The sequence below is a fragment of the Cynocephalus volans genome, chromosome 9, assembly GCF_027409185.1.
Source record: "Cynocephalus volans isolate mCynVol1 chromosome 9, mCynVol1.pri, whole genome shotgun sequence".
Lineage (NCBI taxonomy): Eukaryota > Metazoa > Chordata > Mammalia > Dermoptera > Cynocephalidae > Cynocephalus > Cynocephalus volans.
The window spans coordinates 46,552,538-46,840,895 of NC_084468.1; the positions used below are offsets into that span (position 1 = coordinate 46,552,538).

The 288,358-nt window shown below is 36.9% G+C and overlaps 4 protein-coding genes, 1 non-coding gene and 1 pseudogene across 15 annotated transcripts; 1 reads left to right on the forward strand and 5 right to left on the reverse strand.

The window, feature by feature from the left end:
* Positions 1 to 24,035: 24,035 nt before the first annotated feature.
* Positions 24,036 to 49,012, forward strand: TMEM165 (transmembrane protein 165). Its single transcript, XM_063107288.1, has 6 exons — positions 24,036 to 24,475; positions 36,238 to 36,463; positions 42,060 to 42,235; positions 42,843 to 43,022; positions 47,228 to 47,333; positions 48,230 to 49,012. Exons 1-6 carry the CDS (start codon positions 24,260 to 24,262, stop codon positions 48,304 to 48,306), a joined length of 981 nt encoding a protein of 326 aa, XP_062963358.1. The 5' UTR covers positions 24,036 to 24,259; the 3' UTR covers positions 48,307 to 49,012.
* On the reverse strand, positions 42,923 to 180,333 carry CLOCK (clock circadian regulator). 11 transcript variants are annotated; one of them, XR_010024413.1, is made up of 25 exons: positions 179,864 to 179,963; positions 178,890 to 178,969; positions 115,563 to 115,654; positions 114,129 to 114,204; positions 108,784 to 108,873; positions 106,422 to 106,481; positions 105,302 to 105,450; positions 102,375 to 102,466; positions 98,543 to 98,632; positions 92,226 to 92,346; positions 88,020 to 88,133; positions 87,764 to 87,882; positions 85,918 to 86,000; positions 85,610 to 85,716; positions 83,264 to 83,411; positions 82,391 to 82,466; positions 76,152 to 76,293; positions 75,455 to 75,555; positions 74,859 to 74,948; positions 71,243 to 71,395; positions 70,239 to 70,448; positions 69,295 to 69,497; positions 60,735 to 60,990; positions 52,100 to 57,904; positions 42,923 to 43,344 (listed from the first exon to the last, which is right to left on the reverse strand). XR_010024413.1 is itself a non-coding variant. In XM_063107287.1 (24 exons), the coding sequence occupies exons 5-24, from the start codon at positions 108,828 to 108,830 to the stop codon at positions 43,324 to 43,326; spliced, it is 2,382 nt and encodes a 793-aa protein (XP_062963357.1). In that variant the 5' UTR covers positions 108,831 to 108,873; positions 114,129 to 114,204; positions 115,563 to 115,654; positions 178,890 to 178,969; positions 179,864 to 179,963; the 3' UTR covers positions 42,923 to 43,323. The 11 variants fall into 11 exon arrangements, 10 of the variants coding, with proteins under 10 accessions (XP_062963357.1, XP_062963350.1, XP_062963348.1 ...); XM_063107287.1 differs by lacking the exon at positions 52,100 to 57,904; XM_063107280.1 differs by lacking the exons at positions 42,923 to 43,344; positions 179,864 to 179,963 and adding an exon at positions 180,169 to 180,333 and having other exon boundaries at positions 50,461 to 57,904.
* A 1,133-nt stretch (positions 180,334 to 181,466) lies between these two features.
* Positions 181,467 to 181,539, reverse strand: TRNAV-GAC (transfer RNA valine (anticodon GAC)). The gene has a single exon. It is a non-coding gene; the product is annotated as a tRNA-Val (tRNA).
* Positions 181,540 to 190,064: 8,525 nt separating this feature from the next.
* Positions 190,065 to 212,986, reverse strand: PDCL2 (phosducin like 2). The gene is made up of 5 exons (XM_063108799.1): positions 212,866 to 212,986; positions 212,387 to 212,477; positions 202,318 to 202,461; positions 195,155 to 195,363; positions 190,065 to 190,216 (listed from the first exon to the last, which is right to left on the reverse strand). Exons 1-5 carry the CDS (start codon positions 212,894 to 212,896, stop codon positions 190,065 to 190,067), a joined length of 627 nt encoding a protein of 208 aa, XP_062964869.1. The 5' UTR covers positions 212,897 to 212,986.
* A 7,252-nt stretch (positions 212,987 to 220,238) lies between these two features.
* Positions 220,239 to 247,207, reverse strand: NMU (neuromedin U). The gene is made up of 10 exons (XM_063108849.1): positions 247,102 to 247,207; positions 242,345 to 242,403; positions 236,083 to 236,130; positions 232,620 to 232,679; positions 231,204 to 231,233; positions 231,060 to 231,110; positions 229,425 to 229,499; positions 226,227 to 226,280; positions 223,724 to 223,762; positions 220,239 to 220,322 (listed from the first exon to the last, which is right to left on the reverse strand). Exons 1-10 carry the CDS (start codon positions 247,205 to 247,207, stop codon positions 220,311 to 220,313), a joined length of 534 nt encoding a protein of 177 aa, XP_062964919.1. The 3' UTR covers positions 220,239 to 220,310.
* Positions 247,208 to 254,354: 7,147 nt separating this feature from the next.
* LOC134385696 (protein Tob1-like) lies at positions 254,355 to 255,076 on the reverse strand (annotated as a pseudogene).
* Positions 255,077 to 288,358: the final 33,282 nt, after the last annotated feature.

The following is a 288,358-nucleotide window of genomic DNA, read 5'->3' on the forward strand; positions in this document are numbered from 1 at the left end:
CTAGGCAAAGGTAATAGAAAAAACTGTGGTTTAGAACAAATGTATCATGGCCTTTGGCGGAAGCTTGACCAATTGAAAATAAATGAGAATTGTGCTGTGCTTGTGTTATCAGAATCAGCACTATTTTTTTTTTGTTTGTGAAAATCTTTCATGTGCCTAAAGGGAAAGCACCACAGAGTTTGCAAATTCTTCCCAAGGATAATCTAGAAATAGCTTGGAGGTAGAGATTCTTGGTTTTCCTGATGGCATAATTCAATAGCCTTAATCTCTCATTCTCTGCTGACATTAGATGAGGGGAAACGATACTGAACTACCTCATTAACAGCATTCTCTGGATTAACTGTTGACTGTGAAAGTATACTGAAAATAGCCTTTGTTTTTGTTGAGTCTCCAAGTTGTAGCTCATCCTACTTACATTTGCTTACGGTGAGCGTGGATTATTTTGTCTCTACAAAGCTGTGTTCTTTATTATGTTTTTAATTCAATAAGTGGTTTTTGCTAAAATTCCTACCAAAAAAAAATGTCTTTGCAGATATTTCTGTGTGCAGTTTAATAGATACTCAGTTTAAGGACAAGGTAAACATTGCATAACTAAAGGTACCTGAAGACTCAAGAACCATTGATATGTAATTGGTAACAGAAAACATCTGCTCTGACCAAGTCATTTAAATTATAGTGCCTTGGGAGATCTGGAATAAGTCAGTAGTCACATCCCTCTGTCCTGGAAAACGTTATTATAAGACCATTTTTACTTAGAAGCAGAGCAGACATGATGGCACCAGAAAGCCAACAAAATAACCTAGACTGTTTCTTATAACTCTTACCCTAGATCCCTACGTGTAGGATGTAACCTAGTAACAATCCCAAATCTGTACATCGTGTACAACCAGTAGAAAACCTGATGAAGCAGGGCTGTCCCCCCTCTCTCCTTTGATCCTTCCCCCTTCTTGTGATCATAAAATGCTAAGCCTTGCTGGCCCTCTTCAGAGCACATTTCTCAGAGCGACCTGACCTATGTGTTTGTCCAGTTGCAGTCATCACATGGCTCAATAAATCCTTGTTATGTGTATTTGGCCTCAGTTTCTTTTTAGATCAACATACTATATCTTAAAATGAACGTATATATTAAGACCTTAAAACACTAAAGGGCAAGTAGAATTTTTTGATTCCTATGACCTATGTAAGGAATTTCTGCCCACTCTTTGCATTACTTATCAGAAAACATTGTTCAACTGGTTTTTATAAATATGTTAGTCTAACCTAAGATTTTTCTTAATAATGAACAAGAAACAATGGAGGTGGCAGTGATCATAAATAATGTATATGACACATGCTTCTCATTTTTCTCAAATAGCAATGATCTCCTAGAAAGCCATGTATTGGTTTTGGGTGAAGCAAAATTTAATTGTCCAAATGAAAACTTTATTATAAAGAGCTACTCTGTGCACATAATTGAGAAAATATAATATTGGGACTCTTCCTTTAAAAAGACTCTGAACACTTGAAGCACTTAGAGGACACAAGTCCACAAGGGATTTCTCAACAAAAGGACAGGGCTCCCTGGCTTACACAGCACCTTTCTGTGAATTAGAAAATGCATCCCTCTAGGAACATCCCTATGATAGCAGAGCACATGGCTTTGTGGGCACAAAAGGTAGCTGACAATGGGGCTGCAGCTCAATGAGCCAAGTTCTGGCTGGATCTCAGCCCAGCTTACCCCCTCAGCCTGGTGTCCTTTGTGCAGTACACAAACTGCACAACCTTCTACAGAGAAGCTGCTCACCGTGCTGCCTACCTGTCTGCAGATTCTGTTCACTCTTGGAAAAAAAACAACATATTGCTGGCCAGTTAGCTCACTTGGGGCATAGCCTTGTAACACCAAGGTCATGGGTTCAGGTCCCTGGACTCACCAGCTGCCAAAAAGAAAAAGAAAAAAAAAGGACTTGATTTCATGGGATCATTTCATTGAGAGAGACCATAAGAATAAACTAGAAGGGAGACATAAGTACTCCATGCAAAACACCTATCCTCCCACACACAAAAAGGGGAGTTTGGTGGTTAGCACAGAAGTGACCCTCAAACAAGAGAATGTTTGATGCTAAAATGCTGGCCCCAAATAGAATGTTTTGCTTCCTTTCTATCATCTCCTCTCTTTGCAGCTCATTGTTCTAGAACCAACTCCAACCATCTTTCAACCCTACTGGGACCTCCAATCTGTTGATCTCATCACATTTTCATTGTCCTTCACCTTTCTTAAGTCTTCTCTTAACCTCCTTACTCTGCTTAAATTCCAAGTAAATCATAATCATTCCATCGTATATATTCTCAACGTGCAGGCCTTATTTGCCTTTGCCTCCTCATTTAGCAAAGCAACAACCCTGGTTAAATTCAACTCTCCCTTCTTTGCATGTGCAGAGTTGAACTGTGCCTGGAGAAACTCAATCCATTAACAGCCCACTTTAAATTCATGACTACTAGCCTCGAGTGGCCTTTAATGCTGAAGTCACACTAAAATTCCCTAGTCCGTTCACTCTACCACTCTCCTGACTATTTTACATCTTCTCTGTCCTCAGGAAAGTGAAGCTATTGGAAAGAACTTCCACAGGTTACCATCACCTCCACCCACCTTAGCATCTGCGTCCATGTACCTTCCTTCATGTTACTATTATCGAAGGATACTTCTTTAAAAAGAATGTAAAGTCATGATTCTTGTATAAATATAAAATGAACATGTGTCGAAGATTTTATTTAACTCATTAAAAAAGGAACCAGTAAGATGTTGAACTGGTTTCAAAGAAGAATCTTAAAAACAGGTACATATGTAGGTAATCAGGCATGCCAAAATGAATTTGCTTAATGAATGCAAAACTGGCTTCTATAATGGGAGAGGAGGATCAACTGTACTTCCACTGGGCAAAATTCATTTGTGTGTCTATGAAAAAAATTATTTGCTTTCCTATCAGTTGTCTGCAAGTTAAAGAGTTATAAAATAGCTCAAAGACAATGAAAGATAAAGGTAACTCAAAGAGTATACTGGACAGGACACCAGTAATCTTTTTTGCTCATTTCAAAGTCATTTATGAGTTTTTCCTGAAACTGTATTTACACTTTGGTCTTCTACCCAAAGCTAGGCCCTCTCCTTGAGCACTAGATTTGATTCCTTTTCACCTACCTAAGGACATCGCTTGGCCATCCTTCCCCCTGCTATGTCATCAATTTTTTGCTCTCTTCTCAACATTCTCATTAAAAGACAAATGATCTTTTTAAAACCTTCTAACTCCATTTCCTTTAGCAGATAGCAGTTGATTTCTCTGGTTCTTTGGCAGCAAACCCCCTGGAAAGATTTATCTGTTCTTACTAGCTTCAGTTCTTTCCCTCCACCGACCTCACTCCCGTCACTTCTTTAGCTCTCATGACTCCACTGAAACTGCTCTTGGAAAGGTCACCAGTGACCATGCTGCTAAATCTGATGGGGTCACTTCTTGAATTCATAGCAACACCGCAGCAGCAGGTGGTCGGTCATGTCACCGTGATACAATGTCTTTCGTTGGTTCCAAGACACTACACTCTCTGGGTTTTCCTGCTACCTCCCTGGCTGTTCCTTCAAAGTTCCTCGGTTGACCCCCTTCTCCAACGTCTAAATGTTGAAGCTCCCCAACTCTCTGTTCTTGGTCCTTTTCACTATGTATATTTGGTGATCTCATCTAGTCTCATGACTTGAAATACTGTTTATATGCTGACAACCCCTAAATTTGTATATCCAGCCCAGACATCACTCCTGAACTCCAGATTCATATATCCAGTTGCCTACTTAAACTCTCTACTTGACGTGTAATAGATTTCTCAGGTTTGATAAGATTAAAGGTGGATTTCTGATTTTGCTCATCCCCCACATCTGGTCCACTTATAGTCTTCCCATTTTTTCATTTACTCAAACCAAAAACCATGGGTTTTCCTTAACTTCTCTTTTGCTCACACTCCACAAAACAATCAGTGCTTCTACCTTCAAAATAGGTCCAGAATCCATCCCTGTCCTCATCACTCTACTAACCACCATTCTCGTGTGAGCTACCATTATTTCTTGCCCAGATTACTGCAACAGACTCCTGATTGGTCTCCCTACTTTTTCCCTTATTCTCTACCATTGATTCTCAACACAAGCCAGGGTGATCTTTCAAAAACAAAGATCATGTCACTACTCTCTCCAAACCCCACATCAACTCCCAGTTTCTCTCAGATTAAGCTAAAGTTCTTATAATAACCCCATATAGACCCCATATGATCTGGCCCCCAGTCACTTGTCAAACTTCATCTCCTACTATTCTTACCCTCTGTATTAGTTCATTTCTGTTGCTTATAACAAAATTATCTGGAACTGGGTGATTTATAAAGACAATAAAATTTATTGCTTACAGTTTCTGAGGCTAGGAAGTCCAAAGTCTATCTGGTGGTGGTGACAGTGACCCAGGGGGTCTCACATTGGAAGGTGGTAAAAGCAGAGAGAGCAAGAAAGACAGACTCTCCTCTTTTCAAGCCCTTAGAACCACGCCTCTGACCACCATTTTTAACCCATTCACTACTGCACGGTCCTACAATCCAATCACCTCTTCAAGGCTCCACCTTTCAATTACCAAATAGGATTTCCCACTCTCTTAACAGTCACAGTGGGGGCCAAGTTTCTAATACATAAAACTTGGGGGACACAATTCAAGCTTCAGGGAGTTTTGTGGAGACATAGTTCAATCCTCTACACCCTCATTCACACTTCCTACACACTGCCCTCCATGATGTTTTTTATACATGTCAGTCATGCTCCCAGTTTATGGCCTTTGCAATGGCTCTTCCCTCTGCCTGGAATGCTCTTCCCCCAGATAGTCACATGGCCTTCTCTCTCACTTTCTCCACGTCTTTGTTTAAATGTCACTGTATTAGTTATCTATTGCTATGTAGCAAATACTCCAAACCATAGCAACTTAAAACAACAAACATCAATTATCTCATAGTTTCTGGGGTCAGAATTCCAGGTGCAACTTAGTTAGGTGCCTCTGCCTCAAGAATTCTCTACAGTCAAGGTATCACTAGGGCTGCAGTGTCATCTGTGAACTCCACTGAAGGAGGACCCACCTCCAAGCTCACTCCTATGGTTGTTAGCAAGATTCAGTTCCTCATGGGCTATTGATCTGAGGAGTGTTGTTAGCAGGATTCAGTTTGTCATCAGTTGGGGGCCTCCCTCAGTTCCTTGCTACATGAGCCTCTCCACAGGGCATCTCACAACATGGTACCAGCTTCCATCAGAGCAAGCAAGGGTGTCCAAGAAGGAAGACACAATCTCTTTGTAACCTAATCTTAGAAATAACATCCTGTCACTTTTGCCATATTCTGTTTGTTAGACAGGAGTTACTAGGCCCAACCCACACTCAAACGATGAGGATTACACAGGGAAGAGTAGGAGAGGTAGATTATTGGGGAAAAATAAAAGAGGGATATCAGTCACCTTCTCAATAAGATGACCTCATTATTTAAAATTGCAACCTAACTTCCTTGTCCCCCCAACACACTCTCTCTCTCTCTCTCTCTCTCTCACACACACACACACACACACACACACATTTCCATTTCCATTTGTTCTAGTGAGCAATAAAAATGCTTATTGTTTTGAGTCACCAAGTTTTAAGGTGTTTTTTTCTGTAACAATAGCAAACTGAGGCCCTATTTTCTAAAAAAAACTCTACAATGTACTTTTTCAATTATTTATTGTCTGTGTCCCCTCAGTGGAACATAAGCTGCATAAGGACAGGATTTTTGGGTTTTTGTTTGTTTGTTTGTTTACAGATGTATCCCCAGCACTAGAAGAGTGTCTGATATATAGTAGACAATCAATATTTATTAGACAAATGAGTCTATTGTCATTGTTATCTACATATATTACTAATCCCTTGCCTTACTTTACTCTATTGTAGAATTGCAATAATATCTTCCTTATAAAGATTAGAGCATGCCTGGGGTCCTAGGTCAGGAGCCGAGGGCAGCCCCCTCTGCCCAGAAGCAGGCAAGCAACAGAGCACACCTTGGGTCCTAGGAAGGAGCCAATGGCAACATCCCCCACTGGAAAGCAGACAAGGAGCATGCCAAAAATAACACTTTCATACAGGTGGCCCACCACAGCCACTGCCACAGCCACAGCTGCTGCAAAAGTGGCTTAATGCCACAGCAGTAGCCACAGCTACCATGCAGGCGGCACTCCAGACACTTGACTGCACTAACAGAGGAGAATCACCAGTGGAGACCGGAAAAAGAAGAAGACATCTCTCTCCTCAAAGCCCACTCCAGAGTAATAGAAGAAACAACTGTTCTACAAAATCATGAGATATCAACATAGAGATACTATAAATACAAAAATCTAGGAAAATATGACATCACCAAAAGAATACAGTAATTCTCAAATACCAGACCTTATAGAGCAGGAAACCCTTGAAATGACTGAAAAGGAATTCTGAGCAACAGTCTTAAGGAAACTCACTGAGAAACAAGAAGACTTAGTTAAACAATATAATGAAATGAGAAAAAAAAGTCCAGGATATAAAAGAGGAAATTTACAGAGAGATTAATGCCTTAAAAAAGAATATAGCAGAACTCATGGAACTGAAAGATTCACTTAACAAAATAAAAAACACAACCAACAGCTTAAGCAACAGGCTAAAACAAGCAGAAGGAAGAATTTCTGATCTTGAAGATAATTTTCTCAAAATAACCCAGGCACACAAAAAAAAAAATTTTTTTAAAATGAAGAAAATCTAAGAGCTGTCAGACAATGTTAAACACACAAACATCCCAATCATGAGTGTTCCAGAAGGGGAGGAGAAAGGAAAAGGCATGGAAAACTATTCAACAAAATAATAACATAAAATTCCCAGGTATAGGGACAGACATGGACATCCAGAACCAGAAGGCTCAAAGATCCCCAAACAGATTCAACCCGAAAGGATCCTCTCTGAGACATGTTATCATCAAAATGGCAAACTCAAAGACAAAGAGAGAATCTTTAAAAAAAAGCAAGAGGAAAGTGTCAAGTAACCTGTAAGGGAGCCCCTATCAGACTAACAGCAGACTTTTCAACAGAAATTCTACAGGCCAGAAGAAAATGGGATGATATATTCAAAATACTAAAAGATGAAAACTGCCAGCCAAGAATACTATACCCAGCAAGGCTGTCCTTCGGAAATCAGGGAGAAATAGTGTACTTTCCAGACAAACAAAAACTGCAGTTCACTACCACATGACCAGCCCTGCAAGAAATCCTCAAGGGAGTCCTGCATCAAAAAACTGAAAAATTATAATCACTCATCTTACTAGCTGTAGTTTTCAAGCTCTCTATTTTTTCATAATTCAGTCTTGGTAGATGGTGTGTTTCTAGGAATTTATTCATTTCATCTAGATGATCTAATTGGTTGACCAACAATTACTCAGATATTCTCATAACCCTTTTGATTTCTGTAAATTTGGTTGCAATGACCCCTCTTTCATTTCTGATTTTAGTTATTTAATTCTTTCTTTTTTCTTAGTCCATCTAGGAAAAGGTTTGTCAATTTTGTAGATCTCACCCAGGTACCAACTTTTGGCTTCATTGATTTTCTCTATTTTTTTCTATTTTCTGTTTCTTTTGTCTGTGCTCTAATTTTTATTTACTTCCTTTGCTAGGTCTGGGCTTAGTTTGCTCTTCATTTTCTAGTTTCTTAAGGTGCAAAGGTGATTGTTGATTTGAGATCTTCCTTCTTTATTAATGTTTGCATTTACATTAAATGAATTTCCCTTTTAGCATTAAAAAAGGGGTTAGCATTAAAAAGGGGGGAGAAATAAAACCAAAAAATGAAAAAAAAATTAAAATTAAAAAAGATTTTAAAAACACAAACATTAATTGCAGTTTATATTGATGTGTTGAAAGCAATCTTCCATTTGTGCATTTATAGTACCAAAAATTCAGTAACCATTCTGATAATGAGGAAATAAAATGAAATCAGTCAAAAGAAATTTTTAGGAATCCATAAATTGTTAGAATCCCACCCACATCTTTTTATCAGGTTTTCTAAGAGAAATGCAGCATTTGTGGGAAATTGGATTAAATGCATTTATTCCTCAAAATATTAAGGTTAAAACCTGTTTGGTGAAGAGGATAGTGATTAGTCTTTAACTTGGAGACTCTATCTTTAATATTTGCTTCTCTCATAAACTTAAAAAAAAAAAGTAATCAGCACTTTGAGATTTCTGACCTCTAATACCCTGTGATCTGCTATTAACTAACTCTGAATGTGACTTTTTGACATGTAGATTGTGTAAAATCTTTGAGGTTAAGGGGGAAAAAAAAACATGCTTGAGGAACCATGTAATCCAGTAAGTGGGAAAGAACTTAACTTGTACCTCTATAATTATTCCTTCTTTGGTTCTGTCCTTATGAAATGAAAGTAAATAATTTTTAGTGTAAAATGTGGCTCATAGTAATGGATGGAAAAGGATGGATTTTAGTTTATTGGGATTAATCAGTATCCCATCTCCTCCTCACCACCTCACCCAATTGTGTTGGCCAAGTTGTACTTCCAATTCATCTTTCTTCTTTTCCATCTGAAATTGTCTATAGGGTTTCCCTTCATGATTTTGCTTTAAAGACACTGGAAGCAAACTTTAGATTTCAGGGTAATCATACAACTAGGGATTATAAAGCAATTGAGGGGAAGGGGCAATGAGAGATGCATAGATTCTTCTCCCCCCTACTTCATAGTCTACAATTCTGAGAGGGATATCAGAGGACATTTTCTTTTAGGACGTAGATGCCTTTCGTGAAATCCAGAAAACTCCCAGGTGGAGGAAACATCAAAATCTCTAATTTTTCAAAATAATTTATTTATCTATTATAAGTTTACCTAAATCTGTTTGGAGTCTCTCATTTATAATTTCAGTTGGAAATATTCCTGTTGATGTTGTATCCTCTAAGTTTATTATACCACTTTGCTCTTTTATAAAACTCCCTCTTTCATTATTCAAGAGTTTTGTCTTTCTATTTTAGTATTCCAGAATGTGTTGAACAAGTCAGAGTTTTCTCTGTCCACAATTATCATTTAATTTGCTTTAAGATTTTTCCTTTCTCAGAACAACTTTCCCAACTGTCAAGTTGTTAAGTTTTGCTGTCGTTTTATTCAAGAGGGATATGGGTCGTAAGCCAGATTAATTTTATTTGCATTCCCTGGGTTGCACTCTCTGGAACTTCTTTATTGGATGTGGTAATTTAGAGGAAGAAGTGCCCGATATTATTATGGGGGTGTCAGAATGAATAAATAACATCTGGCTATGGCATTTTGGGCATGCATACTAAACAACTTTGCTTATTCACAGAGTATAGATTTATCATCAAGATCAAAAGGTATTTGGGGATATGGAGAGACCTTAAAACTGGTTGGCAGAGGTTCATGAAAGCCACAGCTACCCACAAATTGAGGACTCATTTCAACTTGCCTTGCAATACCCAGCCCTACCTTTTATTATCATGACTCAACAAGATGTATCTTCTCAACTATAAAATTCAAACTTTTATATGGGGAGTGAAACAAGAAAGACCCTAAGGCCATTATTTCTGCTACTTGGTGGAGCAAGAAGTAATGATTTGTCTACCTGAGGGACAGTATTTAATAAAAAGTTATAGGCAAAATTATAACCCTTGCTCCCTGCCTTTGGCATCTCTCACTTGCACACTGTACATTCCGACTAGATTTCCCTAGTCATCAGCCTTTCATAGTTTGGTCTAAGACAATAGTTAGAAAATTATCTCTGGAAACTCTTGGTAAAGATAATGCCATCTACATCTTGGATCTAGAAAGAACTAGGCCCTCTTAGGAAACCAAGGAGGAAAAATATGGAAATCCATCACAAGATTCTCTGTAAGTGCAGGCAAAGCCAGAAGGACTCTTCTTACCACATTGGTGGAATAGGTACAGGAAACAAAATGCTTACTAATGATATTCCTCCTCCTGGATCAGACAAGCAGATCAGATTCTTTTTGTACCAACTTTGATCAGTTCATTGCCTTACATAAAAAGAACATGTATCTATTTCCAACTCTTTACATGTTACCCCTCTAAAAACAGAAGAATAGCAATTTACCTATTCGACCAATTTTATTTAACATCTACTATATGCAAGGCACAGAGGAAGGCCCTGTGGCGAACACAGGGTTATATAAGACAAGACTCTCGCTCTCAAAAAGTATACATTTCAATATGAAGATGATGCAGATTTGTCAACAACCAATTGCTTTAAGTTAAGGTCATGGAGGAAATCTGTCAGTGTCCATCATTTCCCACCTCACACTCTCTTCTACACAAGCCCAGATCTTGATGCTTAATAGACTATAGGACCACATGCAGGGCCAGCTTCAAGGACCTGTGATCTGTGCAGTTGCACAGGACCCCACTCTCAGAAGGGGCCTGTGCTTGGTTTAATCTCTACTTTTGCTATCTTGAAATTCTGAATAATTTTATCTTTGAACATGTCTTTCATAAGTGAAGTCTGACAGGACAATGGAACATGCATGTGAGCAGTGGAAATGCACCATGCAGCAATGCATGTGTTTTGGGCAAGTACCTGGGCCCAGATTGCAGTGGTGATGGTGGCGGCAGCAGCAGAAGCAACATTCACAGAAGCAGTGGCCATGCCTCCAGAGGTAGGAAGGGGCTCTGCACAGGGACAATGCCAGGGTCTGCAGTGGGAGGCTAGCTCGCCCATCCCTCCCCAGAGCTAATCCCTGTATCATCTGAACAAATGTAAACTCTCCAGCCTAAGCACTGGGCCAGGACCTGCTAGAGCTCATGCAGTAAACTTTTTTTTTTTTTTTTTTAAGATGACCAGTAAAGGGATCTCAACCCTTGGCTTGGTGTTGTCAGCACCACGCTCAGCCAGTGAGCAAACCGGCCATCCCTATATGGGATCCAAACCCGTGGCCTTGGTGTTATCAGCACCGCACTCTCCCGAGTGAGCCACGAGCCGGCCCGTGTAAACTTTGTCAGTAAGTTAGTACAAAATAAAAGTATATACATGAGCATTGCCATAAAGCATACCAGGGAATTATTAGAATTCTTAAAGTGTTTAGAATCTCTACTTTTGAAAACCACTGCAACATTGCAAAGCAAATAACCCTAGGCTTGGAAATAGAAATTAAATTTAAAGATTGTTGCATTCTATGGAAAAGAATAATATTTTCATATGAAGAATAAACCAATTATTTACAAGCAAGACAAAACAAGTTTTTCCTTGTAATTGGAGATACAAAGACAGAATGCATAAACAGGCCTTTTGAATTATATACAAATCATGAAGCCACCTTCAGTTTATTTTATGACCACAAGTTTTCAGGAAACATTTTCTCATGTCTATAGAAACACTAAAATGCTGTTGGAAAGGGCTGGCTGGTTACTCAGTTGGTTAGAATGTGGTGTTGATAACACCAAGGTCCAGAGTTCAATCCGTATACCAGCCAGCTGCAAAAAAAAAACAAACAAAAAAATGCTGTCTTATATATTTATACTTAAAATTAAATTCAGACTTACATAAAACTAATTTGTGCCAAGAGTTAAATCTGTTTAGAAAAATTGTTCCACAATAATCAACTATAAAAGTACTAAAATTTATATTTTGAAATAATTTATCAAATATGTATCACAGTGTTGTCACCATCTATAAAATACTCTTAACAGCTGTGTCAGCAGAAAGGTCCTTTTCAAAATGAAAAATTGTCAGAATTTACTTGTGATCTTGCATTTGCCAAGAATGACTGGTGTTGATTTCAGTCATATCCACTGAAAATGAAAATGAAAAGTGTAATTTTGATGAATTTGCAGAAAAGTGAGCCAGAAAAATTTAATAATCAATCAGGATATCACATTAATAAACTATAATTATTTATTGTATTATATAAAATTATAACACGACTTACGCAATTTTTGAGTTCATGTAGCTACTCATGTATCATTACCCCTATTGCATTAGTATCTTTTACTGCACTTTTTTTCCTGCTTTTGAACAAGGGGCCCCACATTTTCATTTTGCACTGGGCTTGGAAAATTATGTAGCCAGCCCTGACCACAGATTTTTGTTATAAGCCATGATGGAAGACAATGTGTGTCTATGAATGCTTAAGGTGTAGAGAAAAGAGCAAGAAATGCAAGAAAACTCATGTTTTTGATGTGTTCCATACAAAATCTATCAGGTAGTAGACATTTAATCTATGTTTGTAAAACAATGTAATACTATGGGCTATAGTGCAGAATTTGACATAAGAAAAAATTTTTGCATTTGACCCAAGACTGATGTCACAAAAGAACGATTTAGGACAATGCCTTCAATGGGTGGCATCCTCATTAAAATTAAGCTTTTTGCTTTCCAGGGCATGAGTTTGACAGGGATTAACATCCCTGCAAATGAGGGTCAAATTCAGATACTTTATAAACAGCAAGCCTGTCAGATTGTCTCTCTACCAGCATTCTGATTTTCAGGTACAGAAAGCTATTTTTCCCAAAATCAGAGAAATGACCACAACGATAAGGGTACACCCATTTTTGTTTTTTTCAGGAATGATGACTCACAATGAACTTTGCAATAGAAACAAAGTCACAATAAAGATGACTTACTTTTGAAAATGAAATAGCAAGGAAAAGAACTTAAACCACACAAACCAAATTTGCTTCCTGGAAAACTGAAAAGATCCATTTAATTATAATTATTTTTATTTTTGTATGTTGGTTGTTTCATGAAACTAATTTACTGACAGAATTAGGAAACATAAAGAAGATACATTTTTACCCAAAACAATTTTAGTTCTATTTTCTTAACTTTTAATAAAATTATGGATTTCTAGGTGGTATAATTTGCATGCCATTGCTTTTAATGGGACTATTTTAGCCACATCTCTAGGACTTAAATTGTTCAAATAGACTTAGAGAAGCTGTAAGCACATATAGAATTACAGTGAAAGACATAAACAATGCTTTAAAAAAAGAAAAAACAATGACAGTACATATAAGAAATGAAAAATAAATATTCATAATACATAAAGACCTGTTACAAATCAGTGACAAAACGACTTTGCAGCATGCTTCCATTTTCTAGGCTGACTGTATCAAGGTCAACTTTGAAAGAGAAATACAAGTTAAAAAACTGTCTGAGGATCTTGTGGAAAAGAGCCCCATTACTCTGCTTGGGTGGTACTGGGTGAATGGAACGGCTGGTGATCTTAGGCTGACAAAGCGACAGGCTTCTTGTTAGTCCCAACTCTCTACCGTCCGCCCTTCCCCTTCCTCCTGTGACTCTCTACATAACCACCTAGCAACAGAAGTCTGGGTTTTACAGTGAAAAAAAGTTTAATGAGTTAGAAAGGAGACAGAAAAGTGTGTTTTTATCATAGTATCCATCAGCACAGTGGTTAAGAAAAACAACACAGGACTATCTATTTACGAATAGTCTCCCAGAAAGGGTGGGACTTTGGTACCTTCACTGCAGACCTCTTGTTATACTGTATGTGTGATTCCAATTGTATGGTGGGTATATGGTTAGGGTATTTTTACACTGCAGGTCTATAAAAGGCCACGTTCCTTGCTCCAACTTGTAGAGAAAGAATTGCAGACTGGCAGGCTGCAGGTCAGACTGGGCTCATAGACAGGTACTGTTTTACCTGTACGATTTTTTAAATTTTTGAATTACTGTAATGGTTCTTCTGTGTGTCAACTTGGCTAGGCTAAGGCACTCAATTGTTTATTCAGACACTAATCTAAATATTGCTGTGAAGATATCTGTAGATGTGATAAATATCTACAATCAGTTGGCTTTTAGTAAGGAAATTACCCTCAATACTGTGACCCTATCTCATCAGTTGGAAGAGTTGAGAGCAAAATCTGAGGTTTCCTGGAGAAGAAGTTTTGCCCCAGGACTGTTATGTAAAAATCTTGCCCGAGTTTCCAGCTTGCTGGCCTGCCCTAAGGATTTCAGACTTGCCTTGGGTCTCCTACTGGTTCTGGAGAAACCAGACTGATATTATGACATGAACTATTAATGCTGACCCTAATAGCCTTTCTCCCCATATTCCCTATAGTAAAAGACCTTGAAATAAAAACTACATTTCCCAACTTCCCATGCAGTTAGCTGGCCATGGTGCCAAGTTCTAGCTAATAATATGTATGCAGATGTGCTTTGTGGCAGTTCCCTTAAAACTCACCTGATGGGTACCGAGTCTCCTTGTTTTTCTGCTGCCTGAAACTTGGATGCTAGAGCTCTCAAAGCCAAACTGGGTCATTGATGGAGTTTGGATGTGTTGTCCCCTCCAAAACTCATGTGGAAATTTGATCTCCAATGTGGCAGTGTTGGAGACTGATTATGTCATGGGAGTGGATCCCTCATGAATGGATTAATGCTCTCCCTGGGGGAGCGGGGATTAATGAGTGAGTTCTCTTTCTATTAGTTCCCGCGAGAGCTCGTCGTTTAAAAGACCCTGGCACCTCCTCTCTCTCTCTTGCTTCCTCTCGCCATGTGATCTGTTTGTACCTGCTGGCTGCCTGCCACTTTCCACCATGAGTAGAAGCAGCCTGAGGACCATGCCAGATGCAGCTGTCCCAGAATCGTAAGCCAAACAAACCTCTGTTCTTTATAAATTACCCAGTCTCAGGTAGTTCTGTTATAGCAACACAAAGTGGACTAAAACAGTCATGAAGATAAAGATTTCACTGTAGGAGTCATAGAACAGAAAGCTGGAAGGAACCTGGACCCTTGATCTCTGTGGAGCTGCTGGATAATTTCTGAACAGCCTCTAACAAAGGAAAACATTTCTATCTAATTATGCTACATGGTATTTTTGATTTTCTGTTATATTTAGTGGAATGTAATCTTAATTTGATAGAATTGTCAACTTATAAAAATTAGGAAATTTCACATAAAAATTCATGTCCATGGCTTCTCCCTTGAAAATCTGGAATATCTGATAAACTTGGGTCATGCTCCCCATTGCAGCAAGTAACCAGGGCAAGATAATGGATGCTCGCTTCAGGCGGGGCTGGAGACCCCACCAGGTTCTTTTCTTCTTTAAGTTCCTAGAGGCATTTGAGCTTTCCAACCCTGATGTGAGTGTTGGGGTTTTACTTCTACAAACTGTGTGACAGGCCCTTACACAAACTAATTTTGCCCTTTTAAGCTGTTTCTCCAGCATCTTTTTTGGGGAGTGGGGTAAGATGGAAAAATTGTAAATGCCAACCTTATAACTTACAGTCTGTCTTCCTGCATCATTTTTAGCAAGATCATTCCCAAATCGGTGTAGTCCACAAAGGAAGGTAATCCTGCAGCCAGTGGAAGCAGGAGCTGTTCCTTTGCCTTTACAGACACCACCTTAGTCACAGTTCCGCAGACCTGTATGTGGGAGGAGGGGAGTGTAGGTCTCAGCATCCACAGACTTTTCGTGGTGGGTAAGGTCTACCCTCAGGGACTGGGAAGAGGAAAACAGGGTCTTCCATTCCATAGCTGCAACTTTTTCTTTCTAAAAACCTTCCAGTCCAGTGAATTTATATTTCTCTGGTCCACATAATTTTGATCCTATTTCTCATTAGTAGCCACACCCTAATTTGGCTAAAGAGCATCACCCCCGACCCAATTTCCAACCAGCTCTCTGCCCTCAGTAGCATCATCAGACTTCCTGCCTTGACAACAGAGAGCAGCCTGAGAGGATTTCCCCTAGCCTGGGAGGATGGAGGGGATGGAGTGTGGAGGCGCAGATGCTGTCAGGCCTAAATGGACCTGGCACGCATTGAGGAGGCGAGCGGTCCTGGGTTGAAAGATTCTTGATGAGTTGAAGACCCATTTTTGTCCTTGGCTGTAAATGAACTCAGGGTCACTAGGAAGTTAACAGAGAGTCAGATGAGCTTTGTCTCTCAGATTCAGGCCAAGGGCAAGGAAGGCATAGAAGACCCTTCAAAACTGCTCAAACCTTTTGGAAGGAAAGTGTAGGTGTGGCAGGTGGCTGAGCTTTCCAGATGGTGGTGAAGCTATGACAGATCAGAAATCTGTGTTTTGAGTCAGACTGTGTCCGTGTCTGGATTTGTCTTTGCCTTTTTGTTCTCAGAATTTCATCAATCTAATGATTTATTCATATCTGAGCATCTTCTATAGCCAGACACTATTTCAGACCTTGGGAATACAGAGGCGAAACAGACAAGATTCTTTCCCTGAAGGAGCTTACGTTTTATTTTTATTTTTTAACATTTATTTGAGCATATTTGTGAGTACACTGTGTTGTTTTAATACATGCACATACTGTACATTGATTCACTTAGGGTAGATAGCATAGCTTTGTACCCGTTAATCCACCACTTCCCCTCCCAGCCCCTGGCAACCATTATTCTATTTTCTACTTCTAAAAGAACCACTTTTTTTTTTTTTTTAAGATTCCACGTATGAGTGAGATCATGCAGTATTTGTCTTTCTGTGCCCTGCTTAGTTCACTTAACATGATGGTTTTCAGTTCTATCCATGATGCTACAAATGATAGGATTTCTTTTTTTAGTAGCTGAATAGTATTCCATTTTGTTTATATACCACATTTTTAAAATCCATTCATCCATTCATGGGCATTTAGGTTAATTCCATCTCTTGGCTATTGTGACTAGTGTGAGATTACCATGGGAATACCACGATAATAACTATTCTAACTGGAGTGAGATGATATCTCATTGTGGTGTTAATTTGTATTTCCATGATGATTAGTAATGTTAAGCATTTTTTCATGTGCCCATTGGCCATTTGTATGTCTTCTTTTGAGAAATGTCTGTTCATGTCCTTTGCCCATTTTTTAGTTGGGTTATTTGGTGTTTTGCTGTTGAGTTGTTTGAGTTCCTTATATATTCTGGATATCAGCTCCTTTTCTGATGTATAGTTTGTAAAGAATTTCTTCCATTTTGTAGGTTGTCTCTTCACTTTGTTAACTGTGTCCTCTGCAGTGCAGAAGCTTTTTAGTTTGACGTAGTTCCATTTGCCTATTTTTGCTTTAGTTGACTGTGTACTTTGCAGTCTTGTCCAAAACAGCACTGTCCATTCCCATTTTGAGTAGCATTTCCTCTATGTTTTCTTCTAGTACTTCCGTAGTTTCAGGACTTAAATTTAGGTCTTTAATACATTTTGAGTTGATTTTTGTGTATGGTGAGAGATAGGGGTCTAGTTTCAATCTTCTGCATGTGGATATCCAGCTTTCCCAGCACCATTTATTAGAGAGGCTGTCATTTTCCCAGTGTGTATTTCTGGCAACTCTGCCCAAAGAAAGTTGGCTGTATGTGCATGGGTTTCTTTCTGGGCTCTCTATTCTGTTCCATTGATCTATTTCTCTGTTTTTGTGCCAGTACCATGCTGTTTTGGTTACTATAGCTTTATAGTATATTTTGAAGTCAGGTAGCATGATGTCTCCCACTTTATTCCTTTGGTTCAAGATTGCTTTTATAATACAAGGTCTTTTTTTGTTCCATACAAATTTTAAGGTCTTTTTTTCCATCTCTGTGAAGAATTTCATTGGTATTTTGATAGGCATTGTGTTGCATTTGTAGATTGCTTTGGGACATTTGGATGATGTTAATTCTTCCAACCCATTAACATGGAATATCCTTTCCACCATTGTTTTATAGTTTTCTTCATAGAGGTCTTTCACCTCCTTGATTAAATTTACTCCTAGCTATTTCATTTTTTTTTCTTAGTAGCTATTGTGAATGGGATTACTTTCTTGATTTCCTTATTATTGTATAGAAAGGCTATCAATTTTTGTATGTTGATTTTATATCCTGCCACTATACTGAATTCATTTATTACTTCTAATAAATTTTTGATGGAGTCTTCAGGGTTTCCTATGTTTATGATCATGTCATCCACAAATAGGGGTAGTTTGACTTCCTCCTTTACGATTTGAATGCCCTTTATTGCTTTCTCTTGCTTTATTGCACCACTGGAACTTTCAGTTCTATGTTGAATAAGAGTGGGGAGAGTGGGCATCCTTGTCTTGTTCCAGATCTTAGAAGAAAAGCATTCAATTGTTGTACATTCAGTATATTAGCTGTGGGTTTGTCACATATGGCCTTTATTGTGTTGAGGTACATTCCTTCTATACCTAATTTGTTGCGTGTTTTTATTATGAAAGGATGTTGGGTTTTATCAAATGCTTTTTTGGGGATCTATTGAAATTGAATCAGAACCTCTGTACTTGCTGTTTTCTCTTCTTAGAACACTCTTTTTTAAGATCTTCTGGCCATTTAGGTAAATATCGCCTCCTCAAGAGAAGACTTCCCAGTCCATCCATCTAAAATAGACTCCTCCCCTCACCCTTGTCAGTGTCTCACTGTTGGTTTTTTTAAGTTTTGGGGGTTTATAATGTTTTTTTATAGTACTGTTTTAGTCTGTTTTGTGTTGCTATAACAGAATACCTGAGACTGGGTAATTTATAAAGAAGAGAGGTTTGTTTGGCTTACGATTCTGGGACAGCTGCATCTGGCATGGGCCTCAGGCTGCTTCTACTCATGGTGGAAAGTGGCAGGCAGCTGGCAGGTACAAGCAGATCACATGGCCAGAGGAAGCAAGAGAGAGAGAGGAGGTGCCAGGGTCTTTTAAACAACGAGCTCTCATGGGAACTAATAGAGTGAGAACTCATTCATTAATACCCTCTCCCCCACGGAGAGCATTAATCCATTCATGAGGGATCTGCCCCCATGACTCAATCGGTTTCCAACACTGCCACACTGGAGATCAAATTTCCACATGAGTTTTGGAGGGGACAACATATCCAAACTCCATCATTCCACCCCTGGCCCCCCAAAACTCAAGTCACTCTCACATACAAAATGCAATCATTCTATCCCAACAGTCCCAAAATTCTTAGCTTGCTCCAGCACCAACTTAAAAATCCAAAGTCTTATCTGAGACCAAAAGCAAAAGTCCTTCCAGCTGTGAGCCTGTAAAAGTCAAAACCAAATTTATCTACTGCCAAGATACAATGGTGTAACAGACATTGGGTATACATTCCCATTCCAAAAAGGAGGAATAGGCCAGAAGAAAGGAAAAACAGGCCCCAAACAAGTCCAAAACACAGCAGGGCAGACATTATGTCTTAAAGCTCCAAAATAATCTTCTTTGACTCCAAGTCCTGCATCCTGGGCATAATTGGGCATCTGGGCCCCCAAAGTTTCAGGCAGATTCACTTCCACAGCTCTGCCAGGCACAGCCCAGTGAGCTGTGCTGGTGCCTGCAGCTTTTCCAGGCCTGCGTTGCACATTGCCAGAGGCCCTGCAGTTTTGGGGTCCTGGCGGCAGTCCCGCTGCCTTGGCTCTACTAGACATTTCCCTTGTGGGGGCTCTCTGTAGGTGCTCTGACCCCACATTCCTGCTCAGCATTGCTCTAGTAGATGTCCTCTGCAGTGGCTCCACCCCTGCGGCAGGTCTGCCTGGGCCCTCAGGCTTTTCCATACATTCTCTGGAATCTGGGTGAAGGATGCCACGCCTTCACTGCTCTCAAGTCCTGCCGGCCTGCAGACTTAACACGACGTGGACACCACTGAGGTTTCAGGCCTCTCCTCTCCAGGGCTGCTGCACGATCCACACTTGGGGCCGCTCCAGCCGGAGCAGCTGTGATGCAGGGAGCAGGATCCCGAGGGCAGCTGTGCCCCAGGTCTGTCCTCCAGGATATCTCAGTCCTTCTAGGCCTCAGGGTCTGTGATGGGTGGGGTACCCTTCCAGACTTCTGAAATGCCTCCAGGGCTTTCCTCTCATTTTTTCTGCTATTAGCATCTGGCTCCCTCAAGGCCAAGATAATGTCTTTAGCAACCAGTCTATCTGCTTCACGCTTGCATTGTTCTCCCGCTCTCTGCTTCTTTACCGCATGGCCAGGCTGCAAATATTCCAAAATTTTACTCTCTGCATCCCTTTTAATTTCTGGCTTTACATCATGATTTTGCTGCCATAACTCAGAGTAGGCTCTTAAAAGCAACTATGCAGCTTCCTTAATGCTTTGCTGCTTAGACATTTTTTCTGCCAAATGCTCTGGTTCACAACTCTTAAGTTCCAACTTCCACAAAGTCCAAGGGCATGGACACAATGCAGCTAGGTTCCTTGCTATGGTGTGGCAAGGGTTATCTTTTGTCCATTTCCCAATAAGTTCCTCATTTCTACCTGAGACCTCATCATCCATTTGGCCTTTACTGCCCATATTTCTATCAGCATTCTGCTTGCCACCACTTAAGTCTCTAAGACATTCCAAACTTTCCCTCATCTTTTTCTCTTCTTCTAAGTCCTCCAAACTCCTCCAACCTTTGCACATTACCCAGTACCAAAGCTGCATCCACATTTTCAGGTATCTGTATAGCAACACCCCACTCCTTGGTACCAATTTTCTGTTTTAATCCGTTTTGTGTTGCTATAACAGAATACCTGAGACTGGGTAATTTATAAACAACAGAGGTTTATTTGGCTTACGATTCTGGGATGGTTGCATCTGGCATGGGCCTCAGGCTGCTTCTACTCATGGCGAAAAAGTGGCAGGCAGCCAGCGGGTACAAGCAGATCACATGGTGAGAGGAAGCAAGAGAGAGAGAGAGGAAGTGCTAGGGTCCTTTAAACAATCAGCTCTCCTGGGAACTAACAGAGCGAGAACTCACTCATTAAACCCCCCTCCCCCAGGGAGAGCATTAATCCATTTATGAGGGATCTGCCCCCATGACTCAATCAGTTTCCAACACTGCCATATTGGGGATCAAATTTCCACATGAGTTTTGGAGTGGACAACACATCCAAACTCCATCATCCACCCTTTGATAATTCTGGATGCTTGGGGGAGGCCTTTTTTTTTTTTTTTTTTTTTTTGGCAACTGGCCTGTACCAGGAACTAACCTTTGCCCTTGGTGTTACAAGGCTATGCTCTAACCAACTGAGCTAACCAGCCAGCTCCCATGGGGGAGGTCTCTAAGAGAGCTCAGGAAATAGCTTGCCTCTTCCCTACTTCTGAAAAGCTAAGGATGAAAAAAAGAGTGACACAGACAGCAGGCCAGGTTGGAAAGAGTGATTTTAGGTCTGGTAGCCAGGTGGACTGGGCTAATACTGAACTCTAGAATCAAGAGCTGTCCCTACTCAGTTGCAGGCAGCACTGGGCTTGGTGTAGGCCCAGGGAGAGCAGCAGATAACGTTTTTCCCTGTGGTGCATCTCTCAAGAGGAAGAAGGCAGTAGAGCTGAGTCCATTATGTCGAATCACCCTGCCCAAATTTACTCTATATCATCAGAGGTGGAATGGTTAAGGCACTAAAAGAGGCCAGAAAATAGTGCTTCTTATAGAAAACTAGAGCGAAGGAAGGATATTTTCTAATAGTTGATGGAAATGCTTACTATTAATTAATTGGCTGGTTTTATATGTTTGAATTTTTATAAATTGGATTTTCAGGGCACAGTTAAATGCAACCAACAAGTATCAAGCACAGTTCTGCCACTTACTAGCTATGTAATTTTGGGAAAGTTCCTTGACCTAAGTCTCAAATATCTCATTTGTAAAAATGAGGATAATAGTACCAACCTTGTGGGTTAATTCATGTAACACACTTAGTACCCTGCCTGGATCAGAATAAGCACTAAGGGTTTACTCAGTTAAGGTTTACTACTCCTACTACTACTACTACTACTACTACTACTACTGTAATGAAGACTATCACCATTACCCTCTTATATAATCTGCTAGGGGCTGGGCATCTAAACATAAAAGACATAATCTTATCATCGAGAAGCTCAAGGCCCATTAGGGAGGTAGGAATAAAAAATGTGTAGAAGGGTTTTTCCATAAGGGTGCCTTATTTAGTGAGAATATATCTATGAAGGCTAGGATCAAAAAAAAAAAAAAAAAAAATCTTGGAATTGGACTTGTTGAGTCTCCGACACCCTTATTGGGTAGGGGTCAAGTAAGGAGCTTCAATTGTTCTTTAAGAAAGGTATCAGGAAAGCTCCTATGTTTTTAGTCCTTTTTTTTTTTTTAAGGAGTTAGTCATCAGTGAGGAAATGAATGATAATGGCTCAAAATCCTCAAGGTGGTGAAAGCTGGAACCAGCCCTGATCTGGCACTCCTGAGCATGGACCCCAGGAGTTAGCTGGGTGTGAGAACAGAAATAGCTGATCACTTTGGAATCTGACACCTGGAGCCTAGCCTGGCCAGGGCCTGAGGGCCCTTGGATCAGGGTGACACTGGAGCAGACTGGAAAAGTCTCACTCTGGCCCAGACTCTGACACGGTGGTGACCCCACTGTGCCAGTTCCCCACTGGGGACAATGCTTCATCTCCACTCACTTCACATCTGCTAAGCAGCTATGCTGCCTTGCCCCTGGGCCACTGCACACTCAGCAGCCAGAGCCTGAACATCCTGAAGCTGTAACAGGGAAGTCCTTCCTGCCTTATAGACTCAGGTGACTGGAATTTGGCCAGGAGCACCTCATGTGAGAAAGTCCTGGAGTGTGGGCAGATCGCCCCAGAAAATAAGCCAAACACCTTCCAGGAATCAGGGACTCATGGCCAGTTTTGCCACATTCACCCTTCTGCTTCTGTCCTTAGACCAAGCCATTCCTTTAGGGTCACCCGCTCACCTCCCCACACCTTTGGCCCTAAGCCTCCCTATCAGGTCCCTCTTAAGCACAGCAAATCCTGTATGCATAAAGGGGAAGTAGTTGAAGGGGTCTGGGCTTCTGGGTTTTCTGGTATTACTGGCTTGTGAGGGCTCAAACTTTCACACTCCAGGGACGAACTGGAACACACAAGAGCTGCACCCAAAACTGTGTAGGAGGCATCCTGGGCACTTACACAATAACCGAATCAAGCACAAGCTACAGCACGAAGGAAGAAGTGATGAATTTTTTAAGGGTTGGTGTCTGCGGGAAACTTCTGAGAGGTGAGGCCTGAACACGTTTCGGAAGTATAAGCAGCAGTTTACAAGGTAAGAATGGAGGAAGGGAATTACAGACAGGAAGAACAGCATGGGTGAGGGCTTTATTAATCCATCATATAGCATGGGATCTTCAGTGAACTCAAAGAGGTTTACGCACTTTGCCACATATTGTTTTGATGGATCAATTTCTCGTTCCAGTCTTTTGTACTAATTAGCGCTATTTGTTCATTTTTCCTAGGGGCTGGGTCTCTGAGTCCAACTTCTGGTAACTAAGTAGCTCAACTCTCCTTTTTATAAGATGTGAAAATATTCTCTAGCCTAACCAACCATCTTTTCCTGTCCTCTAGCCTTGCCCACCCCCACCTCCATCTTGCAAAAGTCCTAAACAACAATTTCAAAAGCCAAACAGGTTAAGAGGCTAGTGTAAGGTACAGCACAAAACAAGGGCATCCAAAAGGAGAAGGCATTCCAGGACAAGGACAATGTTAGATTTTTTTTTTTGGTATGGGCGTAATTATAGGCAAACCATATCTTAAAACAAGGCTTGAAAATTTTCATCAGTTACAGAGCTTTAAAAACAGTAATAGCATTCTGACCCCGTAAGAACATTCTCTGCAGTGGGTCGCTGCATCGAGCGCAGCGCTGAGACTCGGTGAGAAAGTGCGCAACCCGGCTAGGTATGGCAGTTGCCGCAGGCAAGTGCCACGTACCCAGTGGCGCTCGAGCTAATTTGACATCTAAGAAAGGCTGAGTGGAGAAAGGCGGGTCTGGATATTGGTGCAGAAGGCTCGGAAGGAAGCAGAAGAACCATGCAGTCGTGGGACGGTGGGGCGGGGAGGAAGGAGGGGGGTCCCGGGTGGGGCGCGAGAAGGATGCGGGAAGGAAAAAGTCACGTGGGTCCAGGTACCTGCCGGGAGCGCCGGGTTCAATAGGAGAAGGGCTCGAAGCGCGCCTCAACCTGGCCTATGACGTCACGACGCCGAGGCGACGCCGGGCCAATGGGAGGCCGGCACGGGCAGGGGCGGGGCCTCCGGAGTCGGGGTTGGGCCGCACTGAGGCAGTTGGCTGAGTCCTGCGTGGTCGCCGCGCGAGAGGAGGGGCGCGGAGCCGGCGGCTGCGGACGCGAGCCTGTCCCTACGCTTCCGCGCGCCTCCCCCACCTTCCGCATGGTGCCGGCTGCTCGCTAAGCGGCGGCGGCGAGGCGTGAGGGACGTCCCGCGGAGACGGCTCGGGGTCCTGGCCTCCAGTCGCCGGCACTTCCTCCTGCGGCGCTCGTGCGCAGCCGGCTCGGCCGGCGGGATGGCGGCGGCGGCGGCGGCGGCCCGGAGGGGCGGCCGCGCATCTGCGCCCCGGCTGCTTCTGCTCCTGCTGCTTCCGCTGCTGTGGGCCCCAGCCGGGGTCCGGGCCGGCCCGGACGAAGACCTTAGTCAGCGGAACAAGGAACCGCCGGCGCCTGTCCAGCAACTGCAGCCGCAGCCCGCGGCCGTGCAGGGCCCCGAGCCGGCCCGGGTCGAGGTGAGCGGGCCGCGCGGGGTGGCTGGGGTGGGGCGGGCGAAGCTGCGGAGCCGGCTGCGCCGGGTACCAGCCTCCGGCCGCCGAGAGCTCCGCCCGCTCTCAGCTCGGGCGCCGGCTGGGGGAGGGGAGCCGGCCCCTGCGCCGTGGGTGGCGGGCGGTCGACTGAGCTCTTTTCCTGCTGAGGCCTGGCCTCGTCCTCCTTATGGGGGAGGGAGACGGTGAGCCCATCGAGGAGGGCCGAGATGTTGCTTCGGATCGGGCATCTTATCGATCAGATGTGTCATAGAGTACCTGGGAATAGTCATCCCAAGTGGAAAGTTTTTAACAGGACAGCTGGGAGGCTTTTTGTATTGCCTGAGGATAATCACATCGGCCATTTCATTGTTGAAACAGCTATCCAAAACTGCTTCCCCAAATTCAGCTTGGCGCGGCTTGTGGTTTTTGCCGAATATGTATGGATTGTGAACCGTGACTCTCACTTTTTGAAAACGTGCTTTGGCTTGCAGGAAAGCAGAGAAATAATCAATCAGTCTGTGACGGTGCAGAGTGCTGCAGCGGTGTGGGATGCCAGAACTAAATTTATAAGTAAACCAGAATCCTGTATTTCGTTTGGCCTTCACTAAATAGATGTAAATTAAGCTTTTTTTTTTCTTGGCGGCTTGCCGGTGCGGTAACTGCTTAATCTCCTTTTTTAGTCACGGCAACGTTTTAAAATTTCTTCCCCTTACCAGTCCTCGACCCTCGTCAGAGTCTCTACTAGTAGGGTCCCGTTTGGCGCTCAGCACCCCCACCTCCCACCCCAGGCTACATCCAGCACATCTCCACCTAACTAATCTTCCTAAACGTTGAATTCTATCATGTTACATCTCAGAAATCTTCAGTGAGTTGCCCTTGCGTGCTGATTTCAGTCCAGACTTTCTAGCAGGATGAATGTTCACGTTTCTTCATGATCTGCCTAACCAGCAGCTTTTTAGGCACCACTCCCTTGCTTATATGCTATACTCAAAAAAGAACGTGCTTCAAGAACTCTGGGACATGCCATGTGCTCTCTCGCCAGGCTTTCCGTAAGAAACGACTTCTCTAGAAAAAAAAGACCTAAGGCTTGAAGCCTACGGGCCAAAACTCTTTCCACCATCAAGATTTCCTGGTTAAAAGTGATTTCTCTCTCCTCTGTATAACGTGGCTTTTAATTTATTCATGTCATTGCAAGTTTCCTTGTTAGGCATTTTTCTGTGTAGGACCAGAAGATCGAAATTTCTGAGAGGCTGATTTTGGTTTCACTAAGCAAGAACTTGTAAGAATTGGAGCTGCCCCAGAAGTAGTGATCAATCTTGAGAAATAATGAAGTTCACCTTACTGGAAGTATTCGGGAAGAAGTTGAATATCTGGCTACCTATTAGGAAATTCCTGTGGGGGCAGGGAGCTGGGATTTAAAGGTATGGTGAAGTTAAAATTCTGTGAGCGATTTCATTCTCGCATCAGCCCGTTAAACAGGTAGAGCAGGAGCCATTTCCCATTTATAGCTGGGGAAATCTAGGTTTGGAAAGAGTGATATGATAGCTTAACTTAATTACAGAGCTAGAAGGTAGTTCTCAGCGGGGCTAGAATTAGAATCCGGATCTCTGTGTTTTACCAGGTGCTCTTAGCATTCATTGTATCATGTTGGTTCTCTTTTAACCTATTTTATTTAATTCACAAATAGATTTTAAATGGTTGTTTGGATAGTATGCTGATGTAGGTTTTTGATCCTGATGCCTGGCTTTCCCTTTCTCCTTTTTTGAGGGGCTTTAACGTTTTATTTCTGTCTTATACACACACATCCTGCTGCCTTGGGTTTTCTTAATTTGTGTACTTGCTTTATCTGCCCCACTGGCTTTTGAGTGTCCTGAGAGCATGGGTGTGTCTTATTCATCTTTGTCTCTTCCGTAAGTCTTTGCCTATTCTTGGTATTTAATTAAATAATTTTTGTTGAATGAATTTATAGTATAGTACTAGCATCTCAAGTTTATATCATCTAATAAATGCCGTTATAGAAAAACTGTTTGTAAAATTAACTAGGAAAAAAAACCTTTTTAACAGTACCTATCCAACCTTTTTTTTTTCTTATTGGTTGCTAAAGGATCTACTAGATGAAATTAAGAAAAACCAGGCTTTTATCATCTCCCTGAAATGTAATTATATCCATTAGTGGACTGACGTTGGTTTAGAAATCAACTGTTTAGAGTTGTTGACTCTGAGACTGTGGTAAAGTTTTAACAAATAAAGAGAAAGAAAGGCTCAAAAGCATTTGAGCTCATGAGTAATAAATGTCACATGATAGCAGAGAAATCTACATCTGTACAAGAAATGTGAATCATGTAACATGATAAGAAGCTGGGGTCTTTAGTCCACTGGTGAGGAGAAAGCAGTGAGTGGGCTTCCATGTCATCTCTGCCTACCATGCGTCCCCCAGCCATATGCTCAGGAGTGGGGCCCCCATTCACATTGCTCTGCCTGTCACTCCTGGGTCAGGCTTCTGAGATTGAACTGAAGTGCTGACTCATGAACTTTGTTCTTGGTGTTCACCATTTAATGCTCTGTCATTCTCTTATCAGAAGTTTATTTTAAAAACAATAACTATTTTGGGTTAAGTAACTGTATGTGAGAGTGGGAGAGATTATGAATGTATAACTTACCAGGCATTTAATAGAAGTTCTAGTCTTATCACTATTTTTAAGATAGTGGTAGGCATAGCTATTAATCCCCTTTTTAGGAAGCTAGGAAAAAATCTAGCCATGCAAAATAGAGGCCACAGTGGTAGAAAGTGTCCAGTGACCATATTTAAACAGTCTTAAGGATCTTTGTCTTTAAAACTAGGGGTGTGGAGGGAAAGGCAGGCACAATACTATTTTTTCCCTTTTAGGGTTTTCATATATTCTTGATGGTTCTTTTTAGAATTTTTTATAATTTATTCTATAATATAGCAGAATATAATCATCTTGTTTAATTATATTTTCACATAACTTTTTAACACGGCTCAAGTATTTTTTCCTCTATAGTACTACTGTATGTTGAAAGAGATTTTTCTTTCAGCTGTTTTCTAAACTATGTAATATAGGTGTCATTTGCTTGTTTTGGTCCACCTGGTGGAGGTAAGAAATGATCCAGGTACAGTTTAATAGTCATATAAGCAAGGGTTCGGCATTACTGAATATCTGAGTTTCATCTGATTAGCTTTGTAACTACATGCAAGAGATCTTTTGAAAGTGTAGGATATTTAAATTTAAACTTTTTATGTCACTTTGTGACAGTGGACTTCTAAAAATGGAGGGGGAATAAATCCCTCCTTCCTTGATAGGCATTCAAGTGAAAGATACATTATAAAAATGCAGTTTTATCTTACAGGGTGTTTTAAAGTGAGGTGACTGAATTTCTAACAGGGCTCTCTACTTTGAGTACTTTTTTCCCTCTATAATCAGGTTTAAAAAATGTTAGGGGAGTTCATTCTGAACTTATAGTCATTATTAAACCCAAATTTGCAAACCTATAAAAAGTAGTGTTGAGCATTTGGCTCCTTTCTTGTATGCAGTTTATGTTTCTAGTGACTTACTCAGTTTTTTTCTTATTCCTTCCCTGGGCAGAGTATGCAATATAAGAAGCGTAAGTCCCTTTAGTTGGGAGAGATCAGATAGAAATAATAAAGGTAATTTATAATTTACTGCATATTCCGTAAGTCCAAAGGAGAACTACTCTGGTTGCATAACACAAAATCCTATTACTTGGCTCAATACAAGTTCTCATATTTTTACTAAACTGTTTCTTGGCATTTCTTTGATTACCTTTTAATTGTGAAAAGACCTTCTATAGGATGTTTTGAACTTTTTTCCATTTTTGTTAAGTTGCATTCCTGCTTCATCTAGTCCTACTTCCTAATTCTAGCCTCTTTCCAGCTAAGATTGAGGCCATCAGGTATGAGGACACTTACTCATACTTGCTTTCTCGGAACAAAATGATCATTGTTACTGAATTTATTTAGGGGTATTCAATCATCAAAAGGATTCATTTTTTAAAATCGGTGAAACTAAATACATTTAATAAATCTCAAATGTCTAAATTTATAAATACATTACAAAACAATAGCATTCATAAAAATAAAGTTGTTAAAACATTTATTAAAAGTGTATTTTATAAAATGTAATTGTTAAGTATATATTCTAATATGAATTAACAAGTAACATTAATAAACATAAAGGATTATTTAAAAAACAACTAAACCATCCATAAATAAAAAGACATAATAGTGAAAATTTATAATAAAATATTATATCTTTAATTTTAACACAATCTTTTGAAACCAGGTTTATCCATGGTGTCATTGTTTAAGATGAATGTATATTTTTGTGCATATTTTTACAACTTCTGAAAAAGCCTTTTGTGACTTTTCCATTAAGTGGAAAAGGGTAACTTATATACACACTATAATTTCAGTTTTCTTCTAAAAAATTACTATATATGCACACGTACCACACATATACAAGCAGAGAAGAGAAACTGAAAGAAATTAGCATTTTAAAGGTGGTTATTTCTATTAGTAAGAATCTAGGTAAATATTTTTTCTTCTGTTCATTCTTATGTACTTTCCAAGTTTCTACAATGAACAAATGCCTTTTATAACAGAAAGTTACTTAAAAATTGCAATGCTATTGATTAAGAAGGTTAATAGTTTTACCACACTCCCACCACTCTAGGCATTATAATTTTTTTTTGCAATTTGATCTTATCTAAAAGGAGGAAGATGGCATTTGGTGTCTTAATAAAAAGTTATTTTATTTTTTTATTTTTTATTTTTATTTTTTGCCACAAAACAAGTGTTAATACATTTTAAAAGACTAAGATCATAGAAAATATGTTCTTTGACCACAGAGTAACAGAAGGAAATTGAGAAAATTCACAAATGTGTGGAAATTAAATAACTTTCCTAAATAAACAGTGTGTTAAAAGAAAAATCACAGGGAAATTAGAGAGCACTTTGAGATAAAAATCAAAGAACAATATACCAAAATTTATAGAATGCAGGGCTCATGTCGTGCTTAAAGGAAAATTTATACTTGTAAACAACTATATTAAAAATAGGAAAAATCTCAAGACAGTAATGTAAACTTCTGCCTTGGGAAAATAGAAAAAGAAGAGCAAACTAAACCAAAATCAAATATGTTAGGAAGTAACAAAGATCACAACAGATATATATGAAACAGGGAGTTTAAAAACAATAGAAAAAAAGAAGACTGAAATTACTAAAATCAGAAATAAAGCAGGGGCGTGGTAAAGCAGTTAATTCTTCTATTACTGTGGAGTGGGCTTTGAGGAGAGAGATGTCCTCTTCTTTTCCAGTCTCCATTGGTGACTCTCCTTGTGTTGCTGCAGTCTAGTCCACCTGCACGGTGGCTGTGGCCACTGCTGTGGCATCAAGCTGCTTTTGCGGCAGCTGTGGCTGTGGTGGTAGCTGTGGTGGACCACCTGTGTGGAAGTGGTGTTTTTGGCGTGCTCTTTGCATCCTTCCAGGCAGGGGATGCTGCCCTTGGCTCCTGCCTAGGACCCCAGACGTACTCTGTTTCTTGCCTCTGTAAACCAGACTTCTAATATGGGTATTAGCTGTTTTTTACTTTGCTTTAGTCTTTGATTACGTGGTTCAGTCTCTGCTTTTCTGTTGAAATTCCAATTTTCTTTTCTTTTTTTTTTCTTTCTTTTTCTTTTTTAAAGGATGACCAGTAAGGGGATCTTAACCCTTGACTCGGTGTTGTCAGCACCATACTCTCCCAAGTGAGCTAACCGGCTATCCCTATACAGGGATCCGAACCCATGGCTTAGTGTTATCAGCACCACACTCTCCCAAGTGAGCCACAGGCCGGCCCTTGAAATTCCATTTTTGAAGGTAACCTGTAACCTAGCAAATTTCTAAACCTCAGGAGTCTTTTTCAGTTCTCATTTGACATGGTTAACTCCACTTTTTAAGAGTCCTTCACCATCATGGCTATATGAATTTAGAAAGATTATTTAACCTATATGGCCTCAGTTTCTTCTCTTCTGTTAAATTGGGGAAACAGCTCTTAAATTTTTTGAGTATCGAATGAAATAAGGTATGTGAAAATACTTGGCATCTAGTCAGTAGCTAAGCGAATGATAGTTCCCCCTAAATTGACCATCTGTGATGCTCTACTTACTGCTTGGCTCTCTGAATATCTAAGACAATTTTTTTTTCCTTTGTGTTACCCCTCCACCCCTTCCCCTAAATAAAGACATTCTTTAGGTCCTAATTTTTGAACTTTATCTTCTTGCCTTCTCCTTTGGAAATCTCACCTACTTGCAAAGCTCTAGCTTTTAAATTTAGGCTGCTGGCAACCAGATACACACTTGATGCTGTCCTAGCCTCCTTTACCCATTTTTGATGACCTCTTGGAAACCTTCATTTGAAATGGCTTTTTATCACCTCAGATTGAACGTATCTGAAACCAAAACCTTTATTTTTATTACTCTTTCCCACATACCTTTTAGGAATAATAATGTGTCTCTGGTCAACTTGGCGAAAAACCTCACCATCCTTGATTCCCTCCTTTTTTAAAGGTCTGTTGATTTTTCCTTTCCATCCTATGCAGAATTTTTTCCTTCTCTAATTTGTCCTCCATATTGGTCTTGTACGGTTGACCTCCTAACTAATTGGTTCAACAGCTGGTGTTCTCTACTCTCTGCCCTGATTATTAGTCACAGTGCCTTAATTGTGTTTATGTCTCATACTCAAAAACTTCCCTCTTGCCTCTAAGTTAGTCCATAAACATAAGATTTTCAGTCTGGGCCCAATTTATCTTTCTCATCTTGTCCCAGTTGTTTCTCTGGTAGTTTACTCTCTCTTCTCAGAACATTTCCGAATTCTCTCCCATTTTCTGTCCAAGAAAAACAGTAAATGCATGCATTCTGTTGCATTTTCAAGTTAGCCACTCCATGAGTGACGAGTACTGAATCCACTGAAACTAAAAGCCTTATGAAATGAATCTTGGAACCACCTTCTGTTATTGGTCAAAGGTTGCCCCACAGATGTTAACTCCCCCATATTTCTAGGTAGGGAAAGAGTTAAGTGCAGAGCAGTTGAACATGGTTGAACCTGCCTGAAGCCAGTCAAGGCCTACAAGGAATTGGTCCCCTATAGCTGGAGTAAGAGGTCGGTTTAAGAGGTTTTTTGAGGTGATGCACAACAGAAAACGATATGGTCTATAATTGTGTGCATAGTAAAAAATCCAGATGTACAAGAGAATGTAGAGTGAGGAGTATGTCTCTCTCTTTAGAGTTCAGGGGTCAACAAACTGTAGTTTACCGCTGATGACTTGTTTTTTGTAAATAAAGTTTTATTGGAACAGTTTATTGGAATACTCATTCATTTAAGTATTTTCTATAGCTGCTCTCAAGGTACAGCAGCAGAGTTGGGTAATTATCACAGAAAGAGTATGGCCCACCAGGCTAAGTATTTGGCTTTTTAAGAAAAAGTTTGTCAACCCCTGTTCTAGGCATTCAGGTTCCTTCCCTGGAAACACCCATTGTTACTTGTTTTTTGAGATTTGGCATGCATTTACAATTATGTACATGCTGCATATACCTGCCCCCCCACCAACATGCACACAATGACTACACATATGATATATATGTATAGCTTACATTTATACATGTTTCTAATACAAAAAGATCAACTCCTTGAGTGTTCGTATCTTAAACTGTTTCTGTCATGTACCTGCCATGACTTACAGCCCATAGTATGCATTCAGTTTTATTTTAGGAGGGCAGAATCATTAAGGGCTGGAGTTACTGAGATAGGCCTTGCTCAGGAGGTTCTGCTTGAGGTGGATCTTGGGAACTTTGGATGAATAGGGGGATAATGAAAAGGAGGTAGGAAGGGAAGTAGGAGGACTGTGACTGAAGGATTGTGGTTAGCAAAAGCTTGGTGTGCTCTCAGCTGCACTGCCCAGTACTGTAGCCAGGAGCCACATACAGTTTGTGATATGATATGTGACTAATCCAAAGTGAGATGTGCAGAGAGTAAATACACCCTGGAGTTTGAAGACTGTGAAAAAAAGAATGTTTAAATATCTCATTAGTAATTTAAGAAATACTGCTTATCATTTAAATAGTAGTGTTTTGGATATATTGGGTTAAATATTAATTAAAAATAATTTTATCTCTTTTACTTTTTAAAATGTGGCTACCAGAAAATGAAAAATTACATTACATGGCGCTGCTCTGGCTCATCCTTCAGAATGGAGTATAAGGTTCATTTTGGGAACCTGTGTGTGATTAGATGGGAAGTATTGGATATCTGCCAGAATTTAATGTTTGGATTTTATGTTCTACGTATAAAAAGACCATTACACTTTCTTAAACAGTGAAGTAACATGATGAAATTAGTTTCATGAAAATGCACACATGTGTGGTGCTACAAAAACTAACTTTGAGTTCTTTCTGTGTACCTAGGCATCATCCTGAGGGCTTTATTCATTCATTTATATTTAATCCTCACAACTACCCTATGAGGCATAGGTATCCCTTACGAACTTTAGTCACAGGAAGGTGTACTTACTGGCCCAGAGTCATGAGGTAACTGGTAATGCCTTGAATATGAACTCAGGCAGTCTGATTCCAGAGCCTACACTTTTACCACAACACTATGTCACCGTGAGATGTATTAGATGAGGGAAGTGATCCTTGCACGTAGGGAGCCAAAAATGAATGGTAACATCATTTTCTGACCCTCTTAATATTTTAATTTTTAAAAATGTTCTGTCATCATGAAACCCTGATACTTGTAAGTTATTATCACCATGGGTGGTTAACAGTATGATTTCGGCCATCAAGGACTGGTTTGATGGCTACAGCTATTAATATGTATTTATATATTACATATTATAATTGTTGATTGTTAATTTATAATATTAATCATTGTATATCATTTGTTTTTATTAATATACTATAATATAATTATAATATTATAATAATATAATTGTAAGTAATAATATAAGTAAGTATAATAATATGGCTGTTTATTGCAAAAACTATAAGTTGATTTTTCTTGTGTTCCTGTATATAGGAAGGTTTTAAGAATATGTAATTTTTTTGTTGTGCTGTTAAGGCAAGTTTTATTTTTATCTTCTACATTTCACCGAGGAACAGAGAGTAATGTGGCTCAGGTTTTATGGGTTGGAATTATAAGAACATGAGAAATATGTAGTTTTGATCACTATTGTGTTTGATTTAAAAAGTAAACATTTTCTGTTTGAGCTCGGAGCTAATTAATCATAAATGGGGTATATTTATTTCTAAAATTTTTCTTGGATTTCAGATCCTAAAATTTTACAGTGAAGTTTTTTCGTATAAAAAGTATATCCAGGGCCGGCCTGTGGCTCACTTGGGAGAGTGTGGTGCTGATAACACCAAGGCCACAGGTTCTGATCCCATATAGGGATGGCCAGTTGCTCAGTGGGTGAGCATGGTGCTGACAACACCAAGTCGGGTTAAGATCCCCTTACCGGTCATCTTTTAAAAAAAAATTATGTCCAGGAAGAAAATCTTGTTAGGGAGAGCGGAATCAAATGTCTATTTTTTAGGATGCTTAATGCCCATAGGATATTGGAAGAGAACGGAAGCTCATTTTTAAAGGGACGTCAGCATAGATGCAACTAAGACGGTAACGGAGAGAAGGCTAGAAGCTCTTAACATGGCACTTGCTTAATCAAGAGCTGGCTGCCAAGGGTGCACATCGTCTCTTTTTTTTTTCTTCTTCTTGCGTGTACTTAAAATGAAAAAAAATAGTTTCTAAATTGTCTAATTTCCTCAGTTTTTAGCTCAGAGGTCCAGTCAGTAATGCTTAAATTTTTCTAAACTTTACTGTGGAATTTGGGAGTCATGTTTATGTCATGTGTTAAGGAATGACATGCACACTAAGAATTTAGGATTTTATTCTTATCTCTCACCTCTCTGACTAGGAATAAATGTAATAAATATATTTCTGTTTTTACCTTGTCCAAAACAACATATGTTCTTAGGTTTCTTTTTTTTTCTATTTTTTAGGTTTCTAGAGATTCATAAGCTTTAAGAATTATTTAAAGTTAAATATTAGGATTGGAAGAAACCTTTAGAAGTGATTTATCGAGTCCAGGGTTTCTCAGCCTGGGAATTATTGACATTTTGGATAATAATTCTTCGGGGCGGAGGGAAGGGGCTACTGTCCTGAGCATTGAGCATTATACGGTGTTCAGCAACATCTCTGGCCATTAGATGCCAGTACTTCCCCTTCAGTTAAAACAACCAGAAATGTCTCCAAACATTGCCTAATGTCCCCTGGGAGACAAAATCGCCCTGGTTAAGAACTGCTTGTCTAGCCCATTTCCTGTAAGTGGTGGTTCCCTTCTCTGGAACTCAGACGTTGAGAAGAGAATTAACCACTTTCTCTAGCAGTCCATTCCCGCTTCAGGTGGCTCTCTTGAGATGAAGTCTTTTCTCTGTATATTTTTAGTTATCATCGGTAACTTTTCAGTTCTCCCTTTTAGGACCATACAGAATGGATACTCACATAACAGCCTTTCCCAGTTAGTGGACTGCAGATACCTTGTTCTTCCTGGTTCCTTATGTGATTGTTTCAGAGCCCCAGTCTAAACTGAATTTGTAATGGGCCAGATAGGAAGGAAATTCTTTAGCTTTTTGCTGGCTACATAAGGCCTCTGTCGTATGATCTACTTCCTTTCCTTCTGTCCTTCCCTCCCTGCTTCTTCCCCCCTCCCCATTCCTCCCTCTTTCTCTCTTTCTCTTTATTTTTTTACAGCCTCTTAAAAATATAGAAAACATTCTTCACTCGTATGAGCTGGGTTTGGCCTCAGTGGTAGCTTGCCAATCCCTGATTTTAGAGTCTCTTTTCCATCTCAGCTCATCTTCAGAGGGCAATGCCTTCTTAAAGTGTGGTGCCTAGAACCATATACAGAATTTTGGGGAAGGGCTGAGCAGCACAAAATAATGTTGGGCTTGTCACCAACTCCTCAAAGTGAAGCGTATTGCCTTTTGGGGGGCTTTTGTCACACTTTCAACTTCATGCCAACCAAGACTCTGGTTTGTCTTTTTTTTATTAGGCCACTTTACCATCTAGGACTTTTGGGGGGGGGGGCAGCTGGCCAGTACAGGGATCTGACTCCTCAACCTTTAGTATTATCAGCACTGCGCTCTAACCGAGTGAGCTAACCAGCTAGCCCATAGGATATTTTTAGATTTCAATGTGGGACCATCCATATATCTAAATCTCATCTTAGCTAGAATCAACTCTGCTTCTAGCCTTTTCAGAGATTTCTAGAGCCTACATTGTGACTTTTAAAGTGTTGAGATTTCTGTCAACCTCACATCATTTGAATGTTTGATAAACATACCTGGGTCTTCCACCCAAGTTACTAATAAAAATTTGAGTGAGATATGGCTAAGAACTAAATGTCAAATAACAAATACTTAGAAAATAATTTTAATGTATGGATATAGCTGGTCTGTACTTTCTTTTTTAAATTGTTCTGGAGAATTGTACATATACCTGTATTATTGCAACCATCATCAGAGGTTACTGTCCTAATTATATTAATGGCTTTTACAGTGATTAGACAGTTATAAGTTTAAGGACCATGGCAGAAAATAAAACCTGAATCTTACATGAAAAATAAAAGAGTTTTAAAGAATTTTTCAAAAAGTAACATTTATTTTTTTAATTTCAGAAAGGATCTACACCAGCAGCCCCAGTTCATACCAATAAAGAAGATCCAGCCACCCAAACTAATTTGGGATTTATCCATGCATTTGTCGCTGCCATATCAGTCATCATTGTATCTGAACTGGGTGATAAGACTTTTTTTATAGCAGCCATCATGGCAATGCGCTATAACCGTCTGACTGTGCTGGCAGGTGCTATGCTTGCCTTGGGCCTAATGACATGCTTATCAGGTGAGTGTGCTTTTTCCCCCTAATGAGTTTTGTTGAATTAAGGGGAAAGCATGGTGTGTGGCACTGAGTCGTTGAATCATTCAACAAGTTATATTGGAATTTGGTTTATGTTCCAGAATTCAGTAAAAGGGTAAATAGTTTCAGTACATAAATTCCTAAAAACCAGATTGCACTTTTTAAGTGAAATTTTTTGCTATTTATAGCCAAGATACATACTCCTCATTTATTCACTGGTTTTTTTGTCCTTGCTTTTATTCTGTTTCAGCTTTTTTTCTTTTCAGTCCAGATAAGCTTATTTATATTTGATATTTTAGAAATAGGACCCAAGAAACTACAGAGAATTGCATATTTTCCTGTTGAAGGACGTTTGGTAGGTAATCAATAACTGAGAAGTAACTTTCAGTTTATTATTAAGCTATTTTTACCTATTATGGTAAGGAATGAAACTTTCTTAGACTCCTTGTTTGTGTTATTAGATTTACTACTTTATAGGCTTCGATTTTTCAGAGAATTAAACCCTAAAAAAGTAAACTTAACACTAAAATAACTGAACATAGTTTAGCCTCTCAAAAGCCACCCCAAGCCACATGGTTTGGTAGAAAATAGTGAGCTTTCCACTTAGAGTCAGACTTGGATTTGAGTCAGACTCTGCCATGTATTATCTTAATGATAAGTTACTTAACCTCATTGAGCTTCAGTTTCCCCCTGTGCAAAAGAGGTAATAATTTCTTCCTACCTCAAGGGTTGTGGTCTGTATTAATTAGATATTTTATTAAGAGTGCTCAGTCATTCACCTCTCTTCCCTCTGCATGCCTTAGATTTATCATATGAAACTTTTTTTTAAGAAAGTGAAATTTTATTGATATTTTTTACATTCTAGGATGATGATGTGAGCAGTTGAGAGGGAGGGGGAAAGGGGAAGGAAATGGGATGGAAAAAGGAAGGAGGCGGGATGGGCAGGACTGAGGCCTGTGGCACCTGCCTCATTCCCTTAGGGGAGACTGGGGAACTTCCAGCGGTGGCTTGGTCATTGCTGGGTTGGGTGCAGATGTCAGGGGGGTGTGGAAAAGCCCTTGCCTCCTACCATCCCAGCTCGGGAACCCAGGGCCTTTCTTGCTACAGCTTGGTGGTCGGCTTGGTGGTCGTTGCTGGGCTGGTGGCATGTGTCGGGGGCGTGGCTGAGGCCTGAGGCCCCCGACTGCCCCTTCATGGGAGAGACCAGGGCGCTTCTTGTGGCAGCTCAGTGGTCACAGCTGGGTGGGGGGTGGCCAAGGCCCTCTGAAACTCATTTCTTAAAAGTACAGAAAAAATTCTGTTTCTGGCTGCTTGGATGCTTGTTAAAGCTTGTCTTTTAAAACATATAAATGAGTATTTTAGTGATTAAAATAATTTGAATATTTCTCACATTTCAGAAATTAGTATGAGCGTTATTCATATTTCACAATGAAAACATGATTTTCTCTTCAGTTGGCTACAGAAAATAGGAAAACTTAGGAGAGTTGCAAATGGTGAAATCATTTATTTGGAATGAGTTTAAACAGTATTAGTGAATTTTATTGCTGAAACTTCCAGCCTCAAGGATGACTATAAGGCTCTCATCTCTATCTGTGCCCATTCCCTCCTCTGGAAATTGGCCCCATCAGTTCCTGCCACTTCTATGTAGTCAGTTCCTTTTCCTCATGTGTAGTGGAAAGTAAGCCTCTTCTGTCCTAACCCTCGCTGTGTCTCCCTCTAGCTGCTGGTACTATCTGACAGCTCTTCTCACCTATACTTCTTGAAATAGTCTGTATCAGTGGTCTTCAAACCTTTTCCTTGTGTATTCTCTAAAATAATTTTGAAAAATTATGTACTCCTTCTCACATTGAAGTTATCTGAAATTTTATCTTAAATTTAAGGAGTTTAAAAGATCTAATTTCTGGTATATTATGTAAAATAAAACTGTTAATGGTGTTTTAAAATATACCCAATGGAATCCAAATTCTGTTAGCAATTTGATACCTACCATTATGCTCATTCCTTTTAAAAAATGAATATACTCTTTTTTAACAATTGGAAACTTACATTTTTTTCTCCTGTAATTCTTATTTTCAATTTTCATTTTCTTTCCTTGAAGAATTTTACCCTAATGATTGTAAGTTTTTGCTTGGAAATCTTTTGTGGATCACCCCATTATATTTATCTGCAATAAAAATATGCACATAATGTAATTAAATTTTGAAAGATGTTGAAAATTTCCTTTGCTGTGTCTCTAATAAATGTTAACTTTATGGGTTGAATTATTATTTAGTACAATAGTTGATCAAAGCAAATATATCACAAATTTAAATAATTAAGCACTTTTTAAAAATTGGAAATGCATCTCTTACAAAGATGATAGGGCTATTCTTTTTAAATTATATGTCCGTGGATGAACATTACTTATTGCTAGAATAAAGTAAGGTTTAGCATCAACACTAATCTTTTTTTAAAAAAGCAGATGTAATGTCTGAGAAATTTTATTCACATAAATGAGTAGATGCGAAGGAATTTTGTTATAGCCTTGTCACTCAATTCAGAACTCATGAGTTATGTGCTAAAAATCACACACTGGTCTGTAATCAAAAATGATTTTTAATGATTTACCAGCTGACAACTCAATGAGGTCTTCTGTTGATTTAGCTGAAAGTAGAGAATTGGAAACCATCAAGTATACCAAAAAAGTTGATTTTTTAAAAAAATTTATCAAGTGACTATTCTTATACATGTCTTCTACATGTCTTTTACCTAGAATTAGAAGTACATTGCTTAATTGGTTATATTAAGAAATGGTTGAGAAAATGTTGTTAATTTCAGTGTACCTTTGCTAATAAATTGCTTGAGTGTCAGAGGAAAGGGTTCCAAAGAAAGAGGAAATAGAGGGACAGTAACTAGGGGGAAAAAAAAACACAGTTATGATGCCCAATAGTTTTTTGCTGTCTTATGGATATGTCAGGGCAGAAAAGGTGGGATTGTAAATGTCAGTAAATAACATATTTTTTTCAGATTATCTGGAGATGAAGGTAAAACTAAGTTTAGGAGATTTAAAAATGTTCACAATATTTTTTTTTTTAATTTTCAAAACTTGTTATAGATATAATTTTAAATTTACAAAGCTGCAAAAACACAATAGTACAAAAACATCTATATACCTTTTGCCCAAATTCACCTATTGTTGACATTTTATCCCATTTGTTTTAGCATTTATGCTCAATCTAAATTAAATTATATATGTATGTATACACATAACTTACATATCTATAGATGTTTACATATATGAAGGTTATTTACATAACATATCTATATGTTTTAGATATGTGTACATGTACAGATGTAATTTAATGTATTTTATATGTATTTTTATATAGATATATTGATACTATAATCTGTCCTCCATATTTTAATTTTGCTAGTTTACTTAATAATATCCTTTTATAGCCATACTTTTCCTCTCCAGTACAATATCCAGTCTAGGTCAGGTGTTGCATTTATTATCTTTTTAGTCTTTCAATCTGAAATATTTCCATAGCCTTTTCATATGTGTTTTATGACATCAACTTTTTTTTTATTGCAGCATAGTTGATTGTACATATCTGTGGAGTACAGAGTTGAATATCAGTACCTATGTGCAATATGGTATGACATCAACATTTTTTGAGTACAGTGTTGTCTCCTTCCCCTCTTAATGGAGTATTTCTCACTTTGTATCTGTCTGGTGTTTCCTCATGATTATAGATTGAGGTTATGCTTTCTTGACTAGAAAACTACTTAGGGGATTATTTTATCCCTCTAAGAGTATCCCATTTGGAAGCACATGATATCCTTATTGGTGATGTTAATTTTGACCACCCAGTGAAGATTTCTCTTGTATATTGTCTTTATCTTCCCTTGCAACTAATATGCAATCTGTAGGGACAAACTTGAAGACAATACAAGTACCCTATTCCTCATCAAAATTTCCCCATACATTTAGCACCAATTGATGATTCTTGCATGGTCTAAACCTTCCCTTGATGCTTGTAAAATGATGACTTTTTAATTCCATTACTTTCTCCATATTTAATTGTTTTGTTAGCATTGCAGATTTGGCTGGTGGGAGCCTCTCCAAGCTGCCTCCTGTGTCCTTGTGACATACTCCCATCATGTTTTTGCTCTTCCTTACTTTCTGGTATACAAAATATTGCAGGTTCATCATCTTGTACCTACATTACCCAGTCTTGGAATTCACCATTTTTTTTTCTTTTTTTTTTTTTTTTTTCTTTTTAAAAGATGACTGGTAAGGGGACTTGATTTGGTGTTGTCAGCACCACGCTCTCCCATGTGAGCTAACCGGCCATCCCTGTATAGGGATCCAAACCTGTGGCCTTGGTGTTATCAGCACCACACTCTCCCAAGTGAGCCATGGGCCAGCCCTGGAATTCACCGTTTTTCTGAGGAGCCTTTCAGTGAAGAATGGTATTAGAACTTAAGATCTGGGCACAAGGTGGCTCATTGTTACTGAGATGTCTTTGCTTTGTGGCCTTTTCAGTGGATGGAGCTGGAAAATACATGCCTGTGTCATGTGTGTCTGTGTGTATACACATATATACAAATATACATACAATACTTCAAATATAGATGTGCATATAACATAGGTTAGCTACATTTCTAAACATGATTTTTGATCTTTTCAATTTCGTAATGTAGTAAGGAATAGTTTATATATGTGGTTATACATTTGATGTTCAGGCAGATTTATAAGTATTACACCCATTTTGTAAAAAGAGCTGAAGTAGAGTAATTGCATTTATTATATGTATGGTCGTGTTCTCTGGCCCTTCCATCATTTTTAAATTTTAACTGCTGAACTGATACAACTGATACTACTGATGTCAGTGTGTTTCACAGTTAGGAATTTGGGTTCTTGATGTAGTTCCAAGTATCACTTTTTGTATAACTTACACAATTTTTTTTATCCATAGAAAAGAATGGTACTGAATAAGTTTGAGGCTGTTGTAAACATTATTTTAATATATGTATAAGGAATTTTTAGTTTTCTTTCGTAAGATATACTTATTTTAAATAGTTAAAAAGGAGCAGAGTGTGAATTATGCTATATGAGACTCATGTCATGATTCTTCACTGCAAAGTTTGTAATTTAAAGATTTGTGATGAAGAAATATCACCTACATATGAAAGTGTTATAGCTTCCAGGTTATAAAATCTCAGATCCTTAGAGAGCATCAAAGCTAACTTACTTCCACTTCCAGTTCTATGCCCTGCACAACATAAGTGTCAAGCCAGCCCCTGGCTGAACATGTCTTGAAGGGAGGTAAATATCTTATGAAAGGTTCCTGTGGAAGACATGCCATCTTCAACTGGACCATTGATTTCTCAGTAAGCCCTGTTAGGTCCTTGGCTAGAGTTCTATATTGGTGGAGGGAAAGAAGTGGAATTATTTAAGGTTATTACATATTAAGATGAGCTTCTAATGTGAACCACTTAAACAGTGCTGAGTTATGATTTCTGAAGTTAACTGTTCCTTTGGTTGGTTGTGATACACGCCAATACTAACCAGATATACTGTTGCATTTTCTTCTAGTTTTGTTTGGCTATGCCACCACAGTCATCCCCAGAGTGTATACATACTATGTTTCAACTGCATTATTTGCCATTTTTGGCATTAGAATGCTCCGGGAAGGCTTAAAGATGAGCCCAGATGAGGGTCAAGAGGAACTGGAAGAAGTTCAAGCAGAATTAAAGAAGAAAGATGAAGAAGTAAGTCGTAGCACTGTTAAATATCTGGACCAACAAGGCACTCAACTAGGAATAAACACTATCCAGAGGTTTTTTAGTGGCCACATTTGTGTATGATGTGTGATATGTGTATGATATTGTGTATGATGTGATGTACATATTTGTGTATGATATGTGTAGGCTACACAAAAATAGCTCATTTTACTTCATTTCCATTTGTATAGCTTGCTGTGATATGAGTCTGGGTTAGGGTGAATGTGGTAGAGAAAGGAAGCTGAAAGATGAATACTGAACGTGGACAGTCAGTTTTCTTAATTAGATGGATTATAAGCTCTTGAAAAGCAGGAACTGTATTTTATAATTCTACGTGTTTCTTCCATGGCATCTAGAAGAGTAAGTGATCAGTAAGTTATCATTTGATTTATTTTATCGGGGAGGAACATAAACTGAAACTATAGCATTTGTTGCTACGTGAGACCAGTCATTCAAAGGGGAGGCTTGGGGTCACGTAACATTCAGTTTCTTTGAAGCACATTCCATAGAATGTGCATACTTTTAAAAAGAAACATAAGTGATTTTGTGCTATTTTGAGTTGCTTCTTGGGATTAATGTCATTTTTTTGTTTTAGTTTCAGCGAACCAAACTCTTAAATGGACCAGATGTTGAAACGGGTACAAGCACAACAATACCTCAGAAAAAGTGGTTGCATTTTATTTCACCCATTTTTGTTCAAGCCCTTACATTAACATTCTTAGCAGAATGGGGTGATCGCTCTCAACTAACTACGATTGTTTTGGCAGCCAGAGAGGTGAGTGATATGTGATATGTGAGACTGCTTTTGTGTTTAAACTAAACATAGTTAATATTACTTTGCTCCAGAGAACACGGGACAGAATCAGGATGGGTGAAAGGATTATTTCATATGCTAGACTCTGTTTCACATCTAATCCTGCCACTCTGTACAATTGACCTCTCTGTTTCTACCACCAGTCAGATGAAATGCTTGTATCCAAACTTAATTGCTGTTTTTACTCATCTTGCTGACTTGTCACTCTTTCCTTGAGTTTTGCCAAAATGATGCTCTGGCATCTTGGCTTGGTTTTCTCTTCTCAGAATTTTCCTTTGTATACCTGTTGAAAATACAAATTGGTATAATATTACTGAAGGCCAATTTGTCAGTAAATATCTAAGGCCATAAAAGTGTATAACTTTTGGTTCTTCTGTTCCTTATACTAAAGAAATAATTGAATGTTGCACAAGTTACTTATAAAATATTTATTGCAACTTAGTAGAAATTTAGAAACAGCCTAACTGTCCAACAGAGGATAATTGGTTTAATTATTTACAAATTTCTGTGTAGCTCTTGGAATATTCACTCTTCAACATAATTTTAGTAACATGGAGAAATTTTAAAAAGGAGTTTTACTTTAAAAGTATTCAAAGAACAAAAAAGACAAAATCAGAATGTTTACAGTGCTTGATTTTGGTGTACTGCCATTATGGGTGACTTGTTTCTGTATAGAAATTTTTTGTTAAATCCTAGCCCTAAGAATACCAAGTCCTAGAATGGTTAAACTACACAAGACCTCAGATCATCTTATTGTAGCCTTTATGCATAAAGAACCTGAAGCAGAGAGAGACTGGGTGACTTGTCTGAGGACATGAATGGGTTGGTAGCAGGGGCAAAGGACTAGAGCTGAGGCTGTCTGCCTTGTAGCCTTTTCTACTCTATCTTGTCCATAGTTGTTAAACGCCACTTATTTAAAAGTACCTATTGTTTTTTATTTTTAATCTTCCTTTTGAGGGGAATTGTCAAGTTTTATATGAGGTATCTGTTATTCACACAGATTTATCAAGATTTACTGAGGAGATGGTTGTGGAATGTAATGCTACTGCTACTCTTTGAGCTCTTCTTGATCTTAACTAATATTTCTTATCTTTTTATATCAAATTATACTGTTTTTATCAGATTGAAATTGGTTCTAACTCCTTGAAAATGTCTGCCATAAAAGAACAAGTTCCTTGACATAGGCTGCAGTTTCAAATATAAAATAGTTGAGGGCCATGATTAAGATAGTTGAAAAAGGCTGTTTTGTCAGAAAAGTCACAAAAATGCTGTTTTGAAAAAAAATGGAACTTTTTATTTTTCATTTGATTCCCATAAAACAAACTTTCTTTTAAAATGTCACTTTAATGGCTGTGCCCTGTGTTCTTCTTGATTTCTAGCCTTTCATTGGCTTTCAGATTGTGAGAATTGGGGCTTGAAAGTGGCCATTTTGTGGTGGTGGGGCTGGTTCTGCCTGGGTGAGCCATCGCGATGGCAGAGTTATTGTGTGGCATAGAATGAGCTGTGAAAGGCTCCAGACTCCCTGTCTGTACGAGACACCTTGGTCTTCCACATTCTAGCAGCAGGGCCCATGCTGATTGGGTTTGAGTCTTTTGCTGTGTGACCACATCACTGCACCTCCTTCATTTCCTCATTTGAAGATGGGGATTACCTACTTTGTGGTTTTGTTCTGTGGATGAAATAAGACAATGTATGTAAGGTATCAAGCACAGTTCCCAACAGAGTGCACTCAGTGTTACTACACTTCCACACTACCAGCTCCGCAGGTATAGTTAAAAGGCAAACGTATTACGTCTGTTTTTTGTTCCCTTACTATTCCTGGGGGTTTTTTGTAGTATTTCTGTATGAACCATGCAGTAGTCTAGTTCAGTCCATTTTAGTCTGCAACTTTATCTCTGCTTCCAGCATGATTTAGTGTTCCCAAATTGGGTTTCCCAGAATCCTAGTGTCCTTTGAGATGTCAATGAAGGTGAGGAGAGGAAGTTTCAGAGTCAAATAAATTTGGCAAGTAATATATCCCTGGGGTTTTTTGATTACTTTTTTAAAGATTCAGTATACAAATCAACAGACTATGAAAAATCCTGTACTAAAGGAACTATTTAATTTTATATAATCAGCAACTTTTCAAGTTATCACTTTCAAATACAATGAAACCATCTTCTGAAGTAGCAGTTTTAGAAGTTACAATGATACACAAATAGAAATTGGGAAATGTGGTCCAGTCTTCCATTCTTCACAGTACATGCTTCAAACCATTTCCGCTTCCTCAGTCTCTGCACATACACTGCTCACTGCACACCAGCCAGCCTTACCTCCTCCTTCACAAAGAGGTCATCTCTTCATTCCCACCCATCACAGTGGCAGTCCCTTCCCTCCTCGTGTGTTCTGGTCCTCAGCCCTCATCCCCCACCCCTCTTATAGCTTTAATACTTTGCCTTTCTCTCAGCCTAATTTTGTGGGCATTTTTAGCATGTACAATTCTGTTTTCTTAAATCCCTTTCCTTAATTCTCCTTCTCTTCTAAATACCACTTTCTTCCTCCCCTTCCCCTAGTCTCAAAGGGCTTGGCTGTGATGGGAATAAGAGTTGGCTCTACTTGCCTGCTTACTAAGCCCACTGGACTCTAGTTTCTGAGCTTAATGCTAATGTTGATTTGATGCTTTGGTGCTTTTTTTGAGTTTACTGCAGCCATTGACAATACCTGCTGTGGTTCTCTTTGGAGGCTAATTGCCTGCCACCTTTTCATTCTCCTTTGGACTCTTCTTCTGTTGCCATGATTGTGTTGTCAACATCCTTCTCTTTCTGCATTCTCTCAGGGTTATGTCAAGCCCATAGCTTATTCACCATCGAATTCAACTGACTCTTGAACTTCACTTTTAACTCCCGTTGGCACCCATAAACCCTTCTCCAATGGTTCTCCTACCTTTTTATCACATTGGTGTTACCATAATTCATCCAGAGTTATGAAAGAGAAACGTCTTTCATAACATTTATCATTCATTCATCACTGAGGTCTATTAATTATGCCTCTGTAATTTTTCTAAATTCACCTGCTTTCCTCTGCCCATGTCTCCCATCCCGATCCTGGCCAACGTTGTTTTTGACCTGGGCTATCGCAGTAGCATTCCAGTTGATCACCCTGCCTAAGTCTTGGTCCCCTCCTGTTCATTCTCTCCATTAGACTTTTTAAAACAATCTTTTTTCAGTCACTCCCCAGCTAAAAACCAATTCATGTCTCGGGACAAAGTCTACACTCCAAGTTTTTTTTTGACCGGTAAGGGGATCGCAACCCTCTGCACAGTGCTGTCTGCACCATGCTCAGCCAGTGAGCGCACCAGCCATCCCTATCTAGGATCCGAACCCGCGGCCTCGGCGCTAACAGTGCTGCACTCTCCAGAGTGAGCCACAGGGCCGGCTCTACACTCCAATTTTACAAAGGCCTTCATGACCTGGCTCCCACCTACTTTGATGGACTCCCCTCTTGTGACTCATTGGTTCTCTCTAGAAGGAGACATACTCTATGGTTGGTTATGTCTTACTGCTGGCCTGTTGCTTTCTACTTGGCATGTTCCTTCCCCCACAAAACAAAATCAAATCCTCCTAGTTCTTCAGGGCTTCTTTTTTCCTGGAAAACCTCCACTGATCCCCCCAATCTGAGTGCCTCTAGTTTGCTCGAGTAGCACATGTAAATACTTTGTTCCTGGCACTGAGCTAAAAGTACTGATGACACAGTGGAGAATAAGGAGGCAGAGTTTCTGTGTTCAAGAAGCATAGTCATACTATACAGTAAAGGTTTAGTTTTTTTACAGTATCAAACCCTACCTGAGGGAACAGTGGTCTAGCTTAAATCTCCCTAGCATTTGTCACATAAGTGCTAAATATTGCCTGTGAATGAAATTTAATAACTGCTGAAAGGTTCAGTTAGCTTTATTTCATTACGATTATTTTGATTTTACAAATTGAGGTCTAGTCTTAGGTATAACGTACATATTCCTTTCAAGTAGCTGTTACAGCCTTTCATAAATTTATTATATACCTGAATTTTTAGAACTGTTTTATGCTTTTTTTATAGTTGACCTACATTTTCAGTACTGCTTGGTAGTTACCTTTCTCAAGTAGTAGTTTCAATCTAGGTTTTAAATTAATGCTAGTTATTTTTGCTTCCAGGATCCTTATGGTGTAGCAGTAGGTGGAACAGTGGGACACTGCTTGTGCACTGGATTGGCAGTAATTGGAGGAAGAATGATAGCACAAAAAATCTCTGTCAGAACTGGTAAGTTTTTTTTGTTTGTTTGTTTGTTTTAATTACAAAGCAAACTTTGTAGAATCACTGAGAGATTAGAAAAAGGGTGTTAGCTTTGATTAAGTGTGTACTTCTAAATTATACCTGGTCTTTGTAATTATCGTCTCTTAGAGGTCCTGAGTATTACACTTGGTACTGCAAACATAGACTGTTTTTCACATGCGTAGAAGTTAGTAAAATACAAATTCATCTAAGAGGATTATTTAATTCATGGTAGCTTTTTGCTAACATATTTTTTTAGCCAGTAAAACAATCATCGTGTGAAAGTATGAGAAGTTTTTGTCCTTAAAAATGTGCTTATAAGACAGAATCATACAGAGACCATATATACTGATTCTGCTGAAAATTTCCTGTGTAGCTATAAATAATTATTAGATGTAATAAAGACGGAATAATTTCAGTCTCTTTGCTAGTCAGAAGTTGCTGAACATTCTCTTTTGTAATTGGGTTTTAATTACTAGAGATGGGGGGGAGGAAGGGAGGGGGTTGGGGAAGTGATAGGTCCAGCAAAGGGCATAAAGAAATATCACAATTTGTAAAAATGAATATGCTAATAAAAATTTTTAAAACATAATTGGGTTTTAAGATGAGTTATAGTTCTACTGTTTCTTGTCAGCAGTGTCTTAATCTAAGATAATCCTGTCATTTCCCAAAATTGTGCTGGAGAAGAAACAGATTCTTACTGTTTAGAGTCAGGCATGTTTTGTTCTTTGCTGTGTAAATGGTTAAGTGGTTCTAATTTGTTTCCAAGATTAGTTTACTAGATTGGAAAAATAACAGGCAACCTCATCGACTCCCTCATAATTTTGTACGGTATCAAGATATAGGAATTTTGCCTTATTTAATTTTTTTCTCTTCTTTTCCAGTGACAATCATAGGAGGCATCGTTTTTTTGGCGTTTGCATTTTCTGCCCTATTTATAAGTCCTGATTCTGGTTTTTAACAAGTTATTTGTTCATTGGTATTTAGTTTAAGATAGATAACTCTTGTCTTTCTGTAAATAGTGTACATTATAACTAAAAGTCATAGAAAATACTGTATTTTCTAGCATTGATTTGTGAGTTTGACCCATTTAATGAAAGTGTTATGCCCCAAAGAGATAATCATTGATTCTATCTGTAACGTGGATTTTTAAAAGAAACTTGACTTCTAAGTGTGGATTTTTCTTCTCTCCAGCATAATTAATGTTAATATGGTCCCCATTTTCGTTTTGGTATATACAGAACCATTGTACATTGGGGTCTGCCACCTGATATTATTTTAGCACTGACCCCTTGACAGGAATATACATTTTCTCCTTGATCACTGAGATGTTTTAAGATATTTACCTTAAAAGTTTTCTTGGGAAAAGAATGACTTGATTTCTGTTTTTTAAAAACATAAACATTTCCCTGAGCCAGTAAGCAGTAGTTTAACCATCATGTCTTTTCTTAATTAGGTTCTATCAGTAACATGAAACAAGAATTGTTTGCCAGGTCCATTCTTCCTCTTTTTCTTTAATTGGGTTGGACACCCAATATAAAAACAGTCAATATTTGACAATGTGGAATTACCAAATTAAAAGAGAATACTATGAATGTATTCATATTTTTTCTATATTGAATAAACAATGTAACATAGATACAATGTAAATAAAAGTGGTATGACCAGTGCTTGTCTTTCCTTGTGTTATACAAGTTCATAACTTTCTAATTAATTTATTAAAGTAGTAGTAGTATTTAATAGGCCAGTTTCTAAAGTTGATGTAAAAACTGATGATACATTAAATATCTTTTAGATATGCTTAGAGTAGCTAAACAGAAGCCAGACATTGTTCTAAAGCACTGTCTTACTTAACCTTTGCAGTTCTATAAGGTAGTAGGTAGTAGGTAATATAAGGTTAAAAAAAAAAAAGTAACTCATCCAAGGTTACACGGTAGAGAAGAGAGTCGAACCAGGCAGTTTAAGTCTAGAGCCTTCAGTCATTTGCTAAGGCTACCTCATATTATCATGGCAACTTCAGTGATCATTGTCATTTAAGTATATTCTAACTTGACTATACTACTCCACCCAAGCAGTGTAACAGCTGTTTTCTCCCAGCCTGATATGTTCTAGTATCATATGAAGTATCATTACCATTGATAGCCTCTTTAAACTCAAAGGACAATCCTTATGCAGAAACATCTACATGTTCCCTGTGTGAAGTAAAATAGTATAATAGACCCAGAGCAGTTCAGGTTTACTGAGCTACTATAAAGGTCCACAATGTACAGTAATTTGTCATTGGAAGAGATTGTGAAATAATCTAGCTGATTAATCACCCAGCATCATCAGTGCAGCAACTATTTCCCATAGTAACTCCGGTCAGAAAGACAGACAGTTAACCACTTGTCAGGGGATCTAAAAGTGGTCCTCAGCTAAAAAGTAGCTTTAAAGTGTTGAGGTAGGCAGTAGCACATCAAAGTCATTTTTGAAAGCTTTTAAGGAGCTCTCTAACTACTATAAAAAGTATGTATCAAAGGGTAGAAAAATACAATGTCCATGAGTTAAGATAAAGAACATCAAAGAAATTTCAGGTTAGGTCCCCACACTACAGCTTCATTCTGTGGTTAGACACCCCTTTAGTTTGTTATAAACAAAGACAGTGAGGATTTATAACTAATACTTCTTTTCTAAGAACAGAGAGGACAATTCTTTATAGAAAGTAGCTGGTACCATCATAGCCTAAACTTGACAGTTCAGGTAATCTGGTCTCAGTACTAGCTTAATATGTAAATAACAGCATAGCTTTCTGAGGCACCATAATCTTGTAGCAGGACATAAATACTCTGAATTTGGTAATTCGTACTTAAGCTACAAGTTAAAAATTGCTAATGTAGTTACTGTTGAATAAAAGAAAGGAAAATGTCATTGATAGTGATTTTAAAATATTTAATAGTCTTTCTTTAAAATCCTCGATGTGATTCTTACAGGTTATGTGCCACATAAAGCTGGTGTCATTTTTTGAGAAATGCAGGTGATACTGAAAAATAGCACTGAGGTATTTTTTATTTTTAAAATTATAGAATGAAACAAAGTCTGGATCTAATTTTTACATTTACAAAAAAACAAACAATGCTACTGCTTGGCTCTTCTGCTATAATTTTAGGTTCTGAATACATTACAAGAGTCTGGGAAAAAGCATTGTAATAGTACATGTAGTTTTTAAAAGCTATGCACATCATAACCTGGAAAAATGATCATACAGCAAGCCTGAATGGAGGTAGGCTAATAACACATTTTGACTTTCTTCTCAAAGAAGAGCTTTGAAGAACAAGTGTAACCAATTATAACATCAAATTAAAATGACAATATTAAATTGGTAACAAAATGATCCACATTTTATACAATATTGTATTTCCAAACATGGTCATGGAAATCAGTGAACTTAATATAGCACCGTTGAACCATTCATTATCCCTCATGCTTCTATGCAATTTAGGATTTTGGCATAAGACAATACCTGGAAAAATGTGTCTCTTTTTTATAAATCAATTTTGATTTCAATTAAATGTTTGCTTAAGGAAAAAAAAAATTCTTAAGATCAGTTAGCCATGTATAGCTCCACCCTTTTGGAAGTAAGAAGGAAGGGCTACATCTACTTTTTGATTTAAAACCAAGAACCAAGCAGTAAGGATAGCAATGTCAATAGCACATTAAGAACCACACAGAACATTAGAAAGAATTTGGTTCGTGTTTTCACAACTACCAACTGATGTTTACAAAGAAAACTTTTTTTTGCACTAACTGGTTTCAATACAGCACTGAATTTAACTTTTCTTTGGGCTTCAATCTTTACATAGAGCGAATATGAAAGTGCCATACTGACTGAGGCCCTTCCCCAACTTATACCATGTAAAATAGATTGCAAAATAATTCCAGAATGGTCTAAATTACAGCTGTTCTGGCTGACACAGCTATTTAAAAAAAGGAAAAAAGGACATTTCCTGGCCAACTTTTTTGCTTGAAGATGATTGTCTAGTTATACATCAACCTGAAGATAACATAGCTTTTCCTACATTTTAACTTCTTAGTTAGTACTAGCACAACCATTGCCAGCAGTGTACTTGCACCAGTACAGGCCAACTCAAAAACATACATTATAAAACACCTGAATGTTGTTTTTTAAAGCGATGTCACAGTTTGTTTCTTCAGAAATTTCAAAGCATATATTTGAAAATATATCTTCAATTTAATCCTCAGAGTTAAGGAACATCTTTTACATCATTAAATCCAACTTCTGGTTGACATGCTTTAGTTACCATTCTCTAAGGATCCCTGTGTGTGCTGTACCTACCCTGTGGTAGGAGGATTATGCACGTGAGCAAGAAGGATCCTCAAATGTCTGGGCTTCAAATGTTCAAACACTGCATTACTGGGCAGTGCTGTATATGGAAGTTTTGTTTTATTAAAGGACAAAACACTATAGTATATAAAGAGCAAACTTTTTTTGTAGAAGTTTTCAGTGTATGTACATTGTTCCACCTATATTTAAGGACTTTACTATGGATATGATGATGACAGTCTTTAGAAGATGCTGTTTGTTTTACCAATATTTCTCAAAATGGGCAAAATAGAGGCAGCATGTGCCATTGGTTCTGCTGGCCTTTGGCTGTGTTGGGGAAGTAACCATACAAAAAGTGCCCATAAAATAGAAAAGGCAGCAAGTGAAACCTGAAAAGTTTGGAGCTATATGAAGCAGATTTGAAGGGAGTTACCTTTTTAAAATTTTTTCTTATATGAGTTGAGACCAGGAGGGAAGTGCAGGGGCATCTGGTTTGGGCCCTCCACTGCCGTCCTGAAGTAAAACAGATTCAATTGTCCATGAATAGTCATCATGAGGGCTAGCAATTGCACCCCAAACAAGAGCCAGTTCTCAAAGTAAAAGATTACGATGCAAAACAGAAAACAAACCACAAATAAAATACATGACACTGAAATCACTCTGATGAAAAAGAATGCAAAGATACTTATAAATAAATATATTTAGCCATTTTTATTCGAGAAACCCAGAGAACTGCTTTCAAAGCAATTGTTCCTTTCGACCACTTTCTAACTTTCATAAAAACTTACTGTTTTGATTGTCACTTAATGCAGCACCTCAGTGTTTGCTGGTGGTGGTGATGGAATTTCACTTAATAGTCTCTTCATAAACTATATCCTATTTCTCTAAAGAATGTTTCCCTGGGAAAACCCAGGGCAGCTTACAAAATATTGTTAAGTACTCAAAACAAAACTCGCAAAGTATTTATTTAAGAAAAACAAGGAATGTAGTGTTATGACATAGGGAAAAAAATATGCAAAACAATCACATGAAAAGAAAATACTTTAATTTTTAAAATCCAAGTTTGCTTAATTTCTTGTAAGCTGTTCAACACTTTTAAATATCCTGAATTAATAACTTATACCAACAAAATTTATCTCCAGTGTTTACACAGGAGACATTAAGACCAAATTATACTTTTTTTCCTCTCCTTTAACCAAAGTAGTCTTTTTCTCAGTCCTTCTTGTGCAAAAATATTACAAGAGCAATTCAAATGGAAACGCTGAAATGACATGCCAACATTTCAGGGCACATTTAAAACACTTAGAATAATTTTTGAAATTATTGTATTCTAAAATATTACTACCAATCACTTTTAGATTAGTTCTGTATATCTACACACACAGATGCAATTTTCCTAGACCTCTGAAAACAGGCTCATTGGTCTCTTTTGGTGTCCACACAATAGGCAAGATAGGTTTACAATAGTGTTTAAATGGAACTAGGCATCTACAATCTCTTGACTTCACCACATTCAAAATAAAAGTCAAAGTTCATTTGGCTACCTTGAAATCGCTCCCATAAACCTACTACGGTTCACTGGATCTACACATTTCTCAGAAATGTATCATTTTATAATTTCACCTAAGTGATGATTTTGGGATCCTTTAGAAATGGTTAATGCCTAAGACAATAAACTTTATCAAAAATGAATAATTAAATAAAGTGCTTCTTACATTTCAAAATGATGCTTTTAGACTGTGGTATGTTGTTTTAAAAGTGTGTGCTATTCCTCCCACAAAGGATCCCCAGGCATGAGAGTTGGTTCTTCTCACCTGTCTCAAAAAGCAGCAGCACTATCTTTTGGTAGGCTGACGATAGGCACATTACCCATGCGGATGAGGCTATACTAGAGCTATGGCAAAAGGGGGAAGTAAATTAGAAAAGTGGGAGGCGTGTGGAGGGTTCCTACTATACTCATAGTTATATACAAATATATTAAATATGGTATAAAAATAGTCGACTCTTTTCCTTTGCAATTACTTCACAAGCTCCTTTTAGAATACTCACCCAATCCAAACAAACTTAAAAGGTTCTCTTTCTCCATTCATTATTAAAATGGCAAGTGCCTTTGTGCTGTTTCTTCTCTACCATTTAAAAATTCCAATCAGCTTACTCCTGGCTAGACTCACTCAGCAATATTAATATCCAGTGTTTATACCTTCCAACAGGACTCCTGTGGGACTAAGAACAGGGCCACAGATAATTAATTGGAAAGGTTATAGACTTGAATGACTTGTACACAAATATTTATCAACAAACTGTCAATCACCAAAGAAATACAAAGAAAAAAGTAAAATGCTATTTGCATTCCACTTTTAAAAAATTTGCCTCAAAGTAGTGGTAACATTTTAAAACTCACTGAGTAATATCTAGCTTAAAAGAAATTTCACCTGCCTGTATTGTACTATTATAAAGAGCCCTTTCTAAGGCTTCTTGAACTAGGGTTCATCTCCCTTTAACTCAATGCCCTTTAAAGAACTGGACTGCTTCAGTGCTCCTAAATTCAAGCAGACTGTTTTAAGGCAATGACCAACAACTACAGCACTTATGAAGAATTCAAATAACATTTTCACCCTTCTGTACTAAGTATTCTATAACAAACTATTCAAAATCACTGGCATCCTTTTATCACTTGTATATTCCTAAGCCAGATTTTAAGTGACAAAACAGAGCATAGCACTTTTCAACTATTGACTCAATACAGGATGGAGTTTGGAGACTGAACTGTTGTATTTACTTATGTGCTACTCCTATCCCCACATTTACTTGTCCTCCAATATTTTCCACTCAAAAAATGGAGTACTTTTAAGTGTCTAGGCTCTGGTTTGACACCACTCTTGGCAGTAAATTTACTAATCCTTGCAGTCTCACTTGTATTTGTTAAGCAATACTGACTCACCCTATGCCCTAGCTGTCCAAAGCAAGATACCCAGCTGCAGAGTAGCTAGCATTTTCTTTAACTCCAACAGTTTCTTACCTAAATAAGCTCAACAGTTTCTTACCGAAAAAGTGCCACCAAGAATAAAATGTTTTTAAGAATAAAACTGAATACCTGTGAGAGTAAAAGCACAGGGAAGGTAAGATTTTTAAGAAGCCGAAAGGTGTTCCTATTTGGTATCTTAAGATTTAGATTTGGAAGTTTAATTAATAACTTTGGCTACAGAAATGAAGAATAGGCAATTGCTGAATCTTCATCTGAACGCTCAAGTCTTAGTGGAGGGGGCAGGGACAGCTTTGCAACCCAAATTCAAGAGTAGCAGAAGGAAAACAAAGGTAAAGGAGGAGCTAAGAGGCAGCTGGTGCTACTAGCTCTTCTAACACAATGCTTCGTAATGATAGCAAAGGAAAAGCAGCTTGCGGCTTTTTAAAATTTAGCCAAGTGTCAATTCCAAGCAGGAAAGAAATGAACTGTGAAGAACAACAGGAATTATAAAGGAAAAGTCAGTTTAATTTTCTTTCCCAAATACTTGTGAAGATGAAAAATACCTGAAGGGGCTGGAGTAGGAGAATGTGAGTAAGCATTTACAGATTTATCTGGTGGCTTGTTTTATGTGTTGCTTCTGTTAACCTAAGTACACAGTACTAACAGTTCACCATCTTTATTTAAGTATGGTACTTAGAGGATAAGCCTAAATATAACACATCTCCATATCTTTTGTTAGCTAAATCCATATCACTAGGTATTGCCAATAAATAAATGAGGCACAACTCAGGTATATATGGAATGGCATTTAGGTCAAGAAAGGCAATTTGAAAGGGGAGAAAAACAATGCTGTTGCCATAATCTACAGCAGCAATTTTTTCTACATATATGTATGATCAGGTACATACATATTCTGATAACTATTCTTGATATTCATGGGAATGTCAGAAATTTTTTCTGGAAGATCATTTAGCTAGAAGAAGAGCTTCTTGATATGTTAATTATTGACTCGTATCTCGTCATACTTCCTTTGTAGAAGGGTAGGTACTAATTTTCTTTGGTGGTTTTCTTTTTCAACATTAATTTTCTAATTTAACTGTGGTCAGATATAGTTTTCTACAGAAAGATAAAGTGTGTTCCTTCAGGATGATAGCAAAACTGAGGACAGAAATCTTTCTTAAGAACTGACTTAGCATTCCCCTGACCCCTTAATCTAGCAATCTGCATTAGGTCATTTTCACTGATCAAAATTTTTTCTGTTTAATAACCTCAACTCTTACACATTTTCTTTTAAGACCAATTTTGATTTATTATGCTTGTTGTTTTCTCCTTCCTCAGTAATAATTTTTTATATTCTAATAAGATATTTTCCATTAATCTTTTGTTCTATAGTTGTAAATTTCATTAGTACCATCAAATCTATAAAATGCTTTTTTAAACGTATGTAACTTGTATTTGTTAGAACTTATTAACTTTAGAATATGATACTGCCGAGTGAAATCATAGTTCATGTTTAGAAAGCATGTGAGTTATAGTATTCTAGTGTTGTAGTGAAGGCAAAGCCAATTCCTACCCCTTTTTTTCTTTGTAGGAATATAAAGATCATATTGAGAAAATATTTAGTGACAATTCTCAAATGACTATTTAGCTTTAAGGAAGGATGCTGATGTATGAAACAATTTGAGGATCACATTAATAACTGTGATAGTGTTAGTTTGTCACCTTTTATTTCTACATTATTTGTGCCTCCACTCCAAAAAACTCACAGCAGTCTTCATAGGAACTTAAGAGAATAATGACACTGACACCCACATGCTGTTAATTATGTACTAAGGTTTCAAAACTGCTACTGAAAGCAGACAATGAGTTCAAGATGGTGAGTTATCACCTGAATTTAAATCAAGGCACTATGGGTTTTTTTTCCCTCAAATAACCCTGAATCATCTCTGACTAAAAGAAGCATTGAAATTGTGAAGGATAATAAAAAGATTCCAACAAATCCTAAAAGTTAAAATTCCCACCATTGAGAATGTTAAAAAGTGCCTAAAATGTTTTGTGTGCAAATTTTACTTCTATAACTGAAACATTCTTGAAAGTACTTTCAGGCTTATTGAAAACCATTTATACAAATATTTCCAACTATGAACTATATCAAAATATGTGATCAGAACTCCCAACCATCTAATTTAAAGCAGTGCAAATACTATTTTCAAACATAACTGAAAACTAATGAAATGAGGGATATTTCTGAATAACTTGAAAATCCTGTTGTATCAATAATCTAACCTGAAAAAAAAAATCCATTCCCAGCAGCACATTATACCTCACCGAACAAACTGTGACATCACAGCCAAAGTATGAACAAAAGGACCTGTGCCCTGGAAAAGTGAACAGAACACTATCGTGTTGTAAACAAAAGGAAAAACAATGTATTAGTTTGCACATGATGTCAGAATCTAAAGAAATAGACTCATACCTATAAGGAAGAGATAATGCTTTCATGCAGCATACAAAATGTTTTGCTTTCTCTCCTTTTATCCATACATATACATATTTTTACAGCATCTGTACATAGAGAATTTGAACCCACACATTCTGAAAGTAATTACTGTTCCATCATTATCTGAAAGGATAATGGGCTGGGGGGGCTACCAAATCTACTGGACTGTCTTCATGGCATCATTGTAAGTAAACCCCTGACATGGCAGTGGTGTGTCCTCTATAATACTTGATAACAAGCACAGTACCACTAAAAGTTACTAACATTGTTAGTGCCTTTCTGATTCACTGGAGGTCGTTTCACAGCTGAGCTTCTTAACATTTGGCAAAATATACTCTTTCTGTCAAAAAATATCTGGGCAACTGAAACACTGTCAGAATTGGTTATGTCCCTATGATCATCTCCTGCCAGCTGGTATAATTATATCTGTAGCACTAGGCAGCATTTTTCCTGTAAACTAATCCAGGAACTAGAATACTCAATACTGCATCTCATGAAACTGCTGGAACTTTTCTTCCTATCCTCAGGTTATCTGAGCAACTCTTTATGGGCCATCCCCTTCTTCCCCTTACGTCAGAGAGGAAGCACGTATGCTACTGTGGTTGAACCTTGGAAGGATCGGTCAGACTGTCAGTCCTATGCCGACTAAGTTGCTGCTGTTGCTGAGACTGGTGTTGCTGGTGATGTGACTGAGGGAAAGTGCTCTGTTGTAACGGAAATGCAGCAGAGAGGATGAGCTGAGCTGAAGGATTCCCATGGAGCAACCTAGGAGTCTAAAAAACAAATGAATTATGCAACATTGCTTCACCCCCATTATACTGTCCACATAAGATTTACTCAAGCTGTCCACTGTCCATAGGGACAAAGACCCTTAAATTCTATATAACCCACATCGTTTTTGCTAATTTAAAAATCATATTTTGGAAAACGCTTATAAGGCTTTCCCTCTTTCAAAAGTATGACAGAATTTCATTTTTTAAGAGTCTGCGCTAGAGATTTTATGGTATAGAAAGCAATCTATATCTTCAGACAAGCCACACATATTCTTTTACTTCATGTCCTAAAGATCCAAATTTTAAACAATAAAACTTGAGCTTAGCTACTATGACTATGTAAAACACGAATAGACAATGCCTTTTACACACAGGTTCACTCAGCTGCTTACAACAGCAAAGTTAAGTGGCCAAGAGCATGACTGTGAGTTCAACTAAGTGTCCCATTTACCAGATGTGTGACTTGGTCAAGCTGTTGACTTCTCTGGGCTTCAGTTTATTCATTTACAAAATAGGAATAAGAGTGCCTTCTGCACTGGGTTTTTATAAATATTAAATACTAATATTATTATTTAAAAGCAACCTATAAATGAGGGCAAAGTTGGAGCCTTCAGGCCTGTATGTAGCAGTGTGGTGTAACAAAATAAAAAAGGCACAGGATCTGTAGTCAGAAGCCCAGCATTTAAGATTTGCTCTGCCTTTTATGATAATCTATGTGACCTTGGGCAAGTCTCAATTCTATAAGCCTCAGTTTCTTTCACCAACTTTTTACTTCTGGCATGCTGCTCATTAATCTACAACTCTAGGATACAAAGGAAACTAGCTGAAATAAAGTTAATTTTTTTAAGTGAAAGTCCTTCCCCACTGCTGACAATACAACTTGATGCAGGATTCCTAATTTTAAAATGGAGCTGTGGTGGGTGATTTTTGCAAATGTGTATGAAGGAAACATGCACACAAACAAAAGGACAGATCCTTAAACCTTAAAGACTATTAAGCTTTGCCAAGGACCTTGAGAGTTTTCTTTCTCTCTTTGTTATCAGGAAGTTTGTGTAGGACAAAGGATTCAGGATATTTATGAACCTTACAAGTTTACAACAGAGGTACATTTTGGAACTAGGTATTATGTAACTAGAAAAGCCAATTTATTTATTATCTACATACAAGTGTACTTATGAAGATGCCTATCATATTTCTTTATGGGTCCAATGTCTTTGAGATGCTTTTTTTCAGGAGAAGTAGGGGAGGAAAGAATATTCATTCTTCTAAGGGCTTTTGTTCCCTGATAGATATAGAAGATTGAGATCTTAAGACAAGCACTATCCTTTTTTAAGCTTTTGTTTAATTCTCATCTGGTCTATTTACCCCAAATAATAGTTTAGACTTGTTCCAAATTCTTGTTATTACTTTATTTATAATAATAGCTAACCTGGTTATTAATGGCTGTAGTACAGGCTTCAGGTCTAAGAGATTGTGAGTATGACTCTCAGAGATATTTGGGCAACTAACCTGTTCTAGTTTTCCACATCACTAAGATAAGGATTATAGTTGGACCAGGATACAAAGAATGATAAAATAAGACTGTATTAATGCCTGAATATACAGTACAATATTGAGTCCCCTATATAACTCTGAAATTGATTATATGTGCCTGGCCTAGATGAGGTGGTCTCCAGTACAAATCTAGGCTAGCCTACATTCAAAATTGCTCCAGCCAGGCCAGAAGGAAAGAAGTTAGATTTCCCAGTGAGGATACTGAGGTTCAGAAACTGGTTCTGTTAATTTCTTTGCTGAAGACGACCCTGACCTAGGTGACTTTCTTCTGTATCCTTCAGATAAGTAGATCCCATCTGATATAACCACATAACATCTATGTCTGTATTTTGGTTAATCCCAGCATCTATCACATTTGTTGATATAGTGGTCATACATGACAGCTAGCTATGTGCCTTGAACTACGTTCAGCCATTTACATGCATTTTCTTAATCCATGAAATGTGGACTATTATCTCCATTTTATAGGTGAAATTTAAGGGAGTTTAAGTAACCTGCCAAGGTCACACAATATGTGGTATAGCACTGACTCAATCTCAGGGCAGCCTCAGTTTAGCCCAAGTTCTTTTTTTTAAAAAAAAAGATGACTGGTAAGGGGATCTCAACCCTTGGCTTGGTGTTGTCAGCACCACGCTCAGCCAGTGAGCGAACCAGCCATCCCTATATAGGATCCGAACCCATGGCCTTGGTGTTATCAGCACTGCACTCTCCCAAGTGAGCCACAGGCCGGCCCTTAGCCCAAGTTCTTAACTACAATATACTACACCTCCATCGTACTTCTCCTCTGATGTTAATTTATAACTGAAAAATTATAATAAAACTTAATCCAACAAACAATTTAAGATAATGCTTAAACTAATGAAAAGAAATCCCTCTTGATACCCCTGCCCTGTACAGAGTAGAGTTTGTTGGGCAGCTAGAAAGGAAGAGGAGAAAGAAAGGTATCTTTCCTTAAATTCCCGAAATTCTAGCCATAGAGAGAAAAAATAGGTTCTATATAAAGTGCCTTGATGTGGGAAGGAAGTAGATCACTTACTCTACCCAACATTTCAGATAACTGGGTATGCCCATGGCTAGGCTAAAAGTCTTCCAAAGATTGAACAGGGAAGAAAAAAATAGCTAACCAAGGCAAGCTCTCTTTCTTTGTAGAGATTTAAAATGTACAATAAGCTTTTATGGATTTTTTCAGATCATTTACAAAATTGTTCATTTAATGCCTAATTTCAGTATATAAAAGTAAATGTGTTTGAGACAGCTTCCCCATGGGGAGAATTACCTGTAAAAATTGCTGTGGTGGTTGGGTCAGCTGAGCCTGAGAAGGTTGCTGAACTGAAGTAAGCTGCTGTTCCTGGGAACTCTGTTGCTGCTGCTGCTGTGTTACTGACAATGTCTGTGACTGTTGCTGTTGTGTGGCAAAAGTAGGATAGGCAGTCACCACCTGACCCATAAGCATAGTACTAGGTACCATGACGGCCCCACATGCAACAGGAGCAGTCACTAATTTGGTCACAAGTTGCTGACCTTGAGAAAATCTGTTAAAGAAAGAAAAGAAGCAGAGTCAAAAGTATAAGATGTACATCATAAAAGCCAGTAGACTGAATACAAATCTAAGATAATACTCAATGGTACTGCCAATTTAATTTTTAAAAAGCTGTATGTTCCTATTTTGTTTTATATTTTTAAAGATTCCCTTCGGGATATCAGTAAAACAAAAAATATATATGGCAAATCAACATGTGACAAAAATACAAAGTTTCTGGATATCCACATTTTTTCAAAAGAATAAAATTGGACCTTTACCTCACATCATATACAAAAACTAACTCAAAATGGATCAAAGATCTAAACATAAGAGCTAAAACTATAATACTCTTAGAAGAAAACATAAGGGAAAAGCTTCATGACAATGGAATTGGCAATGATTTCTCAGACCTGACAACAAAAGCACAGGTAACAAAAGAAAAAAAAAGATAAAATGGACATCAAATTAAAAATTTTATGCATCAAAGAACACTATTAACAGAGTGAAAAGGCAACCCACAGATAGGACAAAATGTCTGCAAATCATACATCTGATAAGGGGAATAATCAATATATAAAGAACTCCTACAAATCAACAACAATCAACCCATTTAAAAATGGGCAAAGGTCAAACTTCAATACACATTTCTCCAAAGAAGATATACAAATGGTCAATAAGCACATGAAAAAGTGCTCAACATCACTAATCATTAGGAAAATGCAAATCAAAACCACAATGAGAGATTAGCTATTCAGGATGGCTATTGTTAGAAAATAACCAGTGCTGGCAAGGATGTGGGGAAACCCTTGTGCACTGCTGGTGGTCATGTAAAATGGTGCAGCCACTGGTGTAGCCACTGCGAAAAACAGTATACAGTTCCTCAAAAAATTAAACATAGAATTACCATATGAAGCAATTCCACTCCTCAGGACATACCCAAAAGAAATGAAAGCAGGGACTCAAACATATTTGTACACCCATGTTCATAGCAGTATTAATCACAATAACCAAAAGGTGGAAGCAACCCAAGTATCCAATGATGAAGAGATGAGCAAAATGTGGTATATATACATACAATGGAATATTATTCAGCCTTAAAAGGGAAGGAAATTCTGACACATGCTACGGCATGGATGATGGAGCTTCAATTTGGGAAGATGAAAAAGTTCCGGTGGTGATAGTTGTACAAAAGTATGAATGTATTTACTGACGCAACTGTACCCTTAAAATCATTTAAATGGTAAATTTTATGTTATGTATATTTTATCACAATAAAAAATTTTAAACCTGTATAGATATATGTACTTTTTTCTTTTTATAACATTACTAGATACTTCAAAGCCACCAATAAGCAGCCGTCCACCACATTCATGTGCACTCACCCTGCACAATCCGCTGGACTCCTGAGCTCACAGGTGCCCATGCAGACCTGACAGAAAGACTGGTGGTAGCTCCACCTCCCCCCAGTTGCTCTCCAAAGAGCTGCTGGGCCCTGCTACACTAGTGTACACCAGCTCCCTGACTGACAGCAATCAGGCAGCAGCTTTGCCTCTCCATGGCAGGCTTCTATGCAGCTGCTTGGCCCTGTGGCACCCTGGCAGGCCTGATCTGGGCTCAACAGCTGATCCAGCAACCCTCCATAGAGCTGTCAGGGCCTGCTGCATCTATGCAAGCCTGCTCCCCATATCACAGCAGATTGGGCGGTGGTTTCACCTCCTCCAGCAGGCCTCCATACAGCCACCAGGCCCTACTGTGCCCAGGCATGCCAGCTACTGGCCAGACAGTGACATACATTTCTCTGAAAGACCTTCACAGAGTTGCTTGATCCCCTACCTTGCACCCAGGCACACCTGTTTCCAGCCCATAAGCTGGGCAAGGAAGCACACCACTCCCTAGGAGATATGATCTCAGATATGTGCCCACACCTGACCTAATAGCTGGCTCAGGCAATACCTCTCTGCCTCAGTGAGACTATAAAATGTCTGGTTGTTGGCCCTCTGCACCTGCACACACCTGGCCCAACAATCAGCCAGGAGTCTCCAATACAGCAAAACAGAGCCAGTATTGGTACAAATTACCACAATCCAGATCAATGAAGCATTTGCAGATATCACTGAAGAGGATTACAACTAAAGAAACGACACAGAGACTATGCTACTGAGTCTGGACAATACCAAAGCCAATGCAACATATTCAACAGACATTCCAGGACCCACATACAGGAAAAAGTCATTTCTATGTAACTGACTCCATAAAATTTGGAAAAGCAACTACTCCATTAGATGTGCAGGTATCAAGGTAGGGACTCAAGAAACATGAAAAAGCAAAGAAACACGACACCGCCTAAGGAACACAGTAAGTCTCAGGTAATGACAGCAAAGAAAAGGACAATTACAAACTACCTTTAAAGGAATTTCAAATAACAATCTTACGGAAACTCAATGAGATAAAGAGAACACAAGCAATTCAATGAGATCAGGAAAACAATTCATGATCAGAATAAGAAATTTAACAAAGAGATATATATCATAAAAAACAACCAAACAAATCTCGGAGGTGAAGAATTCAATAATGAAATAAAAAATACAATCGAGAGCTTCAACAACAGAATAGATCAAGCAGAAGAGAGAATTTCTGAACTTGGAAAACAGATCTTTTGAAACTGCCCAGTCAGAGGGGAAGAAAAAAAAAAAAAAAAAAAAGAAAGAAGAATGAAAAAGAATGAAGCAAGCCTATAAGACTTATGCAACACCATTAAGTGAACAACATTCGAATAATAGGTGTTCCTGAGGGAGAAGATATGGAGGAAGTCACAGTAATCCTATTTAATGAAATAATAGCTGAAAACTTTCCAAATACTGGGAAAAATATGGATATTCATATTCAGGACACTCAAAGGTCCCCAATTAGACTCAACCCAAAAAGATCCTCTCTGAGATATCTCATAATCAAACTGTCAAAAGTCAAGGTCAAAGAGAGAATTCTAAAAGCTTCAAGAAGAGCATCAAGTCACATATAAGAGAATCTCCATTAGACTACTCGCAGATTTCTCAACAGAAACCTTGCAGGCCAGGAAAGAATGAGATGACATATTCAAAGTGCTGAAAGAAAAAAACTGTCAGCCAAGAATACTTTATCCATCAAAGCCATCCTTCAAAAATTAGGGAGAAATAAAGACCTCCCCAGGCAAGCGAAAGCTGAGGGAATTCATCACTACCCAACCAGCCTTACAAGAAATGCTTAATGGAGTGCTACAAGTGGAAATGAAAAGGTGATAATTACTATCATGAAAAAGTTCAAAATTCACCTGTAGAGGCAAATATATAATTCAAACTCAGAACACCCTCATGAGGTAATGGTCCTATGTAAATTCTTCAGTCCTCTAGTAGGAAGATTAAAGTCAAAATGGTCAAAAACAGCAATAGCTACAATTAGTGGCTAAAGAACACACAATAAATACAGACATAAACTCAGGCAACAAAAATATAATTTGTGTGGAGGGGAAGTCTAAAGTATTTTCATGTGACCAAAGTTAAGTTGCTGTCCGCCTAAAATAGTATAAAACTACAAGATTCTTTATGTTAGCCCCAAGATAACCACAAAAAAAGAAATTATAGCAGATACACAAATGAAAAAGAGAAAGAAAACAAAGCTTAGCACCAGAGAAAACCACCAATCCACAGAGGTAAATAACAAGAGAAAAAGGCACTAAGGATCTACAAAATAACCAGAAAACAATTAACAAACTGGCAAGAATAAGTTCTCACATATTAGTAATAAACTTACGTAATGTAAATGATTTAAACTCTCCAATTAAAAGACACAGTCTGGCTGAATGGATAAGAAAACAGACCCAATGATATGCTGCCTACAACAGACTCACCTAACAATTAAAGATAAACAGACTGAAAATGAGGGCTGGAAAACAATGTCATGCAAATGGAAAGCAAAAGCAAGCAGGAGTAGCCATACTTATATCAGATATAATAGACTTTAAATAAAAAACTATAAAAAGAGAGAAAGAAGATCATTATATAATGATAAAGGTATTAATTCAATAAGTGGATATGACAATTGTTAACATATGCACCCAACACCAAGCACCCAGATACATAAAGCAAACATTATTAGACCTAAGGGAAAAAATAAACTGCCATTCAATAATAGTAGGGAACTTTAACACCCCTCTTTCAAAAAGGAACAGATTGTCTAGACAGAAAATAAACAAATAAACATCTGACTTAAACTGCACCATAGGTCAAATGGACCTTACAAACATTTACAGACCATTGCATCCAAGAGCTGAAAAATACATTCTTCTCAACTGCACATGAAACATTTTCCATGAGAGATCATATGTTAGGCCACCAAACAAGTGCACACATTTTAAAAGATATAGATCATATCAAGTATCTTTTCTGACCACAATGATATAAAACTAGAAATCAGCAAGAAAAATTCTGGAAACTTTACAAATACATGGAAATTAAATACATGCTCCTAAACCACCAATGGGTTAATGAAGAAGTTAAAAGGGAAATTTAAAAATTCCTTGAGAGAAACAAGAATGGAAACACATCATACCAAAACCTATGGGATATGGCAAAGCAATTCTAAGAGGAAAGTTTACAGCAATAAACGCCTATATGAAAAAAGAAGAAAGACTTCTAATGAACAACCTAACGATGTACCTAAAGGAACTAGAAAAACAATGCAAAACTTTTCAAAGGAAAGAAATAATAAAGCTCAGAGATTATGAAATATAAACTAAAAATACAATTGATGAGCTTGATGAAAGAGTTTTTTTTTTTTAAAAGACAAAACTGACAAACCTTTACCTAGACTAATGAAGAAAAAAAAAGACTCAAATAAATAAAATCAGAAATTAAAAAGGAGACATTACAACTGATTCCACAGAAATACAAAGGATCATAAGAGACTATTATGGACAAATATATGACAACAAATTTGATAACACAGAAGGAATGGATAAATTCCTGGGCGAACACAATTTACTAAGATTAAATTATGAAGAAGCAGAAAATATAAACAGACAAATAACAAGTGAGGAAATTGAATCAGTAATACAAGTCTTCCATTAAAGAAAATCCCAGGACCTGATGTCTTCACTGCTGAATTCTACTAAACATTTAAGGCAGAATTAATACAAATTATATTTAGATTCTTTCAAAACTGAGGCGGAGGAGGAGGAAATATTTCCCAACTCATTTTATGAGGCCAGCATTACTCTGATTCCAAAACTGAACAACACAACAAAAAAAAAGAAAATTACAGGATTATAAAAAATCCCTGATGAACATAGATGCAAAAATTCTCCACAAGATAAATAGCAAACAGAATCCAACAGCACATTAAAAAGATCATTCACCATGATCAAGTGGGATTTATCACAGGGATGTGAGGATGATTTAACATATGCAAATCAATAAATGTGATACACCACATTAACAGAAAGGACAAAAACTATATAATGATTTCAACTGATGCAGAAAAACATTTAACAAAATTCAACATACCTTCATGATAATAACTCTTAAACTTGGTACAGAAGGTTTGATATGATGAAGGCAATAAATGAGAAACCCACAGCTAACATCATACTGAATGGGGAAAAGCTGAGAGCTTTTCCTTTTAGATCAGGAACAAGACAAAGATGCCCACTGCTACTCAACATAGTACTGGAAGTCCTAGCCAAAGCAATTAGACAAGAGAAGGAAACAAAAAGTATCCATACTGGAAAGGAGTAAGTCAAAGTGTCCCTGTTTGCAGATAACATGATCTTATATGTAGAAAACCCTAAAGACGCCACCAAAAAATTGTTGAAACTAATAAGCAAACTCAGTAAAGGTGCAGGATGCAAAATCAACATATAAAAGTCAGTAGAATTTTTACATACTAATAACAAACTATTTGAAAAAGAATCAAGAAAACAATTCCTTTTACAGTAATTACAAAAAAAAAAAAAAAGATACCTAGGAATAAGGAGATAAAAGACCTCTACAATGAAAACTATAAAACTCTGAAGAAAGACACTGAAGAAGACAGAAATACATAGAAAGATATCCCAGTTCATGCATTGGAAGTATTAATATTGTTAAAATGGCTATTCTACCCAAAGTAATCAACACATTTAATGCAATTCCTATCAAAATACCAATGACATTCTTCACTGAAATAGAAAAAACAATCCTAGAATTCATATGGAACCAAAAAAAGATCCCAAATAGCCAAAGCAATCTAAGGAAAATGAACAAAGCTGGAGGCATCACACTACCTGACTTCAAATTATACTACAAAGCTGTAGTAGCCAAAACTGCATGGTACTGGCATAAAAACAGACACATAGACCAATGGAACAGAATAGAGAGCCCAGAAATAAATACATGCACCTAGAGCCAACTGAACTTTGACAAAAGTGGCAAGAATACATATTGGGGAAGACAGTCTCATCAGTAAATGGTGCTGGGAAAACTGTATATCCACATGCAGAAGAATAACACTAGACCTCTCCCTCTCACCATATACAAAGATCAACTTGAAATGGATTAATGATTTAAATGTAATACCCAAAACTATGAAACTACTAAAAGAAAGCATAGGGAAAACAATCCACAACATAGGTCTGGGCAAAGAGTTTCTGAATAAGACATCAAAAGCACAAGCAATAAAAACAAAAATAAACAAGTAGTATTACATCATATTAACATGCTTTTACACATCAACCTATAGAATGGTAGAAAATAACTGCAAACTATACATCTGACAAGGGATTAATATGAAAAAATATAAGGAACTTAACCAACTCAACAGCAAAAAATCAAAATAACCCAATTGAGAAACTGGCAAAGGAATCTTAATAGATATTTCTTGAAAGAAGACATACAAATGACTGAAAGGCATATGAAAAAATTCTCAACATCACTAATCATCAGGGAAATGCAAATCAAAACAATAATGAGATACTACATTACTCCAGTTATAATGGCTATCATCAAAAAGACAAAAGAAAACAAGTGTTGACGAAGATGTGGAGAAAAGGGAACACTTGCATGCTGTTGGTGGGAGTATAAACTGTACAGCCATTATGGAAAACACTATGGAGGATCCCCAAAAAATCAAAAATAGAACTACCATATGATCTAGCGATTGCTAGATTGCTACTAGGTATTGCTACTGGGTATATACCCAAAGAAAATGGAATCAGTATGCTGAAGAGACATCTGCACTCCCATGTTTACTACAGCACAATTTACAACAGCCAAGACACGGAATCAACCTAAATATCCAAGAATGGATGAATGGATTAAAAAAAAAATGAGGTGTATACACATATATTAGAACAGTGATTACCAGAGATTGGGGAGAGGATGGGTTAAGGGAACACAGGGACAAGTTGGCCAACAGGTACAAAATTCCTATCAGATAGGAGGAGTAAGTTCTGGTATTCTACTACACAGTAGGGTGACTATGGTTAACAGTTAAGTTTTGTATATCACATAACAGCTAGAAGAGAGGCTTTTTTTTTTAATGTTTTCGCCACAAAGAAATGATAAATGCATGAGGTGATGAATACATTAACTACTCTGACCCCATCAATGTACAACATATATATGTATCAAAACATTGGACTGTACCCTATAAGTATGTACAATTACAATGTGTCAATTAAAATAAATTAATAAAAAAAAGCCATAAATGGCTGTTTTCCTAGAATAATGAATAAAAGCTTTGTGTAGTATATGTTTCAGCACTTGAGATTTGAAATCAGACACCCAGGTTTTAGTTCAGAGCCCCCTCCTCACTTCCTTAACTAGCTATACACCCTTGACCAGATTACTAAAAACCCACTTTTTTATTATCTGAAAAATATAAGACCCTAATATACATTTTTTAAAGAATAAGAATTAAATGAGATAATATACTTTGAGCACTTGATAAACTTAAGAAAGGTAAGCCACCCTAACCTTGTTACTACATGAAAACTCTCTAGCATCTGTATTGAGAAGAGAGTTTCACAGTGGCACAAAGCCTATCACAAACCTTGTATAACAGTGTCCTGTAGAATCTGGATTCTATAATATTTAGTAGCACATTTTTGCAAAAGAAATAAGATTTGTTGTTACTCTTTTATTATAAAGTCTTTAAACAATGGATACATTCTATGTTTTTATTTCTAACTTAAGAACTGGCTGTAGTTAGCAACAAACTAAAACCATGTTTTTAAAAATCAAATTACTGTTTTTAATCAATCAATTTACAACTTTGAAAATGGCAAATGAAATACGACAACTACCTTATCTGTCGGTCCTGAGTGAATGTAGTGACTGCAGCACTCTGGGTACTGTTTTGTGGCATACTAGATGGAATCTGGACCATACTTCCGGCTGCAGACTGAGAAATCACCATGGTGTTATACAGTGGGGCTGTAAGAGTACTCTGTGTCTGACTGGGAAGAGATGTTTGCTGATTGTGCCCACTCAGTACATTTTGTTGACTCTGTTAGAAAAGAGAAGATTTTATAGATGGATTAACTGAAAAAAGTTATTTGGGAAGTATGCTTCTACTACTCATTGTTCTGACAATTGTTGACATACCAGAAAAAGAAGTGGAAGGATGTATTACTCTGGGAGAAATCTAACCTCAAAGGAATGACTTACAGCGATTCAGAATGAATTAGTCTTGACTACTTTGCTAGTAGGTAAGATATGACTTTAGGAAAAAAGTGCGATCTTAAAATATACACAAAGAACTTCTGTTAAATGCCCAAAGTGAGTGACTAATTATTAGACATTTTCATATTTTTCATTTAGAGCCTTGGGATTTATAGTCACAATTGTACAGTAATTATCAAAATTTTCTGGAATATTAATTAAGCCATCACTTTACTCCTAACAGTCTCTTCTATACATACGGTATCATCTTTCCTGGTCAGCCTCTTTTGCAAGTCAAATCTTTTTAACATACAGAAGTAGTCTATAAATGACAAGAACCTGGTATAACTGTTAGACTAGATCCTTAAACAGATGGTGAAATTTTTTAAAAGTCAAAATATTGAAAATATTTAACACCAACATAATTTTACACAAAACAATTTAATGATCCCTCTCAATAGTATACTTTCTAATTACTATTAATTTTAAAATATGGTATTTTATAAGACAGAGCTTTTTTTTTTCAGCAATAGCATACATTTTAGTCACTGTACACTCCACAGCCCACTGTACTCGACAACATTACCTGAGTTGATGCACTTTGTAAAGTCTGCTGTTGTATCATGTGCTGAGTTGTGCCAATATGTCCAGTATTCATTCCACTTTGAATCTGGTTAGCAGGAACAAGCTGGCCTTGCATATTTATAGACGTAAGTTGCTGGACGTTAGACGAATTTCCAGAAGAAAGTTGAACAGATCCAAAATTCAATCCAGGATTTGACTGCTGCAAAAACATCTTTAAAAATAAAGATTACATTAAAATGAGCTTTGTAGATAAAAAAAAAAAAAAAAAAAGAATGAGATCATTAAAAGAAAGCAAGCAAAATCAAGCTACAAATTAAGTTTAAAAAGCAAGAGTCAAGATGACTAAGTCATTCTGAATGAACAGTTAGCAATCAGTAATTACTGAATAAAACATGAAACTTCATATTCATTCTTCTAGTCATCCTAACGTTATCATGCTCCCAAGTGTCAGTAAAAGTGTAACTCAGTGCTACACAAAGGCTTGTGGATTGGCAGCTCTGTTATCATGTGTCATTTATAATTTATGATGTTAGATAGAAGTAATTTTCACTTAAAGTATCCTTCTACCAAAGTCCTTAGTCTCCTAGAGTGGTCCTGCCAATTGGTCAAATAAGACTAATCTGAATCATACCTAATGATATCTTATTAAAACGATTACTGATGATTCACTTATAAATTCTGTTCATAAATGTGCTTAAAAGTTTATGTAAAATATAGTTTTTATATTATGGATTAAACTTATAAAAGTTTGAACTGCTAAAAGATGGCTCCATTAATTTGGAGAAACAAGGATGTTGATGGAAATACCCTTAGGAAAGAACAATAAATTATCTTTAGAGACTTTAAGTATAATCATATTAAGTAGGTAACCAATGGGTATTTATTGAACTGAATTGATGAAATTTATCTCCTGAAACTCACCTTTAGTTAAGAAAAGTCACCTTACCTAGAAAAACAAAATGTGAATGGATGCTTTGTTTGTATTCAAATATAACAATAACTTACCTGCAGCCCTTGACCATGGACCATTTGAAGTTGTTCTTGAATTTTTCTTAGTTCTTCTTGTTGCCGATGAATATTTGCCTCTATCATCCTTGTCCGCTGCTCCAATTGGTCTTTCAGATGTTGCATAGCTCCTAATTGAGCTGAAAACTGAAACTGAAGTACCATGTATGGAAAAAGTACAACATATTTTAGAATTACTTACTCTTCAAAATTGTGCAATGTGAAAAGCAAGCAGTATATCATGAGTCAAGAATATTAGGCCAGTTATCAATGTGTTCCCTCTCAGCTCTGAATCTACCCATCTTTGCTCAGCTTTATGATTTTGGAGCTGGATGTTAAAAATATTTCTCCTTTGCCAGCGGGCACAGTTAGCCATACCAAGTAGATGGTGCTAGAGGAATACTACAAAGGAAGGTGCTTCTCTTCCTGGTTCTGGTGCTTTTTCTTTTCTTTTTTTTTTTTTTTTCTTCTTCGTGACCAGCACTCACTCAGCCAGTGAGTACACCGGCCAGTCCTATATAGGATCCGAACCCGCGGCCGCTGGGAGCGTCGCCGCGCTCCCAGCGCGGCACCCTCCCGAGTGCGCCACAGGCTCGGCCCCTGGTGCTTTTTCTTTTTGCTCCTATGCCAGGGGTGCAACTTTCTAGTGAGTCTCATCAGCTCCCCAACAGGCAGCTTTCCAGCAAGTCTCAATGACATCCTGAGGGGCAGATTCCCAGCAAATTTTATCAGTACCGCAGCAGGTGGCTTCCTGCTCTCCAGACTTAGTTTGTGGCACTTCAGTGAACTTCTCTGTCACCTAGTGGCTATTGCCACACCTGCCCCAATGAGATCTGAATCTCAGCCCGTTGGGGAAGAGGAGTTTAGGAGGCTGGGGACATCTTCCAAGTTTGTTCCTTCCTTGAGTACTCTCCCTTTGACTGACAATTAGTGGACGCTCTCAACATCTGCTATTCATATATTCTTTGGATTCTCTTTACTTCTTTTAGGAGTTACTCCCTATTATCAGTTAATAATTTTAAAAATTTTATCCCTGTTCAAATTTCTGCTATGCTTCTGACTGGATCTTGACTGATTACAAGTACACCCTAGAGTTAGAGCACCAAGTTCATTTTGTAGCTCAACCACTTACTAGAACAAGTTATTTAACTTCTTAGCTTCATTTATGGGTATAATCAGTAAAGCAAACATTATTTAGCAAATGAAAAAGTAGCATGCACCTGGAGTTAACTCATCAAATTCGGTCATCCCTAGAATGTCCCCATGTGTATATCAGTAGAATTATCCAAAGTTACAAACAACTAGCAGATAACCAACAATAATAGTTTCACTTATATTTTCAACTGATACTGTCCTCAGACAATTTTAAAGCATTGGCTTTCAAAGACTAAGCAATTATGAATGAATGAATGCATACATGAATAAAAACATAAGGTTTTTCTTCCAGGTTTTTCAATCTTACTTATTTTTCTATGTTTCACCTGAGTCATAAGCAGCTCCTATTTTCTACTCCTTGTAATTTAGCCACATTTGGTGATTCATCTTAAGTCCACACAGGCTTATTTAATTATTTCCATGAATATTCAGTACATGAGACAGTATAAGGGCAGAAAGAATTTCACTTTATTAGAAATCTGTCTTAAAATAGTCTCCTATAGTGAACTGCATCTAAAAGTGAGAAATGCCCCCCAAAAGCTTTTTTATTCTATCTTCAAAATTTTGTATTAAGATACTGAATATTACTTTCCAAAGCACACAACTTTGACTTCTGAAGTTGACACTAACCAGATCATATATTAAATTACACTAGATTTAAGAAAATACTACAAATTTAGTACCTCAACTCCCTCATGCCTTTTTAAAAAAATATTAGTTAAAATGTTATGTTTACATGATACAAATATATTTTATTATAACTAAAGTTATTTGTACCCTTGACTAAATATTACATTGTCACCATTTAAAGAATTTCTGTTAAGTACAAATAAAAAAATAAAAACAAATACAGAAGGCAGGGTAATAGGAACTAAAACCATAGAACTAAGAGGCAAAGTATTTGGATTTTTAGTTAACAAAATGTGAGATTTGAATGCTTACTAACATTTTTGATATAGAACATATTATTTATTTCCTGAAAATATCCCTATAAAATGCTAAGAAATGCTTAGTTTCCTGAGAGTAAAGAACTAATAATATTGAAAGAACAGTTGACCTTTGAACAACATGGGTTTGAAATGTGTGGGTCCACTTATATGCAGATTTTTTTCAGCCAACTGTGGACAGAAAATACATTATTCACAGGATGTGGAACCCATGTATACAAAGGACTGACTTTTTATATCTATGGGTTTCCACAAGACTTATTGCAGGACTTGAGAATCCGTGGATGTTGGTATATGCGGTAGGTCCTAGAACCAATCTCCTGCAGATACGGAAGGATGACTGTATATCTAAATATTCACATAAAAATTCTGTTAACACTTCAAAATAAATAGGATTTGAGGACTCAATGCTATTTAAAACTGCTGCAACTAAATATAATATTTAATAATACAGTGCTATTAAAAGACCTTACGTGATAGTATGTTGCTAGAAATCAAGATTATAAAGTTTAGGTAGTTTAGAGGATTGCCAATATATTTGTGCATTTATCATATAATAAGTTTTATATATATACTTATATATATAAAAAACTATATATAACTAGTCATATATATATAGTTATATATACATAATTTAAAAAATAACCATATAAGATAGAGTTTTTAAATATTGTTTTTATCTACTGCTATCATTACTTGAAATCAAGATATTGCTAAGTCAAAATGTATTTAATGCCAAACAAAATAGAAAATTTTATATTTATTACTACTCAGTAGTATTTTCAATGTATTTGAAACATTGAATGAGTGCAGACATAAATTACAAGTTGGGAAGTCATGATCAAGAGTAACATAGTGTCACTTTTGGAATTTACTCTCCTTTGTCTTGCTAATTTCTATATTTAGGCCTCCTTTCAGACTCAGGCCGGATAACAAATTTTCCTAGAAAGTTTTCCTTCATTTTCTCAGACTGCATTTAAGGTCATGCAGTAAGCTCATACATAAGCCTATATATTCTGAGCATAGACTATATAACATGGTTGTTGTTAATATAGGTTATATATTTGTATTGTTAGCACCTGCAATATCTGTTACATACAAGGAACTCAATAAATATGTCATATATGAACAAATGAATAAATATATGAATAAAGTTACTCCATTCTTCAAATATCCATAGGAAGAACAAAATAAACAGCTACATTTCATCTTTAACATCTTTATGTCTATACTATTTCTTAATGAGGGGAAGGGGAACATTACAGCATATTAAGCAGGACAATTCTTTGTCGTGCAAGACTGTCATGCATCCTAAAAGACATTTAGCATCCCTGGCCTCTGCCCACTAAGGGCCAATGGTATCCCACAATCATTATAACAATCAAAAATGTCCCCAGATATTCTAAATGGCCCCAGTTGAGATTCACTGCATCTATATTTTGAAAAACTTTATTAGCTTAAAAGCAATTTATCATTTTAAAATACTCAACTGAAACAAACAAACAAAAAAATACCTGGGACATGCCTTGTGGAATTGGTAAATTTGTAGTTTGAGACATCACTGGCTGTGTTAATGATGAACCAACAGACTGGGAATTTATGGACTAGAAGCAAAATAAAAAATAACACAGAAGTGACACTCAATCCCATATATAAGTACTTCCACCAGAAATATCAACATGATATGTTTAGCACTGAACTTACAATTTGCCTCAAACTCTTGTTAGTTGAGTACAGGTATGTCCCTCCCCTTCACTCTGGAAAGGTCTGTTCCCTATTTATCTTTTATCTTCCAAGGCCCTTGCTACATAGTACCTTGCACGAGCTTTCAATAAAAGTTGGCTGACTTAAATGAAGGCAATTGGCATTTGAACTTAGATATAGAATGACTCTCAATTATTAGCTTTTCACAACTGAAAAAAAATCTAATGTTTTACCTGAAATTGTTAAAAGGAATTATATATGTGACTTCACACAAATAAAGACCTTGACTGTCATATATCAACAATTATTTTGATCTTTATAGAAAGATAATAAATTTCTGAAGATTTAGATAATTTTCCCCTTTTAATAAAACTTTATTCAGAAGAATATTAACTAAAGAGATTACCTGACTACTAAATGATGACCTCCTTTGTGCCATCTTTTCATGAGCTGGTAAATGCTGTCTGGGAGGAGTGCTAGTATCCACTGGAATCTTTGTTGGTGTTGCTAAAGTTAGTCAACAAAAAGAGAAGAGCATTAGTACTTTATAAAAAACAATTTTCTAATATTAATCTCAAAATGCATTTCAGTAAATAAAAATGGTTTTTGAGCTATTTTTCTAAATCATTCAATAAAAATGAAGTACATGACAATAAGATGATTCACCATAATTCCTTCCATCTTTTTTTAAGGACCAAAAAAAACATTTGAAATAGAAAAACTTTAAATGTAAAAATAGTTACTAATTTAATGACAACTATGCAAGTCTTCCTAAAGACAAGACACTAAAAAAACTTTCAAAAAGCCAACCTAACACTTACTGGCTCGACAGTAAGAAAAGAATAAATGGTTCTGCTTTCTTTTTGAGGGATGCTTAAAAACAATACCAACATACCACCTTCATATTTTATAGGGCACTTGATGAACTTAATTCTTTGCTAAAGGTCAGCAATGTGCCTCTTATTTACTGGAAAGGCTTATATAGCTCAAAATGTAAAAACCTGTATTTTTGAAGAAGCATTTGAGGAAAAATGCTCATATCAATAACACAATTTAGAAGCACTATATTCAAAGGAAGTCTGCTTTCAAGCTAGGGTACTCACAGGAAGGATCTGAGACTGCTGTGTGAGATGATTTTCTTGAACTCCGGGACGAAGCAGAAGGAGTTGGGCTATGATCAAACCTTTCTAATGCTTCCTTGAGACTGACTGTGTTTATGCGATTATCAGACCCAGAATCTTGGCTCTAAGGAGACAGAGTAAAATAAATGTTTTCTTGTGATTCAGTTCAGAGAACTGAAATTAGCAATAATGCTTGCTAACCAAAAAAAAATTTGGTTTTTACCCATAACAAGGCAAAAGCACCTGTGAATATATTTTAGGTAAAAAAATGAAAATTAATTTTTTATAGCCAGAATGTTTTGGCATCATTCTCTGTTTAAAGAAACAGCAAAAGAATAAAGTTGAACTCTACCTTACACCATATACAAAGATTAACTCAAAATGAATCAAAGACGTAAATGTCAAGAATTAAAACTATAAAACTGTTAGAAGAAACCATAGGGGGAAAGTGTCATGACAGTGGATTGGCCAATAAACTGAACTTTTTCAAAATTAAAAATTATTGTGCATCAACAGAAGGAAAAGGAACCCACAGGACAAGAGGAAATATTTGCAAATCGTATACGTGATCAGTTAATATCCAGAATATATAAAGAACTTATACAACTCAACAAGAAAAAACAACCTAATTAAAAAATGGGCAAAGGACAAAATAAACATTTCTCCAAAAAAGACACACAAGTGGCTAATAAGCATATGAAAAGATGCTCAACATCATTAATCATTAGGGAAATGCAAATGAAAACCACAATGAGGTACCACATTACACCCACTAGCATGGATATTATTGAGAGAAAAAAAAAAAAAAAACAGAAAATAACCAGTGTTGGCAACAATGTAGAGAAACTGGAATCCTTGTGCACTGCTGGTGGGAATGTAAAAATGGTACAGCCACTATAGAAAACAATATAACAGTTACTCAAAAAACTAAACAGAAAATTTTTATATGATCCAGCAATTCCAATTCTGGGTGCAGGCATACCTTGAAGATACTACAGGTTCACTTCTAGACCATGGCAATAAAGCAAATATCCCAATAAAGCAAGTCACATGAATTTTTTGGTTTCCCAGTGCATATAAATGTTTATACTATACTGTAGTCTATTAAGCGTGTAATAGCATTATGTCTAAAAAAAACAATGTACATACCTTAATTAAAAATACCATATTGCTAAAAAATGCTAAAGATCATCTGAGCCTTTGGTGAGTCATAATTTTTTGCTACTAGAGGATGTTGCCTCAATGTTGATGGCTGCTGACGGATCAGGGAGGTGGTTGCTGAAGGTTGGTGTGGCTATGGCAATTTCTTAAAATAAGACAACAATGAAGTTTGCCATATTGATCAACTCTTCCTTTCATGAAAGATTTCTCTGTAGCTTGTGATGCTGACAGCATTTTACCCACATTAAAACTTCTTTGAAAATTGGAGTTGGTCCTCTCAAACCTTGCTGCTGCTTTATCAACTAAGTTAATACAATATTCTAAATCCTTTGTCACCTCATTAATTTCACAGCATCTTTACAAAGAGTAGATTCCATCTCGAGAAATCACTTTCTTTGCTCATTCATAAGAAGCAACTCCTCATCTGTTCGAGTTTTATCATGAGATCAAAGCAATTCAGTCACATCTTTAGGCTCCACTCCTAATTCTAGCTCTCTTGCTATTTCTACCACATCTGCGTTACTTCCTCCACTAAAGTCTTGAACCCTTCAAAGTCATCCATGAGGTTTGAAATCAACTGCTTCCAAATTCCTGTTACTTTTGGTATTTTGATCTCCCATGAATTACAAATGTTCTTAATGGCATCTAAAATGGTAAATGTTTTTCAGAAGGTTTTCAATTTACGTTCTTCAGTTCCATCAGAGGAATCATAGCTTATGACAGCTATAGCCTTATGAAATGTATTTCTTAAATAATAAGACTTGAAAGTCTTATTATGAGAAGACTCAATTAACATAATGAAATGAGAAAAAAATCCAGGATCTGAAGGAGGAAATTTACAAAGAGATTAACACCTTAAAAAAGAATGTAGCAGAACTCCTGGAACTGAAAGATTCACTCAACAAAATAAAAAACATAACTGAGAGTTTAAGCAGCAGGCTAGAACAAGCAGAAGAAAGAATTTTTGATCTTGAAGACAGTCTTTTTGAAATAACCCAGGCAGGGAAACAAAAAGGACAAAAGAATTTTTTAAAATCAAGAAAATCTAAGAGAGCTAGCAGATAACCTTAAGCACAGAAACATCCAAACCACAGGTGTTCCAGAAGAGGAGGAGAAAGGAAAAGGCATGGAAAACCTATTCAACGAAATGATAATGGAAAACTTTCCAGGTATAGGGAGAGACATGGACATTCAGATCCAGGAGGCTCAAAGATCCCCAAACTGATTCAACCCCAAAAGATCCTCTCCAAGACAAACTGGTGAAGCTCAAAGACAAAGAGAGAATCTTAAAAGAAGCAAGAGAAAAGCATTATGTCACCTATAAGGGAGCCCCTGTCAGACTAACAGTGGACTTCTCAACAGAAACTCTACAGGTCAGAGGAAAATGGGATGATATATTCAAAATACTAAGAGGAAAAAAAAAAATGCCAGCCAAGAATACTATACCCAGCAAGCCTAGCCTTCAGGAATGAGGGAAAACTAGTGTGTTTTCCAGACAAACAAAACTGCGAGAGTTCACCACCACATCACCAGCCCCTACAAGAAATCCTCAAGGAAGTTCTGCATCTGGAACCTGAAAAATGGTAATCACTACCATGAATACACAAGAAAGAACAAACCCACTGGTAGAACAAAAATGCAAATGAGAAAGAGAAAGAAACTAAATCTTACCACCACAACAAACCATAATGACAGTGTAATAATGTCCCTGGCTTTACTTCTGATTTTAGTAGCTTTGGTCTTCTCTCTTTTTTTCTTGGTCATTCTAGATAAAGACTTGCAAATTTTGTCGATCTTTTTAGAGAATCAACTTCCGGTTTTGTTGATTTACTCTATTGTTTTTTTTCCCCTATTTCATATGTTTCTGTTGTAATCTTTGTTCTTTCCTACTTATATATGCTTTTGGTTTAGTTTGCTCTTCTTTTTCTATTTTCCTAAGGTAGAAGTTTACATTACTGACTTGGGATTATTCTTATTTTTAATACAGGTGTTTACAAGTATAAATTTTCCTCTAAGCACGACATGAGCCCTACATCCTATAAATTTTGATATGTTGTACTTTGACTTTTATTTCAAAGCACTCTCTAATTTCCCCATGATTTTTCTTTTTACCCATTGTTTAGTTAGGAGAGTGTTGTTTAATTTCCACACGTTTGTGAATTTTCTAATTTTCCTTCTGTTATTGTGGTCAGAGAACATATTTTCCATGATCTTAGTGTTTTTAAATGTATTAAGACTCGTTTTGTGGCCAAACATAAAAATAAATAAGTAAACAAATAAAACCAACTCTTAACTAGGAAAAAAAAGAATCCACTTTATAGATTTACATTTTATTACATGATAGTCCTTTGATATCAATAAAAAATAAATAAAAATCAAAAAAATTAAAAAGGATAAATAAATAATAGAATAAAGATGACACTTTAGTTCATATAAAAGATAACGTAGCACCTTTGGAACTCAGCATTTGACTACTCAAAATCTTCTTCACTCCAATTCTGACCTCTCTCCACAATTTCAATATCCATATGGATGAATCATCCAGTCCTATCCTGGCCTCTCAGCTTTCTCATCACCAGTAATCTTTTTCCTAACCCTACCTCAGTCATTTAATCTCTGAACCTTACCATCATCAGACACTGTAGTACTTCTCAAAGTACAAATTAAAATGCCACTTTAAACAATCCTTTCCTATTCTTCTGGCTCACTTGCTCAAGGATCCCTTTGAAAACAGTTTTAGACAACCTAAAATGGTCATCAACCTCAAATAAACACTCAAAACTAGGCAGCACCATTGTTAAGTTTTTCTGGCACACTCACCTTCCTACTCTTCACAATCATTCCACACTTTTCCCACTGTTCTTAAACCTCTGTCTCCTGCTGAATCTGACAAAGCTGATCATTCTCTCCTCATTAACACACTTTCTTTCCTTGTCTTCCAGGACAACTTAGTTTAGTTTCCTCATTTTATTCCTACCTTACTAGCTATTCCTCCCTGGTCTCCTCTGTGGTTGGCTCTTCCTTGTTTCCCTCACATCTTAATATCAGAGCGCCCTAAGATTTAGTCCTAGTCATCATCTCTTCTCTATCTATACCATTCCCTTGGTGATCCCGTCAAGATTCATTACTTTGAAATCATCCATACATTAAAGTTTCTCAAAAATATCTCAGATGATCCTAAAGTGGATCATAGCAGTGACAGTAAAAATGGTGAGAAAACAGACATACTTGGAGTGTATTTTGGAAGTAGGGCTAACTGAACTTACTAAGATTGTATACTGGCATAAGGGGGAAAAAAAAGAAACAGGGATGAACAATCTCCATATTACTTCAGTTTTTATAATGGTCCCCCATCAAGAAACCCTAGACTTTAAGCATTTTTCTCAGGAAATAATTTCTTTTACTAAAATACACTGGGTCCTCTTCTTCTAAACATACAAAGCCCCTGACAGAGTTTGGATGTATTGTCCTCCCAGAACTCATATGGAAATTTGATCCCCAGTGTGGTGGTTTGAGTTATGGGGGCGGATCTCTCATGAATGGATTAATGCTCTCCCTGGCGGAGGGGAGACTGAGTGAGTTCTCACTCTATTAGTTTCTGCGAGAGCTGGTTGTTTAAAAGACTCTGCACCTCCCCTCTCTGTCTCTTGCTTCCTCTCGCCATGTGATCTGCTTGTACTGGCCAGCTGCCTGCCACTTTCCACCATGAGTAGAAACAGCCTGAGGCCCACACCAGATGCAACTGTCCCAGAATCGTAAGCCAAATAAACCTCTGTTCTTTATAAATTACCCAGTCTCAGGTATTCTGTTATAGCAACACAAACGGACTAATACAGCCCCTTTGGAAAAGTTCTTTTATGTGGGATCCATGAAAGCTGGGGACTTGTGTTATTCACTGCTGTTTTCTCAGCATCTAGAGCCATGCCCGGGACACAGAAGTTACTAACTAAGGTTTGTTGAATAACTGACTAAATGATGTTCCACATACTGACCCCTGGAATGCTGCCTATTTAACATTTTATATAGATTCTTGACTCTTTTCATTCCACTTATTTTCCGCAGGTTAAAAATACTTGTGGTAGGCAACCTCCAACATGACTCTCAACAATTCCCACTTCCTGGTATTCATGACCTTATATAATCCCATTGAGTGCAGGATGAACCTATCACATTCTCAAATGCACAGAATAGAGCAAAGTGATGGGATATCGCTTCTGTGATTAGGTTACAAAAGACTGTGACTTCCATCTTGCTGGAATATTCTCTCCCTAAATCTTCTTGCATGCTTGCTCTGATGGAGTCACCTGGAAGGAAAATGAGGGTGGCCTCTGGCCAGCAGCCAGCAAGGAACCAAGGCCCTCAGTTCAACTGCCCATGAGGAGCTGAATGGCGCCAACAACCACTGTGTGAGGCAGAAATAGATCCTGCCTCCCTTAAACCTTGAGCTGAATGACTGCATCCCCACTGACACCCTGACTACAGACTCAAGACAGATCCTGAAGCAGAGGGTCCTGCTAAACTACGCCTTGATTTTTGTCTCACATAAACTATGAGATAATAAATGTGTGTAGTTTTACATCACTAAGTTTTGGAGTAATTTGCTTTGCATCAATAGATAACTAATACACTACACTTCTACCTGATCTAACAAAAAAAGAAACCAAAATTCAAATTCTGACTTTGATTTTCTGGCCACATGACTTTAGGGGAAGTTTTTCCCCTCCTTGAAACCTCAGTCTCAGTATTTTCAAAGTGGGGATATTACCTACCAGATGAGGATGTCTAAGGAGTAAATAGCATCTCATAATTCATATAAAAAAATCACAGGCAATTGATAAATGGTAGTTTTAATTTCTCACCCAACTATTGCTAAATGGGAGGACCTTCAATTTCCTTTCAGAAGATGTTAAAATATTAAATTAAAAATAAAAGTAAATAGTAAAGTATAACCATATCCCTGTCACAAGTGAAGTAATAATATAATTTTTCTGGCAATTATTGAGTCTCATCTTTCATTGGGAAGAAATTAAATAATTTTTTAAAAACTATAAGAAACATACTTTGTCAGCAGCTGTCTCAGGAAGAGACTCTTCAATGCCAAGTTCTCGTCGCCTTTCAGCCCTAACTTCTGCATAACTACAAATGGAAAAAAATCAAATTTTAGTGTTTGGTTGTTTATTTAAAATACTGGAGAACTGTAACAATTCAGTGTTTATTATGTGTCTCAGTTGTTCATCACTAACTCTAGACTATTTTCTAAGTACTACACAAACCTAAAATATATCTATAGTGCACTGTCCTAATTCAATTTGCATTTTTCTAAGTATCTCAAAATTTTATATGCTACTATAAATGATCCATAACAACACAGTACTTAAATTAAGAGGAACTAAATAAAGCAAGAGTATGCTTTTCCACTCCAATCTTCCTTTTACATAACTGACTATGGTACATAGTGACAGTTACACTTACCTGCTATAAAACACAAAATTTATGTCAAGCATTATATACAGAGCATCTCTAATCTGAAAATCTGAAATCCACAATGCTCGAAAATCTGAAACTTTTTGAGCACTGACATGACACTCAAAGGAAATGCTCATTGGAGCATTTCAGATTTCACATTTTCAGATTAGGGATGCTCAATCAGTATGTATTCTGCAAATATTCCAAAATCCAAAAAAATCCCAAATCCAAAACACTTCTGGTCTCACGCATTTCAGATAAGGGATACACACTCTGTATCTACATAATACCTATATTATATTTCTATACAATGGTTGTATGTAAATTTAATAATACATTAAAAGGATGTACTAAAATTGGAAAAAGGTCACTTTGTAGTTCACTAACAAGTCATGAATAAAAATTACATTGCCAAAATCATTATAGAATGTTGTTATGATTCAGAAATTCTCTTTAAGAATCATTACCTTACTACAGTGTGAGTACAAACAATAAACTCTGGTCTTGAATTCCACTGATGATAAGTGATATAATAATGAGTTTGAAGCCAAATCCACTGCTGCCCTTTGGTCAGGAACCTATAATAACATGACTTGCCTTTCCCATACTGCATTACTAAAAAGAAAAGAGAAAATTATTTTTTCTTTGATCCATATTATTAGTTATGAAGAATCTGTTTTTTAACCAAAAGCTATCATTTACATTTAAATCTACATATACAAATCTTTTTCTGGCTTTTCAATATCACATATATCAATCATAAAAAAATGCTATTTTTTAGAGCTAGGTTAAGGTCCCAATCAATTATCAGATTTTACACCATGTCCAACTTATAGCCAGTTATTGCCCATCTTTTAGACTTTCCAGACACAATAAACTTCCAAATACTCAATAATTCACACTGTTCACTTTCTCCCACCTAGATACACCAAGAGTAAAAACGATAAGTAATCACACTTGAATTTTTTTCCCCACAGATACTCTGGCAGATACAGCATCTTTGAGGCATTTAATTTTAAACCTTAGCTAACCAAAATCAGAATAACTTCACTGTTTGAAGTAGCTGTTAAGAATAGTATTTCATAAAGTATGCTCTATAGATCTTAAGTTCTGAAGTCTTTTAACAAATGTTAAACAAAAAATGGGTTTGTGATTAAATCTGGGGAACTTTTTGTTAAATAGGTTTCTTTAGTCTTCTCAAAACCTTAAGTATGCTAATGCATGCAAAGATTCTCTGAGAGAGAGATATTATGAAGCGCTTCCCAGTCTTCCTTAACTATAAAGTTGTTTTCTTAATGGATTAGCATTAAGTGGAACAAACCTTAGGAAATGCTGGTCAGGCATCTCTCTCTCTTTTTCTCTCTCTCTCTCAAGAAGGAGCCAAGGTCTACAAACATTAAATCGCTTATCTGAAGTTACCCAGCTAGTTAACAGATGTGTCAAGTCTTCACTACATCATGGTGCTTAGTGCCTACGTCACTTAGTGAATGTTTTATTTTGTGCTGAAATAACTTTACTCTGAAAACTTTCCATATAGTTGATGCCATTATGTGAGGGTATTTCAAGAAATTCATGGAGAAACAGAATTAAAAGATAATACGAATCTTTCCATGAATTTTTTGAAGACCCCTCATATAACATGGTTTATTTTCATATAGAGAGGTTTATTAGAGCAGCATAAGATATCACGAAAAGTACTTTAAATACCTAATTAAGCTTTATAGAACACCAAGAGGGTAGGATTTGGGGGGAATATCAGAGAAGGAAATAAAACCTATCATTAAAACAAACTTCATAAACAAAGACTAGCTTTGGGATTGTGGGTGAGTTACTGAGCTTTACTGTGTCTCAATTTACTCACTGTAGTGGATTGAATTATGTCCCCCAAAACTCACTGAAGCTTGAATTGTGTCCCCCAAGTTTTATGTATTAGAAACTTAGCCCTCACTGTAACTGTGAAGAGGGTGGGAAATCCTATTACGGTAATTGAAAGGATTGTAAAACCGTGCAGTAGTGAATGGGTTAAAAATGGTGGTCAGGGGCATGGTTCTGAGGGCTTTAAAAGGAGAGAGAGGAGAGTCTGTCTTTCTTTCTCTGCTCTCTCTGCTTCCATCATTTTGCAATGTGAGACCACTGGGTCACTGTCATCACCACAAAATGGACACTAGACTTCCCAGTCTCAGAAACTGTAAGCAATAAATTTTGTTTTCTTTATAAATCACCCAGTTGCAAGTATTTTGTTATAAGCAACAAAATGGACTAATACATTCATGGTGGTAGTACTGGTATCTACCTTCCAGGGCTGTGGTAAAGAATAATGGGGATAATATACATTAAGTGTTTAAAACAGCTCCTGGCACAATGGGACAATAATGCTCTTGCTGCTAACAATAATGAATGCCAGGTAACACCCAGTACTTACTATGAGCTTTCTCAAACAGATTCTCCAAATGTGTACCTAGCTCCTGGAAAGATTTATACGCCTGGAAATCAAAATTTATAAAATAGTATTCTAACAGTTTGGCATAGTATTGCAATTTTCAAAGGAATCTACTTCTCTTACTCCAGATGTAGAGTTTATACACATCAGAACGTGTATTAGATGCCACATTATAAAACTGCACTTACTATTATAAATTGAAATATGTAAAACAAGTTTAATTTAAACTTGATCTATGATTCCTACTAGATTGGTTACATAGAGAGAGTAAAATCTTCCAGTACATTTCAAAAATACAAAAATAATTATAAATTCCATTAACAGAACAGAATTTCTGTTTATAAGATTTTAAAAGTTATTAAAATCTACTTACAGTGCTCATGACATTTTGCCAAATTTTCTAGGTCATCCACATGATAGTAATCATAGCCTGATGTTCCCAGAACTTCAAATGGCAAATATCCTATTATGGGTGGTGCCCTAAATTACATATAAAACAATCAATATAACTTTTCATAATAAGAAATACTTCAACTAGAAATCAATTTTGGGGGCTTTATTTTTTTGAAAAAAAAAAAACAGATTTGAAAGTCCTGATTAGAAAAAAAGTTTATCCCTGAAATCCATTAATTTCAAGAATTATGACTATTATCTTTTTATGGAATTTAAAAATGTAATTACCTGTGATCTAGAAATAGAAACTTCCATTCTAAACTATGTCTAGATGTAAATTCTTCATTGGGTTCTTCAACAGTACACATTTCCTACAAATAAATTAATAATTAAAATTTATAAATACTTTCCTATATCCTTAAAAGAATCTTAAATATTGCTAGACATGAAAGTCATTATTAGATAACTTTTCCCTAACCCAATTTTTAACATGTTTTAATTTTCTAGTACTAAAGAATGTGGCAATAAATAACTCTCAGATGCAGGCTTCTGGGTGAGTACTTCTCAATCTACATATTATCCATTCACTCACATGCCTATAAACCCTAATTCTGAATTCAGACTCTCTCCTGAATTAAAGCTTCATTTTTATAACTGTTTGGATGTCCTTACACATCTCAACCTCAGTATGTCCTAAAATGAACAAATTGCCTTACTTTTCAAACCCAGTTACACAATTTGCCATCTCATTCATGGACACATACCTGTTGTAATGGTACAGTCCAGAAATCTGATAGTCATAACACACTCTTGTTTTTACCTTTCATCATCTTCGTGGCCACTACTAAACCCTTCCAATTTCACCTTCTAAATATTTAAAAAACCTATCCCATTCCATCCATCTTCGGTGCCTTAGTTTAGACCCCTATCAACACTGATTCACATTATTGCTATGGCATCTCACCAGCTTCCCTGTCCTTCAATTCATCTTCTATTCTGGGACCACAAATACCTTCTAACACTCAAATATAATTATATACTTTCTCTGCTTAAAAACCTTCAATGGTTCATCATGCTAAAATCTCTTCAGCATGAAGAAATAAACAAAGAAAAAAACAAATTTGATTTCTGGCCTCTGCTTACTTTTCTGACCTTACCTCCCACTATCCCTACTCCCCTCACACAGTAACCCTAGACTCCGATCATTCTGAACAATGTATTACAGCCTGAGGCTATGTCCTTGAATGACCTTCCACAGCACAAATGTAATAGTTATGAGCTTGGGCTTTGAGAGAAAAAGAAGTTAGAATCAAGTCCCAGTTCTATCACTTAATAGCTGAGACTTTGGGCAAGTAACTTAATTTCCCTAAGCTTCAGTTTCTTTATACATAAAGTGGGACCATAACAGCATCTGTCTCATAGAGTCATAAGAATTAAATGTGACAATGCATGTAAGGTATATACATGTGGTAAGCACTCAAATGTTAGCCACTGCTATTATTTCCTAAGATCAAGAGCAAGACTGGTTTAAGATTTTCTAAGTGCTAATTCAGCACTCTTTCCTATACTATGGTGTCTCCTTAAATTTTAAATCTTAACCTGGCTTCTTCTTTTCAGCTACTTTCTAGTGGTTGAACTATTTATTTCACTTCTCCACTTCTTTACTAATCATTTGCTTGTTGGGCCCAGGAAATAAAAATAAATTATCTAATAAAATTTTAAAATTGAAAAGGCAAATTATATATAGTTAAAAGCCATTTGTACATTTCAAAAGAAAATTTCAAAAACAATCTTTTAAAAATTACTAATTTTTGGACTTTCCCTTTTAATGAAGGTAGTGAACTACATGCAAAAACATCATAAAATTCTGCATAAAAGTAAGGCAATGGTGATATATAACCACTAGCTAACTAAAAAGAATATATATTTTAAAAATTAGTAATATAATCTAATTGAGTGCCTTGATAACTATTTCAAAAATATTATGATCATGCATATTTAATGACTCACAGCCATTACTACTTCAATGTTGGCAGGAAGTTTCAGTCATTCTGGAGGCAACAAAAAATTATATAAAGACAATTCTCATAATATGAACTGAAATCCCCTTTGGAAAACAAAACTAGAAACATACCTTGATGAACTGAGGTGTAGCTAACCTGACAGTAGCTACAAAACAAACTCTATCTTCATAAGAAGGCCTATGTGTGCGTTGTATAGTTCCTTCAAAACCATTGTGTGCTGGAGTGGATACTAAAAGAATGAGGAAATATGTATCATTAGTTACTCCAGTAAAACCTAGATGTTACTGATATTCAAATAGCTATGTGTTTAAGAGCTTCGAAAAACACCAAGTTAAAATACGTTGCAAGGGAATCATTTTAACTCACCACTGTTTAAAGATTTAAAATTTCCTATAAATTTTACGTATTCATAGGTAGATGGCTCCTTTGGGTCTATTGTTCCTCGAAGCATATGACAACAGAATTCTAATTGATTTTTTGCTGAAACAAGAGATAAAAATCATGTATTTGTCATATATCACAATGAATGATGCATCACATGAAATATGATAAAAGATATGTTTTACAACCATTATTTTCTCCGAAAGAAGTCCTCAATGACATTTTAGTCTATAAAAATACTCTTTGGAGATGACCTCACCTTGTCCTTAACAGAGAAAACAAATCTTCTGATAAAAGCAACTTTATGTTTCCCCATTTTTATCTGCCCTTCCTTCTCATTCTTCACACTAATTTCAAAGAAAGATTTTTCTTCCCCTTCTAAAGCTAATGCTTCCATCTCTACCTTCAACAATCTCCTATGTTCTCTAGGACCAGGGTCACACTACTGTTATTCATTCCTTTCCTTCTTTAGCTAAGTCCTTACTTTCTACTTTTAAATTTGCTCAGGTCTTCTCATCTCAAACAAAGGGTTTTTCATGCTAATATTTTAGTATCACAGATCTCCTTCCTTTTTATTATGTGCTCCAGTTTCTATACATTAATTTCTCTTAACTTCATGCACTCACACCTCTACAGCAATTACTCTTTTAAAGATAACTAATATTTGTATGGTCGACTTCAATGGGTTTTCCTCATTGTTTCTACCTCTTCTGAAAACTCACTCTTCCATCACTCCCATAGCATGAACTTACCTTTCTACCTTATTGACTATTCCTGTCTCTGCTACTAATCCATTTTCAAACTAGGGGCTTCCACAAAGGTTAAAATGACTGAACTTTGTAAGCTTATTTACTACTAAATCTCTCTCCTCAACCGTAATATTTTAGGTAAAACAATGTCTCATATCACTATTTGCTTTCAGAACATTTCCACTCGATTGTCCCATCAGTAACTTAAACTCAAAATATTTGAAAGTAATTTATCCCTCTTTCTTCCTAAGTCAGCTCTCCCCTCACACCCCTGACTTTATCCTATGTATGATTATTTCTCAAGTTAGAAACCGTATCAATTTGGTCTCCCCTCTCGTCCCATCACAAGTCCCAAAACAAATCTGTTACCAGGACCTGCTATTTACTTCTCAAGAAAGCTCTCATAAGTCATTTTTTTTAACTGAGCACCCAGTATACCCAATTTAATGCAGCTGCAAATTACCGTGCATTCAGGTAACTGCAAAATTTATTCATTATGCCTCCACACTCTTGCCACTTGGATTCATCCTTGCCTACTACCCTTAGACTAATACTACTACTTTAATCATATTATTTCAGGACTAGTAACACTTTTTCTTCACTCACTACATCCAGCTCATACTCTTCTGTCATTATCATGACAGAGGGCTTTGTCAACTCAACAGGTTCAAAATCTAACTGTCTTCTTCCCAAAATTTTCCCCACTGAGATACTTAGCCACCTGGTCACCTGTGCTTAACATCAAGTTTTAACAAGTTTACCTACTTAACACTCATATACTCTCGTCTCAACCTTACTTCTAATGCTAAGATTATACACTTTTTCTTTCTGTCCCCAGTCTGGACCATTTTTTTCAGTCCCACCACCCCCTGGGTTGTATCTCCCAAATCAGATGATGAAAGAGACAGCAACTTTTATAAGCAATGAACTGTTAATCTCTCTAGGACAGAGACGCTTAGGTGAGAGATGCTTCCACTGCAATGAAGACCTGAACCTCCATGGAGGTGGGACATCTGTCACAGGAAAAGTGGGCATAGTTACTATACCAGGCAGCAGGGCCAGCTCGGTCACTGGAATGATCTAACCCATGAGATCTCTGGGTTGTACTTAACTGATCTTGGGGTTCCTAGGAACAAAACTAATGTGTAACTCCACTAAGTTATCACTTGATTTGTGTAGTAGGAAATCTCACCAGATGAGCAGAGCCTGACTTTAGCCACCATGACAGAGAAATCAAGCGACCTCACTCAACTCCCAGACAGAAGGCCTCTGTCTTTATGAAGCAGACGCTAGGTAACCTTGGGGTAGGTACCCTACTACTACAAGTTTTCTTTCTAGCCTTCCCCAAAGAGACTGTTATGGGGAAATCTCATATTTGAAATTTAATTCCCATTGTAACAATATTAAGAGGGTGGGAAATCCGACTATGGTATTTGAAAGGTGAGGCCTTTAAGTGGCAACTGAATCATGAGAACACAGCCTCATGCATGGATTAATCCATTAGTGGATTAATGGGTTCATGGATTAATGGGTTATTATGAGAGTAGACGGGTGGCTTTATAAGGAGAGAAAGCCAGCACATGAGCACACTCTTGCCCTTTCGACATGTGATGCCCTGAGCTGCCTCGGGACTCTGCAGGGTCCCCATCAGGAAGAAGGCGGTAGCCAGATGTGCCCCCTCAACCTTGGACTTCGAAGCCTCCAAAACTTTAAGAATTAAATTCTGTTTCTTTATAAATTATTCAATTTTAGGTATTCTGTTATAAGCAACAGAAAACTCAGTAAGACAGAGATCTTCTACCATTTACCTGAGTGATTTTTTTTTTCCCAAACTACAAAATCACTCAGATCTTCAGTGGCTCTCCACTGCGTAAAAAATAAAAATCAAACTCCTTAGGATGAAATATTAGGCCCTTTAGAATTCTGCCCCTATTTCCTTCTCTAGACACAAATCACACCATCTGTACCACCTCGCCTTCATTATAGCCAACATGACCTACTGAATTTTCTGAGCAATTTTCCTGCATCTTAACTCATGCTTATTCCTTTGGCATGAAACACTGTTTTTCTGGAGGGAGAACTTTTTTTATGTATCAGTTGTTTAGGGAATCAGCAAGGCATTTAAATTAAGACTTTCCTCTATCAAAAAGTATTGTTGCCATCCTCACCTCTGACATTAGAAGCAGAAGCCTAAATGCTGCCTTTCTGCCAGAGGCTTTTATTCAGTTCTGCCAATTCTGCCCTTATGAGGGTGTCTAAAGTGAACTTCTTCTCCTTTGACCTCCTGTTGCTATCTCCAAGGGTTCCACCTTTCTATTTCTTCTCTACTTGTTCTATATATTTACCTCAAGCAAAGCCATTTAATCCATGTCTTCAGATACCACTTAAAGGTATATAACTAGCTTTTACATCTATTATACCCAGCCCAAATCTTTCTCCTAAGTACCATATGAGAGTGGCCTATTGGTCAATGTCATACAAAGTTGATTTTAAGACAATTATAAATAAGCCTCGAATGAGTTCTCCCGGTCTCTAGTGTTTCACAACTCCCTCTGAAAGGTTATCTATTCTTATCGAAGATATACATATATACAAACTTGTGTGTATCTCAATTTTTAGATAGGTAATGTGCTATAGAATTTGAGGGTTCAAATACAAAGAACTTTTAAGATGATAATGTCAGTATTACCAGATAAGACAAAATAAAAAATCATGAAAAATTGGTTAAAGAAATTATCTAACAGTTAATGGCCAAATATAGTGCTGTAACAATTTTGGATTTTACACAGGGTAATAAAGAAAATGAGGTGGTCTGGTCAAGTTAATTAGCCCAACAAACCTAGTAAAAATGTCTAATTAGACCTTAACATTTTGGGTTTCTTGACAGCAGAAACTATTTTTCACTATTCTTGGCACTTTTATGATATAGCACAAGTGCCTGGCACATTTGATACAGCCAATAAATAACTGTTTAATTCTGCTTAATTAATAAAGTAGGCAATTTATTTTTACATTTAATAATTTAAAAAGAAATACAAAATTTTTTCCACAATTTTGGTGTCCAATTGGCTAACAATGGGGAAAATTAGAATGTTTCATTTTCTCCCATTGACTATAAGATGATGTTATTTAAAAATTAAGAATATATTGCCAGGTTCCATTTTTGTGTAAAATACAGTTTTATAGCAATAACTGTAGTCCCAATTTATTATAACAAACAGGATAGAATTTCAATATACTGGAATAAATTTCAGACTTCTAATACAGTCATAGTTACATTTTACATACTTTTTTAATATTTAAAAGGACTTAATAGGGTAAATAAAACAATGCTTTATGTTAATCTAGTTAAACATATCTGTGTTTTTCAAAAACTTGTAAAAGTAAAAGACAGTGCTACCAAATACAACTTTTGACTTTTTGCTTAACAGCTACTACTTACATTTTAAATATTCAGGGGTTAATGAATCACTTTCCAGTAGATGAGTAGAGAGTATTTTATAAACCTCTGAATGTTCCCCCTCTGGGATAAAATTAAATATACTTTGATCCACAAGATCAGACTGAAAAAGAAATTTTAAAAAGTAAAATAATTTTAATGATTTAAGAGACATTTATTACTAAAGTGTATAATCACTATTAAACAACAAAGGAGCATATGGTTAACTTTCAATTATCTGTGAAAACTAACAAATGCCAAGTTACAAACCACATCTCAAAATCCAAGATTGAAAAGTTGAAAGAAGGATATTACCCTCATGCCTCTAATACTAGTGTCATCAGTTCCATGATCAATATGACCCTGAAAGCTTGATAAATTACTTGTAAAGCTGAGTTTCACCAAATTTAAACATTTTAAAGTATAACAGGACTAAGAGAGTTAGTTAGAAAAATCTCTGGCTACTAGCATAGCCTTCTCATATATTCAAGCCTAATGTAAACGATGGTGGTATATACTACTACAAAGGACTAGTCATAGGCCAAACGAAGAGGAGATTTGACTTTGGTGTCATTTCAGTTGTCCAATGTGTCCTTTCTTTTCTATTTCATCTTTTCCAGGCATCTATCCTGTATCCCTTTGTGCCTTACTTTTAGCTTACCATTCGCCCCAAAAGGGTAACTAATATGTTAAGCATTTTATTCTTGCCAATATATGTCTTTAATTGATTCATTAATCAAGTAATTTGACAAACATCAGGTTGCCTACAATGTGCATAGCTGTGGAATCAAAGACAGTTCCTATCCTTAAGTACCACTGACAAAAAAAATTTAAGTGCTTTCCACTTTTCTACTGAATCCAGTCCACTCTACTTGGTTTCTCTACATTTTCAAACCGCTCTGTGGAATCCTAGGGATACTGATGTGGTATCTCAAGTATAGCATAGGGCAGAGGAAGTGAAAAGCGGCTATGAAGGCAGGGCTAAGGGTCTTTCCCCCTGCATTCAACCAAAGCAGGTTCACTTTTATTTTGTTTGTATTTTATATGTTTGTAAAGATTTTGTTTGAAGAGCTCCACTACTTAAAAACAACAACAAGACAAATAACAACAACAACAACAAAGAAAGCCTCTGGGGATGGTGGGAGATGAGAAAGGGGTGTTTTACTACTCTCCATACAAGCCATACATTCACATCCTTTCCTCTGTCTTTTCTCTATCTCTTCAAGTCCATCCTATGAAGTAGAAAGGCCTTCCCCCATCTCTCCACTTGTCTGTATCCTCCATCTTTCAAAGACTAGTTCAAATGATTTCCTTCAAACAAGCATTCCCTTAGCACAAAAATCCACAATAAAAATAATAAAATTACTTTAGTACTTATTCATATCATTCATTTTCCATTTACCATAACAAGTATCTGTTGGTTATATTTCAATGTCTATGTCCTGTTGCCCGGTGAGAGAATAAAAGGATCCTATCAACTGATACCTTTACCTTCCTCCTTTCAAATCAAGGCACATTAACACTGTGCCTTGCATTAACAGTTACTAGTATAGTAAATGATTTTGACTAAGGAGGTATTTGATAATGGCTTAAGGGGCAGCCATACCAGAAATACATATATATATTTTTTTGAGGTCTCATTATTTTATTGAACACATAATATCATTCATTTATTTAACACCTGGGCCAGGTGCTGAGTATTCAAAGGAGAATAAGATCTATTGCTGCTTGCCACCCACCTAGTCCACTGTCAATTTATTTATTTCTAAGTAATAGACTTTATAGCAGTTTTAGGTTTACAGAGAAACTAAGCAGAAATGTACAGCTAGTTCCCAAACTCCCCCCACTTGCAATATATGTATTTTAATACGGAATTCTTCTGGAATTCCGAAAAGACTCAAGAATTGAAGGAATAAACTGAAAATTCAGGCACAAATAACAGAAATGTCAGAAAATCGCTTTTATAAAATAAAATATCAAAATATAGGCATTGACATTAATGCAGAAAAGTCTTGATAAAAAATAAGACACCAATTTGAAATAAGAACTAAAATTTTCATTTTGAGAATGATTATAGTTTTCTACTATTATTTGTTCTTACTGACAATTTCTTCTACTATTATTTCAGTAAATTATGATTTGAACTATTTTACCTTTGCTTTTCCATCTGTAAATTCATAGGATGTTTCATATTCATAGAGAGAATACAAATTGTTAGTATAGAGAGTACTATGATCACAAGCACTGCTTCCCCACCACTCAGCTCCTCCTGCCACTTTGTGTCAAATTTCCATTACCACTACACTTAAATCTCTAAATGGGGCTGATCATACCTGATGTTGACACAACATCCACTCAGTTCTCAAACATAATTCAAAGGAAAGAAAAGAAAATGGTACTATCTGAATCCTTTTATCTCTCTCAATCATTTTCACAAAGAAGAAATGTAGGTCCTGCAGATTTAGTTCTATGACATACATAAATAGCCTTTCTGTCTTTTCTATATTAGGTCAATGATACCATTTAGTGAAAATTATTAACTACTACCAATGATCTTTTCTCTTACGTAAACAACTGACAATTAAACAAATGACTCCTACAGACAACAGTTGCTTAGAAAAGGACTGAAAGCTTCTTCGAAAAAATGTCAAACATATTTTGGATATACAGGTTGAGTATCCCTTATCTGAAATGCTTGGGGTCAGAGTGTTTTGAATTTTGGATTTTGGAATATTTGTATTATACTAACCAGTTCAGCCACCCTAATCCGAAAATCTGAAATCTGAAATGTTCCAATGAGCATTTCCTTTGAACTAAAAAAGTTTCAAAATTATCGAGTATTTCAGATTTGGGATTTTCAGATTAGGGATACTCAACCTATAATATATTTTTAAACAACTGTGCTCCTATCTATACGCATCAGGGACAAAAATTCTGGCTCTACCAAATAAGCCTTCACTATCATCATATAACTATTCAAAAAATTCTAAATCATATTTTTGCATACTGCACTTTATACCAAAGACTAAACTAACTTTCCTAAAACACACTTGGGTTTTGTTTCCAAATTACCAAGTTAAGGAGAGTAGAAAAGGAAAGGCTCAACCAGTATCTCAATAGTGGCACTTTTAGTCCCGTGCTCTGTTAGACTGTAGTGTGGTTAATCATCTTCCCTATTTACATGGTTACAAATTTAAAGTACTCTCTCTCAGAACACATATAAGCAAGTGTGAGGAAATCAACCTTTGGTAGTAAAATTTTACAAATTTTAAGTTTGCAGTAGAGTAAGAGACCTGACCTTGGCATTCTGGCACTTCTGCTAAATTGTTATACAATTAAGTCCAATTTCTCTGGGCTTTATGTTTTATGTTGATAATGTAAAGGGGCTGGGTTAATGATCTCTAAAATCTCTTTTGGCACTGAAGTGTATGATCCTATGATTTTGTCACAGAAAGCCAGAGCACAAGAAAAAAATTCCATAAATTTTGTTTCCAGTCTCAAAATGAGTAAAGCATTTATACCTGATTATTAGCCACAAATATGAGAGTACTTCAAAAAGTTCATGGAAAAATACAATTAAAAGACAATACAAATCTCTTCATGAACTCTGAAGTACCCCTTTAGGAACACTAGGTTAAAATGTACTTCAATTAATTTCATTATGAAATTACTAAACTTTCAAAGTGACAAAAATGAGGTGACAAAGTTAAGAAAATGGGGTTTGCAGGGAACTTACAGAATCAGTCTTATAATTTTATAGTTAGATTTAAAATTTAAATTCAAAATTTTAAGTCACACTGACCACTGATTAAATGACAACTTTTAATTATTCAACAGAACTGAATTATAAACACTGAAGCCTAATTCAGGGATTTGCTCTTTTTTCTAAGCAAATCTAAGCAAGAGCCAAAATTCTCTTTTAGACAAAATAGGTATGCATATTAAAACACCAAGAAAGGGATACAGTTGTTTTAAACCTTTTGTTTAGCACCTGTTATAGTTTAATTTTTAATGACAACTAAAACAGATAATCACATTTTTTTCTTATTGTGTTTGATCCTAAACAAGGATTATTTAATTTTCTCAAAGCAAGCTTTTTGTTTTATGTTTTCAAACCATCAAATAACATACAATTCAGCAATGTCAGTGATATGAAGGAAGAAAGCATCATAAGCAACTGGAGGGCAGCAAAAACTGTTTTTAATAAAGTATACTATTAATTCAGTATGGGATGAAATGGGTCTATTGGATCAGCAGCCATCTCCCTTGCCCCAAAAATTCACCTGCCAGTCTACATTTCTTGGATGACACAAACAAAAAAATCCAGAAGATGTTAATAACAGAGGAAACTGGGTACAGGACATATAGTAACTCTCTGTATATATTCTTGATTTTTCCATAAATCTAAAAATAGTTCTAAAATTTTTAAAGTTTCCAAAAAAATATCCAAGAGAGAATGGAAAGGTGAGGATAGTTTTTATTGAGGGGAGGAATGTTAATGATCAAACATTTGATTCCAATTAGATCTGTCATATGTAATCTATTTCAAAATGCAATTAAAAGTTCCCTCATTAAAGATTTACCACCAGTGTGCCATTAGGAAGGGATATTTTTAAAAAGCTACATCAAATAGCCTACTCATTCTCATACCTTCAATAAATAATCATGGAGTACCTCTCTGAGAAACTAGCTATCTCCTGTCGATATAAAGTCCCTGCCTTTAAGAAGCTTACAACTACCATAACTATACAAATAAACAGAAAATTACAAATCACTCTAAGTGTCATTATGGCAGTATGTGTAAGGTAACAGGAAAATAGAGAGCAAAGGTATTTCATTTTAAATGGATTTCTAGGAAAGCACCAAGAAGCAGGCTAAAGAAAAGAGTGAACACATTGTAAATGATGCTCCGATTATGATGAAAGATTACATAGTTTCTATAAATATACAACTGAAAGAAAAACCAATACAATAATATATGGTTTTAAAGTATTTATTGAGTATAGTTGCTTTCAATTACTTAACCATATCTTAATCCTTTATATAAAGGAATTCTTTCCCTGGGTTTTCTTGCTATGCAAATATATTTTAAAAAAGAGTTGCCCAGAAAATTCAGTTAATCAGTCTGTCCTTTTCTCTGCTCATGCTAGTTTACTTACATGTGGCTATAACTTTATGCTTGACTCAATTTTTTAGATGTTGGGCTTATCTCCTACTATTTGAGCTTACTGGAAAAGAAAGCTTCTCGAAAAACTAAGTAAAGTCAAGTCATTTTCTATGGGAATCAAAGAAATTAGCAAATTAATTACTGGCTAGCTTTCAGTAAGAAATTACCCTTTTATGCTAGCTGGTGAGCTCACTTAGGAGAGTGCAGTGCTGGTACCACCAAGGTCAAGGGTTCAGGTCCCTATACTGGCCAGCAGCCAAAAAAAAAAAAAATTACCCTTTTAGAGTCTGGCCTTTTAAGTGTAGAGTCCATTCTCTTTACAAAGTATGAAGTAGCTGAATAACCAGAGGGAAGGAAAAACCACTTTTCAATATCTCTTAAAAGAGACATTTAAAGAACAGTTTACTTTGCATTGTTATAAATTTTCAAGAGATGGGCATTTTAAGAGTAATTTATAAGTAACTTTAGAATATTTATATCACAAGCCCACCTTAGATAAGAACATTATATATTAAATAAAAACTGCAAATTCATTAAAAAAAAAAAACCATCAATTATAGCAGAGCACCTAGCACTGTATCTGGCACAGAGTAGTTGTTCAATATATATATGTTGAGTAAAAAAACAAACACACAATTCAGGTGTTGACCAGCCTAACCAGAATTATACAATATGCTTCTTTTCTAATTCTCTACCCTTTCAGTCATATTGATAAGAAATTGAATATAGCCATTATGACATTATCAGTTCAAGTCATATAACATGAAAGTTGTGTCTACTGCTTTTAATGTGTCATTTTAGTTAAATCATTCGAGAAAATAATTTACAAGTTCTTTCCTAGCTGCAACAAGTACCTCAATAAAAATTTAGTTCTTCTCAAGATATTCTCAGTGATAAAACATCTTCATCTTCTTTATGTTAGAATAAAGAAGACAGGAAGAATACAGTGGCAGTTGAATGAAGTTACTACAGATGAGAGGTTCATGACTGACCTGAGAAAACACAGCCATGCTAAAACAAAGACATATTTAGAACTCTCAGCCCCAACATTTAACTATTGTTCAACATTGCTCTCAAGGTCCACTTTCTAGTGCTTTAGAACATTTAAAATAGGCATTAAATAAGAAAGAAATTATAGAATTTTTATACTTACTGGTAAATGTTCAAGTAATGAAGTTATACTCTCAGACACATATATTATGCTTCCATCTGTCATGATTGCTAAAAAAAAACCATCAAGAGCCTGAAATTAAACATAATGGTCAGTTAAATATAAAGAAAAAAGTATTTCACAGGACAGAAATAAAAATCTAAGCTAAATGACAAAGGGCTTAAAGGAGAAATATCCAGAGCACTGTATCCCTTAGTATACTGTCCATTTTTAAATTCTTCCAGGGGAAAAAAAATCACTCTCTGGGGTTTCTAAAAGATAGAGACTCATGTTCTGCCTTTATCACTATGTATATTATATGATACAACCATACATATACTATGACTTACTTGAAGAGGCTAACATCTCCAAAGTACACACACCATCAATAATATGTTTTATGTACACAAAAGAAAACTTTATCATTGTTTTGGATAACAGAGAGGTATATGATTTAAGAGTAGGGAGATATATAAGGAATAAAGTGAAAGGGAGAGGTAGAAAATTAAACTGAAAAACTAGGCTAAGGTCAGATGATAAAAGATCTTGAATACCAGGTTAAGACATAAGGATTTGGGGGGTTGGGGAAGAAGACACAACAATCACAACAATTCCTTGAACTTGTTAAGATAAGTGAACAGATATGCTGTGGGGTGGGGGTGGGGGGGAAGAGTAACAGGTAAAGAGTCACGATAATCAACTACAATGTATATTGAGAAGTTAAAAGAAAAAAAAAGAAGAAGAAAAAAGACATATATTATTGTGTACACAATGGGAAGCCAACAGAAGATTTTAGGGCAGGGAGTTGTGTTTCAATGAGAGTATTCTGGAAGAAGTGTATAAAATAGATTTAGAAGAAAAAGAATTAAGTTAGGAAAAGCTCAGTGGTTTTTGGAATAATTAGGGAAGTTAATGAGAATCTGAATGAAATCAGTAGCAGTAGAAATAGGGAAGCAACAACTCAGGCAAGCATTAAGAAATGTTGTATAGAAGTGCTTGGTTTCAGTACTACCTGTGGTTTCAGGCATCCACCAGGGAGGGGTCTTGGAATGTATCCCCAAAGATAAAGAGGGACTACTGTATTAGGAGATGACTTCACATACAGATGACTTTGCAGACATCTGATGAGGCTAAATAACCCTGATTGCTTTGCCAATCTTCCAAGGGTAGCAAGAAATATTCCTCAGGCAACAGAGACAAGAGGGAAAGGAACAGTTGGCAATGGAGGACTGGAGACAGACAGTCAAGACATAAGTTATAAGTGAATTTTAAGATCTTAGTTTCAGTTCTTCCATTAATGGCCTTGGACAAGTTGCAACTTCTCCAGGCCTCACCCATAAAATGAAGAGCTTGACCTAAACGATATAATCTCTTCAAATAGCAGCTCTAACATTCCAATATATAGCCTACATATGAAATTCTGCTGAAAATGACATGTGGACTATTTATCTGTAATCTGATCAACATGACTAGCCAACAGTAACACAACTAGGCTATATTCTAGCTAAATAAATTTCACCCATACAAAACCTCTTCTATTTAAATTATGAATCAATTTTTTTTTCATATTCAATCAGCAATTTGGAAAGACTTTAATTAGGCAAGTAAAATCAAATTGGAGCAAACATCTGGACCCAGGTTGCAATATACACACATACATATACATATCCTTCATCTTGGTATATTAAAGTTAGAATGCACACTTATTTTCTTAGTAGTTGTAAACCCTAAAAATCAAAAATACTCTTGACATATTAAAAACAAATAATTATAACATTTTTCCGAAATGTAAACCTAAAAGCTGTGAGGATAATCAGAAGAGAATTAATTTTCAAATTTTTAGAACACTTTTCTCTGTCATATGTTATAAATAATGTTATAACCTCTAGAATCTTTGATTCACTTTTTTTCTTTGATACTTATTTATATATGTATTACATATACCTTGGTACTCAAAAAAAAAAAAAAAAAAAAACCTGTCCATTGTGAAGAAAAATGTGAAGATAATACTTGTCTGTTTAGTTTATTAGTGAACAGGTAATTTATCTATATTAAGGTTAATAACCTATATTAATGTTACAATCTAAAAGTTCTGTGCCATGGCTAGCTTTCACTGAAAAGGTAAGTTTGATGAGAGACAGTGTGCACAGTGGCTGAGGAATCAGACAGTGGCCAGTTGAGCCACTTACTAATTGTGTCACTCTGGGCAAGTTTTATAATCCCTTTGTTCCTCGATTTCCTCATCTGGAAACAAGAAAGAGACGCTAATGTCTACTTCATAACACTAGTTTTTATGACACTTAGATACTAGTGTCTACTTAATAAGATTGTTTTGAGGATTCAATGAGTTAGCATGCGAAAGTGCTCAGTTTTCAGATTTAAAGTATAGGATTAAATGTTTACAATAGGTTTCTACTCCAACAAATTTTCATATGGTAACATTTCTGCTGGATACATAAAGAATTAATCTAGCAACTAACTATCCCGTCTAAAGTATAAACAGAAAAAATTCAATAAATTGCAAAATACTCTATCTTGCTTCAGATTTAAGTAAATATACAAAGACATATGAGATACGGCCATTACATATACGTACATGATACAGATAAATGCTTAAGGTCTAAAAGTAATAAACTCAAACAAACAGGCTAAGTGGCTAGTAAATTATTTAACAACTTCTACATTGTCATCTCAATAGCTTTCGTACTCTTTCTGTGTCCACTTTCTTTTACGTATCTATTTTTCTTGTCCTTAATTGTTACTTCTAAAGTAAACCACCTGTTTCCTATTTATCATTAGTTTTCCAGGAAATTTGATACTGAACTTTGTGTGTGTTGTGTGCATAGCACCTATATTGTTCTACATAGAAAAGAACTAAAAAGTAGAAAAGTAAAATTGATAGTTATGAGTGACTCAGAACTTTTTTGGATTTTATAATTGGCTGTATGAAGTATTAAGTTCTGCAATTACAAGCAAAAATGCTCTAAATTGTTTTTAAAAATAATTTTGTCACATAAGAACATTTAGCTCATTTCCTTTTAAGTTTCTACAATTCTGCTTGAATTAAGAAGAGCTGCCATTTACCATATAATTCACTTTTTTATATTTTCAAAATAGTTCATTTACTATTATTTTAAGTTGTTTTCAGGTGAGTTTTAATTTATTGTAAAAATAGCCTACTGTCCAGTAGGATACTGCTACAGACAATGTGTGTGCCCCTCGAAATTCATACCTTGAAACCTAATTCACTATGTGATGGTATTTAAAGGTAGGGCCTCTGGGAGGTGATTAGGTCTTAAAGGTGGAGTCCTCATAAATGGGACAAGTGTCCTTATAAAAGAGGTGCCAGAGAGCTCTTTTGCCCCTTCTGCCATGTGAGAACACAGTAAGAGGATAGCCATCTGTGAACCAAGATGCAGGCCCTCACTAGACACCAAATCTGCTGGTACCTTAATCTTGGATTTTCCAGCCTCCACAATTGTGAGAAATAAATTTCTGCTGTTTACAAGCCACCCAGTTTATCGTATTTTGTTATAGCAGCATGAATGCTGAGTCTCAAGTTGAGAACTCAGTAGCCACAAGTTTCTAACTTTTATTAAGCCTCTCAAAAATTCAGATAATACTGAAAATATGAAAAGTTGGCAATTACTCTACCACACAGCATTATTTGCTTACAATAATCAATTTCAATTGAAGACACAGCTTATTAGATTTATACTGAATTAAGGCTTTTCAATGTTAAAATAATACTGCTAAAAACTATACTAAAATTAGTCACCCTTGTAATTTCTTTTTTGAGGAAAATAAAACTTTGAAAAATTAAATCTGGACATACCTCTAACATTAATTGGGTAAACTCTTCATTGCTAAGGAATGTAGGTTTCCAGTCCTGTCGAATTTCACTAGCATCTGACTGTGCAGTGATTTCTGTAAACAGATTGACACATTAGTGGCAGACTCTAACCACCAGCAGAATACAAAGTCCTAAGAGTTGCCTTCTCTCTTCCCACTCTAATTAATGAGAACATCTATTGGTCTAGATATCAGGATGTCAGGTTTTGGTATGAAAAAATATTTCAGTTAATGTGGCAAGTTATCTTCTTGGATTCGGTTTCTTGTCTTGAAGTTATCTTCTTGGATTTGGTTTTTGCCTGGGGAGCTTTGATAGCCTGTGCTGGTGATATGTCTGAAATTGCTTCCTGCTTAATGCAATGACCAAAAAAGAATCTAAACAAGCAGATTAGATCAAGTTCGTTCCAAGCATTTTGAAGAAATTCTTTTTTCCTTTTCCTTTCCTTGCCATTCAAATGTAATATCTAGAGCAGAAAGTGAAACTGGAAAAAAGGAGCCAAGGAGGTCAGTCATCTGCTTCTAACAAAGATTTTAGGACTGCATACTGCCAGGAAAAAAGATTACTTCTAATCCTGAGTGCTCTATCTTAATTCATCAAGGAGACTAAATAAAGATTTTAGACAAAAATTTTATAATAATATTCCCAGAGTGATGTTGTTTAATGTCCTCTTTGCACATGATTTTACTGGTAGTGTGTTGTTCAAAAATTTGGAGATCCCTGGCTTGGGACACATATTTTGTAACAAATTATTACTATTTTATTTTGCTACATACTTCCAATAGTTTCAGTTATGAGTAAGCTATTCATAAATGATAAAGTTTGAACTGTTTAGGTAATAAATATTTTTTCATTTTTAAATGCAGGCATATTAAAACAACCAGGCAGAAAAAAACTATGTCATAGATTATACTCTACAAAATATACTCTACTTTGTAATGAAAAGTATGGATTAAGTTGTTTTGTTTTTTTTATTATCAGATATCTAAATACAGAGCATTAAATTGTCACCTAAAATTTGGCATATTAGAAATTCCTGTACTGGTATATGAAGAGCAACTAAGAAGTACAGCTACTAATTCTGTGAAATATGGTCATGCTTTTCAAATTCACATCAATTATTACAATTAGGAAAAAAGATTTAAATCCACAAGCAAAACCAATCAAGTTTAGTTAAACATAGGTCTATTCTAGAGTGATAAGTATACAAGGATTCCTTTTAAATTTAACATAAATTTTATTTTTGTGAGAATTATATATCTAATTTTGAAAAAAAAAAAAAAACTGATCTACTTAATGCCCCAAATAATCCTTTATTGTCAGAGGGAAATACATGTATTTTCTTTCATTTCATTCAACAATCATTTATTGAACTCCTACAATGTCTAAGGGACTGGTTTCAATGAGTGTGCCATCTAACAAGGGGCATGAGGTTAGTGAGAATACTACTTGTAGAGGTAAAATGTGATGATAATGGTGGCAATAAAAATTAAGATAAGCAATTTTGACACATTTACAAAGAATCAACAGAATTTGGCAACTGTAATATGATACTAACGAAATGGGAAAAAAATGCAAAAGTCTTTCCAAGTATGAGTCCTACGTGACTAAAAGGATGGTGGTATAAAACGGAAAAAGGAAAGTTAAGAGAAAGAGGTGACTTGATAAAATGAAAACAAATTCAATTTTACATGCAATGAATTTGAAGACATGCAAAAAAAAATCTAGAAGTTATCTGGAGATACAAAGCTGAAAAGTCTGCATCTAAAAATATTTGGTAGTTTAACAGAGATGCAATCATGGAAGCTGTGGAGTGAGATAACCAAGAGTGTAGAGAAAGCAAGAGCACAAGGAAGGATAAGTCCTTGAGAAATGTAACATTTAGAGGGCAGAAAAAGAAAGAAGAAAGAAGTTAGTTTTAGTTAGAAAAGGGGAGGTGAAAGCAAAAAAAAAGAGTGCAGTATATGGAAGCCAAGGGAAAAGAAAGCCAATGGAGGATGGATTAAAATTTCCAGTGCTACAGCGAAGCAGAAGAGAATGAGGTATAACAAAGAGCCATTGCTTTGTTGGGGGGTAGGTCTCACGTTATTAGTGAAATAAACAAAAATAACTTCAAAGAGTGGTAGAGCAAAACCTGTCTGGTAATGCACTACCAAGTCAGCTAGGGAAAAGTAAATAGAGACACTAGTTATTAACCCTCCTTCTGAAAAGTTCTGCAGTTTCATCTGTTCTGAAAAAGGAAATGTCCTTTCACAGGTTTTTAAATGTATCATCTCTGTTACCAAAATACTTGATATTCTTTAAACTTTCTTTTCATTACTCATTTAGTCAAGGTGATTTTCTTCAATTAATAAATATACTTTGCTTTAAAACATAGTGTTTTTTTCCTTGACATTAAAACGATCTTTTAAAATGACACGTAAAGCCCTTATACTAGTGTAATCTAGCTCTTTCCTTTCTTTCAAATATACCCATAACTTTCCAAACAAAAATGCTCCCGTTACAATGAAGTCTCCTTGCTTCTGTGCTTTTTACACATGCTATTTCCTCTGTACAAAATGCTATTTTCCTTACTTATTCTAAAAGGAAGACTTGGTTGAAAAACAAACTACTTTTAAGCCTCCCCTGACATATTCTTTTCTCACTGCAAATTTACAGTTTATAAGCACTACTCACATTATAATTATTTGTACTGTAATTGTTTACATGTTTGTTGAAAGCCAGGAATGTTACCCTGCATCATCAGGATACAGTAGGCAGTAAAATATATGTTTGTTGAATGAAAAAACATACTAGGAAACTTTTTAAAAGGCAATTGATTTTTCTCTCAAAAAAGCTGAGTATAACTCATTATGCTTTCACACAGTCTATTAAAAAAAAGGACTACCCATTTTACAAAGTTAAAAATTTACCTTTATGTTTTCGTAAGAAATCAATACTCTTCTGCAGAACAGTAGATTTGTCCATCTTTCTAGCATTACCAGGAAGCATGGATCCCAGTTCTTTAATGAGAATATTAAATTGATCTCTTCGTTTCTTTTCAGATTTGTTTCTAGATACTCTGATGATATAAGAAATTAAATAAGCAGTTTTTAAACAATCCATTTAATTACACAAATAGTTTAATACAATGTTCAATTTGGACTCAATAACACAGTGTGCACTTCTGTCAATATAAATATTTCCTAGGTTAACAACAACACGCAGTTAATATGGGCAATAATTTTTCATCTCAATTTATCACTAGAGAAGCTTTTACATATCAAGCATTTGACATACATGTTTTTATGAAAATGCCAGTAAGACAAACTGTATTCAACTGTAATTTTTACCTAATCTACCAAGGATTAGAAACTTATAAGGTTTTTATAAATATTAATGATATACATTATATATAAAATATATAATGTGCAAATACAAATTATTAGAAATTATTACTTATAGACGTAAGTTTTAAATCATAAACAGAAATCTACAAATGAAACTCTCCCTACCCTCAGGCTTACTCACTAATTCTGCTTCTAAACTCCTACATCCCAACCTCCAATACAGAGCTGTAACCATTTGTTTGCATATCTATCTCTCTATTAGGATGTGGGCACCCTGATATTAAAGCCCGAATTTTTTCATCTAAGCTCGTAAGCATAACATCTAACAAACAGCAAGCACTCAAAATACGTGTGCTAAAGGAATAATTACTGCTATTCTATGTGAAGCAATAAGCAGTACAGTTCTTGAGACAAACCCAATTATTTATAAAGCAATTAATCATTTTATAATATCTCTAACTATCTGCTTTGTGAAGTCAAATTTTCTAAATCAGTTTATGTTTAAGCAAAGCATAATACTTCTCAAAAAAAGCCAGTGAATAATTTTATTTAATCTATAAACTGTATTCTAAGCTCTTCACCTTGCTAATATATCAAATTCTTTAAACAGATAGCTTTTGGGAATCATTAATTTACTATTTATTTACTATTATACTTATTTGTTATTCATTTATTTACTATTTTACATTTCAAGATGAACTACCTTTTTGCTTTGTCCTTGTCATCTTCTTCCACCAACCCATCAAAAATACTACTATCATCTCTAAAAGAAAAAAGAAAGCAGACAGAGAAAATTAAGAGAGCAGACTCACTAAGCAACAACAATACTAACATGACATGTGAATCAACTCAGTTATATTCCTAGGATTTTTGTAAAGTTAATGGATCACACAAATTCAAACTACTAGCCTGTTTTGTAATAATTATTACAAAACTTAACCATAATTATGTTTTAAAAGTTAATAACATATATGAATTTTAAAGTATTAAAACTTAGCTATACTACATATACAATAACATGCTAAACAAGAACTTAATTTAACCAGCTTAAGTATCTTGTTTCAAACTTTGTATAACCAGTGAAAACCTACAGAAAGTAATGCATTTGCCATTATGTAAAATTATCTACAAGATTACTGCCACTAACTATAGTAGCATAACTTAAAATTTTTTTGAGACATTCACTTTATAAAACCACAAGTTAAAACATTATTAGCACATTAACTTATATTAATACATGTTATATATATAACATGTATTACATGTTATATATATAACTTAAATTAATACATTTTCATTCATTTACTGATTCATTAGACAACTATTTGTTAGCACTCATGTGCCAGGCTCTGTTCTAGATGTGGTTACAGAGCAGTGAACAAGCCATATAGCTACTCTCCTACAGCTTATTTTCTAATAGAAAGAAACAAACTTGAAAATATGTGATAATAAGTTTTATTTTTTTAAAGGAGTCATGAAATTAAGAGCAGCGGTGGCTAACTCCTAAGGAGTTATAGTAAACTAAGAAGCAATATTAAACAGTTTTCAGTGACTTAAGAGCTTTTACATGAATTCACTATTCACTCCTTTAGCCACACCTTTCTGTGGCCTGTAGAGGCCTATAGGCTAGAAAGTGCCTGCTGGATTCACTATTGAAATAATCTGCAAATGGTGTATCATGGAGGTTTACAGAGACTTTTAGGACTCCATGTATGCCCTGAAATTTATGAAAAATTCTGTGTGCACATGCATTTTTTCTGAGGAGAGAATCCATAACTTTCATAATATTCAGAGTGATAAGAAACCCGTATTAATAACCAATGCTTTATGTCTGAACATAGAACTGTCATCCCTAGATGTCATACTGTCTAGAACGGGAATTGGCAATCATTCAGAACCATAATGTCAAAATCATATTTAATCCCTCAGGGACAGTTAAAAAATATCCTTTCTGGAAGACTATTTATAGATCCCATCTGCAACCATGGCATAGTCCAAAGCTATGTACATGGTGCAAGAAGGCTTCACTAAGGAAATTCCTTGCCCCTCAACTCTTATGTTCTGGTAGAGAATATATCTTCACTATTGAGTTCAGAGAAAGGTAAGGAGGGCTACCCCCAGATGGCAAGCGTCACTTGTATGTACTCTTAAAGAATTCCCTATGGACGAATCACACAATACAGTGTAATAAAAAGCACTGTAACTGTAGTGTCAGACAGACCAACACAAGTCAAAACTCCAGCTTGTCACTTATTAGCTATGCAACATTCAACAAGTTATTTAACCCCTCTGACCTACAGTTTCCTCATCTGTGAAACCTTACAAAATTATGATGACATTAAATGAAATAACATATAAAAAGTACTCTGTACATTAGCAGCTGTCAAAGAGCAGGTGCTTAAAAAATGTTACTATATACCATCAAATTTAAGACATCATTGACTATTAGACTCATCATTATTTTGTGTCCTCCTAAGAAAGAAAAAAAATACTACCAATTAAATTATGATAAGCCAATGGTAAGGCCCATCGAATGTCAGAGATGTAAAAAAAGTAAACAACAAAAAAAACTTTAAGAGTCTTAGAATTAAAAGAAATAAGGAGGTTTACTCTTTTCTCAAGAGTAAGATTTAAAGATTACAATTTAAACTAATGAAATCCTAATTATAGTTACTCCTTGTCAGTAACAGATGCTAATATGCTTGAAGGGATGAAGTTAGCACCGAGACAAGGAGAAAAAGGACTTACAAGGTGCCAAGGAAACATGTGCAATTGTTTCAATTTCTTTCAGAGCAGCTCTGACCAAATCACTCAGAATTATTGCTGAAGACCCATTTAAAACATAAGCCGTGTTATTGACTTGACTTCAGAAAACACTGACATACCTTACTTATACCATGTTTGTTCAGTATAGAAATTGTATAATTTTATATTAATATAATGTAATAGTAATTATGTTTAAGCATACAAGCTCCTTTTATCAATATGATATAGGCCATTATTCTAACAGTGAATTTTTAAATAGCTTCACATAATTCAAAATAAAAGAGTCTCTGAAAACATACCTGTCAACAATTGAGCTCATTTTACTACAGCTTACGGTAAACAACATAACATATTACGTTTTCGTCTTGTGGTAGACATTTGTACTTCTCCTTGGGTGAAAAGAAACATAAATGGTCATTAGTTTTCTAAAAAATTTCTACAAAGTTACCTTAAGGAATACTATATGTTATCAGAGATACTTCAAAATATTTTGTTTGTATCAAAGGCTGGAACATGATTTTCAAGCAAATACCTACTGCAGGGGCAGACTGGAGGCTTCCCCCCCCCCTTCTAAAAAAGGACTATAGGAAAAACATCATAAATCACTTTGTTTTTACGTTAAAATAATCAAAAAGGCCACTCAATATTCAGTATATATATTTGGCTATGTGGCTGCAATGACAGCATCTAATTGGCAATAAATATTTGTCAAAAGTCTATTTTCTGCTAAACAGTATGGCAGGCTTTGGGTATATAAGAATAAATGACATAGTCCCTGTAGGCAAAAATTTGCAATTCAGCAGGGAGACAGATATCCAAATAGTTATAATAAATTGGTATAATGAAGATATACACTATGTAATGACACGACTGGGAAAGAAACAATTAAATGTACCCATGAGAAATAGAGGTAGGAGACAGAGAAGATATCCTTAATGACAATAAGTGTGACAGGGAATCAAGATTCTTGTTACTAAAAATATGGTCCAGAAGCCAGCAGCATCAGTCTCCTCTGAGAGCTTGCTAAAAGGCAAAATTTTGGGTACCACCCCAGTCCTACTGAATCAGAATCTACATTTTCACAAATAAGGTCCCCATGTGATTTGTATGACCATTTAAGTTTGAGAAGCAACAGATTAGAGGACGGGAAGAGGTAACAGTTAAAAGGATTCTAAGCCACAGGAATAGCAATCTGCAAAGGCACAGGCCTATGTGAGATGGAAGAACATTATACTGAGAAACTTAATAGGTTTAGCATTTTCCTTACGGAAAAATCTAGGCGTGATACAATTTAGTTTCAATTACTGGAGGATAAAGTGAGAATAGGAGTAGTTGAAGGGAGAAGGCAAGTCAAGTAGAGAAGAGCCTTATTATAAAGAGTCTCATATCCACACTGAAGGAATTAAAACTTACTGCTTTAAAACTCAATCACAAGCCTAAAATATGGCTCTCTGTATTCAAGATAGTCTTTCTAAAAGTATAAGGCAGGTTTTATCTATGCAAGATTCTTATGTCCTATAATCATGAGTTAAATATTGAATAACCACCTTAATTCTAATAAACATCCTAAAAGTTTTGAGATATAAGAACTTCTACTTTAACTATTATCTCATTTAAAATTTAGAAAATAATGTAAATTAATGTGTAACTCTAAATAAACTAGAGAGGATTGAAGGTATTATAGGAACATGAGATTCTAAAAGATTCTGTCGTTGTTTTCAAATATACCTTCATGAGAGAAAAAGAGAATAACCCTTGATAAATGATGTTGCATTATGTATGTGGCTTTGGCTACAGAAGCGGGACTGTGAAGGGCTAAAAATTCTTAAAAGAAAGTGAGTGAGGGAGTCAGAGGTAAAAACGGAAAGGACTACCAGGATAAAATACTGTGATTTTAAGTGTCTGTGATAACATAAGCAGATGGAACGCAGAATTAGAGAATTTTAGGGTTAGAAGAGAATTCAAAGATCACCTAAATACATCCCTCTGGTCCAGACATACTTATCATCATGGTAATAGCAGGTTGATTCTATCACTAAAACAAACAAAAAACAGTGCAAAGGTAACAGCCGATTTGGGTAAATTCAAAAAGAACAGTTTCAGTTTAAAGGGTAAAAGGCAAGATCTAAGCCTTATATGGCATCCAGGCAAGCCATTCACTATGTTTAATTATTAAAAGGTAAAAATAGGACAAACACCCCCCACCCCAAGAAAAGAAGGACCTCAAGAATTAGGGCTATGGGAAGGGCCTTGCTGAATATAAGAAGAGTGAGTCCAAAATAATTTAGAAGATATGGACTGATGCTTTATTAGGCTGTTTTGCTATTGTTAACAATATTCTTTCAAAAATTATTTGTTGTCCAACTAACAGAACAACATAAGAATATATCCGTAACAGTCTAGCTCAAGATCTCTTCTCTACTTTTCTAGCCAATTAATACTTAAGGAAAAGGTAAAAGAGGAAGTGAAATAGGCCCCACTGAGTACCCTGGATCAATTGTTGGAAGGATATTCCCCTTAACTTCTTTAAATGGAGTCAAATTAACTTTAACAAAACCAAGCGGTAATGGGGAAATAGCCAAAACATTTTGTTTGAGGACTACCCTAGGACCCACACTTTCAATCCAAAAAGACTAGCTAGAGTCACACTTGCCCAAGCTATGAATTCTAAGAAGGATTCAGTTTCAGATGCCACACCATGTCCCCACACAAGCTGAGGAGGAATTTCAAATATATAATATACTAATATATAATAAGTTTTGCTATTAACAGTTACTTTTTTAAAGTTTGACATTAAAAGGCCAGAATGATTTGCAATATGTCTTCGAAAGGACAAGTTGCAGTTACTGGAATCCAAAGTTCACCAATTATAAAGGATTAAGTCACAGCTAGGAATCAAATGCTCCTTTACTTAAGCAACTTAAGCTCAAAGTCATTCAGTGACAGGACTTCCCAGCTGAGCATATTATGACATTATGACAGGGGACAATGATGACCTGAGTCTTTTATAAACACCATTTTAAAAACTAGCATAAAAAATATTCATCAAATGGGGAGATATTAGTACCTAAGAAACTTTAAGAACAATTCAAATTTTGCCAAATACAGAGCAGGTATGTTTTTAATTCAGAATGCAGTACTACACATAATTATAGAAAATCTCAGTGTCTGGCAGTCTATCTTCCAAACAGAACCCATACTCAAAATACAACACATCCTGCATTAATAATACTGTATTAATAATCCTGTACTGATAATAATAAACTGTGCAGTCTCTAATGACATACTACTTGTTTTCTGAGCCATCTGCTTTTAACTCTGAAGGGTTTCCATTCCTACACATCATTAACTTCTCCCTATATACCTGGATTATTCTGATAAACATAGTAACACATCTTAGTATCACTTTTCTTGAAAACAAACCAAACCCCAAAAAACTCTCCTGACCCAATAACCCCTTTAAACTACTGCCTTATTTTTCTGCTCCCTTTCCCAGAAAAACTGCTTGTCAGAGTTGTGTACAGTTGCTGTTTTAATGTCCTCACTTTCATTCTTCCTCTTATTTTACTAGTGTTTATTTTCACCGATGTATAAATGTACAAAGTTTAAACAGCACAGTTTCACGAGACTTACTTAAAAATCAGAAGTCCTCCGTCCTCTGACCCCCATTTTCTACTTTCAACCACTTTCCTCTATTCAACTGTTTTTTTTGGTATTTAATTCCCTGTCTTTAATATCTTTTATTTTGTGACTTTTTGATTCTTTCAGTTTAGGCAGGGTGCCAAGACAGTCCCAATTTATTTGCATTGACCCAATGTAATACGTGTCTCTTTTTGACCTCAAAAATGTCTTGTTTTTTAGACACCATCTATTGAATTCCCCTAAGAAAAGTAAGATTTTAGTTCTATTTGATTTCCCCATCCTTACCTAATATACATGCACACTTCCCCAATTTCCCAATATACAATTTTGGTTAGGTGGTTATAATTGAAGTTAAGATTATTACGACTCTGTAAACACAATTTACAGCTGAGTCATACAGCATACTACAATTACTTTCCCTTTCTAAGCAGTTTTCCCAGAGTTAATAATTGTTTTATTTTACTGTTTATCTGGTTTTGTGCATACTTATTACCAATTTAGCTCCAAACTCTTTCCTGCTTAAATCTGTATCTTCAAATACATTACACATTCTACCAATTTCACCTTCTAACAGCTATTTCTCTTGGAACCTTCTAACCTGCTCCCATAGGGACTGGACGATATCTACTACACCTGGTGACCAGTGGTCATCTTGTGATCGCTATTCACCATCATCCTTGTGATTCCCTGGATCTCTAATTAAGTTACATTCCCTATTACTTGTATCCTATGCCTTCACCTTTTTTAGTTTACTTTATTTTTGTTGAATATCTCCTCCAATAACTGCCTAAGAAAGGGGACGTGGCAGCTAAATTTTTTAAGACTTCACAAATCTGAAACTGTCATAATCTATACTTAATCAATAGTTTAGTTGAATACTGAACACTGGGTTGGAAATCATTTTTCCCTCAGAATTCTGAAGGCTCCACTGTCTTCTAGTGTCCCATGGAGTGTCAAGAAGTTCAAAGCCATTCTGATTACTGACCCTTTATATGTGAACTATTATTTCTTTTACTTCGGATGCTCCTCCTGTGTTCACAAATTTAATAGTCGTGGATTTACTCTAAAAGCTGTATTGGTCACTCAATAGGCTCCTTCTAACTGGAAACTTATGCCCTCTAATTCTTGAGAGTTTTCTTGAATCATTCACCATTCTTTGTCTCTCTCTTCTACCTCCTCTATTCTCTCTTTCTGGAATTCCATTATTTGAACATTGGAGATCCTGGACATTTCCTTTATTTTCTTATTTTTTCTCTCATTTTCCATCTCTTTGTCTCTCTGCTTTACTTTCAATACATCAGTTTTATTTTTTGACTCTTTCATTGGATTTCATTTCTAATTTCATTTCTTATTGTATCTCAACGTTTCAGATGTAGCATCTCCTTTTACCTTTCTGAAACTATTAAATGATAGTTTTGTGTTTGTTTTGATTTTTACCTGCTTATCTGGTCTCCATTTCCCCTTTTGATTTGGTCTTTGTCTCTCACATAAGAGGTTTTCCTCAGATGTCTAGTGATCTCTGGCCTAGTGATGTCAGGTTCATATGTAAGGGTGAGGCACTAAAAAGATCACTGAAAGCTCTGTGTGAAAGGGCTTGTTAAATGTAAACTTTACTGCAGGAGTATCAAGTTGGAATATTTCTCTGGAGAATTCTCAGTGTCAGTATCTTCAGATCTTTTCTCTTAGGCCAGTTATAATTCGCAGAAAAGAATTTCCTCAACGCTTTCTTGAGAGTATAAAAACTTAGTAGCTTGGATTCTTCATACCCTGTTTTCAATATGTTATCCCCAGTGTCAACTGTTTGTTGCTCTTTTATTTTATCCTTGTTAGAAAATAAATCTCCAGACTTCTGCTAAGATAGGGAAGGGGCAGCTGCCCCAGTTCCAAAGTTAGGAAAAGTACTGATGGAGTGTAATTACCTCTTAAATATATTTGCAATGAATCATCCTGTTTTATGCCCACCATCATTGCTATTTCCAGAAATAAAGAGTGCTTTTAATACCTGAAAATTTTAGACGTTCTATAATGCCATGAAGTTTGTTTCTCAGCTTTCCCACAGCTGGCTTAGGATTTAGGATCTGAAAAAAAAAAAAAATTACCACACTTCCTTTTGCTTTTCAGGTTCCAAAATTTTGTTGCTATTGCTTCCTCTTCCATTCTCCTTGTTCTTGTGAAGTTATGTCTTCTGTAAAAATTCTTTTACTTTAGCTTTAATGAATTTGCAAGAGGAAATGAATTTTAACTGTATTCTCTGCCATCTCTAACTGGAAGTCCCCTGTTCTCTCTCTCTATCACTGTTAATTAGGCTTTCACTACTCCACTGAGATTGCTTGCTCTTACTGGAATTACCAGAAACATTCATGTTGCCAAATCTAATAGCTGCTTCACTCTATTCCCTATTTGAACTCTTAGTGACATGTGATACAGATAACCACTTTGCATTTATTAAACACTTTCTTTTTGTGGTTTCTGTAACAGAACACTTTCCTACTTTTCCATTCATCTCACTGACTGCTTTCTCTCCCCTGATTAATACTGGCATGTGTCAGGGCTTAATCTTTCTCAATCTTTGTTTACTTCCTAGATAATTCCAACTAGACATATGACACTAAGTACCTCTATACGCCAATGACTCCCAAATCCACACCCTTAGACCAGATTATCAGTTACAGAGTCATAATAAACAACTGCCTTTTTGAAATTTCTACAGATTTTACAGGTGTCTGAAACAGCACCTAGCCAAAACAGAAAACTTGACTTTCTTCTGTAAATCTGCTTCTCTCCCAGTTTTCTTTTCTAACCCGATCTCTGTATACTCTCCCCATCGCTTACTATACTCCAGGTCATATTTACTCTGTCTGTTCCTCAAGCATTCCACAGTCATTTGTGTTCCCACTGCTTGTAAAGCTCTTCTCTCAGATCTTCACATGGCTGGCATCTTCTTGTCATTCAGATTGCAACTAAAATGCCCCTTTGTCAATGAAGCATTCTCTTACTACCTAATACGAACAGTCACCAGTCTGTATCACATTATCCATTTTAATTCTCTGCATAGTACTAACTACTAGCCACATATGTCTCATATGTTTATTATTTTTCTTCCTCTAGAATGCAATACTTATGAGAGCAGGGATGGCTTCTGTCATATTCATCACTGTAATCCCAGTCTCTAAAATAATATCTGGAGATAGCTGGTGCACAATAAATGTTTTGTGATAAATTAACACAAAAGGGAATTTTTTTTAAATAAAACTTTCCTCAAATTAGTACACCAAAATAGTTCATGGATTTATATATATATTTAGATATGTAAAATATATACAAATATAATAATATAATTATAAAATAATAAAATATATATGCATATATACATATATACATGTTTTTTAGGAAAAACATCATCCCATGGTACATTCTAAGGTACACCTTTCTTTACCTTTTGTACTTTTTGGATCTTTTGAACTGATTCTTCAGAACACTATAGGTTCAGGGTATTCTTCTATATAACCAATCATCGGTCTCAGAATTCTGTTTAAAAAAAAAAATGCTAGATTTATTCAACTTATGTAAAAATTTATCATAACAAATTTTTAAAAATAATTTTCAAATATAACAAAATTTAGAACTCTGTCAACAAAAATGTATATAAAACTTTAAATTTTACAAATTGTTTCTAAAAAATAAAACTTAAAAATCATAAATAAACTAAAACAATCACTTTTAATTCTGTACAGAAGTTAAAAGGCAAAAGTATAAAAAAACTATAACTGAAAATATGTTAATAAATACACTATATAAAAGGATATAATTTGTGAGATCAAAAACATAAAATGGAGAGGGGGAGTAAAAGAGTAGAGTTTTGGTATGCAATTGAAGCTGTTATCAACTTAAATTGATTATTATAACTATATTTTATTTAACCCCCATGATAACCATGAAGAAAATACTTATAGAGGATACGTGAATGAAAATAAGAAAGGAGTCAAAGCCTAACAACACAAAAAAATGAACAAAAGACAAAGAAAGAAAGCAAGAAAGGAAAAGAGGGACAAAAAACTGTAAGACAGAATACAAGCTCTTCCTTATCAGTAATTACTTTAAATGTAAATGGATTAAACTCCCCAAACAAAAGACATGGAGTGGCTGACCAGATAAAAAAACAAGATCCAACCATATGCTTTCTTAAAGACACTCACTTCAGATTTAAAGACACAAAAAAGCTGAAAGTGAAAGGACGTAAAAAAGTATTGCACAAAAATGGTAACCAAAAGCCAGCATAAGTGGCCATACTTCTATCAGTCAAAATATACTTTAAGTAAAACACTGTCTCAAGGGACAAGAACACTATATACAATAAAAGGGTTAAATCATTAGAAAAATATCGCTATTATAAATATATACACACCCAATATGACAGCATCCAAATACATGAAGCAAACATCAACAGAACTGAAAGGAGAAATAGAGAGCAACAACAATAGCAACGGGAGATTTCATTACCTCTGTCTCAAAAATGGACATATCATCCAACATAAAATCAGTAAAGAGCGAGCAGACTTGAACACCATATAGACCAAATATACCTAACAAACATATAGAACATTCCAGCCAACAAAAGAATAAACATTCTTCTTAAATGCACATAGAACTTTCCTTAGCTACTAGGTCACAAAGCAAGTTTTAACAAATTTAAGGAGACTGAAATCATACCGAGCATCTTTTCAGACCACAATAAAATGAACACAGAAATCAAAATCAGAAGTAAAACTGGAAAATTCACAAGTGTAAAGACTGAACACCACACTCTTGAAAAAACAAGGGGTCAAGGATGAAATCAAAAGGTAAATTAGAAAATATCTTGAGACAAATGAAAACACAACAAACCAAAACTTATGAGATGCAACACCAGCAGTATTAAGAGGGAAGTTCATACCAGAAAATGCCTACGTTAAAAATGAAGAACAGATCACCCAGACAGAAAAGTAACCAAGAAACATCAAGAGTTAATAATCCACTCCAGACTGATTAGACCTAACAAACATTTACAGAACATTTCATCCAACAGCAACAGAATACATGTCTTTTTGAGCAGCACATACAACATTCTCTAGAACAGACCATATGTTAGGTCACAACAAATTTAAAAAACTGAAATCATACCAACTATTTTGTCTGGCCTCAACAGAATAAAACACTGGAAGGGACATTAGAAGCTGCACAAAAATATGAAAATTAAACAACATGCTCCTAAATAATGAATGGGTCAAAGAAGAAATTAAAAAGAAAACTAAAAACCTCCTGGAGACAAACAAAAATAAAAATGAAACATACCAGAACCTAGGGGATACAGCAAAAGCAATTGTAAAAGGAAAGTTTAGAGCAACAAATGCCTACATCACAAAAGAAGGAAGACTTCAAATAAAAAACCTGACAATACACCTCAAGGAATTAGAGAAACAAGAATAAAACAAACCCAAAATTAGTAGAAGGAAAGAAATAAGAAAGATTCAGAGCAAAAATAAATGAATTAGAAACTAAAAAATCATATATTTGAGGAAACAAAGTGTTGGTTTTTAGAAAAGATAAAATTAATGAAAAAATTTAGCTAGACTAAGAAAGAAAAAAAGAGAGAAGACTCAAATAAATAAAATCAGAAAAAAGGAGACATTATAACTGATACCAGAGAAATACAAACGATCATAAGAGACTACTGCAAACAACTAGATGCTAATAAATAAACCAGAAAACCTAGAAGAAATGGAGAAATTCCTGGACACATACAACTTACCAAGGTTGAATTGTAAAGAATTAGAAAACCTAAACCGACCAATAACAAGTAATGAGAATGAAGTAGTAATAAAAAGAACTCCCAAAGAAAACCCTAATGCTAGACAGCTTCACTGCCGAATTCTGCCAAACATTTAAGGAAGAACCAATACCAATTTTTCTCAAACTCTTCTGAAAAATTATAGAGGAGGGAATACTTCCAAACTTATTCTGTGTGTCTAGCATTACACTCATACCAAAGCTGGAAAAAGACACAGCAAAAAAAGAAAACTACAGACCATTACCCCTAATGAACACAGATGTGAAATTTCTCAGCAAAACACTAGTGACCCAAATCCAACAGCACATTAAAAAGATCATTCACCATGATCAAGTAGGATTCATTCCAGGAATGCAAGGATGGTTCAACAAACACAAATCACTAAATGTGATAAATCACATAAACAGAATGAAGTGTGGGGGAGGGGACATAATCATTTCAAATGACACAGAAAAAGCATTCCATAAAATCCAATACTCCTTCATGATAAAAACACTCAACAAGTTAGGTATCGAAGGAACATACCTAACAAACCCGTAGCTAATATCATATTGAATGGCAAAAAACTGAAGGCTTTTCCTCCAAGATCTGGAACAAGACAAGGATGCCCACTTTCCCCACCCATAACAGCATAATACTGGAAATTTTAGCCTGTGCAGTAAGGCAAGAGAAAGAAATAATGGGGATCCAAATCGAAAGGAGAAAGTCAAACTATCCGTATTTGCAAATGACATGATCATATACATGGAAAACCCTAAAGACTCCACCAAAAAAATTACTAGAACTAATAAATGAATTCAGCAAAGTGGCAGGATACAAAATCAACAAACAAAAATCAATAGTATTCCTATAAATCAATAACAAAGTATCTAAAGAAGAAATCAAGAAAGTAGCCCCATTCACAATAGCTACCAAAAAAATGAAATACCTAGGAGAAATTTAACCAAGAAAGGGAAAGACATCTACAATGAAAAGTGTATAACATTGGTGAAAGAAATTCAAGAAGACACAAGTAAATGGCAAGACATCACCTATTCATGGGTTGGAAGAATTAATATAATCAAAATATCCATATTACCCAAAGCAATCTACAGATTCAATGCAATCTCTATCAAAATACCAATGACATTCTTCACAGAAATAGAAAAACATCTTAAAATTTGTATGGAACCTATATAGACAAAGCAATCTTAAAAAAAAAGAACAAAGTTAGAGGCATCACACTACCTGGTTTCAAAAATATACCATATAGCTATAGTAAACAAAACAGCATGGCACTGGCATAAAAACAGAAAAATTGACTAGTTGAACAGAATAGAGAGCCCAGAAATACACCCATGCACATACAGCCAACTGATTTTCAACCAAGGCACCAAAAATATTAGTTAGGCACAGAAAGAGAAATGCCACATGTTCTCACTTATTTGTGGGAGCTAAAAATAAATAAATAAAGGGCCGGCCCCATGGCTCACTCGGGAGAGTGCGGTGCTGGTAGCGCCAAGGCCACGTGTTCAGATCCTATATAGGGATGGCCAGTGCACTCATTGGCTGAGTGTGGTGCAGACAACACTATGCAGAGGGTTGCGATCCCCTTACTGGTCAATAAATAAATAAATATGCAAACAAGTGCGGGGGTGGCATGAAAGAAGACACAACAATCACAATTCCTTGACTTGTTAAGACAAGCAAACAGATATGATGTTGATGGGCAAGAAGGGGGACAGGAAGGGGGAGGAAGGATTCAGTAAAGGGACACAAAAATCAACTACATTGTATATTGATAAAATAAAATAAAATAATATATATATATATACACACTGGAAAAAGGACAGCCTCTTCGATAAATGTTGCTGGGAAAACTGGATATCCACATGCAGAAGATTAAAAGTAGACTCCTATCTCTCACCATATAGAAAAGTCAACTCAAAATGGATTACAGACCTAAATTTAAGACCCCAAACTATGAAACACTAGAATAATACACAGGAGAAATGCAACACAAAATGGGAGTGGGCAGCACTTTGGGAACAAGACTACAAAGGCACAAGCAACTAAAGCAAAAATAGACAAATGAAACTACATCAAACTAAAAAGCTTCTGCACAGCAAAGGACTCAATCAACAAAGTGAAGAGACCACCTACAGAATGGGAGAAAATGTTTACAAACTATACATCAGACAAGGAGCTAATACCCAAAACATATAAGGAACTCAAACAACTCAACAGCAAAAAAATAAATAACCCAATTAAAAAATGGGCAAAGGATCCGAACAGACATTTCTCAAAAAAAAAAAAAAGAAAGAAATATTAATGACCAACAGGAACATGAAAAAATTATCAACATTACTACTCATCAGGGAAGTCAACTACATTGTATATTAATAAAATAAAATAAAAATAAATAAAAAAATAAACAAATCCCCCCCCGCCAAATATATCAAATATAAACTCAAATATACAAAAGTATCAACTGTGGTTGCTCCTGAGTAATTAGTTTATGGATGGTACTTTTCCTTTAGCACTTTCTAAAATTTCTCCCATGAACATGCATTACTTTTATAATGAGAAAACTTAAGTGCTGCCTTTTTCTTTTTCTTTTAACTGTCTAATACTAGAGCCCTAGCTATAGATAAAGTCCAACATGTTATATATTGCACTATGATAAAGCACATGTTATCTAGTCCAGAAAACAAAAACATGAGTAACGAGACTGTTTTCCTATGCACTGTTCAAGTAATTTAAAGGAAAAAAAAAATCTTTTAAATTCATTTAATTAATAATAATTTTTAGAATTATTAATTAAAGATGGTTAACTCAGGAACTTGAGTTAAAAAATTGAAATTATAATAAAATTTTATCTAACCTAATAACCTATTGACCCGCTGACCTAGTTTGGAATTTAGGTTTGTTAAATCTGATGTAACAGATATTTCAGGGACTGATAGATCTACTAACATTAATTAAAAGTAGTGCTGAAATTTAATTGACTGGTATAATACAGAACCCAAACAACAATCCTTAACTACGTTCATCACCATTTATGAAAAATTCTAACTTGCCTCTGTAAAGTTTATATTATAATTGAAAGGATAATTATTTCTAAGAGAACAACAATTTTGACATGTAAAGACCCAAATATTTTTAAAACTAATGCATGAGGAAAAATGAAACTAAATAGTAGTTCTCAATTTATTCAATACTAAATGGGAACATTGGCCTACTTCTACAACTGATTTAAAATATTAGCAAGATGAAAAACATTTTTGATTGTACAGCAGTTTCTAAAACTAGCTTAAATTAAAAATTGACCTGTAAGAACAAGAATCATTTCCCATACCAAAGTTTTATGAACCAGACCTCTTAGAACCAGAGAGGATTCTGGCTCAAGATAAACATCAAATGGTACTACAACTCTAGCTTATCAAATGTCAAGACATCAGGTATTTCTCAAATCTCATTAAGTAAAAAAAAAACTAAAAAATTAATACAGCTCTCTTAATGAGACACAAGACTGTTCCAATGATTCAACTAATATATTTCTTCAAAGTACATCTGAGCTCCCTATTCATGTAATGAACTGATCCACAAAGTGTATGAGCACCTTTATCCCCTTTTCAGAGATGCTATTGAGGCCTGAGCCTGTCCTCAGCGTCAAATAAGCCCCACATAAAACCTGAAGGTGCAGAGAGAACTCAAGCCTCAGACTGAACTACACACCAAATCAGGTACCATAACCCTGAACCTATGTATAACACTCTACACCTGTCCTCTATTAACACCAATAGGAAGAAAGAGGGAACCCTGTGGTAGGCAGAATAATGGCCTCCCCAAAACAACCATGCCCTAATCCCTGGAACCTGTGAATATGTTACCTTATATGGCAAAAAGGAACTTTGCAGATGTGATTAAGGTTAAAGATCCTGAAATGGGGAGATTATCCTGTATTATCCAGGGGAGTCCAATGTAATCACATAAGGACCTTTCCTGGCTGTGGTCAGAGATATCAGACAGAAGAAGGGTCAAGAAGATGCAAAGTTTCTGGCTTTAAAGGCAGAGGAAGGTGACCACCAGCCAAGGAATGTCTGACACCTTGATTTTAGCCTAGTGAGACCTATGTTGGACTTCTGAGATGCAGAACTGCAAAACAATAATTGCGTATTTTTTTAAGCCATTAAACTTGTAGTAATTTGTATGTCAGCAAGAGAAAATTAATATAGGCCCCAAATCTTTGGCTGCTCTTCATAAATGTGAGTCTCACAAACTTCTCCCCCATAACATCTATAACAATCTGCCTAGGAGACTATCAAAACTAATTCCATTATGCCCTACATTCTTCTTATATAAATCAGCAAGATTCCCAGGTCATTCCCTACCACCTGGACTCTCGTCCCTATACACTCTGTATATTCCTATACTTACCCCCTTTTTCCCTTCCTTCTCCATTTTCTGAAATCCTTTCACTGTGTCCTCTGGAACTCCTGGTATACTGTTATCGAAATATCCTATTTTCTCAGTATTGTTGTTGCACACTCTCTTCACGTTTCTTGCACCAACTGAAGCTTCACTCTCTTTTAGGAGTTTCGCTTTAGCTCCAACCCTTTCAAATGATGGCTGTTTTCTCTTCCACTTCTCGGATGACCAAGGCCATGGAGGTGGGGTGGTTTTCCTTGCTCCTCGTTGTCATTTCTGAACTGTTATCCTTTCTCACCTCCCTAAAACCCCCAGCTTTGAATCTCATGCCACCAAACTACATCAGCTATTATCTCCTCTTTCTTGCAGCCATTCACAAACTCCCAGGACAAGCCCCCTCACTCACTGAGGAATGTTACCCTCTCCAATACCTTTTTGTCACAATTTTGGATTTCAATATGCACAAAATGATCCCCCCAACATCTTGGCCAGTCAGTTCTTGATCTCTTCTACAAAATTTTGTGCTCTACCCTATCTCCCACTGATTCCCCTGGTATTGCTCTAGAACTCACCATTACCAATAACCACAACCCCCTCCATATTCACAATTTCAAGCACCTTATTCCTCTTCTCCCTCACAAGCTAGGATAGCATGTGATCCACTGGGTGCAAAAAGACAAAAACATAATCACTTTTTTAAACTGACAATATAGCTTCAATTTACTAATGTTTGTCCTTTAAAAAGAAACAAAACAAAACAAAATTGTCCCAGTTTCCTAATCTTTGCTAGGCCCTCAGTTTCTCATCGCAGTAAAGGCAGAAAGGAACAAGGTAAGTTTACTTGAGATGGTCAGGAAAATCAAATACAGTGACAGTCTATGATTGGTCAAGTTGTTCACCATCTTCTATTAGAAATCCTTCATTCTTCTTCATGTTTGTCTAAACTCTAGCCTTCCTTTTTGCCATTTAGTTTTTGGTGAATTTATCACATAGATAAGCTGTTCCAAGAGTCATTTCATGGCAAAGTGCAACAGTTGCTTATGACCCCCAAAATTGCTCCAGTTGTGCTGACAATAAAAATGTCTTAAAATTTTAATTTATAATACTTACTAACACAGTCAAGCATAATGCAAATAACAAGGAACTTGCTGAGGAGAAACTAAGGCTTCTGAAGATTTTTTGTTACATTACAAGACACCAATTTTCCTTTCTAGCTTTAGTTTATTTCTCCAGCCTCATCTCCCATTCTACACTCACTATAACACATATTCTCTATTCTCCATCAAAACTAGTTACTATTCCTATGAAACAGAAAATGAAGACCCCTGGGTAAACAAAGGCCTGCCCATCAGTTGACATCATCCTGTCAACATAAATGTCTACTTAATATAATAAACGAGAATTGATCTTCACAGAAAATCACACTGTCATTCACATCAGGACTGAACTAATCACTATATAAACTCCATGGTGCTAGTAAAAAACTGAACAGAGGTACCGTATTTTAATTTTCTATGGCTGCTATAAAAAATTACCACAAACTTAAAGGATTAAAACAACATAAATTTATTATCTCACAGTTCTGTGGCTCAAAGTCCAACACGGGTCTCACTGGGCTAAAATCAAGGTGATGGCAGAGCTGCATTTCTTTCTGGAAGCTCGAACAGAGAACCTGTTTTCTTGGTTTTGCAAGCTTCTAGAAGCTACCCACATTCCTTACTTAGCTCATGACTCCTCTCTTCTCCTCTCTTCCATTTACTAAGCCAGCAGTAGGCCAAGTCCTTTTCAGGCTACCATCTCTTCTGCCTCTGTTTTCCCTTGTAAAGGCCCATATGATTACATGGAGCCCACCCAGATAATCCTGGACAATCTCTCAAGATTGGCTAATTAGCAGCCTTAATTCTTCCTTTCCATGTAAACTAACATAGTCATGGGTTCTGAAAATTAGGACATGGACATATTTGAAGGGTTATTCTTCTGCCTACCATACACCATGAACCAAGAAGTCTCTCTCTGGTAAAGACAAAATCAAATATTTGAGGAGGAAGATGAAACATCAAAGAATAATTTGATCTACTAATAAGTAAAAGACTACACTACCATGCCAGTAATTCCTTAACTTCTGAACTATTTTTTCCTTTCATGTTTCTTCAAGGGAATTGAAAAATAATGTGAATGACAATTCAGGCCACATGAGTTCAACTGCAACTAAAGCCTATCTTTATTGCTATATGGTAGCAAAAGGCTCTATGGATGTTCTTCTGAATGTCAAAATTTACATGAATATGACAGCGTGTTTTCTCTTCTAGAAAACTTTTAATTGATACACAATATACAAAAATGACTTAATTTATAAGTATAGATATCCAAACAAGATTAATTAAATCCCAGACTTTGTGGAATGTTCTATTATTTAAAAAAGACAAATATATGTAAATTTCTGAGATGGGTCTCCAGAAAAAGATAGAGAGAAAACTGTATCAACCTAAAAGAGGTATAGTTTTTCATTAGTGCTATAAATCCTCCAGGTACCTGTTAGAAATTTTAATTATTAAGTAGTATTATGAAAATACTAGGCTTAGAGCTAGCTCATGAGATATTTAATAACATGCAATTAACATATATATATATAAATATAACAATGTTTTGACATAGTATATATATATACTTCATCAATGAGGCCACCAGAGCTACTTTAAATACCACCAATAATGCATCCATTTTTCAGGCCACAAGTATTCTTCTAACTTTTTGCAGTATAATAACTTCATTAAAAAAACGGTTGTTTTGACCTATTAAAACTTGGGTAAACTGCCAGGCTGCTTTTGTGCAGCCAAGTAGGCCAAGTAAGTTCACAACCATCTAATGAGTTCAAGTAGAACCACAGATTATTCAGAAAACAATGACCATAAAGCATTTCTTCTTCACTAAAATAATTACACATCTAAGTTTGTATTTAAGAGAAAATCTACTCCCCTTAAACTGTAAGATTTTGCAATATATGATTTATACATATGCTATCCATTTCCACTTATCTCTCTGTCCCTATTTACTTTCAAAACTTTTAAATTAAAAGAAAAAAAATGGATATATTTAGTCCCTTAGCTAATTATTATTATTTCAACCCATTGACTGACTGATTCTTGCTCTCAAATGACAATGTCTGTGAAAATGGTGGACCAAGATCCTATCTGAATCTGTGGAGTGGCAAGGGAGATGTGGCTAAAATTGCACAGATATTTGCAGCATGTAAGTAGGAGTAATTAGAGTGTAAATGAGGATCGCTAGATGACACACACACTCATTCACCAGCCAGAAGGCCTATGACCAGGTTTCATGGAATACAGCATGGACTTAACAAGTATTACTGAAGAAAGACACTCTTGATACAGAAGACACAAGATTTGATGAGGTTTCTATCGATTTATCTTGACACTTTCTTCTGCTATTAAGCCCATGCAGTAAACCCGTATTTCATATACTGTATTTTTCAGTTCTGAAATTTCCATTTGATTCTTTTACAAAGTTTCTCTTTTTCAGAGGAAAACAATCTTTCCATTCACTTCAAGAGTGTTCATTTTTACCTCATGAGCATGAGTTGCTTTAAGGTCTTTTTCTGATAATTCCATCACCTGGATTGTCTCAGGGCTGGCATCTGTTTATTGTCTTTTCCCTTAAAAAATGATCAGATTTTCCTCTTTGCATGTCAAGTAATTCTGGATTATATCCTAGACATCCTCTGGAGAATTTGATTTTTTCTATTTAAGTTCAGATTGCAAGTTCTGTCTTGCCTTCCATGGGTGGTGGTTCCAATGTCAGTTCAGTTTTCAAAGCCTGTACTATGTTGTTTGGGTTTATCCTCTGCATGCATCACTCAGGGATAAGGCTAGGGTTCAAGCAGTGGTTTTCATTGTAGTTCAGCTCTCTAAGCCTTTGCTATGTTTTTTTAGGTCTGTTCTGTGCATGTGTAGCTCGTGGAGAAGGTGGGAGCTTTCTGGGCTCATACACACAATTAGGGAATCTCCTTCCCCAAAAGATCTCTTCTCTCTGGGGTTTCCAAAGCATGCTCCAGTTTCCAGGAGCCTCTTTCTCAATTCCTCTGGCCAGAGAGATGTTTTTCTCTTAGGGGTTTAAGTGCTTGTGCCACCATGACAATTTAACTTTATAAGTGGAAGCGGTCTCAGGGCAAAGCTGGGAGATAAAAAGAAAACAAAGCGGGGGGGAGGGGCAGTTCCTTGTCCTCTGGATAGAAATAAGGGATTTCTTTGGAAGTTTTGGTCAACTGCTGTATCCAATGTGTAGTTCTACAATCCATCTGCTTTGGGTTGAATGTCCCCCAAAACTTAATTCCCACTGTAACTGCTGAGGGTGGGTAACCAGAGTTGCAGGAGGTAACTGGCCCTTCTTTATCTCAGCCAACTGATGCTTTATCTCTAAACCTAAAATCTCACAGGAAATAATTTTTATTCCACTTTTCAGTCATTGCAAATGATTTTCTTTCATCTCAGAAAAGACAAAAAGTTATAATTCTTATTTTTGAGCAGTAACTTTAAGAAATTCCAGGAATTGCTAAAAAGAAAATACTTTACATCTGGATTTCAATTATTTTGCCAATGAATAACTTTTTTACTCCTCATAAAAGTGAAAATTCTAAAGATAAATGAAAGCAGAAGATCATGCGCCAAGAATTTTCATAATTCCTATCCTATGCTCCTAACAGGAGATTGCAAATCCCACCATATCATGATTTAGAAAAAAAAAAGAGAGAGAGAGAGAGAGATGGCATACCTCTGAGCTCAAAATGAAAACTGAAGGTATCTAGCGAAACTCACCAAGTTCCAAGTTCTCAAGATTCATCTAAGAGGACTGGAGAATTTTCCAAACGCATCTTACAATGTGACAGAACCAGCTTCTGCGTTTCAGCAGCTTTACAGGAAGAAATAAAATAAGAACTCTGTAAAACAACTCCAGTTGCTAAAATAATGCTAACCAAATTCTAAGTAACATTACTTCCACTATTTTTTTTTTCATCCATGTATTATAACTGCTACTGGGAACCTATGTGCCAAGAACTGGGAATGTGGCAATGAACACTACAGATCCCTTCAACCCTTCTGGGAACAGTCTATAAGGCAACTCCAAATGGGATGAAGTTTGAAGGATCATGATGGGATGAAGGGAAAGCACGAAGAGATACAAACCAGTCTGCTGGGAAATGGTTTTTAGAGTAAAGCAAATTAATAGCTGGACATCAGGGATAGAGTAGGTCATTATATCATGATAAAAGAGTCAATTTGCCAAAAAAGACATAGCAATCCTAAATGCATATGCACAAAATGACAAAGCTCTTCAAAACACATGAAGCAAAAACTAATAAAACTGAAAGGAGATATAGACAATTCCACAATGATAGGTGATGACTTCAACTCCCCTCTCTCAGTAATTGATGGAACTCGATAGAAAACTAGGAAGGATATAAAAGAACTCAACAATACCAGCAACCAATCAGTCTAAACAACATTTATAGAACTGTTCACTACAAAACAGCAGAATATAAATTCTTTTCAAGTTGTATGTTATATATTCAAGTACATTTTATGGAATATATGCTAAGACAGACCATATCCTTGGCAATAAGACAAACCTCAACAAATTTAAAAGAACTAAAATCATACAGAGTGTGTTCTCCAATGGAATTCCACACTGGTATTATAGCAGAAATCGATAATAGGAAAATCTCCAAACACCATAAGCTAAATAGCATACTTCTAAATAAATTATAGGTCAAAGAGGAAGTCTCAAGGAAAAATGAAAATATATTGAACTGAATAAAAATGAATATAATGAACTGAATAAAATTTGTGGGAGGCAGTTAAGGCAGTGCTGAGGGAAATTTATAGCACTAAATGCTTATATTACAAAAGATGAAAATTCTCAAATCAAAAACCTAAGCTTCCACTTCAGGAAACTAGAAAAACAAAAGTTAAGTTAAAGAAAAAGGGATAAAATAATAGAGATGAGAACAGGAGTTGGAGCAAGACGGCCAACTAGAATACTCTATTGCTCATCTCTCCTATAAAGACAGAAAGACACACTGATTTTGTAACGACACTTGGATGAAAATAACTAAAATAGAGCACTGGAATTCATAAAGGAGTAACCAAGATGCTAGTGAGCACAGAAACTCAGAATAGCACCATAGGGAGAGAGAGGAAATACTCAGCCTCCACCACCCCATCCTCCAGGCCCCCAGCCAGGAGCTGCAGGGAACCAGGAAGAACTTCTGCCTGCAGGGAAAAGGTAAGCAAGAGTTGCACCACAGACACCTGCAATCCAAGCTACAAGGGAGCTGCGCAGCCCCTACAGGCTGTGAGCCCAGTGTGGGGAGCTGCTGTGAGCCAACACCATTGCATTAATACAGGGAGGTAGTTCACGCTGAACCCGACTCCCCAGTGCCCAGACTACTGCAGCATATCAGCATTTTGGGATTGAAGTCAACACCTGAGGGCACTTTGCCCTAGGGCCCAATAGCCCCTTGCATCTCCACAGCCCTAAGGCACTCTCATCACACCAGAACTCTGGCACCCCAGCAAATGTGACGCCCTGCACCCTGGGAACAAGCAATCTGGAGCAGTGCAGAGGCCACCCCCAGAACAGAGGAAGCCAGTGTGTGTACTTAGAGCCAGAAAGCTGACCAAATGGAACCTTCTGCCACTGCTGGTAGCCCTGCTCTTTTCAGTGAAGCACAGAGTCCCACTGCAGCTCCAGTAAACCTGCCCAAGCCACACACTCCAGCTGTGAAACTGTGGAGCACCCACACACCTCTCTCAAGGGCACAAACCCTTGTTTGCAAAGCTGCAGAGCAACCCAGCATCTCTCTTGGGGGCACAGGGGCCTGCCCACAACACCAATGACCTTGTGTAGGATGGCTTACTCCAGCTAAGGAGCTTCAGAGTTGCCTAGCATCAGTCTTGGGGGCACAGGGTCCCACCCACAACCCCAGTGACCTTGCACAGGGCAGCCCTCTCCAGCTGAGGAGCTGCAGAACAACTCACGGTCTCTCTTGAGGGTGCAGGGGCCTGCCCATGGCCCTGGCAACTTTGCCCAGAGTGGCCCACTTCAGCTGAGGCACTGCAGAGTGACCTAACATTTCTCTTGAGGGCAGATCCATGACCACAGTAGCCTGGCTCAGAGTGGCCCACTTCACCTGAGCAGCGGCAAAGTGCCACAGCATCACTCTTGGTGCTGCAGGATCCCACACACAACCCCAACAACCTTATCCAGCTGAGCAGGTGCAGAGCACCCCAGCATTACTCTTGGGGGTGCAGGGACCCCCAACAACTCCAGCAACCTTATGCTGAGTGACACACTCCAGATGAGGAGCTGCAGCATGACCCATTCCTCTCGCAAATGCAGGACCCATCCATGACCCCAACGACCTCACCCAGATTGGCCAACTTCAAAGATGAAGCTGCAGAGCACCCCAGCATCTCTCTTAGCGGCACAAGGTCCTGCTCACAACCCTAGTGATCTCATCCAGAATGGCCCAGGCCAGCAGAGGAACTACAGAAAAACCCCAGCATCTCTCTGAGGGTGTGGGAGGCCACCCATGTCTGCAGCAGCCTTGCCCATAGTGGCACACTCCAGCTGAGCAGCTGCACAGAGTCCTAGCATCTCTCTTCAGGCCCACAGCCTTAGTAAATTCACATACTCTCTCTCACTTCAGCTGAGGATCTTCAGTATTCCCAAGCACCTCTTCTGGGGAAGCAGGCCCCAACCTGAAGCCCCAGTGACTCTACTCTGAGTTGCCCACTTCAGCCTAGGAGCTGCTGAGCACTCATTGTCTCCCTCAAATTCCAAGGTCCTGATCGAACCCCAGAAATCCTGCCCAGGGATACCCATATAAGCTGAGGAGCTGCAGAGCACCTCTTTGCCACTACTGGGGGCACAGGATCCTGGCTGGGGAACCAGCAAGCCTGCCAAGGGTCATACAATCCAGCTGCAGAGGACCCCAACACTTCTACCAAGAGCTCAAGACCTCATTCATGACCCCTGTGACCCAGCCCAGTGTCATCTACTCCAACAAGGAGCTGCTGAGCACCCCAGCACCCACGTCATGGAGGCATTCACAGACAATTCCAATGTTGAATACAGTTGAAGGAATCACATGTCAACAGTATTACTATACTCACCAAACCTAACCACTCCACCTGACTGACACTGTAGAACACCTATCCAGGAAAGAGTCTCACCCTTCAAAAGTAGCTCCAGAGTATTAGAAGAGGCGACCATTCCACCAAATATTCAGATATCAGTATAGGAATTTTAAAAAACCATGAAAAAACAAGGAAATGTGACACCTCCAAAGGAAAACAATAATTCTCCAGTACCAGACCCTAAAGAAAAGAAAATCTATGAAATGCCTGAATCTCAATGAGATGCAAGAAAATGCAGATAGACAACACAATAAAATAAGAAAAACAATTAAGGATCTGAAGGAGATATTCAACAAAGAGACAGATATCAAAAAAGAAACAAGCAGAAATCCTGGAACTGAAGAATTCATTAAATGAAAGAAAACATATAACCAAGAGCTTAAGCAACAGGCTGGATGAAGCAGAAGAAAGAATCTCTGAACTTGAAGGCACATTTTTTGAAACAACCCAGTTGGACAAAAAAAAAAAAAAAGAAAGAAAGAAAGAAAAGAAAATTTTAAAAAATGAAGAAAGCCTTTGAAATCTATGGGACAACTTTAAGCATAAAAATTACCTGTATTATGGGTGTTCTATAAGGGGAAGGGAATAAAAAAGACATAGAAAACCTATTTAATGAAATAACAGGTGAAAGTTCCCAAGTATTGGGAGGGATACTTAACAATGGACTTCCAGATCAAAGATCCCCAAAGAGATTTAATTCCAGAAAGGTCCTCTCTGAGACTCACTGTAATAAAATTGTCAAAAGTCAAAGACAAAGAGAGAATTCCGAAAACAGCAAGAGAAAAATGTCAAGTCACCTAAAAGGGACTCCCCATCAGACTAACGGCAGATTTCTCAGCAGAAACCTTGAAGTGGGATGAGATATTCAAAGAAAAATACTTCCAACCAAGAAAACTCTAACCCAGCAAAGCTATTCTTCAGCATGTTACTGGCATAAAAACAGACATACGAACCAATGGAAAAGAACAGAGAACCCAGAAATAAATCTATATATTTACAGCCAACTAATCTTTGACGAAGGCACATAGAACACACACTGGGGAAAGGACAGCCTCTTCGATAAACGGTGCTGGGAAAACTGAGTATCCATAAGCAAAAGAATGAAACTAGACCCTATATTTCACCATTTACCAAACTCAACTCAAAATAGGTTAGAGACTTACAAATAAGACCCAAAACTATAGAACTACTAGAAGAAAACATAGGAGAAACAAACACTCCCAAGACACTGGTCTGGGCAAAAATTTTATGAAGAAACTTCTAAAGCACAGGCAATGAAAGCAATAACAGACAAATGAGATTTCATCAAACTAAAAAGCTGTGGAGCAAAAGAAACAAGAGTGAAAAGGCAACCTGCACAATGGGAGAAAATATTTGCAACTATTCATCTGACAAGAGATTAATATCCAGAATATACAAGGAAGTTAAACAACTCAACAGCAAACAAAATAATCTGATTAAAAATGAACAAATGACCTGAACAGACATTGCTCATAAGAAGACATACTAACAGCCAATAAATAGGTACATATAAAAATGCTTAACATCAGGGAAATGCAAATCAAAACCTCAATGAGATATCTCACCCCAGTCAGAATGGCTATTATCAAAAAGATGAAAAATAACAAATGCTGTTGAGGATGGAGAGAAAACAAAATTCTTATACACTGTTAGAGGGAATGTAAATTAGTACAGTCATGTAGGAAAACTACATGGAGGTTCCTCAAAAAACTAAAAATAGAATTAACATATGATCCAGCAATCCCACTGCTGTGTATTTATCCAAAGTAAAGGAAAACAGCATACCAAACAGATATCTGCAATACCATGTTCATGAAACACTATTCACAATAGCCAAGATATAGAATCAACCTATGTGTCCAACAACAGATGAATGGAGAAAGAAAATGTGGTTTAATACATGACAGAATTCTACCAAGCCACAAAAAAGAATGAAATCCTGTCGTTTGCATCAACATGGATAAGCCTGGAACACATTATGTTAAGTGAAACAGTCAAAGATAAATAAATACTGCATGTTCTCACTCACATGGGTACTAAAATATAAATAAGTTGAACTTTTAGACATAGAGAGTAGAACTATGGTTACCAGAGGCTAGGAAAGCGGGGAAAGGAGGATAGTGAGAGGTTGGTTAATGGACACAAAATTACAGCTATAAGTTCTAGTGGTATAAAGCAGTGCTAGGCATTTATAATTAACAATAATTAATGTTCTCAAATGGCTAGAAGAGAGGAGCTTAAGTGTACTCATCACAAAGAAATGAGAAATTTTTGCAATGTAAATTTGCTAACTAATTTCATCTGATTTGTTCACTACACATTGTATACGTGTACTGAAGTGTAACTCTGTACCCCATTAATATGTACACTCAATGTGCTTCAATTAAAAAAAAAATTTAACAAAGATAAGAACAGAAATCAGTGAAATTTAAAACAGAAAACAACAGAGAAAAATAAATGAAAGAAAAACATGGTTCTTTGTGGGGAAAAAAAGTCAGTAAAACTGACAAATATCTACCAAAACTGACAAAGCAAAAAAGAGAAGAGACACAAATTACCAATATGAGGAATCAAACAGGGGATATCACTACAGACCCTGCAGATATCAAAAGAGTAAAAAGCCAATGTAAGGCTAAGAACAACTACATATACATAATTGGCAACTTAGATGAAATGGACCAGTACCTTGACAAGAACATTACAATTCACTCAATATAAAACAGATCTTTTGAATAGCCCCATTATGATTAAGGAAACTGATTTTGTAACTAAAAAAAAAAAAAAAAAAACCCAAAAAAGAAATTTTCAGGTGCAAATTGAAGAGTCTTATCAAACATTTAAAGAAATTACATGAGGAGTTTTCAAGATGGCGGCGGCTGCGGCGGCTGGCGCGGAGTAGCTGAGGTGGAAAAGGTGGCCACTGGGCCTCAGGCAGCCGAGAAACTTGTGGACCTTCCTCTGGCCATCTCTTAAGGGAGGACCGCTGCTGCTGGCCGGTCGTGGGGGCTCAACGCCACTTTGCCCCCGGCAGGAGAGGCTGCCTCATTTACCGGCAACAGCTTTGAAGTGTGGAGCAGGAAAAGAACTGATTCTTAGCTGCAAAAGCGAGTCTTGAAACAGGGAACACGGCGCCAGGGCTGCTGTGGATGCAGCCAGGATCCCGGAGGCTGGGGCCGCACTGAAGGCGGCCAGCTGCCCTATTCAGGATTCGAGGTTTCAGGCCGGCATTAAAGAAGATTCCTGGGAGCGCCCGAGCGGCGCCGCGACTGAACAGCCCGAGGCGGCAGCGCCGAGAACACGGAAGGCAACAAACCAGAGACAGAGCGAGCGCCCGACCTGGCACAGCACTGTGAGTGATCCCTGGCACAGCTCTGTGAGTGATCCCTGCCCACCCGGCTCCCGCCTGCACCACCAGGCCACTCACTGCCCCAGTGCTGCCTCCATTTTCCCAGGTGCGGGCAGCTCCGCCCTGATCGGCCATCACTGAGCCCATTTGCTTGGCCTGGCGCGGGGCTTTCCGGACCCTGCGGCCGGCCTCCTCTCCCACTCCCTCCGCGGTTCTCTGGCAGGGCTGGGGGTGTGGGGCGTCCCGACCAGTGTTGGGAGGGCTAGGAAATACGGGCGGGCCGACTGTCACTCCACCACACCCTGGACTCCGGCCCGGTAAACTTCCTGTTACTGGGAGGCAGATACCATCTCTGCGACCACCAGTTTGGAAAAAAGCCTAATGAATTTCTGGTTGGGAATAGTGTGGTAGGAGAGTTCCCAGGTCCGCTAGAACCTGCCGGAGAGCAGGCTGCAGGCGGGCACTAGACTCGGTTTATACTGGGGGGATACAAAGGTGAACAAGACCCGAGAAAGATCTACACAGTGCTACAAAGGCACCCAGAGAGACCGGTCGTCTGTGCCTAGCAGAAACCTGGTAGACTTCCTGGGCGAGGCGGTGCTGAGCAGGGTCTTGAAGGCCCAGCTGATAGACGAGGGGTGCAGAAGACACACCCCAGCCCAGCACAGTGTGCACAGAGGGGGGAGACGTGCGGCCAGGGAGGCGGAGACTCGACAGAAACCACACACCCGGTGGGGTCGCCACTGCATGATCTAACAGCCTGGGCCAGAGCACACGGAACGGGGAGAAGTCCTGTACAGAAAGTGAAAGCTCAACAGAGATCACACACCCTGTGGTGCGTGATCCACCAGCCCAGCAGAGTACAAGCTGACCAGAAAGGTGGATCCCCGGAGAAGCCCAAGACCCGAGGCAACCACACACACAAGACACTAGAGGCCAACTGAGCAGTCACGGCGGGAGCCATACCAAATTGGCAACCACAGCAACATCCTAGTTAGTCATTAGTCTCAAACCGGTGGACTGTGAAACCCCCTGCCACAATGAATAAACACCAAAAAAAAGACACCAGAAATACAAAAAATCAAGAAAGTACACCACCAAAAGTTAATAAATCTCATACTCTAGATCCTATAGAACAAGAAGCCCTTGAAATAACTGACAAGGAATTTCGAGTGATAATTCTAAGGAAACTGAATGAGATACAAGAAAACTCAGCTAGACATCATGATGAAATGAGGAAAAGTATACAGGATCTGAAAGAGGAAATATACAAGGAAATCAATGTCCTGAAAAAAAATGTAGCAGAACTTGCTGAACTGAAGAAGTTATTCAGCGAAATAAAAAACACAACGGAGAGTTTAACCAGCAGGCTTGTCGAAGTTGAAGAGAGAACCTCTGAACTTGAAGATGGGCTGTTTGAAATAACACAAGCAGACAAAAAGAAAGAAAAAAGAATCAAGGACATGGAAGAAAATCTGAGAGAGATATCAGACAACCTCAAGCGCTCAAATATCCGAGTCATGGGTATTCCAGAAGGGGAGGAAAATGGAGATTCCATTGAAAACATATTCAACAAAATAGTGGCAGAAAACTTCCCAGGTATAGGAAAAATCACAGATCTTCAGATCCAGGAAGCTCAACGATCTCCAAATGTATTCAACCCAAAAAGGCCTTCTCCAAGACATGTCATAGTCAAATTGGCAAAACTCAGAGACAAAGAGAGAATCTTAAAAGCTGCAAGAGAGAAGCGTCAAATCACCTATAAGGGAGCCCCAATCAGGTTAACATCAGACTTTTCATCACAAACCCTAAAAGCTAGAAAGGAATGGGATGATATTTTCAAAATACTAAAAGACAAAGATTGCCAGCCAAGAATACTCTACCCTGCAAGGCTATCCTTCCGAAATGAGGGGCAAATAGTATATTTCTCAGACAAACAAAAACTGCGGGAGTTCACTACCACAAGACCACCCTTACAAGAAATCCTCAAGGGAGTACTGGGTTTGGTTCCTGAAAAATAACTACCACTGCCATAAAAACCTAAGAAAAATCTAAACCCGCTAGTACAATAAAAATGGCATTCATGAAGAGAAAACAAGCTAACAAAAACACTATCTACAACCTAAGGAACCAACAAACAAAGAAACCAAACAGTAAATCAGAAAGCAAGGAACAAAAGACACCTAAGACAACCAAACAACCAATAAAATGCTAGGAATAAATCAACACCTTTCAATAACAACTCTTAATGTTAAAGGCTTAAATTCCCCAATTAAAAGACACAGACTGGCTGACTGGATCAAAAAGCAGGACCCAACTATATGCTGCCTACAAGAGACCCACCTCACCCATAAAGATTCACACAGACTAAGAGTGAAAGGATGGAAAAAGATTTACCATGCAAACAGAAAAGAAAAACGAGCTGGAGTGGCTATTCTTATATCTGACAAAATAGACTTTAAACTAAAAACCATAAAAAGAGACAATGAGGGACACTACTTAATGATAAAAGGACTGATCCATCAAGAAGACATAACAATCATAAATATGTACGCACCCAATGTTGGAGCAGCCAGATTTATAAAACAAACTCTATTAGACCTAAAGAAGGTAATAGACACTAATACCATAATAGCAGGGGACCTGAACACTCCACTGTCAATATTAGACAGATCATCTAGGCAAAGAATCAGTAGAGAAACACAAGATCTAAACAAGACTCTAGACCAATTGGAATTGGCAGATATCTACAGAACATTCCACCCAACAACCTCAGAATATTCATTCTTCTCATCAGCACATGGATCATTCTCCAGGATAGATCACATATTAGGTCACAAATCAAGTCTCAATAAATTCAAAAAAATTGGAATTATCCCATGTATCTTCTCAGACCACAATGGATTAAAACTAGAAATTAATAACAAACGAAACTCTGGAAATTATACAAACACATGGAAATTAAACAGCATTCTACTTAATGACATATGGGTCCAAGAAGAAATCAAGCAGGAAATCAAAAAGTTTATTGAAACTAATGAAAACAATGATACATCATACCAAAACCTGTGGGATACTGCAAAAGCAGTATTGAGGGGAAAATTTATTGCATTAAATGCTCACTTCAGAAGAATGGAAAGATGGCAAGTGAACAACCTAACACTTCACCTTAAAGAACTAGAAAAACAAGAACAATCCAATCCTAAAGTTAGCAGACGGAAAGAAATCATTAAGATCAGAGCAGAACTGAATGAAATTGAAAACCAAAAAACAATTCAAAAGATCAACGAATCAAAAAGTTGGTTTTTTGAAAAGATAAATAAAATTGACAAACCATTAGCATGGCTAACAAAAAAAAGAAGAGAGAAGACTCAAATAACAAAAATTAGAAATGAAAAAGGCGATATTACAACTGATTCATCTGAAATACAAGGAATCATTCGAGACTACTATAAACAACTATACGCCAACAAATTTGAAAATCTGGAGGAAATGGATAAATTTCTGGACACACACAAGCTCCCAAAACTGAACCGTGAAGACGTAGAAAATTTGAACAGACCAATAACAATAAAGGAGATTGAAGCTGTTATCAGAAGGCTCCCAACAAAGAAAAGCCCAGGACCAGATGGATTCACAGCAGAATTTTACCAAACATTCAAAGAGGAATTGACACCGATTCTTTACAAACTATTCCAAAAGATTGAAACGGACGCAAATCTCCCAAACTCATTCTATGAAGCAAACATCATCCTGATACCAAAACCAGGTAAAGATATAACCAAAAAAGAAAACTACAGGCCGATATCCTTGATGAATATAGATGCAAAAATCCTCACTAAAATACTAGCAAACAGAATACAGCAACACATACGAAAAATTATTCATCACGATCAAGTGGGATTCATCCCAGGGATGCAAGGTTGGTTCAACATACGCAAATCAATAAATGTGATACACCATATTAATAAACTCAAACACAAGGACCATATGATCATCTCTATAGATGCTGAAAAAGCATTTGATAAAGTTCAGCACTCATTCATGACAAAGACCCTCTATAAGTTAGGTATAGAGGGAAAGTATCTCAACATAATTAAAGCCATATATGCCAAACCCACTGCCAATATCATCCTGAATGGGGAAAAGCTGAAAGCTTTTCCTTTAAGAACAGGCACTAGACAAGGATGCCCACTCTCACCACTTCTATTCAACATAGTGTTGGAAGTACTAGCCAGAGCAATCAGAGAAGAGAAGGAAATAAAGGGCATCCAGATTGGAAAAGATGAAGTCAAACTGTCCCTGTTTGCAGATGACATGATCCTATATATCGGACAGCCTAAAACCTCTACAAAAAAACTGTTGGAATTGATAAATGATTTCAGCACAGTAGCAGGATACAAAATCAACACACAAAAATCAGTAGCATTTCTTTTCTCCAATAGTGAACATGCAGAAGGAGAAATCAAGAAAGCCTGCCCATTTACAATAGCCACCAAAAAAATAAAATACTTAGGAATTGAGTTAACCAAGGATGTGAAAAATCTCTATAATGAGAACTACAAACCACTGCTGAGAGAAATTAGAGAGGATACAAGAAGATGGAAAGATATTCCATGCTCTTGGATTGGAAGAATCAACATAGTGAAAATGTCCATACTACCCAAAGTGATATACAAATTCAATGCAATCCCCATCAAAATTCCAAAGACATTTTTCTCAGAAATGGAAAAAACTATTCAGACATTTATATGGAACAATAAAAGACCACGAATAGCCAAAGCAATGCTGAGCAAAAAAAATAAAGCTGGAGGCATAACACTACCTGACTTTAAGCTATACTACAAAGCTATAATAACCAAAACAGTATGGTACTGGCATAAAAACAGACACACTGACCAATGGAATAGAATAGAGAATCCAGAAATCAACCCACACACTTACTGCCATCTGATCTTTGACAAAGGCACCAAGCCTATTCAGTGGCGAAGGGACTGCCTCTTCAGCAAGTGGTGCTGGGATAACTGGATATCGATATGCAGGAGAATGAAACTAGATCCATACATCTCACCGTATACTAAAATCAACTCAAAATGGATTAAGGATTTAAATATACACCCTGAGACAATAAAACTTCTTAAAGAAAACATAGGAGAAACACTTCAGGAAATAGGACTGGGCACAGACTTCATGAATACGACCCCAAAAGCACGGGCAACCAAAGGAAAAATAAACAAATGGGATTATATCAAACTAAAAAGCTTCTGCACAGCAAAAGAAACAATTAAAAGAGTTAAAAGACAACCAACAGAGTGGGAGAAAATATTTGCAAAATATACATCTGACAAAGGATTAATATCCAGAATATATAAGGAACTCAAACAACTTTACAAGAAGAAAACAAGCAACCCAATTAAAAAATGGGCAAAAGAGCTAAGTAGGCATTTCTCTAAGGAAGATATCCAAATGGCCAACAGACATATGAAAAAATGCTCAACATCACTCAGCATCCGGGAAATGCAAATCAAAACCACATTGAGATACCATCTAACCCCAGTTAGGATGGCTAAAATCCAAAAGACTGTGAACGATAAATGCTGGCAAGGCTGCGGAGAAAAAGGATCTCTCATACATTGTTGGTGGGACTGCAAAATGGTGCAGCCTCTATGGAAAATGGTATGGAGGTTCCTTAAACAATTGCAAATAGATCTACCATACGACCCAGCCATCCCACTGTTGGGAATATACCCAGAGGAATGGAAATCATCAAGTCGAAGGTATACCTGTTCCCCAATGTTCATCGCAGCACTCTTTACAATAGCCAAGAGTTGGAACCAGCCCAAATGCCCATCATCAGATGAGTGGATACGGAAAATGTGGTACATCTACACAATGGAATACTACTCAGCTATAAAAACGAATGAAATACTGCCATTTGCAACAACATGGATGGACCTTGAGAGAATTATATTAAGTGAAACAAGTCAGGCACAGAAAGAGAAATACCACATGTTCTCACTTATTGGAGGGAGCTAAAAATTAATATATAAATTCACACACACACATACACACACACACACAAACCGGGGGGGGGAAGAAGATATAACAACCACAATTATTTGAGGTTGATACAACAAGCAAACAGAAAGGACATTGTCGGGGGGGAGGGGGGGAGGGAGAAGGGAGGGAGGTTTTGGTGATGGGAAGCAATAATCAGCTACAATGTATATCGACAAAATAAAATTTAAAAAAAAAATAAATAAAATAAAGAAATTACATGAATTCTACATGATATGGGTTGAATGCCTGTCCCCTCCAAAGCTCATGTGGAAGATTGATCCTTAATGTGGCAGTGTTGAAAGGTGGTGCCTTAAAGAGGTGCCTAGACCATGAGGACTATACTGTCATGAATGGATTAATCCATTCATGGAGTAACGGGTTCATGGTTTAATGAGTTGTCATGGGTATAGACTGGTAGTTTTATAAAGAGAACAAAGGAGCATGTTAAAAAACACTCTTGCCCAGCCCTAGTTATATGATACCTGTATTAGTCAGTTTCTGTTACTTATAACAAAATACCTGGAACTGGGTGATTTATAAAACTAAATTTATTACTTACAGTTTGGGAGGCTTGAAAGTCCAGAGTTCAAGGAAACACATCTGGTGGTGGCAACAGTGGCCCAGGGGTTTCACATGGCAGAGATGGCAAAGCAGAGAGAGAAAGAGAGGAAACTAACCTCCTCATTCACTCTTTTTAAAGCCCTGAGAACCATATCCCTGACCACCATTATTAATCCATTCACTATGGCATGGTCCTACAATCTAATCACCTCTTCAAGGCCCCACCTTTCAATTACCATAATAGGATTCCCCACCCTCAACAGTTATTGTGAGAATTAAGTTTCTAATATACAAACTTTGGGGACACAATTCAATCAAAGCACAGAAATACCCTGCATCACCACAGGAATCTGTAATGAATCCCCAGCAAGAAGAAGGCCCTCACCAGATGTGCTCCTTGGACCATGGACTTCCTAGCCTCCAAAACTTTAAAAAATAAATTTCGTTTCCTTATAAATTACCTAGTTTCAAGTATTCTGCTATGAGCAACAGAAAATGGACTAATACACTACATAATCTCTTCTAGAAAACAGAAGAAAAGGGAACATTTCAAGTATTACCCTAATACAATAATCAGATATAGGCAGAACAAAAAGATAAAACTAAAAATCAATATCCTTCATAAACAGACACAAAAATCCTTAACAAAATATTAGCAAACAGAATTCAGCAACATATAAAAAGAATTTTATACCATAAACAAGGAGAGATTCAATACTCAAAAATCAATCAATGTAATCTACCACATTAACAGGCTAAAGAAGAAAAATCATGATCATATCAACTGATCAAGAAAAAGCATTAACAAAACTCACCACCTATTTATTATAAAACTATCAGAAAACTAGGAATGAAGACAAATTTCCTCAACTAAACAAATAAAGAAGGCCAAAACAAAAAACAAACAAAAAGCCAAACCCTATAGTTAATATCACACAATGATGAAGGACTGAATGCTTACAAGGCAAAGATGTCTGTTCTCACTGCTACTATTCAACAAAGTACTGAAAGTTCTAGCCAGGACAATAAGACAAGTAAAAGAAATAAAAGGATAACAGATAGGAAATGAAGAAATAAAGCTGTCCCTATTTGCAGATGTAATGATAGTCTATACAAAGAATGACAAGGAATCTACAAAAAGCAAAACCAGAAAAAAAATCAATCTAACCCAAACTAAAACAATATTTTTTAGCTACAACTAATAAGTAGTGAGGTTCAGTAAGGCTGCAGTATAAAATATCAACATACAAAAATCAGTAGTGTTTTTGTATACTAGAAATGAACACATAGAAACCAAAATGAAAAATACGATATCATTTACAGTCACTCAAAACCCCCAATACTTAGGTATAAATCTAACACAACATGCAGAGGACCTGTATGTTGAAAGCTTTTCCAAAACACAGATGCAAGGGAAAAAAAGATCTAAATAGTATGTAGGCTTAACACAATTGTTATTAAAATCCCAACAAGACCTTTCTTTAGATAGGATTATTATAAAATTTCTATGGAAAGGCAAGGAAACTAGAATAAGCAAAACAATTTTGAAAAAGAAGAATCAAGTGACAGGAATCACTCTACCTGACTTTGAGCTTTATTATGTAACTACAGAAATCAAGACCATAGGACTGGCAGACAGACAGACATATATATAGATCAATCATAATAGAGAACCCAGAAATATACCCACATAAGTATGAACAACGGAGTTTTTATGAAGGTGCAAAAGCAATTCAATGGAGAAAGGACAGTCTTTTCAACAAATGGTGCTGGAGCAAATTTGATATCATACACCAAAGGTGGCTCTGTAGCGCAATGGATAGCGCATTGGACTTCTGATATCATACACCAAAAAAAAAAAAAAAAATTCCCCACACATTTAGTCACAGAAGTCTGTCTTCTGTTGATGACTGTTACTGAATAAGACCACAGAAAAAACACGTTAGTTTGTGTGCTTTTTCCTACTCAGACTTTAGGACCTAGAACTTGGTGAAGAGTTCCAGGACATGACTCTAAAAGCATGATCCACAGAAGAACAAAAATCAATAAATTGGACTTCATCAAAACTCAAAACTTTTGCTCTGTGAAAGATTCTGTTCAGAGGATGAAAAGACATAATGATACAGACTAGGAGAAAATATCTGCAAATCACGTATCTGACAAAGAACTCATATCTAGAATATACTAAGAACTTTCAAAGTCCAACAGTAACAAACTAATCAAATTAGAAAATGGGCAAAAGAAATAAACATTTTAGAGAAGAGGATATACAAATGGCATATAAGCAAATAAAAAGATATTCAATGTCAGCAACCATTAGGGAAGTGCAAATTGAGACTACATGGGCCATCACTATGCACATATCAGAATAGCGAAAATAAAAAATAGTGACAATACTAAATGCTGATGAGGATCTCTCATTCATTGCTGATAGGAATGTAAAATGGTTCAGCTACTCAGGAAATGAGCTTGACAGTTTCTTAAAAATCTAAATATACACTTACCAGACTACCCAATAATTACACTTCTGGCATTTATCCCACAGAAATGAAAACTTATGTCCAAACAAAAATCTATACATGATTTCCTATAGTAGCTTTAGTTCTAATAGTGAAAAACAGTAAACAAAAGTGTCCTAAGACAGATGAATGGTTAAACAAACTGTGATACATCAGTACCATGAAATACTATTCAGTGATAAAAAGGAAGAACTTGTATGGTTCTCAAGGACACTATGCTGAGCAAAAAAAAAAAAAAAACAATCTCAAAAGGTCATATACTGTATGATTCCATTACACATTGTATTAGTTTTTGTGCTGTTATAACAGAATGCTTGTGACTTGATAATTTATAAAGAAAAGAGGTTTATTTGGCTCACAATTTGGGGATAGCTGCATCAAGGCATGGACCTCAGGCTGCTTCTAGTCATGACAGAAAGTGGCAGCGCAACCAGTGTATCAAGGAGATCACTTGGCAAGAGAGGGAGAGGGGTAGGGGGGAGACACAGAGAGAGAGACACACACAGGAAGGTGCCAGGCTCCTTTTAACAAATAGCTCTCAGAACTAAGAGTGAGAACTCATTCCCCCACCCATACCCCTGCTCTGCCACCCCCCAGTCCAGGGAGGGTATTAACCTATTCATGAGGAATCCACTCCCGTGCCCTAAACACCTTCCACTAGGCTACATCTCCCAACACTGCCACATTAGGGACCAAATTTCAACATGAGTTTGGAGGGCCAATTACATCCAAACTATAGCATCTACCATTCTCAAAATGACAATAGGAGAACAGATAAAGTGATTGCCAGGGGCTAGGGATTTGGGGGGACAAGGGCATGACTGCAAAGACGTAGCATGAGCAAGATCTTTGCGGTAGTAGAATAGTTCTGCATCTTGACTGCAGTGATGGTTACACACGATAAAACAGCTATGAACACACATAATACCAGTGTCAATTTCCTGGTTTTGATACCATACCATAGCTATGCAAGATGTAACCAATGGGAAAATCAAGTAAGGGATCCACAGGATCTTTGCAACTTCTTGAAAAATATTTAATGTCTAAGGGAATACATAGATTTGTCAAAATTCTTTTATGTGACACTTTAAGAAAAAAAAAGGCAGTGATCTTAATGAAAAACAAACAATACAACCAGGATATATAAATCTTTAAGGAAAGCTGAAAACTTCTTTCTCCTTTTCCTACTACTACTGAAAAAGGAATTGAGTTAAAGCACAAGCCAGTCTCTCCCCAGGCAGGATGGGTGTTGGTCCAGTTTGAAAACAGTGATGTGTCTCATATTACAGGGGTAGAATTTTCAAAGCACTTATAATGTCAGCTTTGGAATTACTGTCTTACATTTTGCTAGTGGGGAGTATAACTTGGTACAAGCTTTATGGAGAATATATCAATATCCTAACAAAACTACAAATGTTTTTACCCTTTGGTTCAGCAATACAGTGGGTCATAACCAGCATTTTTAAAACGAAACTAGATGGGGGGGCAAGAGTAAGAGAGTTGAGTACAGGACATCTAGTAATGGTAAGAGTATTTCTTGAAACTGTTGTTTTATATATGTGTTTACGTGTTATGTGTGTGTGTGTGCTGGGTCACAACACAAAATATATTTCTTACTATGGGTTGTGGTCAAAAAGTTTTAAAGCTACTGTTTCAGTTTTAAAAAGGCAACCTGAGGCAAAGGTGAAAAGCTGACGCTTTGGGAAAGGAGTGTGTAATGCCCAGATATGAAGAGAAAGCAAGAGAAAATGAAAGGAGATAAGAAGACAAAGCAAACAAGAGGTAGTACATTGGTGCCCTAAATAAAAAAGGGCAAGGGAACTTGTTCTCTCCTTCTGCCATGTGAGGACACAGCTAGAAGGCACTATCTTTGAAGCAGAGAATAAGCCATCACATTCAATCTGCTGGCGCCTTTATGTTGGACTTCCCAATCTCTAGAACTGTGAACAATAAATTTCTGTTGCTTATAAAGTACTCAGACTAAGGTATTTTGTTATAGTAGCCAAATGGGTTGTCTTAACCAGCCAGCTATAAGAACCAGTTCCAATGTCCCTGAAGTACACTGAATCCTAGGTCATTAGTTAAATATTCTCATGTCAATGAATTTTCCTCTACCTAACCTTGTATTCTGCCCCCACCCTCTCTAATACATTTCAACAGATCCCCACTTCTCTTTGCCTGATTTCTCCTGGTACTTATTAGTCAAGTCCTGTAATTCTTTTTGCATTTAGGATAGTTCTTCCCAGAGCAGGGCTTGCAATTCTCTTCTTGGCTGTGCTAAGATCATGACCGTAGTTACTGGCCAGAAGGTAATGAGTAGAAGAAGGGTCGAATCTTGAGGATAAGCTTCACTAAACAAAGCTTCTTCTTTGGATGGGGTCATAGCACAGTCTGCAAGCAATAACGGGGGCTGCTTTCCTCTGCCAAAGGTAATGGGGATGCTTCTCCTGGCTAGGAAACTTCAGCAGGAAGTGTGGGGTTCAAAGTTCTTAGGTACAGGGTTCTACTCTTTCCCTATTAGGAGACCTGTCAAGGTTGCATATTGTCTCCTCTGCATTTCTGTCACCCTTATAATCAATTCAAGGCTAATTTTCTAGTGCAGTCTCCATGAGGCCAAAAGAATAAGAGTCTCCTATAAAACTGTCATAGAAGCTCTCTGGCTTCCAGAGTGTGCTTTGAGTTGACAATTAGCCATCCTAAATCTAACTTATTTTTTAAGGCCACTAAATCATCAAAAGCAATCACACCATGCCACAAACCTTAAAATGATCATTTCTTCCACATCGGCCAAATGAAACATCTTTTTTTCTCCCAACACCTTGCCTTCCATGAACCTCACCCCAATGAACCACAAATGAAAGCTTTATAATTATGATGCCAACTGCTTCAAAGGGTCATCACCCTCATTTACTACCAGAAATAGTTTATCTGCTGTACAGATTGAATTGATCAACAATTCAACTCCAAAAATACCATTATAAGGATCTGCTTCTTTGGTATAAACTGTCTCAGCCCAGGTCCCCTAGAAAACAAAACCTCAGGTAAAGCTTATGAGCTAATGCTTTTTGGGAGGAGGAGCTGGCAATTGCAGAACAGAGAGATTAAGGAAAGTAAAGCAGGGAAGGAGGTCAGGCAAATAAAAGGTGTTGCATTACTGTGATGCCTACAGTGTCACTAGAAATCACAGCTAATTTCTCAGTCACCAATAGGATATCTCCAGACAGGCCCTACGGAAACACTTTGCCTTGGAACAGTCCATAGGTGATGATGGAACAAGATAGAGAATTTATCTACTGGTTCCCTCTTGTCTTAGGTCACTCAATGGTTAAAGTTTAGCCACTGAGACTGTGGGCATAGGAATTTCACTGCTCTAAACATATATTTAACTTTACAATATACATTTAAAATAAGTAAGTGTATTAATAAGGGTTTTCTTTTCCCCTCCCAAGTCTTTTTAAACACTAGAACGGTCCTGTTCTAAACACAATGAGGTGAACTTAACATCACACAAGCTACAAATCTTAAAGGCATTTTAAATTATCTTTCTCCCCTACTCCTCACAAATTTCCCTGTACTGTGATTGGAATTCATCTTCAAAAATTCTTCTTTCCATCTTCTGCCTCCAGTCCCAGCTCTCTTGAATCTATCCTTTTCTTTATATCAGAAGGCTCTAACACTCACATTTGATCATATCACTAAATTCCTTGAGATATAAAAATTGCTCTTTTTCACTGAAAGAGTAACAACTTCTTCATGTGACTCCTGATTTGGTACCCAAGGTTCAGCCTTATCTCTTCCAAGTCTCTGATGCTCCAGCCATTCCCATTTACTTGCTATTACCTACATACATCAAATTTTATCACACCTCCAAGTCTATGCTCATAGTTTTTTCAGTCTACAATATTTTTACAGATGTTCTCCTAAAAAGCTGTAGTTTTAATTTTGGTAAAATAGTTCCTTTCTAAAATGTACTGGAAAATTAATTTAAATTTAAATGGAACTACAGTAAATTGTATTTATCTGTCAAACTCAAATTATTAAATTTTATAGAGCCCAATGTACAAGTTTTAGGTTTTTGTTGGTGCTCCTGAAATTCTGATTATTGCTACTGCTACACTGCTGTGATAATGATCCATGGATTATTGCCCCTCACAAGTGTGCAGAAAAAAAGCATGAGCCTTGGAGTCAGGTAAATTTGAGCAACTTATTCATCTAGTCTGAATTTCAGTTTCCTCATCTCTAATACTCTCTAAATAAATCGATGAATGTCACACAATTCTTATTAAAATCCTGAACTGATTTGTGTCTGTATGGTATATGCATGTAAGTGTGTATGTAACTAGACAAACTGATCTTAATATTTATATGGAAGAGCAAAATGCTAAGAATAGCTAAGATAATTTGATGGAGAGAGCAGTCTTACAGATAATTAAGCCTTATAATATAGGTCTTATAAAAGAGGGATATTAAAAGGACCAGATATAGAGCCATGCATATATTAAAAAGTAGCATTATAAATGAATAGGGAAGAAATGGACTATTGAGTTAATGGTGTAGAGACCACAGCTACCCACATTGGGGGAAAGAGTTAAATTGGACCTCTATTCTTACCACACATAAAAATAAATTCTAAGTGTATGAGAACCAAATGTAAAAGAAAAAGTTAGAAACTTTTAGAAGAAAACATTAGGAGAACAGCTTTATACTATAAGGTAGAAAATGATTTTTTAAAATAATCACAAACCTTATAGGAAAACAAGGCAAAATAAGCACAAACCTTAAAGAAAAAGATTAATATATCTGACTTCATTTAAATTCAAATTTGAAATCTAATTAAATTTTCATTTTTAATTTTTTCTAATTATTAAAATATACCTTAAACAAGTGAAAAGACAAACCACAGACTAGGAAAATATACCAGCAGAAGATTATTAACCAAAATTCATAACAATGTCCCAAAAAACAATAAGAAAAAAAAAAAAAAAGGATATAAACTGGTAATAAAATAAATTATGCTTATTTTTTTAAAAGAAACACAAAGGGCGAATAAATATAAGAAAATATCCTCAACCTCATTAGCAAAATAAGTAGTGGGAAAAAATATGTAACCCACAGTTTAAAGAACAATAAAATAAAAAGCTACCTAGATTCATCAATTGCTAATATTTTGCCTCATCTGCACGCTTTCACTCACATACAGTTGTGGGCTGCATAATGATGTTTTGGTCAACAATGGACCACATATATCATTGTGGCCCCATAAGATTACAATGAAGCTAGCTAAAAATTCCTATGGCTTAGTGACATCATAACTGCCGTAATGTCACAATGTAACGCATCACTCACATAGGAGCAATAGGCTAGATCATCTAGGTTTGTGTAGGTACACTCTATGATGTTTGCAGTAACCACAAAATTGCCTAACGATGCGTTTCTCAGAACGTATCACTGATATGAAGCGATGCGCAACCGTATATGTATGCATCTCCATACACAACATACACATATGTACATATGTGTATACACACACACACACACACACACACACACACGTTTCCTGAACCATATGAAACGACTAACTCCAGGCTTGAAAGCAAGGAAGCTATCAAAACTAATAAGGTCATTTCAAAAAAGATTCAGAAGCCAATGTGAAGGATCTCCGCTGGCCAAAGATGAGACAAATTGTACTAAACTAACAGTGAAATACAATAATACATAATTCGTAGTGTTTGTCATAAGACAAATGAAGAAACAAATATAAAACCCTCACTGGTGACCAAAGAGTAGCTAGAATATCAACTCAACCCTCAGATTACAGAACAGTCATTACTATTTACTTTCTGGGTCCAACAGACCCTTTTTCTATTTCTTTATATTTTTTAGTCACATTATGAATAATTTGTATGAGAATAAGAATAATAAAAAAACTTTATTAACTCTTTTAATAAGAATTAAACATATCAAAACCAAATTTTTATTCCTCTTTTTCCAGGCTTTGAAAGTATATGTACATGACATGGGTAATATCCTCTGAATGCAACTAACTGCTCACCCATGCAAGAATCTGGAGTATATTCATCTTATACTGATTCAAGATTTCAAATACATCTCTAACACATTTCTAGATACATTTTAAATATATCTTTACTATCTCTCTAGATTTCTCATATATATCTCTAATTTCATATCCACTTATCAGTACTTCTAGCTCTTCTTGCACTTTCATCATTAAAATGCAATAGCTACAAAAATTTTTGAAACCTTTGATGGCTGGTAATTTTGAAGAGAGGATACCATCTTCTTTGCTCCAAAATTGCAAAAGAGTTTTTGTTTTTATATTTAGAAGCATCAATTCGAATCCAACAACTTTTTTCATTTCTACATCATCTACTTGCTTCCAATCACTTTGTATACACATATCTTTAGCATCTGTCAACTTACAAACTTTATCAAGTAAATTTTAGCATGAAAACATCATAAAAGATGAAAGAATACTATCATACATTTTTTTAGCAAAATGAGAAGGTACAGGCTCATCAGAAAATACTCCTTCCTATTAAATGACTAATTAGAAAAGAATAACCATGTTTTATTTTTACACTTAGAAATATAAATTCTTCATGCATTGATTTCTGACTCTGAGAAAATGTACCTAGATATCATTATCTGAAGAATTACAGTCTGAGATTTTGTTTAATTAATTTCACCTGTTTTTACTTTTTATTGCACATTTTTATTTACAAAGGGTACTTCAAAAAGATCATGCATTCTCAATGGTAGCAATGTTACATCCAAGGAGGCAGAAACATTTGTATTATCTTCTATTTTCCCACCAACTTTTTGAAATATACTTGTATATGGGTTCTATTTGGTTTTTTGTTTTTTAATTTTTTTACTTTTTATTGAAACTTAGTTGGTTATACATGTTTGTGGGGTACAAAGTTGACTACAAATACTTGTGTACAATATGTGACGGTCAAATCAGGATAATTAGCTTATTCATCACTACAATACATAATCTTTCTTTGTGTCCATTAACCAATTTTTTGCCGACTCCCCCTCCCCGTCTTCCTTTCCCACTTTTAGTAACCCCACTTCTGTTCTCTTATGGCTTACATTTGTCGTTCATCACATTATGTTTCTGTTGGACAAAGCCTGGAGTGCTGCTATTTTTCTCTTTGCATTAATCTGCTGATTTGTCAAAGAACTATGAAACATCTTCCTGTCATTTTTCCTCTCTTTGTCTAACAGGCAGAAATGAAAATTTCTAAATTCTCAACTGTATTTAATGAAAGCTAAAAGCAGCCTACAAAGATGATATCTCCAGGTGTCTTTTATATCTTCATGAAAGCTGATACAATATTTTGGGTAATACAAAAAAAATTAAAATAAAAACTGAAATATGAGATAATAGTGACAATTTATTTCCATATTCCATCACTCTCCTAGGCAATCCCATCATTCTTCCATTTTCGTATTATCATTTTAGGAGGGATGGAAATAGTTGATGAGTAATGATGAAACAAATCTCAGAATGATGAAATCACAATATCTAAAGATAGAGGAATCTAACCAATGCAAGATAGGATGAATTCTATTCAATTTTTAAAAAGTAAATTTTGCCTTTGTTCTTTGGAAGACCTCTAAGAAAGAATGACAGTCATGAAACACTAGTCCTTACAAATAGTTAAAACTACTCACACACACAAAAAATCAAAAACTAAAATTAAATCCAATGGATACTGATGGTATGCCAAGGGTGAATCAAAAATTTGTAAAGTAATAGAGAACAAAGCATTTTTCTTGCCTGTCCTTTCAAACTATATATCAAGGTAGGCAAAGAGACCTAATTAGTGAGGGCTACTCCTTAAAAGAATTTCAGCTGATAAGAACAAAAGAAATGATGTAAATAGGCAAAAATCATTAATGTATGCTAAAACCATTAGGAGAAAAAATGAGGGTTAATTTCACAGTGGATCATATTGTCACCAACTGAATTCACTGATCAATCTTCGCATCCATAAAAGTGGGACAACCATCTATTATGTACTTCCTGATGTAATGGAAATATGTAGTACAGAGTACTACTTACAGAATATTCTTGTTAAAAAAAAAAGGTCAAAGTGGAATCTATGAAATCTTTACATCATGCATTCCCAATGGTAGCATGTCACACCCAAGGAGGCAAAAAAAATCTTAAATCGTAAGTTAAAATGGTTTCTCACTCTCCATAATCACACCACTACATCTGCCTCCAAGTCTGGGATGGCAGGCAATAAGAAAAAAAAAAATGTCTGAAAAGGCTCCTTAAGGGGGCAATAATGAAAAAAAAAAGTAGAGAAACTCTGCTTTAGATCAAACTTCCAGTTTACATTGACATAGGAGAGGTATTATTCAAAATGAAGCAATCAGACAAATCCAGAAAGTGAAACATTATACAGAATAACTGACCTAGTTCCTTCATCATGGAGGGTAAAAAAGGGAAGGGGCAGGGGGGATAAGCCAATTGTTCTAATTTTTAAAAAGTCTTGGGAGTCTTCATTTTAAAAAATATACTGAGAAATATTTACAGATAAATGATATATGTGGAATATGCCTTAAAATAATATTAGGAGAGGGTAACTGGGTTAGGGTATAGATAAAACAAGACAAGTCCTGCGTTAATAGTCATTGAGACTGGCTGATGGGTAGATGAGAATTCATTATACTATTCTATATACTGGTGTACATGTTTAAAACATTCCATAAAACAAAAGCATGTGTTATTTGGATCAGGTTTTGCTTTCTTAAAAAATTAGAGAGAATAGAGCTTGTCAAACATTTTCAATCAAAGGTTACCTACAAACTGATGTCATTCCTCTTCCAAATATATTATTACACGCTTTAAAAAAGACTCAAAAAACATAATCACCAACTGAGAGGTATTTACCTCATTTGAATCCTGATTCAAATGAAACAACAAAAAGGCATTTTTGAAACGAGTGAAAAAATTTGAATATGGACTATGCATTTTATGATATTAAGGAATTACTGGTAATTTTATAAGGTATGGTAATGACATTGAGATTATGTAAGAAAATATCCTTACTTTTAAAAGAAACATATGGAAGCATTTAGTAGTGAAATGACAATTTCTTTCATTCCTTTCATTTATTTTAAAGAAACCTGTAGAGTAAAAGAGAACATGATAAACACTCAAGTTTGCCTCCCATCCCTCCAGAAAGTCTCTCGATAAGAAAGCAAATAAATACAAAAAAGAATAAATCTCTATAACAATGAAAAGAATGGAGAAGAAACTTATGAATAGATAAAATGACAGAGATTTCTGGAGAACATAAAGCAGACTGAAGTGTGTTAACAGGTTAAACAGAACTCAGAAAAGCACAGCCCCAAATCCACACGTTAGTCTATCTTTCAGAGACTTTGAGCTCAGTGTTAGCAGGTAAAGAGGCTGAAAACAGGCAACATAGGAAAAAGCTTCTCCTGTCCTTTCTCTCTAGTCCCTCCAATGGCTAAGCAAGGACCCTAGATAGAGTGTTTTTTCCTATACATACACACCAATGATAAAGTTTAATCTATATATTAGGCATAGTAAGAGATTAACAATAACTTATAATAAAATAGAACAAGTATAACAATATGCCAGCATCACTAATATTGAGCTTCGGGGCCATTATTAAGTAAAATAAGGGTTACTTGAACACAAGCAGTGTGATAATGCTGCAGTCAATCTAATAACTCAAATGGCTACTAACTGACTAACAGGCAGGTAGTATCCACAGCATGGACACGCTGGACAAAGGGAAGAGTCATGGCCTAGGCAGGACAGCACGAGATTTTACCACTCAGAACAGCATACAATTTAAAACTCATAATTGTTCATTTCTGGAATTTCCCATTTAACATTTTTGAACCTTAGTTGACCTGAAATACTCTGAAGTTTCAAAAAACTGAAACTTTAGAAAGCAAAACTGTGGAAAAGGGGGGACTACTATACTCTTTTCTAAAGAGAGTTAACAAATTACACAGAAAAAAACTGGGTCTTCTGATGTAGATGTTAGTTCTGTATAACCCATCTCAATACAGCAACTGGAAAGTTCCTAAGCCTAACAACAGGTTCCCTGATCTTCTGCCCTAAACCTAAACTTGCCAGGAGACAAGGTGTTCCATCTATATTTACGAAGAGTCACCAAGCATCCTTCTCATTCCAAGATGGCAATTAGAAAACAAATTCACATACACAAGAAACCAATAGCAACTACCTAAAATAATCAAGAGAGTCCTTTATTAATAAATGTGAACCAAAAATAAGGACCCCCAGATATACAAGGAAAAACAACAGCTAGAAAAAGATAAAGATAAATAAGCAGATCAACTGACCCCAGAAGAATCACAGATTATTCAGGATACAGAAGAAATCCCATAAGCAAAACAAAATACCCTCAGAAGACTCCTGAAGATACCACATTCAAAAAAACAAAACCAGGATGCTATATATTAACAAACAAAAATACAGAGCTCAATGTGCCAAGAACTATTATAAATGCTTTATAAATATGAACTCTTTTACCCACAAAGTAGGTATTGTTATCCTCATTTTATAGATTAGAAATTGAACACAGAGAAGTTAAATAACTTTCCCAAGGTCACGGTTTTGACGTGGTGGAGCTGGGATCTAAGTCCACGCAGTCCAGAAATCAGGTTCCATTGCATATCTATTAACTATTATACTGTGTTGCCTCTTGAAACAATACCAGCAGAAAATAAGCAAAAGTTACTGGGTACTAAGAATGTGTTTACAGACATTCACAGACAGGCAGGAACACATAGTTGAAGAAATCTTCCAGAATACAGAATAAAAAAGCAATGATAGAAAACATAAGAAAATAAATAAAAGACATGAAGATCAATCCAGAGAGCTAACATTCTGCTAATGATCATTCCAAAATGGGTGAACACAGAAAAGCTGGGAAATATTACCAAAAAATAATATAAGAATCTTTCCCATACATGAATGGAGACAATTGCTTTTCAAATGAAAGGGTCTACCAAGTCCAGAGCAGAATGACAGAGATAACTCACATCTAGACATATTATTACATAATTTCAGAACTATAAAAGACAAAGGTAAGATATCAAAGTTTGGAAGGGGTTTCAAGATGGCGGTGGCTGCGGCGGTTGGCGCGGAATAGCTGAGGTGGAAAAGGCGGCCACTGGGCCTCAGGCAGCCGGGAAACTTGTGGACCTTCCTCTTGCCATCTCTTAAAGGCGGACCGCAGCTGCTGGCCGGTCGTGGGGCCTGGCCACCACTTTGGCCCCGGCAGGAAAGGCTGCCTCATTTACAGGCAACAGCTTTGAAGTGTGGAGCAGGAAAAGAACTGTTTCTTAGCTGCAAAAGTGAGTCTCGAAACAGGGAACACGGCGCCAGGGCTGCTGTGGATGCAGACAGGATCCCGGAGGCCGGGGCCGCGCTGAAGGCGGCCAGCTGCCCTATTCAGGATTTGAGGTTTCAGGCCGGCATAAAAGAAGATTCCTGAAAGCGCCGGAGCCACGCCGCAACTGAACAGCCCGAGGCGGCAGCGGCTGAGAACGGGGAAGGCAACAAACCAGAGGCAGAGAGTGAGCACACGACCTGGCACAGCACTGTGAGTGACCCCTGGCCCAGCTCTGTTCAGGGGGCTGACGCCCACCCGGCTCCCGCCTGCATCACCGGGCCACTCACCACCCCAGGGCTGCCTCCAATTTCCCAGGTGCTGGCAGCTCCGCCCGGCTCAGCCGTCACTGAGCCCTTCCACTTGCTTGGCCTGGCGCGGGGCTTTCCGGAGCCTGCGGACCGGCCTCCCCTCCCACTCCCTCCGTGGTTCTCTGGCGGGGCTGGTGGCATGGGGCGTCCCCAGCCAGTGTCGGGAGGGCAAGGAAGTACAGGCAGGCTGACTGTCACTCCACCACACCCTGGACTCTGGTCCCCAGTAAACTTCCTGTTACTGGGAGGCAGATACCATCTCTGCGGCCACCAGTTCGGAAAAAAGCCTAACGAATTTCTGGTTGGGAATAGTGTGGTAGGAGAGTTCCCAGGTCCGCTTGAACCTGCCAAAGAGCTGGCTGCAGGTGGGCGCTAGATTCGGTCTATGCCGGAGGAATACAAAGGTGAACAAGACCCGAGAAAGATCTACACAGTGCTACAAAGGCACCCAGAGCGACCGGTCATATCTGCCTACCAGAAACCTGGTAGACTTCCTGGGCGAGGCGGTGCCGAGCAGGGTCTTGAAGGCAGAGCTGATGGACGAGGGTTGCAGAAGACACACCCCAGCCCAGCACAGTGCGCACAGAGTGGGGAGACGGGCAGCCAGGGAGGCGGAGACTTGACAGAAACCACACATCTGGTGGGGTCGCCACTAAACGATCCAACAGCCTGGGCCAGAGCACACGGAACAGGGAGAAGTCCTGCACAGGAAGTGAAAGCTCAACAGAGATCACACGCCCTGTGGTACATGATCCACCAGCCCAGCAGAGTCCAAGCTGACCAGAAAGGTGGCTCCCCGGAGAAGCCCAAGACCCGAGACAACCACACACACAAGGCACTAGAGGCCAACTGAGTAGTCACGGAGGGAGCCATACAAAATTGGCAACCACAGCAACATCCTAGTTAGTCATTAGTCTCAAACAGGTGGACTGTGAAACCCCCTGCCACAATGAATAAACACCAAAAAAAAGATACCAGAAATATAAAAAATCAAGAAAGTACACCACCAAAAGTTAATAAATCTCAAACTCTAGATCCTATAGAACAAGAAGCCCTTGAAATAACTGACAAGGAATTCCGAACGATAATTCTAAGGAAACTGAATGAGATACAAGAAAACACAGCTAGACATCATGATGAAATGAGGAAAAGTATACAGGATCTGAAAGAGGAAATGTACAAGGAAATCAATGTCCTGAAAAAAAATGTAGCAGAACTTGCTGAACTGAAGAAGTTATTCAGCGAAATAAAAAACACAACGGAGAGTTTAACCAGCAGGCTTGTCGAAGTTGAAGAGAGAACCTCTGAACTTGAAGATGGGCTGTTTGAAATAACACAAGCAGACAAAAAGAAAGAAAAAAGAATCAAGGACATGGAAGAAAATCTGAGAGAGATATCAGACAACCTTAAGCGCTCAAATATCCGAGTTATGGGTATTCCAGAAGGGGAGGAAAATGGAGATTCCATTGAAAACATATTCAACAAAATAGTGGCAGAAAACGTCCCAGGTATAGGAAAAATCACAGATCTTCAGATCCAGGAAGCTCAACGATCTCCAAACGTATTCAACCCAAAAAGGCCTTCTCCAAGACATGTCATAGTCAAATTGGCAAAACTCAGAGACAAAGAGAGAATCTTAAAAGCTGCAAGAGAGAAGCGTCAAATCACCTACAAGGGAGCCCCAATCAGGCTAACATCAGACTTTTCATCACAAACCCTAAAGGCTAGAAAGGAATGGGATGATATTTTCAAAATACTAAAAGACAAAGATTGCCAGCCAAGAATACTCTACCCTGCAAGGCTATCCTTCTGAAATGAAGGGCAAATAGTATATTTCTCAGACAAACAAAAACTGCGGGAGTTCACTACCACACGACCACCCTTACAAGAAATCCTCAAAGGAGTACTGGGTTTGGTTCCTGAAAAATAACTACCACTGCCATAAAAACCCAAGAAAAACCAAAACCCACTAGTATAATAAAAATGGCATTCATGAAGAGAAAACAAGCAAACAAAAACGCTATCTACAACTTAAGGAACCAACAAACACAGAAACCAAACAGGAAATCAAAAAGCAAGGAACAAAAGACACCTAAGACAACCAAACAACCAATAAAATGCTAGGAATAAACCAACACCTTTCAATAACAACTCTTAATGTAAAAGGCTTAAATTCCCCTATCAAAAGACACAGACTGGCTGACTGCATCAAAAAGGAGGACCCAACTATATGCTGCCTACAAGAGACCCACCTCACCCATAAAGATTCAGACAGACTAAGAGTGAAAGGATGGAAAAAGATTTACCATGCAAACAGAAAAGAAAAACGAGCTGGAGTAGCTATTCTTATATCTGACAAAATAGACTTTAAACTAAAAACCATAAAAAGAGACAATGAGGGACACTACTTAATGATAAAAGGACTGATCCATCAAGAAGACATAACAATCATAAATATGTATGCACCCAATGTTGGAGCAGCCAGATTTATAAAACAAACTCTATTAGACCTAAAGAAGGAAATAGACACTAATACCATAATAGCAGGGGACCTGAACACCCCACTGTCAATATTAGACAGATCATCTAGGCAAAGAATCAGTAGAGAAACACAAGATCTAAACAAGACTCTAGACCAATTGGAATTGGCAGATATCTACAGAACATTCCACCCAACAACCTCAGAATATTCATTCTTCTCATCAGCACATGGATCATTCTCCAGGATAGATCACATATTAGGTCACAAATCAAGTCTCAATGAATTCAAAAAAATTGGAATTATCCCATGTATCTTCTCAGACCACAATGGATTAAAACTAGAAATTAATAACAAACGAAACTCTGGAAACTATACAAACACATGGAAATTAAACAGCATTCTACTTAATGACATATGGGTCCAAGAAGAAATCAAGCAGGAAATCAAAAAATTTCTTGAAACTAATGAAAACAATGATACATCATACCAAAACCTGTGGGATACTGCAAAAGCAGTATTGAGGGGGAAATTTATTGCATTAAACGCTCACTTCAGAAGAATGGAAAGATGGCAAGTGAACAACCTAACACGTCACCTTAAAGAACTAGAAAAACAAGAACAATCCAAACCTAAAGTTAGCAGACGGAAAGAAATCATTAAGATCAGAGCAGAACTGAATGAAATTGAAAACCAAAAAACAATTCAAAAGATCAACGAATCAAAAAGTTGGTTTTTTGAAAAGATAAATAAAATTGACAAATCATTAGCGTGGCTAACAAAAAAAAGAAGAGAGAAGACTCAAATAACAAAAATTAGAAATGAAAAAGGCGATATTACAACTGATTCATCTGAAATACAAGGAATCATTCGAGACTACTATAAACAACTATACGCCAACAAATTTGAAAATCTGGAGGAAATGGATAAATTTCTGGACACACACAAGCTCCCAAAACAGAACCGTGAAGACGGAGAAAATTTGAACAGACCAATAACAATAAAGGAGATTGAAGCTGTTATCAGAAGGCTCCCAACAAAGAAAAGCCCAGGACCAGATGGATTCACAGCAGAATTTTACCAAACATTCAAAGAGGAATTGACACCGATTCTTTACAAACTATTCCAAAAGATTGAAATGGACGCAAATCTCCCAAACTCATTCTATGAAGCAAACATCATCCTGATACCAAAACCAGGTAAAGATATAACCAAAAAAGAAAACTACAGGCCGATATCCTTGATGAATATAGATGCAAAAATCCTCACTAAAATACTAGCAAACAGAATACAGCAACACATACGTAAAAGTATTCATCACAATCAAGTGGGATTCATCCCAGGGATGCAAGGTTGGTTCAACATACGCAAATCAATAAATGTGATACACCATATTAATAAACTCAAACACAAGGACCATATGATCATCTCTATAGATGCTGAAAAAGCATTTGATAAAGTTCAGCACTCATTCATGACAAAGACCCTCTATAAGTTAGGTATAGAGGGAAAGTATCTCAACATAATTAAAGCCATATATGATAAACCCACTGCCAATATCATCGTGAATGGGCAAAAGCTGAAAGCTTTTCCTTTAAGAACAGGAACTAGACAAGGATGCCCACTCTCACCACTTCTATTCAACATAGTGTTGGAAGTACTAGCCAGAGCAATCAGAGAAGAGAAGGAAATAAAAGGGCATCCAGATTGGAAAAGATGAAGTCAAACTGTCCCTGTTTGCAGATGACATGATCCTATATATCGAACAGCCTAAAACCTCTACAAAAAAACTGCTGGAATTGATAAATGATTTCAGCACAGTAGCAGGATACAAAATCAACACACAAAAATCAGTAGCATTTCTTTTCTCCAATAGTGAACATGCAGAACAAGAAATCAAGAAAGCCTGCCCATTTACAATAGCCACGAAAAAAATAAAATACTTAGGAATTGAGTTAACCAAGGAGGTGAAAAATCTCTATAATGAGAACTACAAACCACTGCTGAGAGAAATTAGAGAGGATACAAGAAGATGGAAAGATATCCCATGCTCTTGGATTGGAAGAATCAACATAGTGAAAATGTCCATACTACCCAAAGTGATATACAAATTCAATGCAATCCCCATCAAAATTCCAAAGACATTTTTCTCAGAAATGGAAAAAACTATCCAGACATTTATATGGAACAATAAAAGACCACGCATAGCCAAAGCAATGCTGAGCAAAAAAAAATAAAGCTGGAGGCATAACACTACCTGACTTTAAGTTATACTACAAAGCTATAATAACCAAAACAGTATGGTACTGGCATAAAAACAGACACACTGACCAATGGAATAGAATACAGAATCCAGAAATCAACCCACACACTTACTGCCAGCTGATCTTTGACAAAGGCACCAAGCCTATTCACGGGGGAAGGGACTGCCTCTTCAGCAAATGGTGCTGGGATAACTGGATATCCATATGCAGGAGAATGAAACTAGATCCATACCTCTCACCGTATACTAAAATCAACTCAAAATGGATTAAGGATTTAAATATACACCCTGAAACAATAAAACTTCTTAAAGAAAACATAGGAGAAACACTTCAGGAAACAGGACTGGGCACAGACTTCATGAATACGACCCCAAAAGCACGGGCAACCAAAGGAAAAATAAACAAATGGGATTATATCAAACTAAAAAGCTTCGGCACAGCACAAGAAACAATTAAAAGACTTAAAAGACAACCAACAGAGTGGGAGAAAATATTTGCAAAATATACATCTGATAAAGGATTAATATCCAGAATATATAAGGAACTCAAACAACTTTACAAGAAGAAAACAAGCAACCCAATTTAAAAATGGGCAAAAGAGCTAACTAGGCATTTCTCTAAGGAAGATATACAAATGGCCAACAGACATATGAAAAAATGCTCAACATCACTCAGCATCCGGGAAATGCAAATCACAACCACATTGAGATACCATCTAACCCCAGTTAGGATGGCTAAAATCCAAAAGACTATGAACGATAAATGCTGGCGAGGTTGCGGAGAAAAAGAAACTCTCATACATTGTTGGTGGGACTGCAAAATGGTGCAGCCTCTATGGAAAATGGTATGGAGGTTCCTCAAACAATTGCAGATAGATCCACCATACCATCCAGCGGATTCCCACTGTTGGGAATATACCCAGGGGAATGGAAATCATCAAGTCGAAGGTATACCTGTTCCCCAATGTTCATCGCAGCACTCTTTACAATAGCCAAGAGTTGGAACCAGCCCAAATGTCCATCATCAGATGAGTGGATACGGAAAATGTGGTACTTCTACACAATGGAATACTACTCAGCTATAAAAACGAATGAAATACTGCCATTCGCAACAACATGGATGGACCTCGAGAGAATTATATTAAGTGAAACAAGTCAGGCACAGAAAGAGAAATACCACATGTTCTCACTTATTGGTGGGAGCTAAAAATTAATATATAAATTCACACACACACACACACACACACACACACACAGAAAAACGGGGGGGGGGAGAAGATATAACAACCACAATTACTTGAAGTTGATACGACAAGCAAACAGAAAGGACATTGTGGGGGGGGGAAGGGAGGGAGGTTTTGGTGATGGGGAGCAATAATCAGCCACAATGTATATCGACAAAATAAAATTTAAAAAAAAAAATTTACGTGGAAGGATGCTACCAATTACACACTTAAAGAAAAAAAAAAAAAGATATCAAAGTTTCCACAGAGTGAGGGAAAGGGTCATTTTATCAAGACTCAGAGTAGCATCAGACAACTCACCATCTTAATGCTTAACAGAATAGAGCAAAATCCTTAAATTCTAACGGAAAATTAATTTGAATCTATATTTCTAAAGCCAGACAAACTATCAAGCAAATATAAGCTGGGCAAGAGCTATTTTCAGACATGCAAGAATTCAGAACATTTACATCTTAAGTACCCTGTATAATGAGGTTAATTTAGAATATATTCCACCAAAAGAGGGAGAATGCCATGAAAGAGTAAGATGTGGTGTCTAACAGACAGTAAATCTAACCCAGAAATGCAGTCAAGGGATATCACAGAATGACACAGATACAATAGGCTTCCAACCCATCAACACTGAAGCAGAAAGTAGGAGGGCTCTAAGAGGGATGTCTCCAGGAAAAAGAGGTATTTCACTCAACAGATAATAGATATTATGGTCCAAGCAGGAAACATTTGAGGATATGATTAAGGTATATATTTCTCTATCAAGGAAAAAAAGGCAATTACAAACTAGAGGGGAGGAAGAGAGATGAACAAATAGAATATAAAGCAAACTAGTGGCATGATATTGAAGAAGTGATGAAGTGCAAGAAAAGACAAGCAGATATTTTATTTCTTCAGGATTTCAACTAACATTATGACTTTGGACCCACAGAAAGGAAAAAATAACTACAGCACAATGATTAAGTGAAGTTTACTGTGTTCAGCTTTTAGAGTTAACCCACGGGCGGAGCCTGAAAGTCTTAATTCTCATTACAGAACAGAATGTAAGTTTTATGTTATCAACTTAGTCAAACACAAAAGAAAAGGTAGAAAATGGAAATGGAGGATGTAGTGGATTGAATTATGTCCCCCCAAAACTCACTGAAGCTTGAATTGTGTCCCCCAAGTTTTATGTATTAGAAACAGCCCCCAATGTGACTATTAAGAGGGTGGGAAATCCTACTATGGTAATTGAAAGGTGGAGCCTTGAACAGATGACTGGATTGTAGGACCATGCAGTAGCGAATGGATTAATAATGGTGGTCAGGGTGTGGTTCTGAGGGCTTTACAAAGAGAGTGACTGAGATTACTCTCTTGCTCTCTCGGCTCCACCATTTTTGCAATGTGATACTCTATATCACTATAGACACCACGAAGACCCTCACCAGAAGTGTTCCCTGGACTGTGGACTTCCCAGCCTCAGAAACTGTAAGTAATAAATTTTGTTTTCCTTATAAATCACCCAGTTCCAGGTATTTTGTTATAAGCAACAGAAACGGATTAAAACAGAGGAGAAAAAGAGACAAGATGGAGAAATGGATAGAAGTCCTAATACCTAATATCTTCATCTTACATAGTAGGGGGTATCCTCATTTTACATACTTAAAATGTAATATCTAATAAGTTTAAATATTTTCTGACAGTTGCAAAGGTACCATTAAAAGAGCCAAATATAATAATATAACTCTAAACTTCGGAATAAAGAGTGAAGAGAGGAGAATAAGTACAGAGTAAGTGATCTAACTCATCTTTCTTAGCAGTGAGTTAATGGACATAATTTGAAGTTAATAAATCAAGAAATAAAAGCAGATCTCAAAAAAGAAAAACCCAGGACTAGATGGCTTTACTGGAGAATCCTACCAATCATTTAAAAGAATTAACACCAACCCTCTTCAAATTCTTCCAAAGAACTGAAGAGAGAATGCTTCCAAACTCATTCTATAAGGCCAGCATTACTTTGATACCAAACCAGACAAAGACACCACAAGAAAACTATAAACCAATATCCCTAATAAATATTGATGAAAAATTTTCAATGAAGTATTAGCAAACCAAATTTAATAGCACATTAAAAGGATTATACACTATGATCAAGCAGGATTTATACTTGGAATGAAGGATAGTTCAACATACAAAACTCAATCAATGTACATCACAGTAACAGAATAAAGGACAAAAACCACATGATGATCTCAAATGATGCAAAAAAAAAAGCAACTGCACCCTTTCATGATAAAAACACTCAACAAAAAAGGAATAGAAGGAAACTATCTCTACATATTAAAAGCCATATATGAAAAGCCCACAGCTAAAAGACTGAAAGCTTTTCCTCTAAGATTAGAAACAAGATAAGGATGCCCACTCTCACCACTTCTATTCAATATAGTACTGGAAGTCCTAGCTGGAGCAATTAAACAAGAAGAAATAAAAGGGACCTGAAATAAAATTACCTCTGTATGCGGACGATATGATCTTATCTGCAGAAAACCCTAAGATCACACACACACGCACACTCTCTCTCTCTTTCTCTCTCTCTCTCTATTAGAACTAATAAATAATTTCAGCAAAGTTTCAGGATACAAAACCAACATGTAAAAATCAGTTGTGTTTCTATACACTAACAATGACCAATCTGAAAAGGAAATTATGAAAACAATCCCATTTATGATAGCATCAAAAAATGATAAAATACTTAGGAATACACTTAACCAAGGAGGTCAAAGACTGATCTGCCGAAAACTACAATACACTGCTAAAAGAAATCAGAGTATACAAACAAATGTAAAGACATCCCATGCTTATGGATGGGAAGACTTAATATTGTTAAAGTGTCCATACTCCCCAAAGTGACCTACAGATTCAATGCAATCTCTATCAAATTCCCAATGACATTTTTTGCAGAAACAGAAACAAACAACCTGAAATTCATATGGAAACTCAAGGGATACCAAGTAGCCAAAACAATCTTGAAAAAGAACAACAAAGTCTGAGGCTTCACAATTCCTGATTTCAAAACATACTCCAGTGCAACAACAGTCAAGACAGTGTGGTACTAGGATAAAGACAGAGCTATAAACCAATGGAAGAGAATAGAGAGCCCAGAAATAAACCCGTGCATATATGGCCAAATGATTTTCAACAAGGAGAAAGAACAGTCTCCTCAAATGGTGCTGAGAAAATTGGATATTCACATTTAAAGGAATGAAGCCAAACCCTTACCTTACACCATATATAGAAATTAACTCAAAATGGATTAAAGACCTAAACATAAGACCAAAAATTAGAAAACTCCTAGAAGAAAACATAAGTGAAAATATTCAGAACACTGGATTTGGTAATGACATCTTGCCTATGACACCAAAAGCAAAAGCAATAAAAGCAAAAATAGACAAATGGGACTAAATCAAACTTAAAAACTTCTGAGCATCAAAGAAAACAATCAACAGAACAAAAAAGACAACCTACAGAGTGAGAGAAAATATTTGCAAATCATATATCTGATCAGATGTTAATATCTAAAATCTATGAGAAACTTTTAAACTCAACAACAAAAAAATAACCTGATTAAAAAATAGGAATGAAGATACACAAATGGCCAACAAGCACATGAAAAAATGCTCAACATCACTAATCATAAGAGAAATGCCAATCAAAACTACAAGATATCACCTCACACCCATAAAGATGGTCACTATCAAAAACAAAAAGTAATAACTGTTGGCAAGGATGTGGAGAAATTGGAACACCTGTGCAATGTATGGCTATTATGGACAACAGTATGGCTGTTCCTCAAAAATTTAAAAAGACAATTACCATATGATCCATCAATCCCACTTCCAGGTATTTATCCAAAAGAATTCGAAGGAGGATCTGAAAGAAATACGTGCACCCCCACATTCACTACTGCCTTATTCACAACAGCCAAGAGGTGAAAGCAACCCAAATGTCCATTCACAGATGAATGAAGAAAATGTGGTACACACATACAATGGAATATTGTGGAGCCTTTAAAAAGAAGGAAATCCTGCAACATGCCACAACATGGATGAGCCTTAAGGACATTATACTAAATGAAATAAGCTTAAGGACAGATACTGCATGATGCCGCTCATACAAAGTAACTGAAGTATGAAAATGATAGAAACAAAGCAGAAAGGTGGTTGTCAAGGGCTGGGGGGAAGGGGAGAGGGACAATTAGTGCTTAATTTAGAGCACAGAGTTTCATTTTTGCAAGATGAAAAACTTCTAGATATACATTACACAACAATGTGAATATACTTAACTGTATACTTAAAAAAGGCTTAAGATAGTAAATTTAATGTTATGCATTTTTTGCACGATAAAAAAGAAATAAAAGCAGATAGATACATGTTATTTATAATTATGGAGATAAATATCAGAACAACCGCAAATATATGGTTAAAAAATATTGCTTCCTGTGGCTAGTGGCTACTAATGCTCAGCACAGTTATGGAGCATTTCCATCATCACTGAAAGTTCTATTACACAATGTAGTAAAATAACACTGTAATTAGAAAATCAACAATAAAATCAGAAAACAAAAAGACTACCCGCCTTGTCAATTGTGGGGTGGGTGGGTGGGTGGGTGTGTGTGTGTGTGTGTATTTGGTTCTACTTCCTGCCATGATTTGAATGGGTTCCCCAAAACTCACGTTAGAAACTTAATCCCCAATGCAACAGTATTGGGAAGTGGAGCCTAATAAGAGATGACTGGATCATGAGAGTGGAGCCCTCATGAATGGATTAATGTAGTTTTCACAGGAGTGGGTCAATTATGACAAGCGTGGGTTGTTATAAAAGCCAAGCTCCACCCCTCATGTTCTTTCTCTTCCTCTGTCTGTTTCTCCCTCTCTCTCTCATAAGCTCTCTCATCCTTCTGCCATGGGATGACTCTCACCAGATACGAGCACCATGCTCTTAGACTTCCCAGGCCACAAAACCGTGAGCCAAATAAACTTCTGTTCTTTATAAAATACCCAGTCTGTAGTACTTTGCTATAGAAACAGAAAACAGACTAAGACATTCTCTATTTTTTTCAATTTCTTTGCTATGTTTTTGTTGCTATATTGTTTGTGTTTACTGAGTGCAAAGTAAATTTTGTCTAAAGTTGGCTTCCATTCCTAGAATAAGTCTTATTCTAAGTCATCTGTCTTATGCATGTTATATTTCTGTGCATTTTCTTTGGCAGGAGTTTTACTTAGGGCCTATGCCAATTTTTAAAAAATTATTTTAATTTCAAATCATTTTAATGGGAATTTTTAAATTTTAACTTATACATTGAAAGTGTACATACTTATGGGGTACAATCTGATATTTTGATATATACATTATATAATAATTGGGTCAGGGTAGTTCATGTATCAATCACCTCATGCATTTATCATTTCTTTGTGGCAAAACCATTCAAAAGCCTCTTCTCTAGCTATTATGTAATATACAAAACTTATCACTAACCATAGTCAACCTACTGTGCAATAGAAAATCAGAACTTATTCCTCCTGTCTATCTGTAATTTTGTACCCACCGGTCAGCCTCTCCTTGTTTCCCTCCACCCTCACAACCTTCCCTCCCCAGTGTCTGGTAACCACTGTTCTATTCTCTGCCTCCATAATATCTTTTTTTTTTTTTTTTTTAGATTCCACATATGAGTGAGGTCATGTGGTATTCGTCTTTCCGTTTCTGGCTTACTTAACATTATGACCTCCAAATCATCCAAGTTCTGTAAATGACAGGATTTCGTTCTTGTTTACGGCTGAATAATATTCTATTGAGTATACATGTTTTTTCATCCACTCATCAGTTATTGGACACTTAGGGTGATTCCATATTTTGGTTATTGCAAATTGTGCTGTAATAAACATGGGAGTGCAGGTATCTCTTCAACATACTGACTTCATTTGTCTGATATAAGTATGGCTCCCACTGCTCACTCTTGGTTTCCGTTTGCATGTATTATCTTCTTCCAGCCCTTTATTTTCACTCTATATTTATCTTTAATAGTTAGGTGAGTCTCTTGTAGGCAGCATAGCTCTGGGGCTTGTTTTTTAATCCATTCAGCTACTCCATGTCTCTTTTTTTTTTTTTTAAAAGATGACTGGTAAGGGGATCTTACCCCTTGACTTGGTGTTGTCAGCACCACGCTCACCCAGTGAGCTAACTGGCCATCCCAATATGGGATCTGAACCTGGGGCCTTGGTGTTATCAGCACCACACTCTCCTGAGTGAGGCACGGGCCAGCCCCACTCCATGTCTTTTAATTGGAGAGTTTAAGCCATTTACATTCAAGGTTACTACTGATAGGTGAGAATTTATTCCTGCCATTTTGTTTTCTGCTTGTTTTGTAGATCCTTAATGTTTTTCTTTTTCTCTTGTTATTTACCTCTGTGGATTGGTGGTTTTCTGTGGTACTAAGCTTTGTTTTCTTTCTCTATCTCATTTGTGCATCTGCTATAATTTTTTTGTGGTTATCGTGGGGCTAAGGTAGTGTCTTGTAGTTACACAAACTACCTTAAGCTGAAAGCAACTTAACATTGGTCATGTGAAATTAGTCAATTCCCCTCCCCACAATTTATATTTTTGTTGCTTTAATTTACATTTCTATCTATTGCATATTCCTTAGCCGTTAGTTGCAGCTGTTGTTTTTGACTTTTTTGACTTTAAACCTTTATACTAGAGGACTGGAGGATTTATATAAGTGTTACTTCATGGGAGTATTCTAAGTTTGAATTATGAATTACCTCTGAGTCTGAATTATGACTTTACCACCTGGTGAGTTTTGTACTTTTTAAAGTTTTCATGATACAGTTATCATCTTTCATTTCCAGTTGTAGCACTGTCTTAAGCATTTCTTGTTTCTTTTAAGGGTGGTCTAGTAGTGATGAATTCCCTCAGCTTCTGCTTATCTGGGAAGATCGTTATCTCTCCCTCCTTTTTGAAGGGTAATTTTGCTGAATAAAGTATTCTTGGCTGGCAGTTTTTTTCTTTCAGCACTTTGAATAGATCATTCCATTCTCTCCTGGCTCGAAAGGTTACTCTTGAGAAATCTACTGATAGCCTAATGAGGACTCATTTATATGTGACTTGAGGCTTTTCTCCTGCAGCTTTTAGAATTCTCTTTATCTTTGACTTTTGACAGTTTGATCATGATGCACTTTGGAGAGAATTTTGGGGGGGCTGAGTCTAATTAGGGACCTTTGAACTTCCTGAATCTGAAGGTCCGTATCTCTCCCAATATTCAGCTATTATTTCATTAAATAGGGTTACTATGCCTTTTTCCCATCTATTCTCCCTCAGAAGTGGTCTTCTGTGCTCTACAAGGATTTCATCCCTCCCCTGATGCACTGCAGTGTACTTCTTCAGTTGTTCTGGTCAAAATATAGTTGTCTGCTTGTTGTTTTGGTGTCTCTGGTGGGGGTGGGAAAGCGCCAGACAACTCTAGTTGGGCATCTTGCCCCACCCTCTTTATGGGAATTTATATTAGTTTCCTAGGTCTGTAGTAATAAAGCAGCAAAAACTGGTGGCTTAAAAGAACAGATATCTATTCTCTAATAATCAGAAGCTAGAAATCCGAAATCAAGGTGTCAGCAAAGCACCAGAAGCTGGTTTCTTCTGGAGGCTCTAAGGAAGAATCTGTTCCATGCTTCTCTCATAGTTTGCGATGGCTGCCAGCAATTCTTGGTATTCCTTGGCTTGCAGTTTCATCATTCCAATCTCTGCCTTCGTCAACACACAGCATTTTCCCTGTGTATTTCTGTATCCCTGCATCTTTACATGGCCTTCTTATAAGGAAGGTAGTTATTGGATTTACGTCCCACTCTAACTCAAAATGGCCTGAACTTGATTACATATGCAAAGATCCTATTTCCAAATATCATCACAATAATAGGAACTAAAGGGTTAGGATTTTAACATATTGGGGGGGGGCATAATTCAACTCACAACAGAATTGTTCTGTTTGGATCTGCTCTCCTTGTCCACATATAGAAAAGATGGATTCTTCTTGAAAAATCTCTCTGGCCATTGTTCTGAATCCACCTGTTACATCTGAGCTAGTTTTGGAGTGTGTCTTGAAGTCAGTAAACAAGTATTCAATCTCCTACACCATCAGCAAGCACTTTGTAAGTGATTTAAGAATGATTATAGAGATTTTTAATGAGTAAAATGATTTAAATTACTTTCCATGGCAGAAAAAGTATCCTAATACATTTCTAAATTATTTAATTAAAAAGTGTTAAAAAATATTTGGAGATCAACACTTTTAGGTCATTAAAAAAACAAATTAGTAACACCATATTCCCAGAATCTTCCACTTAATTGGGGATTTATTTTTGGTCTTTTTGACCATTTGCTGTGTAATGCTATTCCTATCAGCTAACTGTTTAGATTTAATCTGCACATGTTTAATTTTGTTATTCATGTATAAAGCTTACCTGAATCATCAGACTACAACATGTTGACAGTTTTAGAGTGTCAAGCTGTGAGAAATGACTTGACCAGTCTATGCAGGAAATTGGGAAAAACGTATTGTACCCATTCAACAAACGAGATTGCATACTAGTCAGCCCATATGCTTTCAATTAATATTCTCAGATTACAGGGCAAAATCTCTTTCTCTTTTGTCTTAACCCTTATCTGCACTTCTGCTCTCCTGTGCAAGTAAATGTAATAATATATTCTGACAAGAGATAAGTACAGCAGCAATTTGTGAACAAATATTGTAAAATAAAATGGAATCTTAAATAATCAGTACCTTCATTACATAAGTAGTAAAAACTTTGTATAGTTATTTGCAGATGTCATTGTTAAAGACGTCACTCTTTACTTATATTTAAAATATTCCCTAGAAATTCCAAAAGAGAAATTGCCTTGGAAATTTTGTAAGTCCTTAGAAACTGTAATTTTTATTTCCTGACCCATTTGAGTGCCATTTTATGTCTGAAAAATGTTTTTTTAGTTTAAAATCTTAAGGTGCTCCCAAATTTTATATGAATCTTTTATTTACTATTGAAATAAACTTAAATATTTTTGTCAAAAGATAAGCAGGATACGCCCAACATCACAGAGAATTGCTTGCTATCCTCACCTATAAGTAGAAGAGAAGATTTGGATACTGGTGCCTGAAAAAGACATTTTCAGTATAAATTGACTGTAATCCAATAAATCTAAAGAGATTGGAATGTGTATCACTTTATGAAAAAAAGCAATGAAACTACACTTAGCATTTATTGCATAAGAAATTATTACACAAAGATAATTTCTAGGATACTTTATTTTATTTCTATATCCTATGAGTTCTTAAAATTTATTTATGTTATTGATGTAATACATGCACACTGTTTAAAGAAAACAAATAATACAAAAAGGTTTATAATGGAACAGCCTGCCCAACTCTCCTTATCTGTAATAGCCCTGCTCCCTAGAAGCAAACACTTTCACCTATTTGTGTTTTTTTTTCTGGTATTTATCTCCATAATTACAGATATTATGCTTGTCTTTATTTCTTAATTCATTAATTTCAAATTATGTCTATTGACTCCTTCCTATGAAAGATAAGGATTTAGTTCTTATACTGTCTTCAATCTGTTTTCTTCCTTTCCCATTCCAAATTCAATAAGCACATGAAAAGATGATCAATATTATTAGTCATTAGGGAAATGCAAATTAAAACTACAATAAGATATTACACACACCCTAGAATGGCTGGCACTCAAAAACATTGACAATACCAAATCTGGCAAGAATGTGGAGCAAGTGAAACTTTCATACATTGCTTAAGGGAATGTAAAGTGGTATAGCCACTTTAGAAAACAATTTGTCAGTGTCTTATAAGGTTAAACATACAATTCTTATGCAACCCAGTAATTCCATTCCTATTGTGCTGACCAAGTGAAATGAAAATACATGTCTATAAATATTTAGCAGTTTTGTTCATACTAGCCAACAACTAGAAGCAATCCAAATGTCCATTAATTGATAGTTAGATAAACAAATTGTGCCATATCTCATACAATGGAACAGTACTCAGCAATAAAAAACAATAAACTACTGACATGAATATGACCAAATGAAAGCCAGACTCAGAAGACCACACACTGTATGATTCTGTTTATATTACATTGTAGAAAAGAAGAGAGGGGCAGAAGAAATACTTGAAGAGGTAATCACATAGAACTTTCCAAAAGTATAGGGCATCAAGCTACAGATTCAAAATGATCTATGAACATAACGCAACATGCTTACAAAGAAAACCACAGATGAATACATCATAGTCAAAGTGCCCTAAAACGAAGACAAAGATAAAGTCTTAAAAGTAGCCAAAGAAAAATAAAAGACACAAGTTATTCTCAGCAGGAAGATAGCTGGTACATTACCTTCAATAAGATTGGTAGCTGACTTGACAGAAACAAAGGAAGCCAGAAAGCAATGAAGCCTTTTTAAAAATATTGAACAACAGCAAAAAACTACCAACTTAGAACTTTATATTCAGTGAAAATATCTTTCACAAAAGGTGAAATTAACTATTTTTAGACAAACAAAAATGGAAATATTAACCATTAGTAGGTAGGACAGTATTAAAATACATATTAAAGAGAACTATTCAGACAGAAGAAAAATCCCAGACAGAAACACAAAAATGCAGGAATGAAGAGCCCTGGAAAAGTCAAATGTGAATAAAATTTGTCCAAAAACATACTAATAATGTCTTCAGGCGTTTAACACATGTATAAATAAAATGCAGAACAATGATAATGCAAAAAAGTAGGAACAGAAGTTAAAGTGTTGTGAGGAACTGGCATTATTGAGGAATGATAAAAGAATTTGTATTACACTACTTAGTCAAGGATTTCTGAATTAATCTCTGCAATAACCAGTAAAGATACAGTAAAAGAATATATGCCCAACAAGTTAACAGAGGGGAAAATGGAATAAAATAATTTGATTAACACAAAAGAAAGCAAAACAGGAGGGATAAAAAGAATGCAAAACAGATGACTCAAAGAGAAAAACTACTTCAGAAAATAGATACGATCTTAAAATTGATTAGCAAAACTGTAAACGTAAGACTAACCTAAATTAAAATAATGAAAATCTGTATTTATTCACAAGCAAAAACATTCAGAAAACATGATGAAAGGAAAAAGTATTTACAAATCTACATATTTTCCACTTGCTGTAAAATTGTAACATTTACTTACACATACACAGGCCTTAGAGAAAATGCTGAAAAAAATATTAACAAGGCTTATCCCTGAGATTTTAGGTGATTTTTTTAATCATAGACTTTATAGTTTTGGTACTTTAAATCTTTTCCAAAGAGCATGACTCACTTTTACAAAAACTACAAAACTATTTTCCAAAGAAAAAGACCAGTACTAAAATTTTAATGATCAACTCTAACAAAGTAATAAACTTAAAGAAAAAAAGAATGTAATCAAGTCTAAAAAAGAAGCTAACCAATGTAAACTTATTTTATACAATGAACTACTAGAGAAAATAAGACAGCTTTATAACTAGTATCATCATTTTTGATGGAGACAAAAATTTTCAGGGAAGAGTTAGAAAGAGCTTTTACACTGACTAATATTTCTTTCATTTCTCTTCTTGCTTCCAATAAAAATTTGTGAAATGTCTATTAAACTAGACAATCCACAACTGAAGATGATTCAACCTAACGATTTTTCAACTTTACAACGTTGCGAGAGCGATACACATTCAGTAAAAACTGTACTTCGAGTACCCAAACAGTCTGCTTTTCACTTTCAGTATTCAGTAAATTACATTAAATATTCAACATCTTATTATAAAATAGGCTTTTTGTTAGATAATTTTTCCCAAGTGTAGACTAATATGTGTTCTGAGCATGTATAAGGAAGACTAGGGCTAAGCTATGACATTCAGTAGGTTAGGTAAACACATTTCTGACTTACAATATTTTCAACTTATGATGGCTTTATTGGGATATAAACCCCATTGTAGGTAGAGGAGCATCTGTAGATTATAAGTTAAAGTTGTGAAAGAAAATTTAAGTCCTAGCATTTTTCTCATTTTAATTTGTGGAGTTTTTTTCCTAAATAACTTGTAATACTATTTCAACTAAAATTTAAGTTTTAAACATAGAAAAAACCAGTCATCAGTTTCATGAATCAAAACTTTACTTGGCAAAGGAATTTCAAAGAAATATACAACACCATGCATCTGGGAAACACTAATTTTTTTATTATTCTAAGTTAAATAAAAAGATGACGTTTTCCTAAAGCTCTCTATAAAGCTCTAAGCAACTTATTTAAATACATTTAAATTGTGAGCGAGCCACGTTTGGTTACACACTATGAAAGCAACAGAACAACAGGAATAATAATTGCCAGTATTTATTGAACTGAACACTTAACTATATGACAAATACTTCTTTTTCTAATTTGCATGTATTGTCTCATTTAATCTTCACATAATACTGTGAAGTAGTATTCTCTCTATTTTATAGGTAAGAAATTGAGGTATCAAGAGGTAACATAATTTGTCCAAGGTCATACAGCCATTTAGTGGTAGAGCCAAGATTTGAATGCCAAGCAGGCTAGCTATAAAGCTCTGCACTACACCATGTTATAAATATAAGTAAGCATAAGTCCCTGTGAAAGTTTGCTATTTTTGCTATTTTGTTTCAAGTAATAAACTCTATTCAGAATAAAACCAGATATTTTAACAATCTGGTCATGTCACTGAGAATAAATAGAGGAAATAGTAAACATCTAAAAACTTCCTAGTTTCCTGACAAAAGCTAAAAAAAAATAAAAAGTGATCACTATCAAAAATAATATTCAAAAAACATGAGACAATGTATGACTTCCAAGAATAGACAATACATTAAAACACACCCTAAAACTACTGCATTTAACTTTAAGATCATATCTATTTACTCCTGAAAATAGTGTAACGGTTTTTTTCCCCAATTCCAACTGCAGGATACAACATACATTAATATTATATGCCTAGCAGTTGAATGAAATGTCACAGAAATCCTACATAAAGCTAATGTCAATTCTTTGGGTGATAAAGGATTATTCAAAATTTCTATTTAAGGAAGTGTTTTTGTAGCAACTTTTAAAACTCTCCATCAAACTCAGATAACTAAAAAATATTACAGCCCAAATTTTAATTGTGTGTAACAGACTATTTCACAGATTCCTATGATTCTTAGAAGGCTTGTATAGGAGCATTGCTCTCCAAATGATTTATGCTCATGAAATGCAAAATTAGTTTAATACAATTCAAAGTAAAACATACTTTAGAAAGAAAATACATCATCACAAAATCTTGGATTCACTTCATTATTATGTATTATGGATCATTATTAGGTAATTTATTATACACTTATAGTATTTTTTAAACAAAAAGCACAATATTTCTGTTTAATCTTGTTATCAATACAAATTCAGTATCATTCTATGTGGATTCTAATTCTATGGAAGACTTGTCCTTTGAAATTTTTTCACATGTCCATTCCATTTGATTGCTAATGCTGTCACTTCCAAAAGTGAGAGCATTATTTATTTTAAAAATCAAAAACGACTTTAGTGCCCAACAGTGAAAGACTGATAATTATTACACAAATATAGATGAGAATAATACATAGCTATTAAATACAATCATGTAGTAGAAAAATACTGACATGAAAATATGTTGATGATTCACTGTTAAGTGAATAGAAAGTCTGCACTACAGTGGATGCATTACGAGCTAACATCATGTGTCTATAAGTGTACATATACTTAAATAATGGCTAAACAAAATGCAGGAAGAAGATATTCCAGAAGAGTAACAATGGCATCTCTTGGTGGCAGGATTTCCTATGATATTTTAAAAATTTAATCTGTGCTTTTTTTAGTGTTGCCCAAGTTTTCTACATTAGGAATGTGCTATTTTTATAACTGGGGGAAGACATTAAGAAAGAAATACAGGCAACTAAGTACATTAAACCATATTTTAACACAAATGATAAATTCTTAGCTAGGCATATGATTTTAACCTGCATTGGTATAATCCCCCATTACTTTTTTTTTTTTTTTAAATATAAAAACCTTTGAACATGAATCAATCTATATTTTCATTTTCCACTTTTTGGGGTGAAAATTAAAAATGTAATTACCTGATTAAATTGAATTATTTGAAAAAGATGTGAATTTTTGTCTTAAAATTTGACCTTACTGATATAGAAATGAAAATATTTCTGAAAAATAAAAATCCAAATGGATATGATGTAAATTATATTGAAAATAGTATACTAAAAAAGTCAAAAGCAATTCATAAAAATTCACTTTTTATAAGTGATTTCTTTTTTTAGACTTCTAATACTTAAAACAATAAGAATTACATCTTTGTGAAATACACAACTAAAGTAATAACTCAGATTTGAGACTAAATTTATAAGAATGAGTTTAGGTAATTTTACATTTGCATAATCAAAATCATGGAGAAAAACAGGAATCTCCTTGTCCACCTAATTAATAGAGGTTACAGCTAACAGGGCTATTAACAAATGGTTGTAAAGCAAGCTATAAATATAAATGCCATTATATAATTAGAGTCAATTAGTAAGAATTAAATTGCTCTAAGACACTTAAAAAGTGTTCTATAAATAATTCACACAACTCCATCCAGAATTTTAGACTCAGAAAAGGAGAAAATGCAACATCTGCCTACATGAAACTACACTTTAAAAAAAAATTTTACTTTATGTACCTGCAAAGAACTTCAAGGAAATAGACACAAACAATAAAAGGCAGTTTTGCTATTAGTATGAAACTTTGAATGATTCCCCCACACAATGCTGTTTTATTAAAATATTCACAGAAAATAAATATTTTATTTGACAAAGCACCAGAATTAAAAATGTAGAGGGGTGACATTAAATATGTGCTCTGAGGAAACAATGAGATAGGAAGAAACAACTTTCTTTTAATATTAGCACTGCCTGACATATTTGATGGTAGACAGTTAACTGATAAAATTAAATTTCCTAATTAAATAATTCTAACAATCTTGATAGCTAAGGATTGCAGAAGCTGTATTATTTATAATCATCAAATAAAACAGCAAATGGCTCTTTCCAATGGGAAAGCTTAAAAATAAAAAAATTGCTATCATTTTAATAGATGCCTTCTATAAAGATACCACTTAACTCCTTAAATTAAAAGCTAAGGTCTTGAGCTTTCTAAGTTTGTTTAACTAATTAAAAGGTTGAGGTACATATTCTTTTCCTCAAAACATCAGACCTGAAAAAAAAAAAAAAAGTGGAAATAGTTTCACCCTTACAAACCTTACAATTTTCTTCTTGAGTCTGTCATTTCCTACCTCGTGTTATAATTGTTATATACATGTCATTTTAACCATATTAGATTTCAAACCCACTGAAGGCAGGGTGCTTATGTACCTCACATAGTATAGTAGTCTTAAAACTCTGAACTTTCCGAAAACTATATCACCTAAAAAGAAGGATTCACAATTTTTTGTAGCTTGGTTTTAAAAAAAATTTATCTGTAAATATTAGAAACATAGTATTCTGGGAGAATGTGGGGGTCGGGGGGTTGGGAATGCATACTACTTGTCTGCTGTCAGTTAAGCACAAGCCAGACCAAATCTCCCCTTTCCCCTTCAAAGACTGGATTCCACCCCAGTCAATCAGTGTCCCTTAGTCAAGGACAGAGTCTGCTTAGGTTCACTTCAGAGGGTCTGGAGAAGCTGATACAATGTAGGGGGCTTTCCTAGTGCTCTGTAAGTACAGGATAATAAAATCAAAGTTTAACCCGTGAGCCAATGACCTGGTTTAAAAGCCAAAGAAAAACCTAAAACTTGGACTATAAATTAGAGTCCTATAAAAGTCATGAAATCCAAGCCAGGTCATCAGTGTGACCTCCTTGCAAACTCTGCAAATGCCTCTACTGGCCCCTCCTCTACTGGCCCCTCCTCACCAGTGAAAAGATGAGTATGTCCTAAGGCATATATCAGATGTTAAACTTTCTGACATACTCCAGGTCATTTCTTTATCCTGTGGGTAGAAACTGAGCCCATTGTAGAGGCAAACTAGCAGAGCAGATGATCATTCAAGACAAGTCAGTTTTCAATACTAAAAAAGACATATTTATAAATGCATAGAAAAAGATCTACAAGGTTATACACCCAAGTGTTAACACGGTTATCTCTGGGAAGGAATGTGAGATAGAAGTATGTAAAGGGAATTTGCAATTATATATACACTGCATTGTTTTAATTTTTCGTGAGCATCAATTTACTTCTGTGACTTTAAAATTTACTTTCTATGACTTTAAAACAAAATTTTAAATAAAAATTTGAAATGTGATTCCACTTTTTAAAAAGGTTAAATAGACCTATATGGAATGCAAATGAAAAATATGTGCCATATTGCAGAAGGCTGACTACTAGAAACCTACATAGCAAACAGAAATAATACAATTATCCTATCCTACAAAATAAAAAGGAACTTTGGTAATATTACTAAAAATGGCCAGAGCAACTGTCACCCATTATTCATTATTCACTACTATGTAATATTAGTCACCAGAGGGAGTTTGAATATCCCTCCTAAAATTATATCCACTCTAACCCCCTTTTCAATCTTTACCTCATAAAAAAAAGGTTAGGCTGGCAGAGCTAAAAAATCATTAATACGTTTACCACAATCCATAGTCATAAAAAATGCTAGGTTTCTGCACCAACAGAACACTGCCTCTCAGTTTTATTTCTTCATAAGAAATAACTATACATATATGACAGCACTTGAAAAAGTTCATAAAAAGATTTGTACTATCTTTTCAATTGTTCCATGAACTTTTTGATATACCCTCTCTCTCTCTCTCTCTCACACACACACACACACACACACACACACACACACACACACACACGCACACTTATATTCCACTGGTATTCATGTGTGATTTCCTTAAAAGAAAGAAGTTTCTTAACCTAAAAAGCAAACCAACTGGGACAGTTACGTTTATTATTTCAATGGAGTTCATATCCTCCGATTATTTGTCGTGAAAATTTGTGGTTAATAAAAATAAAAGCAAAATTTTATATTACTAAGACTCCTGAAAAAAGAGTAAGGAAAGAACACAAACTATACTCTGAAAGCAGTATAATCCAGCCATAAAGCCGAATGTGAACATCATATATTCTAGCAAGGCAAAGTATAACTAAACATCTTTAAAAGTTAAATTTGTCTACGACCTTAACATCTTAAAAATTAAAGTGTAAACAGACATCAAATTTATCCTAAACATTTTAAATTTTAGTTCACTTTACTAAAAAATATTAAGAGCAACCATATTGAAAATGACCAAAATCACCAGAAATTAGGCAAAAAAAGAACACAGAAATTGTCTCAAATTATTTTAGGGGTGAGGATAGTTTATGAATCCTAAATACAGTCACAAAAACTTAGCAATATAAAGACATACAGACACATGGTACATCTCATTTCCCACTTTCCCTCATCAGACTACATCTCTCTCTTCCCCATAGTTTTCCAGTATGATGCCAGAGCTTCTTCATATATACAAGAGCAAACACAAATTTATATTATTATCCTCCTGCTTAACACATAAAATAGCACACTGTCCTATACCTTGTTTTTTTCTCTTCATAACAGTTTTTGAGATCTTTCCATGTCCGTACACACAAAGCTTCCTCATTCTTTTTTCATAGCTGATCATGACTAGTTGTACCACATTTTCAGTCTACCTTCTTCGGACTAACATTTAATGACATTCTGTTCAGTCAACTACTTAACACTTGAATTAGTTTCCTTCCCCCCAAAAGATTTTAAAACAAACCAGATTTGAGGTGACCCAAGGGGCAAGTTTTAGAGATGGCAGCTCACTGTCTAAATTATACCCTTTTCAGAATGTTTATTTTCAAACAGGTAGAGAAAAAATATTCCACAATTTTCTCCTCTGATCACTTAAAATAACGCTGCAGATTAGAATGCAATCTTCAAGTGAAGTTACCTTTTGATTTCGGGGATCAGCGTAAGAGTCAAATCAACAATGACTGTAAAAGTTTCTTTACTTCTTATGTTTTTCTTTCACTGTTAAAATAAAAAAAATTCGTTTGTCTGTTTTTGGAAGGCTAGAAAGCCTTAAAGTCGTATAGCAACCACAATCTGCCAGGTCAGAGGCCAAGACTTATCTTTCAGGATTCTGCTCACTTTTATCAACAGGACTACTTTTAAACCAGCGAAAAACACTCTCAAGAATATAAACTCCGAGGCACTGCGGATGGAAAATTAAACACCCGGGGGGCCAGGACCATCTCCAGAGATCCCAGCTTTGCAGGCGCAAAGCGATCTAGAAACGCCAGCCGCGGCGCTGACAGGGCGCAGGAGGCGAGGGTGGAGGGAAGAAGGGAAACCCGGCGCAGTCGCTCGAGTCCGACCCTCGGAAACGCTCGTTCCCCAGGGACCGAGCTCCGGAACCACGACCACTAACGGAACCAGCCAACGGGCGGCGGCGGCGGCCTCTCGGACAGCGGGCCCGGCCGCGCGGGCAGGGCGCTGGGAGGGCGGGGGTTCCCCGGAGGAGGGGCCGCCCCGGCGCCCCATTGGGCGCCGTTCCAAACGTGCCCGAGTAGTGACAGGAATAAAGTGGGTCACAAGGCCTAGCGGGTCCCCGGCGAAAACCCTCTCGGCACCCGGTCCCCGCTTTGTCGGCCGCCCAGCCGCGAAAATCGGCCGCAGTCCCGGGTGCCCTCGGGCCACCGGGCCCCGCCGTGCACCCCAATCCCGCCCCTGCCCCGTAGGTAACCCCAGCTTCCCCGGAGGGCCCCTCAGCCAACGCGGGCCTCCGCCCCAGCTCCCGGGAAAAGACACACTACAGCAAGACGCACTACTTGGGCTTCAGCTCCCGCCTTCCCCTCCCTTGGCCGCCGCCCCCCGGCCTCACACACACCGCCCCCCGCTCCCTCCCCTTCCCCGCGCCCTCACCGTGCGGCTGGCGGCGGCTCCGGCTTCTTCCCTCCCCCACCCTGGACTCTGGCTGCGGTGACTCGGAACCAATAACCTGGCTGCGTCCAAGAGATACCGCAGTTCCCAGCGCCAGCAGCACCTGGGGCTGTGAGTGGCGCCCCCCACTCACCCCCCCCCCCAAAATTCACCGCTACTGCCTCCCGCTCCTCCTCCCCCTCCCTTCCCTTCCCCTCCTCCACCGGTACCGGGAGCACGCATGCGCCGCTGAGGCAAACCAACAGGAGGACGTCAGGCCCCGGGCCCACCGGTGGGGCGCCACTTACCGGGAGCGCGCACGCGGCGGCTGCCAGATTTCCTTCGCGCTCTCGCTCTTTGGGGTTTCCTTTTTTGAACTGGTAGCCGCAAGCCGACTCTGTGATTGCGCTCCTTCCCGGCGCATGCGTCTTCCGTAACCCCGCGGGCGCCGAAGGCCTGCAGAGGCTCCGCGTTCGCCCCTCCCCTCACTCTCCCTTTCCCCGGCGCGTCTCGGCGCGCATGCGACTTGCCCCGTTAGGCAGTACGGAGCCGCGCCAGGGGAGCCCAGGAGTCTGAGGAGACTCCCGCGCGCTGGAGTTGCGCGTCTGCGCGCTCCGCGGCTGCCGAACAAAGCCGGGATCTCCCGGCTCCTCTTCCCTCACCGGCCGAGAGGGCGCCGTGTCCTGGATAGCCGGGGAGGTGGGGCCGGTCCGGGGAGCGTTAGCGTTAGGTGCAGGCGGCTTTGGCTTTCGCCCTGGATGCCGGGAGCGAGGAGGAGGAAGAGCTTTCTGCTGGATGAGGATCCGGAGGCCAGAAAGGAGACCTTCTCTCCCTTGAAAAACAAAACACTTTGCCGACGCCAGGTTAGATTTTTCAGGTGTTCGCGGGAGACTTTTTCCCCCCGTGGCATCACTCGCGTTTCCTCTCCTGGGGCTGGGAGAGGGGGTTGAGAAGGTGCCTGGACTATCAGTGCATCCTTTTCCCATCTCCCGGAGGAGCGCGACTTGTATTGCTTCCGATTTGTGGGTGGGCCTGGGGAGACCAGATGTGCGCCCTCGGCTGGAGGAAAGAGGCGAAAGGAGGTCGGGATGTGATTGCTCAGTTGGAGTTTTCCCCCTGGCCTTTTATGAAAAGCCAAGTGACAGTCCGATGGAAGATAAGAGTTGAAGCAATGGGCATAAATTAGGACCCTAATTTTCACGGTTTCCCTCGTTAGACCAACGTGTGAATACTTCTGCTTAGCTTAGGGGGTTAAAATTACTTCCCTTAATGCGTAAGATACACGTGATTCAGGTGAGAAAGCACATTTCATTGCTTCTAAATTACTGGAAAACAGGTCTTTATAGTCCTAATTCCTAGTAATGTTTGTGTTTTAATGAATGTTCTTTGGATTTGAAATAGAAGCCATCTTCTTGTTTGAAAAAATACACTGCAGTTTTGGCTATAAAATTCTCCCTTCAAGGTAACATTTACCTCAGTAAACATTTCAAAGTCTTGCTGTATTCTCACAGAAAAGCAACATCAAAATTGAGAAACTTATTCAGTTCACTGATTCTTCACCTGAGGATTTTTCTTTCTTTCTTTCTTTCTTTTTTTTTTTTTAAGATGGCCGGTAAGGGGATCTTAACCCTTGCCTTGGTGTTGTCAGCACCACGCTCTCCCAAGTGAGCTAACCGGCCATCCCTATATAGGGATCCGAACCCTAGGTCTTGGTGTTATCAGCACCACACTCTCCCAAGAGAGCCACGGGCCGGCCCACCTGAAGATTTTTCTATCTGTAATTGAAAAGCATGATTTGTTAATCATATAACAGAAGAGATTTTAGTAGACATTTTTGCCTGTTCAACATTCGTTCCCTATTCTGATTATTTCTTTTGGAGAACTATCCTTTCTCCACTCTCGTTCCTTATGGTCTGGGCAGGACACCAGAAGGAAAGCATATTTGAGTTAATCTTCTGCCATAGGCTGCATTTACCAAGACAGATGTTACCTCTTTTCCAATGGATTTAAATCTGGAAGAATAGAGGCCTGGAGCCATCTTTCTACACGTAAATTCTGAGAAAGAAGGCAACATGAAAGAAGATTCAAAGATGGAGATTTGGCCTAGAGACATGTTTGATGCCCTGAAACCAATCTGGACTAGATTCCTCTGGAAATTTCAGTTAAACTAGTCAATAAATTCTTGTATGTGTTTATTGCTTAAACCAGTGAGAGGTTTTCTGTGACATGGAATCAAGAGTCCTGTTTACTGGTAGGTAGCAAGAGAGGAGGCAAGGTTAACAGTACTGATAAAGGTAGGTTGCAGACAGGCTTTGAATCCTTTTCCTAGGATGGATGTTTGGATTTTATTTTAGTGACAGATCCCTCCTCATATTCCACGTCATCTAGAACATATATCTTCAAAAACACCTTTGCCCTTTTCAATGGTTTCATTGTCCTCTTAGTCACCAGGATCAAACCATGTTCATCTTTGACTCCTCCCTCTCTCACTTTCTGTATTTAATTATTTACCAAGACCTGTTGATAATCCCCTGTTTTTCTGCTCAGTCCTCTGTCTCTGCTTGAGCATTTCTCACAGTTCAGATCACAACTTCTTTCTCCCCATAGTCTCCTAAGAAAAACAACAACCAGGGCCGGCCCGTGGCTCACTCGGTAGAGTGCGGTGCTGATAACACCAAGGCCCGGGGTTCGGATCCCATATACGGATGGCCGGTTCGCTCACTGGCTGAGTGTGGTGCTGACAACACCAAGTCAAGGGTTAAGATCCCCTTACCGGTCATCTTAAAAAAAAAAAAAAAAGAAAAAAGAAAAACAACAACCAGATATTTCTAATAGATTTTCCAACTTTCAGATTCCACATTTCCATGAAACAAAAATTCTGCCTCATTGTTTCATAGATCCTCAATTTATGCCCCTCTCCTTAAACATAATTTATGTAATTCAAATAATTCTGTTCATTCCTCACATGCTTTGTTATCATTTAAAGTATTTCCAACTCCCTTCTCAACTGATTTCCCCCAGTTGATATCTTGATAGAGACAATATAGCATAGAGGTTAAGAGCACAAAATTAGGAACTAAACTGCCTAGGTTTAAATTACAATTCTACCACTTAATAGCTGCATGACCTTGAGAAAGTTATTTCTCTGTTCTCTAATTTCCTCATCTGCAAAATGGGGATAATAATCCCATCTCATAGGGTAATTGAGAAGAGACTGTACTTGTGGGGGGGGGGGGCGGGTATGTGTGTGTGTGTAACAGTACCTGACACATAAGAAATCTCATATAAGTGTTGGCTATTTTTATCAGTGATGTCCATTTTTGTGTAATTCTCATGTCTCTTTTGACCACATTCTTCCCCTAGTTCCTCATGTCCCATCAGTCACAAAGTTGTATATGTACTTCCCTAATACCTCTCTCATCTATTCTTCCATTGACATTCCTAGTTTTACAAACACTATAGTTTAAGGTGAATTAGAAAATAGGAAGTTTAAGATATGTATACTAGGGAATATAAGGTAAGTATTTATTTATTTATTTATTTATTTATTTATTTATTTATGTCTTTTTTGTGACCGGTACTCAGCCAGTGAGTGCACCGGCCATTCCTATATAGGATCCGAACCCGCGGTGGGAGCGTCACTGCGCTCCCAGCGCCGCACTCTCCCGAGTGCGCCACGGGCTCGGCCCTTTTTTTAAAAAAATTAACCATGTTTGGTTTAGTTTATTATTCATATTCTTTCTAGTTCCTTTAAAATAGAGAGAAGTACAATAATATGAAGTGGTATTATGGACTTTGTAGTCAAAAGTCTAGGCTTAAATCCTGACTAATACTAAGCTGAAAGACATTGACCAAGTCGAGTAATTCCTCTGAGCTTCAGAGTACCTATGTATAAAGTTATAAGGACAAGCATTTGAGAGAACTGTGATGATCAAATGTAAATTAAACTGCTACATAAAGGTTGGGTGGTGAGGATGGTGGTTGTAGGTCTTTATAATCTGTTGTTGGAACCCTAGGAATGTTTGAAATTACTCACAGATTTTTAACTCCAGCCTACACCTCTCCCCTGGGCTCCATTACACATATGTCCGATTGCCTACCTGATGTTTTTTCTTGGATGTCTCACATGTCATGGATGTCCCCTTCAATTTGTTCTCCACAGAGCAACAAGAATACTCTTTTGAAAATATAAATGAAATCACTTTGTGTTCCTTCTGAAAACCATTTTACCATTTCCCATCACATCAAAATTTCTAATCATGGCCACAATACCCTCTTTGATCTGGCTTCTGCCTACCTCTCTAACCACATGTCCCACCATTTTCTCCTTTTCCCATGGCACTCCCACCCAGAAAGCTCCTTTCAGTTCCTTGCTTATCTCTCTGCTATCAGGCTTTGGCACACACCTTGCCCTTGCCTGAACCCCGCTCCTACCTCTTCTCATGGCTGGCTCTATTTCAACCTTTGTATCTCAAAGATCTAACTACCTTATTTAAGTAGGTCTCTCACCTTCCATCTGCCCACCCCACATAGTACCCATGGTTATACTCTTTCATTGTGCCCACTCCCCCATAATATTTATAAGGTTAAATTATGTATGTATTTGTTTGATATTTGTTTTCTTATTTATTATCTTCCCTACTACCACATGATAAACTCCAGGAGGGCAAGAACCATGTGTTTTGTACACCACTGTATATGCAGCATTCATTTCAATGCCTGAGGTCAATTAATGATTAAATGAATGAATGAGATGAAAGGTAAAACATGCTAGAAAGAAGATTTTTCATGATCATCTTTATATCCCAAATTATGATTGTAGGCAGATTATTGTCAGGAGGCAATGTGTTTGAAAATACAAAGGAGGGAGAAACAAATCAGTTAGTGAAATACAATTTGACTAATACTGTGCTAGTAATTGAGTATTTCAAGGACCCATAAGAATATATAAAACCGTAATAGATAGAACACCTGTACAAGCATATGCTGAGTGAAGTCCAAAACAGGACATACTCTGGTTTCTCTTCAGGTCGTATAAATCTTTCGCCTTTTACCAAAATAGGGAACAAAGGGCATGAAGTATCTCACCTTTTAAATAGCTGCCAATACTTGGGGCCAGATACCCACTCCTTCAGCCAGGGCTAAAAGTTGGACAACACTGGACCTACCACAGCCAAAACCTCCAACTCCTTACTCTCAGGCCATATAAGTAGAACACTTGAGAAGAAGAGGAACACTTGAGAGAATCTTTGAAGCCACTGTCTTATGAGGTTCCTGGAGAGTATTGTAGCTGTTCCTTTCCTTTTTATGCCCCACAGCACCCCAAGTTAAGTGAATCAATATCTTCAATAGAATCAGCTAGAGAAACTAGAGGTGACTGCAAGAAGCGAAGGCTGACATCTCATCCACTGACAGATTTATTGATACTGTCCTGCACCTACCTGAATAGGAGGATACAAGAGGTCTTCAAAAAGTACATGAAAAATGCATATTATGGAAAAACTCTGCATGGACAGCAAAAAATTTTTGCACCAAAATAAACTCATACTAACTTGTTATAACACGTCTGAAACAGGATCTAGTTTGAGGCACTAAGAATAGGACGGTTTGAAAAGAGCCTCCATCAGAGCAACATGAATTCTGCTAAAATTGAAGCAGGAACAAATGACAAACTTATGGTAAAGCTTGGGTGGAAGAATGGTGAACCATTTATGCTTTACAGAAGGTTTATAGGGACAATGCCCCAAAGAAATGAACAGTTTACAAACAGATAACTTGTTTTAAAAAGTGATGAGACGATGTTGAAGATGAAGCCCGCAGTGACAGACCATCTATATGGATTGGCAAGGAAAAAATTAGAGGACCAATGATTAACAGGAAAAGCGATAGCAAACATCATAGACAATTTGTTTAGCTTACACAGTTCTGTCTGAAAAATTATAGTTGAGCAAACTTTGTTCCAAAACTGTTGCACCCAGAACAGTTGCAGACAAAAGCAGAGCTTTCAATGGAAATTTTAAATAAGTGGGATCAAGACCCTGAAACATTTCTTCAAAGAATTGTTACAGGAGATGAAACATGGCTTTACCAGTACAATTCCAAGAAGCGGAAGTGGTTGAGTCAAGCAAAGCTGGCCAGTCAAGAACAATGGTCGTAGCAGCAGGTTTTGGGGATGCTCAGTTTGCTTATTGGCTTTCTGGATGGCCAAAGAACAGTAGTGTCTGCTTATTTTGAGAGTGTTTTGAGAAAGTTAGCCAAAGCTTTAGCAGAAAAATGCCCAGAAAATTTTCACCGGGGTCTTTCTCCACCATAACAATGCTCCTGCTCATTCCTCTCATCAAACAATGGCAATTTTGCAAGACTTTTGATGGTGAGTATTTAGGAATCCACCTTACAGTCCTGATTTGGCTCCTTCTAACTTCTTTTTGTTTCCTAATGTTAAAAAATCTTTAAAAGGCCCTCATTTTTCTTCATTTACTAATGTAAAAAAGACAGCATTGACATCAACAGCATTCCCAAGACCCTCAGTTTTTTAGGGATAGAATAAATGTCTGATGTCATCACTTACAAAAGTGTCTTGACGTTGATGGAGCTTATGTGGAGAAATAAACTTTACTTTTTAAAAATCTTTTAAAAAATTTTCCACAAATTTTTTGAGGTACCCTCATACTTGGAAACAGCTGGCCAGGGAGTGGGCTGAAGTAAAGTTATCTGCAATTCTACCATTTGGCATGGCAAGGATGTGTTGATTTCTCATGGGTCCATTGTTGCTGTGTAGAAAATTATGTCCAAGTTTGAACCATCTTAATGGTTCAAAAAGGGAGAGATATCCTAATAGTAAGAGCCTGGATATACTTCTGAGAGAGGGAGCTAAGAGAGATTCAAAAACATAGCTAAGACTGGTCCATTTCTAATGTCTGGTACAGGACTGTGCAATGGGGAGGCTGCCTCAACGTTTTTAGGAGAACTCAATGTGTCCCATTAAAGAGTGGACATTTGGATACAATATGGATTGTACAGTTAAGACAAACATCCGTTTCATCCCTATTCACCCTCCCAGTCTCCAACACCAGAGGGATGGGCCCTGAAAGGAGAGGGAAAGAACTATTAAGAACAAACCCACCTTCCATCTTCAGAGTTCCTTGTGTCACGAGTTCAGTCAGGGAATGTTTGGCTTCGAACTGAGATTGGGGTTTTAAACTGGACAAACTTAATAACCTAGAATGTGGGGGTATAGTTAAAGAATATGCTCAAGCCATCTTTAAGGAATTTGCTGCCTAGTGCTTCTCAAATTTTAATGTGCATGCCAATCACCTGGGGATCTCATTAAAATGAAAATTCCAATTCAGTTAGTCTGGGATGGGGCCAGAGATTCTGTATTTCTAACAAGTTCCCTGGGAATGCTGCTGATTCTAGGACCAGACTTTGGCAAGCAAGGCACTATAAAGTAGGGAAGGGAGTTTCAGTAGAGAACAGTTGGCAAGGAATAAGCAAATATATTAGGTTGCAAAATATGAAATAATCATTTTTGTTGGTAAAACATAGTTAAATATTGGCATTTAAAAAAAACTTTTGTCTGTACCCCATTAAACAAAGATGCATTCAGTAAAATGGAGAATATTACATATTAAATAACTTCGTCACATTTTGACAAATATTTATACCTATTTAAACAAGAATGTATAAATAAACTAGTGTATGAAAGTAGTGACCTGTGTTGGTAGGCATGAGTCCTTGCTGGAAGAACGTGTGTGTGTACTTCACAGAAGAGTGGGACTAGAATCAGAACCACCAAATTCTAGCATTCTATAATTTTATAATTTCTACAAATGTTTAAGTCTTCAGAACTGTGTTTGTAGATAAAAACTGCCACCTGGTGGATCTGAGTTTAGAGTTAAAGGGAAATATGTACTCTTCTTTCAGCGATCTTAAATGCTATTAGTACTTCCTCTATTAATTTTAACTTAAAAGATAAATAAATATGTTTTTACTTTTAAAAAAGGATTACATTTAGGGGGAAATTTTGCATTTAGTTTTAATTGGAGGGGAAATAATGTTCATATTTAGATGCATTAGATGGCATTAGAGTTACATTGTAACATTATGATAATATCGCTCCTCCTTTCGTTTCCACAAATGTTTTATCCTGAATGGGAATTTATCCATCCATTTATTATGGAGTTCAGGAGTTGGATCAGTATAACTAGGTAACTACTTCTCTGATATGTGTGCATAATGCTATAAAGACCACTGTACATGACCTCCCTTAACTTTCCTTCTCTTAAGTCCCAAGATTTATATTTTCACAAATTTTGTTACTATCTCAGAAGAAAGAAGCTTTCCTAATCCTTTCCAAAGTTAGATTACTTGATTTTACCTTATCTGTGTCTTAGTGCATTTTGTGCTGCTATAATAGAATACCACAGACTGGGGCCGACCCGTAGTGCACTGGGCAGAGTGCAGCGCTGGGAGCACAGCAGCGCACCCACCGCGGGTTTGGATCCTATATAGGGATGGCCTGTGCGCTCACTGGCTAGGCGCGGTGCAGCCGGTCACAAAAAAAGACAAAAAACAAACAAACAAACAAACAAAAAACCACAGACTGGGTAATTTATAAACAGTAGAAGTTTATTTGGCTCGTAGTTCTGGTAGCTTCAAAGTCCAAGGTCGAGGGACCCATATCTGGTGAGGGCCTTCCTTCTGCATCATCCCATGGCCAAAGGTGGAAGGACAAGAGAACACGCGTGCAGAAAAGAGAGGGGGCCGAATTTGCTTTTATAATAAACCCACTTTTTTTTTTTTTTCTGACCGGTAAGGGGATCGCAACCCACAGGCACAGCGTTACTTGCACCACGGCTCAGCCAATGAGCGCACAGGCCATCCCTATGTAGGATCCAAACCCGTGGCCTCGGCACTACCAGCGCCGCACTCTCCCGAGTGAGCCACGGGGCGGCCCTATAATAAACCCACTCTTGAACCCACTTTTATAACCCACTCCTGGCAATAATGACAATCTATGCATAAAGGCAGAGCCCTTATGACCTAATCACTTCCTCAAGTTCCCACTTCTCAATACTGTTGCACTGAGGATTAAGTTTCCAACACATGACGTTTGGGGGACACATTAACACCATGGCATCTGGTGAAAGAAATTATAATTACCTTACTCAAATGTGTATTTAACTTTCCTTCCACTTCATGGTTCTCTACAGAGTCGAAGATCCCTACCCTTCACCAACAGCAACAAAGAGCCTTTTCTTGGCTCCATGTTAAACTGCCTCAATTTCCACCAATTTTTTTTTCTTTTTGTAATCTAAGCATTTAAATTTAGTCTAGCTTCTCTCACAAACATCAGTGAACATCCCATAAACAGAATTATGGATCATCAATACAAAGTAGAAGAATAAAATATGTTACTGAATTATTATGTGCTGGATTTACCAACCTTTCTTCTACAAGTGATGTTTATTATTTCGCCAAGATAAAACATCCCGCAGGTATTTTGTAGTGTCCTAATATTGTATGTTTTCTCCTGATGAATTCTTTTATGATTACTATTAAAACATAGGTAAGTCCCACAATATATTTTTCTCATCTCTCTTCAGGATTTAGAAATGTACATGTCATACTGTTCTAATGATTCTATAGTTTAACTGTTAGAATACTTAGTAATATTCTAACTAAATAACAGAGCTATTCAGAACAATAATAGTGGAGATGTTTCTTATGTACTTTTCAGAATAAGTGTTTAATTTTTTAACAGTTAAGAGATTTCAAAGAAAAAGCATAAGGTCAAAATTGAACAATTTTCACTCAAGGCCCCTAAATAATAAACTTAAAGATGTGTTGATTTAAATTAAATAAAAATTTCATGGTTCTTTTTTATTATTTTCATTCATAGGTCTCTTTGGAAGTGAGTACGCAACACAGAGGACTTATAATATTTGTGTTTTTATCCAACATGGGCCGAGAAAAGGATAAGCCACAGAAAAATATTAAGGGTTTAATACAAATTCTGGTTTTGTTGGAAGCAGTGAATATTCTGAAATACCCGAAAATTTTTGAAACATATAAGCTATAATTCTAATATAAAAATGGAAATAAAATAAATCTATAAATTTTCTGATTTCTGATTATATAAAGGCAGTAGTAAATTAAACATTGACTATACATACACTTTGAAACTATTTATTAAATATTTCTATTAGGTATCATTATCACTGTTGGAACTATTACTGTCATCATGAATAGAAGTGTTTCTAATTGAAGATACCATCATATCTACAATGTCTTTTTTGGGGTTTTCTTCCAGATCAGTCTGTATTGCTCCAACTTCTGCTAGCTTCCATTCAAGTTCTGCAATAAATAAGCCATTATTAAGTCATATAAAGATCTTGGAAAAACAAAAGATTTTCTCATCTTTTTCATCTATATGAAACAGAAGTTGACTCTAAATTCATATGAAAATGATATATTTAGAACTGGATGACAATGAAAGTATTAGAATATCAAAATACATATTGGATACAGAAAAGTTTTAATTAAAGAGAGAAATTATGGTTAAACTGTTTATTTTCAAATGACTGAAAAAATAAATAATTTAAAACTTCAAATCAGGAAGCTTGGAAAATAGCAATAAAGTAAACCCAAGGAAAGCAGAAGGAGGGACATCATAAAGAAAATACTTTAGCAAAAACTGATAGACACATTCAGGCAAAAATAATAACAGGGAAAGGAAAGAAACCAAATAACACAATGGATTTACATGGGACATAACCAACAAATGACAAGATACCATTTCACATCCCTCAAGTTGACAGAAAGTCTAGAAATGCCACGATCTCATGAAGATGTGCATAAATGGGAACTCTCTTAAAGGTTAAAACTCTCAAGAAATTTTATTTATTTTTATTTCTTTCATCTTTCTCAAGAGATTTTAAAAGCCATGAAACTACCATGAAAATAAATATGCCAATCCATTTGAAAACCTTAATGGGAAAATTTCAAGAAATATATGGGTTACCAAAACATATCCAAGAAAGAAAGCCTAAATATACAAATAAAATAAATTGATAACCCAATATCCCCCATCTCTGTAAATTCATTCATCATTTTGTTGAATTTATTACTAAGTACTGTATAGATGAACAAAATATTTACAAGGAAAGTCATAATATATTTGAAAAATATAAAAGAAGACAAAATAAATGACAAAATATGGATGGCAACACTCACTGTTATTAGGATGTTACTTCTCCAACAATTAATCTAGGAATATGATTCTAATAAATATTCAACAGAATTTTTCACAGAACTTGACTAATTCCAACAGTTATGTGAAATTTTGAAAAAGACTTGCCTTTCTACAGATACTTAGATTATTATAAAGCTATAGTAATTAACAGTGCTGTACTGATCCAGGGATAGACAAAAAGAACAGTGGAACATAGTACAGACTTCAAAAACAAATCCAATCATTTTCAAACTGTTAAAAAAATGATACAGAAATCATTAAAAATAATGGAGAAAATATCTCACACCCATTAAGATGGCTATTGTGTTAAAAAAAAAATAATAACAAGTATTGCCAAGGATGTAAGGACGTAGAGAAATTGGAACCCTTGTATACTGTTGGTGGGAGTATAAAATGGGGCAGCCACTATGGAAAATACTATGGATATTCCTCAAAAAATTAAAATAGAATTACTGTATAATCCATATCTTCCACTTCTGGATATATTCCCAGAAGAACTAAAAACAGGGACTTTAACAGATACTTGTACACCATGTTCATAGCAGCGTTATTCATAATAGCCAAAAGATGGAAGCAACACAAGTGTCCACCTACAGACGAGTATATAAACAAAATGTGGTTTATTTAGCCTTAAAGAGGAAGGAAACTCTGATATGTGCTACAACATGAACAAATCTTGAGGACATTATACAAAGTGAAATGTCAGTCACAAAAAGACAAATATTGTTTGATTCCTCTTATATGAGGTAACTAAAGTAGTCAAATTCATAGAGATGGAAAGTAGAAGAATAGCTGCCGTGGGCTGGGGGAAGAGAGGAAAGGGGAGTTGTTTAATAGTTGCAGAGTTTCACATTTTGCGAGATGAAAAGAGTTGGAGACTGGTTATGCAACAACGTGAATGTACTTATCACTACTAAACTGTATACTTAAAAATGGTTAAGATGGTAAATTCTACGTTACGTGTAATTTAACTTAATTTAAAAATATTTTTTTAAAAATCAGTGGGAAATAAAGGTTTAATAAATGGGGTTGAAAATTGTATTTTATTACAGAAAAAAAATTAAATGCATTCCTTACATCACATTATACACAAAAGTAACCCCCATGTTCTTCAAGACCTAAGTTTAAAAATAAAAAACTTTAAAACTATCAGAAAAAACGTATACGGGAATATCTCTTCACCTTAAAAATAGAGAATGGTTTTTAAAAGAAAGCACAAAAAGTTCAAAAGAAAGAAAAAGATTAATAATTTTGACTATGTCAGTATTATAACTCTTGTCTGACAATCAAAATCAAATGATAAGCCCTAGCTGGTGAACATGTATTAGTAATACTACATAAGTAGTATCCAGAACTTTACACACACACATATACACTCATGCACACACACACACACACACACACACACACACACACACACACACACACACTCCTATAAATCAGTGAAACAACACAATTGAAAAATGGGCAAAGCATATAAGCCATTAGGAGAGGAAACCAGAATGACTGATACATACTAAAAAATACTTAACCCCACAAGTAATCAGGAAAATCCAGATTTAAACAGTGATGAAATATCACTTCATATCCATCAGATTGAAAAGAACTGGTGAAGATGTAGGTAAATGGGAACTCTCATACATGGCTAATGGAAGGATAAATTGATACTATCAATTTACAGGGCAATCTAGAAACTAGTGAAGTTGAAAATGTGTATACCCTATGATCCCACAATTTCCTATATATCCTTGAGAACTTTCACGAGTGGGCACAAAGATGGTCACAGCAGAATTGCTTATAATGGGAAAACTGGAAACAACTCACATTTCTATCAGTAGGTGAATGACAAATAAATTGAAGCATATCTGATGATAGGATGCTAGGTAGGATTTAAAATTATTGTGTTAGACATATATGAAACAACCAAGAGATTTTGAAAGTGACTGTTGTTTGTTTTTTAAAAAAAGCAAGTTGTAGGATATTACAGTGTAATGCTGTGTAATGAATAGTTTCAATTTTTACAATACAATCATCTCATATTTCCATGGATATACAGAAGTTTAAGTACAAAAACATGGACCAGATAATTCTTCAAAAAATTATAAATAGAATTATCATATGATCTAGCAATTCCACTGATGGATATTTCCCAGTAGAATTGAAAACAGGGACTTAAACAGATTATTTGTACACCCATGTTCATATCAGCATTATTAACAATAGTCAAAAGGTGGTAGCAACCCGAGTGTCTATTAACAGATGAATGGATACATGAATGTGATATGTAATGCAATGAGATATTATACAGACTTTAAAAGAAAGGAAATTCTGATACATGCTATTACATGGATGAACCTTGTGAAATAAGCCAGTCACAAAAACACAAATATTGTACGGTTCCACTTACGTGAGGTACCTAGAATTTTCAAATTCATAGTGACAGAAAGTAAAGAGTAGTTTCCAGGGGCCAAAGGGAGGGAAGAATGAGCAGTTATTATTTAATGAGTACAGAATTTCACTTTCTCAAGATGAAAAGAGTTCTGGAGATGGATGATGGTGATAGTAGCACAAGAATGTGAATGTCCTTAATGTCACTGAGCTGTATACTTAAAAATGGTTAAGATGGTTCTGTGGTTTGAATGTGTCCCTCAAAGTTCATGTTTTGGAAGCTTAATTCCCAATACAACAGTGTCGAGATGTGGGACCTTTAAGAGGTGATTGGGTCATGAGAGCTCTGCCCTAATAAATGGATTAACATCATTATTGTGGAAGTAAGTTTGTTATCACAAGAGCAGATTTGTTATGAAAGCAATTTTGATCCTCTCTTGCTCTATTTCACCCTCTCTCACCCTCTGACCTTCTGCCAGGGAATAACGCAGCAGGAAGGCCCTCACCAGATGCCAGCACCTTGATGCTGGACTTCCCAACCTCCAGAACTGTGAGATATAAATGTTTATATGCCACCTAATTTATGGTATTTTTTTACAATAGCCCAAACAAACTAAGACAATGATGATTTCACAAATTCTTACCATATTATTCTTTGTACGTTTATGTATTAATGTCTTAAAAATAAAAGCATGAGGTCCAAGCTAGAAAAACAAGATGGGGAACAAAGGAAGAATCTTAGAGACTAGGAGAAGGAAAAGGGGGAAATTATGAAACAATTAAAATATTGGTGGTCTCAGTAGGGCCAAAAAACAGTTTTTGGGGATTGACAGAGTGAAAGAATAACTTCTTGAAAACAGCCATTCATGATGACTTCAACACAATGGTGGAGAAAAAGATTTTTAGATTCATAACATTAGAGTTAAAGCAGTCCCAAGAAATGAATAGATCAAAGAGACAGCCTTAGGAAGTAAAAGTCATTAAAGAGGGTGCTGTGTGCTATGAAAAAGAAAATAATAGGAGACATGATCCCTGCATTTGTCAGGGAGGTGAGACTCAAAGGGAATTGATGAATCAACAAAATCAGATAGCATGTGGATAAGTGAAAAATAAGTTGAATAAAGAATATATGCTATAGAAATTTAGCAGAGAAGAGGAATACAGATTATGAATTGGTCCAGGATTACATAACAGAGTAAATGGAAATTGATGAGACACAGGAAGGAACAGAGTTTGGACAGGGAGAATAAAGAAGGGCAGGATGTTTTAGGTATAAGTAAAGACCATGTAATAAAGTGTGATGGCACAAATGAGTAAGGTATGTCTGGGGGTAGTGGTTGAAGACCAGCCTAGCTGGAGCAGAAACTAGAAATCACTAAGAAATATAGCTGGAGAGGCAGACTGAGATTCTAAAGCAGAAGAGTCTAAATGTTTTACTTAATGGAGACAGGAAATCATTAAGGATTTTACGCAAGAGGGTGTTATGATAAGAGTATTATTGTAGGAAAATTAATCTAGAGGCATACAAGAAGAGACTAGAAGCAAGGAAAAAAACTTACGTTTTAAGGAAATAAACTTTCATGATACTTGTTAATTTATAGAAGTTTTCACCTGTTATTTTTACAAAAAAAAAATTTAAATAACATTATTACCTTCTAGCTTGAGATTTATCCCTCCACATTCTATAATTCCAATGAATTTGCCTTCTATCTGGCCATTTTTATAAACAAAAATTGTTGGTAAACAATTGTCATGGTAGTGTTGAATACAGCTATTCACGATGGCTTTAACAAATTTAGTTTCTGGAAACTTTCTTGCTAGGAGACTGAGATGCTGGTTAACCAACAAACACATTGGGATGCTAAAAAGAGAAACAGTGCACACAATATCTTTTAAAAACAGACTACTCATCTCAGTCTAATAAAATAAGTGAAACATCTCCATGGCAAAAATACATATCATTATCATCCTCTATTGTTACCATTAGCAATGATGGACTGTATGTAGAGTCCTCTGATTTTTATTGCAAACACCACTATCACTTGAGAATTAAGCTAGCTACCATGAGAAGCTGATGCCTAACTCAGGCAAACAATATTCAATTTAGCATCAATTTAGTTCAAGCAAGTTTCAAGTTAGTAGGACACAAGGAAAAAGCTAAACAGGACACTTCTAGGGGATTCTTGACAGTTTTGAGTTGAAACAAAGGGATCCCAACTCTTGTCATACTCATGAGCTTATTTCCACATAATGAGATTACAACTTTTGAAGTTTCTTTGTCATAAACTTCCTTAACTTTCTTGACTCCAACAAACTTCACCCACAGTCTACTTTGGCATCCCACTCCATGCCACATCCTGGTCCCCATTATCCAGAACTATTCCTCATCTGAAATTTAAAATTGACTGGAGGTATTACCAAAACCTCCCATTCTTCCTGCTCTGTCACTAAAATTCCATTACACCCATTCTTTGATTAGTCCCTTTTCTTACAGTCTGTCACTCAGATTTATCAAACTGTTTCAAAGCTAATCCCTTAACCTCTACTTTATTCCATACTACTTACATTTCCTGTGGGCCCTTTCTCTGGTTATTCTGCATACCTCTTTTCCTATTTTCTCATCTTTCCATCTCCAAAGACTCTTTCTTCATTTTACATAAACATATTCAAGTCACTAAATCTTTTTTTAAAAATCTCTCTTAAACTCTGTGTCCCCTTCTAATAACTACTCTCTCCTTCTAGTCCTGTGACCAGATGAAAAAGAAAAAAGTCTGCTTTGTTCACTTCTTCTTGAAATGCTCTCTTCTTTTGGCCTCTGTGATATTTTCCATTAATTTCCTTTTTACCTGTCTGGCATCCTTCTTCTGTCTATGCCTCAAATGTAGATGTTCCTTATGATAATATCCTGGATCCTCTACTCATTCTAGATAAATTCACTGAGAAATCGTAACCACTTGATATCAATAACTGATGAACTTCATCTCCCTTCCTCCCCCACCAAAACAATATGATCTTTCGCTTGTATTTTCTCAAGCTGGCACTCAGGTCAAATATCTCTAATCAGTAATCAAGTCATATAGATTCTACCTCCTTACTTCATATTTACCATCCCCTCTCTCTGCCCATTATTGCCTTACTCCTCTCCTTCCTCAGCTGAGCTGCTTCAGATTGCCCTAAATGGTCTCTCTGTTTACAGCTCTGTTTCCCCATATTCATCCTTGACCCTGCTTACAAAGTGAGCTCTGCATGAAAATCTCATTATGTAACCCTGAGATTCTTCCCTTTTCCCAAGCTTAAAATCCTTCAATGAATTTTCACTGCCTTCAGGATAAAGTCTGGACTCCTCAGTGGGGCCTTAAAGGGTCTCCATGGTCAGACCCCTGCCTACCTTTCCAGCATTATTCTCTGCCTGCCCCCATTTTGCACCATATGCTTCAGCCACATCAAAGTACTTACAGCCCCCTCCCCTGAAAGCATCATGATGCCTCTTACTTCTGTACCTTTATTCAATCTGCATACTCCATCTAAAATACCCCATTCTTCCTCCATCCCTGTAAACCTGGGGAATTTTTCTTATTTTTTGAGATCTAGACCAAGAATTACCCTATACTACTTTCCATACTTCCCTCCTCTAAAGGTAGAACTTACTATTCCTGTCTTCAGTGCCTTTACTACTCTACTCTACGTAGACTTCAATCACAGCACCTAAAAGATTTTATTATATTTAATTGTCTCCCTCTACTATATTGAAATTTATATAATGGCAAAGACAAATGCCTTATTTGTCTTTGTATCCCCAGCATCTACAAAATTCTCAGAAATTCTCTTAATCCTAAGTGATGTTATATATCAATTTATGGAGGAAGAAGCTAAGAAAAACAAATTAAATGCATTACATGTTTAATTTACATTTCAGAATATATGTATATCATTTCTTTTGATAATTACAACCTGCTACAAATCTAGATATTGCTTTATTTTAGTGGGTGGCCTATGGAAAGTAATACTGGAGAAGCATATACTGCCCAACTTAATTATCAGTTTTCCACACAAAGCTGAGCCAGTGATATGACAGATATCATATCACACGTGGGGTGGGTCAGTGGTGTGAATGGCAGAAGGCAGGTGAGCACTCGTGGTGGTGGTGGTGGTGGTGGTAGTGAAAAGTATGAAATTAAGAGAGTCTGGGGCTAGCCAGTTAGCTCTGTTGTTTAGAGCGCAGCCTTCATTTGGGTGCAAAGTGGACCCAATTCTATAAATTTAATAGTAAAGAGCCATTTCAATTACAGAACTTAGGGGCCTAATTAAAAAATAAACTCTCACCTTCCTATAAAATTTATAAAACGTAGCTAGAAACACAAATTTGTTTAACAGTTATTCTTTACAGTATTAAAAAGTTATGAGTAAATCCACTGTTAAAAACTAGACTTTTCTAAAGAATATTTGTAACACAAATAATTATTTTGTTTTATAAACTTGGATTATGATAGATTAATTTCTTAAAATATATGTTTTATACCAACAAATGAATGTATTTTCTCAATGTCAAGAAAGCTAATATTTTATCTTAGTTTGGCCCCAGAAAAAACCTTCTGAGAAGGTCACAAATACTTAAAATATTATGAAACCACATCATTACTCTTTGAGTCTATCAAAACATAAGACAATCTGAAGCAGACTAAAACACATTAAAATTCTTTATGAATTTTTGAAAATTATTTGTCAAAACTAATTTATCTAGAAATTACCATTAAAATAAATTATTTTACTAGCATGGCAGAGGCATTCATTAGCAATATCTATTCTGCTAATGATAAAGGATCAGAAAAGGCATTCAGTGAACCACTTTAGTATATAATATTTACCACAAAAGATCCCACTCTTATAAATGTCAGTGTTACTCTTTTGTTTGTGAGAAATACTGCCAGCAGCATTAACAAATTGGTTTAACCAAATAAGTGGTATGGGTAAAATAGGAATGTGATTCTTTTTAAGACTTTAAAACTACTTAAAAACTAACCTACCAAGAGTTTTAGTTACAATAAAAGTAAGATTTTCTTTTACAGCACGTTTTCCTATTAAAATTTGACTAAGGAACTGGTAAACTGGTAAACAGCAAGGCTGTAATTTCCATAAATTGCTGTGTATGTAATTTCTCTAAGAACTTGAGAAATTTCTCTGAGAACTTCAGGAGAGAAGAAATTTATTATTCAGAAATTGAGATAAGGACAATGAGGGCTCCTGTCATGGCCTCTGTCCCTGGAATGGTTTGCAGCCTTGAGGCAGAGCTAGGACCTAAAGCTAGAGGGGCTATTTCAATGAGGAAGCAGATTTGAGAAAAAGTGTACCCTTCCTAATTATTAGTATACTGTATATTACTACAGGCTGATGAGACCTAGGGACATTTGGCTTATACTTAGTACAACCAGGCTCTTCAAAATTAACTGTCTTAGGGGAATAGGGAAGTGCAGGGGAATTATATGAAGAGACTTAAAAGATATGATATATCTAAATGCACTGCATGATCCTTGATTGGCTCCTTGTTCAAAAATATATGTATTTACAAGATATTGTGAAGTCAGTTGGGAAAATTTGAGTAAGGATTAGGTATTAATACATGGAAGCTAAGAAAGTTGACCACATAGAAGTACAGAATGGCAGTTACCAGAGGCTGAAAAGGGGAGCAAGGAGGAGGGATAGTGAGAGGTTGATTAAAGGATACAAAAGTACAGCTAGACAGGGGAATAATATCTAGTGTTCTGTAGCACTGTAAGGTGACTATAATTAACAATTTATTGTATGCTTCAATTAGCTAGAAGAGAGGATTTTGAATATTCCCAATGCAAAGAAATGATAAATGTTTGAAGTAATAGGAAAAAAAAAAATCAGTGGTTTCCAGAGCTTCAGGGGAGGAGAGAGGGAGGGAAGAAGGGAGGGAGGAAGGAAGGAGCACATAGAGCACACAGGATTTTTAGGACAGCGAAACTATTCTGTATGACACTGTAATAGTGATTACATGACACTATGCATTTGACTAAACCCACAGAACTGTACAACACAAAGAGGAAACCCTAATGTAAAACTGAGTTAATAATAATATATCAGTATTGGTTCATAATTGTAACAAATGTACCATACTAATCTGTTAATAATACGAGAAAAAAATAATAGGAGAAACTGTATATGTGGCAGGGGTTACAGGCATTATCTGTACTTTCTGCTCAATTTCTCTGTAAACCTAAAACTGCAGTAAAGTCTATTACTTAGGGAAAAATATTAGAATCTCAACATATATGTGAATAATAAAAATGACAGTAAATGGAAAAAACGTTTTTAAAGGATTGGGAATTATATGTTATTGGGAATTATATGTTATTAGGAATTATTGTTAATTTTGTTAAGGATTGAGAAAATGGTATTATGGTTATTTTTTAAATGTATTTATTTATTAATATTATTACTTTTTTACATTCTAAGATGTTGCAGAGCAGTTGGAGTGGAGGGAGAGAAGGGAAAGGAAAGTGAAACAGGGTGTGAGGAGGAAGGAGGGGGGCGTGGTCAAGACCTGTGGCACCCCCTTCATTTTGGTAGGGGAAACCAGGGGGCTTCCAGCAGCAGCTCAGCCATTGCTGTGCTGGATGCAGATGTCAGGGGGTTGTGGCTGCAGCCCTCAGCTCCCCACCACACAGCCGTGGGAGCCTAGGGTGTATCTGGTAGCAGCTTGGTGGTGGTTGCTGGTCTCATTACACATGTTGGGAGTGCGTGGCCAAGGCACTGGGTTGGGGGGGGCACCCACAACCCCGGCTCCAGAGCCTAGGGAGCTTCCTGTGGCAGCTCAGTGGTCCTCACTGTTGGTTGCTGATGTGGGGGGCATGACTGAGACCCATGGCCCTTCCCCCTCCCTGGCTTGAGAGTCCAGGGGGCTTCTGGTCCTTTTAGATTTTATAGGTGTTCTTTGATGGTGTGAGACCTTTACTAGTTAATATCAAACTTTGATCTGTGAGTATTTTGTTTGGATTATTTACTGTTTGCACCACTTAAACTCTGTACTGGAACTAATTGATTGTCCTTTCTTTACTTCTAAAATGGGGAGACTTCCTGTGGGACCAGCACTTGAGCCCTGTAGTTGAGCTGAATTGCTGCTTTGGTGCTCATTCCCTGGGGAAGGCTTTTTATGCAGCTCAGGTTTTAATTGTTGATGTAGTAAGCACTTCCGGTCTTGTGAGGACTGGTACACCAGGGTTGTGTGGAAACTCTGGTCTGGACCTGAGTCTTTTCAACAAACTGCACCCCCTACAGTTCCATATTCCTAACCAGTCTCCACTGAGGGGGCTTGTGCTGACTGGAGGACAGATCAGCTGTCCATGCTGTGCCTCAGTGTTCCCCCAGGGGCCTGTCTCCCCCGCCTTGCAATGGTAGTCCTTTGCAATGACTTGCCAGCCTCTGAGTGGCTTCTTTTTCCCGTTGTCTGTGGCTCCTTGCTCCTATGTAGGTCCACAGGAATCCTGTTAGTGGTCTTGCTGGCCTAGGGGCCACCAAGGCCCTCTTCTCCCCTGCTGCCTCCAAGCAACTTCCTAGGAAGGGCACAGCTGCAGCTTTTGCCAGTTCTTGCTCCATTTTCTCACCAGCTCCAGCCTGGAAGCGGCTGGGGCTCAATGGTGGGAGTGATCCTTTCTTTCTCTGTTCCTGGCTTCTCCTGCCTTCATGAACTCCGTAGGTCTCTCCTCCTCTTCCCCTGAGCTCTAGCAGCCCCAGCTTGGCTGTGGTTGCTTTTTAATAGTCATATTGATTTGTCAGAAGAATGCTCTTGAAAGAATTCAGAGTATACAACCCCAAAATATGCCACTCTCGCATAAGAAATATTTTAGTTGAAAGCAATTGAGAAGAACAGACACAAAGAAAACTCTCTGCCCTCCTCCTCTCTACCTGGAAGTGTAGGATGATTCTTAATCACTGGAGACAACTCTAGACTCTTTTCAGACAGAGAGGCATCAGTGGAATCTATATAACAAACCTTGCTAAAACAACCCTTATCTTCCATTACTTCCCCCATCTATTTACTTTCCCACAATCTGTCACCCCTAGAAGCCCAAAGTCCTGTTTCCTTTATCTTTTCACTTCTCTACAAATTTATTGTTCTTTTGTAAAGAGGCTCTCATAAGCCCAAGTTCTAACCACATATTCGTGTACTCATCACTGAGTGCTCCCATGTATATGCATGATGTACCAGTCAGTAGACTTCTGTTTGGTTTTCTCTTGTTAGTCTGTCTTCCATCAGTCTAATTTGCAGGACCATAATAAAGGAACTAAGATGGGTAGAGGAAAAACATCTTTTTTCTCTTCAAGACCCTTATGTTTTGAAGATGCATGCTGAAGTACTTAGGAATGAATCATCATGCCATGTGTAATTTACTTTGAAATGGTTCTGCAAATGCAAACACACACACAGAAACAATGATATGGTAAATGTTCATTGTTCAATCTATGTGGTAGGTATTTTCAGTGCTCATTTTATCATCTTTTCTTTCCACTTTTCTGCATTTAAAAAATGTTCCATAATAAAAAGTTTTTAACTATCAAAGAGTGCATACTTTCTGAGTATGACAAGTTCATTAAATTAGAAACAAAAATATTTTAACATCCTTAATTTAATCCTTGAAGTTAATGACTATCAAAAACTCTATAGATGTATGTTTAATATATACACATATTTCTTTTTCTTGAGTATTCTTTGCTATGTTTTATAGAACCTTGAAACCAGAAATGTCTTTTAAAACATTAGTGAATTAACATTTTGAAATACTATGTTAATTACCTTGATCTGTATAGATGAATTATAACCCATACATCTTTTTCTGCATTTGTGACTTCATTCACATACTGATTTCCAGAAATTTCTCTTAATTCCCCAAATTTTTGTTTTTTCTTAAGAGCTTTCCATTCCTGTAACCGCTTTTCTCTAATAAAAAAATTAAATTAAATTACATAAGAAAACTGTCATATTCTTAAGGTAATTCTCATATACAATAACAATTTAGGGCAATGAATATAATGCCCATAAATATCAAACACTTTAAATGACAGGATAACAATTGATGATCTTATAATGCTAATTTCTTTTTATATGGGAATCTGTGTTATCATGGGTATTGCAAAGTATAAGATGTTTGCTATTGACTTTTAAATGTATTCTTATTTAAGATTGGGGTTTAATCATACCTATAAAGAATTTATTTAGACATTGGGCCAACAAACTCTCATATACAGGTTAAATAAGGGAAAATATGCATCATAATTATTACTAACGTTTATTGAATGCTTACTGTGTTGCCAGGCACTATTTTAAATACATTACATTAACTAATTTAATCCTTACAAAAGCTTTATGAAGTCAGTACTATTATTATTCCCATTTATATGCTCATAACTGTCATGCTAAGCTGACCTTCAGTCCAAAGGCTTTGTGAAATCTATAATTACTTGTTATAAACATAAATTTATTACATGTAGAGAGTAGAGGAGAGTGATTACGAGCTTAAATTCTAAGGTCACACTAAACTGGGTTTAAATGCTGGTTCCAGTACTTATTAGCGGCACAAACTTGGGCAAGTGCCTTGGGTTCAATGTCCCCCAAAGCTTAATGTCCTCTACTGTGACTGTTAAGAGGGTGGGAAATTCTATCATGATAATTGCAAGGTGGGGCCTTGAAAAGGTGATTAGATTCTGAGGACAATGCTTAGTGAATGGATTAAAAATGGTGATTCTGAGGGCTTTAAAAGGAGAGTGCAGGAAGAGCTCTCTGCTCCCTCTGCTCCACCGTTTTCTGCAATGTGAGACCCCTGCATTGCTGTCACCACCACTAAGGTCTTCACCAAATGTGTTCCCTGGACTCTGGACTTCCCAGCCTCTGAAACTGTAAGCAATAAATTTAATTTTCTTATAAATTACCCAATTCCAGGTATTTTGTTATAAGCAACAGGATCAGACTAATACAGCAAATTATTTAATCTCTCTGCTGTGGTTTAAATGTCCCCCAAAGCTTATGTTGGAACTTAACTCCCAATACGGTGGTGGAAGTTGGGGCCTTTAAGAGGTGATTGGATCACGGTGATTGAACTGTGCCCTCGTGAGTGGACTGATCTATTCATGGAGTAATGGGCTGATGGTTTAATGGGTTGTCATGGGTGTAATTACGAGAGCTTTATAAGGAGAGTGAGAAGTTTAGCTCTTGCTCATTCTATTCTCACCATGTAATACCCCTGAATACCTGTAGAGAGTCACCACCAAGAACAGGGCCCTCACCAGAAGTGTTCTCTGGACCTTGGACTTCCCAACCTCCAAAACTGTAAGAAATAAATTTAATTTTCTTTATAAATTACCCAGTTTCAGATACTCTGTTATAAGCAACTGAAACAGACTAATACACTCTGTAAACTTCAGTTTTCCCAACTGTACACAGGAATAATACCTCCTTACACAGGATTGTTGGGATTAAATGACATAATACACATAATTTTCTTAGCATGGTGCCTGGCACACAGTGAGAATTCAATAAAGGTTACCTATTTATTCATCCATAGAGAACCTTAAAACTTTGTGTCTTAGTCCTTTTTATGCTGCTATAACAGAATATCACAGAGTGGGTAATTTATAATGAACAGAAATTATTTGGCTCACAGTTCTGGAGGCCAGGAAGTCCAAGATCAAGGGGCCTCATCTGTTGAGGGCCTTCTTGCTGTGTCATAACATTGCAGAAGGCATCACATGGTAAGAGAGCTCATGCTAGAGAGGTAAGGAGGCTGAACTCATCCTTTAAAAGGACTCCACTCCCACTATAACAGCATTAATCCATTCATGAGAGCTGAGCCCTCATGGCCTGATCACCTCTCAGTGTTGAGAGGTCCCACCTCTTAACACTGTTGCATTGGGGATTAAGTTTCAAACACATGAACTTTAGGGGACACACTTCAAACCATGGCACTTTGCTAAACACCTCTCAAAATGTACATACTTTGATGATTTAGCTGTTAAATGCTTGGATTCACAAAGCTAATACAAATAGTTTCTGACGTGTCTGCAAATTTCTTAACATTTAATGATTCTATAGGTCTAAGTCTGCTGGGGTTACTTACTCCCCTTCTTTCTCTGTGTATTAACTATATTTTATTATTTTCTATATTCTTGATGTTCTGGCATCTGGGGCCTTGCTGATCTTGTAGACTTCCCCTCCCAAGTCTAACTAATTCCAAGAAACAGCAATCACTCTCCATAGAGCACACTTTTCACACACAAACCATCAATCAACCACCTACTCTATCAGGCTGAGCCACTATTCTCTCACTATCCGCCTCATCTGAAGGCCAGGTACCAGATAAGTAGGGATAGCTCCTACAGCCCAGATCCCACCGTTATTTAAACTAGCCAATCCTAAGTCTGTTTACCGTACCTTGTCTTGCCTTTCCCACAGAAACCACAATAAAGGCAGGTGCCCGTGTTTAACTCTTGCTCCTTCTGATTCCTGACCAATTTGAGTGCTTCCCTGTGTGGTCCTGCATGGTGTAGCATGCCTCCCTCTTTTTGGAACTGTGAGTAATAAACTATCCTTTCAATGGCAATTGTGTCCAATCATACCTGATTAAAAACAAAATTCTGGGTACATTTAAAAATGTTCTGGCTTTATATCACACATTAGAAACATGTCAGGTGAAACCTCTCACTTTATGTAACTAATAATCATAGCAAAGTGAAGCCTAGAAAAGAATGCCAAGGATAGTAATGCAGGGCTAGGGCTCTCTTACAGTGTTCAAAATGCAGTCCTTCAATTTTCCCTCTACTGGCCCAGATATTCAGAACCTAAAGTTACTCTTAAGATCTTTTGGGAACCCTACTTTGTTTGCACTGAGTATTTAGTATCACTATAACTAACTTCCCTTAATTTGATCTCACTGGCTTAATATCTTTCAGAAATCTCAAAATGTTCTTGTTCTTTTTTTTTTTTTTTTTTTTTTTAAAGATGACCGGTAAGGGGATCTTAACCCTTGACTTGGTGTTGGCAGCACCGCGCTCAGCCAGTGAGCGAACCGGCCATCCGTATATGGGATCTGAACCCGGGGCCTTGGTGTTATCAGCACCACACTCTCCCGAGTGAGCCACGGGCCGGCCCAAAATGTTCTTGTTCTAATGATGGCACCATGCCCTACTTAATGGTGCAGCCATCAACTACTTCTCTTCCTCCTCCCCTTTTTTCCTCCTCAATTTTTTTACTGTTGCTGTTGTTGTTGTTGTTGATGTTTGTTATTCCAATGGCACTGGGCAGGGGAGAAAGGTAAACACATGGGCTAGTTTTGTCATCAGGAAGTCAATGTTCGATGGCCTACATTTTTCACCTAACAATTTTCACTTAACAATCGTATCAGTTGGGATTCAATTGCATGAACAGAAAGCCCTCTAGTTATTTTAAGCAGAAAGGAGCTTAACCTGGAGAACTAAGTACTTTACAAAACCAGTGAACAAACAAGAGTAGGCTCTAGGCTGCACTACCAGGAATGACTTCCAGAATAACACTGCAAAACTGATCGTGCCAAGGCTTTATCTGCTGCAATGCAAAAACTGGGGAATCTGGAACTACTGTTCCAGTTGTTGGCTCTAGTATCGAACTACTCTGAGACCAGAAAGCCACCATGACAACTGTTGTCTCTAGAAACCTATCTCTCTAGCAACATTCTAAGGATTAGAAACTGCTGCCAGAATAGTGGTTCCAAAACCATGATGCAAATTCTAGATTAATACCAGCTAAATGAATGCTTTGTGTGCTACCACTTCTTTCCCCCACTGAATTTAGTCTTGAATTCAAATCTGTGAATGTGTCCAACAGAAGAACCTAAATCACATTCATTCCGTTGCTGCAATAAAGTCTGAGAAATGTAGTTTTAGCTTTTTTCCTTCTGCAATACTGTAACATACACTAAGAGAAAGTGGAACATATATCAAGGGAGCAGATTTAGTATATCTGCCACAAAAGTATACTGCAGATATGTTTATGGCTATATATAGATTTTTCTTCATCGTTTTAGCTACAAGAGTGTCTGAGTTGAATCACTTGTTATTTTATAGCTAATCATCTACACAATTGCATCTTGTGTCTTCTTTTTTAAATATTACATTTTTCATTTCTTTATCTTGTCTTAAGGCACTGGCTAGAACCTGTTCAATAACAGAGATGGCAGTGAACAACTCATCTTTTTCTCACCATTAATAGTAACTGTTAATGTTTGTTAAAATATATAGCAAGTTAAAAAAATGTTCCTTTACCCTAGCTTGCTAATAGTTTTAAAAACAATTTCTTGCTGTTTGGTTTTTCCTTTCAATGAAAAATTTGCTTTAAATGAGCACTATCAAGATGGCTACAGAATTTCCTCCTCTTAAAAACAAGTAAAATTTTGAAAGCCTACAGGTTCAGGTAGAGAAATAAAAATAATGCCATAATTTGGTGGCAAGTAGATTTGTGATTGTGATGTGGAATATGCAAGTTCAGAAACTTCTATGTATGGTATCTCTCTTTAATCTCTGTGGCAGAGAATGGTTGGGTGATCATAATTACAGCTTCCTCTTTTGGAGCTTACAGGAAGACTATATTTGCCAGCTTCCCTTGCAGTTAGATTAGGGTCATGGACTAGATTATAACTAATGGAAAATGAGTGGAAGTGATATATCCATTTCTATTACTCATCCCTAAAATGTCCCCTGTGATCTTTCACAGTCCCTTTGATCCACATGGCTGGAGGTAAAGGATTCTGAAATGATGTAGCCCCTAATGAAAAGAGCACAGGTCCAGAGTCATTGCCTAGAAGGTGGCTACTCAGGAGAACTGTAGGACATGTACCAAAAAGTTGTGCAACCATCATAACTATCTAATTCAAAAGCATGTCATTACTCCAAAATAAACCTCATATTCATTTGCAGTCACTTCCTATTCCCCCATCTCAGGCCTTGGTAACTAATAATCTGCTATTTGTGTCTATGGCCTTTTGTGACTAGTTTCTTTCCCTTAACAAGTTTTCAAAGTTCCTCTGCATTGTAGAACATATTAGCACTTCATTTTGTTTTATGGCTGAATAATAATCCATTGCATAGATATACCACTTTTGGTTATCCATCAGTTGATGGACATTAGGTTGTTTCCACTTTTTGGCTACTATGAATAATGTTGCTATGCACATTCCTATACATGTTTTGTGTTTTCAATTCTCTTGGGTGTATATCTAAGAGAATTATTGCTGGATTATATAGTAACTCTATGTTTAACTTTTCAAGGATCCAACAGACTGCTTTTCAAAGTGTCTGCACCATTTTACATTCCCACCACCCATGCACAAGGGTTCCAATTCCTTCACATCCTTGCCAATACTTTTGTCATTATCCATCCTTTTTATTATAACTACCCTAGTGGGTGTGAAGTGGTCTCTCATTATGGAGTCTGTCCGAACTCTGGTAGATAATGTCAAAATTGAATTGTAGAATATTCAGTTGGTGTATGAAAAGTTGAAAAACTGGTTGATGTGGGAGAAGAAAACACATATTTCATGTTGAAAGTGGTATGAGTAAAAATACATCAGAGAAACTAAAAAGTACAATAACTGAAATGAAAAAATACTCGAGAGAGTTTCAAAAGCACTTTTGAGCAAGCAGAAGAAAGAAACAACAAACTGGAAGGTAGGACAATTGCAATCATCAAGTCTGAGAAACAGAAAAAAAAAAAAAAAGAATAAAGTGAGCAGAGCCTAAGGGGCCTGTGGAAACTATCCAGCAGACCAACAGATACACTGTGGGAATGCCAAAAGGAAAAGAGAAAAGGAAAGAGGAAGAAAGAATATTTGAAGAAATAATGGCTGAAAAGTTTTCAAATTTGATGAAAGATATGAATCTACAAATCCAAGATGTTCAAGAAACTCCAAGTATGATAAACTCAAGGACACCCACATGGCAACAAATCATAATCAGACTGTCAAATGGCAGAGGCAAATAAAATCTTAAAAGCAGCAAAAGAGAAAAGAGTCATCACATACAAGGGATCCTTAATAATTGTATCAGGCCATTAATCCTTAGAAACTTTAGGGGCCAAAAGGCAGTGGGTTAATGAAGTACTGAAAGAAAACTGTCAATCAAGATTTCTTTATCTGGCAAAACTGTGCTTCAAGAATAGAAAAGAAATTAAGACATTCTTAGATAAAAAGAAAAGCAAAGGCAGTTTGTTACTACCAGACCTGCCCTACACAATATGCAAAAGGAGTTCTTCAGGCAGAAATGAAAGGGCACTAGATAGTAACCCAAAGCCATAAAAAAATAAAGAATATTCATAAACTACATAGGGGAATATAAAAGCCAGTAATATTATACTTTTGGTTTTTAATCCCTCCATTTTTCCTGTGCAATATAAAAGGCAAACACATAAAGCAATAATTATAAATCTGTGTTAATGGACACACACTATATAACAATGTAGCCTGTGACAGTAACAATATAAAGGGAGAAGCAAGGTGTTTGCATGCTATTTAACATAAGTTGGTATTATTCGGACTAGATCATTTCAAGATGTTAATTTATATCCTTAAGGCAACCACGAAGAAAAAACTAAAAGATATACACAAAGGAGGAAATAAAGTGGTACACTATAAAAAAAACAGCTAAATGCAAAAAAAAAAAAAGCAGTAATGAAAGAAGTGAGTAATGAAAGACAGAGATTGGCAGAATGAATTTTAAAACATGTTACAGATCCCTTAGGCCTCTTTTATAAAAGTACTAATGACTAAAAGCTCTGCCATCATGACCTAATCACCTCCCAAAGGCTCCATCTCTAAATATTATCACCTTGGAGTTTAGATTTTAACATATAAATTTTGGGAGGACACAAATTCAGACTCCAGCACCAGCACTTAGAGGTTTTTATGGAGGTTTCATTACATAGGTATGTTTGGTTAAATCACTAGCTATTGGTGATTAAATCAATCTCCAGCCCTTCTTCCCTCCCCAGACAAAGGGGAATGGAACTGAAAGTTCCAATCCTCTAATCATGTGGTTGGTTCCTCTGGCAAACAGCACAAATTCTGGAGCTATCTAGAAGCTTCTCTACTAAGAGTCATCTCATTAGCAAACCAAAGGCACTCTTATCACGCAGGGAACTCTGATGGTTTCAGAAGGTCTGTGTCAGGAACAGGGACAAAGACCAAAGATATATTTCTTATTATCTCAGTTCCAGAATATCATTTTGGTACCTTTTGTAATTTTTATCTCTTTATTGCTGTTCTCTTTTTGATCATACATTATATTCCTGTCTTTGTCTACATCTTCCTTTAGCTCCTTGAGCATCTGTAAAATAGTTGTTTTAAAGTCTTCATCTAGTAAGTTTATCTGGTCTTCCTCAGGTATATTTTCTGTCAATTTATTTTGTTCCTTGAGTGGGCCATACTTTCCTGCTTCTTGTTGTGCCTTGTGATTTTTTTGATGTTGAAAACTAGACATTTGAATCTTATAATGTGGTAACTGGAAATCAGATTCTCCTCCTCCAGGGTTTGCTTTATTAATTGTTGTAGGGTATCTCTATGCTGAGAGTAAGCCTAAGATGTAAGCTTTCAGATATTCTCAGGTCCTCTCTGAGCCTGCATCTTTCCCAGAGCATGCACAGTAGCTTTCTATATTTTCCCATTTGCACAGTTGTTTTTGAATATCAAAAAAGAAAAAAAGGTGCAGCTCTTTTAATCCCTTGGAAGTTGCCTGAGCCAGTGGTGGCCAGCCTTTGTTCCTGTACCTCCATGTTCACAAGTGGCAATATGTAATGAGAACACAGAACCTTATTGTCCACCATGATTCCAGCAGGCAATAAGATCCTTACTGCCCACCATGGTTCCAGCAAGCTGTGTCAGAAACTCAGATTACCATCTACACAGCTTTCTGCCATAGTGCTGGGGGTGAGAGATGGGTAGCTGCTACTTAACTGAGGGATAAAATCAACTATTAGTGGCTATAATCCAGCCAAGCTTTCCCCCAGAAGCTGCAAGCATTCAATAAACTCCAGAGTTCTAAAACAGTCACTTCAGACAGTTTTGGCCAGAACAATTGTTGCCTAAGTGGAGAAATGGATTCCTGGAGCTTCCTTCTCTACTATCTTCCCTGATGTCACCTCATTAGTTATTTTGGGGGGCTTCTTTGATGATTTCTTATTATTAAAATTATGCATTATTGAGGATATCACATACAACACATGACATACTTGATGTCAACATGTATTACTGGTGGTGTTAACCTTGATCACTTGCCTAAGATGGTCTCTGCCAGAACTCTCCGCTGTAAATTTACTATTCCCCCCTTTATAATTACTAAGTATTTGGGGGAGGATTCTTTGAGATTATGCAAATATCTTGTATCTGTTTAAACTTTCAACCAATCATTTTAGCATCCACCAGTGGATCTTGCCCATGAGGGATTATCACTATGTTATTCTAATGGTGATTTTCTATTTTCCTCATTTCATCTAGTTGACCCTCGTCCATATCCATAGGTTCTGCATCCACAGATTCAACCAACTAGAGATCAAAAATATTTTAAAAATACAATAAAAATAACAATACAACAATAGAAATAATACAAATTAAAAAACAATACAGTATAACAACTATTTACATATTATTAGGTATTACAAGTAATCTAGAGATGATTTCAAGTATATGGGAGGATGTGTGTAGGTTAGATGCAAATACTACACCATTTTACATAAGGGACTTGAGCATCCATGAATTTATCCATGGAAGGGTCCTGGAACCAATCCCTCACAGGTATCAAAGAATGACTCTATTAAAATCTTCAGTAGCTAGAGCTGTTATCTCTTCCAAATTTGTTCATGTACACAGTTATTTGTATCACTATGGACTTGATATTTATTTTATTATTTGATTTATAATCCAGTATTATATGTATTTTGTTGTTCCAACTTGCCCATTGGGAGATCTTTCCATTTGACTCCTGGCCCCACCCCCGCTTTTTTAGTACTTCCTTACTTTCTGTTACAAGATGCTTCACATTCATATTGTACTTTCCCAACCCACACTGTGAAATCAAGCAGTTCTCCAAAGAGCACTGCTTCCTTTAATTGGAGAATGGTACCTATAAGGCAAAATCTGAGTGCTAGATGTGCTATTGCTACTGCAGTATTGCTGCTTCTAACCCCCATTCATTGATTTTTTTAATGTTAAAATAACCCTGCATTCCTGGAACCAATACCCATTGAGCAGGATGTATTATTCTTTTCTTAAATTGCTCAACTTAATTTGCTAATATTTTCTTTAAAATTTTTGTGAACACATTCATGAGGGATATTTGTCTGTAGAGTTCTGTTTTTGCAATGTCTTTGCAATGTTTTACAATGTTTTTTTAGTATCAGAATAATGCTGGCTTTATGAAGTAAATTGGGAAATGTATGAACTTGTTCTAATTTCTAAAAGAACTTGCTTAAGACTGATAATTAATTCTTCATTAAATAGTAGAAACACTTGATAGACATCATGCTAGAAGGAAAATCATGACCATTTTTTTATTGGCCTTTCATTGATATTTTATGCTCTACTCATATGTAACTTAATGAAATTCCACTGTACTTTACTGAATAATTTTCTATTTAAGCAAAGGTAAAAAAAAACAAACAAACAAACAAAAAAAACTAGAAAAAAAATGATGCAATTCCTTCTCATATAAAGGGAGTTTTACAATGTTACCTAAAAATTTGTTTTTTATTTTTAAAACCTATTCCATATGACAAAAAAATCTTAGTTTCATCCTTACAATACTTCTTCATTCAAAAATTCCCAGTAAGTGACCCAAATGAATCACTATACCTATATATTTCAATAGCTCGCATATCTTCTTCATCAAAGTCATCTTCAGCTTCCTTCAACTGTGCAAGAGTCATCGTTTCATATGGTTTAACTAAAACAACATAAATTGTAGCTAATCAGATTGATTAAAAACTATTTTTACTTTACAGTCAATATCTAGAAAAAACAATATCTAGATAAATGGAGATCAAGAATATCTTTAAACAGACCTGAAGCAGTCAGCCACAAAATAGCTTTACATATTGTAGAAACTACAACATTAAAGTGTTATTATTCCCTCAGTGTTCAAAGAACTGACAGGCTACATTTAAAAGTAGAAGTGAATATCAATTAGAGCCCATAAATTTATATTTTAGCACGGGTAGAGTTTACATTAAATGATTTCTATAGTCCTCTCTCCCGCTATGTTCATAAAACACATTATTACTATCTTAACTGTATTATTCCCCTCATCCAGCCCACCAAATGCACAACTATACCCATTGCTTCTTTCTGTAAACGTAAAACCATTTCTTCGATTTCATCTTTTGGCTCTTCTTTTGGAGGAAGAATGCCAAAATCTCTTAAAATTTCATTCCATTCTGTATCTTCATTTGGATCCTACACACACACAAAAAAAGAAAATCTGTTAACACAGAGGTGCATTTTGATATGTTTTTGTAAAATTGACTACTACCACTTCCAAGTAATCACCTTTGTTGAAAATCAATTGACCAAAAATGTTTGGGTTCATTTCTGGGCTCTCTATTCTGTTCCATTGGTCAATGTGTCTATTTTTATGCCAGTACAATGTTGGATTTTTTGTGGGTTTTTTTGTTTTGTTTTGCTTTTTTCCAAGTCTACAGAACCCAGTGTTCCCAGGCAGCCTCCCATCCAAGTACCAGCCAGGTTTGACCCTGTTTAGCTTCCAATATTAGACAAGAGCAGGCGCATTCAGGATGGTATGGCTGTAGACATGCTGTTTTAATTACTATAGCTCTGTAATATAGTTTGAAGTTAGGTAGTGTGATGCAAACAGTTTTGTTCTTTTTGCTCAAGATTGCCTTAGCTATTTGAGGTTATTGTGGTTCCACATGAAATTTAGGATTGGTTTTGTTTTTTTTTTTCTTTTTCTGTGAAAATGACATTGGAATTTTCACAAGGATTGCATTGAATTTATAGACTACTTTGAGTAGTATGGATATTTTAACAATCCATAAACATGGAAAATATTTCTATTTATTTGTGTCTTCAATTTCTTTCATCAATGTTTTTTAGTTTTCAGGGTACAGATCTTTCACCTCCTTGGTTAAGTCTATTCCTAAGGGTTTTTTGTTTTTGTTTTTGGTAGTTATTGTAAATAGAATTGTTTTCTTGGTTTCTTTTTTGGATAGTTTATTTTTAGTGCATAGGAATGCTACTTTTTTGTTGCTGTTGATTTTGTATCCTTCAACTTTACTGTATTCATTTATTAGTGCTACCATTTCTTGTGTATGACATCTTTAGAGTTTTCTATACATAAGATTATGTCATCTGCAAACAGAGAAAACTTAACTTCTTCCTTTCTGGTTTGGATGCCTTTTATTTCTTTCTCTTGCCTAATTGCTCTAGCAAGGACCTACAGTATGATATTGAATAGAAGTGATGAGAGTGGGCATCCCTGTCTTGTTCCTAATCTTAGAGGAAAAGCTTTCAACTATTCACTGTTGAGTATAATGTTGGCTGTGGGCTTGTCATATACGGTCTTTATTGTGTTGAGGTACATTCCTTCTGTATCAGTTGTTTCAAGTTTTCATCATGAAAGGATGTTTAATTTTGTCAAATGCTTTTTCTGGATCTAAAGAGATGATCTGATGGTTTTTGTCTATTGTTAATGTAGTGAATAACATTCATACATTTGCCTATGTTGAACCATCTTTGTATCCCAGGGTTAATTGCACTTGATCATGGTGAATGATCCTTTTAATATGCTGCTAAATTTGTCTGCTAATATTTTGCTGAGGATTTTGCATCTGCGTTCATCAGAGATATTGGCCTGTAATTCTCTTTTCTTGTAATGTTATTATCTGACTCTGGTATCAAAGAGGTAATGCTGGCCTCATAAACTGAAAGTATTCCTCCCTCTGTAATTTTTTGGAAAAGTTTGAGAAGGATTGGTACTAGTTCTTGAAATGTCTGGTTGAATTAACCTTTGAAGCCATCAGGTCCTGGGCTTTTCTTTGATGGGAGACTTTTTATTTCTGACCTCCTTATTTGTTATTGGTCTGTTCAGATTTTGTATTTCTTCTTGACTCAGTATTGGTAGGTTATATGTGTCTAGGAATTTATCCATTTCTTCTTGGTTATCCAATTTGTTGGCATATAATTGTATCTTAATCTTTTATGATCCTTTACATTTCTTTGGTATTAATTGTAATATCTCCTCTTTTATTTCTGATTTTATTTCTGAGTCCCTCATTTATTCTTAGTGCAGCTATGAGGTTGTCAATTATGTTTATCTTTTCAAAAACCAGCTCTTGGTTATGTTGATTTTTTTCCATTGTTTTTCTAGTCTCTATTTCATTTTATTTCTGCTCTGATCTTTGTTATTTCCTTTCTTCTGCTAACTTTGGGCTAGGATGTTCTTTTTCTAGGCCCATGATGTGTCACATAAAGTTGTTTATTTCTTTTGTTATAGGCATTTATTGTTATAAATATCCCTCTTAGAACTGCTTTCCTGCATCCCATAGGTTTTGGTATGTTGTGTTCCTATTTTCATTTGTCTCAAGATATTTTTTTATTTCCCTTTTAATTTCTTCTTTGACCCTTGGTTGTTCAGTAATATGTTGTTTAATTTTCACATATCTGTGAATTTTCCAAGATTTCTCCTGTTACTGATTTCTAGAGAAACTCTGTACTCATTAAACAATAACTCCTCATTCTCCCCACCCCCAGCCCCTGGTAACCACTATTATTCTTTCTGTCTCTATGAATTTGACTGTTCTAGGTACCTCATGTAAGTGGAAACACAATATTTGTCCTTTTGAGACTGGCTTATTTTGCTTAGTATAATGTTTTCAAGGTTTGACCATGTTGTAGCATGTATTAGACTTTCCTTCCTTTTTAAGGCTGAATAATATTCCAATGTATCTATATGCCACATTCTGTTTATCTATTCATTCACCAATGGACATTTGGGTAGTATCCACCTTTCGGTTATTGTGAATAATAGTGCTATAAACATGAATAGAAAAATATCTGTTTGAGTCCCTGCTTTTAATTCTTTTTGGTATGTACCTAGAAGCAGAATTGCTGGATCATATGATAATTCTGTTTAGTTTTCTGAGGAACTGCCATACAGTTTTCCACAACAGTTGCACCATTTTACATTCTCACCAGCAATGTATAGGGTTTCCAATTTCTCTACATCCTTATCAATGCTCTTGTTATTGTCCATCTTTTTATTGTAACCACTCTGGTGGATGTGAAGCTGCTTTGGAGCTTATAGGGGAAAAAAATGATTTTCTCTCTACCCTTCTGAGTTCTCAGCTGAGACAGACTTCTGTAATACACAGATTAACATGAGAAAAACAAACAGTTTATTAACATGTAGACCTCATGTATACATGGGAGATACCAGGGAAATGAGTATACCTCAAAGAGGTGGCTTAGAATTCAGGCTTAAATACCATCTTCAGCTGAAATAAAGAAAGAAGAGTATAGGGGAGGCAAGTTATGAGAAGGTAGCCAGGAAAAGCATGGTAAACAAGAATAAGGTTTGTTATACAGATTTAAGTTGGTACCTTCTCTATTGATAAGATTCTCTTGTGAATTACTGTCATCCTTCTTTTCCTGGTACAGAGAGGAAGACACACAAATGGAGATTTCTTATATGGATGCACATTCCCCTTAGAAAAGGGTAACTTCTATTCTGTTTTCAGAGCTTTTCTGGTGTCTGTTTCTCCAAATAGTCCTATGTCAGAGAGGCATATTTTGGGCTGGCATACGCTTGTTTCCTGTAGTCATATTTTCAGGTGGCCTACTCTCATCTCCTACAAGAAATACATTGGTTTTCCTTTTGATTTTGGTCAGATCATTTCTTACTATCATATCACCTCTTTAATGCTTTTAGGGGATCCCTTTGATGCTTTTAGGGGAAGTATCCCTAAAATTTACACTCTAGCCAGCATTTTTATTTACATTCAGCAGAAGAGTTGGCCCAAATAACCTAGTCCACTGTTGTAAATTCCAGCAATCAACTTTTTAAAGAGCCCTCCCTGCACACCCCCCTACCATTCTACCTTTTTTTCTCTCATAGCCAAATTTCTTAAAAGAACTGCCTGAAAAGAATTGGAATATATTCTGTAACCAATTCCACCTCCTATTGTCTCTTCAACCCAATCGAAAGTTGGTTTCTGCCTCCAATACTCCTTCAGCAGAATATTAGTTTTTTCTTGTTAAATAAACACTTTCTTGATATTCATGACACCACGTTCTTATGCATTTATTCACATTTCTCTGACTCTTCCTTTACTGATCTATAAGTTATTTGCAGTAGGACTAAACCTAATAGTAAATGCTCTATATCCTGCTATTCTCTTCACTTTTAGAAATTATTAATGAAATTTTATGTAACAAAAATAGGCACCATAACCTATTTGTTCAAACTATTATGGCATTTACCATGTCATAAATAGTTATAGCTGTCTCCTCCTTATTCCCTAATAGTAAGCTCTTTTAGAACAGGTCCAGATCCAAAACATAAATACTAAATAACTGGCTGTTGAATAAAAAGTGAATAAATGAACAAATAAAGGTTAATATGCTATTGCCTTCACTCTCGATTACATTTCAGCCTAATTCCTGAAGAGCAGATGCAAATCAGGACAAATTTGCAATGTTTTTACACATTGTATAAAATGTACTTGCTAGAAATATATTGTTAAAAGAACTATCCATTAAAAAGTGTAATTTACGTTCAAAATATCCCCCCAAAATTACGCAGAATATACAAATACCAAAATTAAATATGTAAAACAAGAAAAGTTCCAGTGGCTTAAAGCTGTTTCTGTAAGTCGGAAAATGAAAAAAGAACAGTCTTGGGGATATCAAGCAAGCTTTAGACAGAGGAGCCTTCTAAGGAAAAATTGGAAGTACAACAGAGCCTTTGTGATAGGGTGGGTGAAACTCCAGGGACAGCTTGTCTTTCTCAGGATATACGCAACTACTAAGGTTTCCGTTCTGGCTTTTGTGTAAGGTAGTGGGGAAGTACAATTAAATCGAATTACACCTAGACTAACGTGGCTGGTCTATCTGCAGTAAGATTTCCAGGATTCCGCTGTGAAACGCGATACTAAACTGAACGTTTCCTCCAGCGACGAACAGAAGTCTTGAATGTTGGGGGAAAACAAAAAAAACCCGGCTTTCTCCTCGGGTTAATTCGGATTTCTCTCAAAATCAGACACAGATGCACGCAAAGTTTAGCACTTACCAAGAATAAATGTTAGCACCCGACCCCTGTGGGCCGCCCTCCCCATCTGTGCCCTTTGGCCTGACCAGGTCCAGCTGATACCCCTCCGGGCGCGGCAGGGTCGCCCAGGGGGCCTCACCTGCATGATGTTCTGTTGTGCCCCTCACGCCCTCCCTTCGTCCCGCCGCTGCTGAGGCACCAGGGCTGAGACCTTAAGCCTCCTCAAGGTGAGAAGAGAGCCCGCTTCAAGTCTAGCGGTTTCGAACGCCCTCGGGGAGGAGGAGGGGCTAACAAGGACTTTTACGCATGTGCGCCCGCTGTAGCTTTGTTGCCAGGCAACGCAGAGGCGTAGTCTAAGGGATGGCTGTGGGTACTGACGCACCAGGTTCTGCAGCATCTATCCCAAACAGTGCCTTTCCTGTTGGCTTTATGGTGCTGGGGCTGGCAGTCCTTTCCTCCTTCCCTCCACCACCAGCAAATCAATCAGTTGTCCTGTCTTCATGGAGAAAAGACAAACCCCTGAGGTGGAGAACCCTCAGAGGAGGAGTTCTTAATCTGGAGCCCATAGCCTATGTTTGGATAGATTTTAGGGGATATCTAACCCCCAGCCCCAGTGTACACATAATTTTGTTGCATGTGTACATTTGTTTTGGAGTAAGGACCAGCGCTTTCATCAGATTCTCAAATGGAACTGTAGTTCCCTACCCCTATCTTAAAAACTTATTGCCTTAGGAGACAGGGGCTCTGGCTTCCGGTAGGAAATCTAGGCAGTTGGGTTCTTTCGTATTTTGAGTTAAGGAAAGGAGGTTTACTGGGAGCTGCCAGAAACTTGGAGAAAACAGTGTTGTACGAGGGTACTTCAAAAAGTTCATGGAAAGACTAGTATTAATTACCTTTTAGTTCTATTTTTCCACGAACTTTTTGAAGTACCCTTGTACACATTATTAAGCATATGATCCCAGATATACTCAACAGGATTTATAAAAGAAGGAAAAAATGTTTTTAATGACACAATTTTAAACTTGGGTTCAGCATTGGAACACTCCATCTGTAGTGCCCAGTTAATCATAGAAATCCTATATTCCTAGTAGTCCATACAGTCTGTTGTGTTCGTATATTAGACATTAATTTGTTAAGTATAAATATATAAAAACACATCACAATTTTTGTAACCATTTCTTGGTATTTCTCCCTCTCCTCTTCTTCCTCCTTCTCCTCCTTCTTTATCCTAGGAGCCCTAAAAAATGTAAGTGACCTATGTCTCTCTGAATTTCTGAGAGGTCTTGGAAACTGATGCTTAAATTAATATTCAACTCCCTTTTTTATTTTGACAATCCAAAATCCAGCTAGTTAATTTACTGTGACAGAACCAGCTAATACTGCCCCATGCATTCGTTGCTTTAGGTAAGGAGGCCCTTTCTGCTCTCCAGTCCCCATCTTGTCAAGGCAATTCATTTTTAAAAGAATAATGTAGTAATTTCTGCCCTCTTCTACTTCTTTTTTGCTTATGTTCTTCACTCGGGTTGACAAGAAATGAAATTTTGTAACTCTGTTAGTAAAAGGTATAAATTAAGCTATAATCATTGGTCAACATTAGGAAGACAAAGGTTTGTTATATACTTTGCACTGAAGAATACATAGAACTAGTCCTACCTACTCAAAGAGCTCCCCCTCTCTAATCAGCCAGTACCTCCTTGATGGAGGAGATGGGAATCCAAGAGAGAGGTCAGAAGGGAAAAATCAAGGGGAACCTGAAGAAAGATAACTCAGCCTCTATCTGAGGTTAATTGTGTCCAATAAACATTGATTTGATGTTAAAAGTTTTCCAAGTGTGTTCATGATTTTCTACTAGTAAGATTATTTTCTTTCTAGTAATAGACAAGACTGGTTGCCTTTCACATGATTCAGGCTGAAACAACTTATTTTAAGATTAACTGAATACTAGAAAGCCCCCTGATATATTTGTAGCAATCAGGAATCCATTTTATAATATAAAAATCAAAACTTGCTTATTGGACTATTGGATGGGTCATGACCACATCCCCCAGCTAGCGTAGTTTCGATTGTTATTCATATTCTAAGATTGTTAACTGTTGGGCATTCTGGTATTTATAAGGGCTGATGATTTTGTCACTGACAAAATCCACACAGAATAAATTAAAATAGCTCATTAAAATTCAACTCCCTCTGAGTGCCTTTAATAAAAATATCAAAAAAGCATGTCTGCCAGTACTATCAAAAGCTACAGGGATTTAAGGAACGTAATTATTGATAGCTTTTTTATACACCATTTATCATTACAACACTAAGAAAAAAATACTTTAAGATACTTTTTAAAATTTTTCAACAAATTAAGCATTTATAGTCTCACCCAACTTTTACTGAGAATGTTTACAATACAGAAATTTTCTACAGAATAAACTTAGCAAGGATTGTTTCTGAGAAGAAAAAATGTCAATAGATTTTGTATTCCATAGCACTTGCTTGTGTGGAAAATCAGCTGGCATCCTGTAAAAAAAGGAAAATTGAATTAGATTCAAATGTAAATGAGTATGTGCATGTGTGTATGTGATGTTTGCACATAGACGTTTCTATAAATATTTTGTCATAGTATGATAACATTGGTACCTCAAATATTTCTCAGCTGTTCTTCAGTCTGTATATTTTTAACTATATATCATTTAAACTCTCTCTGATGGAACATTTATACTATATGTCTGTGTTTTCCAAAAGTTTACAGTGTTTAACCATATAAAAGTGGTTTCCTAAAGCTCATTACTACCAGTAAGATTCATGAATAAGATATTTCAAAAGTTGTACAGTCACTCTTCGTATACCTATTTCCATAAATTTGCAATTAGATCATCCTATTTTATGTTTAACCACTTTCTAAATAAACATAAGTCATCAGGATGGAAGAAATAATCAGATGAGATTAGATAATCAGATGAGAAAACAAAGAAAAAACTGATTACTGAATTGCTTTTCTATTGGCAAAATAAAATGAAATCCTGAGTAAATTAGTCTGTGTATACCCTAATCTTGGAAATAATCCAAATAAAGCAATTTTTCTCAACTTCAGAGAGAATTCTTTACTAACTTGATCAAATTATGGATTAATTCCATTTCACACTGTGAACACTCTAACATTTGGTTTGGTGTTATCATCACAGACATTTTTTTTCATTTAGTATTAAACTATTTTGTTTACATTTTTAAAATACCTGTGTACATTTGTAACATTACAAAAGATAGACTCATTAACTCTCTATTTTTAGTTTCTTGAAAAAACAGAAAATTAAGAGTCTGTTTTCTCATATTCCTTACATGAACATATCAGGCCTTTTTTAAAACAGGAGTTAATGCCAAACACAGTTTGAAAATTCAAGTTACTAATTAGGTCCTATGAGCATGTTAAATCTTTCCTTTGCTTTTCCAGTATCTGTATCTTTTCTTTCTTTCTTGTCTAATTGAATTGGCTAATGCACTAAGAATTACATCAGAGCTGTGGTTACTAGAATTAGAAAGGGGGGAGGTGGGGGTTAGTGAGAAACTGGTTAATGGACACAAAGAATCATTATGTTTTGTAGTAATGAATATGCTAATTATCCTGATTTGATCATCACACATCATACACAAGTATTGATATTCAACTCTGTACCCCACCAATATGTGTAATCAATTATGTCTCAATAAAAATATTTTTTTTAAAAAAAGAACGACTGTAAATAAAAAAGCAAGAGAGTATCTTTTTTTTTTTGGTGGCTGGACAGTACGGGGATCCAAACTCTGGTGTTGGAAGCCTGCACACTAACCAGCTGAGCCAACAGGACAGCTAGGGGAATAGCCTTATTTTGTTCCTAACATTAATGGAAATACTCCGAAGGGTTTCACTGTCAAGGCTGTTACCAAATTTGTTCAAGACCATTATATAGTAAGGTCAAGAAAGGACTCACCTCTTTCTGTAGGATCTTTTAAAAGATCAGAAATTGATGTGGAATTTTACCAAAAGCATCTATTGAGATTATCATATAATTTTTCTTCTAATGGTGAAATATTTTAACAGACTTCCTAATGTTGAACCATCCAGGAGTTGCTGGAACAAATCTCACTTAGTGGGGTCATACTGATGAAAAGTATTTAGTAATATTTCCTTTAAATTTTTGCATTGATAATTATAAATAGGATTGACTTACAATTTCCATTTTTATACTATTTTTGTAAGGTTTTGGTATTAATATTATGCTGGCTTCATAAAGATATTTGGAGATTTTTCTTCTTTCTCTGAGCTGAAAAAATTCAAAATCTATTGGCTTAGTACTTTTTGAGGGGATAGTTTCTAGATAACATTTTCAGTTTTTTCCCATAGCTATTAGTCTGTTTAGATTTTTTTTTTCTTCTGAGGTCAATTTTGGTAGCAACTATTTTACTAGACAGTCATCCATTTTATCCACGTTTCTAAACTGGTATGCATAGAAATGTGCAAATTACTCTTTTGTGATCTTCATTTCTTCCACAGCTGTTTTAATTTCTGTCTTTTCATTTATATTTTTGTATATTTATGGTTTCACCCTTTTTCCTCATTACGCTTGGCTAATCAGGCTAGTTTAGCTGATTTTCTGCAAAAATAATCAGATTTTTGCTTTGTTGATCAATTTACTTTACTATTTTTTAATTTATTTATTTATTTTTGTTTTTATAACTTTCCTCCTTCTGCTTTCCTGAAGTTCACCTTGTTGGGTTTTTGGTTTTTGGTTTTTTTTTTTTTTTACTTATTGAGTTAAATCCTTAATTCATTAATTCTTTCTTGCTTGGCTTAGGTCTTGAATTTTCCACTGAATATTGCTTTGACAGAGTCCCCTGAATTTTAATATGTAGTGTTTTTATTATATTTTCTCTAGTTATTGCATAATTTTGGTGTTGATATCTTCTTTACTTAGAAGTAGTACATTTGGGTTTCTGTTTCTTTGAGAAAATATTAAGTATTGTAACATTCTTTTAACATCAATTTTAATATTCTTAAGCTAAATATATGAAGGTACTTCAAAAAGTTCATCAAAAAAAACAGAATTAAAAGATAATATGAATCTTTCCATGAACTTTTTGATGTACCCTCATATTTAAGGGCTCAGATAAATGAAACGAATGAAATATTTGCAAAAATATATTCGGCATAGAATCTGGATTTAGGGTTACAAAAAGACAGAATATACTTTTATTTCTGTGGAATAAATTTATCAATCAGCATTGCGGTTTGCTTTCAAAATTTATAGTCCAATAAGATATTAGGATTAACATAATAAACATCTACTGGCCCCACATGTTAATCCTAACAACTAGTGGCTATTAAGTTTCTATGCATGCCCGGCACTCTGAGAGTACCAAATTACAAGTCATGCTGTCACATCTTTCCACATTTTCTTAATTCTCTAGAAACTGATAAATCACAAGCTTTTATATATAATCTTTGAATATGAGTTATTTGGAAGCCAGAAGTACATTCAGTCTATAAATCTTGGCCCATTATGGTAGACACTAACTGCCACAATAAGAATTGAATCCTTGACATATACTATTTGTACAATAAATGATAAGATCAATGTCCACAAAATCAATTTTGATGATTACTATTGTGGCATCATCTGAGAAATACTATGAGCATTGTCTGAGGAATTCTATGGGCAAAGCAAATCAGGCCCTAAAATACTGGTATTTTCCATCATATAAAGCCCTTATAGCCCCTATAACTGTAGTATTTATATAGAATATTAGTGTACATATGCAATCAAATAAGAGAAATGTATTGAGCATAGTTGAAAACAACAGAAATGTTCAAACTGGGTTGAACTGTGAAACACATACCATTTTTTAAAAATTTATTTATTTATAATAAACTGTGAAACACATACCATTTTAATGAAACTGGCTGACCTTTTTCCATTGCGTGGCTGAAAAATAATAAATTAGAAATAAATCACTGTAACTAAGGATGGAAGCTAATATTCATAGAAAGCAGCCTAATGATCCAGAGGAGTATTCCTTTAATGTGCATCAGAATCACCTGAAAGGCTTTTTTTACAACAGACTGCTGGGCCCCATAGCTGGAGTTTCTGATTTAGTAAGTCTGAGGGCTCTAAAACTTGTATTTCTAACAAATTCTGAGGTGCTGCTGATGCTGCTAAGGATCACAATTAATTAGATATTATTTGATTTTGCTCATTTTCTTGATGGAACCAAAATTTTAAAACAAGCGTTTTCTATGAACATAAGCCCAAAAGCACAAGCAACAAAAGAAAAAAAAAAAAAAAAAAAACAAATGGGACTATGTCAAATTAAAAAGCTTTTGCACAGCAAAGGAAACAATCGACAGAGTGAAACGACAACTTACGGAGTGGGGGAAAATTTTGCAAACTATACATCAGACAAGGGATTAATATCTAGAATACACAAGGAACTCAAGCAATTACACAGTAAAGAAACAAATAACCCAATTAAAAACTGGGCAAAGGAGCTGAATAGACATTTTTCAAAGGAAGACATACAAATGGCAAACAGGTACATGAAAAAATGATCAACATCACTAATCATCAGGGAAATGCAAATTAAAACCACATTGAGATATCACCTCACCCCAGATAGAATGGCTATAATCAAAAAGATGGAGAATAACAAATGCTGGCAAGGATGTGGAGAAAAAGGAACCCTTCTACACTGTTTGTGGGACTAAATTAGTACAACCACTATGGAAAACATTATGGAGGTTTCTCAAACAACTGCAGATAGAACTACCATACGGTCCAGCAATCCCACTTCTGGGTATATACCCAAAGGAATGGAAATCATCATGTCAAAGGGATACCAGCACTCCCATGTTCATCACAGCTCTATTTATAATAGCCAAGATATGGAACCAACCTAAATGTCCATCGACGGATGACTGAATAAGGAAAATGTGGTATATATACACCATGGAATACTACTCTGCCATAAAAAAGAATGAAATTCTGCCATTCACAACAACATGGATGATCTTGGAGAAACTTATGTCAAGTGAAATAAGCAAAACACAGAGGCAAAAATATCCCATGTGCTCACTCATAACTGGGAGCTAAGAGAGAACGAAGGAAGGAAAGAAAGACCACAGTTGTGCGTTAGACTTGCAGAAGGAGAGAATATACCTAGGGATACAAAGTGGGGTGGGGGAGAGGGGGAAGGAGGTCAGGGATCAATTGGGTGGGGGACGTGGGTATAATTGCAATTTGTGGTAATGGGCATGCTGCCAGTATTGATCTGGCCATCACATCTTGGGCATGAATGGTGACGGTCAGCTTTGGACTCCATGAATATTCACAACTCCATGAATATTCACAATAAAAAATAAATAAATAAAATAAAATGTGTTCTCAATTTTAATTTGATATGAACCTAAATTAATGTACTGAAGTCACAGTTGTTTAGTATTTCTTCTTCCTGCTACTAGTCTAATTTCTTCATTCAATCCATTCTCCAATTTGCTGTTAGAATTATTTTCCAAAATGCAAATCTTACCGTCTGACCTCCCTTAGCCTTTAGAGTAAAGTTGAAATTTCTTAGCTAAATATTTCATCAACCAATTCCTGTTGATTCTTCTGGATTCTCCATGAAGTCGTCTCTGTACCTCCTTCATTCCCCAGCTTGAGTTAAGTGCTTTTCTTTAAGAAACCAAAACCCCTGGACTGAAGGTGCATTTAACACAGTACTTTGTATTTGTTTATTTGTCTATTTCCTCTATTAGGCTGTAAACTCCTAGAGCATAGGGATGGAATCCTATCTGTCTTTATAGTCAAAACCCTTGGTACATTGCCCAGCATACAGTAGAAATTCAATAAATAATTGTTGAATGAATTACTTAAAATTTTCTGCTAATGTAGTAAGGAAGCAAATATTTTAGGAAGTAGTTGCTTAGAAAGAAACTCACATTTCATAGACAATTTGGGCATAAAATATGAGAAATGCAATCACAAAGTTATAGCCTTTATTGTAGTTGATTCTTTTAATTTTAAGAACTTGTGAAAGTAGTCATAACTCTTCCAATCTACTAAATCAAAAATTTAGTAAATGGTTCCTCGGAACCTAATGAATAATGTATCTTTAAGACTCTTATTCTTATACATGAAATGCAATGGAATTAAACTGTCAAGTCAGTGAATGTCATTTGGAGTATTTATAAACATGAGTAATGAATCAAAGATGCTGTGGTATTGAAGCAATAAGGTGGGGGATAGAAGATAATCTCAAAGTGTAAAACCTGGTGTCAAATATCTATAAATAAATTTCAAAAAGTTATCAAAACTTATAAGTTAATTATGTGAGGAGTGAAAGTACTTTCCAATTTTGATACTGATTTAAAACAAAAATACAGTACACACATACCCTGAATAAAAAGAAGCTTCGACCTTGACTTGCAAAAGGACTTTGAAATTTTTCCTGAAAGAAAATGAGAGCATCTCAAATCAAAGAAATGCAAATTCTTCTTCAGAGTATAGGGGAGCTCAAAGTTATTTTCAACTATTATAATTGAACAAAGATGGAATCAAGGATTTGAGTATATAATTTATATCAATAGGAAATCTTTATATTTATACCTGAAAAATTTCAACAACTAGCAGTATCATCTGAACATTGTATTTAAAAATAATTTCTTTATCAATATGACAGATTCTCTTTTCAACAATTTTGTCAATTGTACATGTACTTATCAATAAGTGGAAAGAGAAATGACAGATACTTCATAATTAAATATTTAAAATCTCTTTTCAGCATTTTGTAAGAATGAAAAAATTTCTTTAAAATATATACTGTATGTATTAACACATGAACAGGGAAAATATAAAGTAAAATTGTGTTAAATTTAAAAAATATTACATAATATTTCTATAGGAGTATAGACTGAAATTGAGGAAAAACTTTGGTAAACCATGTTTACTCAGTGATACTGTAGAAGAGATTTTCCTAATGTAATCATATGTACAAAGTGGTAATAAAAAAAAAATACCAAATAGGAACATACCAATTATTCGTAATGAGTATATTTTGTAGTGTTTTTTTTTAAACATTTCATTTTAAACTTCATGGAAAAATACTTAACATTTTATGGTTTCCATAAAATTGGCTTGTAGTTTCCTTTTTTTTTTATTAACAATTACCTATCATAAAAGTATTGCTAGGTTGGTAATCACCATGAAATTTCTCAGTTGAGACCCTTTTCAGTTATTCCATAATATAAGTACAATCATATTCTTAAGAAATGGCTCTAATATCTATTTAAATTCTGAAATCCTTGATTTACAACAAATATATCTTAAATTCTCAATATTTGCACTTAATTCTCATCTTTACTATAACCTCTCCAAATTACTTAAGAATAAAAAATTAGTATTTAGAAATTTACATATAGAAACAATATGTTGATATGCCTATATAAGAAAAGTTGTCATGTATATTAGAGGAAAAAGAAAAAGGTAGGATAAAATGTAAATTAAAATGTACCAAATATTTAAAACTTTCAAATGCAAAATTCAGACATGCAGGTGTTTTTACAGCCTTGTCATTGGAGATAAAGCAGTATATGAAAGAATTTGGGAGGTAGAGCTAAAAATGATGTGGGGATGAACGTGGAAGATATCTAGCAAACAAAATTCAAAAAAAGTATACAAATGCACTAAGATTCGAAAACTTATCTTCTTCAAGAATTCAAAATACTTCACTATCAAAAATACATTTTAAAATTAAGTGATGTAAGCCCAGCAAAGCTAACACTACAGCAGTTGTTTTTCTATTCATCCCTGTACATTCCTTTCTTTCATAGGTTCCTAGGAAACTTGATTTGCTGCAAAATATTTTTAGGATTTATCATTTGTCTAACAGGATGTACTAATAAGTCAGAGTTCACATATTCACCTAGCTGCCTGGGAATATAGATGGTCTCACTCAAGGTAGAGAATTCAGACAAAGTGTTAAACTGGCCATAATACTGAGTGTTTAGCTCTGGTTGTGTAAATATTGACACTGAAATAATGTAGTCAAACTAATAATTAGTGTATTTTAAGAAACCGTGTCTTCAGGTTGAAATTGTATGCTATTCATCAGTCAAGCAGACAATTTAGGAATTAAAAGTTAATTCAAAAATAGCATATATTACTTCTTAAAAGTTTGATGACACCTGATTTTTTTTCTCATTCTGGAAATTCCAAAATTTTAAGAGGCTACTATATTTGCTCTTAAATTTTTCTTTAAATTTGGCAGCAGATACTTACTGTCTTCTTCAATGGAAATTTAGTTTAAGAATGTGAGGAACTTAGAGAGGAAATAGTGACTATAAAAATAAATTTTGAGGAATTTATTTACCTCAACTTTATGCATTTTTGAAAGCATTTGAAGACTTTGGGTAACACTTTTAAAATAATAAAATAAATATGGCATTGAAATTAAGAACTGAGTTCAACTTTTAATAATAAAATATATAATTTAACAATAACATAATAAAAGTATTCAAGATTAAACCTTAAAGGGAACAGCATAGTGAAAAAAATATTTGCCTAGACTAGAAGTCAGATGGTCGATGTAATCTCTTGGAAAACTCCAACTATTTTGACTTGCTTTTCCTTTTGTAAACCGGGATAACAATACTTGAATAAGTACTAATAGAGTTCCCAAATGAATGAAATAAGATGATATAAGACTGAAAATTATAATGTGTTACAACAAGGTAAGGCATGACTTAAAAATAATACTTGGAAACTTTCAGCATCGAACAAGTTAGGATTCTTCTCCAATGACAATAAAACCTCCACGATTTCTAGTCAAGAATGTGTTAACTCAGCTATATTCATCTTACACCTAGATACTTTATTTAGGTTATATTTCTGTTAACTATGGAAAAAACAAAATATCTGCATTTAGTTTCTGATATACTTACTTCACGAGACTTACACTTACCAACATTTTAATCCTTGCACAAAAAGCTTGCCACCCTGGATACTGAGGGGCAGGAAACTGACCTGTATTTGTTTTCCTATTCCTACCTAATGACCAGACACATTGCAGTGTCCTTTCTTAAGCCAAGAATAGGTTTTTCTCACTGGGAGAATCATGGCCCTTGGAAGGGGTAATAATCCCAGCTTTCCTCACCATCCCCATCTTGAGTTAGAAGGGATGTAACATGGGGCCGCCCCGTGGCGCTCTCGGGAGAGTGCGGCGCTTGGGAGCGCAGCGGCGCTCCCGCCGGGGGGTTCGGATCCTATATGGGAATGGGCGGTGCGCTCACTGGCTGAGCGCGGTGCGGGCGACCCCACACCACGGATTGCAATCCCCTTACCGGTCACAAAAAGACAAAAAAAAAAAAAAAAAGGGGGGACGTAATATGGAGTGGGGATAGGGGGGCTGAACAGCTCTCTTCTTGCTGAGTGTGAAAACACCTCTGCAAACAGATGCCCTTACGTTGGCTACGTGGGTGTCAGTGTGGGGCTTATCCTGAAAGAGGAGTATTTTATGAGCTACCACAACTGGGAATTAACAGAAAGGGCTGACCACACAGAGTGGCAGAGCAAGTGTGCAGTTTATATTACATACGTGTACTCTGAACCTCTTCATTCTTCTCTCCTGCAGTTGAGGAACGAGCTGCAGCAATGGATGCACGACCGACGACTGAGAGGACATGAACACACACAGGGTGAGCACAGTGGCGTCTCAGCATCGGGCATAAACACGGCTGCCTGTCAGTTTTTGTTTTTCCCCACTATACTTGTCCCAGACAAAAAAGAAAATTGAAGACGATATATAAGGCAGCCCTCTATGAATACTTCAAAGAACTGCGGAGAATAAGCTAAGAGATAGAATAAAATTTGGTAGCTCCACGCTAGGATTTTTGTCGTCTTGTTGAAGACGCACTTTCCTGAGGGCCTCAGCTCTCTCGTCAGCTGCCAACAAGTAAAACCTCTCATTGCATCTTCGAGAGGCAAAAAACAGTCTGTCTGCTTCCAGACTTACTCAAAATGATTTGGGCAAGATGAAACTAACTCTGCATCAGTTTTCCATTATGAACATGTTTATCTGGAAGATTACACTATACACACATCCAGTAATCTCCTTTATAAATTATATTTAAAACTGAAACATAAGGAGCAAGACAACAGGAGACACAAAAATGACAATGTGTTCTTTACAGTGAAAAATGTGACTAAGATAGTTTCTCAAAATGTAAACATGCCAAGTAGGAGAAAATGAAAGCACACTTCAGACATGTAGCTACCTGATATCGTTGCATTTTTTAAAAGATATGGCTTGAATTGAGACTTCTCACTAATATTAAATTTATTTATCAAATGGATTAGTTTGAGCCCTATATAATGGTTGTCTATTAACCAGTTCAACTTGTATTTGGTATAAAGCCAATATAACCTATCTTCCAATTCCTTGTATATAAGAATATTCCATGTGACAAACATTTAAAACTGAATTTTAGTTTACAGTTACCTTTCCACCGTTATGCACATGTTTAAAACACACTATACTCTTCATTCCCTAAATTGGTTTCTGGTAGTAAATCACAAGCTTTGAAAGAATATTATAGTCAAATAATTACTAAGTATTCTAGACTGAAACACCTAAGTAGGTTGGTTAGCATTTTTTAAATCCATGCATACAAAAAGAAAAACTACCACTAAAACCATATGATGTTTGAGGTGAACTAAATTCAGTTTACTGGTTTCTGAATCTTACAAAGTAAATTCTCATATTAAATGGCCAATTACTAATAAGGAGATCTTAGGAATAGAAAAAGATATTTCTAGCTATATTTTATTACATTTTTGACAATCTTTTTGACATCTTTAAAAATAATTCTTAAAATGCCTTTAAATGAAACTATTTTTCCTTTGCATTGATTACCACCTGAAAAAATATGTTTTGAATTTTCTGTTTCATTTACTGCTGCATTTCTAGTACCTAGAATTGCACCTGGCACATAGTAGATACTCAGTAAATAATTATTGAATAAATAAATGAATAAATTTAATGTACACATAGTTATTAAAATATAAAATAAATGTACAATAAATATTGAATTCCATTTGTTCATCTAGATATAAACTTTCAAAGTAAAAAAACCCGAATTTTGATCTAGTCTTAGTAGATAAACTGCAAAAACAGGTGTTTTTTTTAAATAAATACTAGTGATTACTAATAAGTAGTGGTTCTACAACTTACCACAACATTAGAATTGCCCAACTTCTGTGTCTTCGAATAATGAAATAAGAACTGTTTTTTAAAAAAAGTAATGAGTTTTACTATAAAAGATTAGTGGTTTCTTGTATTATTTTTTAATGTGTATATTTATGAAAATCATCTTACCCTTTTGGTATTATCTTTTTCATCTTGTTCCTATTGAAAGATATATATATATCACTATATTATACATATTATAAAATTCTGATATATATTATATAAGTAAACAATTTATACTATATTATAAAATTATATCATAATTTAAAACATGACACACATATATAAAATACAAACTGAAATTGGTTAAGCATCTGTTGTTCTAAAAATAAGCAGGAAATTAAATACTGTTTACAATAAAAATGTGAACAAAAATCTTTACTGCAACATTATTCATAAGAGTAAAATATTGGAAACATACTAAATGTAAAACAGTTATGGATTGGGAAACTATGATATAATCACAATGGAATACTGAGAGAAAAAGACTAAAAGAATCATATCAAAATATTTGTACTTGTCACTAAATAATAAGATTATGAGCTATTTTTGCTTTCTTCAATAAACTTTTCTACATTCCTCTCTCTCTTCAAAAATTTATGTTTTTAAAGAGTCATATCATTCCTTTTTTCTTGTTCTTTCTTGTTCTCATTTGCTTTGAATACAAAAGGAAGATCATGGATAAACACCGCTGTCATTTCTTTTACCTTAATTAAGAAAAAAAAAAATCAAATAAGTTTTTTGGAAAACGTTGCCATTAAAAACAATGGATAAATATACAGTTGCAAAAACAGCTTATTTAGTTTTGGAAAACATATACACTTTCAAACTATCAAGGTTTCTTTCTTTGAATTATTGTATATGCAAGTATGGACATCAGAGTTTGGATTAGAATTGAGAACGAAAAACATAATGCTAAGCCTAAGGGTCTTACGTTTACTAGGGCAATTGTCAAATAAGTTCACCCAGAAGATACAGAATATAAAAGGAGGTGTGGTGCTTATGCTATTTTTCAAGTTCCCACCTATGCTCCCTTCAGAACAAAAAGTTCTCCCAGAAGGATGAAATAATTTTAATAAGAAACAAAGACACAAAAGAATATAATTTTCAAACTGACATTGACCATAGAGTTTGTCTTTTTCACATTCTTAATGTCCTACTCTCTAAGAAAGTATAATATCCTTATGTCCAAGCCATAAGGTATGTTTAGCAGCTTGGAAAGATGCATCTGTTCTCCAATGTAGCATGAGTCAAAGAGAGAAACAGAGCCAAAGAGACCCCAAATTCCTCTCATCAGACTGGATCACATTTTATACTTGAGAGGGACATATGACTTCCTAAAGAAATGATTATAAACTCCATTAATATGACCCTAAATGCTCAGACATCAGTGAAACTGAAGTATTCGCTTCTTACCCGAAATCAATTTCTCTTCTTCCCACCTCTTGACATACTTCCTAAATTGGGCATATTTTCTTCCAGGAGGAAGTCCAAGAAATTTGGGGGGAGTTTTTGCCTATAAATAAAACACTATTTCAACCTTACCTGAGGCTTTGGTAGAATTCTCATAATTGCAAAGCACAGCTCCTCCAGTGCACTGGATGCCTGATGGAAATGAGAAGATATATAGGCTATGCTTCTGCTTGAACAATATTTGCATAGAAGATACAACTGTAAAATGTTATGAGCACAAGGATATATAAGCCAACTACCTTCTTGTGAAAAAAATACTTCTTGTAGACCATTGAAACTCTGTTGGAATACCTTTATTTCTCTCATGATACAAAGTTGGCTGCTAAAAATAAAAACCTCCTTCCAACCAGGTAAAAAATGTTATGTACTGTATACAGGCAAGGACGAAGGCTTCCACTGTGGTGCAGATACAGTTTTCAGCACTTCCTAAGATATCATGAAATTCTATGACAGAGTAATCAGGCCAATGCCAAAAGAGGGATTATTCTTCCCAGCTTGTAGCAAAATCTGCATCTACATGCCAAAGCTGTGAGCCTAGCTGAATATTACTCATTATTGGCTAATTTGAAAATCTTGCAACTGCTCGCAGACAATGGGAACTGGAGGAGAGGAAGCCATGCACGGTGCACCTAATCTGAGTACCACCCTTCCAGGTGCTGACTGCACACCCCAGGATCAGGTTTTTCAAAGCATTGAGCACAGAAGTAGGGCAGGGCTCCTTGTGGTTAGCAGCCAGCTGGGCGTGGTAAGGAACAGCACAAATGGACAAGCAGGGGCAAAACTTGCTTTGCACAGAATTTAGCATGGTAATACCATAAACAATTGATTGCTTAACAAATGTATTTTGGAAGTAACAAAGAGGGGGAACGGTGGGGGGCACTATAATTAGTGGTTAAAAGCATGGGCTATGAAGTTGGGCAGCCTGCATCTCTACAGTGCAAATTCCATTTCTACTCTTTATGAGCTGTGTTATCTTGGGCTGGATACCTAACCTCTCTAAACATCAGTTTCTTCAGCCATAAGTCAGGGATGACATCACTGCAGAGTGTTCTTGGAAGAATTAAATGTAGGTAGAGTTCTTAGATTTGCTTTACAGCTTGTTTTACTCTTAATTTAGAAGATACGTGAAAAGGATTGTTCAGGGACACCAATATTCTCACCCTTTGAACAACGATGCATACTTAACATGGTTGATTATGGTTAGGGATACAATTAGAGTCAAGACATAGTTTCTCTATGCATCCTTCCTAGCAGCAGAGATCTGCTTTGTTCTCTTCATTCCCTTTGTTTGCCTGCGATGCAAATCGTTGGAATATTTATTAATAATGGCTCAAATTTATATAGTACTTAAACAAATTACAAACGTTTTCATATACATAATTTGCATTCTGTCGTTAAACACAACTGTAAGTTATATAAGACAGAAATTGTTATTTTCATGTATTGAGGAAGTGAAGTTTTAAGAGACTTGCCCAATACCACACATGGCTAGTAGCTGGTAGAGTGTGGCCTAGGAGTTAGGTCTTCTGACCTGCAGATATTCCTGTGCCACTCTAGTATTGCCTGTTATGCCTGTAGCTGGGAGTTGGATGAGAGAAAAAGCAGAGTGTGAACACTGATATATCCTTTCTCACTTGTTCTGCTTCAGGGCTGGGTACACAGGTCACCCCATCAAAATCTGGAAATAAAGTCCCTAAACTTCCTTTTTTGGCCCATTTTGAAATGCTAAAAAATACAAAACAATAAAAAGAAAATATCTAGTGATGTCATGTGTCAAAGATATATCTCAATTTGAAGAAGAATAAGTTCACATATACGAGTTGTTTTTCCTTAGAAAACAGTTTCTAGACCAGATGAGGCTTGGCAATTTGACTGAAAAAGTTTCAGAACAAATGCATTTTCTCCAGCTCCTCTTTACTAGAAACTATTATTCTCAACTGTACTTTGAAGATTTTTCATATATGAAATTTTTAATTTAATTTGTTTTATATATAGACCTTAAAGATCCTTCATTTTCTATTTGGTAAAAATGTTTTAAAGCACTGTTCAGATAATCACATAAATAATAAATAAGTTACTGTGAAATTTAATGATGTTTTAAAAATGTATCAAATTGTATTACAATTTACTTTATAAATATAAAACACTCAAACGGTAAATTTACCAAGCTTTTCTTAAAAGGTGCACAGTACTGAAATTCTATAAAAGGTTAGTTTATCTTGATCTATGGGGTTTAAGTGAATACTTTAAAATTCATCCTCCTAGTACTATAGAAATAAAAGTCATTCTGAGTATGTTCCTGAATTTTAAATACAATATAAAAGCTTGTATGCTGATTAATATCCATCTCATGTTATACATCCATCAATGCTCCTCAAGTAATTTGAGATAGTGTCCAAAAATGTCATCTATTGTGATCCTGGTCTTGCAGTACTATATAATGCCTGTAACTCTCTGCAGGTGATTCTCTGCAATCTGCAGAATGGGTTGAGGCAGGAGAGATATAGCACTATACAAGGGTGCCTCTTCACACAGGCAGGATAACATTCTGGAAGGACTGTGGAGACAAGAGCCTGGGCACCTTGGCCAGACTATGTAGGAAGTACGCCCCAGGCACACAGCTGATGGCTCTGAAAGACAAAGCCAGGAGCCGAGGCTGAGCGCTATTCTCAAGAGACTAGTGGTACTGAATAAGAAAGTCAAGATACAAGGACTAACTCTGCTCTACCTGCTCTCAGAGATAGAGCTGTAGACAGAAGTAGCAGCACCCAGTAAAGACAATGTAAGCCGAACACACTATTTCCCACTCCTCATGTTTGCATGCAGAGGAGCTAGACTAGCACTCCTGGCCCCTCTCTCCATCCCTCTCTTTAACCCTTTCCTATGGTTAGAGAAGTGAGCTCTCTGATAGGTGAATTAGGAGGGGGAAGTTGGGCATGCTCAGTCCAATTCTTTCCTCTTAGGGAGCCACTCTGGCTGGCTGTTCTTGTCTGGTCTCTGCCCTGTGGCTGGGAACCTGACTGGTGGGAAGCCAAGAGTCACTGTCTGAGACTTGCAGGCAAGTTTAATTCTGGGGGCAGTTTTAGCAGACACACTTGGCATCATATCTAAAGCCACATTCATGAATTGACTTTTCAGTTATAATGATGATACTTTGATTTCATAAGTCTGACAAATTTTCCTGCCAGTGGGTTTCAAACTCAATTGGGGGACAGGATATTAGCCCCCAAATACAGCGATACATATAGTATTTTTAATTTAACACAATTTGATTGTGAAATTAGCATTTTAATTTGACATACCATAATTTCTAAAATTCTTGTACATTAACTGTAAATCCATTTTATTTAGAGATAAAAGTCCTAGCACTCTACAACATAAGCCCATAGTATTGATTATTACCTGCAGATGATGTAATAATATCTAATATATGGACATGCTTTATTGAGCCCATAAAGGTCCAACGGGAAAAATGGAGAATTTCACCACTACATAAATGCCTGCATTATTATAAAACACTTCCAATTGAAGTTACCTGAGGCTGGGAATCAATGTACAGAAAAGATGAACAAGCATCAACTATCTGCAGAAAACAAAAATGTCAGTTACATCCTGGAAGTAGACAAAACAGAAAGTAGATTTTACAAAGTCAAGTTACCTATATAAAATTCATCAAAGTTTCATGATAGCTGAAGACTCTGGATTTGGAAGAGAGGAGCCTCTAAAACTATAAGAAAGTACTGGAATTGGGATTTCCCCAAGATTCACTCCCAGCCACAGGCGTGCATGTCCCCAACAACAGTTGATAGGGATCATCGTAGAGTATAAAGATGACTCAAACATTGAGGGAAAGAACTCCTGGTGTTATTCAGCCTGAAAAATGTGAGAAGTAACTAAAGACTGGCCTTGAAATTAAGGAGCACCTTCAGTTATCATGTGATTATTTTTTATTATTTACTTAATACACATGAATCTAATGTCATCTAAATTAACGTGATAATAGCATGATAAACAGCATACAGGAAAAACTCTTAAAACAGCCTAGGCAATCCACCAATTCTCTACCAGAACTCTATAAAAGAGTTCTATTTTACAATGAAGGTTTATTGAACTACAGTCAGCAACTAGCTATTCTCAGCCTTTATCCTAAACCGAAAACTTGAGAGACTTTAAACTGTAGTATAAGATTTATATTAATCATAAAAAATCTTTGCTGAGAAGTTAAGCACTAAGCTGGATATCTGGAGTTGTTTATGGCATTTATTTCTTTGGTGGCCTTTTAAAATGGGACTGGGGGCCGAGCCCGTGGCGCACTTGGTAGAGTGCTGCGCTGGCAGCGCGGCGACGCTCCCGCCGCGGGTTCGGATCCTATATAGGACTGACCGGTGTACTCACTGGCTGAGTGCCGGTCACGAAAAAACGACAAAAAAAAAAAATAAATAAAAAATAAAATGGGACTGGAAAAAAATAGTACTGATACTTGTTGGTCTGGAATGATGTAGGTTGAGTCTTGTTAATGGCATAACATCTTAGAGACCCCTTCCAGTCCCAGAATTCTTTGTCGATCAGTTAAATTTAAATCTTATTCTCACACCAAACTGAAGGGGAGGATTATTGTACTTTTCAGTTGTAATTTCTCAAGCCCCTTTTTGCTTCCAAGTTGAACATGTCCTAAAATATATGATTCTCTAATTTAGAAAATAACCAAGGTAAACATTACAGCAAAGCATAAGCTTATGTCTTACTCTTTTCTATTCTCACAGAACCTGTCATCTTCTCTATACATCACCAAAACTTGGGAATTGTTTTATTTTACTCATCCGTTGTGCCCACCCACCTGCTCCCTCTTCCATGCCACACAAACCCAGAATCATGGATACAAAGACACACACCCATGTACACACACAGTGACAAACTTCTTGAGGGCAGGGGCTATGTCACATATAACTTGCCCAGAATAAGTGTTCAATAAAAATTCTTTAATTAAATTAACTTGAACTTGTGAAAAAAATAAAAAGGAAATCAATTGAGAGGGGAAAAGCCAAAAAGATACCCTTTTAAGCTCTGAATTTTGACCAGTGCTTAATACCTCATCCCCAAAGGTTCTCATGTTTGCTTTAGTAGCTCAGGAGAAAGTGGTTCCTCCTGCCCTTTTTGCAGTGTGTAGTTATCTGAAGACATTACATATTCAAGGGCAAAGGCCAGTTGGCCCATCTATTTGAGGTGGCCTGTGTCCAAGAACATAGAACCCTTGAAGCCCAGGACTAACTAATCAGTGCATCAACATCACTTGAATAAAAATATCAGAATAAAAAAACAATTAATCAAATTAGGAGATACCTGCAAAGCTTTTCAGTCTTTGTTCTCTTTTCTTTGAAAGGCATAACATTGCTCCCCACTTTCCATTTGGGTGAGAATTTGTTCTTTTCACTCAGGTAATGGCTCTAATGGTTTCAAGTGCCATGAACTGCTTTTGAGAACTCTGTAGTCCTTTGGTGAATCTATTTGAAAATGGTTAGGTCTCTAGATAAGGCTAGGAAAATATGAGTTTCTAGTGTCTGTAACTTTTTAAAACTCAAGCAGAAAAATTGACTATATGTTTTCAGCATCTTAAGTTTTTAAAATATCTTTTTATGTAAAAGAATTTATAGTGCTTTCACAACTCTGATTTTCCTCCAGAATTATCATCTAAAATATTTTCCCACAGAATTTCCCTGGAAATATAGATGATTCCTAGCTAAAATAAATGTTTCTGTATTATACATTAATACATGTTGTCTAAATCATTCTTAATGTTGTTTATATTTCCAGCAAGTATTCTGATATTCTACTAAGGCAAAGACCATTATAATAGACTATGGATTTCTATACTATTAAAAACTATTTTGTACTTGGCATCTTTTCCCTTATGTATTTTGTTGGGGGTAGCCTAGGTACAAAGGGTGTTCTCCTCAGTTCATAGCTCACTATCATCATTAGCTACATTTTATTTATTTATTTATTCCTTTTTATATTTCCAATTCCTACTCCCATTCCATCCGCCTATAGGCAACTCTTCTAATGTATTTGATATGTATCCTCCATTTGTGTATGTTTTTGTAAATTCTGTATTGCTTTTTTTGTGCATGTATGGTATTTTTCTTACCTTTTTTTCACTTAATACTATCCTTTGAGATCTATCCATGTTGCTGGGTGTACATCTGGTATGTTGTTTCTAAATGCTGTAGAGTACTCTATAATGTATACCCACCTCATACTGCCTATCCACTCCCCAGTGGTGGACAGATGGGTTTCCCCCCCCCAATTCCTTCCATTATAAACAAAGCTGTAATCAATGTCCTGGTATGATTACTATTTTCTCTGCATATGCATCTGTAGGAGAATATCTTTGGGCTCTATACTCAGGAGAGGGAATGCTGGATCATGGGGATATCTAGGTTTTCCAGAAGGCTCCAGTTGACACTCTCACCAGCAATGCACGAGGGTTTGTATACCCTACAACCATGCTAAAACTTGCCATTAAATAGATTCCAATTTTTTGCCAGTCTAATGGGTGGAAAGTAACCTTTCTTTATCGTCCTAATTTTCATTTTATTGTTACTAATAAATTTGAGCATCTTTTTAGATCCTTGTTGGGCTTTTGGACTTCCGCTTTTGTAGATTGTCTGTTCTAATCCTTTGACTATTTTAATCTTGGATTACGAACTATATCCATTTGATTCGATAGAGTGTCTTAGACATTCTAGAAAAGCAATCCCTTATCAGTACTAGACATTGTCAACATCTTATTTCAAAGGCTTTTATCTTTTTCCATGGAGTCCTTTGTTTTATTTATTTATTTATTTATTTATTTATTAAATTTTTCATGGAGTCCTTTGTAGAAAGAAATCTTTACTTTTAATGTAATCCAATTCATTATATTTATGGCCTTATGATTAATATAAGGGTACTTCAAAAAGTTTGTGGAAAAATAGATTTAAAAGACAATATGAATCTTTCCATGAACTTATTGAAGTACCCTCATATTTGAAGTTTTGTTTAAGAAATCTTTCCCTGTTCCTAGCTCACAAAGATATTGTTCTACATTATCTTCTATTAACTATATAATTCACCCTTTATATTTAGGTCTTTAATCCATCTGGATCCCACCTTTGTATAGGGTGTTAGTTTTATTTTTCTCCATACTGCAAGCCAGTTTCTCAACCCTCATTTGCCAATCTGTTTTTCCCCCATTAAGTTTTAATGTTATTTTTTATTGTAGGTTAATTTTATGTGTGTGTATATCTGTCTTAGTTTGGGTTCTCCCCAGAAAAAGTCCTTGCAATAAGGATGTGAACACAAGCAGATGATTTCAAAGATGATCCAAGATGTACTGGGAGAAGAGTGGAGAAGTAAAACAGGGAAGAAAAGGAATCCAATAAAGGGTATGTTATCGAGCAGGTTACCACTGTGAGTAACTGGGGCTCAATCTGTCTGAGGAACTCTGGAAGACAGTGTAGAACACATCTCAGAGTTATACCAACTGGGAGTTGAGGCAGCTAAGGTATTTGTCCACCAATTCTCTTCGGTCACCAATTGAGGGCTACTCTCAGTGGTAGGGACATTTACTCCCAGGCACTTCTGGATGGCTCCATACACAGGCAGGAAAGGCAGAACCACAGATGCAATTAGAAACACTGGGACGCAGCAAGGACAGCCGATCCGCCCCCCAATCAGCACAGGACCACTCAGAGGAGAATGTTTGGGAATGCAAAATGGGGTCCAGTTCGATGAAAAACTCAGGCCCAGATCAGAGTTTCTACACAACCCAGGTGCACTGAGTATCTGGAGAGCCAGAAGTACCTGTAAGGTCAACCAGTAAACCCTGAGCTGCACAAAAAGCCTTCCCTAGGGAAACAGCAGCAAAGCAGCAATTTAGCTAAACCACACAGCTCAAGTATTGGTTCCCACAGGAAGTTCCCCTGTGTTAGAAGCAAGCAAAGGACAAAAACTTAGTTCTGGCCTAGGCACACCACGAATGCCTTGGGGCCCACCAGGGGACATGAGGCATGGAGCCAGGGGCAGGACCCCCACCCACAACCACTCACACTGCCGGCACCTCGGGACCCCACCCAGGAACCCGAGGATTAGAGCCAGGGACTGGACCCCACTCCCACATACAAGCACACCACCAATGCCTATGGGCCCACCTGGGGACCCAGGGTTAGCATCCAGGGACCAGACCCCCTTCCCACAGCCAGGCATGCTGTGACAGTGCCTCAGGGCCCACCCAAGGACCCAAGGCATGTAGAAGGAAACCAGGCCACCCTCCCACAACCAGGCACACTCTACCAGCACGTTGGGGCCTGCCCTGGGACCTGGGGCATGGAGAAGGGGACTGGATCCCCCTCCCAAAACCAGGCACCCTGTGCCAGCACCTCAGGGCCTATGCTGGGACCCGGGGCATGGAGAAAGGGACCAGACCCATCTCCCACAACCAGGAACACTGTGCCAGTGCCTTGGGGCCTGCTTGAGGACCTAGGGTATGAAGAAGAGGACCAGACCCCCCCCCCCACAACTAGGCACACCACACCAGTACCTCAGGGTCTGGTCGGGGACCCAGGGAATAGAGAAGGGGACCGGACCTCCCTCCCACAACCAGGCAGACCACAGCAGCACCTCGGGGCGCACCCTGGGACCTGAGGCATTGAGAAGGGAACTGGATCTCCCTCCTACCATCAGGAACACCACACCAGTGCCTTGGGGCCTGCCCATGGACCTGAGGCATTGAGAAGGGAACTGGATCCCCCTCCCACAACCAGGCACCCCTCGCCAGCACCTCGGGGCCTGCCCAGGGATCTGGGGCATAGAGAAGGGGACCAGACTCCCCTCCCACAACCAGGCACACCATGCCAGCGCCTGGGGACCCACTGGGGGACCCAGGGCATGGAAAAAGGGATCGGACATTCTGCACAACCAGGCACACTGCCAGCACCACGGAGCAGGCCAAAAACATCTCCTCCATGTGGGTGGCCCACCACAGCCACCAAGATAACCATGGCTGCTGTGAAGGTGGCTAGATGCCACAACCACCACACAGATGGTCCGCCAGCCACTGGAGTGAGTTGACAAAAGGCAAGTCACCAGCAGAGACAAAGAAAGGAGAAGGATGTCTGTCTCCACAGAGCCCACTTCATAGTGATGGAAGAGACATCTGCTCTATGATAGTATTGGGGGACCTGATCATGCCTCTCAGCATTGGACAGATCATTTGGGGAGAAAATCAACAGAATAAGCATTATTCTTTCAGAGGGAGAGAAGAAATCTAGGGTGATTAGAGTGGGGAGGGGGAGGGAATGAAGGATGGGGGGATTGGACAAGGAACATAAAGAATAATTATGATTTGTAACAGTATATATGCTAGTAATATTGATTTGTTCAACATATCTCAATGTTGAACCCCAAAAATATGTACAATCAATTTTGATTCAATAAAAAATTTTTTAAAAAGAAAAAATCCAATCTGAAAATCCCTTCCTGTCTTTTAAGTGGTATATTATAGCACATTAACATTTACTGTAACTATGCTATTATTAGAACTTATTTCTACCTTCTTACTTTACCACTTACTGGACCTTTATTTCATTTCATCTTTCTTTCTCTTTTATTTAATAGAAATAATAATTCTCAATGTTATGTCTGAATAGTACGACATCAGAATGTTGGTAAAATCATAGTTGCCCCAAAGCTCAATTATATTATTTTAATTTCAAAGAAAGGTAAAGTTTCCACTCATTTGTGTGAGAATAATTCTTTACCTCATTCCACAACTGTAGTTCTTGTTCAGGCTGTAATCCTTGAGGTAACATTGGAAAACCTAAAAATAAAGTTATATGCATGTGTTAATTTTATAATGTTTTTTCTGAAATCAAGTATCTAATTATTTTTTCAGATGCTATTTCTCAGTTTTTACCATATATCACTGCCCACCTATTTCAGTAGATATTTCAGCATTTGACTTAGTACAAGGAGACATAATTATTAAATAAACATTAATAACATTACAAAGACATTACTCTCAAGAATACATTACTTATATATCTACATAATAACTTGTACACAGATGTTTATAGCAGCATTATGCACACTAGCTCAAAGTAGAAACAATCCAAATGTCCATCAACTGGTGAAGAGTTAAACAAAATGTGGTATATCCATACAATGAAATACTTACTAATCAGGCATAAAAAGTAATAAACTAAACAACATATGCTATAACATGGATAAACTTCAGAAACATTATAGTAAATCAAATAAGCCAGATAAAAGACCAAATATTGTATGATTCAATTAAGTGAAATGTCCATAAAAGGCAAATCTATAATAATAGAAAAATTAGTAGCTACCTGAGGCTAGGGGTCAGAATGGAGATTGACTGTAAATGGACATAACAGATCTTTTGAGGGTGATGGAAACATTCTAAAATTGTATTGTTGTGATAGCTGCACAATTCTAAGTCTACTAAAAAAATCACTGAATTGTATCTTTAAAACAGGTGAATTTTACGGTATATAAATTATATTACAACAAAAATTTTTTTAAAAAGGATTACTTGTTAGGGCCTTAATTATTATTGAAATAAAAATGTTACCTAGCTTCCAACCTCTAAAATCATATTTTCTCCTTGGTTTAATTTTCTAATTCATACTATGAAATTTATTTATATTGTCTCAGTGTTTTCAGTTTTTTATGACTATTTAAATATAATTAGCATTTATTTTCTTATAGGTATACATTTATTTTTACTAAATCAAGAAAAATTACATTTATCTTTACCAAAATCAAGAAACATTACATTTATCTTTACCAAAATCAAGAAAATGTCCTGAACTAAAAGGCTGTAAATTTTTTTTAAGATTTAACATGTAGCAAAATTAAACACTTTAAAAAATAGGCTTAAGGAAGAGAACTTTTTAAAAAATAATAAAATAGTACCTACTAACACTGATTGAGCATTACTTAACACCAGATACTATGCTACCAACCTTTCAAGACAGATATTATTATTATGATTATTATTATGATTATTATTCCCGTTTTAAGATGAGGAAACTGTAGGAAGGAGGGATTTAGTAATTTGTCTAAGGTCACCTAAAAAGATACATAGCAGAGGCAGGTTTCAAACCAAGTCTGGCTGACTCCAAATCCTGATATAACTTTCTTCCCTAATTCTACCATTTTTTAGTCAAGTCTTGCCTTGAGTTCACACAAGTTTTTACTGTTATTCCATTTAAACTCTAATAATAACAGTAATTAACTATATTTTCTGTGGTACTGAATATTTGAAATAACTTACAGGGGTCATGTAGTCCATAGTAGAGAATTGATTTATTTCAGAACTTGAATCCCCCTTTCATGGGACAACTACTCAAGGTAGGTAAACAATCTTACACACTTCTCAATTATGTATTTCCCACCCTACCACAAACATATATCCCAAAGTCACAGTTGTCTGGTGGATCACACTCTGAGCTCATTCTGTCTTCAGTTAGAGATAAAGCCGTGCTTCTCCAATTTTCATATAAAGCACCTGGTGATCTTACTAAATGAGATTGTTGGACAGGGCATTCCTGCTTAAAGAATGCCATTTTATATTCTTAAACTCCTGACCATCCCCCAACCACCAGTAAAAGTTGAAGCTTCCACCTCTACTTCACTGCAGTCAGCCACACTGCCTCACCAAGACCATTGAGAGTTTGCCTCCTTCCATGTCCCAAGCTTGCACGGGCCACTCAGAAATTGCTATTATGCCTAACTTAGTCCCAAGCACTTACATAAAATCAAAACGGGGTACTTTGTTGCCCTTCCACAAAACTGGTAAATACAGTCTCAGGGTAAAAAGACTAAAGAAGCCAAAATAAAAAAATTTTTTTTTTCTATAATTTATAGAAAACCACTAATATCCACTGATATCCTATGACTGAACTCAAATGTAAAGGGAAATTATTTTTTTTTACCTTTGTTGGTTAACTAGTGTTGATGTGATTTTCCTTCCAAGATGCCTGGATGATACCAAAGAGCAGTATTTAGGTTATTTTCCATATTTTCAGACAGTGCCACTATCTTCTACATCACAAAAACTGCACTGTTTTTGATCGGTTTCATTGAGATATTATTTATACTTCAGTACTATCCAGTAAAGTGAAATCTTCAATCTTATACAATATACTTGATGCAAATAATATGGACAGACAACTTTTACATCTGTAAACACACCATGTGTAAGAGAAAGAAAAATAGATCTGATTATTCTAAAAGTGATTCCAATTTTCTTTTCTCATTGCTAGTACTTAACCAGTGTAGGAGTGGGAAAGTGAGAAATCATTACTCCTGATTGAAAGTTAAGAATTATTCAATGAGCAAGGGACCGGGGTAGGAAAAGATACTCTAATTTAGTCTTGGGCATTTGATCACTTATTGCCACAGGCAAAATCAAGTGATAGGTTGCTGCAGACATACAAAATGTGTTCCTCTTACAGGAAATTTCCTCCTTCACTTCCACAATGTTTTCTTAATAGTAAACTGTTTCCATCTACCGAACCTATGCCTGGCTCTTTATCTTCTCATTGTATTGGATGTTCTGCTAATTCATTTTTTGCTGAGGATGCGACACTTATTGACACTCTTATTTTCCTCTGGCTTTGTGACATTTGCTGTTTTTAGATACACCCAGTTACATCTTGCATAATAAGTGATCTTGTATACTATCTCTGAGTTTCACTTATGTGCATCATGTGTCCTCCCAGTGCCATCTTTAGGGACTCAGGGCCAGCGCAGATCACAAAGTATATTTATCTTCTCCCCTATCCACGAAATTTTTACAGAGATAAAATTAGTTTTTTAGTATTAAGAACAGGTCTGAAGGGGAAAGAAGAAATAAAATGACAGTCTGGGGGGTCTCTGGGTAGTGAAGGAGGCCTCTCATCCTTTTGCCTGAAAAATATTAGGAATATTGATGAGACGACTGGTCAGCTAGCCAGCAGATATGCTCTTTTGGAAATAAAACCCAAGTCTCGTTTTTTTTAGGAACCAGCTGCTGCTTTCCATAGTTACTGCTCAATCACCAGCAGCCTGAACCCCTCCCCACGCAGTTGTTATCTCCCACCCATGCAAAAATCACGGCAGCATATAGCATGTAATATGCATAAAAAGCACATTTTCTTTACTTTTAAAACTATTATCTGCTTCCTTAAGAAGGTAGATAAAGATTACCATCCTAATTTTACCATAACAAATTTAAAATTGAAAAGGATGAACATTTACCTTGCATAAGTCATGTTATTTCACTACTGGCTATGTAGAGAAGGCTTAGGTCTGCTAGCTTCTGATTGCTTAGATTTCAAAGCCAAATTTCCTTCCTTTTCAAGCAGGGGAGCCCCACTCACTCTCACACACACACATGCTCACAACCACCCTCAGGAAAAATCAAAACAGTGAAAGGAGAGCACTAAAAATAAATAGAGTAGGAAAAGAATGATAGCCTCTGTTTCCCCATCTCTGAGGGCTGCGCTACGCGCTCTGCAAGGTCTGTGCAGCTGTGATTTTTAAGTCCCCAGTTTTCTGAACAATGACGAAACAGTCTGCCCACCTTTATGTCACTGACAGGAGAGCAGAAGGAAGCTAAGAGAACCTGATGTCAAGCTAGAAAATTCATGGTGGTAGCAGGGCAGTGGCTGGCACTGGATGGGCCCCTGACTCACAGCTCAGGGACGAATGATGGTCCCCCCAAGTACCTGGACAAGTAACCTTTAGAGAACCAGGGAAGTGATTCGTCCACTGAAACGTTTGCGCTCTGCTCTGCCTTGTCCCCGAAGCTTCAGACTTCACTCTCTGACCTTGCTTTTCCTATTTCTTTCCTCTAAATCAAGCTCAGGACGTCCCTGTTATCAAACCGCCTCTGCCTTCACAGGCCTTAGCCGTGTTGCACGCTTGCCTCTCCAACTTTGTGTACGGATTAAGTCTGCATTCCTTTTCCTCATCTGGTGCCTGGAAACCTACGAGGCACAGAGCCCACTCTTTTCCCTTCTCAACGGCTAGAATGGGGTCCGGCTCACTGTTTAGGGTTATCTGAACAGAACACAAGCTCACTCACCTGAGAGCTGAGCACTCTCCCAAGCTTACCTCGCATCGGCAAGTGAAGTATCCATCTCCCTCTTGTTTTGCTTCAACCATCAAACCCTCCCATAATTGCAATCAAAGGGAAAGCATTTTAATTTTCACTATTTTAATTCCCATTACCCCTGGGCCACAGGGGCTGGAAGTCACGACTCTAGTGGAGCCCGATAAGTTTCCAACAACCGCAGCCCGCCCCGCCCCGGCTCTCGGCTGGGCGCCAACGCTCCGGGACTGGGGAACGCGCTCGAGCCAAGTCACCCGCGCCTGCTCCTCTGGCTGCCCCGGGACGGCGACCCTCGCCTGTGGTCAAGGGCGAGAACCCGAGGGGGAGGTAGGTGCAGCCGTGGGGAGGCGCGAGAAGCGCGCGTGGCAGGACCGGGGAGGCGCGGGGCTGTCCTACCTCGGCAGGCGCCCGCGCAGCAGGCGAGCAGCAGCAGCAGGAGCGGGGACGCCGCGGCCGCCTGTCCCGGGGGCGGCCCGGGGCGGCGGCTCGCGGCTCGCGGCATCTCGGTGCCCGCGCTGCGCTGAGCCGGTGCCCTGGCCGTGCCCCCGCGTCCTAGCGCTGCTGGCAGGGCGGGACCACCGAAATGACCGCCCCGCGCACCGCCAACTTTTAAATCTTGCGCACACGTGGGCTGAGGCGTCATCTCGCCGCTCACCGCCCCCGGCCTCTCGCGCGTCACCCGGACCCGTGGGCCGCCCCCACCCCACCCCACCGCTGGACCCGCGCCCCCTGGCCTGAGCTTCTGACTCAGGATATCATGCGTTTTCGCTCTGGGATAAGGAGAATGGAATGAAAACAATGCACATCCACTCCCACCTTCGGAAGGATATGGGTGGGAGTAAGAAGGGGATGGCAAACCAGGCTATCCGAAGAGTCCGGGATCCGGATTTTTAAACTCGGTAGTGGCGACGGTCGCTAGTTTCTTGCGTCTGATTGGGACGTGCCTTTTTCTCCTGGGAAGCCTTCTCCGCCTCACCCGACGGTGCAGCGTCTCTTTTTCCCAGAGCTCCAGTACGCACCTCTGTCGAAGCACCTCTGTTGTGTCCCCCCGTTTGTCCTCAGGTGCTAGCACAGTGCCTGGTGCATATTAGACCACTGCTGGTTCAACGGTGATGTTAATGTTGGTGACTGCCCCCCAAATTCCCGCAAAGTCTGAGACCATTTAGAGAAATGCAGTCGTCTGTTAGTGAAGGGTCAAGAAGAAAGGACCGCTGGGCCTTGATCACACACACATTTCTAACAGGTCTAGAAGGTCTCTGGTTGTCCTGTGGATTCCCAAGCCTGGGGTAGCTCCTTTTTCTGTGCATTTCTTCTGCTACTGCATTCTGATTTCTAGTATGATCTAACTTCTTTCCTTTACTTCCTTGGTGGAAACGTCCAGGAAGCAGCTTCTTTCAGGACACCATCTGATGCAGTTCTAATTTCCTTTTACAGAAAGGGGGGAAATTGGTGTTGCTTGACCTCCTTTAGGAACGCTGAGAAAGGGCAGGAAGAAAGTACATTAACATTTTTAAAAGGTCATTTTTTGCGTTAGGCACTTTCACGTGCTACTTCATTTAGTATTCATGACATCTCTGGGATGTAAAAGTATTGCGATTTTCATTTGATGTTGCTTAGAGAGGCTTAAACAATCTGCCCAAGTACATCAGCATATGAGTAGCCATTCTACTAGGCCAAGATGCTTCCCCTTAAATTAGAAGTTTTAATGGATCGGGCATATACTTTGCAACTATAAGCAACGTACCCTTTGGGGATACATTTAGTAACAGTAGAACCTTCCCTAAAAGAAATTACAATTTGGTAAAGGACCCCAAATTTATACTCAAATGAAGGCATTATAAGGCAGATTGGAATAGTGCTCTGTCAGAATACAGAGACAGAAACGAATAAAACCCTGCAACTTCAGGTGAAAAAATGATGGCTACCATTTTTAAGTGCTTTACATGAAGGAAGCAAGTGAGAAAAGCTAGATTATAGGGTCTAGTCCAGGTTCAAGGATGGGTGAGAATAAATTTGATTCAAGATTGTTTGTACTTCAATTTATTCCCAAAGTAGTAAAAGAAAGTAGTGCAAAGGATGTAAATGAGCTAAGGATGTAACGGGGTGGACATGGCTGTGGTTTCCCATGACCTTCCGTAGTATCCCCCAGAGGTGTGCTAGAAGATGACTCGTCTCAGCAGCCAGTGTTATATAAGATGTCAATTAGGTCAGAGAAGCAAGAAACCATGGGCTCAATGCTTTTTATACCTCCAGCAGGTCAGCAAAAGAAACAATTTGTGCATTATAAGTTTTTTTCTGCATGAACCAGGCTGCTCTGAATGTTGTGTGAATCCCTTGGTGCATGTGTGCAAGCGTTTTCTGAGGTATATAGCCAGTAGAATCAATAGGTTATAGGGGATGATCTAGTTAAACTCTGCTTTAAATTGTTTTCCAGAGTGTTAGACCAATTTACACTCCCACCAGTAGCTAATGAAGTTTCCATGGCTGCACATCCCTGCAAAAATCTTTGCCAATCTGGTGGGCGTGACGTCTCATTGTGGATTTAACATGCAATTCCCGGGTTACGATGAGATTGACTGTATTTTCACAAGTGTATTGGCCATTATTGTTTCCTATTCAGTGAAATGTCTCTTTTTCTCCAGTTTTCTTCCTACTGATTGTAGGAATGCTTTATGTATTTAGGAAACTTTGTCGGTTAAATATGTGGCAAATATTTCCTCCCTATTTATGGTTTCTCCTGTGCTATCTTTAATATGAGTTATTTTTGAAGAAATGTTTAAGAATTGCAGACTTGCAGGTCATGCCATTATATGACTTAGATAATAAGAGAAGATGTACCAGGGAGTGGAGAGGAGTGGGGGCAGAAAGACACTTTAGCCCCCTAAGAACAGAGGCTGGGAACAAATGACTAAATGGAAGCTGATTCTGCAGGACCACTTTTGTCCAAGCATTCCAAAAAAGCTAAATCACAGATCTCAGCAATGGAGCCTTAATAATTTGGTTACAAACATTCCAATCTGTGCCTAGAAGTTCACATTCATTAAAAGTGAGTTTGTATATCTGTATATACCACTAGGTGTGGTACAGCATTGAAAGTATTTCTGTTTTTTCTGTTCCAGACTGAAAGTTTGATTCTTAGTACCATGATGATGATGTGGTAGATTGGGTGGTGACAGTCTTTGCATCTTAGCACAAGCAAAATTTGTCTGTTTTTGGCAAGAAATATTCAGTGTTGCTATATACTCCCTGGATGCTCTTGGTACCTATGAAATTCTTCTCTCACTTTGTGAAGGCATTCACCTAAAACATGTCTGCATCAGTGACTATGCTATAATCACCAGCTTTAATTTTTTCAGGGCAGAAAAGCACTCCAAAAAAGCCAGGTGGAGAATGTTGGTCTTTATCGTCACTTTGATGTATGAACAGCATCATTAACTAAAAAATGGAAATCTGTGAAATAATGATAACCTATTATGTCTAAATGTTCTATAAGATGCTCATTCACTCATTAAATGAGCATGTATTAAGCCAAGTGTCAGCCATAAGATTTATAGATTCTCAAAATGCTGAAAATTCTGTGTCCTGTTTTATTTTCTCTAAGGCCACCTGCACCCTTTCATATGTGCTACGTACTGAAAGTTTGTGTCTCTCCCAAATTTATGTGTTGAAATCATAACCCCCAACATGATGGTATATGGGGATGGGGCCTTTGAGAGATAATTAGGTAATGAGGGTGGAATAGGTGAGAGAGCTCTCTGGGGAGTTGCGCATTCCACCACATGAGGAATTAGCCAAAAAAACAGTCATCTGTGAATCAGGAAGTGAGCCCTCACCAGAAACCAAATCTGCCAGCACCTTGATCTTGGACTTCTCAGCCTCCAGAACTGTAAGAAATAAATCTCTGTTGTTTATGAAGAAGCCACCTAGTTTATGGTATTCTTTAATAGCAGCCCAAAATAAACTTCTTCCCAGCTTCCTGCTATTTACTGCTTATGTTTATGCCACTTAGAAACTACCCTAATTTCAAATTTGAAATGTAGGGAAAAGTTTTTGCTTAAGGATGTCTAATACTAAAGAGTTAAACTTCTATTGAAGTCATGGAAGTTGAAAGCAAACTACTCCAAAGACCCAAGTAAGCCTCTGATCTCTATTATAGAGTTCATGATAGAAGCCAATTGTTGAACTGCAGAGCTCAGGCTTAAGAGGAGACTGTCCTTTGTGGCAATTACAGGAAACTGACCAAATGATGAGGGCTTATTTGGTTCAGAGGATGGGTGACTATTATTTAGTGACAAGGTTGCCTTTCACCTCTCTCCACAAATGCCTTTGCCATTTGGATGAAATTCCTAATTTATAACTGAGTTTGCCTTCTCTTTGAGCACTAATATTTCATAAGTTTTATGGCAACCCCAATAATCCTAATTATTCATTTTCCCATCCATCTCTTTAAACTATATAGATATCTACCTCTCTGCTTCCAGGAAAATCTCTTGACTTGGACGGACTTTGGGATGAACTACACTGTACAAAGAAATCACCCCGGGAGAAATGCTCTTCTAAAAGACAATGAAAGCACAATAAATACAAGAAATGGAGGACTGCAAACTAAATACATGGACATTTCTTAAGACTTCCTGTTGTAGGATAATTAACTTTGCCCTGATAAGGATACAGCAGCTCACATAATTGTACAAAATTCAACATCCTTTACAGGAAAGGGAAGAAGCTTTTTAAATTTAATTACTTGATTGAATTCATTTTAAACAAGTTACAGAAATAACAAGCAACATTATTAAGAGTCCTCCTCCTTGAAGTGTTTAAAAATGAACCAAAACCTATTATATTTTCAAAAGGCATCTGGTATTTATGAAAAAATACATAAATTCCTTATATAGTACATGTTCAGATAAAGAAATTTGTTGTATTTGGCCAAAGGCAGTTTTTAAAAGTGGAGAGAAAAAATTGTTAAGATTTGATTTTTTTTTAAAGTTAAAACAATTAAAAGAGACCTGGAATGAATTTCTGAATGTAAAAATAAGTGACATGTTAGTTAATGTCATAAAAGGGGTAATCACTACCCATTTTAACTCTAGTGTTTCAAATAATTTTAGCTCTGATTTTTCAAGTGGACCATACAGATATAAAATGCTGAAAGTTGTACATGTGTGCATGTCATGTTGCTCTAAAGTAAGTACTAGTTGATATTATTTTAAGAAATTTCTGAGAATAAAATTAGCCAATGTTTAGTAGTTTATTCTCTTGTGCGTCTGTAATCAAATTTTTTTGTCTCAAAAATTAATCACAGATCCTTTTTCCCCATTTTCACCCGTGAGTGTGATTTTAGATGTAAGCTACTTTCAATCCTAATTGAAAAGTTTTTAAACAGCTTAAAGGGAAAAAACAGAAATAGACTTGTCATGCGTCACTTAAAGACAGTGGGGATGTGAAATGTGTCACTAGGCCATTTTGTCATTGTGCAAACATCATAGAGTGTATTTACACAAACCTAGATGGTATAGCCTGGTGCCCACCTAGGTTATATGGTATTGCTGTTATAATCTTATGGGAACACCATTGTGTATGTGTTCTATCATTGACAAAACGTCATTATGCAGCATGTGACTGTATTTACTTCTTAGTGAACACTGAAAAATAAAGTTAAGGCAGTCATGGCCCTCAGTAGGTTTCCAAGCAGGTCACCTCTGTTATTCTCTATCACGACATCTATATGTTTAATGTCTATTGGTTCAACTTCCCGCAACTGACTTGTGGAAATTGTTGATCAGTTAAAATCAACTTGAAGTTCTTTGCTCTCACCCTTCTTTCCTCCTATACTTTTACTCCCTTAAAAAAAAAAAAATCAAGGAATTGCCTTTAACTCCTATCCAATCCTATCCCACCACATCACTATTACTCTATCTTGTAACAGAGGTAAGAGTACTGAGTTAATTCTATACTGGGAAAAGCATTCAAGGTGGGCAGTATGTTGCCTTATTGATGATGTCTTCTTTCTCTGACCACCTTATAGTAAATAGCACTGTCCTTTCCTTTCAGCACTTCCTATCCCTTTTGCGTGGCTTCATTTTTTCTCCTGAGCACTTATTACCAGCTGACATACCATACTATATATAGTTGTTGGTTTGCTTATTATCTATATTATCCAAGTCAGATTTTTAAATCTCTTTTATCATTTTAAAAACACTTATTTTATATTCGCTTTCATATTGTTCTAATATCTCAAGTTCTTGGTGTTGTTAAGAGAGCTTGGCAATAGTGGGCAATAAAGAATATATGTAAATAAATAAATAAGGAAAATAATATGATTTACAAAACTTTTCTTTATAATATCATACAATCTTTAAGCATATACCTACTGTATAAATGATGACATACCCTTAAACTATATGCAACAATGAATGATCTTTCACTGTAGAAACAAACCATTACTTAGAATCTTTTTGGGTTCTATTTCCTTCTCTATTCTAGTCAATTTGGGAGACTTGAGAACCTTGAATTGATAAAGAAGAGAGTCAATAAGCGTACAGTAGAATATAAAACAAGTATAGAGGTATTGTTGGGAGCTGGGATTATCTAACCAGGAGAGCACGATTTCTTGGATGCAGAATGACCTTGTGAGTGAGAGCTTCAGCAGTGGAGCTAGACAACCTGATTTGCAGTCATGGCAACACCACCTATTAGCTGGATGACTTTGGAATGATAATTGACCTCTGAAAGCTTCAGTTTTTGTTATTTATAAAATGTGGTATAGAATTTTTTTGCCTGCATAACATCCCTTCCTCTGGAAAACCAGCCATTCCTCCATCTGTAATAATATCACACAATCCAGGGATCAATCTCTGGATTTGTAAAAGGCTATGCTGAAGGTTCTCTCTTTCTCTATGAATCTGACGTGTAAGGACCATATAGGTTACATGGAGAGAGGCTGTCTTAGAATGACACCAAGTAGCAATGAGAGATGGAGAGAGAGAGATTGAGATTGTTATACATGCTGACATTCAGTCATGCCTGAAGCCAGGTCCACCTTTGGAGTTTGGTGTTAGGCAAATCAAAATTTTCTTTTGTGTGTGTGTGTGTTTAAGTTGTTTTTCTGAAATTTGCAACAGGGACTAACACAAAATGCATGCCCAATAAATTTTATTATGTTGGTTATGTTGGTGATGATAAACAAATGGAGGAGGAAGAGAAGTCCTTAAATGAGAGAGAGGGTTTTGAAAACTTACAAAGTTTTACTCCATATTTGGGTATTTCTTAGTGAGGAGTGGCAATGTCTAGAATAAGAAGAACAGACATCTGAAAGAGGAGAATTCATTTTCTTCCATGAAACTTTCAAAAACCTAGACCCACCAATTCTTAAGAAGGGCAGAAGGAGAGGATGGAACTAGTTACTACCATATCCTTTTACCATCCAGGCTTCTCAATAAACACACAGCCCAAGCTCTCATAAACTTTTTTAAAACTTATTTTGTTTTGTTTTGTTTTTATTAAGGCATAATTGATTATACACATTTGTAGGGTACAGAGTTGAAAATCAATTCCTGTTTACAATGCGTGATGATCAAATCAGTAAAATTAGCATGTTCATCATTACAAAATGTAATCATTCTTTGTGTCTTTTAACCAATTTCTTGCTAACCCCTCTGCTGTTGGCTACCCAGGCCAAGCCCATACAGAGAGTGCACTGAGGAAGAGATGGCTTTCTGCCTCAAGAGGTCATTCACATTCAAGCCAAGGTTGATGGGAGAAGTACGTGCAACCTTGTTGCTATGGCCACTATTCTTCATTTTGGTAGAGCCAAACTTGGTGGCAGCAAAAGTGGCAGTGGTAAAGGTAAAAGGCTGAGTGGACCAGGGCAAGAAGATGGTACTTACAGTGGCAGAGTGACCAAGGGAGGCAATGGAGAGCTGGGTGATGAGGCTGGGTCACTTATGGGCATAGAAACCTGGGCCTCTGGGTTAAAGCTGTTTTTTATCTCCTTATCCAACTCACATCCATTTTCATTATTATCATCCACATAAAGCACCTTCACTGGTCCCTTTTCACCAATTTGGTAGGAAACCTCAAATGGGTCAATCCAAACACTGAGGTCCTGTGGCAGACTGCGACGAACATCATCCATGTCCAAACCACTCTCTCTGGATGCTTGTTCAATCACAGGGTCCACTTTGTCCCCTACATGTGTACATCTAAACCCTGATCCTTTGTATGGCTTTTCAGGATACCAGTGCCCTTCATATTTCTTCTTAAGAAGTCTTTCGAGTTCTTCACCAAAAATGTTGACACGTCTCCTGGGAGGCTTGTTGTACAAATATAAAATAATAAAATTTAGTGCTACTTGGATTTCAAGCTGCATAGCTGCTATGGCACAAAGTTGGGTTTGTTTCAACACCCCCACCAAAAAAGAAAAAGTGTCCAGTGTGTGGCAGAGAAACAAATTTTCATTCAAAGTGCTGGTATTAGTAAATTGTCCTTCACCTCAAGTGGTCTTGTTCGGGCTGCTTCAGGGCTGCTCCCACCACAGACCGGCGGCGGGCAGGGGACAAATGACGGAGGCCCCGGGACTTCTCAGCACAGCCCTGTGCCCTGGCCCAGTGTCCCCGTAATGCATTCTCTCTGAGCCGGGCCAGAGCTTCGCTCCTTCTAAAACTTTTATAAAACTTGTATAGTTTTATGTTTTATATTTAAGTCTGTGATAAATTTTCAGTTAATTTTTGCATAAGGTGTGAGGTCAAGGTTAACTTTTTTGTGTAGGGATAGCTCTAGCACCATTTTTTGAAAAGACTCAAACTTTTAAGAACACTAAATTGCCTTTAATTGTGTTTTTATCCTTTTGATATTATTTTTCAAAACTGCTTAGAAAGTGGGATAACCACTTTTTATTCAAAAGTCAGTTTAGGATAACCTCGTTGGCTTTGATTTGATTTTAGTGTACTTGCAACCTCTAAAAGCCATTTTTGCTAACACGTCAATTGCATCTCGTTACATGTCAGGAGAGGAAACAGCAGCTCCCCAAAAGGACACAGTCTTAGAAATGCTGTGGCCTTTTCCAGACCAGAAAAAAAATGCTGCTTGTAAAAATAATACCCAATCTCCTAGGTTTCCATCATTTAACATAGTTTCCTCTTTCTCATCAAAACCTGGCATTTACATGAGAGATCATGAGACTGTGGAAAAATCAGTTTCAAAGTGTTACGTGGAAACTCTTTTCAAAAAGCTCATGTATAAATCAAGCCAATTTGAAGTAAGTGTAGATCAAGAAAATATAGTTTAGAGCTTGAAAATGTCAAAGGAAATACCTGTGCAACATTTCTGTCAACCGGAAAACTATACTGGAAAGTGAGTATAGGTCTGTGGATGGAATAATATAACTTTTTCTCTGAATTCAACAGAAAGACCTTTACATTCTAAGAAAAATATAAGAAGGTCTGTGTATACCCTAGAGAAATACATCAGTCCATCAGAAGACAGGTGAATGTACATAATGCTGCTGAAACACGTGTATCCTTTTCTTATCGCTTAAATATAAACATAGTAGAATAACACCAGATAGTATGCTTGGGGCTTCAAAATTCAATATGATTGCATTAATAAGATTTATAGCTGCAAATTTCCTCAGCAATATATGCCTGTGAAATAATAATATTAATAATAGATACTATACTTTACATGTATTATCTCACTGAAGAAGCAGTTATAAAAAAAGTTGAAAAGAAATACACCAAAATTGCGATTGTGGTTGGTTTTTTTTCTTTAATTTCTCTCATTTTCACATGTTTTACAATGTGGTTAAATTACTTTTCTTTCTTTCTTTCTTTTTTTTTTTTTTTTTGTGACCGGTAAGGGGATCGCAACCCTTGGCATGGTGTCATCCGCACCACGCTCAGCCAGTGAGCGCACCAGCCATCCCTATATAGGACTCAAACCCGCGGCCTGGATTCGAACCCGCGGCCTCGGCGCTCCCAGCGCCACACTCTCCCGAGTGAGCCACAGGGTCAGCCCTAAATTACTTTTCTAATTAAAAATGCATGCATATATTTAAAAGGTTATTGAGCTGTCCACTGAACACTTTGCATTTTATTATATATAAATTATTTCTCAATAAAGTGCTAAAAAATAGAGTAAATGAAATGCATGTGCAAAACACACACTACCTAAAAATCAACTTTGTTATTTTTCTTGAGGAAAAAACAGGGAGAAAGATTTGAGAGGCATATTGATTAAGGGCAATGTGTGGAATTTGTTTAGATACCAATTCAAACAAGTCAAATATAAATAAATAAACAATTAGGAGAATCAGAACTGGATATTTGATGGTATTAAGGAATTATTGTTACATTTTTAATGAATGTATAATTTGCATACAATAAAATGCACAGATCTTTAGTGTTCATTATGACAAATTTTAACAATTGTATCCCACTGGGTGACCACTACCCAAAACAAAATATGGATGTAGATGTAGAACACTTTCTTCACCCCAGAAAGTTCCCTGTTGTTCCTTTCCAGTCAGTGACCCCCTTCTCTTACCTCAGGGGCAATCGCTTTCTGCCTTCTAGAACCACGGATCAATTTTGCCTGTTTTTGGACTTCATATAAACAGAATTATATAATAATGTGCTCTTTGCTATCTGGCTTCTTTCACATGTCATTACATATCATTAAATTCACCTGTTCTAAGTGTACAATTGAGTGACTTTTAGTAAATTTACTAAGATCATAATCCAGTTTTAGAATATTTTCTTCACCCCAGAAAGATTCCTCATGCTCATTTTCAGTTAATCCCCTTTAACACTCCTAACCCTGGCAACTAGTAATCTACTTTCTGTCTCCACACACTTGCTTTTTCCTAACATTTAATATAAATTGAACTATACAATACGTGGTCTTTTGTGTCAGGTGTCTTTCACATAGCATAACATTTTTGAGGTTCATCCATGTTGCAGCATGGATCTGTATGGCTTTTATGGCTAAATAGTATTCCATTGTATGGATATGATATACCATATTTTGTTTATTCATTCATCTGTTGATGAGCATTTGGATTGTTTGTATTTTTCAGCTAATATAAATAATGCTGCTATGAATATTCATATGTAAGTCTTTGCATATGTTTTCATTTTTCCTGGGTAGATAACTAGGAAAGGAATGACTGGGTCATATGGTAAATTTGTTTATCTTTTAAGAAATTGCAAAACTATTTTCCAATGTGGCCATATCATTTTACATTCCTACCAGTAATGTTTGAGGGTTTCAAATTCTATATATCCTTTCCAACATTTGTTTTGTCTTCTTGACTATAGACATTCTAATGGGTGTGAATCAAAATAATGTTTTTGAGATTCATCCATGTTGTTGTATATATTAGTAGTTTATTCCTGTTTATTGCTCAGTAGCATTCCTTTATATGAATATTCCACTCTTTTAAACTCATTCCCCTGTTCATGGATACTTGGGTGGTTTCCAGATTGGGGCTGTTATGAATAAGATGTTACAAACATTATTGCACAGATATTTTTGTGGATATCTGTTTTTGTTTCTTAGAGGTTAATTCCTAGGAGTGAAATTGCTAGATGGTAGTATAGATGTATATTTAAATTTAAAGAAGCTGGAAAGTGTGTTATTTTACACTCCCAACAGCAATGTATGAGAGTTCTAGTTGCTCCACATACCCATCAACTTTTGGTGTCAATCTTTTTTATTTTAGCTTTCCTAATATCACTACTCTTTAAGGTGTGACAATGGCATTGTACTTAGATGTTTTTTAAAGTGTCCTTATGGTTTACGGATAATGCTAAATTTTTTATGAATGAAAGTATATGTTATCCGGAATTTTCTTTTAAAAATCCAGTAGGGGAGTGTTGGGAAAACAGAATAGTTTAGTCAGGGCCCTCACCTGGGGTCCCACTGGGTGTGGTTCAGCATTCATTGTGGGCAAATTGTGTGTGTGTGTGTGTGTGTGTGTGTGTGTGTGTGTGTGTGTGTGTGTGTGTGTGTGTGTGTGTGGAGTTAGTGCACATGAGTGCCAATGTATCGTTTTAGTTTTGTTGCTATTCTTGTGTTCTAGAGAGAGAGGGGGAGCGAGAGAGGGAGAGAGGTAGAGAGGAGTTTGAGTGAAGCAGGTGGGTAGGTGTTGGCCTTGGGCGTCCACCCAGCACAGCCATGCCTTCCAGCCTGTGGCTTCCAAGGACCTTTTGGCCAGTTACCTAGCTCACAGACTGGTGCGAAGACGTCTGGTGACCCAGCCTGGCATGTGAGGGGTCTGGTGACCCAGCCTGGTGTGTGTGGGGTCTGGTGACCCAGCCTGGCATATGAAGGGTTTGTGAATTAGTCTGTGAATGGGCTTGAGGGGTCTGGGAGCTCCAGATCCAGCCCTAGCTCGACAATCAGCCCAGTTGGCAGGATTACCAGCAGGTAAAAGAGCCTGACAACTGGTGTGGTCACCTAGCTTTACAATTGGCATCACGAACAGGATTAGTAGCTCTAAAATTGGTGCTGTGAGCAGGATTAAAAACATTAACAGTGGCTCCACAATTGGCATTGTTGGCAGGATTGCACTACAATTGGTGATGTCGACAGGATACCAACATTAGCCTAGCCAGACAAATTGGCATAGTTGGGCAGGATTACACCACAGGGAGAGATACAGGGGGTGAGGTTGAGTTAGATGAAACAGGAGGTCACAAGTTGATGGTTTTGTAGCTGAGGGATGGATGTCTGGGAGTTCCTTGAACAGTTCTCTCTATGTCTGTGTTTGAAATATTCATAATATACTTTAAAAGTTGGAAAAATATATGTACACATTTTTAAAAAGGAACCAAGTATTTAAGCTGTTGAACCAGCCATAATATTTCCTTCTGGAACTTCTATCAACTATTTCTTACTACTTCTTAGCAAATACATCTCAGAACACAAAAAGGTATGAGTGCCTTCTGTACAATTTCTCCTTCAAAACTACCCTTCTTGTTGAAGAGAATATCATTGATACATTCAGTAATATTGTCCCATGATTTGATTTTTTTAGAGAGAAACAAGTCTTAATAATGAGGAAATACTATTTTTTTAGAGCTTTTTTGACTAACAGGGATGATTCTGCTACATATTAATTCTTATGAGAACTTAATTGTATCAGTTGTACCTTCTTTCTTTGGGAGAATCTGTTGGGGGAAAAATAGAATTCATAAACAACTCAACTTTTTTCCGCTTCTGAGCTCGTTGATATCCCAGGAGCATGGAAAACTACTTAAAGCCATTGTAATCAAACTTCATTAAATCATTAGCATTTTCAATACCTTAAGGAAACAAAATAACCTTCCCCAGGCCATAGATAAATAAGAAACATTATATTGAAAAACAGGCTTCTAATGTATCATTTTTTCTTGTCTTAGAAATTTGTTTTTATATTTATTAGTGATATCACACTTTCCAAATATTAGCATTCTCATCTATAATCATTGTCATTTTTTTAAAACCACAATAAGGACACCATCTAGGCCCACTCAAACAACATAACTGACCATTCCCATTCTTACTATTTCAAGGGACAGTCCAGAGAAAACAGTTCATTCTGAAGACCATCCCTAAGAATTACTAATGTTCTCTTGGGAGAGAGAAGAAAAGGCTCCCATTGCCTTTTGGTACACAAGATTCAAAAGTGAGTCAAAAATTGCCTGTCAGTAGCTTTCACAGCAGATTTTCATTTCCAAGCACACATCACATTCATTTAAAACTTGTAAAGACATCAAGTGGATAATATCTCCTTTCTTCCCGAGGTTTGATTGATGATTTCATTCTGTGATCTTCTACTTTGTGATGATGTGATTTCATGAGAGTCATTTTAGTTCTTTAAGTCTGAGATAGAATTGAAGTGTTCCTTTTTTGGTTGTTAATTGTGAAATTTTGGAATTTATTTGACTCACTTTTGAATCTTATACACCAAAAATGACACATTCCAGGAATCCAAAGTTATTTAATTTTACCCTATCCAACTCTAGATTCGTCAACTGCACTTAATTTAAACTCAGTTGAATTGTAAGTGATTATAGTAAATGCAAATGGCTCTAGACAGTCCCCAAATCCTGTATCTACCCAAGCGAAGGACTCTTAAACATCAAAAAAAATCCTGTCATGCATTATATTAAGAATGACATCAGTAGAATGTCTATTTCCAAATGCATATTTTTGTACAGGAATATAAGTAACTCAAAAGTGAAGTTTTAAAGATTATAAAAGTTTGCTTTATGAATAAACTTTCCACACATTTAAGTATTTAAAGTTCCTTTGCTTTGGCACCCATTATCTAAAAATTATATACTATTTTTCCTCAACATCTTGGAGAAATTTCAAGTTCAAACCAAATTACTAGATGTAAATGACTACTCTTTTCAAAACTTTTTGTACACTTTTTTTTTTTCCCAAGTAGAAGCCTTCCAATCACTTTCTTTCATAATATCAAGTCCAAGCTAAGTCTCATATTTGACTTTTCTATTTGGAAGTTTCTTGTGGATGTGTCATGCCCAAGGCAAGATTTAGCTGTATATATAGAAACAAGATTTGTGTCTCTGCTTAAGTGACCAAGAGATGTTGCATTTGAGGCTGCAAAACAAACCAACAATAATCATTTTCATTCCAACTGCTCTTTGAACAATCATTTTTTATAAACTCCACCATCCAGACTGCCCCACTACTTGTGAGTGTCAGCAGATTAGCTAGTGGATAAGCAACTGGGCTAACAACTTACTAAATTTTGTGAGGGAAGTTATCATATTATCTGGTGATATTCACAAATTTGTGGTTTCATAAGATCTCAAGATATAAATTTTTTTTTTTAATTCTGAGCTCCAAAACAAACCCAGCCTAAGGGTTTTAGATAACTATAAACCTGAATAATACTAATATTAATAACAATAACAATGATAGTAAATTTTCATTCTACAGTTTGATCTCATCTTTATGGGTTTTTTTTATAAAATACTTTCAAATGTATCTTATCATATTTATCATCATAATATGAATAATTCCTAACTTCTTGGGATAATTTTGCCCTGATTATTTATTTAGAGGGAAGGAAAAACAAGTCCCTTAGCCAAATGTAGATCTGACCTCAAACTGACTTCTTAAATAGGACATTAATTTAAATCAGAGCTAAAGTAATATCATTGTGTATGTGTGTGGGTTTGTGTATCTGTTTGTGTCTGTGTGTGGTTTTCTTTTTCCTGAGCTTTTCTTAAATCTAATTCTCTCCAGTGATTTTATTTTAAAAAGGGATGGCATAAAATTTTTATTTAGTTGTCTTAATGTAACTACATCACTGTAATAAATTAAGGGGCTTAGTGACCAGTATTATGAAACAGGATTTCAGCAGCATGTACTGAGAAAATGACAGGATTAATTCTCATATAAGCATAAAGTGGTTTTTTCGTTTGTTTGTTTTTCGGTCTCAAAAATTATAGATGATCAGTTTTACATATTTAATCAAGATTTTTTTTTTACTCTCTAGAAAATCTTAAATTTATCAACTTTTTAAAAATAACATTAGTTGCTTTCCAGATCAGTAGTTTTCAACCTTTTTGCCTGCCTCAAAACACACAGGGGACACAGCATATTCCCTCCAGTGACAGCAATTCAGAAAATGATTATATTTGTACTACCAGCAATCATTCCCATGCCTGGGGTCCAACAGAACCAGACAGTGGATCAGTCTGAATTTTAATAAAAATCCAACACGTTTCACATAGTTTCTGTCACAGGTTCTGGAAGCTCACTTCCTATAGTAGCAACTTCCCCTTACTCTAGCTTGCACTTTGCTGGTCTTGGTTGCAGGGCGAGGGTGAGGGCAATCTAGGATGGATGAAAGAGGAAATAGAAAATAAATATCAACTACAGCCTTGGGACTCTTTGTAGCAGTACAACCGTAACTTGTTCTATTAACTTTCCTAAACTGAGTCTTTTGTAGAGATTGTGGCCAGCCACCATCTTGAAGGCTCTGGATTGGACTTAATGAAGGGTACAAGTGGATCTTGTGGTGCAAGGGGTGGACTGTAATGGACATCCGTATGCTCCGCCTCACATCCTCTCAGCCCATCTTTTACTACTGGCATTGCAATGGCAACCAGCTTTGCACAGATGTAACCTGACAACACCTTACATTGGCTCTGAAAAGTACTTCCTGCTTTCTGCTCTGAGGCTTCTTTGATTTCTTGGTGTGGAACACACCCAGGCTTATACAACCTAAATATTCAAAGTTTAAGAGAGTCATTACCCTTCTGAAAAGATCCTTGATAAGGGGTGGGGTGGGCTTGGATAAATAAATGCTCCTACTTCCCCTTCTTGCCTGTTATTACATGTTTTGTCGGGAGTCCCTAAGAGTACCCTGAGGCTTGATGATTTGCAAGAAGGACTCACAGAATTCAGAAAAGCTGTTATACTCATGATCACTGCTTATTACAGAAAAATAATACAAATTAAAATCAGCAAATGGGAAAGGTACACGGGACAAAGTCCAGAAGAAATCAGGCACAAGCTTCCAGGTGAACGCTACCAGTGGAGTTGCATGGGGATTCATTTAATTTAATTTAACCACACAATGATATGTGACATGTGGGAATTATTGCCAGTTGGAGAAGTTCACCTGAGCCTTAGTGTCCAGGGTTATTATTGCAAGTCAGTCATGCAGGCATAACTACTTTAATTACTCAGACTCCAGCTCCCCACCCCAGGTCAAACCAATACAGCATTGCCCAGGACCCTCAGACATACAAAAACACTCTTGTCAGGCAGTATATTCCAAGGGCTCAAGATGTTATCTCTTGGAGTCTTTCAAGGGCCAGTCCTATGAAGATAGGCTTTGGAATGTGCAAGATTTGAGCAACCCAGACCTGCTGAGTTACCCCTTAACGGCACACATGTATTGTTCTTATTACTGGAACTGGAACATAAGGTCCTCAAAGAAAAGGATCATATATTTATACAGTTTTCCCCCAAGTAAATACTTATCTGTTTGTCCCTTTGCTAGAGTCAGAGCAAATCAGAGTTCCTGTATTCCTGAACCTAGTTTTCTCCCAAGAGCACGTTTGTGTTTTGTTTTGAAAAGTACACTGAAACTACTCTATAAAAATGATCTGACACCTATCTTGACTATAGTTATTATTCACCTCCATGGAAAGCTCAAGGATTCCCACTCTTGTTGACCCCCTACTCCAAATCTGTTTCAGGGTCAAGGGCAAGATTACTTTATTATGTCCCAGTGCCCAAGAGGAATTTCATTAATGCAGATGAGTTAAAAGCCTGAACTTTCCCAGAATCATCTTTTTGACCCTTACTTTTTGGCTGTCTTTCACCTATGTGCCCCAAATCAATTAAACCAGAATATCTGGGGGTAATCGTAATGTGCAGCCAGGATTGAGAGCCACTAAGGTAGAGGGCCAAGATTCATGGGAGGGCTCAGGCAGGCAGGTGCAGAAGAATCCCCTTGACCTAATTGACCTAGTTACAGCCTAGGCCCCACTCCAAATGTGGTCCATGGACCAGCAGCATTGTCCTCATCTAGGAGCTTGCTAGAAATGCAGCATTTCAAGCCCTACCTAGACTTATAGACTCAGAATCTGCATTTTAACAAGATTTTTAGGTGATTAATTTGTACATTAAAGTTTCAGAAGCAGTGATTGAGGCAACTGGACTCCATGTTGGAGTTAGAGACCAAATCTCCAGCTGCTAGGATAGTATTGCATAGCCTGGAACATTTCTCTCTTCTAGATGGTTGGTGCAACATAGAATCAGGTTCCTATCTTTTCCATTTCACTCAGTCTATCATCTTAACTCTACACACAGTTATTTGCAAGAGATAAAGAAGGAGGTGGAGAGATGCCAGAATTTATTCCATTAATGATTTTTTTTTTTTTTTTTTCTTTTTGACCGGTAAGGGGATCGCAACCCTCGGCACAGTGTGGTCTGCACCACGCTCAGCCAGTGAGCACACTGGCCATCCCTATATAGGATCTGAACCCGCGACCTCGGTGCTACCAGCGTTGCACTCTCCCGAGTGAGCCACGGGGCCAGCCCTCCATTAATGATTTTAATTTATGTAGTAAGGAGACATACAAGGGTACTTCAAAAAGTTCATAAAAAAACAGAATTAAAAGATAATATGAACCTTTCCATGAATTTTTTGAAGAACCCTCTTTATTTTTTAATGTTTATTATTATTTTTTTTTTTTGTGCTGGCTGGTACAGGATTGACCCCTGGCCCTTGGTGTTATCAGCACCATAATCTAACCAACTGAGCTAATTGGCCAGCTCTTTGAAGTACCTTCCTCTTAATAGTGGCTTTTTACTATGCTCAAGAGACTTGTTTCCTTACAAAGTAGAGATAATAAAAATGTTTCAGGGAATTGGCTAAAAATATTCTGTGACTTTTGATAAGTAGAATCTAGGGAAAGAGAAGTCAATATTAATATCCCATAGTCATTCCACCTGATCATCAAGCTACTAAATGGCAATTCTGTGCCAGGCCTCAACGTGTCACTAAGGGAGCTACAGACAAATTTGTCCATCCCAGGTTCTCTGAGCTGACCAGTGTTGTCAATTCTGCCAGTGACCTTATAGTAGGACTTATTGTTTTAAGATAATGGCTTACAAAACTCAGAGCTTGATGATGATGCTAATGAATCTTTTTTGAGCATCTACTATGTTCTAAACACTGTTCTAAGAGCCTTATAAACATTAATTCATTTAATCCTCACAACTGTTTGAGGTAACTATTATTATTATTCCTTTTGTACAGGTGGGAAAACTGAAGTACAAAGAGATTAGAGAAATGGTAAAGGTGGGATTCAAACCAAGGCAGTAGACCTCACTGTCTGGAGAGACATCCTTCCTAAAGTGGTAGGGGACACCAAGCTGGAAGTCTCCTAAACTCCATTGATATGCAGACTATTTCCTACCTTATCAGAGAGATTTTACTTCATCTTGAAGAATCTTCCTTCAGTATGTATTTATCTCCCCAGTGCCTTTTAAACTTTAATATGCATATGAATCAGCCAGAGATTTTGTTAAAAGGCAGATTTTGATTCAGAAGGTCTGGAGCAAGGCCTAAGATTCTGAATTTCCAACAAGCTCCCAGGTGATGCTGGTGCTGTTGGTCTAGGGACAACACTTTGAGTAGCAAGACTATAGGATGCACACGTATTTTTTTTTTTAATGTATTAACTCACAGGCTCACCTTTTGTTAAACAGACTTTGTTACAAGCATTTCATTCCTGGAGGTGTGTGAGGCTGCTCCTATCTAATTATTTGTAGGACTTAGAAATGCTCCCCAGATAGGCAAAATGGAGAGTCAGATCGTTTCTAAAGCTGTGTGGTGAGAATTTGAATTTTTTTCTTGCTATCTTTCTATTGCTGATATATTTAGCAAGGAGGCATCCTAAAGTTTGGCTTTTTTTTTTATCTCACTGATGGTAATGGTTGCTAATATTATTTCCTTAGTTGATACCTAACCTGCTTAATGTTTTAGCTTTTACCTAAAACAGTAAAATTGTTAACCAAATGGGTGGTAAAAAGCAGTAAGTCAATTTTCAGGCTGTGGACACAAGTGAATTTTCTTTTATTGCACTCTATTATAAAGCAAACAAACAAAAATGTCATATATATTATTCTGAAAAGATGCTGAAGTTTGGATTTTAAAAGTAAGACAGATGAAGCATGAAGATTAAAATACCATGTACCTACAGGGCACAAGGGAACACAGATTTCAAAATGATATCTCACACCTATCCTTTTTAAATTTAAAAGTTGACTGTCAAAGATATTTTTGTAATATAATTTATTGTTGAAAAAAGAAAGTTGAATAAATTTCAAACTAGCATATATAATATGATGCTAATAGTACATACACACACCCCCACATACACATATGCACGAAAAAGAAAGAGACAAGGACATGTACTGAGGTTATCAATGGTTATATATGGATGATTAGATTATGGGTTGTTTTTCTACAGCAAATGTGTAATCAAGGAGAAAAAGAAGTAAATTTAATTTTAAAGAACAGAATGTGACCTATAATCCTTTTATTCTAATAAGTTTTAAAAAAGTATGTATATTCTAGTTGATCAGTTTGAATTAGTTAACATTCAGCAAATCAGTAACAGGTGTTTTTTTCCACTCAGTAATTCATTTGTTGTTAAGCTAAAGATTTTAAAATTGTTCTTCATGGCAACTCTTACCACCTCAAAAATTAGTTTCAAATTCAAAACAGTTTTCTGCTACAATATTTTTGTTTTATTCTGAAGCTTAAAAACTTCCTAGATTGGCAGCTGAGATATGTTAAACAAACCAACCATGAATAAACCAATGGGAGGGAAAAGAATATATCAATTTAGAAACAAATTATTGGCTGATTAACTTCCTTACTCTGTAGTAGAGAGGCATGAACATAAGATAGAAAATGACTTTTAAACTTTTTTTTTTTTTTTTTTGCATCTTGCTGGTCAGGGATCTGAACCCTTGACCTTGGGTTATCAACACTGCACTCTAACCAGTTGGATAACCGGCCAGTTCTCTCTTGCCATATACAAAATCAACCAAAAGTGGATTAGAGACTTAAATATAAGACCTGAAACCATAAACTTCCTAGAAGAAAATATAGGGGAAAATCTTCAGGATTTAGGACTGGGCAAAGATGTTATGAATAAGACCTCAAAAACAACAAAAGAAAAAATAAACGTCAAACTAAAAACCTTCTGCACAGCAAAGGAAACAATTAACAGAGTGAAAAGACAACCTACAAAATGGGAGAAAATATTTGCAAACTATACATCTGACAAGGGATTAATATCCAGAATATACAAGGAACTCAAAAAACAACACAGTAGAAAAACAAATAGTCCAATTAAAAAATGGGCAAAGGAGCTAAATAGATATTTCTCAAAGGAAGACATACGAATGGCCAACAGGTATATGAAAAAAATGCTCAACATCACTAATCATCAATCAGGGAAATGCAAATCAAATCATACTGAGATATCGTTTCACCCCACTTAGACTGGCTGTTATCAAAAAGAAAGAGAATAACAAATGCTGGCAAAGATATGGAGAAAAGGGAACCCTTCTACACTGTTGGTGCAACTGTAAATTATGGAAAACAGCATGGAGGATTCTCAAACAACTACAGATGTAATCCAGCAATACTACTACTGGATAGATACCCAAAGAAATAGAAATCATCATGTCGAAGAGACATTTGCAGTCCTATGTTTACTGCAGCACTATTTACAATAGCCAAAATATGGAACCAACCTAAATGTCTATCGACAGACAACTGGATAAGGAAAATGTGGTACATATGCACAATGGAATACTACTCATATATAAAAAAGAAATTCTGCCATTCGCAGAAACATGAATGAGCTTGGAGAAAATTAAGTGAAGCATGTCTTCACTCATAAATGGGAAATAAAAAATAAATTGAAAGAAAAAAGAAAGAGCAATCACAATAATAATGTTTTACTAAATTTTAATAAAATTTTTTACTAATTTTACATTAGTAAAATGTTTTACTAATTTTAATAAAATACTGTTATTTCTGATGTAAAGATGAGGAATCTGAAGGACAAAGGATTTAATGATTTAGTATGTGTAAAGCACTTAGAACCATGCCAGGCACATAGTGGACTCAATAAATGATAGTTATGATAGACACAGTTAGTGAGTGGCAGGGCTAGGATTCAAATAAAAGCACTCCACATGCTTAATCACTACCTTCTATTACTGCTCCACCTATGAGAACTGAGCTTCAAGAGAAGTCTTAAGTACTTCGTAGTTACACCAGATATACCTGGAAACAAAATTTTCTAATGCAAAGATCTGATCACATTACTCCTTTGCTTAAGAAACTTTGATGTCTCCCTTTCTCCTGCAGAATGAGACCAGCTCTCCTTAACATGGCACTTGAGGCCTCTCACCATCTTGTCCCAGCCACTGCTCCCCACACATCCCATTCTCCAGCCCCATTGTTCTACTAGCCATGTCAGTACTCCCAGCTGTTCAAATCTCTCTCTCTCTCTCTCTCTTTGTTCATACTCTTAATTTTGAAATGCTCTTTTCCACCTTCCCTACATAATGTCACCCTGTCAATAAAACTTTCCCTGAAACCCCTCTTCCAGCTCCGATCTCATCCTGCTGAGCTGTTGGCTCACCTGTATGCTCCTGCGGGAATTTTCTCACACCTCACATATAGCACTAACTACACTGTATTCAAGTCTCATGGTTTATATATCAACCTCTCCCACCAGATCGGTCATTCCTTGAGAGGAGGACCACAAGCAATGACTACTTGAAAAACATTCATAAATGGTGCAGCCTCTATGGAAAATGGTATGGAGGTTCCTCAGACAATTGCGGATAGATCTACCATATGACCCAGCTATCCCACTGCTGGGAATATACCCAGAGGAATGGAAATCATCAAGTCGAAGGTATACCTATTCCCCGATGTTTATCGCAGCACTCTTTACAATAGCCAAGAGTTGGAACCAGCCCAAATGTCCATCATCAGATGAGTGGATACAGAAAATGTGGTATGTCTACACAATGGAATACTACTCAGCTATAAAAAAGAATGAAATACTGCCATTTGCAACAACATGGATGGACCTTGAGAGAATTATATTAAGTGAAACAAGTCAGGCACAGAAAGAGAAATACCACATGTTCTCACTTATTGGTGGGAGATAAAAATAAATAAATAAATTCACACACACAAAAGAAAAAAAAAACAGAGGGGAGAAGAAGACATAGCAACTACAATTCCTTGAAGTTGATACGACAAGCAAACAGAAAGGACATTGTTGGGTGGAAGGGGGGAGAGGGAGGAGGGAGGGAGGTTTCGGTAATGGGCCACAATAATCAACCACATTGTATATCGACAAAATAAAATTTAAAAAATAATAAATAAATAAATAATTAAGTTTGCTTTGGGTGGGTTAAACCTTTTTTAACAAAATGTCAATGTATTGTTAAATATGATACACAAATAAAATTTCTTCCAAAAAAAAAATTCATAAAACAATGATTATTCTGAGCCAGGCACTATGTCCACTATAGTTCATTAACTGTAACTTCTGGATATTGATTTGATTGGTCTGATGGCTAGAAATTTCCTCTTTTCCATTATATTACACCTTAGTTTTGGCTCCCCAGAAGCACACCCTGTGATAAGGATTCAGGTGCAAGTATTTTGTGAGGTTCAGGCAGCACTGGTAGAGGAGTGGAGAAGTGAGACAGGGGAGGGGAGGAAGCAGCAAAGGACGTGTTATCAAGCCAGCTATCACTGTGTGCAGCTGGAGCTTAGTGCTGTTGGAAGCTTGGGAAGACAGAGTAATACACACCTCAGAGTTATCCTCCCTAGAGGGAGGGTTTTGAGTATTTATTCACCACGTCCCATCAGTTCTTGGTTGAGGTTTCTCAAGGATGTTAATTTCCTCATTCCTTCCTTCTGGTCTGCCACTTTGTGTCTGGGCAGAGCACTTGGCTCCAGGAACACCCTCAGACAAACAGGTATAAGTACTGGCAGCTGAAGTGGGCTGGAGCACGCCAAAGGTCAGGGGGAGGAATCTGGGTGAGGCACTTCCAGGGTTGGGCAGGAGGAAAGTGAGTGAGAATGTGGGAAGGCTTCAAGTCATTCTCACTTGATAGAAGAGTTTCTTAACTCCTAGAACACAACACAAATTCGATTTTTGAAACTAAAGAACATAGGTGGTTGGAAGCCAAAAGGAATATGAGACTGAACCAATATATAAAATCCAATGTAAATTGGTACTGGTATTATGTTTGCATTATAGATGAGGTTATAACTTCAAGGAATAGATGAATACCCAGTATAAATCAAGATTTTGAAAAAAAAAAAGATTTAGTTAAAACAAAATGAGTACACACTGCAAATGGAGAGCATGGTCTTTAGTCATGGATATAAGCCAAATAAACATAACACATTTAAAGATCAAGTTAATAAGGGAGTCAGCGGGTAAGATCTGGAAGATTACACCCCAAAGGAAAAAAACATATTAAGAACCTGAATAATCATCTGACATGACTCTGTTTATTGTCTGAAAATCTCTTCTGGGTTTTCATAAGGGAGTTTTATGGACAATAAACCACTATAGGGGCAAAAAAGAAATGACTAGAATATATCTACTATGGGAAATACTGCTATGTTATTTCTTTAATTTTGTCCTGTAGTGTTTTTACAGCTATCTTAGTGGGAAAAAATGCACATTTTAAAAATAACTTCCTGCATGGAGCTGTCTTATTTACCCCAATCAGAACAAACTACATCTGTGTGGGCAGCATAGTAGGGAAAGGGGGAAAAGAACTGACTTGATTGAAAAAATCAACACATATGCAAAAGGTAGCCAAATTAAAAGAAAAAAGAAAAAGGACAGGGTTCAAAAGCATTTTGATCCTCAAACAGGAAAGAGTAAATTTATTTGAGTGATACTAACAGCTCTTAATAAAGAATATTGCAATTTGCGAGGGTGGTCTACATGAAAATATAGAAAGAACAACTAAAGTCAGCAATGTCCATCCAGCTACAGTTGTCCAGGGGAGAAGACACTGACCTTAAGTAAAATAAATATGCTCATTAAAATGGATTGTCCCCTGCTCTGAGTTAGAAACAACTCATTTAGTTTCCTGGGATATCCTGCCATGTCTATCTATCAACCTCTCTTTGCTCTGACCGTGAGCTCACAGAGCAACCTATTATTTCCACACAGGTTTTAAGATATCTTGAAACCAGGAAGAGTTTGCTGGAGGGCAGATGTGACCATGTCTGTCACTGTAAAACAACAGCTCCCATCATAAATTGATCATTTGATAAGTGTTGATAGATTAAGTCAGATGACTTTTTCGATAGGCTGAGAAAGTCAAGTTCATAGGTCACCAAGCTAAGAACGAGATTTGGGAGTATGGTGTAATTTAACCAGGTTAAAGCCAATCTATGAGGCTTTGCCTGGAAAACCAGGCAAGCAAGCCCTACCCAGTTGACCTCTGCACCTTCAAACTGGATAGTAGTACCCACATTGGTAGAACATGTATAAGAACATATACAGAAGAAAACTTTCTCAAAGCACACAGGCAGAGTAGGAGGAGCCGACTTTGGTGGGAGAATAACCAGGACACTTTGTGCTTCTACTTTGATCCATAAAATGGGAATAATTATATCTGCTCCTGTCACAGCCCTAGAATGTATACATACAAATAAACATTGTCTTCCAAATTCATCCTAAGGATCTATATGTTCTTTCAACAAAAAAAAAAAGGTTACTGTTCAAATGTTTTTTGTAACTTTACTTTGGAAATTTCCCTCAGAGTCATGTGAGAAATAAATGTTTGTTGTTCAAGCCACCCAGTCTATGGCATATTTGTTACAGCAGCCCAAGCTGAGTGAGACATACCCCCACCATATTACTGTCTCCTGGAGAGTAGGAACTGGATCCATTGTTCTCTAGAGCCCAGCCACCCAGAGCAAAGCAGGTGCTCAATGGAGAGCTTTGTTAGTTTAGACAGTATGATATTCATACCTCAACATAGGAAACTTTTTGCATACAGACTCAAAAATATTTCTTGGACTTTCATCACCTAAAATAGAAAACAACAACTACTTGGCACCAGAACTGGGATCTGGACCTGATAGTCCTGTGGGAGGGTTCATTTTCCTATCCCTTAGATCGTTCAGACCTTCCTTTCAAAAAGAGACAAAACGGCTAAAAGATAAAGGGCCATGTCATGAGAAGGGTCTTTTGATTTGCAGCAATATTTTTGGTGCAGAGCAGTTACAATACTGTGGGTCTTGCCCACGTCAGGGCCTGTGAGGATTCCCCAAAGAGCCTTTACTTTCCTTTCGCATTACAAGTCTTACTTCATGACGGATGCTCAACAGTTGAATGAAAGAACTGATGCCCTATCACATAAGAAATGACTTGCTAGGTAGGCATGATACAAGTAAAAGTTTCATCATCTTTATTGGTATAAAATATTATAAAATATTATTTTTCATTATGGGGTCTTCATAAGCAAGATGGTATGTTTTTCAATTCCTTGGATTTTTAATTGTTTTCTTTGACCATTTGTATTCAAGACTCTTAATATATTCTCCTTTATGCTTGTTCTTTGTCAAAGTGACCAAAATGTAAGGTGAGAGCAACATAAAACAGAAACTTGGCAGCCACGAGACAAAATGCTGTTTTTAATGAATTGGGAGACATAGGATTAAGGAAAGATGTTTTATGTGGGTGCTGTAAGCAGTTTAATTCATTAAGATTTTAGCAAGGACTTCTGGATGGCTACTTCTTCCTGTTTTGCTTTTTAAAATGTACTCAACTCTTTTCATCATTTCTCAATATTTGCTCTTGACATTTTTGTGCATCATTTTTGTTCCAGAAACAATGTAGTCTCTGTGTTGAGAGAGCTTACTTCTTAAGTTGGAATATGGAGAAGCAAACAAAAATAACTACAATAATAACTTATCTGTTATAATAAATTGCAATGTTTTCCATTATATAAAGTACAATATATACTTTATATAATGGCACAGAGGGAGTGATGCTTTCTGCCTTAGAGCAGGGGGTGGCTTAGGCAAATGAAAGAGAAATTCCAGGCCAAAGGAAAAACAGGAGACACGCATAGAGGTAGGACTATGCACAGAATGTTGAGATAAACAACCATGCACAACTGTGGGGCAGAGTGGACAGAAGAGGTCTGGAGAGGTGGGCTCAGGTGAGGTTGGGAAGGAGCTTTGTTGGCTGTGCTAAGATGTGCACACTCGGTTTGGAGGGGGTGATGAGAAGCCATCAGGTGTTTCAAGCAGGTAGGAGTCATGATAAGATCTGTGTTTTAGAAAGACCACCCTAATGCAGTATGGGAGGCGGGAGAGAAGAGGAGTGAGCCAGGAACAGGGGCTGCTGTGCACATTCAGGGCTGATTCAGGCGTGGGGGTGGAGAAGAGGAGATGCATGTGAGTGATGGCTCAATAGATCTTAGTGGTCTCACTATTCAGAGAGATCATGGCGACATAATGGGAGAGAGACGGAAGAGCAAGCAGGCCGAGGTGTGTGCGTATTTGCCCAGCCATATGTTCAAACTCAGTTTGCTACTTATTCCTCTGGCACGGCACCTAAGAAACTGCAGACTGTGAATTTCATTCTGTTTTCCCGTGTTTGCTGATTAGTCATTATGTGAGACTCACTGAGAATGTGTGGCGAGGAAAATAGTTGTTGGGTACAATTTGACTTGGCCTCATCTATTAAAAAAGAAAATTTTTAATTTTCTTCTGAAGATAGCAATTTTGAACCTTCCAAAAGCATCGAAGTCCACAGAATGCTGCTTCCCAGTTCACACGAGGAGCCACATTGCTGTGCTGTCCTCCTGTCTTCACCCAGACATCTCTTCTGTGTTTGCCAAAGGAGCCAGTGGGAACAGCCTTAGACATACATTAGAAAAACTATGGTGTTGGAGGTGAGGGGAAAAGGGAGAGGAGACAAGTGGTGCCATGGTGAGGAACGGTCACGGGACAGACCCACAGGCAGGACACACCTGCCAGCAAGGCAGTCTGCACACCCTCAAATTCTTTTTCCTATACTACCTGGATCTTTACACTTTGCTTCACCATCTAGCCAGAAATTCTCCCAATTAGCAGCTGTTTGGAGTTAACAAATATCCTGTTAAAAAAAATCAAATACTACAGAGATTGTTACAGTCAGGTTAACCATTCTCAGATTACCGTGAAAGGGTGGTCATTTAGGCTCAGATTAACAAGGCAGAAGTTGACCACTGGGGGACCAGAGAGAAGAAAACACATTAGGAAATTGGAGGGAGGGGCAAAAGAGAGGCCAGAACTTTGCTGATTTCATTGCTCAGGTAAGAGGAAGAAAACTCCTTCTTCTCTATTCACTTTGGCTTCACTGCATGATTTATTGCTCCCAAGACCAAAACTGGGATGAGTTCTGTAAGCACCAATTCAGCCACATTATGATTTAAATATGCTGTCATAATCCAGAACTGGGATTTAAATGCCACTTCTTAAACCATTTCCTTGGGAAAATATGACCAAGTTCCACAGCTGACTTGTGAACAAACTTTTGAATTACAACCCACTATTTGGAAATTTTCAGTAATTCCTATCCATTCACTAAAGGTCTCCAAAGTCTTCTACCTAATTCTTATTATTCTAGGCACTTGAAAGTATTTCTTATTAAATTAAGATGACCTTTTCTTCATTGGACTGAATTACTTAGGTGATATATTACTATCACTATTGATAGCAATTATATTAATAATGGATGCTAGTGTCAAAATACCTCTATATATTGCTTTTGAGTAAAATAAATATTTAGTACATCTATGAGCAACAACAGAGTTAGATTTTATGTTTGACACAGATGAAAAATTAACTTCAATGGTGTTATTTTAATTAAAATAAGCAGTTGAGCAGTTATTTGATTTTATTTTTCAAATTGGTTTAGGGAATTAAGTCGGGTATAATTATCCCTAAATATTTTCATTCTAAATTATAATGGTATTAATTTATTAAACTCATTGGAACTGAAAATAAGATAATATTCTCCCAATTTTAAGTTGTTCTCCATAATCGAAACTTTATTTACAGTTCCCAAGAAAGGTGTGAACTTCTACAGAATCTGGGAGTAATTTGTGACTTGGAGACTAAAGGCAATTATTTTAGCCCCCAATTCCAAGTTTAGGCTATATGACTAGAAAAGGCAGTTGTTTATTGTTTTTAGTGGCTACTGGTCACTTTAAAAGAAAAGTATATTTGTCTCACCTATGTCCTCTTTTAGAGTGGGCTGGAAACGTAGGGAATATTTCCAAAAAACAGAAATTCTCTGGAATATATTTCTTTAACCTATTCTGCTATTAACGCTCCTTCGTTGAGCAATGACCCAACATCCTGAAACCTGGCATTGACATACATCCTATAACTTTTCAATTACTTGCTAAGGAAAAACTCTGGACTCCAAAATTTCATTGTAAGTGTCATTTTTTAATGGAAATCTTTTTACAGTGTGTGAAAGTCATAGTTGCCAGTGGCCACCTCTGTTTAAAGTGGAGTTAGAAGTACATTTTTGTGGTTTTGGTTAACTTCAGCATAATATGAGTACTTCCCGGTTGCCTTTGCTACACTAAGAATATAGGGAGAGGTAGAAGAGACCACAGCCACAATATCTCCTGCCAACATTGATTTTGTTCTTAGGGACATTCAGGCACAGTGGAAAGAGAGAGGGGTTTGCTACTAAGAAAGTGAAAGACAAGAGTGCTAACATTTTTTGAGGGGTTTTTTTTGTTAGAATGAGAGAAATGAAACTAAGCAACTTACCCAAGGTCACAGAGCTAGTAAGTAATAGCAGAACTGAGGTTTGAACCTACCATCTGGCTTCCTAAAGAACTGAAGATTTTTCAGAAACAGAAAGGTACTTACACAGTACTTATGAGAACAAAGGGGACAGCATCAGATTTTATCATAAGACAATGCCAAACTGCACACCAGCATAATTGGAGATCCAAATGTAAAACCTACCTAGAAATATGGGGATCATGTGCATTAAATCTTTCGTGAATCACTAAAAGTAAACACACACACAAACCAATCTTTGGGTTTCCGTATTCTTATAAATGTATTCTTTTTAATTATATGGTAACAGACATACAGGATTGTCACCTTTATTTTTATTCTTCTAATGAAGAATTAGAAGAATTCTGTAAGTTAATGCAACGATATAGTTAGTTCTAGATAAATAGTTCCAAATGAGTTAGAGATCTGACCAGTAATACAATCACACAAAAATAGCAAAAATATGACCTGCCTATTGATCTTAATTTCAGCTGGATTTCTGTGGACTTAATACAAGGTAAGGGATTTATCACCATCATCTTTATCATCCTAATTACCACCAATATTTATCAAGTATATCAAGTGTACTAGGAACTAAATACTATCTCATTTAATCATCATTATCATTCTATGGGGAGGTATATTGTAACCATTTATCACACAGATGAAATAACCAAGGCTTAAGGACTATGGCAGATGCTTGTGGGGCACCATGCTACATGCTCTGGAATACCTGATGTCAACACATTTTGGATGTACAGTTCCACACATGTTGCCAGGGTTCCACATCAATTCTGTGCTTTAGCATCTTTTTGCTTTGCTGCCTTAGGACTTCCTCTGAAGCCTTGGGTAAGTGCTCAGCCACACAGCAATCTGGAAGTGTGGGAGAGCTAACAATCTCGGTGCTGCTCTCAGTCCATGGGGACAGGAATCAGGTGATGAGACAGTTTCTGAGGTGGGTTCTATATAGTTCCTCAGAAGTTCCCCAGCACAATTGAGTCTCATTTGTCTACAGCAGTAACCAAATCATCAACAGGGCCTTTATTGGCTTCTCTTCTTTCTAAATCTCACTTTTCCCCCTCTGCTTCCTAGGATCACCTTTGAAGAAAACTATCTTTACCCAAGTTCTTGTCTCAGGCTCTGCTTTCAGGAGAACCCCAAATAAGGCAGGTGTGTTAAGCAGCTTGCCCTAAGACAAACAGTAATTGGCTGTTTCCAACACCTGCGGTTTTAAATACATCCAACACCTGTGGTTTTAAATATATCCCCACTATGAATGAATATTAATACATCCAGAAAAAGAGGGGAAAAACGAGAAAAGGTGGATATCAAACATATTTCTCTGAGTTCCTTAAAAATTCGAATATGCTTTTGCCATTCTGCACTAAGTGGGGGCTGAATGAACAGCATGTCCTGAGGAACTTGGGGTCTAATGCACACAAGCACCATCTTGTAGACACCAGTGAACCCCATGAAGAACCATTTATTTGGAGCACTGAGTCTAGCAATGAATATGTGTGACATTCATATCTATATCAGGGTCATAAGTAAGAACTCATTCAGGGAGGAACATAGCACACACTGGAGTGGCTGTCAGGTTTAGAGACAAATTTTGGCAATCTCTGAGGCCTGTATTCTGGTTCTGACTCTACTACTAAATACACTGTGTGATTTTGGACATATTACTGAACTTCCCTGAGTCCAAGTCCTCATTTATAAATTGAAAACAATACTTCTCACCCTGTGCACTGCTCAGGGCTCCTGGGAAGGCTAAGTGAGATATTGTACCTGAAACTTTTTTGACTCACATAAAGCACTTCAAAAATATAAATTATTATTGTTAACACTTTGACTCCTCACCATTATCAATTTGTATGATTATTTCTGTATGTGTTACATAACAGGCACCATGGACAAACTTTTGTGATATGCTAAATAATGTAACATATGACTTTGCTGTGACACTAGCGACAAGAGAGTGGGATTGAGTAAAGAACAGATCTGATTTGGGACCTCTCTAAGAAATGGCATTTTACTAATGGGGGCTTCCATATAATTGTTAATATGGCACTGAAAATAATTCTATGGCAATGCTCCAGCATACTGCATTCTTCCTCTGGAATGGATTCCAGGACCAAAGCCATTCCCTTGGAGTTAGCTGATTGATTAAGGACACAAGTTATCCCCAGACCATTATCTTTAGTACCAATTAGTTGACTGTAACGAAGAACGGGCTGAAATCAGCCTAAGGGCATTTAAAGAGAAAACTGTAAAGTCCTAGGGACAAGGAATTTAGAAAATGAACACTGGTCATCCTCTCATTGTTTGGGAGGGCCCAATAAATATCACTATACACAAAACCAATTGAGAAATCAGATGATGAAGTAAGGCAGTTGGGGACAAAACTATCACTTTATTGCTGATAAAACTGATAATGAAGAAACTGGCTTACATCTGCAGGGAGGTGGGCCTCCCAGTCCAAAACCTCTCTAGACTGCTGCTGGCCTCCCTGAGGTCGCAAATGTTCTGCACAACTTACAGTGAAGGAGAGCAGACGAGAGCATGTGCTTTCTGTGGGTCACTTGCTCCCAACCATAGAGGAGATTCTGTAGCAAGTTGGTGGCAGTATCAGGGCTGACACCCAGTGCTGTTTTATTTATTCGTGTTTTTTAAAAGCAATGGAGCAAAAACAGAATGGAAGGAACCCCCTGATTTATTAGGATTACTCCTGAAAAAGTTGGGTGTGGGAGTTGTTGACTACCAACATAATACGAAATGTCAGCGATGGGCGTGGTTCTAATGCAGTGTCCATAGTACTTCTGTGCTCCTAAAACTTTCTGGAGGATTGCACTCAGCTACAGAAGCCACATTTTATTAGGAAGATTGATAAAATATATACTACAGAAGGGCTTGATCAGGGTAGTAAGAAGCTGAAACAGATCTGGGATTTGAAAAGCCCTCACTGAGAAGAGGGAGAAGACTTGTTTCTGTAGAGCTCCAGAAAGAAGGCAGAACCAAGACCAGTGGTAGAAAGTTATATGAAAGTAGTTTTAAGTCAATAGAAGTAGGAAATTTCTAATACACACACACACACTCACATGCATGCGTGTACACACATACATCCAAGCAGTGAGTAGGATGCAAATTTTCTCCTATTACCCCCTTGTCTAAAACTACTGAGTGGCTTCCCAGTGCCCATAGGATAAAGACCCAGTTCCTTAGCAGAGTTCACAAGGCCCCTCCCGTGGTGTCCAGTCCTGCCTGCACCTGCTCCCCTTCGCTCCACCAGCTGCAACCTTCCTGACCTCCTCCAGTCCCTGGTACACAACAGCCTCCGTCCCACCTCCTGAAGCACCAGTCCTTCTGTCTGGGTAGTCTCCTTCTTTTTACACCAAAACAACTCATGCTCATTCTTCAGCTCTCAGGTTTCCTGTCCTCTGGGAAAGTTTCCTAACCATCAGGAGGGGGTAATTTTGCCTCTGTGCTCTCTGTGTACTCTTTGTTAGCACTAATCATAGTTGTGCCTTTACTTTTTTGTTTGTTATTTTGTTTTTATTGTGGTTATATATGTACATAGAAGTTACCATTTTAGCCATTTTAAAGTGTACAATTCAATGGCATTAAATACGTCCACATTGCTGTGCAACCACCACCATTATCCATCTCCAGAACTTATTCATCACCCCACACTGACATTCTATATCCATTCAACAATAATTCCCCATTCCCCCAAGCCCCCAGCCCCCAGCCCCCAGCAATCACTATTCTACTTTCTGTCCCTATGAATTTGACTATTCTAGGTACTACTTTTTTTGTTGATCCTTTGAGTCATGTTTGTATCCCCTACTAATCTATGGACTCCATAAAGGGAGGAAATGTGTTTGTACTCACAATATTCCAGAATCTAGCACAGTGCCTAGTACGTAGTAAGAACTCAACCTAGATCTACTCAAGGAAGAGGGAAGAAAAGAGAAGGAAAGGGATTTCCTGAAACTGGAAAAGTTCAAGCAGAAGATATGAAGGACCATCTTAGAGGAAAATGGTTGAAAATATTCCTGGATTGATGGAAAGATTGAAGTGGATTTAGCTATTCAGCAAATATTTCCTAAGCACATACTATGTTTTAGGTGCTAGGTACAGGGGATGCAGTACTGAACCAGTCCCTGCACTGATGTATAAAATACCTTTCAATTCTAAGAACTTGTGATTAAAGGAAGGAAATTTCATACCATATAAGACAGAAAAATCAAGAAAAAATGAGAGTGTTCAACTTTCTGGACCAGGTTTCCATCCCAAACTGCAGTCTTATCTAACTTTATTAAATACATATTATTGACCTTGAATATTGGAATTACTTATTTTTGATGAGCCATAGCTATCATTTACACAGACTGGAAGAGGGAGGATTAAGTTATTATCCTGTGAAAATCAACTGTGAGAATTAAAATAAGGAACCACTCCAGTGACTCAGACTAACACTTCTTAGTAACCACTAAGTGCACAATTAAATAAAGCCCAACTGAGTTTGTTTCCACTGAGTCCTTCCAAAGAATTTGAATGTGTAAGGACAGAGATAAGAGAAATTCTAAATCTCTTTTTTCAGGACATCGTCATCAGTAAAAGGCTTCATTTAGCATCAATTGCTTTAACATTTTTAGCTTTAGTGTTCTAGAACTGTGCACTTGTGATGAAAGAATGAGATCAGACTTGCAGCTCTTTCTGCCAGGAGAAGCAGGCAGAGTGATCATGAAGGAATGGAAGAATCACGACAGAACAGTCCAGAGCTGATTCTGGGCTTAAAGAGAACAAAATGAACTGTTTGCTGATATTTAACTTCTCTGTGCAATTTGTTTTATTTTTTCTCAGTGACCTATTCAGAGTTGCTGGTGAGATTCTATTGTTATAAAGTACATTTCTGCTATCATTTGCCTTAGAACATGCTTCCTAGAGATGGCCACATGAGAAGCAACTTGAAGGCATATTAATGTTATAATTCATGGTCTCTGCCCCCGAGTCATTAGTTTTGGAGTCCATATGTATAGTCACTGCTTTTTCTGTCCGCATGGTCTTTTTTTGTTTTTTGTTTTTTAATGTTTATTTTTATCACAAATAGTTGATCGTACATATCTGCAGAGTACAGCATTGAATATCAATACCCGTGTGCAGTATGTGATGCTCACATCAGAATAATTATTATATTCAACAATACACAATGTCATCACTTTTCGTGGCCCTTTACCATATTCCTCCCTTCCCCTCCTCCCCCTTTCCACCTCTAGTAACCTCAGTTCTCCTTTTGAAAGTTCAATGTATTATTGTGATTGTTGTTTCTTTCTTTCTTTTTTTATATGCTTATTTTTTAGTTCTCAATTATGAGTGCAAATATATGGTTTTTCTCTCTGTGTGCCTGGCTTATTTTACTCAACATGATTTTTTCTAAGTTCATCCATGTTGCTGTGAATGGCAATATTTCATTCTTTTTGATGGCAGAGTAGTATTCTTTTGTGTATATATACCACATTTTCCTTATTCAGTCATCTGATGATGGACATTTAGGTTGGTTCCAACTCTTGGCTACTGTCCACATGATCTTAACACCTAGAGAATGTGCTCTTCTCTTCTTGTGCATCTGCAAGAGTTTTTGTGCATGGAGAGAGTTTTGTTGCATATTAAGACAAGGAATATCAGACTAGTCCACAAAAAGCAGAAAAAGTAAGAACATGGCGAGAGACTGAACATACAATTGGAAGAGAAGATAGTTAATGGATCAAGATTTTGGAGGAGGCAGGAGGGGTAGAATAAATGCCCAGCAATTCAACTTTACAGCTCCTCTATTGTTTATACTTGTTTCTTCTAATCAAGTAATATACTAAAATAATAGTAATTCAAGATAATTTTACCATTCAGCTCTCAGAATACAGCCATTCAGAATACAAATTTAAACTATACTGTCTACGTTGCATTGAAAATGTTCGGGTTCCCATTAATTTTGACCTGAGTGGATAAGTATATTTAAGAACCATATAATATAAGTATCGTTTTATGAACACCTATGCAATAAAATGAAGCACTATATAAATAAATAATTTACTATTCAGGCATATCCAAATGGTTAAATACCTGGATACAACTTGTGTCAAAGCTCAATACTAAAAAATGTGGGAAAGTGGCTGTCAAATTAATTGTGAAGGTACAGGAAGCCAACTTCTGTGACCATCACAATCTTAAGATTCACTGTCTCATTCTACAATTTTTCCAACCAATTAAATGACCTAACTCTGAGGAAATGTGACATTAACTATGTATTTGAGAATGGTTAATTTGATATGTATATCTTTGTACTTTTAAAACTTTGTATTACGGAAAATTGCAACCGTATGCAAATAACAGGATAATATGTCCCACCACGTGCCCATCATCCAGCTTCAATAGTCTCATTTCAGCTACACTCCTACCCATTTCCCCTGGAAATTATTTTGAAACAAAGCACAGATATTATTTTATTTCATCTGTGTCTATGTATTACAATTTTAATTATCATTACCAGTGCTTACTTCCTAGGATTAAACTATTTATCAGTCATTTAAAGACAATTTTCTCAAATATGTCTTGAAAGAATGAATGGATGAAAGGCTAATATTTATTGAATGCTTACTGTGTTCCAGACCCTAGGCTAAGTGCTGTATATGCACTATTTCACTTAATCCTTACAATAACCCACACAGGAAAAACAAACTGTTTCTCTCTATACTCTAACTCCACACTCACACCACTTCACTCTCGCCACCAAAGGTGAGGGATTTTTTTCCCACATCAAGCAATTTTCCAGCTTTTTGTGGACACTGACTGTGTGTCTAGCAATTTAACTCAATTCTGACACTATCTGCCACCAGGTATGCCGGGCCCAGTCAGAAGTATCTATTCCCGTCAGGACCCGTTGATCTCCCGCTGTGGCTACCGGCATTGCTTCATGTAATCCACTTGCCAGCTATGTGCAGGGATTTCCCCTCATGGAATCATCCCCCCTAGCCATCTGCATTATGTACCTCAAAGGAAGTAAGAGGAATATGTCTAGATTCAGCCCATTGCTGCAGCCCTCACCCACCCCCAATCCAATCATTTCATGGACTCAGGTGGCCAACTCAATGGAGTGCACCAAAAGTTCCACCTGCTCACTCCAATCACCTTCTAAACCTGGAAAGGGGTTCTTCTGATGGGCATCGACAGGTCCTACTGTAATGTGTTCCTTAAATTTCCAGATTGATTTCCTAGGACCTCACCCAACACAGGCATCCCATCCCGTGCTCCACTGCCCATCTACCTGACCATATGTCCAGGCCATTGGCTGGTGCCCATTAGTCAGTAAGAGCCCAAATACAGGGGCTTATACCATTGCTAAATTCTTTCACCACTGCTAGGGAAACAGCATGCAATTAAGCCTATTGAGCTAATTTATTCTTATCTTCTTCAATCAGTCTTTATAGCCACCTGTCTTAAATGTGGCAGCTTTCCAAAGAGGATACTGTCCATTCACCTTGAAAATGCCATTTATAAAACAAGCAGCAATATTGGTTGGTCCAGAGCTGTTCATAGGGCACTGTCCGTGTGGAATAGGTTCCAGTAGCTCCTCAGGTGGTTCCAAAGTCAGTCGTAGAGGAAAAGAGATTACTCACTCCTGGATACAGTGGGTGCCTCCTTGCACTCTCCTGGTCACAAGCTCCTGTATAAACCATTTCCATTTTATTATGAACTCTCCTGGGTACTGCCTTTTATATTACAGTGTTTCTCTGATGTCACCCAAGACATTATGGATATCTCAGGTTTCATGATTATTTTATGTCTTTTGGTCACTGAGGCAATCTCAATTAATGCACAATAGCAAGCTAGTAATTGTCTCTCAAATGGTGTGTACATGGCAGCAGCATCTGGAAGTTTTCTGGTCTAAAATCCCAATGGTCACCGCTGGGAGGTACTCATGGGCTTTCACCATAAATGCGTCTGCATGAGTATGAGTTGCTGACACTTCCAAAATCATCTCCGAGTGGAGATCATAAGGACCCAAAGGCACTGAGAGAGCTATGGCTTTGCTCAGACATGGCCTGCTTCGGTTCAGTTCCCCCCACTCAAATACAGCTTTCTTTCAGGTAGTCTTATAGATAAGAGGTAGATGGATACATGAGTTCTCCAAAATTCAAACCAACCAACCAAATGCTGAGCTTCTTGTTTGGTTTTAAGGATGTGTAGCAACGGCAGTTTATTTTCAGTTGCTTGTGTCATGTTCCAGGTGGCTCCTGCCAGGTTAAATCCAGGTGGCTCCTGGATTTATTAACCAGCCTCAGTTGGTCATGGAGTCTCCACTGCACTTGTCACTTCTAGCTTGATCTTCAGTTCCTGATATTGTTATGTTATCAGTACTTAAGACCTATAGCAAGTTCAAATCTCTTCCAAATTATGGCAGTAAGCTGTTGAGTTAAGATAACCAGGTGGCAGCACAGTAAATGTAAATTGGAATTCTTTCCACATGAAAGTGAACTGAGGTTGGCTCTTTTCCAAGACTGAGATGGGGAAGAAAGTGTTTGCAAGATCAGTCGCTGAGTACCAGTCTGTGGCATTTTTGTATTGCTGAAACCATATCCAGGACTGCTGAGGCTACGAGTGGTACAACTTTATTTAAGCCTCAGTAGTCTACTGTTAGACTCCATGAGCTATCTGCCTTTTTCATGGGTCACTCAGGGCTTTGGACAGAGAATTCATTGGTACTAGCATTTCAGCCTCTAGCATGTCATTAACTAAAGAGGTAACATCTTTTTGCCCACCAAGTATTCTATATCATTTAAACTAACCACCTGTGTGGGCTCAGGCAGTTCTAGTGGTTCCCATTCAGCATGTCCAACTTGAATTGGCCTGAGGGCAGATTTACATGCCTTCTGTTTAGGTAGGGGAGGCAATCCCCAGTCACATACAATATCCATCTCAAAAATACATTCAAGTAAAGAAGACAAGACCACTTCACACAAAGTCTATTAAAAAATCCCAACTTTCACCCAAACTTTCACCTTAATCCCATTGACCATTGCAGCTCCATACCCTCCCAGTCTAAATTTAGCCCCCATTAAGACTTCACCAGCAGGTTTCAGAATCACGGTGCATTGGGTTCCTGTGACAAGGACTCCCAGAAAAGTCTGCCCTCAGGACTTTTTATTCACACATTTACATATGGCCTCTGGTCTGGCCTCCCCATCAGTCTTTACCTTGATCAAGCTGCCTAAGCATTGCCCCAGGAAATTCCAGGTGAAGTTTTTCATTGTCTCTTAAGTTTAGGGGACCAGAAGGAGCCCCATTGGTCCACTTGACTTTCAATAGTGCTGCATCAACACTTTTGTTTCAGCATCATCAATGTCCACCACATTTATCCCATTTTTCAATAACCATCTAAAGATTTCCACCCTGACTATACCTCTGTCTCTTCACATTTTCTTTTTAATTACTTTAATGTCTTTGGTATTACTAAGACCCATATGGGAAAGCTGAGATAGCAGATCTGATATGGGTTCTTGACTGTCATTAGATTCTGCAGGAGTGACATTACATGGAGTGCTCTTAATCACAGCACTTACCATAACCTGGGTAACAGGCATAATCAGTGGGTGAATATCCTGATCGTCATAAAGCCCAGCCCACGTGACTTGCATATAAAGCTGCTTCATCTGGGGTGTTTCACTTAGCATTTATAGGGGGAGTTGGAGTTGGCAGTCCCCCTTCTTAGGATAAACACAATTTACAGTGGCTTTTATCCAGTCTACCAGGCAGCTGTTCCCATAAGAATAACTTGCTTTGTGTATGGACCACCTATAGTCATCTGTGATTTTTCCATAGTGAGCTGTGGGTCCTACATCAACCTAAACATGCTCGTTCACTCTGCAGCATTCAAAACCAAAGACATTGCTCCTAAGTTAGTTACTCTCATAATCCATCTCCTTCATACTATACCCCTTGGTCTCAGTGGTTCTTGATTTTGCCCATCCCCCCACGTGGACTACTTAGGCATATTAGTCCATTTCTGTTGCTTATAACAAAATACCTGGAATTGGGTAATTTATAATAAAACAAAATTTATTGCTTATAGTTTCTGAGGCTGGGAAGTCTAAAGTCCAGGGAACACATTTGGTAAGAACCTTGGTGGTGGTGACAGTGATGGCAGGGGATCACATTGTGAAAATGGTGGAGCAGAGAGAGTGAGAGACTAATCTCTCATCCACTCTCTTTTTAAAGCCCTCAGAACCACACCCCTGACCACCATTATTAATCCATTCACTATGGCATGGTCCTACAATCTCATCACCTCTTCAATGCCCACCTTTCAATTACCATAATAGGATTTCCCACCCTCAACAGTTACAGTGCGGACATTCAATCCAAGGCACCAGGGATCTTAAGTGTACAGTTGACCCTTGAATAGTGCAGGGTTCAGGATGCTGAGCATGCATTCCTGACATACCTAATCAAAAATTTTCCAATATATTTATTGAAAAAAATCCAAATATAAGTGGACCCGTGCAGTTCAAACCTGTGTTGTTCAAGGGTTTGCTGTGCTTTCTGTTGTTGTGGCATAATTTTCCCCTTTGTGGGTGACTTTGAGGCTAGTGGCTAAAGCTCAGACCCACTGAAATCTGAGATAGGTCTAGCTTCAAGGCCTGATGCAGCACTTTCTTTTACTTCCATTTCAGCTATTACAGATAGCAATAACAAAGGGATTATATGTTTAGCAGGCTTATTATTTTGCATTTCCTTACATATCCAATGAACCAACTCCTCAAAAGTTGGGACTACCCCCATTTCTAAATTTCACTGGTAACTTTTACCTTTAGTAACTGATTACAGCAAAGCTGCAGTTTCATCCCCAGATCAAGAGTTCCTCTCTCTCTCTCTCTCTCTCTCTCTCACACACACACACACACACACACACACACACACACACACACACTCCTTCATTCTTTCTCTTTCCAAAACACATGTTTCCGGGAGCCAGGGCCATTCTAGCAAATCCCACCTCTCTGACATCAACTAAAAAGGGAGAAACTGTTTTTCTTTACACTCTCACTCAATGCTCATACCACTTCACTTCTAGCCACCAAATATGTGGGAATTTTTTCCCCACCAAGTGATTCTTCAGTTCTCTGCAGACACTGACTGGGTGTCCTACAATTTAACTCAATTCTGACACTTTCTACCCAGAGATACCTTCAGATCCTACAAGTTAAGGGCTTAGTCCCACAAAACGGATCCCACTTAGATGCCAGTCACAAGTCCAGGTTGTCACTTGTGTTTCCAATTGACACAAATATAAATCAGAGGTTTCCAAAACCTCCCCTTGGGTTCTGTGGTCTGCTAGAACAGCTCATAAAACTCAGAAAAACAGTTTAGGAACTAGATTTAGAACTAGTAGCAGTTTAGCAAACTAGATTACCAGTTTATTACAGAGAATATATTAAAGGATACAAATGAACACCCAGATGAAGAGATACATAGGAGGAGGTCCCAGAGGGTCCCAAGCATTGGAGCTTCAGTCTGTGGAGTTTTGGGTTATGCCACCCTTCTGAACCATGGATGCATTCTTGTTCACCAGCCCAAAGCTCTTCAAACCTTGTCCTTTTCGGTTTTTTATGGAAACTTCATTGAATAGGCATGATTGACTACATCATTGGCCATTGGTGACCAACTTCACCTTTGGCTTCTTTCCCCTCCCTTGAAGATGGGGGTTAGAGCTGGAAGTTTCAACCCTCTAATCACATGGTTGGTTCCCCTGGCAAGCAAACCCCCAACCTATGTAGGGGCTTTCCAAAAATCACCTCATTCACATAAACACAGATGTGGTTGAAAGGGACTTGATATGAATAACAAATGATGCTTTTTACCTTTATGATTTGGGAGCTGTTTCAGGAACCAAAGGCAGAAGACCAAATATTATAACAATAAGATACTCCCATGACTTATAAGGGTTTTAGGAGCTATGAGCCAGAAACTGTGGATAAAGCCAAAAAACTTATTTCTTATTATATCCCAATATCATACAATCCTATACAATAAATATTATCTTCATGTTTCGGGTGAGAACAAATATAAAGAGATTAAGGGACTTCCTCAACTAGAAATACCAGTTAAATGAAAAAAAAAAATTAAATCGTATTGTGAATATAAAATAAGGTGAAGCATGAGTGACATGTTCTAATTAAATTC

Coding starts and splice junctions, on each gene's coding strand:
- TMEM165 (XM_063107288.1), top strand. CDS start 24,260: ATGGCGGCGGCGGCGGCGGCGGCCCGGAGGGGCGGCCGCGCATCTGCG. Junction 24,476..36,237: donor CCGAGCCGGCCCGGGTCGAG/GTGAGCGGGCCG, acceptor TTTTAATTTCAG/AAAGGATCTACACCAGCAGC. Junction 47,334..48,229: donor AAAAATCTCTGTCAGAACTG/GTAAGTTTTTTT, acceptor CTTCTTTTCCAG/TGACAATCATAGGAGGCATC.
- CLOCK (XM_063107282.1), bottom strand. CDS start 108,830: ATGTTGTTTACCGTAAGCTGTAGTAAAATGAGCTCAATTGTTGACAG. Junction 83,412..85,609: donor GGCAAAATGTCATGAGCACT/GTAAGTAGATTT, acceptor TTTTCTTTTTAG/TAATGCAGTATGGGAAAGGC. Junction 76,294..82,390: donor CTGAGACAGCTGCTGACAAA/GTATGTTTCTTA, acceptor CTGTCTCCTTAG/AGCCAAGATTCTGGGTCTGA.
- PDCL2 (XM_063108799.1), bottom strand. CDS start 212,896: ATGGTTTTACGTTTACAGAAAGAAGCAATGG. Junction 202,462..212,386: donor CGAGCTATTGAAATATATAG/GTATAGTGATTC, acceptor TTTTTTTATTAG/AGAAAAGCGGTTACAGGAAT. Junction 190,217..195,154: donor GATAAATCTCAAGCTAGAAG/GTAATAATGTTA, acceptor TATTTATTGCAG/AACTTGAATGGAAGCTAGCA.
- NMU (XM_063108849.1), bottom strand. CDS start 247,207: ATGCCGCGAGCCGCGAGCCGCCGCCCCGGGCCGCCCCCGGGACAGGCG. Junction 236,131..242,344: donor AACTACAGTTGTGGAATGAG/GTAAAGAATTAT, acceptor TGTTTTCTGCAG/ATAGTTGATGCTTGTTCATC. Junction 232,680..236,082: donor ACATTGATTCCCAGCCTCAG/GTAACTTCAATT, acceptor CATTTCCATCAG/GCATCCAGTGCACTGGAGGA.